A 278,662-nucleotide genomic window follows, 5' to 3' on the forward strand; every position below is an offset into this window, starting at 1 on the left:
TGCTGTTAATCGTTATTTGAAATATTAGATGGTTGATGATAAATCTGTTGAAGCACAATCTCATGAATTACAGAAAATTGCTCATGAAATTATTTCTGAAGTCATGGTTTTAAATGATCAATTTCAGGTTGCTGTCATCATTGATAAATTGCCACCACCCTGGAAAAATTTCAAGAACTCACTCCGCCACAAGACAAAAGAGTTATCCCTGGAAAGCTTGATCACTCGACTTCGCATTGAGGAAAAGGCCAAGAAACAAGAATTGAAGGAGGAAATTCTGGTTGTGTCAAGCAACCAGAAGGCTACCAACTTCAACCGGAACCAGACTCTAGCTGTGCTGAAGCCAAATGGGAAGAACATGAAGATTTAGAACAAGAATCACAACAAGAGCCTCAACAACAACACAAACAAGGTTCAAAATCAAAATCCCTCTCATCCTCAGAATAGGTACCAACCCCCCTCATGTGCTGCTTCTGATTCGAGACAGTTTGAATGCTATAATTGTCATAAGCTGGGCCATCTTGCCCGGAATTGCAGAAATAAGAAAAGCCCTGCTCCACAGGCAAATCTTGTTGAAAAGCAACTAATTGCAATGATATCAGAAATCAACTTTGTTGATGGATCCAAGGGGTGGTGGGTGGACACTGGCACTTCTCGCCATGTTTGTTATAATCGTTCCCTTTTCAAGACCTATTCTGTGGCTGAGGGAAGGAAGGTGTTGTTGGGTGATTCACACTCAACTGATGTTGCTGGTACTGGAAAGGTGGAGTTGAGGTTCACCTCTGGAAAAACCATGATACTGAAAGATGTGATCCATGCTCTAACGATAAGGAAGAATTTGGTCTCTGGCTTTCTTCTTAACAAGGCTAGATTTACTCAAACCATTGGAGCAGATATGTATACTCTTACTAAAAATGGGGTTTTTGTGGGAAAGGGATATGCTACTGACGGAATGTTTAAATTGAATGTTGATGCTATTAAAATATAATAATTGAGTCACTTGATGCTGGTTTTTATGAGAATAAAGTTCCTTTAATCTTCGAAATAGTGGGGGTTCTAATTCTTCTAAAATTTATGAACCTATTGATAGATACCCCTTTATGGGAAGAAATCGATTCCAACAGTTTTGATCCATTGTGATAGCACAACGTAATCTCTTATGGAGCTGTAAGAGTGGATCATATATGGTCTGAAGAAAACTTGGTTGATCCTTTGACGAAAGGACTAGCATGAGAAAAGGTTTGGAAAACCTCGAAAGGGATGGGACTAAAGCCCGTAGAAAACTGAGTCATTTGTGATAGCAACCCAACCTATAGACTGGAGATCCCACGAAATAGGTTCAAAGGGTAATAACAAGTCACAAGTGATATAAGTGAAGTCTTGCTAATTTTAATTTGGAATATTATTCCATGTCCATCCCTATGAAGCATGACATCCTAAAGCGTTTTTAGGTTGAGAATTTTTCTCTTAGTAAGGTCTATACTCTATGTTGAGTGGGCTATCTAGCTACAGGAATATCCTTGATAGTCTTACCTATGTGAATGTGGAAGTGAGGCCGCTTCATATGAAATCTTGGGCAAGTTTCTAGAGTGCTCACTATACTGGGATATAAGCACAAGGCTGTAATGTGCTGGCTTTTTGAACTTCACCTTAATAAAGTTATGTGTGTGGTGTTGTCAAAGATAGAGTTCAAAACTATAAGTTACTCTAGTATAATCTGGATCACTAACACTATGTACAGGTTCAAGTTGAGAAACACCTTTACTTATGCATAGCTTTATGATATGCTGCTTTATATATATTTTTAAATAAAAACAAGTGGAGGATTGTTGGAGCAGTTATGTTTTTATTTAATAATATATATGTTTATATATTTATGTTTTGTTTTATTACCAATATTATATACATAACATCTGTTTTATTATCATTATTCTATGCATAACAGCCAATTGATTTTGGCTTTTCAATGAGATAAGGAGTTACAGCTTTTTTGAAACATGTCATTGACTTTTCAATTAGATAAGGAGTTATCTCCTTTTAAGTTTGAAAAGATGGGATTCCTTCTCTGAATAGAGAAGAAGATCAAGTTTATTTACATAATTGATTTGGACATTTTGATTTTGTCCGTTTTGTTTTCTTCTGCATTTGATACCCTACGGTTTTGTTTTGATTTCCTACATTTTTGCACCCCAAATAACTCCTTTGTCTTTCTTACGGTTTTTCCATTCCAACATCTCTTTCTTTACATAATATATATATATATATAGATATTAATCCCAAGTATCGCAAAAAAAAAAATATAAGAAAAAAATACAAGTTTTACATATATTGAGTTAATAGCAACATATTGAAAGGGTGTGAGTTCGAAAGTTCTTCCATTGTGCAAGGAAGAATCTTATCAGAAGAAGAGGTTCTGGGCTGTTTTATCCTGGGGACGACGTGGTGTTTGTGAAACTGCTTGCACACTTTGGGCAGAGCCGCGAAACGTCTTAAAGAGAGCGACTTAGTCCGCGACACATCCCAAGAATCATTCACCACTCAAGCTTCTACATTTTTCGGGTAACTTTGTTCCTTTCTATTTCAGTTTACAACAGATGAAAGTGAAGCTGCTAGTTCACAGAAAAAGAAAGCAAAGAGTATTCATCGGTCATTATTGATGGTTAACCACCCCCTGGTATCTCCTGGTTTTACTCGAAAATGCAACAAAACAGAAGCTGGAGATCCTATGGATGAGGATGATACATTAACAATGTCAGAAATTTGAAGGGAAATAAGAAGTATGAGAATTTTGTGATTATAGAAGATGGTGACAGTGAGAAATTATCAGGTAAAGTTCCGAGTTTGGAATCTAAAATTGCAGGAGATAGTTCGGTTTATACAATGCCAGATAAGGACATCGGAAGTGTTATTGCTAAAGAATGTGCTAGCAGTAGCCCTTTATTTGAGAGCCCTGCTTTGGAGTTTGAGAAGCGAGGTTTGGAGATTAAAGCTAGGATGACGAGGCTTGAAATCATGCTAGACGACTAAAATTCAGATATGTTGCGGAGCAAGTTTTAGGAAAAGGTAATGTAAGATAGCTCTCCAATCAGTTGGTATTTCCAAACCTTGTTATAACATATAATTACTGTAATTTTGTATTAATCTCAGTAATACTACATTCTTTTTCTTCTTTTATTACTAATGTTTGCATAATTTTGTGTTCAATTTTTTCATCTATTAAACATCCAGTGTGAAATGCTGTACATAAGACTTGATTTCTATTTGCTTTCTTCCTTGCTTGCTATCTGATTCTCGATTCCATTCATCTGTTTTAACAGTATGTCATTTTAGGCTGATAGTTCCTCTAATCATTATGAATGCGAAGTATCAATGCACAAAATCGGTCTTATAAATTGCATTATGTATTTCTTTACTACTTGTGCTTTTCGTATCAGAAAGCGGCAGAAGACATGTCAACTTGTATGCAATCTTGTTTCTTTTCGCGTTACATTTACATTGTATTTCTGTTATTCAACATTCGACCTCTTGAAATTGTGAGTAAAGGCTTTCTTTTGCGTGCTCTTGTTCTTGGTACAGGGAAAATGGAGGAAGTGACTCGCACTCTGGAATACCAGAGGAACTTGGTATTTTGTAGATATTCCATGGATGGCATATAATGCAGTAGCTGAAGGTTTTGATACTTCTTGCTCTATCAATCCAAGTCTTATTCTCCACTTGCCAATAGATTTTGCAACAATGTGGTTTCCCAACCATAGAAGTTGATGGTTTTTACCAAACAATAAATAAATAAATAAATAAAAATACTAATGTAGACAGGCCTAAATGTTCACTTGCCGAATAAGTTTTCGATATTACAATCTACAGTCCGCAATACCGACAACTCACTGTTGTCACTATAAGCAAGCGAATTAGTCCCAAGGGTGAAATATTACCATCTTGCCCCTCATTGGGAAATACATCTAAATCGTTTGATGAAAGCCTCGATCGCACTCACGCACTGCCCTCTCGGGCGACAACATCAATAGCACACAATTTTGCTACATCGTAATCTCAATCATTTGAATACCTGTTCGCAATACTCTTCTATCAATCATGTTGCGTGCGTAAAATCCCTATACCATAGCTCAAACGGTACCATAGCCAAACTAGAATAATAACTATCGTTGTACGCAACATAAATAAAGATAGGTGTCTATCATAACCGGCCAAAACTATAAAACAACAAAAGCAACATGTTCTCTAAGATTCAGATAATTCATTCAGACTGGCCGTTAATCTGAGAGTGAAATGTGGTAAGTGACAAAACTTAATACACATGACCTTCAAGAAGGCTTCCCAATACTTAGAAGTAAAACACGCATCATGGTGAGTACAATAGTGACAAGCATACCATGTAGTCGAACAATGTAGTTCATAACGTATTAGCGAGCAGATTCATAGTGGATTTCTCTCAAATTTAGTGAAATACTATGTCGACAAGGTTAAAAGTACACTCAAGAATTTGAGGTCAAAACAAGTCCATCAAATCTAGAGTACAAAGTAACTAGATTAAATACATATACCTTGCTACAACTGTAGCTTCCGAAATATGCAATCACCAATGGTAAAGGTTCACTCAGCAAATTATTTATTGGGTGGTTGAAGAATTAATGATCACAACTAAATTTCAATGTCCGAGCAATTCTCTTAGACGGTTTGTCTATTTCAAGAATAATACGAACACAATAGGGTAGACACGTACCCAAGGTTAACGGGAATGCTTTCTGGCACAAAGAGGTGATTATGAATCATATGTAGAATAAACACTGATCTAAACACTAGAAAACCTGATAAATTCAAGAATGAAGAATTTTACCTATCGATAAAAAATGTAGTCCCTCAGGACCAACATAAGGTGAGCTGACTTGTCAAGTCGATTGATAATCACCAAAACATAATCATAGTCTATACATGTACAAGATACCTCGTATAAGAAGCTTATGATGATATTTCCCCATCTCCATTTAGATATAGGAAGTGATTATAACCACTTGAACGATTTCTTGATAATTTGCAAGTAGGCCTGGCAAACGGGTCGTGTCTGTCGTGTTCGTGTCGTTTTCGTGTAACACCTGTTATCTTAACGGGTCGTGTCGTGTCACACCCGTTATCTTAACGGGTCCTTAACAGGTCGTGTCACTAGTGACCCGACCCGTTATGACCCGTTAAGAAAAATATATATTTTTTTAAAATTTGCACATACCACACATTGCGACATAAATATTACTTGAAAACATTAAAACATTTCTCGTTCAAGTACTATATCTACACTCGAAAATGAAAGCCTAATAAAAAAAATAATACATACACTACTAATCTATTACAAATATTAAATGTGCAAGGATAAAGAGTTTTTGTTTTTAAGATTGTCCCGTTACTTGATCTCTGAATGTTTCTTTTTTGTGATTTTTTGCTGATGTGATCTCCAAGCATATACAAACAATTTTGACGGTTTGGATCGTTGAAATTAGTTTTGGAGAATTCGTAAAACGATAGATTGACTAACACTTAGAGTTTATTTATACTTTCATTAAGTATAACATAAGATTTTGTGATATCCACTTGTGTAAATATTTTAAATTGAAGATCGAATTCATTCATTGTATTCATATAGGGTCAAGGAGTGTAGTTATAAAAAATCATCAAAATCGGAGTTAAAATAACCGTTAAATCGTGATTTTTCGTTTATAACCGTTGAAAAGCTTTGTCCCGTTACTTGATCTCTGAATGTTTCTTTTTTGTGATTTTTTGCTGATGTGATCTCCAAGAATATACAAACAATTTTGACGGTTTGGATCGTTGAAATTAGTTTTGGAGAATTCGTAAAACGATAGATTGACTAACACTTAGAGTTTATTTATACTTTTATTAAGTATAACCTAAGATTTTGTGGTATCCACTTGTGTAAATATTTTAAATTGAAGATCGAATTCATTCATTGTATTCATATAGGGTCAAGGAGTGTAGTTATAAAAAATCATCAAAATCGGAGTTAAAATAACCGTTAAATCGTGATTTTTCGTTTATAACCGTTGAAAAGCTTTGTCCCGTTACTTGATCTCTGAATGTTTTTTTTTTGTGATTTTTTGCTGATGTGATCTCCAAGCATATACAAATAATTTTGACGGTTTGGATCGTTGAAATTAGTTTTGGAGAATTCGTAAAACGATTGATTGACTAACACTTAGAGTTTATTTATACTTTTATTAAGTATAACATAAGATTTTGTGGTATCCACTTGTGTAAATATTTTAAATTGAAGATCGAATTCATTCATTATATTCATATAGGGTCAAGGAGTGTAGTTATAAAAAATCATCAAAATCGGAGTTAAAATAACCGTTAAATCGTGATTTTTCGTTTATAACCGTTGAAAAGCTTTGTCCCGTTACTTGATCTTTGAATGTTTTTTTTTTGTGATTTTTTGCTGATGTGATCTCCAAGCATATACAAACAATTTTGACGGTTTGGATCGTTGAAATTAGTTTTGGAGAATTCGTAAAACGATAGATTGACTAACACTTAGAATTTATTTATACTTTTATTAAGTATAACATAAGATTTTGTGGTATCCACTTGTGTAAATATTTTAAATTGAAGATCGAATTCATTCATTGTATTCATATAGGGTCAAGGAGTGTAGTTATAAAAAATCATCAAAATCGGAGTTAAAATAACCGTTAAATCGTGATTTTTCGTTTATAACCGTTGAAAAGCTTTGTCCCGTTACTTGATCTCTGAATGTTTTTTTTTTTTGTGATTTTTTGCTGATGTGATCTCCAAGCATATACAAACAATTTTGACGGTTTGGATCGTTGAAATTAGTTTTGGAGAATTCGTAAAACGATAGATTGACTAACACTTAGAGTTTATTTATACTTTTATTAAGTATAACCTAAGATTTTGTGGTATCCACTTGTGTAAATATTTTAAATTGAAGATCGAATTCATTCATTGTATTCATATAGGGTCAAGGAGTGTAGTTATAAAAAATCATCAAAATCGGAGTTAAAATAACCGTTAAATCGTGATTTTTCGTTTATAACCGTTGAAAAGCTTTGTCCCGTTACTTGATCTCTGAATGTTTTTTTTTTGTGATTTTTTGCTGATGTGATCTCCAAGCATATACAAATAATTTTGACGGTTTGGATCGTTGAAATTAGTTTTGGAGAATTCGTAAAACGATTGATTGACTAACACTTAGAGTTTATTTATACTTTTATTAAGTATAACATAAGATTTTGTGGTATCCACTTGTGTAAATATTTTAAATTGAAGATCGAATTCATTCATTATATTCATATAGGGTCAAGGAGTGTAGTTATAAAAAATCATCAAAATCGGAGTTAAAATAACCGTTAAATCGTGATTTTTCGTTTATAGCCGTTGAAAAGCTTTGTCCCGTTACTTGATCTCTGAATGTTTTTTTTTTGTGATTTTTTGCTGATGTGATCTCCAAGCATATACAAACAATTTTGACGGTTTAGATCGTTGAAATTAGTTTTGGAGAATTCGTAAAACGATAGATTGACTAACACTTAGAGTTTATTTATACTTTCATTAAGTATAACAAAAGATTTTGTGGTATCCACTTGTGTAAATATTTTAAATTGAAGATCGAATTCATTCATTGTATTCATATAGGGTCAAGGAGTGTAGTTATAAAAAATCATCAAAATCAAAGTTAAAATAACCGTTAAATCGTGATTTTTCGTTTATAACCGTTGAAAAGCTTTGTCCCGTTACTTGATCTCTGAATGTTTATTTTTTATGATTTTTTGTTGATGTGATCTCAAAGCATATACAAACAAGTTTGACGGTTGGGATCGTTGAAATTAGTTTTGGAGAATTCGTATGCCATCAATCAAGTTCCGTGTGTGTGTGTGTGTGTGTGTACATATATTTATTAAGTAGATTTAAATCTATTTATTTTGTACGTATAAATTATAATTGACTGATACACGGAATAGTACATACATCACGTGTCACGTGTGTCATTATAAAAATAGTGAGATATGTCATGACAGTCATGTGTGTGATAAAAAGTTAATAACTTAAAAAAAAAAAAAAAATTCTCACCTCTTCTATTAATTTTCATTTTTCCCTCTCTTTTTTGTTTCCTTTTCAACTTTTTCTTATCATTTTCACTTCCCTCCAACATCTTTCCCTAATTCTCTCACTTTTTTGTTTTATTTTCAACTTTTCTTAACATTTTCATTTTCCCTCCATTTTTTTTTTCAAAAAGGGCGGCAAGTTGGCAAATGGCAATGGCAAGAAATTGATTATTGAAATTTGAGAATGGAAACAAATCACATCTGAGTCCTGACGCATCAAATTTCAATGGATGCAAAATCATGCAAATATGCAATGCATGATCATGCATATTAAATTATTAATTAATAATTATTATAGTTTTTATAAAATTTAATATATATATATATATAATTAGTATAGATAGACTTAATATTTTGGGAGTATAATTATTATAGTATATATAATTATTATAATTATTATAAATTTTATAGTTAATTTAATATATATATATATATATATATTTATTTATTATAATTTTTAGAGGTATAAAATTGTAAAATTAATGTATATAATTATTACAGTATTTTTTTAGGGTTATAAAATTATAAAAATAATATTCTGCTTATCGTGTATCGTGTTTACCCACGTGTATACCCGACCCAACCCGTTATCTTAACAGGTGCTTATCGGGTTACCCGATAAGACCCGATTCGTTATCGTGTCGACCCAAACACCTGTTAATTTCGTGTCGTGTCGTGTCGGGTTATCGGGTCGTGTCAGAAATTGCCAGGCCTATTTGCAAGTAACGTTAAACCAATACTCGTGAATTCCAATTAAAATGGAATAGGACAGGCTAAAAGTATTTCAAGGGTAGATAATGTCTTTTGTTGCGGTAAACAGTAGTTACGTTTCCACAACCAAGGTGATACACGATAGTGCAATCGTAGACATTAATTTGGTTCTTCCACTGCCACTATTAGAAATTTAGCTTATTTCAAATGAGGATGTATTTGAGAAGTCTAAGGTTGGTAAAGCTCCTGAACCCATTTCTCCATCAAGAAGTGTCATTCGGTTTTCAAATGAAGATGATAATTGTTAACTCTAAGTCATGAGTAAGATGGTTCATTTCGTATGGTTCCAACCGTTAGGAACATAAGTAATAATTCGTCATGCTGTATCGATACACAGACAAATCATTCAAAAGAAATGTCATGGACTTCGTAATTATCAATGTCATTGAAAGGTGTAAGAATAATGCTTCGGAAAAGACAACTCTTTAGTTGTTAGAAATTTTATTTAAATTTAACGTTTAAAAATAAAGGGGTGTGCTATCCACACACCTTTTTTTTACTTTTCCCACACCCTTTATTAATTTCTGTCATTTGATCTGACAGCCGAAAATTAAAAAGGTGTGAGAGAAGTAAAAAAGGGTGTGTGGATATCACCCCCCAAAATAAACTGACTTTCCTCAATCAACTTGTAAGAAACAGATCTACAGCTAAAAAATTATTAATAAACTGTCGATAGAAATCGACAACCAAGGGTATCTCGTATATCACAATAACTTATGGGAAATGAAAAGAATATTATCAGGTTAAGGAAGAAAAGTAGGACTGTAGGAGTTTGTCGAAGAAACCAACAATTCAAGGTATGGGTTAACGGTTTTAAACGTCATCCGATTGAGTTGCTAAAATATAGGTACAATCCTAAGGTTCAGTAGTTCGCCTTCGCGGATAGGTTTGAGGTTCCCTAGATAAAGTGTTTGGTTGGGTAAATTCCTATTCGGTAACGTTCAATACTACTTCTTTTCTCTACTACAGGTGCTACAAGGTCTTCGCAACTTTCTCATTACTCATTTTGCTTTTACAACATGAATTTAACTAGTGCTACAATTCTAATGTTTGTCTGTGGAAGTGATTGGAAAGGTGATTGGTCGAAGAGGTTTTTGGTTACCTAGATAGGTGATATGGTTAACACAATCAAGAATTTGTTGTCCTCCTAAAAGGCTTGCCCTTAAGTTTCTACGATTTAATTTCTTCTTAGGTAGTCGTTGTTAATCAATCTTTCAGTCTTGCCGCTAATTAACGCAATAATGATATTTTGATATTGTTCGTTATCCAGAAACTGTGAACCGGCGTTCTGGCACAAAGGTATCACTCCCAGATACTAGCAGGAATCCGGTATCAAAAATCATATTACCTGAATATTGGTTGACAACTTCTGGATATCAGACGGTATCGTCAATTGGTAGTGCCATCGTAGACTAATTACAGGTTAGAGCCCATCAGGTAGGTAGTTTTGGATGAGCGGTAAGGAATTGGTCATATGGGCTTGTTTCATTAATTCTAGGGGAAATACTTACTACTTCGAGGATTTCTACTAATTATAGGTATAACAACTCGTACTCATGTTCCTATACTCATCGAAATGACAAGTACAGCACCAAAAGAAATTCTAGGAATTAGTGTTGGTTGAAATGTCCTAAGGCCAGGAAAAGAAATTTGCTAATAACCTACTTCAGAACAAGTTTAAAGAGATTTGATTTTCCTCCTGAAGATCCGGAATTATAACTAGTGAATTTGAGAAGATTAGTGTTATCGGGGACCAAAAGTGGATGTCCCCCAGATGTTCCATCGCTGAGTGCTACCACTTTAGCACCATATTGTTGTTCGAGAAATTTCCAAAGATTTCGACGAAAGTAAAGCTTCGTAGGAATTCTGATAAGTGATCTATTACCGGGTACTACCAAGGAATCAAACTATTTTTGGTTTCCTAACTCGAAAGGGGTAGTAATGATGGCTAGAGAATAGTGATGAGATTGATTGGTAAGTCTCAGGTGGCACACAATTGCTGATACATTAGTCTTGCTTCAAGGCCACCAACTCATCTGCAAATCATGATTTTCCTTGGCAGGGAGGTTCTTTATTTAAGTCTAGAGGCGGTTGCCCAAATGTTCTTAAGATCGATAAGTCATCTAAGATGCCCAAAACTTAGAAAAAGCCAATACATTTTTTGTATTTGATGAGATGGCAAGATTAAAAAATTAGGCACAAGGATTGAAAATGCTAACATCATGTGTGTGATGAACGTAATACTGCCCAAACTTATGCTCTGATACCAAACTAACACACTTCATCCTGGAATATCCACTTAAGACTCCGAATCAAGTTGTGTTAGCCGACACCCAGAGGGTGACGAAGCCATAAAGTGTAGTGATGTGGAAAATGTGAGTAAATTTAAACCTAAAAGTGCCAAAATGTAAAAGTGTGTAAATGAGCAGGAATGAACCCTCCACAATGCGATGTTAGAATATAAGTAAAGTACAGTATAATGGATTGAGAATTATACCATCGAATGTAGCCTCCAATACCAAGATTTGCCAAGAATCCTCGTCGATGCGAAAGTTCAGCTACTAAAACATGGAGGGACGAAAAATAAGGGTGAATGGGCCTAAAAATGAAATTTTGTAACTCCTTTTCGAAAACATAATAACCCCTCGCTGTAAAACAAGTATAGTTTCCAAAATATACATACTATGTATAGTATGAAATTACATAATGTAGCCTAAGAATTCGGTACATCACAATATTTCGTAAATAAACATCTAACATCCGATAATCACATAATCTTTCATAAACAAATAGATCATATTGAGTGCTCATCAACATATACTTACACACGAGTTCATGCAGAGGTATTATGACATGAACATGACTAGGTGTAATAATGATTTATGCTCTAGTACTACAATCACGTGAAGACTGGCATTATGCACATCACATATGAGTCCTAACCTACAATAGATCCAAAATGAGCGTGCGGTGTGATGTGAAAATACACGTGAAGCCTAGTCCTGGCCCGAGCGAGTACTGACACCAGTGTAGCACACGATGAGCAGATAATATAAATATGATCGTGCAACGGTAAATCAATTTTTCTAGTTGACATGATGCTATTCATTAAAATGTTAATCATGGTTGCAACTGAGATCCCAAAATAGTTCGCATACATGTACATCCTATAGGATTTAAGATAATTTCGTAAACTCCATCTTTTCGCTAATTCTTAAGATATTTTGAAATGGGTTGCTTTTTGGGTCTTATTTGGTGTGCCAAAAGGGGCCCACCCTTTGGTTTTTGTCCCCCCCCTTCGGCCCATTTCTTTTCTTCTTTCCCTCTTCCTTCCATGTGACCTTCTCTTCTCTCTCTCCCTCCCCCCACCTCACTTTCTCTCCATTCTTCCCATGCTCTCCCTCTCCTCTGTGTGACTCACTCACACACATACACATAGAGCAACCCCAAACCACCACCACGTGGACGGAGGAGCTGTGGAAACCCCGTGACAAGACGAGCAACCCTCTAACGACATTGTCACTATTCATCATCTTCCCTGACGTGTTTCGTGATTTTTCGACGTTGGTAAACTGCTAGAAACCCTAGGGTTATGTTTTAGGTTTAGATCGAAGCTTGTTTTAAGTTGTACATATGTGTTAATCACATAAAATAGCTCAGAGTAGATTTTCCAAATTTTCGGGCGAGCACCGTCCATTTTGAGGCATTGTCCGGCCAAACCATGGCGAATTAGCTGTCATGCAAGGTACTATTCTCTTCATCTCGTTAAGTACTACAACTTTCATGTTTGGATCACTGGATTTGGTTGAGTAACGAAGAAGTTACGAGCATTTGAAGTTATGCCCAGAAAATGACCAACCTTGACCTGAAACTAGGTCGACCTAACCCGATTACTCTAAACTGGATCCAAACCCATTAAAAACCTAGCCCAAGCCTTTGGGCTGGGCTACCGAGCCCAAACCCTTTTCGAACCCCAAGCCCAAAATCCAGTTAACCCAAAATCCAAACCCATTGGACCTAAGCCCTTAGGCCATACAAACTCTCAGGCCTTTGGCCCAGTGGTCTCAAACCCAAAACCCTTAAACCTCGAGCCGTACAAACTCTGGAATATTCCCGTGTTGACTTTTTTGAAATTTGCCTGGGCCTCTTCTTAAGGTAATTCAACATCCTGAATCCATTTTCGACGTCCGTTTTCCCAAATTCAATCATTTGAGTAAAGTTTTATTAATTGGACCCCTTATGTGCTTAGGTGCAATTGTTTATGGCGTTTCCGTCTTTGCTAGTTTGCACGGCTCTTCGACGGCGAAGTATCAATGAGTGGACCCCTTCCAAAATGCATATTTTATTATTAGAAATGCATGCATGAAAAGCATGATTTAATGGTTACGTTTTATAAAACGTTTATGAGTAAATTAGATTTACACTTTATTATATTTGATGCTTTACAGAGAATATTTGGAATACCTTACCTTATCGAATTTTACGTTCTTTGTAGTATATATGATGACTATATACTATTTATGAACATGTTTAAAGATATGATGTTTGAGCTAGTGAGCTCCGTTTGAGATATATATATATATATATATATATATATTAGAAATATTATGTTAATGATTTTCTGTACTTATACATGCCCACAAGTGGGAGATATAAGATATGGTTGGTTATTCATACAATACTACTTACGGGCAATTAATAGTTATATGCTTTCAGGTGGGTGTTGTAGGAGCCTATGGGTGATTGATACTTATATGCATTTGGGTGGGTGTTGCAGGAGCCTAAGGGAAAGTGAAGGTCTTCAGCAAATGAAGAGTTCTATATGCCTTCAGGCTTTATCGATTTCACGTCTTTCGTAGTATATATGATTGATGACTATATACTACGAATAGGTTTTACGATATGACGTTTTAGCTTCTAAACTCTGATTAAGATAGGTATATATATATATATATATATATATATATATATATATATATATATATATGAAATATTATGTTAATGTTTTTATGTACTTACTTAGTGGTTACTCATATGTTCTGCCTACAGGCCTATATTCTACCTACAGGAGTATGTCTTGCCTACAGGTCTACCTACAGGAGTATGTCTTGCCTACGGGTGAATGTCCTGCCTTCGAGCGATACTGATACCACTATTTAGAACACTATGTATGATATATGTTTTAGGAAAGGTTTTATGGCATGCCAAGGCTTTCGGAAAAACCTATTACTTATTATGCCATATGAGCTTTCAAAACCTAAGGGTTAGTACGTTGTTGAATAACTATGTTAGTACTATTTATTTATCAACTTGGTCCACTCATGTTTTGTTTTGCGCCCCCTCAGGACTTAGAATCGAGACGTACAACCCCGGCATCAAGGCACTCTAGCATCGGCATCTTCGAGTCCTCTCGGTGTAGGACTCATCCATTTGTTTATTCAATTTTATATTATTTCTTTTTAATGTCCTGATTTAGTTGTATGCTCTAAACATGTTCCTCAATTGCATAATCATTATATTTAAATTTATAAGTTTTATTTATGTTCGTTACTTCTCATGCATGTTAGTATGGCTTCGTCACCTTCAGGTGTTGGCCAGCACTTGCCTACTCTGGTATTTGGTGAATATCAGGGTCGGGCGTGTCATCTCGTCTCTAGAGGCATTTTCTTTAATTCACTTCTTTAAAAATATTAAAATCATAGAATTAGGGATGGGTTGTTACAGAATATCTATAAGACACGTGGTGTGTGCTAATTGGCAATGACACGTAAAAATATTCGGGCTTGTGTCGCTTTTAGACAACTATCAAATTTAGATTGAGAATTACAGGCAAATTTTATTAATTTTCATTGACAAATGTTATTACATGATTGGATGTGATATGTCAATTTTTTTAGTACAATATATTTTACATTAAAGAGAGAGAGAGTTAAACCGCACAATGGGCACGTCAATTTAAAATAGGGGTGAGGCAAATAAAAGTTAAAAAAATATGGGCACAAAATATCTAGAACAAGATTGTCCTTGTTAAATATGGAAAAGAACACCCATATTAACAAATGAAAATATCATTTTTCACCTTTTATTTCCAAATGATTTTCCTAAGTTTACCAAATATCAGAAGGATGCATTTCTATCTCTTATAAAACACATAAGATTACTTTTCTTTTTTTTCTTTATCATATTTATTGAGTGACACTAACTCTATATCAGTGACTAAATGGTTGAGTATTATAAGTAACACTAGGTGTTGGTTGGTGGGTAAAGGAATTTGGAAATAATAAATCATTTTCTTCTAATGTTTGGTAATTCTAAAATAAGTAACACTAGGTGTTGGTTTAATGTTAGGAAAAAAAGGAAATAACAATCTCACATCTTTTTCCAACATTTAATATATATCTCACATCTTTTTTCAACATTTTATATATATATATATATATATATATATATATATATCTAGAACACGATTGTTCTCATTAAATACTGAAAAGCAATACGTCTATTAAGAAATGAAAATCTCAATTTTTACCTTTTATTTCTAAATAATTTTCCTAATTTTACCAAATACTATAATGCAAAAGATTCAGATTTATCCTTTAAAACACATAAAATAATTTCCTTTTTTCTTTCATTTTGAGAACCAAATGAGCCTAAGTAAGAGAATTGAAAGTAACTAGATTAACATCTCCACCCTCCATAGTTTAGATAGATTTAACGTAGATTATCTTATTATTTGTTAAAAACTGTTTTAATCATGCAAAGTGTCGTCAACCGTTAATACTCAAAACAAAAGTCATAGACTAAAATTTGAGTAAGTTTTCGCGGGAACCAACTCTTCAACAAATAAATTGGCCTCTCCGCTAATAAGATCTTAACCAGTCAGTACCCAAGCATTGTTCAACATACAAACACAAACACGAACATTCAGACAAGAGAAGTCCTCAACGTTCATATCAAGCTGCAATTTGTCTCCTAATCATAATTTGCAACTATCAAACTATCAATTTACTTATTCCGCCCCGAAGCAGCCAATACAATTTTTAAATTTTTTTTTTTACTTATTTGAATGAGTGAATGGAACCCCCATTTCTTTTTTGCAAAGAAAGGAGGCAAATGCTGCATAAAAGATGGACGCGTAGGATTTTGATTTGACATTCACCTCCAAGCTGAGCATTAATTAGTGAAACAGACCAGCCCTCGTATCCGTTTCAACAGTTCGACTCCGACAGTCCGTGTCTTACTCATACAAACTTTGTTTAATTTCAACCTGAAACACCAATCACACCATTTCCTTCTTCTTGAGCTCGGAAGCCTTGAGAGCGATGGAGAAGTCAGAAGAATCAATGGTGGAAGAGAGAGAAGAGATGATGATTTCACCATCTGGTGGCAAACCATTTCTCAAAAAATCCTACTTTTTGAAACCCACTTTGCTAAATTCCTCCATTGATGAACCTCTTTTCAACCTACCACCTTCTTTCTCCTCCCTTCATCCCGTTTCGAGCCAGATACATGTGCTTTGAAGGTTGATTTCCCGGGATGGCCGCAACAAAACAAAAGTAATTGGAAATCTTGGGTTCATGAAATGACTGCTGTGCACCAATCTACCTGGAAGAAGGCTGGTATATATGAAGCGATCTTTAGTTCAACATACCAAATCAAAAGACAAACTGATTTGGTTTTTGGGTTTGCAGAGAAATGGCATTCTGAAACCAATACCTTCATATTCCCATGGGGTGAAGCAACCATCACATTGGAGGATATCATGGTTTTAGGTGGTTTTTCGGTTTTAGGGGACTCTGTTTTAAGCCCTCTGGACACCGCAGAACTGAAAGAAATCGAAGATAAACTACTGGCACAGAGAAAGGAAATCATAAGGAGTCGTGCGAAGAAGGCTACCACAAGCTCGTGGTTGAATAGGTTCATCAATGGTGGGCATGAACTCAAACATGAAGCTTTTCTTGTGTACTGGTTGTTGAGGTATTTTTTCAACGATGGTGGTATAATACATAGGCCTGTTTTCTCCATAGCAATTCATTTAGCTAGGGGGACTAGAATCGCACTTGCACCTGCAGTGCTTTCTAGTGTTTATAATGATTTGGGTGCATTGAAAAAGGCAACTGTTGATTCGAACCAATTTGGAAAGTAGTTCTGTTGCTGTTTCAGACCTCGCCATTCGATCACCATTTCAGTTAGTTCAGGTTTGGGCATGGGAACGATTCTCTGACCTTAGGCCAGAAAACCCCAATCATCTCAATAATGGTGAGCCAAGAATGGCACGATGGGATAAAGTAGATGGTCGGGGAGTTGAAAACTTGAGAAAGGTTTTAGACTTAGCCACAGAAGAGTTCCTGTGGCGGCCTTATGCATTGGATGTCGTTGAGAACTGGCATTTACCTAAATACTATCCACCAAAGGAAATGTGGGTTTCAGTTGGACCTGATTCGGATGATGAACTACAGTCATTTCTTAGATACTTGAGGTTCAGTAAGCTAGTTGGACTTCTTGGTACTATGGAGCTTTACTTTCCGCATCAGGTAGCCATGCAATTTGGATGCGATCAAGATCTTCCATGTTATGTGAAGCAACCCAATAACAATTCTGATATAGCAGGAAGCATTACACGAAAGAAATAAAAAATGTGAAATTGTATCTTCCGTGTAGGCTTTCTGAGGCGGATGTTAGCACAAAGTACATAAAGTGGTGGAAGAAATCATTGTCTAGTCTCAAAGATGCAAATGAAGCTGCTAGTCCACAGAAAAAGAAAGCAAAGAGTATCGTTGATGATCGGTTAGTATTGATGGCTAACCAATCCCCTGTACCTCCTGGGTGTCCTCCAGAATGCAACGATAAGAAAGCTGGAGATCCTATGGATGGATGAGGATGATAAGCTCACTATATCAGAATTTTTGAGAAGATATAAGAAGCATAAAAATGTTGAGATTATTGAAGATGGTGACAGTGAGAAATTATCAGGTCAAGTTCCAAATTTGGAATCTAAAATTGCCGGAGAACGTTCTTTTTGTACCAAGAAGTCGGACAAGGACATAGAAAGCATCGTTGGCAATGAATGTGCTAGCAGTAGCTCTTTGTTTGGGAGATGAGCTTTGGAGATTAAAGCTAGGATTGAAAGGCTTGAAATCAGGTTTGATGAGTTAACAGCAGATAACGGTGCAGAGAAAGTTTTAGGAAAAGATTGATGAAAGAAAGCGCCGCTTTCAGTAGGTATTTTCAAACCTCATTATTACTGTCTAATAATCTCAGAGACGAGTGCATTCTTTTTCCTTATTTGATAAATTCCCAATGTTTTTGAAATTTGTATTCAATTTTTTCATCCGTCTATTGTCCTGTGTGATTTGCTGTACATATACATTTAACGGTCTTCTTCTTTTTTTGTGTTCTTGTTCATGGTGCAGGGAAAATGGAGGACATGAATCGCACTTTGGAACAGCTGAAACTTGGGTACCTTGTAGATATTTGATGGACTGTTTACAATGCAGCTGGAATTTTTGGTAACTTCTTGCCCTGGTCATCATCGAAGTTTTGAATCTCCGTGAGCCAATAGATTTTGTAACAATGTAGTTTGTTAACCATAGAAATTTATAGCTTTTAACTTTTTGAGTAGTTCTTCAACTGTTCTTCGCGTTTCGGAACAATCAATTGAAACTATGGTTTGTGCAGTTTAAGAGCTTGAATGGTTTTGTGGTTTGAAACTATGCAACTCTTTCAGTAACATTCTTTTGCAATTTTTTGTTTTAATTAAAGAACTTCCATGGCCGCAACAGTTAATAGCATTGAACTGGATATAATTTGGTACTAGTTTGTGAGGGATGTTCACATTAACCCCATATGAGCTTCTTGATTAACTTTTATGAATGGACATGTCTTGATTGCTTTCTCAGATTCAGTGGGATCTTTTATTCACATTTTTTTTTTTCCAATCAAGAACGTTTTATAAAACTCTTGGACTGTCAAATGGTTTCAGTACCTACGTGATTATTAACAGTAACCTTTTTGGTACTGTAGTAGCCCTTTGGTTCTATTTGTTGAGGAGGCTAACTATTGTTGGAGACATAAACTCTTTTCGGAAAAAACCAGTTAAGAACCCCTGATGGATCTATTTCCCTAAACAATCTGGAGTCAAACTTCCCAGAGTTTATATCTAAATGTTCGAACTCGACGTTCTTGGACTTGTCTGCTAATCCCTTGGACTGGCCAAATACCAGAAGCGGTATTTACCAATCTGGGAAAGCTTGAGTATCTCAATCTCAGCCACGATCATTTCCTAGGGCGACTTCCAACAAGCTTTCCCAAACTTAAACATCTCCATTCAGCTTTCAGTGGTTAAATTTCAGAAGATATTGGTTTGCTGTCTCGCCTTGGGCGTATTGACCTATATCATAATTCCTTACAAGGAATAATTCCATCCTCGATAGGCCAACTCAAAGAACTCCAGTACCTTGATCTTAACGAGAATTTCGTCATTTAGTATTACAGTTTAGTGATATTCTTCTTCACTTATAAGTAAGGTTTTAGGTTTGATTCTCTTCAAAAGCGAGTTTGAACCACATTATTTCTAACTCATTGTAAGACTAGGTCCACATTTTCCCCTTCTCCCCTTTTAAGTAGGGGTGGTTCGGTATGAGATACCGAACCAAAACCTTAGTCCCGATTCCCAAACCAAAATTTTTGGTATTCCCAATTTCAAGACTGATCCCAAACCAAAATTTTGGGCTTTTGGTGATTCTGTATTCCCAATTCCCATAGCTATTATATTTTCACTGAAATAATCAAGTACATACTTCAAACATTATTGTGCTTCTTGTTTTCCTTCGTTTTGTGATTGTTCTTCCATTACTAGTTTCAACTTCATACTCCCGATGAGTTACCCGGCATGAAGTTGAGGAGGTAGAAGGAATAATGCATGAATTGATCAAACGAGATCGGTAGGCAACATTAAACTCTTAAACAACCACCAGTGCAATCGAGGATAAATTTTATATGATATCTTCTTTTTTAGTACTGAGATGCATTTATAAGTTTATAACCTATAGAACAGACTTGTTTTACCATTTAAGAATACACTAGAAGGCAAACCTATTACAGAAGTTATATACCTTTTTGTGATTCTATGGAATACTCATTACAATTCCGGTGTTTATGTTCTCTACTTTCTTCAACAACTTTGACACTGGCGTTTATGTTACTTCTAGTAAAGGTGACTCCTATCAATGAAATAGAATGACACATAACACATATCATAATCCTTCATATCTTTATGTTGCAGGGATGAAAAATAAAGTAACATGATTTTTTTCATTATTGTGCCAACATGATTTATATATATTATTATCTGTGTATATATATAAAATAATTAAAAATATATATTTTGGTTCGGTATGGGAATACCGAAATATTGGGAAGACAATCTCGATTCCCATACCGAACTTTCGGTATTTTTTTGAGATAGCATACCGAAAATTTTGGGAAAATCTGTTTGGGATCGATATTTTTTCGGTTTGGTTCGGAATTTTTGGGAATTTTTTCCACCCCTACTTTTAAGTGAGATTTTAGATAATATCGTTTATTCAAAAAAAAAAAAAAAAAAAATCAAGATCCCGTCTGAACTCAGTCTTTGTACCAACCTCACCCACGCGGCTTTGGCCTTAAATTCCTTCTGTGGCGATCTGCCTCTGTATATCCGATTCGACTGAACTGGTCTCTTTGCAGCTACAAGAAAACATATTCCATGGAAATATTCCAGCTGAAATTGGATTGTTGACAAAACTGGAAACACCTTTCTCTATTCGATAATTATTTCTCTGCCGCGATTCCTTCGGCGGAAATTTGAAAGACTTGAGAAAATTTTATCTTTCAACCAACCGGCTACCAGGCCCCCACATACTTTGAAACCTATGTATTAACTAAAACCATCGACCTAAGTTTCCCAAATTCTCTTACTTACCATACACCCACAATGGCATACAAATTACACCATCAACACCCGGATTCTCTTAGCCCATGAACTTCCCCCATACTCGGGAACCCACCATCAACGACGATGGTGCCGGATATAGTGCGAACTTATGATTTTACAAACAATCGGATTTTGAGACGTAATTGGGTTTGCATGTGAGATTTTTGGGCCTCAACACTCCTCTCAAAAGAACTCAACAAGTTCGTACTCAAACATTGATCAACAGAATAACACAATAAAGGTGATTCAAACAACCAGACTCCCGCATTCACGTCAAATTGTAACTTGTCTCCTTATTGAAATTAGCAAATATAAAAACATCTATATATTTAATTTTTTTCCCCCCAATGAAAAGGATTCAATTTTTTTTTTTCTTTTTCTATTTACATAAAACAAAATAAAAAGGGCTCAGTGGTACCAGAGTTGTACCTGTAAGTGGTAAACCCAGCATATTTGAAAACCCCATTTTCTTTGGTGCAGAAGGCAGAACCGCCCTAAACGGTGTACGTGGACTATTACGATTGGACATTCGCCTTCTAGCTGACCATTAATGTAGAAGAATAGAGCAGCCCAAATATCATCGTTTCGGACCACCAAGATTAGGCAGTTTCTTACTCGCACAAACTCTGTTTTATTCCTTTTCGTCAGACCGACTTTGAATGCTAATCTTAATCGAAACATTTCCAAACCCCATTGCGCAAAAGCCACAGAACCCAATCGCAGTTCTTCCTAACCCACCAAAAGTCCAAAACTTTCTCGGGAAAGGAAAACAAGGACACCTATTTTCTTCTTCTTAGCTTCGAAGCTTTGGTGATGGAAAACCCAGAAGAATCAATGGTGGAAGAGAGAGAAGAGTTGATGGTTTCACCACCTGGTGGCAACCCATATCTCAAAAAATCCTACTTTTTAAAACCCACTTGGCAAAATTCCTCCATTGATGAACTCCATTTCAAGCTCCCACCTTTAATCTCCTCCCTCCCATCCCGTTTTGAGCCAGATACATGGCCTTTGAAGGTCAATTTCCCGGGATGGCAGCAACAAGAGAGAAATAATTGGAAAACTTGGGTGAATCGTATGGCGTATGTGCACCAATCTACGTGGAAGAAGGCTGGTATTTATGAAGCAGTCCTCAATTCGACGTACCAAATACGAAGACAGAAGGATTTGGTTTTCGGGTTAGGTGAGAAATGGTGTTCTGAGACGAATACGTTCATTTTTCCGTGGGGTGAAGCAACAATCACAATGGAGGATGCTATGGTTTTAGGCGGTTACTCGGTTTTAGGGGACTCTGTTTTTAGCCCTTTGAAAACCACAGAAGTCAGGGAAATCCACAAGAAATTAGTTGAAGGGAGAAGAGAAATTTACTGGAATAATGGACAGATTACCACACAGTTATGGCAGAACATGTTCATGAACAGTGGGAGTGAAATCGAGCACGAAGCGATTCTCGTGTTTTGGTTGTGCAGGTATGTTTTTCTAAATCCTCCATATCGGATACATAACACTGTTTTCTCTATAGCAATTCATTTAGCTAGGGGAACCCGAATTGCGCTTGCACCGGCTGTTCTTGCCAGCATTTATAGAGATTTGGGTGTGTTGAAGAAGGCAATTGTCGAGTCGAACAGATTGGATAGAAGTAGTGATGCTGTTTTAGACCAAACCCTCAAGTCACCGTTGCAGTTAGTGCAGGTATGGGCATGGGAACGATTCTCGGACCTTAGGCCAGAAAACCCCAATCCTCTTAAATATGGTGAGCCAAGAATGGCAAGATGGGATAAAGTAGATGGTCTGGAAGTTGGAAACTTGAGAAAGGTTTTAGACTCAGCCGGAGAAGACTTCTTGTGGCGCCCTTATGCACTGGATGTAATTGAGAACTGGTGTTTGCCCAAATACTATCCACAAGAGGAAAAGTGGGTTTTGGTTGGCCCTGATTTGGATGATGAGTTACTGTCATTTGCTAGATGCTTGAGGGTCTGTGAGCTAGTTGTATTTGGTGGTACTACAGAGAATTATCTTCCGCATCGGGTATCTATGCAATTTGGTTACGATCAAGACCTTCCTTGTTCTATTACTCGATTTAATCAAGATTCCTATAGTTACATCAAGAAAATAAAGAACGTAGAATTGTATCTTCCATCTAGGCTTTCGGAAGCGGATGTTAGCACAAAGTACTTGAAGTGGTGGAAGCAATCAGTGGCAGGTCCCAAGGATGCATGTGAAGCAGCTGTGCCACAGAAAAAAAGATAGAAGAGAACAAAGAACAAGCAATGTTTACTATTGAGGGCTAACCGCCCCTCTGTGACTCCTGGTTTCCCTCCCAAAGGTGCAACGGAAAATGAAGATCTTATGGATGAAGATGAACAAACTATATTAGACCATTTGAAGGATTCAGTGGAAGAAGATAAACTAACTCTATTGGAACTTTTGAAATACGGTAAGAAGGATGAAAGTTTTGGGATTAGACAAAGTAGTGAGAGAGTGAAATTATCAGGTCAAGATCAGAAATTGGCATCTCCAGTTGCAGAAGAAGGTTCCGCCAATACAATGAAGTTGGGTGAGGATGTTGTAAGGATTGTAGACAAAGGATGTGCTAGCGGTAGCTCTCTGTTTGAGAAACGGTTGTGGAAGCTTAATTCTAGGTGCACAAGGCTTGAAAGTTTGGTCAGCGAGTTAGAAGCACATTCATTTGGGAGCAAGTTTTGGGAAAGCTTTTAAAAGAAGCGCTTGTTTTTGTTTGGTATGTCCAAAACCTGGCTTTTATTACGGTGTTTTTGCTTCAATATCTTTGATATGAACACGTTCGTTTTTCTTCCTTCATTAGTTGTGTTTCTAAAATTGTAATAAAGTAAAATTTTCCGTCCTTGCAACGTTTGGCATGATATCAGACTTGATTTTTATTTACGCTCTTGCTGCCTGAATCTGGATATTCTGTTTGCTTGTTAGCTGAAAGACTCCGGCTTTGTATTTGTGTGTTCATTACAGATGCAAATTTTCCCTACTGTTCTTCCTACCAGTATTTACCATTCCTTTTCATAAAACAGTTTTCATTTTTATATCTTCTGTTCAACATGGTATCGACCTCTTCATATCGTGATTTGGGGGTTTCATGTCTTTCGTGTAGGGAAAATGGAGGAGGGGTTTCGAACTCTGGAAATATCAGAAAGTTTGTAGACATTGCTGCTGGAGTCTTTTCGCAACTACTTAACAATGTTGATCAAGTCCTTGAACCTACATATGCCAATAGGTTATACAGTTATAATCTTACTGAACAAACTAACAGTGTGGTTTGTTTATCAAAGAAGTAAAGCGTTTTTTCAAGGCACTTGCCCGGAAAACATATCATGACGAGCGCGCTATGTTTAACCATACATTCTGACGGTGAAAATCGAATTCAGGACTCCTCTGATCTTGAATGCAACTGATATCAGTTCAAGTTTATTTCTGTTATTCAACATGATTTATCAACTGTCTTTTGAACTTGTGGAGTTATGTTTTTGGGGCTGTTTTCGGATTTGTCGTTTATAATACCAGGTTCTAGGCAGTTTGAGTAGCCTCCTGCTACAAGATTTGTCAAATAACAATTTGACAGGCGGGTTTAGTGTGTTGTGGTTTTTTGTCTTTCCATGTAAGGATTTAAAAGTGGTAGAGTTCTATGTAATATACGTTTTGTTTTAGTCACTCCATACAAGGTTTCATATAAAAAACGTACAATTTAACAAATTATTGAAACGTGTCCAAATATAAAAATGTTTAAATTAATGAGTTTTTTTTTTCGATTCTCATCAAAGACGAATTTGAACCACGTTATTGTCAGCCCATTGCGAGGCTAAAGTCACCCCCTTCTCTGATGTAAATAATATCTTTTGTTCCAAAAAAAAAAAAAAAAAAAAAATTGAACGTTTTTTTTTTTTCAATTGTAAACTAGAGCGATAGTTTATAGGGTCAGATCCTAAATTTTACTCTAGTATTTAGTACCATATAATAAGGTATTTGCCTAACATAGGAATATTTTCAAGAATGCTCGGTACCTTTCCATTTGTACCTTCACGTTTTGCCTTCTTTTTTTCACGATCCTACATAGTTGCTTGATAAAATCGTTTATTTTGTGGACCATGACCTCTGCAAAAAATTATCCAAATAAAAAATTGTTAATCGTTCGATTAACATTATCATGATCTTTAGATATTGATTTAGAAATAACCGACTGTCATCGAAATTGGATAGCTATATTATACCTTAAATCTTTGATTGTATGTTGACGATGTTAACCTTATCAGTTTAACAATTAAGATTTAATTTTTCATGATTTTAACTTATTAGAGCATTTCCGATGGGAACTTTATCCTCTATAAGGCTACTACATTTCAAGTGTAAGATCCCACATCGCCCAGGGGTGAGGATCCTGTAAGCCTTATATGTATATTTTCATCTCTACCTAGCATGAGGCCTTTTGGGAGCTCACTGGCTTCGAAGTTCATCAGAACTCCGAAGTTAAGCGAGTAGCGCGCGAGAGCAATCCCAGAATGGGTGACCCACTAGGAAGTTCTAGTATGAGTTCCCAGAAACAAAACCGTGAGATGTGGTAGAGGTCTAAAGCGGACAATATCGTGCTACAGTGGAGTCAGCCCCGGCTTGTGGTGGGGGCCCAGGCCGGGATGTGACATCAAGCCTGAGTGAGAAATTTCATCCCTAATGAACTGAAAAATGGGATTAGATCCACCACTTAAGCTAGCAACTTCCTTTCTTGGATAGCATAAAACCTTGCTCCATCTAGCCCCAAAAAACAGTGAGTCCCACAAAAAAAAGTAGCAACCCATGTGAGCAAAATTTCATCACTTGAATACACTTATACTCTCCTTTTATTCTTTTTTTTTTAATTTTTTTTTTCTTACATATTTTTCCTGGAATTTGGCTAATTAATGATTGTTTTATATTCCATAAGAATTAAAATTTCAAAATTGATTTAAGGTTCATGAGCATTGGTGAGTGAAATTTTCAAATAATTTTTTTTCAAAATTGCATGATACTAATTTACCAATTGGTACTAGGTAAATTGTTGTGTTGTACATGAAAATCAAATTATTTCAAAGGGCAATGTGGTAAAATCAAATTTACAACGGATGAGATTGAGAGAAGAGAATCTAATCCAACGAACAGTTCATAAGTGATAAAATCTAATTTTGTGAGAATTTGATCTTTTTGGGTTGAAAGGTTCATAAAAATTAAAAAAATATTAAAAAATTAAAAAAAAAAAACTTAAAATAACATGTCAAAAGATCAACTTAAGAAAAGTTAACCCACATATTGGGTTTTCATTAAAATTTCCTTTTATTTAATTAGTGAAATATTTTTGGATTTTTTTATTAGCACCCCACATATTGTTGAATACACCCTACATAAATATGTATTATTGAATCACTCATGTGTCTTAACATGAAATAACTATTTAGCCCCAAAAAATTTAAAATAAATTGAATACACAAATTATTTACTAATATGAACCCTAACTCTAAATTGGTTGTCTAAACCCAAACCCTAAAATCCTAAAACCCCTAATTGACAAAAACCCCCAAATTAATAGAAACCTAAACCCTAAAAATAAAAATAAAATGTTACGAATTCGTAACCGGACGTACTTCATTATGGATTTTGTAAGAACTACAACATTTTTTTGTTATCAAAATCTATAACTAGTCCAAAACAAATTTTCGATTTCTCAAAAAAAATCCATTATAATATAAACAAATTTTTTTGTAAGTGATAAGCTTGCCAGTTGGCACTACTTTCTTTTAAGTTTTGTACAGTAAAAAGAATTGAACCCATTATAGTTTTGAAAAAAAAAAAAAAAAATTCACCCATGTCCTATCATTCTTCTTTGGGTCAAAATTTTGTGAGATTGACTCTAGAAGAGTAACAGAAACGGATACAAATTTTAGATTTATGCTTTACCAGTAAAATAAACCAACAATTGAATGTCAAGTAATCGATCTCATAATTAGCATTTACATGTTTAGCATGAGCATTTAAATTTAGAGGTGTGGTGAGAATAAACAATGAGAGAATGTTGAATGCATGTAAAGAATGTGAGTTGTAAGTAGAAAGTTTGGGGTGTAAGGGTAGTATAGGAAAGTATGTGGAGTGTACTAAAATAAATTTTGATTGAAAAAATAGATGTGGGATGTATTTAGTATGTGGGGTATATTCAACAATATGTGTGGTGTTAATAAAATAAAGTAATATTTTTTTTTGGTTTAAAAACAAAGGCAGAATGGCCGTAGAAGGTGGAGGAATGTGATTGGACATTCACCCTCCTAGAGCAACCCTCGAATCATATTTTCGGGCCAACCAGAAGAATCTGCTTCTGACTCATAGCTGTTTTTTTCCATCAATGGAAAATTAGACCCGTTATCGTCAAACGATTTTTGAGTTTGATTTTGAATGCTCATTTCACAGCAGCCGGAGAAGAAAACAACCGCATTCAATCCAAAACCCTCCAAAAAACAAAACTTTCTCAGGAAAAAGAGAGAAAATACTTCCGTTTTCTTCTTCTCGAGCTTGGAAGCCTTGGATGATGGAGGACCCAGAAGAATCCGTGGTGGAAGAGAGAGAGGAGTTGATGGTTCCACCATCTGGTGGAAACCCATTTCTCAGAAAAGCCTACTTTCTAAAACCCCCTTTGCAAAATTCCTCCACTGATGAACCCCTTTCCAAGCTCCCACCTTTTTCCTCTTCTTTCCCATCACATTTCGAGCTGCAGAAATGGCCTTTGAAGGTTGAATTTCATGGATGGACTTACGGCCAAAAAGATTGGAAAACATGGATCGATCAAATGGCCTCTGTGCACCGATCTACCTGGAAGAAGGCTGGCATTTACGAAGCAATCATTAATTCGACGTACAAAATACGAAGACAAACCGATTTGGTTTTTGGGTTTGTTGAGAAATGGTGTTCAGAAACCAATACTTTTTCTTTTCCATGGGGTGAAACAACAATCACGTTAGAAGATGTCATGGTTTTAGGAGGTTTTTCGGTTTTGGGTGACTCTGTTTTATGTCCTCTTGAGAGTTCACAACTGAAAGAAATCCATGAGAAACTACTTGCACAGAGAAGACAAATTGCTCGGAACAAGGGAAATGTTACCACACAAATTTGGCAGAAGAAGTTCATGAACAGTGGGAGTGAAATCGAGCACGAAGCATTTCTTGTCTTTTGGTTGTGCAGCTATGTTTTTGTTAGTGGTCGTTATAGGATCCACAACGATGTTTTCTCCGTAGCAATTCATTTAGCTAGGGGGACTCGAATCGCGCTTGCACCAGCTGTTCTTGCCAGCATTTATAGAGATTTGGGTGTGTTGAAAATGGCAATCGTAGATTCAAACAAATTGGAAATAAGTAGTAATGATGTTTTAGAGCTCGTCATTCGGTCACCATTTCAGTTAGTTCAAGTTTGGGCATGGGAACGTTTCTCGGACCTTAGGCCGGAAAACCCCAGTCGTCTCAATTGCGGTGAGCCAAGAATGGCTAGATGGGATACATTAAATGGTCAAAAAGTTGAGAACTTGGGAAAGGTTTTAGACTCAGCAAGAGAAGAGTTCCTGTGGCGGCCTTATGCATTGGATGTCATTGAGAACTGGCATTTGCCTGAATACTATCCACAAAAGGAAAAGTGGGTTTCGGTTGGACCTGCTTCGGATGATGAACTACAGTCATTTGTTAGATGCTTGAGGGTGAGTGAACTCGTTGGACTAAATGGTACTATAGAGCAATACCTTCCGCATCGGGTAGCTATGCAATTTGGATACGATCAAGATCTTCCTTGTTCTCTTACTCAACTGAAGCACAATTCAAATACAGACTGGAAGCATTACATCGAGGAAACCAAGAAGGTAAAACTGTATCTTCCATCTAGGCTTTTCGAGGCAGATGTCAGCACAAATTACTTGAAGTGGTGGAACCAATCAGTGTCAGGTCACAAAGATGCATGTGGAGCAGCTGTGCCACAAAAAAAGAGATCAAAGACAACACAAAGTAGGAAATCGCTACTATTGAGCACTAACCACCCTTCTGTTCCTCCTGGTTTTCCTCACAAGCATAAAGGAATGGAAGCTGAAGAACCGATGGATGAAGAAGATAAACTAACTATATCAGAAGTCCTGAAATATAGGAAGAAGCATGAAAGTGGTGGGATTAGACAAAGTAGTGACCGTGAGAAATTATCAGGTCAAGCTCATAATTCGGCATCTCCAGTTGCAGAAGAAGGTTCTGTTACTATGATGACATCGAATGAGGGAAATGTGAGCATCGTAGGCAATGGATGTGCTATCAGTAGCTCCTTATTTGACCAACAGCTGCGGGAGCTTAACGCAAGGTGTACAAGGCTTGAAAGTATGGTCAGGGAGTTAAAAGCAGATTCATTTGAGAGAAGCGACTTTTGGACAAGCTTTTGAAAGAAGCCTTTCTTTAGTTGGTATGTTCACAACCTGGCTTTTATTACTTTGCTTTTTGCTTAGTGATGAACACTCTTCTTTCTCTTCATTTGGCTTTTTTTTTTTTGTTTTGTTTGCTGTCTGAATGTGGATGCTATTGTTAGCCGAGTGAGATGGTCGAACATATAAATTAATTTCATCTTTTTAACATGACAGCCATTTTGAAGTGGTAAAGCCTATAAATGTAAAAACATTTTTCTTTCTAGTACTAACTATGCCCGAAGAAGCTACGATAGTTACTGACGGAACAAGACTCACATTTAGACATAATCCATAAGCCAAGGTAGTTAGGTAGATTGTTACTGATCTTATCCTAAAACTCTGTATGCTGTAAGCATAGTATATGTAGACGTCTGAATTTGTTAACTACGTTGAAACATTTGAGAATTGAAAAGAAAATCAAGAAGAAAGATGAACACGAGGGTTTAGAGAGAGAAATATGACTTGTATTAACTGAGGTATAAAATCAGTACTAACACTTTTGTTCTTCCTATCAGTACTTACCTCTTATTACTTTTCGTAAAACACTTTGCATTTTGTTTCTGTTATGCAACATGGTTTCGACCTCTTGAGATCGTGAGAAAAATTTTTCCTTTTTTTTTTTTTTTTTTTTTTTTTTTTTTGGTGCAGGGAAATTTCAGGAAGAGAACAGAACTGTGGAAATATCAGAAACTGCTCTGCTAGTATATTGCAGGTAATATGTTTTGGTGAATACTTAACCTTTTGATCAAAGCCTGCAAATTTGTTAAGATCAAAGAAGTTAATTGCTTTTTTAACCATATATTCTGACCATGAAGAACAAAATTCGTGATTCCGTTTAATTTATCGATTCTCTGTTGAACTTGTGGAGTTAAATATTTGCTCTTTATGTTTAATGGAATTTGTATGACAGTATCTTTTAAGCTTGTACATGAAAATATTAAATTTTCTGGCCAATAGAAGGGGTTTAAATTGAAGTCCCCACTTTCAAAGGTTAAAATGTGGAATACCTTTTTGAATCCGGTTTGGGTGAACTTTTTCCAGCCTAGATAGTGTTTGAGTATCCCATATTGGAGGTCAAGGCCCCTTTTAGCTATTTGGCAATTTGGTTTGGGTCAGATATTCAGATTCTAATATGTTTTATTTTTCCGTGTTGTTGGCCTCCATGACATGAAATATTGAAGTTTTTCGGTTTGGGTTTATTCTATTTTAACTAACATAATTTGATTTGTAAAAAACACCTAATGTAATTTGGCACATTTCTCATGTTGTTGGCTAACTTGCATGCTCTAATATGTAATGATTATTTCGATTGCATAAGGTTTTTAAAACAATGTTTTTGTATTTTTTTTTTTTTTTCTAAACACACCCTAAAGTCCTAATATTCTCTTTCTTCAAGCTATCAAACCCTTTCACAAACTTCATTTAGTACAAAATTCTAAATTAAAAGTACAAACACATTAATAAAGTAAAGCTTATTTTTTACTTATGGAATATGAAATTGACTATTTAGAGGCTCGGATGACACATATATATTTTTTAAATTTTATATTAATTTTTAAATTATTTTCTCTTCCCTCCCACCTAACATTACTTGAATGAATTCAAATCTCCTTTCGAATCTTGGACTAAGAAATCTAGATCATTCAAGAAAGTGAGAGAGAGATTCAAATTTTTGGTTTGTGTGAAATAAGCCAGTAAAAAAGGCTAAAGATTTAAAATTAATGATCCAAATTTTTCGATCCGTCGGCACTGAAATATGAGATCCGGAGAATATCTCGATTCTATCCGAAAGAAGAGTGAACCTGCATTTAAGTGTTTCTTGTATGGAAGGCAGAATCGTGCTAGAAGGTGGAGGATCATGATTGGACCTTCACCTCCAAGCTGAGCATTAATGTAGAAGGATAGAGCAGCCCTCGTACCATATTTTCAGACCAACCAGAACGGACTGTTTCTTCCTCACACTGTCACACACAAAGAGAGACTGTTTTATTAATTCCATCAATGGAAATTGGAAATTAGAAATTAGACAAAACTATTTTCGATTCTCAAGTTAATCACAAAATTCAAAAAAACCCCAATTCACAGCGGCCCAGAAAATCGCATTTCCGAAAACCCCCAAAAAGTTCAAAACTTTCTTAGGAGAGAGAGTATCCCCATTTTCTTCTAGCTCAGAAGCCTTGGATGGAAAAAGGCAGAAGAATCCATGCTCATGGTGGAAGAGAGCGAAGAGGTGAGGGTACTACCATCTGGTGGCAACCCATTTCTCAAAAAAGCCTACTTTCTAAAACCCACTTCGCAGAATTCCTCCATTGATATACCCCTTTTCAAGCTTCCATCCTTTTTCTCCTCCCTTCCATCACATTTCAAGCCAGAGAAATGGCCTTTGAAGGTCAATTTCCGTGGATGGCTTCCACGAGAAAGTAATCATTGGAAAACTTGGGTTCATCAAATTCCTTCTGAGCACCAATCTACTTGGAAGAAGGCTGGCATATACGAAGCGATCTTCAGTTCGACATACCAAATCAAGTGACAAACTGATTTGGTTTTCGGGTTTGCTGAGAAATGGTGTTAATACTTTCATTTTTCCATGGGGTGAAGCAACAATCACGTTGGAAGATGTCATGGTTTTAGGCGGTTTTTCGGTTTTAGGGGACTCTATTTTATGCCCTCTGGAGAGTTCACAACTGAAAGAAATCTATGAGAAACTACGTGCAGAGAAAAGAGAAATTGGTGAATAGGGGAACAGTTACCGCACAACATTGGCAGAGAAAGTTCATGAACAGTGGGAATGAAATCGAGCATAAAGCATTTCTTGTTTTTTGGCTATGCATCTATGTTTTTGTTTGTAATCGTAGTATTATATATAACGATGTTATCCCCGTAGCAATTCATTTAGCTAGGGGGACTCGCATCGCCCTTACACCGGCTGTTCTTGCCAGCATTTATAGAGATTTGGGTGTGTTGAAAAAGGCAATCGTAGATTCTAACTAATTAGAAAGTAGTTGTGGTGCTGTTTCAGACATCATCATTCGATTACCATTTCAGTTAGTTCAGGTTTGGGCATGGGAACGATTCTCGGACCTTAGGCCAGAAAACCCCAATCATCTCAATAATGGCGAGCCAAGAATGGCAACATGGGGCAAAGTAGATGGTCGGGGAGTTGAAAACTTGAGAAAGGTTTTAGACCCAGCCGGAGAAGAGTTCTTGTGGCGGCCTTATGCATTGGATGTCGTTGAGAACTGGCATTTGCCTGAATACTATCCACAAAAGAGAAAGTGGGTTTCGGTTGGACCTGATTCGGGTGATGAACTACAGTCATTTGTTAGATGCTTGAGGTTCAGCAAGCTAGTCGGACTTTTTGGTACTATAGAGCATTACTTTCCGCATTGGGTAGCTATGCAATTTGGATACGATCAAGATCTTGCTTGTTCTGTTACTCAACTGAAGCACAAGAGGCATTACACCAAGGAAACCAAGAAGGTAATACTGTATCTTCCATCTTGGCTTTTCGAGGCCGGTGTCAGCACAAATTACTTGAAGTGGTGGAACCGATCAGTGTCAGGTTCCAAAGATGCATGTGAAGCAGCTGTGCCACGGAAAGAGATATCAGAGAGATCAAAGAGTATGAAATTGCTACTATTGAGGGCGAACCACCCTTCTGTTCCTTCTGGTTTTCCTTCCAAACATAAACGAACAGAAGCTGAAGAACCAATGGATGAAGAAGATAAACTAACTATATCAGAATTTCGGAAATGTAGAAAGAAGCATGAAAGTAGGGGGATTAGACAAAGTAGTGACCGTGAGAAATTATCGGGTCAAGTTCATAAAATGGCATCTCCAGTTGCAGAAGAATGTTATGTTAATACCATGAAGTCCGATGAGGGCTTTGTGAGCATCGCAGGCGATGGATGTGCTAGCAGTAGCTCTTTATTTGAGAAAAAGCTGTTGGAGCTTGAAGTTAGGTGTACAACAGTACAAGGCTCGAAAGAATGGTGGGCAAGTTAGAGGGATGTACATTGTAGTAAAGCTTTAAAACGAAGGGCGTGTTTCAGTTGGTATGCCCAAAACCATGCTTTTATTACTGTGTTTTCGCTTCAATATCACAAGTGATGAACACATATCGTTGTCTGAATTTGGAATGCTTTTAGTTTGTAGCGGAACAAGGTTGAACATACAAAGTAACTTGATTTTTTTTTAACAATACAGCGACTTTTTGAGCGATAACAACATTCTAAAAACTTGAATTACTGCTCACAAGCTAGCAGACATGCAATTTTAGTTTCATTTTTCAGGAAGTCGACGCTCTGTTACTTTATTACAAATACAAATTATGTGTAAAACACTTGCAGTTTGTTTCTGCTATTCAACATAGCATTGACTTCTTGAAATCGTGAGTTTTGAAGTTTTTGTCTTTCTGTTTTTTGTGTGCAGAAGAAAATGGAGTAAAAGAGTCGAACTCTAGGAATATCAGAAACTTCGAAGATGTTCCATGCATTGCTTATACGTTGCGGCTGGAATGTATTGGTAACTACTCAACCTGTTTGTCAAAGCCTACATATATCAATAGGTTCTGAAATTAGTTTCTTAGTGAACAAACTAACAATGTGGTTTGCCTAACATCATCATCTTCTTCTTCTTCGTTTGCTTTCACTTGTTAGACCATTTTCATCCATCCAAACCCGCCGCCAACTCACGGTTAGTTACTATGCCAAAACATGTCCTCAACTTGAACAACTCGTCGGATTCATCACATCCAACAGCTCAAAGAGTCGCGCACCTGTTTCCGGCCTGGCATCCATTCGCCATTTCTTCCACAACTGCTGTGTAGAAGTAAAGCACTAATCACACCACACAACCATGCACATTGGCTTGGGAAGTATACCACCATAAAATCACCTGAAGTGATTTTATGGAGAGGATCATAAAAAATCAACACAACTCAAACCAACGTCTTTAACTAATGTGCAAATACCAAATATACCCTTTACAAAATCAAATCAAATCAAATCTCTAGCTAGTTAATTTCCTAAATAAACTGACAAATTTCAACAGATTTGTCATGAATATATTACTTAACATCTACATCGGTGATTTGTTTCTTACATTTAAATGACTAAACCATTTCTGATTTGAATGATTTTTGTAACGATAATCTTCAAATGAAGATTAAGAATTTGAAAGCTTTTTATTATAAAATTTATACGGTAAAAACACATTATTCACAAAAAGTGGAATATGTGCTTCCCCAACGAAGAGATACAATTATTATTATTACTTTCAAATTTGCTCAATGTAAAATCTCATTCATTGCAATTTCAGGATGTAAATATTATGCTAAATCTTGCAATCTCATTTCTTTTATGGGCCATTTGAAAACCATTTGTTTTCTGTTTTCATAAATTGAAAATTGTTTTTAAAAAAATGAAAATCATTTGATAAATACTCAAAGTTTTTAGTTTTCATACCAAAAGTGAAATCACTTTCTTTATCTTTTCAGATTTTTTTTTATAAGTTTTACTCTTTAATTTTCATTTTTTATTTTTTAAAAATAAAAATAATTATTAAACGAATTTTTAACCAAAAAAAAGTTTATATTCCGAAAAAAAAAAGGGTATTAAACGGACCCTTGATAAACAAATGAAGGAGAACAATACACTTTACCTTCAGTTCCAAACTCTACCGACACTAAAGCCAAACAAAGCAAAAGGAACAGTAGGTCCCGCAACAACAGAGAATTCGGGCCCAGTGGGACAGAGTCAAAGAGTACTCGCACCTTTGCGTACGCATATTTCGAGGAAACAGTGAGTTGTGGGCGTTTCGAACCCGACAGAGCAGAGATAGCAGAGCCATGGAAGCGCAGACGATGAAGAAGGAGCTGGCGGTGGCGGTGGCACTTGTTCTCTTCACAGTCTTGATCTCCGGCGTCGGAGCCTGGACTGGTGAAATCCACGGCAGAGTTGTTTGCGATGTCTGTGGCGACTCCGCCGTCGGACCCGAAGATCATGTTCTAGAAGGTCAGCTTCTCTCTCTCTTTGCTCAACCCACCGATTACCCATTCATTTATTTTTACGATTATTTGTTATTGATGAAAATTCTGAGCTGGGTTTTTATCTTTGGCTTGTGATTTTTATGGGTTGGTAGTTTTTTTTTTTTTTTTTTTTTTTTATCATTTCTCGTTCATCTGTTTGAGTAATTGGGCGGTAATTTTGATGGGTTGTGGATGATCATAAAAATGGTTCTTTTTTCCAATTGATGTTTTTCGGATGTGTTTTGCCAGCTTGTTTAAGAGCGTAATTAGATTACAGTGACATGATTTTTCTGAGAATTTTGAAAAAATTGAAATTTCTTGGTATTGTTGTTTGATTATTTTGCCAGTCTGATTTTTTGTAATTTTATTGTTCTGTTTGAGCTATATGATTAACGGGTTTGGAATACTTTTCGCGTCCTAGATACGAAGATGTATAAGAATTTCAGGTTTTCGCCTAGTCCTTAGAACGATAGCAAATCTTTACAAGTAGACTAAGATCACACGAGTAGAACAATGATTTATGTCATTTTACTGCACAAGGTCTTTTCATATTCCAATTTGAATTTGTCGCCTAACGGTATGTTTACTTGCTAGAAATGGTAATGAAAGGGATGGTATCATTCTCATTCCTGACATATCATGCATTTACTAACACACAAAGGATGAAAAAGGAGGTGGATCACACGTTGAAAGTATGTATTCCATCACCAGTTTCAACCAGGTCTTATGTCATTCCAAAAATCGCTCTCATACCATTCTTATACTTGAACAATTTGATTTCTATGCATTTGTACTTCATCAAGAATACCGTGTGATTATCAAGACGTGGTGATTCATGTACTTAAAAAAAAAAAAAATTGCCTAGAAATCCAAATTTGCATTTAACATTTGCTAAACAGGTAGGGCGACCATGATATTTGAATTTTTATTGGTTTGGCGAATTGCTATCAAGGTGTGGAACAGATGCCCAATCATTTTGCTCAGTAGGAAACATGTTATAGTTTTGCCTATCTTTACAGAAAATATTGTGGTTGAAAATTTTCAGTAGCAATCTGATAGAAAATGTTTTGACATCCTGGTACATGGATTCTAGGTTCCATTTCCAATGGTCGAACATGAGATTTAAGCGATTTGTGGAGACCTCTCTACCTTTGCTCAATTGGTCATCCAATTAGTAGAAAAAACTTGACATAACTGCTATTTCATTATGTTCATGCATGCATTTTACACTTGATCTTGAGGTTGATCTTGTTGGATGAAGTTGTTGTGCCTTGGCTGATTATCTTCACCAACATACAAACCCACAGTTGAATAGTTTAAAATACAAGAAATAAAGACACCGAAAAATTTACGAGGTTCGGCAAAAACCTGCCTACGTCCTCGGAGAGATATTGCTCTTCACTATGAGAAAAACAGTACAAGTTACACATGGGTTAAATCGACATAACCCAATCCCATATCCCTTGTACACCCACTCACATAATTTTCCCAAGAGCCTCACTCTACCCCAAGAGTTCTTTCACAAGAGACCTTTCACTCTAGCTCTCTTGATTTCTCTCTGCAACTCTCTCACACCTGTGCCCTTGTTTTGTCAAATGCTCTCACCATCTCTTTTTATGCTTTTCTTAATCCAAGCCTTCTCCCACCCGAAAGCCAAATAATTATGGCTTTGAAAAAGCCACAAAACATGGTTTTGAAAAAGCCACAAAACATGGCTTTGAAAAAACCACAAAACATGGCTTTGAAAAAGCCACAAAACATGGAACTAATTTGGCCACTATCCAACAATCTCCACCTTGGCCAAATTCGAAAACATCACAGAGACTCGAATCAACATTGTACCAAAGTCCATTGGCCTTACGTACCAGCATGCACACACTGAATCAACCTCGTTAGTCCTGTTCCGATTCAGTCACTGCCAATGCATGTGCAGCTGCTGCAAGCAAAAAAAACATTTAGCTTCAGACAAGATCTTGACACATCCTCGTCTCCTCCAGCAGGTTTTCCTCCTCTTCATTGTCTGCAACTTGGAAACTTGTCAGGGCACCCATTTCCAGCAACACCCGTCGAGCCAGACAAACATTCCTCACACTTCTCATTCTTCAGGACCATCTCATCACCTGTGAATCTCATAGCTCCACCTGCTGCAAAACCCCTGCAACACTTGAGACTATACATCACCAGGAGATGTGTTGCTTCGAGTACCTAGAGGGCATACTCGAAGTTTTCGAATTTGGCCAAGGTGGAGATTGTTGGATAGTGGTCAAATTAGTTTCATGTTTTGTGGCTTTTTCAAAGCCATGTTTTGTGGTTTTTTCAAAGCCATGTTTCGTGGTTTTTTCAAAGCCATGTTTCGTGGCTTTTTCAAAGCCATAATTATTTGGCTTTCGGGTGGGAGAAGGCTTGGATTAAGAAAAGCATAAAAAGAGATGGTGAGAGCATTTGGCAAAACAAGGGCACGGGTGTGAGAAAGTTGCAGAGAGAAATCAAGAAAGCTAGAGTGAAAGGTCTCTTGTGAAAGAACTTTTGGGGTAGAGTGAGGCTCTTGGGAAAATTCTGTGAGTGGGTGTACAAGGGATATGGGATTGGGTTATGTCGATTTAACTCATGTGTAACTTGTACTGTTTTTCTCATAGTGAAGAGCAATATCTCTCCGAGGACGTAGGCAGGTTTTTGCCGAACCTCGTAAATTTTTCGGTGTCTTTATTTCTTGTATTTTAAACTATTCAACTGTGGGTTTGTATGTTGGTGAAGATAATCAGCCGAGGCACAACAATTGGTATCAGAGCTTTGTTGGAAGCTTTGGTTCATTGAAGGTTCAGATTTATTATTCACCATGATGACTACAAACATGTCGTTTTCAGTTGAGAAGTTTAATGGGAATGGCAGTTTTACTCTCTGGCAGATGAGAGTAAAGGATGTCTTGACTCAACAAGACTTGGTTAGAGCTTTGAAAGGAAAAGATGGGAAGCCTAAAGAAATGACAGATGACCAGTGGGAGGAGCTGGAGTCGCGTTGTGTTAGCACGATTCGACACTGCATAGCTGATAACATTATCAACAATGTTATGGATGAAGATTATGCGCCTGCAATGTGGGAGAAGTTGGAAAAACTCTATATTGCTAAGAGTTTGACCAACAAGTTACATCTGAAGAGGAAGCTGTACAAGCTGAAGATGGATGAAGGCGGGAATCTCATGGACCACATGAATGTGTTCAATGGATACTTGGATCAATTGAGGAAAGTTGATGTTAAGGTTGAGGAAGAAGATAAAGCCCTCTTACTTCTTACCTCATTTCCATATTCGTATGAGAATCTTGTGACAACCTTATTGCATGGAAAAGATACAGTAAGTTTGGAGCAGGTGCAGGCTTCTTTGGTGTCTTATGATACACAAAAGAGGAAGACCATTGTTGATGGTGGGCACGAGACTGCTTTAGTTGTTCAAGGTTGGAATCAGGGAAGAAAATTGGGAGGAGGATTTGAGAGAGACAGCAGGTTCAAATCAAGCTCCAAAGGCAAGGGACCACAATGCTATGACTGCAAAGAATTCGGGCATAAAAGGATAAATTGTCCTTTGAGAAAAAGAAAGGATGATCTTGGTCCAGGTAGCAGCAATTTTGTGGCGGAAGACTTCGAGTATGCCCTCTAGGTACTCGAAGCAACACATCTCCTGGTGATGTATAGTCTCAAGTGTTGCAGGGGTTTTGCAGCAGGTGGAGCTATGGGATTCACAGGTGATGAGATGGTCCTGAAGAATGAGAAGTGTGAGGAATGTTTGTCTGGCTCGACGGGTGTTGCTGGAAATGGGTGCACTAACAAGTTTCCAAGTTGCAGACAATGAAGAAGAGGAAAACCTGCTGGAGGAGACGAGGATGTGTTGAGATCCTGTCTGAAGCTAAATGTTTTTTTTGCTTGCAGCAGCTGCACATGCATTGGCAGTGACTGAATCGGAACAGGACCAACGAGGTTGATTCAGTGTGTGCATGCTGGTACGTAAGGCCAATGGACTTTGGTACAGTGTTGATTTGAGTCTCTGTGATGTTTTCGAATTTGGCCAAGGTGGAGATTGTTGGATAGTGGCCAAATTAGTTCCATGTTTTGTGGCTTTTTCAAAGCCATAAAACATGGCTTTGAAAAAACCACAAAACATGGAACTAATTTGGCCACTATCCAACAGAAGTTCAACCCTTTAAAGCATTAGGACATCCTCACTAACACAACTTACAAGTTGGGTTTTTTCTTTTCATGACTTTGTAGATTTTAGAAAGCAACTTTTAATCTATAAACCATGAAAACAAGATGCAGTTTATTCATCCCAATGTGCTTTTCTAAAACCTTTTTGTTGGGTGATTACGTCTACTAGTTTTTGTGTCCACCTGCTACATGAACTATGATAAGTCCACATCCACGCGATCTTCTGGTGATTTTTATTATTTGAATCTGGTAATGAAGTTAAAATGGTATAGGGCGTTTAAGCTTTTAACCGCCATCTAGGGTGCATTTAATATTCAGAAGGGTGAAGTGAATAATTTTGAGCTTTGATTCATTATGGTGCAGGTGCTGAGGTAGCTGTACTGTGCATTACGAAATCAGGGGAAGTTCTAAATTACCAGGCATTCACGAATGATAAGGGGGTATATACGGTGGCAGAGACAATGCCCGAGAGTGACAGGTGGGATGCATGCCTGGCACGACCTATCAGCAGCTTCCATGAGCACTGCACTCATCTCGGGGGTGGTAGCTCAGGCGTAAAGTTCACTTACAATCACCCATCCGGCTATTCTCACACCGTTAAAACTTTCGTCTATCAACCAGCAATTGTACCGGCATACTGCATTTGAGAATTCTAGGATCGATGTACATCTTTACTCCGTAGTTGCAGTATGAACTTTGCTTCAACTGAAGGGAAGGGGGAAAGAGATTATGTAATTATTAGAGGGCTTGTGTGAGGTTAATGGTGCCATGTAGTTTGTGCCGAACATCGTTCTTGTTAGTATTAAAACCCAATCCTTGATTGGAATAGCTTACAGATACACTTTGCTGTTGGAAACTAGCTTTCATCGATTCGAGTTAAGCGTCTCGCGAGTCATGACACTCTTGCAGGAACTCCGATCGATTGTAAGTTGTAACAGGTTTCGTGTTCATCAAGTCATCGGCCGGATGCAAAATTCTAGAGATTCTAAAAAAGGAATACAAACGATGTATATCGAAAATGCAGTTTTCATCCTCCCATTGTTAGAGTCATTTACATTTTATGATTGGCCCGGCCTAAAGCTTGATGCATTTCTTCATCCAAAGCATTCGATCATTGGGCTCAAGTCCATCCATGAAGGCCTGGTTATTCGGCGGGTCAAATAAAGCAGATTTTATTCTCTAGACTCAAACAATTTTAATTTTTTTTTCATGCTCCGACACTACATATTTTACAAAAAATAATACTTGACTACTCAAGAATGAGCAGGAACGCCTTAAGAAATCGTTCTTAATCGTTAGTGGTTCTACCTCCTATTTTTTTATGAAGAGAATGAATCTTTTTACGGTAGAATCAGAAGAAGAAAAAAAAGAAAAAAAAAAGTTTGGATTTCCTGTTGGAATGATTCAAAATTCTTCGTGTTCGAGTTACAGAGCTTTGTGCTTATGATAAAAATCGTTCATATTATGAGTCACTTTGTAAAAATCATCTCTACAAAAAAATGAATTAAAACTAAAGTCGTTTAGTTAATCTATTGTAGCAAATACACAAAGTCAGTGATGTTTTTACTAGTTCCGTTCATTTATTTTATACAATTCAGTGACTAACTTTAGTTTTAATTGATTTTATGCATAGACGATATTTGTAGAATGATTTATAATTTGAACGGTTCCGATCATATACACCAAGTTCTTTAAAACGACAATGAACTGTTTTGAGTATGAACTCCTACTCGTCTTTTGAGTAGCCAAGTATTGTTCTTCTACAAATATAACACTACTACTAGTCAGATAGCATTTTTAAATCACACTATATGATAAAGTGATGTATAATTTAATCAAGAATTCTGTTTCATTATGTTTGATATCAATTAAGTACATCACATCGTACGTTATTAAATGTAGTGCAAAAATATAGTGAATGAATCCAAATAAATCGAATTCATTGATCATATGAATCCAATTAAACCCTATAACTAAATAAACAAATTTGATTTCTTAATGTACAAAATAAAAATAACAACTGTAGCAGTCAATGCCCGTTTCTTAGATTCCAATTTTCGAAGCTTTGCACTTAAATTGGCAGATAACCTACCACCTCCACCGTAGAAAAACTAACCGTTATCGGCAAATGTACACATCCAACGGTCAAAACACCAGCCCGATAAAACAAAGCGCGTTTCGGGTCTCAGTTTGCTAACACGTTTTCCAACCCGACCTTTCAATCATCACGGCCAGAAAATCTCCACCGTCCAACTGTATTCTTCAAGCCACGTGTCCTCCGCCTCCCTCTATATAAACCCCCGACCCTTATACTTAAACCCATCATTCACTCAGTCGCCTCACAATTCTCAAAACCCTCACAGAATTCCTCTCTCTCTCTCTCTCTCTCTCTCTCTAAAAATCTTTGTTTGAGTTCTCCCTTTCTCTCTCCACAATGGCTCGATTCAGCGGCGTCGTTATGGTGCTAATGGCTTCTCTCCTGCTGGCCTCGACCGGGGCGCAATCCCCTGCATCATCACCAGCCAAGTCTCCTGCACTTTCTCCCAAAAAATCTCCCGCCGCCCCTTCTCCGTCGAGCACTCCACCTACGGCCGCTCCTTCTCCATCGACCACTTCACCAGCGGCTTCTCCTTCCACATCTCCCGTCACCGACTCTCCACCTTCTCCCCCACCGTCCTCTCCTGCGGCGGCGACTGTTCCCTCTTCAGTTTCTGGATCTCCCTCCGAGGCTCCCGCTCCTGCTAACGGTGCCGTTTTGAATCGGTTCTCCGCCGCCGGGGCTCTAGCTGTTGGAGTTTTCGCTGCAGTCATTGTTATGTAGAGTGGCGGTGTTTATGCACTTTTGAATTTCCATTTATTATTGTACTAAATTCATTTATTCATTTATATTTCACTATTTATAAATTTGTAGCGCTGTTATGTGAGAATATATAGAGATACATTTTTCTGATTATTATTTCAGTGTGTTATCACCAAATTACCCCTACATTCATGATTCATCCAAGTACCTACGTAACTCGGCTCTTGCCCGGGATCCTGAAGGGTCGGCTTAAGAAGAAACTGAAATAATCACCTGACCGTTTTTAGCCCATTGCCGTTATTACGATCTAGTAATATTTTTTTTTATTTTAATGATAGGGTATGTTGGAGTTCCAACCCTACTCGTCTGTAACTTCTGTTTTTGGCCATATGAGAGGACGAAATTGGTGTGTTCGAGGAACTTCTTGAGCCTAATCGAACCTGCATGTTAATTTCAAATTGGAACCATGTACATAGGGAATTGAGGCCGGGAAGGTTTTAACCCTACCAATCTTATGCCGCCCAGTTTGGTTGTGCTAGGGAGTTTTTGCCACTATCTTTGCCCCAAAAACCGCCTAGACGCATCCTAAAACTAGCTTTTTAAAAAAAAATTGGTAAGAAATGACCGAATAAACGTAGTTCCTTTCCCTTAGAATTTATAAAAATAAAAAAAAATGCAACAAAAACAAGAAACGAACATAAACAATACATAGAAAATACGATATAAAATAATGAAAATATGTAAAATAGGTCAACAAACATAAACGATGACATAGTCACACCCTAATTTAAACCCCTAAAGTGAAACATGTGAAGCACTGAGTCTTCTCACAATTGAATTACTGTCTGTGTTTTTTCTTTCTTTTCAAATCTCACTTGGGCTAAAGCATGAGACAAATTCTAAATGAAATGTCATGTAATCAAATTTGAAGGTAAGAGTAAGCTCCAACCGATATGTTAATCCTATGTAGATTGACATATGAGTTTTCACATGTCAAATTTGACATATGAGAAAAGATGATATCAAATCATTTTTAATTATTCTATTGTATGGATCTCATTAATGCACCAATTATAAAAATTGAAAATTTAATTTAATTGATTTATTTTTAAAATGAATCTTACAAATATCATTTATAACAAAAAATATAAATTGGTTAGAAATATCGGTTGGAAAAAAAAAATCTGACATTACCATATCAGCCATCAAATTAACATTTGACATTTATCTTTTGACATCTCATTTGGAGATACTCTTAGTTACCTCACAAAGATATATCCGCTTAATTGTAAAAACCGTTCATTTTAATTTTACATAAATCAAACAAATTAAAAATTATTTAATCATTTTTTTTTTTGTATATTCAATAAAATTACAATTTTGGTATGATAAAAAAAAATTATAATCTTAGCCAACATGCCCTATCTCCAATTTTCCACTCTGGCACTTGAAATTCATTTTTTATTTTGTTTTAGTTAAAAACAAGACAATTGGTGGCAAGCCATTGTTATTTACCTTTTCCCGCCTCGAAGAGGCTATATGAAATTTCCCTCTGCCCGTAGCCACAGTTAAACAGACTCACTAACTTGGAGCATTGAATTCAGAACTTTTCTTATTTTTTTTGTTTTTTTAGAGAACTACCATCTACATCTTTACTACTGGGCCATTTGCTGTGGACCGTGGTTGGCACTTTGAAATTGAAAGAAAGGATCCGTTTGCTTTAATAAAACAATCTGGGAGTGCCAAAAAAGAAAAGAAAAGAAAAGAAAAAAGATTTCAAAAGGAAAAAGACAAGTCCGACAAAAATAAAGTCAAAAGAAAAAAAGAAGCAAATCTGCCAGATAACCTACCATCTGCACCGTCGGAAAATTAACCGTTACACGCTGTAAAGTGTACATCCAACGGCCATTAAAAAAAATGCCAGCCCGGTGCACTAAACAAACCGTGTTTCGCCTCTGAGTTGGTAACACGACTTTCAATCATCACAGCGACAAAATCTCGACCGTCCAACGATATTCTACACGCCACGCGTCTCCTCCCCCTCCCTCTATATAAACCCCCGATCTCCTCTCCTTAAATCCCATCAGCAACTCGCCTCTCAATTCTCAAACCCTCAATAGATTCCTCTCTCTCGCTCTCTCTCTAAATCTCTGTCAAAGTTTCTCTCTACAAATGGCTCGATTCAGCGGCGTCGTTTTGGTCCTAATGGCTTCCCTCTTGCTGGCCTCGACGGGGGCGCAATCCCCTGCATCGTCTCCGGCCAAGTCTCCTGTCCTTTCTCCCAAACAAGCTCCCGCCGCTCCTTCTCCGTCGAGCACTCCACCTACGGCCGCCGCTCCTTCTCCATCGAGCACTGCACCATCGTCTTCGCCTTCCTCATCTCCCGTCGCCGACTCCCCACCTTCTCCCCCATCGTTGTCTCCGGCGGCTGTTCCCTCTTCAGTTTCTGGATCTCCCTCCGAGGCTCCAGTTCCTGCCAATGGTGCCGTTTTGAATCGGTTCTCCGCCGCCGGAGCTCTAGCCGTTGGGGTTTTCGCTGCAGTCATTGTTATGTAGAGTGGAGGTGTTTAAGACTTTTGGTTGTCAATTTATTATTTTGTGTGGATTCATTTATTCATTTATATTTCATAGTTTTAAATTTGTAACACTGTTATATGGAATACAAAGAGACATTTTTCTGTCAATTATCATTTGAATATGTGGTTTTACCAAATTAGCCTAGAATTCTTGAAGAATTTCAATTTGGTTTTGTTGCCTTCAAAATCTAACTCGTCGGCATTCGGCACCTTCTGTTGTCACCTCTGTAATTGGCTAATTGGACACTGGGTATGAGTGGCTGTTTGGGAGTGCTTTTCAAAAAAGTGCTTCCACAAAATAAAGAAAGAACGTTTATGAAGAGGAAATTGAAGCAATAGTCTCTCAATTTTAATTTAATTGGAGCAATGGTTCATTAATTTTAATTCAATTAGAGCAATGGTCTCTCAACTTAAACTCAGCTGGAGCAATGATCTATTAACTTCAACTCTAATCCAGTTGGAGCAATGATCCCTCAACTTTAATCCACCCAACTGTAGTAATGTTTCTTCCAACATAACTCATTTTAACAGAGTTAACTAAAAGGATTATAGATGCACGTTTTGATAAATTAAGAGATCAATGATCATTAATTTTCAGTTGAATGATCATTATTCCAATTAAATTAAAGTTGCTATAATTTTCTTGTTTATGAATTATAAAGATGTTCGAAACAAAAGTTTCTTAGGTTGTAAAAGCACTTAGAAGCATCTCTCTTTAGCTAAAGTGCTTTTTCGATGCCCTAGGTTATGAATTTGGATTCTCTCCCTTTATCGGCCGAAGCCAATTTAACTCTAAAACTGGCAATCCAAAAATAAATCTTGCTAGAAACTTATTATTATGGCACGTATATACGCATTTTTCAATGGGCCTATTATTTTTTGGCAACAGAAAATTGTGGAATCATTAGAACAGTCAAATTGCCAAATTTGAAACATCTTTTTACCATTAGAAGAAGAAAAATACCAATTAACTTAGAGCTCAAAGTATTATAAAAAGGATAGTGCTATTTTAATTATGTGGGGATGAGTTCATTTTGCCACTTGCAAATAATGTATTTTTATCATAAAAATTTAATGATCAGAACCGTTCAATCTTTTACCATCATCGCTACAAAAAATCATTCAAATTGGATATCGTTTAGTCATCCAAATATATTAAATAAGTCAACGTTCATTATGAATATGTTATTTGATACCTAAATTATTGATTTATTTGATATATTTTAATGATTAAACGATCTATTATTCGAATGATATTTTATATGTTTATTTTTAAATGAAGATTAAGAGTTGTACCGTTTCAATTATGAAATTTTTAAGGAATTGTTATTGGCACTTCAAAAATCTCATTCTACACTCCAAACTTTCTATAATTGGAAAGAAAAATACACTTGTGAGAAGTGTAGAATGAGATTTTTAGAGTGCCAATAACACTTCCCAATTTTTATAATGAAGATACAGCAGTTGCAATGTGACATCCCGTCCCGAAACTATTAAAACGTACATGTGAAATGACCCTTTTACCCCTAGTTTGTTTTCGTTATGTTGTTTGGTTGTTTGTGTGGTGTTGGCATGTGTTGGGCCACACACACACACACACACACTCTCACTGTCTCTCTGTCCTTTCTCTGTCTCTGTCTCGCGTCTCTCTCTCCCTTCCCATTCACCATAAACGTACGGACACACACACAACTCGCTCAAATCATCACAGATCGAAGGAACCAAGTACATTTTCGAGCTCGTGAGGCTCGTGCGAGTGTAACCATACCATTTTCAGGTGAGAACTCTAACGTTTTCACGTCGATTCGAGGTGGTCCGATTTGAGTACTATTCATGCAAAATTAACTTAGCAAGTTTTTGGGATTTTGAAGCTCGTAGGTAGCTTGGGGAGGTTCCCAGGAGTCTCGGAGTGCTTCGTTGGAAGAGTTTTGACGTTGGGATCACCGTGGTCGAAGTTGGCCGATTTTGGATTGTGTGGACAGGTATGATCTCGTGGGTTTTGACCTTTAAAAGTGGTATATCGTTGTTCTCCTAGTTCTAGGCTTTAATTTGGTGTAAAAATCGTGGAAAATGGTTGAGAAACGAGAGAGAAAACGAAGTTAGAAGATTTTTCCAGTTTCCGGCGCCGGCGACGTCACCGGAGGTTTGCCGGGGAAGGAGACGGAATATTCCGTCAGACTTGACGGAATATTCCTGACGCCGTTGACGGAATCCGTTAGAAATAACGGAATATTCCTAACGCCGTCAGCGTGCCAGGCACGTGCCTGCGCGTGGCCAGCGCGTGGGGGCGCGTGCGGCGGTGGAAAATTTTTCTAAAAATTTGGGGATGTTCCTGAGGTTGAGTAGGTCACGTTGGTATATTCAATTGTCCATTTTGAGCAATGTATAAGAAGTTATTACGAGAAGTGGTTATGTGCTTTAAAATTAACGTTTTTGTAGTTGTTTCGCGTATAGGTGATACGTATCCCGAGGACGAGCGTGGTCACTCGAGGCAGGGGGGCTACGACCCTTCCACTTACCAGTGAGTGGGCTTTTGGTTTTCCGTATCTACCTATATACTATATTTTTCCCAGAAATTGATTTAAATGCTTATTAGTTATGCCATGCATTACATTATCGTTATTTATGCATCGTTGGTTACGTTAGTAGTTGCATATATATATATATATATATATATATATATATATATATATATATATATATACATATGCATATTGGGTGCTGTGGACGCACAGGTAAGTGTCAGGTAAGTGTTATTCATGTTTACATTCAGTAGCGATTCGAGATGCTTAGAGAGCTCATAACCTGCACCCCCGGTGTTAGTGCTCCCGCCCAGAGTAGGGCACAGTCCTTCACGTGATGTTCACCTCCCGCACCACACGCTCAGCTTGGATCCAAGTTAGGTGCACAGTCCTGTCGTACAGACCACTTTAGGTGGTTCCGACTCGTAGGTGACCCGCGATTATTCGCCCAGCCTTCACGTGATCGTAGCACTAGAGCGTATATATGTATTACACCCAGGCCTGTCGTACAGACCACTTTAGGTGGTTCCGACTCGTGGGCAGGTTCAGTTATTGAGTTTGAGATTTGAGCTCTAGATGCAGCCGTACAGGTCACGTTAGGTGACTCCGACTGCCAGATTACATGTTATTGACATGATTTATACCTGAGCACTTGCATATCATTATGAGGTTTCGACATGGCATATATTTGTGCATGTTTGGCATATATACTATACGTATATTTATTTTCTGGGAAGTATACAGGTTTTACGGCGAGGGGTTAGAATGTATTTGATTAAATGGTTTTCTAAAAGCTTTGTTTTTGCCCACTCACACTTTTGTTTTGCGCCCCTCCAGGTTCTAGTGGTCTAGCGGGTTCGGTGGTTTCCCAGAGGGTTCTCCCGGCTTTTCTGACAGACACTCACCAGCGTAAGGTCACCTTCGGGTGTACTATTGTCGCATCTTTTTCTTTTGGACTGCTGTAGACTTATTGCTCTGAACTTAGCGTCTCACTTACGCTAGCACTTGTTTTAGTACTCTGTATGCTAGTTTTTAATTATTCGTACTTTTTATATTACTATTTTATTAGCTTCCGCACGTGCACATGGTTACGTCACCTCCGTGTGATGGCCAGCACGCCCTGATCTCGGTTGGGGTGTGTCATGCAAGTAAAGGAATGAGCTTCTCCCCAAAGAGAGAATGCTAATATTTTCCTTATAAAGAGAGCTAAGAAGACTCAAAAGGAAGACTTTTCATGGACTCTCTTCTATCTCATATTTTTTATACAATATTTCTTAATACTGACACAAAAATTAACGTTAAACTGTGAAGTGATATAAACTTATACAATATCACACTTTAAAAAAGTATCCTTGTCATTTCACCCTTATAAAAATTAAAGACTTTCGAATTTGCCACAAAATTTGAATCTAAAACCACAAAAGTTGAATGATAATACTAAACCATTATCATTTAGCCAACTTCTAGTTTATAGTCCATTAATGTGGAGTTCGGATTCTTGTTCGGTTCTTTTTGTAATGGTTCCATAGATCCTTAAATCATGTACGTTCATCGTACATCTTGTAATTAAAAATCATTTTAAATATTTTTATTTAAAAATAAACCTAAATAGTACTTGACAAAAACTAACCACACGATGTACGATGAACATAAACGATTCACGAATCTCCGAATCCTTAACGAATGGATTTAGAGAGGATCTTGTCTGATTAATATGAGGACTCGTGTGCTTACTGTGGGCCCGGGCGCTGAGGTGTCAAGAAATGGGAGGACCTCTGGACGTGGCCAGCAGCCAAGTAATCTATTAACTATATATGGGCCCGGGCGCTGAGGTGTCAAGAAATGGGAGGACCTCTTGACGTGGCCAGCAGCCGTGTAATCTATTAACTACATGCACCGCAAAATGTCGAAAATCTACCCTCACCCCCCGCCACGGCCCCCCAACATGGAAGGCAACTTTCCACTACAAGTCTACAAAGCGAGATACGAAATGGGGGGTAAAATTGTCCATCGGACAAATTAACGCCCAATGGAAAAACCGTTGGAAGACTCCAAATAAGAAACTGAAAATACATTGAGTTGTCTGCGTTCGATAGACAGACGCAGAATAAGCTCGAACTCAAAGCTCCCAGAGAAAAAATGATACAATGGCTGACGAGGTTGAGAGCTGCATTTGGCGCCTCGTTCATCTGGCTCGTTTGTTTGATTTACTTCACCCAGGTTCTCTCTCTCTCTCTCTCTCTCTCTCTCTCTCTCTCTCTCTAGAATTATATATTTTTTGTTGATCCCGGTGTACTTTGAATCTCGCTGTTTAATTAATTTCTTGATTTTTGAGGAAATTAATTTTCTGGGGCTTTGCGGAATGAGGTTTTTTGAGCTTCTAGGAGGTGGAGATTGGGGATTCTAAGGTTTTGGGTTTCTGGGTTTTGTGTTTTTATTGATTTGGGTGATTTTTGAGAGAGATCTGTATTTGAAAGTGTCCTTATTTAGAAATTGGGAATGATATTAGGAGGCATGTGAAATTTTTGATCTTTCGAAGTATCAAAATTGAACACGATTGATGTGAAATTGTTTCTTGGATGTGGGTTTTAAGAAGAATCTGTATGGTGATTGATAAGTGGCTTACCAGCTGAAAGATCCTTTGTATGGTGATTGATAAGTGCCTGTTTGATGTATGGCAGGGTTTCAGATCCTTTGTATGGACGGCAGTGTCTTACCAGCTGAAAGATAGGCTTAAGTTGTCTCCATCGTCTTCCCAGTTCGCGTTTTCGATAGCTTTCTTTCCATGGAGCATTAAACCGCTATACGGGTATGGATCTTCTGTTACTCAGTACACACAAGGAACGTGCACGTTTTCGATATTTCAGATAATTTAGATGTGTTCTTAAGTATGTAAGCATTAAAAAGCTTTCTTCTTTGTAACAGCTTCCATAACACTTATGTGCTGCTTGTTTGCATCCATTTTTATTTGAATTCAAAGCACAAATTAGTCCTCGTAGTGAAGCCATTTAGAAACAAATTTGGAGTAATTTAATGAAAAAGAAATCATCATTTAATGTGACAAAAGATGTGCTTGATTCTTTTGCTTATTCTCAGAAGGGTACTGTCGTCCTAAGCATTGAATTTATGTTATAGCTCAGAGAGTCAGAATGGGGGACATGCTTTTTTGTCTTTTGCAATGTGCCCACATATTAATACATTTCATGCGAGTGCATGAGCAAATACAGACATAGAGTTAGCCATCTCAATGGCGATTAATTTGAGTGCCCAAAGGAAAAAAAGGGCTAGCTTGCTGTTCCTGAGTTTGCAGTCCAAGCATTAAAGCTGCCATTTTTGTGCTTGCATTTTCTTATTAGTTCTTTCGAACCTGATTTTGCGTGTCTTTTATGCAGAATTGTGTCTGATTGTATTCCAATAAAAGGAAGAAAAAGGGTTCCCTACTTAGTGATTGCAACTGTGCTCTCTCTTGTGCCATGGCTTGTTCTCGGCCTGAATGCGACATTGAGGAATTCCAGTTGGCAATTCATGACCTTCTTAACAGTCCAGAACCTGGGCTCAGCCATGGCAGATGTAGTAGTTGATGCAATGATTGCTGAGGCAGTAAGACATGAAAAGTACGTGCAAAACTGAGATTCTTTCAATTTCTTTGCAATGCAGTTTGAGTTGCATATCAAGTACCCTGCAAACTTACTTTGCCAACATAAAGATCTATTGGCATGCAATCAGATGAACTGCTTACTTTTCATGCCTTAATTTTGGGAATTAGCATGATTGTAACTGGCCCAATCATAGGCTTCCCTGTAAATGTCTTGTATTCCCCCAAATGAAGATTCGCATATTTCATTCCCCCTTATTTCTGCTGAAATTTTGTTGTCTAGTTCATCATGGATCTTTTTTCCCTTGTTAATGTGTTAAAGGATACAACTTGATATCTTAAAATTACCTTTATCAGGGCCTCATTTGCTGGAGACCTCCAGTCGATATCATGGTTGGCAATGGCTTTTGGTGGCATATGCGGGAGTGTATTAGGAGGATATGCACTGACCAACTTACAGATACGCACAATTTTTCTGATTTTTTCTGTTCTACCATCCATACAGTTGTTGTCATGTGGCTTGGTTGAGGAGAAATCTGTAGATAGTAAAGTTTTGCTTGAATCTTCTGATTCAAGAAGCTCCGATGGAGCGAATGGGAATAGTAGTTTTCTGGATGATGATAATTTCTCAGAGAAGAAATCCAATACCACCATGTCAAGGAGAAAGAAGAGCAATAAGAGCAAGCAAAAGAAATCAGTTTCTGGTAAACTCGAGATTGCTGGAAAAGAAGACTCATTGGCTTCACAGTGGTTCCACTCTCTCAAAGCAGCCACTTATAGTTTGTGCCACGCATTTAAACAACCACTAATTTTGAGGTAATTCAATTTTTGTTTATTAACTTGAGTTTCTTTCCATGCCAGTTGAAAGCACACGTTGAGATTTTCCCTCTCTAGATCTGAATTGTTCCTGTAACACACAATGATCTGGTCTGTGAATAACAAGTTCCAAGAGTCTGCAATTTATGGGGAAACTCTAGAGAGATCTAGGGAGTCTTAATTAAATGTTTCTTCCCATCGTTGCTACTTGGTCCTGATGTCAATCTAAATGTTTTTTTTTTTTTTTTTTTTTTCTGGAAATATAATTTGCTACTTTTCTCAGGATGTGGATATATTTTGAATTTTAATCTTGCTTACATTTGATTTTACTTTGTCTGATCAGACCAATGGCTTGGTTTTTCCTAGCACATGTTTCCATTCCGAACCTCTCGACTGTTATGTTTTATTATCAGACGGAGTATTTGAGCTTGGATGCATCCTTTTTGGGCACTGCACGTGTTGTGGGATGGTTAGGCCTCATGCTTGGAACCTTTGTCTATAATCGTTACTTAAAGACGATGAAATTAAGAAGAATACTGATGTAAGTACAATGATCTTCTGTTAATTTTCTATTCCTTTCTGTTGAGATTATTTTGTTGATGGTGTATTGGTCGTGATCCATGCAGGTTGTCTCATGTTGGTTTGTCGATCTTGACACTCCTAGATATGGTTTTAGTCACTCGAGTAAATCTTACATACGGAATATCAGATAAAATTATGGTTCTTTTTGGCTCAGCTCTCAGTGACGCGATCAATCAATTCAAGTATGCGCATACTTTCTCATAGTAAATCGTTATTCATCACTTAAGCCGGCTTACTAACAAGAAAGATCCCGTGAACTGCAGGTTTATGCCGTTCCTGATCTTATCTGGACAGCTATGCCCACCCGGGATCGAAGGGACTCTTTTTGCCCTCTTTATGTCAATAAACAACTTAGGATCTACATTGGGGTCATTTGTCGGCGCTGGCGTTGCATCAGTTCTGAACATCTCTTCAGGTTCTTTTGACAACCTTCCTTTGGGAATTGCCATTCAAGTTCTCTGCACTTTCATTCCGATTGGCTTTCTGTTTTTGATACCAAAGGAAGCTACAGGGTTATCGGCGTAGGTTCAATTTGACATTTGTCTAATACAGTAGAGGATTTCATAGTTAGTGAAAATGAATCGAATATATATCTTCGACGAGATCTTCTCGAATTGAGAGTTATTTACGGATGCACACTGGATTTTGAAGTTGTAGATACTTGTGAATGACACAATTCCAATTTACTACGCGGAATTTATATATACGTGAAAATATCAAGATATGACGGTTAAAACATCCAGAGTACCGTGTACTCCGGAGCACTCGTGAATTTTTTATTGGGCTTTTGGTTTGGTTGCTCTCGAGCAAAGAACAATTAAGAATGAAGGCTCGATTTCCTCTACCAGGAGTTGGGCGCCGCAATGAGAATGGCTTAGTCTCCAATAGTTAAAATTTTAAGATAGATATAAGAACAAAAATAATTAGTTTCTTTCTTTGGTCGGAAAGCAAAATAATTGGTTAGATTTTTCAGACTGTTACATTGCCTCCGTTTGTCGGCATGACAAATACGAATGACACTAATATTATAAAAGGTCGTTTGGAAGTGTTTTTAAAATGACTGAAAGTGTTTTTGGTAAAATTGATTTTGGGTTCCAATAGCACTTGAGTGCTTTTTGGAAGAAGCACCAAATATAAGTTTCTTGCATTAATCACTTTTCGGATCTACTTGGATTTTTAGTAAGAGATTGGTTTCAAAAACTTGTTCACCAAAAGTGTTTTTAGTCATTTTAAAAGCACTTTCAAACGAGTCCTAAAACAGTGCAAACAATCTTTAGATGGACACCGATTTAAGCTGGTGTACTCAGAATGGTGCCCTAAGCATGTTTCTAGTGTAAAGAAAAAAAAATCCCTTAAAATAGGGAATTAGATCCACTCTGAACCTTAGTATCTAGAGCCTATGGATAAAAAGATCTGGACCACACACAAATTGAACCCGACGATTATCACTACCTCATTTCGCTGACCCATCTCACACAAACCAGCAATTCTGATTTTTTTTTTCTTTTCTCACACAATCAAAAGCCCAGTTTTCTTGATCCCTAGGCTCTGGACACATGTTTGTACCTTTCTTTGCTTCTTCTAATAACAATATACATTCATACAACAAGCTACATACTAGCTTTAAGAAAATTAGTCATACTAAGGTATGAAGGTAAAGTAAAAGAATTTTCTTATCTGTGAGATTTCAGTCGACAAAGGTGAGAGGTAAGTAGCGCTTCACCGAATTAATGGTGTTATGCTTTCCACTAACACGAGAGCTTCTTGTGCTGATAACGTGTTGTGAAATCGACGGTATATGTGCAGTGGAACATAAAGTAAATGAGACACAATATTTACGAAGTTTGGAAAGTGTGCCTACATCCTCAGGGTAGTAGAAGTGGTATCTCTCAATTGTCATACTGAAATTACAAAGTAATGGAAACAATACTATGTATTTATGCTTGTCTATCATATTTGTAAGTTGATAGGTCTTTATATAGAGAAACTATATCTTCTTTTTTAAAGTTAGAAAATATAAAAGTAGACAGCACAACTTCAATATTTGTTAGCTGTTGTGATTTTTTCTTCAAGCGGGTCATCCAACTTTGTAATAACTCGTGTATTAACGTCCTTTGATTCTCATTTTATTTGCAAGAGTGTGCAGTGGAGAAGGGGTCCCTGCGAAACACTTCCCTTTCTTCAAAGTGTCAACATTTTGGAACTTTTGAGTTCTCTAAATTTGCGGTTCCGCTCAGCATGAAAAAAAAAAAAAAAAAAAAAAAAAAGTTCATATATCAGAGCCAGGTTTCGATCCTGGGACCTGTGGGTTATGGGCCCACCACGCTTCCGCTGCACCACTCTGATTGTTGAAAACTCACCTCCCACAAAAATATTTATTGAAAATTAAGATTTTGCTAAGTTAATGGTTGGGAGTTGGCTTCACCGTCCTCAACTCCACCGAAGCGGGTCGCGGAAGAAGAGCAACGATGAGGAGGAGACCTGGAATCGGCGGCTTGCAGAACGCCGCCGCCTCTAGGGTTTGTGATTTTTCTTCTTCTCCGCCCTTGATTTCGGCTGCCAATTCCTGGAATCCGATTACCCAGATCTGTCCTTTATTTGCAGGACCAATATCGTCTGCTGGGCGAGAATGTTGCCAAGATCAGAACCGATCTCATGAAGGAGCAGCTCACCACTTTCCGAACCCAGTTGGAAGATTTCGCTCGAAAGCACAAGGTCCCATTTTTCTTCTCAATCAATCAATTTCAGTACCAAATTATGTCAAAAATGTTTACTGTTTGGCAAGTGGTAGATTGTCCTGACGGATAGATTCTTCCTCTTAATCCATTGCGTTTCGGGTTCAAACCCTCCCCTTCCTTCCGTAAGACTAGGAATATCGCTTCGTGGTACAAAGTTTATATCGACTGTTTGATCTGGATGATGCAGAATGACATTCGAAAGAACCCAGCTTTCAGATCACAATTTCACAACATGTGCACGAAGGTCGGAGTAGATCCCTTGGCATCCAATAAGGGTTTCTGGGCAGAGCTTTTGGGGATTGGTGATTTCTACTATGAACTTGGTTGGTACCCATCTTCTTAATATCATTGCATGCCTTTAATTGGCTGTGAATTCATTTGGTTGTTGCCAAGATTGTTCGGATATATATGTGTGATCTAAAAGGGAGCGAATTTGGTTAGACAGGGGTGCAAATTGTTGACATTTGCTTGGCAACAAGACCCCACAATGGGGGTTTGATCAACCTGCAGGAACTCTGCAGTCTGCTTCGTCAGAGGCGGAAGAGTGACCGTGAAGCTGTTTCCGAGGATGATTGCCTGCGTGCTATAAGCAAGCTCAAGGTAATTTGTTTTAGCTTTTCAACGCATTATATGTACAAGTTTCCATCAGAGTTGATATGAGCAAGGCCCTTTGTTTAGAAGACCTTAGTCAAGTGATTTCCACCCAGACTGAGAGTAAGAGTAGTGGATTGTTTGCACCTACGGTTTTACTAGAAGAGGTTCACCGTGAATTCATGCCACATTTTTGTCATGGGACAGACAACACTGCCTGGTGATTGCTGGAAGGGATATTAAGTTTTGTTATCATTGTCGATGATGGTAATAATTGTTAAAGAGTATAATCTCATCTTGAGGAAGAGTTGACTTTAAGTGAGTTTGTTACTGCAGCTGTATGAATAGCAAATAGTATAACTTTCTCTACTGACTTCATGCCACATTACGCAATTCGTTTAGTACATGTCAAAGCTTACAATTCCTTCTTATTTTGACCTCATGTCAAATTCTGTGTTTCATGATCTGGAATTGCGTTATCACATTATTGACTCTTAAGCATTTCATATACTCTCTCTTAAGCAATGCATCATATCGTATCCCTGCAGTACGATGTACCATACTAGCATGATTTTTTTACCAAGTGACGCATTGTACTTACATGTATTACTTGATTCCAGGTATTAGGTAATGGTTATGAGGTCATTTCTGTTGGAAAGAGAAAGCTTGTTCGTTCTGTTCCAACTGAGTTGAACAAAGACCATAACGAAATTTTAGAGCTAGCCCAGGTTCCAATCTTTTGTTTTATCTTCCTCCTAACTTTACATGGACATTTTGTCATAGATTGATTATTTATGGTTATGCTCCGCTTCTGTTCTATTAGGCTCAAGGCTTTGTGACTGTCCCTGAGGTGGAGAGACGGCTATCTTGGACTACTGGTCGTGCAATCGATGCCTTTGACACTTTATTAGATGTAAGTTGATGACATTTACTAATCTACTCATATTAGTATCCTCTCTTGCCCTTTAGTCTATTTTAATTGTATAGTAGGATTCCCGGGGCTCAATAAACCATTGATTTTCTCAGGAGGGTCTTGCAATGATTGATGATGGTCACAAAGATGGTGTACGCCGATATTGGTTCCCCTGTGTATCTTCCATCTCCGCTCCACTAGGAGCCGACAGTTAACAAACACGAAATTTCTCAACATAATGGAGTTCAAAAGGGTTATAGGTGCATACCCAAACATTTGTGATTTATTTGTATTTTCCTTTTGTAATACTAGTTGGTTCAACAGACTGCTGCTGGATAATGTATTTCATCGTATAAAGAAGACGTTTGCATTTGAAAGTTGCGTGTTTTCTTTGATACATGAATCTTGAACTAGATGAAGCTGATACAATAACTGGTGATCACATACATAGACATCAACTAATCTTTTGAAAGAAATAGTGCATTATACATATGCAGTGAGTAAATAATTCTGTGACCTGAAGAAATGGTGGGTAATCAATTGCGGGAAGTGATTTCCGCACTTTCCGCCCTTCCCTATTCACCTCTGACACTCCTCTCTTTATTTCCGTCGTTGATTCTCCTATGAATTATTCAATGTAGAATCGAGTACTGTTGGAAGTGAAAATGTGAGTGCGGAAATCGCCCGCTTTAATTATTTCCGCTTTAATTAAAATCCCCAAAGGTTCATTGGGCTGGAAGTTGTGAAGCAGTTTCAATTTCTTCAGTCCATTCAGAGCTAGGCTCACTCCAAGACCTGGGTCTTAACCCTAGGTTAAAATACAAAACCATCTCCAATGCCTCGAAAACCTTGTGCTGATCCAAAAGCTCATTCCAAATCCCACTTACAATGCAGTAATTGTTGTTATAAGGCTGCCGATGGTGTGCTGCATGTTGCGACCGGGATACCAAGACTCCTAAATCTTGCAACGCCACCACGAGCGGTGGCAGGCGGCTTTTAGTGCCGTGAGCCCAAGCATGAAACTGTTGGCTAAACATAATGGAGCCGGAGCACACTGCAACAAACCCATTAACAACTGGATCATCACACACAAGGTCTATAGGAAGCACAATGAAAGTCACCACACGAGCTAAGGCATGTAAATTGTTGGCAAATTGGCGCTTAGTGATTGTCCAAGGCCACTTATGATGGCCTTGGAATGCTTCAATCTGGGCACCAAAAATTGGAGTCGAGGCATCACCATAATTGTCAATGCCCCAGTGGTACACTCCGGACCCGAGGTCTGCCAGCACATACCCAACCAAGGCTGCCAAAATGGGCTCGAGCCATATGTGTGAATCGGCTGCACAAGTTATGGACTTGGCTAGTGAAACAAGGACTGTGGTGCACCCACTTGCCACCCATGTACGGTGAAACCATGTGGATTGCAAACTTGGGTCATTGGGTTTAGGAGGACGGATGGAGGTGTGAGTGTCTGTCAGTAGGGCGGGTGAGGGTGAGGGCTCGAGCCGCTGTAGTGGCGGTTTGATGACTAGCTTTTCGGGGGTGGGTTTCGCCTTTGTGGTGGTGGAGCAATGCACGCTGGGGCGGAGGATTGGAGAGTGGGAAGTCCGGACTTGGTTTTTGGGACTTGGGAGGAACTTGGTTTGGGTTAAGATAGCCATTGGAGGGTGCTAATGAAAAAAGAGTACAAGAGGCTAACTGGAGGCAATATATATATATATATATATATATATATATATATATATAATATTTGTTTGTGGTGATGAGAAGCTAAGGAGAAAATGTTGTGGCAGGCATAGGGTAGCGTGGGGTTATAAACTCCTCAATCTCCTTCTTGTTACTTTGTCACAGATAATGTTCTTTTGGACTTAAAATGTCACCCTCCCCTCCCCCATACAAAATACTCAAATATTACTATGATGATTTTTCTTTGTCGTTTAATTGTCAGATATTCAAACATATTAATTTGTATTTCTATAGATATAAAATAGTTATTGATGTAAAACGTGTATTTGAACACGAATTCAAATAATTTATAGCTCAAGTAATTAAAAACCCAAGTTATTAGTAACTCGGCAACGTCTCATTAACAAGAGAACATTCATGGCATGCTTCTCACACAGCTTGAGCTTTTGACAATGCTAGTGGACACGTTTTTGTATTCAACTAGACCACGCAAAAAACTCAGTTGAACAGTCAATGGCCTTTCATATGGCAAATTACAAACGTGGAAACATGTCAGCTGTTTAATTGTGTGGTCATTAACAAGGTTTGAGATGGGGTGGTGGAATTCTTTGTTTCTCCTTGAGAATGCTTCTTGTAAATTACAGGACTAAAAGTACTCGGCTGCGAATATTAGTCCTCCAGCATCATTCAAATTATGGGTGAGAATAAAAAACCGGTGAATTGAGAACCGAAACAAACCGAATCAAGTAGCCGAAAATAACCCAGTTGAACAAAACCAAAACCGGAACAAAGCGGCCTAAAACAGTTCAGTTTCTAGTTTTTGCTTTCAAAAATCTGGTTCAAACCAAACCGGGAGTGAATGTGTGTTTTTTTTCTTTTTAACAAATGATATTATCTACATTGAGGGGGTGGGGAAGTGGGCCGAGCCTCATAATAAGCTAGCAATAATATGGTTAAAATCCATCTTTAGCGAGAATCGAATATAAGATATCTCATTTACCAGTGAAAAGAAATATTACTAAACCGTAGTACTAAGTAGCGGGGGCGAATGTGTTAATTAATTGTTTTTTTTTTTAAATAATTAGGCTTCATTCTATAAGCTCAACTGACCATTCCTCTATCCCAACTCAAAACCCAAGGTCCCGTTTGATAGGCTAGATAGGATAGGCTGTGATCAATTAAAATTGACTTAAGTCCAATCCGTTGTTTGTTATCGCAAAATTTGAGATGGATATGACTGGACATAATGTGTTATGAATATACAATATAGTGGGTTATCTAACCTATTCTTAGAGCATTTTAGAGCTTTGGGAAATCTTTAGGGCTTTATAAAAGTGATAACCAATTTTAGAGCTCTCAATGAAGGGCTATTTCTTTCGGGCTTTATATGGAGCTGTATATATTTATTTATGTGATAAATTTGATTATGCGATATTTTTTATTTTTATTTTTTTGTGTTAACTTTTCTTAAGTTGATTTTTGGACGTATTATCTTATTCTTCTTCTTCTTCTTCTTCTTTTAATGAATTTTTCAACCTGAAAAGGTTCAAAATTCTGACATAGTTAGATTTCATCACTTATGAATCGTTCATTGGATTAGATTCACTTATCTCAATCTCATCCGTTGAAAGATACAAACCCACACTTCATCCTCTGAAATAATTTGATTTTCACGTACAACACAACCATTTACCTAGCACCAATCGGTAAATTAGTATTATGCAATTTTGAAAAAAATTATTTGAAAATTTTCACACACCAATGCCCATAAACGTTAAATCAATTTGAAGTTTTAATTCTTATGGAATTTAAAACAATCATTAATTAGCCGAATTGCAATAAATTACAAATAAACACAACCAAATGTTTCATCACATAATAAGGGGCATTTTAGGACTATAAAACTTTGTAATCTGAGTCATTTAGCAAATTTAATGAATTTTTTATTTTTTGTTAAAACTCAATACACGGGTTTAGGTCAGGAAAAAATATATATGATGTGTTAAAGTTTTAAAGGGGAAATCTAAATTTTTAGATAAATAAAAGTGAGCCTTTTTACTATAATAGCTTATATCATTTTATGTCTTAAACATTAAATATACAAACAAAATGCAGGAGGATCTTTGGAACAAAAATATGTAAGAAAAAAAGAATTAAAAAAAAAAAGAATAAAAGGAGAGTATAAGTGTATTAGAAAGTGAAAGGAGAGTGAAAGAACTTGGTTAACATGGGTTGCTACTTTTCTCGTGGGAACCCACTGTTTTTTGGAGCTAAATGCAGCCTAATTTTATGTTACCCAATAAAGAAAGTTGCTAGCCAAAGTGGTGGATCTAATTCCATTTTTCGGCTTATTGGGGATGAAATTTCTCAATAAGACTTTAAATGTGGTAACCTCATGGAGGATAAAACCCCCATTGAGGATGCTCTTACACATGGGTTACAACTATCTTACAAGTCTATGCCAATCCAATCATATCTTCAAGATCCAATCCCATCCAGCCCACCAAACGAGCCCTAAATATTTTCAAAGCCAAATACCAACTTACTAACCAGTTTCAGAAGTAAACCGGCTAAATCGAACTATATATTCTCTTATTCCAAACTAAAGAACAATACTTAGCTCTACAAAAATACGAATGAAATTTTCCACAATAACACTTCATGACCGACTGTGCTAAAAAACAATTGGGTCACTAAAGGGGATAGGGCCAAAATACTTTGAATTCTTGCATCTAAGTTCAAATATTTCTTATAAAGTAAAGTAGATTAGCATATACGGATTTCAAGCAATGATAATGACACACTCGTCAAGTAGTTGATGATGTCATTCAAGACTTCAAGTCCACAAAAGCATCTAGTAAGATTCTCTAATAAGATCAGCGTATACGGCATCCGTCAAATGAATTTCTTGTCAATATTATAATAATTGCTCATCAATTTTAAAATTATAAAAGATTAGAGCATTATTCGTCCTAAATTTTGGCTCAGTTGGAGTTTTGATCCTAAAACCCAAAATTCATTATTCTTAATTCTTAAACTTGCCATAGTGTAGAGCAACACAAATTCTAACAAAGTTACATGAGAACCATTGCTATGATAAACTTTGTAGATCCATGTAGGACTACAATTAATATTATCGATATCGTCCCAACTTAACCATTTATTATTAGATGTTGAGTTTTATGCATCAGTGATATTATTATTAAGGTTGAAAACTCTCATATATTAATTATATATTATTTTGTCATATGATGGAATTATATTCTCCAACATACTACACCAGTACACCTTGTATTAGTTTATGGGCCAATACTTTAAATTTTTTGTTCGGAGATCATTGTTTTTATTAAGTTTTATAATTGAATTAAAATTGGATAAGAATAATGGAGTTTTCCTCAGCAGAGCAATATAATTTGATGTTCCAAAGTATGACGTGAAAGCGATCAGTTGCGTTGAAGCTGAATACAAAAAGTAGAAACTTTTGTGCGTGTGTATGTCGTCGGATTGGCTTTATTCCTATAAACTTTTTCACTGTTCTGGTTTTATATCTTTATATAGCCGACTTGGATTGGCTTGGAAACTCATAATATTTCGAAATTCTAAATATTTGGAGAATATATATCGAAGGTTCGAGATTCGTTTTTGGCATAATGGCCAGAATTCATGTCCAATTTAATTGAACTTATCATCCAAATCCGGTCCACCAAATAAGGCTTATGTTCTTTGGGCTAATATGTTATATCTATCGTTTCGCGATAATTTTGTATGGTGGCGTATGAAGTTTTGGTATATATGGTAGCTGATTAGGAGTTTTATTATTGTTATCTTGGTTGACCAAATTCACCTCTTGATCATTGTCTTGGTCACTAAAGTATTGTACCTGATTGGCACCTCTATGTGTTTGGTAAACATTCAGCTTCAGTTTTTTTTCACAGTATTGGGTGAAAAAAAGCCAAAAACAAGAAGCTACAAAACCCAGCTTTGAAAAACCGGTTTTTTTTCACAACTGTTTTACATAAAAGTTTACCAAACACTATAATACTGTTTTTTTTTTTTTTTTTTTTTTTTTCAAAAACACTTTTACAAAAAAGTTTACCAAACATTCTGCTGCCTTATTTCATAGCTGCTTATTCTCACAACACAGCAGAAACAGTTTTTTTTTTTTAAGTACAGCAATACCAAACCAGCCCTACATACATTTTCAGTTTCTCTTAAATTGTAATATAATATGTGGTATACCGGCCCATATAATAGGTAAAATGATAAAATCGCTTAATGAATCTCTATCCTACAACCACCATCTATCAAAGCCAATTGTGTCTCACTTGTTTTGGCCCTCAGATCTATATCCCTTCGTAGCTTTGCACTGGACTTGCATATCGGAAAACTAAAACGATGGTGTTTTAGATGCCCCCTTAGCCCCCATCCCCTTTCTTTTTGTTTTGTTTTTTTGTTCTACTTGTAAGGACATGTGTTGGTGGTTCAGATTTGATGGCGCTTCTCTGGTGCGTCGGTTTTGATGAAGAAGTTCGGTTGGGAATACTTTCTTGTTGCGGGTTGAAAAGTTTTGTGCTGCGATACCTTCATTGAATTCAACGCGGAGTTGGTTTTCTTAAGGGGTTACGCTTGTAATTGTTGGCGAAGTGGTTGCAGTGGTGACGGTACACTGCTTGATAGAGTTTAGGGTTATAGTTTTTCTTTTATGATTTTGTCTTACCGTTAAATGAAATATTTAGCTATCCCGAGCTTTTTTTTTTTATTTGGCTGTTTATCATATAGCTTATATTGGGCCGTTTCCATTTAATAAAATTCTATGCAATCGAAGAAAATAAATTAAACATGGTAGAAATCATTCCAAAAACGAGGGAAAAGGGAAAAAATAAAAATAAATACAAACTCTTCGTAGGAAATGGTGATACGAAATTAATTAGAAAACGTTTCTACCTCTAACGAAACGGGTTGAAGTTCCAACTACCTGAGGGATCTCCCTCTCCTCTGTGTCTGACAGACGCACACACAGAGACAGCCATGGCTTCCTCTCCCTCCCTACTCTTCGCAGCTGCCATAACGGCCCTCACTTTGCTCTCCGCACAGTCCGTCAAACTACCATTTCACCCCCGCGACGTCCTCCCTCTCCTGCCCAGACAGATTTCATGGCCAATCCTCAACTCTCTGCACAGCGCGGTCGACCTCCTGCCCACTTTCGTCGGCTCGGCGTCGTCCCCCAACCACATCGTGGAGTGGAAAGGCGCGTGCTTTTACCAAAACTCAGCGTGGATGGAGTTCCACAACAAGACTGGCAGCGAATTCGGCGGCGGAACTCTTCATCTCAAGGTCTCGAATCAAGCTCTGGGCGTTTTTTTTTTGAATTTCGTTTTCGAGTTTGGTTTTTGGAAATTTGGAGTTTTTGAGTATTTGGATTGTTGGGTGTTGAGATTCTTTAGCTGGGTTTGTGGAAATTTGAAGTTTTGGTTATCAGGACACAAAATTTGAAAATTTTAAGGCGGTTTCTAGTCGAATAAGAAGTAATTTATGATTTACTTTCAGGGATTTTAGTTTGCTATCAGGTGAATTAGTAGAAATTTGGACTGTTGGTTTTGTGGGTATTGAAGTTGTTGACTATATAGTGGGAGCTTAGGCTTGTGCGTTTACTGCTGTTGGTTTTTTCTCAGGTTCAGTGAACCAATTGGTAAATTTATTGGACACATCAGAGTTGGGGAAGTTGAATAGTAAGGGCCGTTGATGACCATTTTGATTTCAGTTTTCGGTTTTCATTTTCACTTCATAAATGAAAACTGAAAGTAGAAATGAAAGTAAAAAATAAAAAAATTGAAAACCGAAACTGAAATGGTTATCAAACTGACCTAAGATAATTACTTTCGAGTTGAGCTTCTGGTATTTCTTTAGACTGTTGTACGGGTTTTATGATCCAAAACATGTCATGTTGGCTTAATGTTTTGGAATATTCAGGTAATAGGTACCAGGTGTGTGGATATAGGTGTATGATCGTACGTTTTAGTTTGATAGTGGGTTTTTCATACTTGTATTTTAACTATTAAAAACTGAATCTGTGTTTGTGTGCAGGTTAGTAAGGCTCACAGTTGGACATGTATGGATATTTATGTCTTTGCAACTCCATATACTGTCACATGGGATTACTATTTCCTATCTCGGGAGCATACACTTGAGTTTAAAGAGTGGCAAGGAAAATATGAGTTTGAATATGTGAGATGCCACTTTCTAATTCAGATATTAGTTGATGTTTCGATTTGCTTTGAAAGGAAAGGTTGGGTTTAATGTGGTCTTTAATCTTACCTTTACAGGTGAAAAACAGGGGAGTTTCTATTTTCCTTATGCAAGCAGGGATGATAGGCACCCTTGAAGCGTTGTGGGATGTCTTCCCATTGTTTACAAATACTGGATGGGGTGAGAATTCCAATATTGGGTTTCTCGAGAAGCACATGGGTGCTTCCTTTAATCAGCGTCCTCAACCTTGGGTAACAAATATTAGCATTGATGATATTCACTCTGGAGATTTCCTAGCAATATCCAAGATTCGTGGGCGGTGGGGTGGATTTGAGACTCTAGAGAAGTGGGTGAGTGGAGCTTATGCTGGTCATTCTGCTGTTTGTTTAAAGGATTCTGAAGGAAAGCTATGGGTTGGAGAATCAGGACACGAAAATGAGAAGGTGAGCTGCAAAGTTTATAAAATATTATATCGTGTTATACATCTGTTTACCCATAATTCAATCTGTTAATGTTAAACGGGTTGCTTTTGGTAAAATTATTGTTCAAGTCACGCCTTTTCTTTTCATGTTGTAGGGAGAAGATATTATTGCTGTGCTGCCATGGGATGAGTGGTGGGAATTTGAGCTAAATAAAGATGATTCCAATCCCCATATTGCGTTGCTTCCCTTGCATCCTGATATACGAGCAAAGTTTAATGAGACTGCTGCCTGGGAGTATGCAAGGAGCATGGAAGGCCAGCCTTATGGTTATCATAACATGATATTCAGCTGGATAGATACTATAGAAGACAACTATCCACCCCCTTTGGATGCTCACCTGGTACCATATTTTAACTGCATTTAAGATTTCATTATCAAGCTACATTACAGTATTAGTAAATGCTAGAATCACAACTAATCTCCTAGTATTTCTTTTGGCATGATTATTTATTTCTTATTTAGTGATTATATTGAACTTTGTGGTTTCCTCCATTGCCCGTCTGGGTTGAGTCCTGGGATTCCATAGAGGAAGTGAAAAGGCAACTGTTAGATGCTTTACCCCAATCTTTCTCTTTATGATTAATAACTTCTGGCTTTCACACAACCACTTTCATAAACATGATGGGTACGGATGTATTTATATCAAAGTGCTGATGCAGAAATATTATGATTGTTTCGTAGCTGACTAGAAGGGGTCTGTGATGGGGATAAAGGTAGAAAGAAATGCCTTTTTAGGCTCATAGTTAGGCTCTCTCTCTCTCTTTGCTTGTGGATGCTTCTGTGAGCTTCAAGATGTTTTCTTAAACATTTTTCCTGATCATTAGCTCTATGATTATGCAGGTGGCTTCTGTTATGACTGTTTGGAATCGAATACAGCCTGCATATGCTGCAAACATGTGGAATGAAGCATTGAACAAGAGGCTTGGAACACAGGTGTTTTAAACTTTTTCCTGGCATTGCAATATCAATTGGTCAAGATTTTTATTTTTGGTTTGAAGTTAAGCAATTAGTCAATATTGTTGAGTCGCTAATATCCATTTGAGTTTCTGATGTACCCCTTGCATTTCATGCAGAACCTTAGTTTTCCCGATATTCTTGTTGAAGTTGAAAAGAGTGGATCTTCTTTTGATCAACTGCTGACAATTCCCGAACAGGATGATTGGGTATACAGTGATGGGAAGTCAACGTCGTGTGTGGCCTTCATTCTTGAAATGTACAAGGAGGCAGGACTGTTTGATCCAATTGCAAGTTCTATCCAGGTCACTGAATTTACGGTGAGTTTATCGTGAACAAAATTTAATCTGTTTGCCTTGAATAACGAGGCCACCTTTTTGCATCATCTCCAAAATTAATCCACTGACTGTGAAGGAGGAGAATTGATATAATAGTAATGTTTTTACTTGCTAATAGGTTAATGTAGCTCTCAATTGAGAAAGTCATTCGATTATGGTACTTTGTAACGAAGTTGTTTCATAAGGAGTATACATGTTGGTTCGTATTAATTAATTTTTTTCTGTCATTAACGCAGATAAAAGATGCTTACATGCTCAATTTCTTTGAAAACAATTCAAGCCGCCTGCCAAAGTGGTGCAATGATGGGGACACTGTGAAGCTTCCCTTCTGTCAAATTAAAGGGAAGTATCGAATGGAATTACCTTTATACAACACTATGGAACCGTACCCCCATATGAACGAAAGGTGCCCATCACTGCCCCCCAAGTACTCCCGGCCGCGGAATTGCTAAGTCTTCAATTTGTTGCGTTTACAAATTTGTTACACCTGTGGTCAAAGTCATTCTCGTTTCTTGTAAGTATGTTCATCTGTCGGGGTACAAATGGAGGCAGTGTTAGTTTTCCAATTGCTATACAATGTAGATGATAAATGGACTACGAATCTGAATGTGAAGGGGTGTTGCATTTCTTCATTTTCCAGAACGTGTTTGTTCGTTTTCTTCGTATTGTCATTCCGAACAGCTCTGTAATTGGGTGCCACAACATTATTGATGAGAACAGATGACTTTGTGCAAGATCTCTCTCGGTCGCTATTTCGTTGCGACAGGGGTTGATGCTGTGCATGCAATGGTCTTGCAGTTATGCTCTCGTTTCGCATATAATTTCCCAATGCTCCGAATCCATGTTACATTGGTGGTGCTCTTTGTTTTTCTTTGCTTTTCCGTGCTACATACACACCATCTAGGATTTAAAAAGTTTACTGTCACTTCTTGCATGCCATGGCACTGATGACATGCAATGCGACTGATGGCAGTATGGCATGAAGCATCTCAACAGTCGCATTGCATCAGTGCCTTTTATGAAAGAAAATTTCAAAATCTTGGGCTTGATAAAAAATTATAAAAACGATTGTGTGGGATATGCGAGCCAAAGTTTCAAAGAGCGTTGAGTGGCACACTACTAATCAACAGCAACGTGTGGGTGGGGTCTTATACAAAAAACCTCGATGTGATTAATAGTGGAAATTCAGGTTTTTTCGATGTGGGACTTCTACATTCTTCAGCAAATGTAAATATACCTTGAGGAAAGGCTGCATAAACAGCAGGTTCATGAGCTAGAGCCCGCAGAAGAAAAGTTATCACAACAGATGGGAGTGTCATGCGCTGCGAACATGACTAGAATGAAATTGTGCAAGTTCTCATTTCTGTTAAAGCTTCTTCATTGTCATCATTTCGGATTTTAAGCCAGCAAGCGACAAGGGCTTGTAAAGGAGAAGCGTTTTTTTGCTCGAGTTCTGCGCTTTTTCAGATATGAATTCCTTAATCATGTGTTGAACCTTCTTGCTTTCCTTGATGCTACGGTTGTAAGGTGTGAAGGGCAAGTTAACTGGGGGGACTGACCACTTTCCTGCTATCCTTTTTTCAAACACTCCATGAGTTCATCTCTGCGAGTTCCTTGTTCAAGCCTGAAAAGCAGAGGCACGATATGTTGAACGTGAGGTTCTTCATCAGGGGCAATACCTATCAAACAACGGAAAACCTCGTTTAGTTCGAATTGATTTTCGTTTGTTTGAGTTCAGCTTCATCAATATTTTTTTTATTTTTTTTAAAACTTTCATTGTATATTGAGAATTAGACTCTTGAGAAAGTTGTTAATAGGACTAAATTTAATGTTATTTGTTGCTTGCCATGCGCATGCATCTCAAGGTGCTTCCTGATGTCTTGGTCCATCTTCCCACATACTGCTTCACTGACTCAGGCTTCAACAACAGTGTAAGAGCGTTTCTAATGCACTTGTGATCGTTGCCAGTCAGCTCCAATATATCCGGTGACCCAAAATCGTATGAATGGACTCGTCATCTTGTTGATTGGAAAGGTGCTCCACCAGTGGTGAATAGAAACTTGTTTGCAGCTAGCCTGTGCATGGATAAAAACGGTTGGTCTGCCAAAGAGACTCATCTTCGAAACTGGACTGTACTTTGCGATTCTTCGTTGAAGCCACGTTTCTGCGGTGTTGGCACGCATTGCTCGGAGGAGAGCGAGGCCTAGGCTGATTACGGGAGTCCAAATGAGCCCGGAGGAACCTTTTTTGTTGTTTTTTTCTTTTCTTGTTGCAAGGAGAAGCAAGATGGGAATGAGGAAGAGGAAAACTGTGAGAAGGGTATCCATGATTTGTGAAAGGCTTATGTCTTGTTCTTGAGACAATTCAAGTGCATTACGGGGTTTCTTGCACACGTACTAGCTCCACTGAGGTTTCTTGGTTTGAAGAATCTCCAGACATTTTACTTGATGCTTTGTTTACATATTGTAACCCTTAAAGTGGCTCGTTCTTGTCCTGACCAGTTTGCCTACTGTTTCTCTTGACTTATGAATATATCGTTGCTTTCCAAAAAAAAAAAAAAAAAAAAAAAAAAAAAAAGACAAAAGTGCATTATGGGTTGCTATAATGTCTTATTCTTCTTCATTTTGGAGGAATTTAATTATAAGAGAAGAAAAATACAAAATTAGGAAAATAAATAAAATAAAATAGATCCCCAATATAAGTGATGAGTCCATATTATACAATATATTTTACCCTTATCTTGGTATTAATATATTAGTTATTTTGGTAAAATTTTGATACTTTGATATATATTTTCAATGTAAGACATTCGACTTCATCTAGAGCAAAACGTGATCAAACAGATGAATTTTGGAGTGATTGCAATTGGAGGATGTTCGTGAGTCTTTCAAGATGATTGTATCAAAATTTCATATTTTTATACCTAGCCGTTTGACCGTGGCAATGAAATAAAGGCCTAGCGCGCAACTTTTTCAGATTTACATTTTTGGATGTTTTGGGTATTTTGAAGGTCAACATGGCATATTTTGAGGAAGATTCCTTCTGAGTATTTGTTAGGGACATCTCAAGCTTTAAAAAAAGACATTTTGGGAACAAATCGGAGATTTGGTCGGTCAAAAATCTGATTTTCTGAGAAATCCGAATTTCAGTTTAAATAGGAAACCTTTTATTTTATGTTTATTATTTTATTATGTTTCCTAGTTTTATTCTAAGACTTTTTAGGGTTTTATTTTGTAGTAGTATAAATAAGACTTTTTAGCCGTTAGGGTTAGAGGGGAAGAAATAGGGGGAGAAGGCATGCATTATTTTGGAGAACTTCAGACTTTTTACCTACAAAGTGTTTTCAATCTTTTTTCTAGTTAATATATTTTCTTTAGTTTTTATAGTTGTTCGTAACTAATTTCCGTTTGCTAGGGCGAAGCCATGAGCCTTAGCATGAATATGTGATTTTATTAATTTTCTTATGAATGGATGCATGCTTGCTTTGAATTATTAATCACCGTGATTAAACTATCTAATTGTCTTGGTGATTCGTGACCATTAGGGTTTTTAGACAAGTAATTTGATGCAATTTCTGTTGGAACATTACCCTGAAATTGAGGAGGGCTTCTTGTGATTAGTAATTGTAAGTTCACTTAAGGCTAACATCACGCTCTTAAGGGTTGCATGTTTTTTTTAAAGGGTTTTCACAAAGCTTAATGAGTCTTGCATGTTTATATTTGATCTAAACATCACAGACGGGTTGCATGTTAGATATACGTTTTCACTTGAACATCATGAGGAAAATATGCTTTAGGAAAACCTAACCTTCAAAGCATGTGTGTGGAAATTAATAAATAATTGGTAAAATTGTGTAGGATTGTTAAGGGGACGATAGAACGCTAGGGCTTTTACAAATTGATTTTCCTTAAATTGTTCTTTAGTTGATTTCTTTAATTGTTTTATTTTAAAATTCGTTTTTATTATATTAAATTCTAAAATCAACATTTCCCAAACTTTGTTTTAAATAATTAACTAAGAGTTGGTTTTAAACACAAATTATTCATTCAATCCCTGTGGAAAACGACCTTACTTGAGCTGCTATACTACGACAACCTTGTACTCTTGCAAGTGTTTTTAAGTTTTTTTATCCCTACTTTTGTAGGTGGTAAAAATCCTATCAAGAAATTGGTGCCGTTGTTGGGGATTGTTTCAAATAATTTGTGTTTATCATTTTCTTAGTTAATTATTTGTATATATCTTTTTATTTATTTGTTGATTTTATTTTTTTATTTGGTTCGCATGTTATAGTTTGTTGAGTTTGAGAGCAAGTCCACTATGGAACCACCAACTGGAGGATTGCCGTTATGGGTTTCTTTAGCAGAAAAGGGTTTTTATGGATTTAAACCTAAAGTCTGTGCCCTTTGCTGTTTAAAGACCCATGATCTTTTGGAGTGCCCCGACAGAGAATATTTTCTTGAGTTTGTCCATAAACATATCAATATGAGAACAGACTCAAAAAGGCCTTGGAACAATCCCTATTTAGAGTTCTACACTACAAGTTTGAAAAAGCATCTTGAGCAATATTTTGAGCAACCTAATGTGCCACAAGAGCCCTCAGTGGAGGACAAACTTTCTATATTGTTGGAATCAACTGAGTTGTACATTGAAAGAACCCATCAAGGATTTCAAATTCAAGCATCAAACCGTGGGAACAACTTTAATGATCAGGAGGAGACTGTCTCAGGAACTGAGGAGCACTCTGCCAGCCATTCACGCCCACGGGAGGAAGCAACACATACGAATCTCTTCCCAGAACCGAGAGCCACCCATGCTTAAGTGCCACTAAAACCCTTCCCACAAAGGCTGCACGAATGCACAAAATTGATGTGTTAGAAGCTATTCATACAAAATCAGAAGATCAGCTTTTGGACACACTGACAAATCGGGATACAGGACAGCTACATACTGATAAGAAAATTTTATCGGCTGTAACAGACAGTGGACCTGCACAGTCCATCAAACTCGAAGAAATGCCAGATGAGTCCCGCGAACAGGCAAAGATCTATATGGGAAAGAAGAAGCTTATTGACAGCCAAGTTCCTCATAGAGAAATCCAGCCATTGCAAAAATTGTGGGTGTTAAATACAAGGTGGAAGCCAATTCAACAGATACCAAAACCTTACTGGAAGGGAGTCCAGGGACCTTATTTGTTTACAAAGACTCATTCCCTTAGAAGGGTGGACAAGAAAGATTCAACCAATGAATTCAAATGCACAGTTCAAGTCAGTCCTTACCTACTAACACACTATGATGCTGCTAAGGAGTGGCTAATTCCGAAGGAACAAGTGACGTGATCATTAACCTCATTCCTCTACGTCTAGCTATACACGTTAACTAAAGTGCTAATTGGGAGGCAACCCAATTTTTCTAACTCTTTGCTTTCATTTTATTTTCTTGCTTTCATTCATTATCACAATATCACAAAAACAAAACAACAACAACAACAAAGCCTTTTCCCACTAAGTGGGGAATATCACAAAAACAAAAACAAAACAAAAAAAATGAAAATTGAAAAACACAAAAACAGCCATATTTTTAGTTAATCAGTATTTTATTTTGGGTTTATTCTAAGTAGATTTTTATTGTGTGATCATTGCAGGTTGCATTTGGAAACATTTCAGCCCCAATTCAATATCCAATAAATCAGCACATTCGACTAAATCATGCATTCAGCAGCATTCACATCCGCAACATTCATCAGAGATTTCATTATCAGCGGTAAAGTGCAGAAATTACACGAATGCAGAAAGGAATGTGGCAGAGTTTAAGAATGCTTACAGTGGGGATTGCCAAGGCTTCAATGCTAATTGGATCCCTTTTACTCTCTTTCTGACATTTCTTTACAAAAAAACTTACTTTACAGACAAGTTTGGGGGTGGGATCCAAGTAGCACAGAGGCGGGACCGTTGTTCATGACCAAGTTCAGATGCAGATTCATGCGAAAATTTGGTTCAATATTGCTCATATGGCAAACGTGCAAAGCACAGACAGAAACCAAGCACGTGAGCGCAGTGGACAAATCAAGAGATACATGGATGCAGGCATGTAATAGCACAGAGAATAAGACGTGATGAATTTGTAGAGCTCTGCATGCATGACGAACAAGCCAGCACAACACACCGAGACCACATAGTTGCAGGGATATAGAAGCATACCTTTTCAATGCAAATCCATGAGTCTCAGTTTCTCCATGGTCTATATTTCTTCCGCATTTGGGATCCGTGCTAGGTGGTTGCATCTCCTTCTCTCTATCGTCATCATCGTTTCCGATCAAACTCTACAACACAGGAAACACACATGCATTAGGCAATTTTCATTCATTTTTCCCTAATCTAAGCATCTGAGACAAAATCGAAGGGAAATGGGGATAAAAAAAAAAATACCTATGAGTGAGTCAGACTCAGAGAAGGATGCGATTTGCGATTTCATCTTCGCAGGCTAAGGGTCTTGTTGCTCGAGTGAGCTGGATTTCTGAGACATGGAAGCAGCAAGAAGATAAAGGAGGACATCGCAGAGGAGTGGTGACTGAACTCGAATGATTTTGGTTTGGATAGGTTCTGAAACGGAAGGCCCTCATGGCTTTGGCTCGAGGTTAGAGAGAAAAAGGCAGAAAAGCTCATCGGCTGAAATGAGAAATGGAGGAGCATGGGCTACTATATGTGTTTATGTAGTGAAGCATGTGGGTTTTTTCACACGTGTGGTTCAACCCCTGAGGGTTCCGTGTCCAGCCCCCTCATGCTGATGCTACCACGTCTCGAGTTCGCCTCCAGTTTAGCTCGTTCTTTTTCTTGTTTTTCTATTTTATTTGTTTTATTATATTTTCTGCTGTTTCGTTGTTTATTTTATGTTTTGGTTCATTTCAGTATTTCTTTTATTTGTCTCGATTCATTTATGTTTGTGTCTTAGGATTTTCTATTAGCAAGGAGTCATTTTATTTATTTTTTATTTTTTTTTCACATCTTGAGGACAATGTGTGATTTAAGTTTGGGGGTGGGAAATAAGAATTTTTTTTAATTTTTGAGTCCGTTTAAATTTTCGTTCTTTTTAAGTTAATATCCATAATTTATTTAAAACGTTGGAACAATTGAACATGGTGAAGATTAATCCCACAGTAAAGTTTTTTCTATTTATCGTTGCTTAGACACTAATTCATGAATTGTACTTTGAAATTTTCACATCACACCAACATGGTTTGTGGAGAGTGAGATTGAAATACTTGTTTTTTTGTCTAAGTGGCATTTTAAATTTCGTTGTATATAAAATAAAGTTTAGTATGTTTAATAAAGTAATAATTGTTCCACCTGAGGCTTTGCCTAGTAACCGAGCCAGTCTTGCCTGATCAACAATGATTCTCGCGTTAAACGGTAGAGTCTTGGCATGGGGCAGGGTGGTTAGTTGGTTTCGTAGCTTTTTCAGCTCGAGTTATTAAGTCCTTAGGGGTGTTCTACACCTAGTGCCCTAAAACCTTATGGTTTGGGAATCATCGACCTAGAACTCATTACATGGGTTGGATCAAAAGCTTAAGGGAACTGACATTGCACAACCACTACTGTTACTGAGAAAAAATAAAAAAGAAAAAAAATTGAGAAAAATCGAAAAGAAATAAGAAAAAAAAAAGTTGGTTTGTGTGAAATAAAAGGATGAAAGGTAGGGATTTTAGTCGAGTCTCTTTAACTATATTGGTTCACTTTTACACCAAGGGAAGTTCATGAATTCTTTTCTAATTGATTCTAAATGGCTTAGATTCTGTGGTGAGATTAGCTGGAACTTTTTGAAAGATGTTCTAATTTTTAACGTTTTCTATGGATTGCAACTTGAAGATGAAAATTTTGTCTTAGTTGAGTTTTAATAAAGTTTCTACTTTTTAGTTTTTATATTTGTTTTTGAGTTTTGTTTTGCTTGAGGACAAGCAAAAAGCTAAGTTTGGGGGTATTTGATGAGTCCATATTTGTAACGCCCCAAAATTTCTAATTCAGAAACTACTCACTAGGATAGGCCCAAAAATTTATAGCGGAAGATAACCATCAAATTCCTTTCCTTAGACAATTTTCCAATAAAAAAAATTAATCTCAGTTATTTTATTATAGCTGCATCTAACCTTCTCATTAGACTACCTACGTACCCTACGAAGGGATCAAGCCATTCGTAGTTCGTCATTAAGCTTCTAGAACTACATCTTTCCATAAAATTTGCAGAAAAACAGCATTATTGGACCAAGTTTGGGCTCTCCATGGAGCATTCAAAACTAAACCAAATCGTATAATATTATATAGGTTTTGAAGCTTGTGTTATGTACTTTAAAAGTATATAAAGTTTGTAGGAAACAGAGCTCTAAATTGGAAGTTATGCCAGAAAGAAAATGGAGTCTTGAGACTAGAAATCTAGCTTTCTCCTGCTGTTTGGCAGCTTGCGCCCCAAGTTTAAATAAGGTTTTGTTCAATCAAAACTCAACGGAACTGAGTGGAAAAAATTGGGTTATGATCATGAACATATGTACTTTCAACACACTAAAATTTTTCTCCAAAGAAACACATAAAGACCTAGAAATTAAGAGCCAAATAAGGCTACTCGAAACTTGAGTTTTCTTTGCAAATAAGTCAATTTTCTGCAACTTACGTAACAGCCCACTTCCAATTCATATAACAAATCCCAAAATACTTTCAGGTAGTCCAGAAATCATGTATACAACATCCAAAACTAACATAACTCAAAATGAACAAGAAATTGACCTTTTGAACCAAACCCTTGACCAAGAAATTTGATCCACACACCCAATCCGAATTACCCAACTCTAATTCATGTTCAGTTTGGTTCATTGAATGATAGAAAACCCTAAATAAAACTAAGAACTCCAAATATATCATGGCAATTTCAATTCAACTTAAGGAACTTAAATTCGAAAATCAAGATAATCAAGGAACAAGGAATTTACCCTTCAAATCCCTGAATCCTTTCTTCACAATCACGCTCTCCATTGTGCTTTTTTGTGTCATTCTTGTCAACATCTTCATCCTCATCCCCTTCACCTTGACCCGTACCAGGTTGCATCCTCAGATAACATTATCTCTCGTAATTTCAGCGCCACTCTTTTGAAACCATCCAAAAGTAGGTTTGATGATTCTGGGTTGGCTGGATAACGTGGCTTTAATGCCGGGTCGTTTGTGTGTGTGTGGTACAAGGAAGGAAAGAAAGGGATTCAGTGAGAGAGTTTCTCGAGAATTCCAGGAATGGGTGGAAGAAACGGGAAGAAGTGAGATAGTGATTTCTCCGAAACCCACCACAAGAAAATTATAATCCTCTCTTTTCCTCATTTAAACTTAATACAATTTAATATCCTTGAAATTAATATAAAATCTCGTTAGCACAAATTCGTAGGTTACAATAGTGAAATCCAAGAACGGGATTTCACATTCTTCCCCTCTTTTAAATTTCAATAACCAATTATATACCTAAAATAATCAAGATGTTACAATATTATATGATATATTTAACCCCTATATTGGTATTAATATATCAGTTATTTTGTTAGAATTTTGATACTTTGATATATATTTTCAATGTAGGACATTTGAGTTCATCTAAAGAAAAACATGATCAAACAGATGAATTTTGGAGTGATTCTAATTGAAGGATGTTCGTGAGTCTTTCAAGATGATTGTATCAAAATTTCATATTTTTCTACTTAGCCGTTTGACCGTGGCAATGAAATACAGGGCTAGCGTGCAGCTTTCCCAGATTTACGTTTTTGGATGTTTTGGGTATTTTGAAGGTTAAGAAGACATATTTTGAGGAAGATTCCTTCTGGGTATTTGTTAGGGACGTCTCAAGCTTTAAAAAGAGACCTTTTGGGACCAAATTGGAGATTTGGTCAGTCAAAAGTCTGATTTTCTGAGAAGTTTGAATTTCAGTTTAAATAGGAAACCTTTTATTTTATGTTTTATTAGTTTATTATGTTTCCTAGTTTTATTCTAAGACTTTTTAGGGTTTTATTTTGTGGTAGTATAAATAAGACTTTTTAGCCGTTAGGGTTAAAGGGGAAGAAATAGGGGGAGAAGACACGCATTATTTTGGAGAACTTCAGACTTCTTACCTACAAGGTGTTTTCAATATTTTTTCTAGTTAATATATTTTCTTTAGTTTTTATAGTTGTTCATAACTAATTTCCATTTGCTAGGGCGAAACCATGAGCCTTAGTATGAATATGTGATTTTATTAATTTGCTTATGAATGGATGCATGCTTGTTTTGAATTATTAATTATCGTGATTAAACTATCTAATTGTCTTAGTGATTCACGACCATTAGGGTTTTTAGACAAGTAATTTGATGTAATTTCTGTTGGAACATCACCTTGAAATTGAGGAGGGCTTCTTGTGATTAGTAATTGTAAGTTCACTTAAGGTGAACATCGCGCTTTTAAGGGTTGCATGGTTTTTCAAAGGGTTTTCACAAAGCTTAATGAGTCTTGCATGTTTATATTTGATTTGAACATCACAGACGAGTTGCATGTCAGATATACGTTTTCGCTTGAACATCACGAGGAAAATATGTATTAGGAAAACCTAACCTTCAAAGCATGTATGTGAAAATTCATAAGTAATTAGTAGAATTGCATAGGATTGTAACAGTGACGGCTGAACCCTAGGCTTTTACAAATTGATTTTCTTTAAATTGTTCTCTAGTTAATTTCTTTAATTGATTTATTTTAAAATTTGTTGTCATTATATTAAATTCTAAAATAAACAATTTCCAACCTTTCTTTTAAATAATTAATTAAGAGTTGGTTTTAAACACAAATGATTCATTCAATCCCTGTAGAAAACGACCTTACTTGAGCTGCTATACTATGACAACCTTGTTCTCTTGCAAGTATTTTTAAGTGTTTTTATTTCTATTTCTGCAGGTGGTAAAAATCCTATCAATAAGGAACCTAGACTTCAAGAAAATTGAACTAAATTCCGTAATTAATTATTAAGTCGATCGAAAAGTATGCTTTTTATTTTGCAACGTCGCTAGTCATGAGTTTGCCGAGAAGAAATTGAAACTAAATTCAAATATAGTAAATTTAATCAATAATTCTCAACAAAAAATATAGTAAATTTGATCAACATCCATATAAAGATCAAACAATATCGATCTATATCAAGCATTTATTACACTGATCTCGAGATACGCCTAGAATCAGTAAATACATAAAGTTAACCACGATTGATTCAACACATGCTCAGATTTATCTGATATGTGAAATATACAGATTCAACGTAGTTGAGATTTCTGAAGTGAAATGCAAAACAACAGTTTTGAAAAACAAAAAATTTATTCAAGAAGCAACAACCATGTGAAAAATGATTTTGAATCAAACGGTGTACTAAAAATTTGATTTCAGTGGCCTTAAAAAGAGAGACGATAAAATTGAAATCAAATCATGAAACTACAGAGCAAAGGGAACCGAAAATCAAAAAATGTGTTCGACCGAAAACATGTGTTGGGCTTGTTCAGGCCCCAACCCTCTGGATTCTAAGGAAACAAATCTGACGGATTCCTCATCCTAAGTGGGGTTTGTACTGTTTGTTTAATCAGAAACTAATTAAAGCTTATGTTTATTAAGATTATTAGCTTCCTGTCAGGTATCCGCATCGTAGGTATCAAATATATGAAGACAAATGATCTTTTCACCGTGTAAACTTAATTAGAACCTAAAATGTATGAAGACAAAATTATATTGATGTTAATTAGTACATATACAAAGTCATGGCAAGAGTGCACATGCCAGTTAATTTATTCTTGAAATAAAACTTATCCCTCTTGATTCTACCCTTTTTTTACTGCACTGCATCTTGAACTCCTACCAACCTCAAATGTTTTAAACATGTACTTCCTACTCCCTAGATCGTTAGTGACAAGCAAAGATGGTTTGCCCTTCTCAACCAAAGCCAAATTTTTTTATTCTCTTGGGTGATTGCTCGAGTTAAGCCTTCTTGACTAGGTTTTGAGTCTTTCAGTCCTTGGATGATCGATTTCCATGGCCGATTGCATCCTGATGACTTTCTTGGTCCCCAGACATTGAATGAGTTTAGGAGTGAATAAGCTAATCCCAATCCTTTGCACAAACAAAAAAGACCTAATAAATCGTGAGTCAAATTAGGCGTGGCAAAGGCGTCTCTCCTTGCTTATGTTGAATCAAGATTTTCTTGGTCTTCTTTTACCTAAGAACATTATTTGCTGCAGAACCGATAATTTTTGTTCCAGCAGTCGCTTAAGTTAACATACAATTTCTCAATGTATATTAAGTGGTAGAATTTACTTATTTTAAATGTTCATTCAAGGCTAATAGCGTTGTACTACTAAGACATGATATATGTCCTTTATTTTTGCAATATTCTAGACACGCATTATAAATATTTAAGTTTGATAACACCATCGGATAACCACCAGGTCCAAAATCTTAACCTGTAAGAAATGGGCCGACCACACATATTAAACTTACAAAAACAGCTTAATAGTTAACAAGCTTTTCTTGGGGTGATTTTTATGGGTAGTCCCTGAGTAGGTACTGGCATGGGATCTCTACTGAAGTTGTTGTCTGCGCATAGCTTCCATGTGAACTGAGTTACCATATAAGGAATTGCAACAAGGATTTCGATCCGGGCAAACTCATATCCTGGACATTTTCGAGGTCCTCCTCCAAATGGAACAAAGCTGTAAGGTGGAGTTGATGCTTGGTTCTCAAACCTATTCGGATCAAACTTGGATGGCTCCGGAAATATGTTATCGTCCATATGAGTCATCGGCATAGCCCAGAATATCTGAAAATATTGTATGTAAGGATTTTCATCTAGTCTATATTTTTGGAAGACAGTGAGAGAATGAAAATGCAATAACTAATTAATTTATGCGGGTGAACTGAACTTACTTGCCACCCTTTGGGGATGAGAAATCCATCAAACTCGATGTCTTTCAATGCACTCCGGAAGCCACCAAAGATAGGAGGAGTTATTCTCATCGTTTCCATTACAACTCTCCATGTGTACTTCATCTTGGCAAGGTCTTTCCATGTCAACTCTTCCGAGGATTTGCTTCTAGCTATTTCTTCTTGCTCTATTACTCAAAAATTCAAGGAAAGTTTAAGATCTTGCCTCTAATAATTAATGTAATTAATGCTAGCAGCCAAAAACCCTAAAGCTGTTTGGCACTATGCACACCTTGAAGAAGGGTTGCGTGTACAACGGGGTCATTAGCGAGAAGCCGCAATAGAAAAGTAAGCACAACAGATGAAGTGTCATGACCTGCGACCATCACTAACATAATATTGTGCAGGATCTCCTTTTCAGTCATAACCTTTCCATTGCTATCACTTCGACTGCTAAGCAAGCAAGTGATAAGGTCTTGGAGCGGAGAAGCAATTTTTCGCTCAAGTTCTACCCTCTTTTCCGATATGAGATCCTTGATTATGTCTTGGACCCTCTTGCTTCCCTTGAGGCTCTGGCTGTAACGCGTGAAGGGCAATTTAACCGGGACTGACCACATTCCTTCTATCATTTTTTGGAAACACTCCAAGAGTTCATCTCTGCGAGTTCCCTGTTCAAGCCTAAAAAGTAGGGAGCATATTATGTTGAATGTGAGGTTTTTCATCAGGGGCAAGACCTATCAAACAGAAGAACTTTGTGAGTTAACATTGATCTTCGTTTGTTACTGAATTCGAGTTCATTTTTTATTTTATTCATAATATGACAAGAGAAAACGGTGCCTAATGCAATAATATTGAAGAAGTTCTAGAGGAAGCAGAGAAAATGGATCAATAAAGTGTGTATTGCCCTCTTTTTTTCTGTCACTGGATTGAAGAAATTATTGGAGAATAAAGGGACATAATTAAACAGGGGAATGCAGAAGGTGAAGAGTAGAGTGCAGAAATCATTTTCCTTCACCGAAAGTTGGTCTTTTGAAATAGTTTTGTTTCAAACACCACTTGGGCTTACAGTTATTTGTTGCTTGCCATGCCAATGCATCTCAAGGTGTCTCCTGATTTCTTGGTCCATCTTTCCCACATACTGCTTGAGTGACTCGGGCTTCAAGAACAACATAAGAGCACTTCTAACGCGCTTGTGATCGTCGCCGCTCAGCTCCAGTATATTCCGGTCACCCAAAAGTAGACGAATAGACTCAACTTGTTGACTGGAAATGGTGCTGTCATCACTGGCGAATATGAACTTGTTCGCAGCAGGTCCATGAATGAAGACCGTTGGTTTGCCAAAGAGACTTAGCTTTGAAACTGGGCCGTACTTTTCGATTCTTTGTTGTAGCCATTTTTCGGCGGTGTTGGCACGCATGGCTCGGAGAAGACCGAGGCTTTGGCCGATTATGGGTAGTCCTAATGAGCCTGGAGGAACCCTTTTTGGTGATCCTTTTCTCCTTGCAAAGAGAAGCAAGATGGGGATGAGGAAAAGGAAAACTGTGAAGAAAAGGGTATTCATGATTTGTGAAATGCTTTGTTTGTGGAGTGAGTGATGAGGAGGAGGAGTTTAATCGAAGCTAAAACATGTTTTTGTTGCCTGATCTGGGAGGTAGGATCGATCCACCGGTCGCGTGCCAAATGTTGACCCCTAAGCTAGATTATCTCATACATGCCTATAATTAAGTAAACTATTCCATTAACAACTTGGTAAACAAAATCTCCATGGATTTTTGTTGCTTGCAAAGTATGACTTGTAGTTGTAATATGATATACTATTAAGTAGTAGTTAAATCGGTGAGGACATGTTAGGTTTGAAAATTCATCACACGTGAGGGGATGTGTTGAGAGTTGAATCCCACTTCAGGAAAATGAGGAACTTGTATGTGTTATAAGTAATTGGCTACTCTCCATATTACCAATTAATTTTTAGGTGGAACCACAACTTTCTTCGTGGTATCAGAGCAAGTTGTCCCACGTGTGAACTATCAAGTCAATGGTCACACGCACGCTCCACATTTTCCCCTTCTATTGTCTACGTGTTAGACTTGAAAATTCATCTCACGTGAGGGACGTGTTAAGAATGAATCTCACGTTGATGGAAGGAGGGACCTTGCACAAACTTGTAAATAAATTAAGCTATTTCTCATATTTTCAATCAATTTTATGTGAAATATCAACTTTTTTCAATGCATTATATGCGAGGCTTTGTTTGTGTAGGTGAGTATAGAGAGTAGAGAGTACTGAAGAGTGGGACTTTTGTTGGCTTCTGAGAGGGCATCTCATATGCCCGCAAGTCAAATATTCCGAAACCACATCTGGGGAACCAAAAACCTACCTAACAAACGTTGTTGCTTGAAAGAATCATTAGTTTAAAAAATTATGCAATTATTAATCACTTAATCTTATATTGCAATAATATTTTTGTGAAAGATTGCCAGTATCTATATCTATATTTTATTATTATGAAAACTCTCTTTGTCAACCTTTTCAGAAAATGACAGTTATATCAATATTTTTTCTATTTTACCTTCATTTTTGATACACAATGTTTACATAAAGAGAACAAAACAGTAATTATATACCTTTTGAGAAAATAACAATCATATCCCTATTTTTCCTATTTTACCCTATATTAAGAAAAAAAAAATATGCCCTTATTAAGAGAAACCGTCTCATCATCATTGTCCCATACTTATTTTTTAAAAAAAATTTACAAACTAATCACACTCCTTGTTAAAAAACAAAAAATAAAATGAAATTGTTCACACACAGAGTGTGTGCTCATCTTCTAATTATTTATAATATAAAAGATAGGAATGAGGATCTTGTCCGGATTATCTTTGTGATGATCTTGACGATCCTTTAATCATGTCCATTCATCGTGCATCGTATGGTTATAAATCAATTTAATTTTTTTATTTAAAATTGAACACAAAATGTACCTGACGAAAATTGGCCTCTCGATGTACGATTTACGGATATGATTAAAGGATCCCGTGAATCCTTTAATTGTGTTCATACATTGTGTGGTCAGAAATCATTTTAAATTTTTTATTTAAAATTGAACACAAAAAGTACTTGACGAAAATTAGCCGCACGATGTACTATGAACGGACACAATTAAAGAATTCCTGAGATCCTCGCAAAAAGGATCTGGAAAGGATCCACATTCAAAAGATAAGGCACTGCGTGTGTCGTGAGAATCTGTACTTTTAGAATTATTTATGGGAAATTTTATTTGAACACATATAGTCTCTCTTTACACCCAACTTAAATTTTAAATGTGAATTCTCTTTTTTACCTTATTGCATAATTACCATCAAGTACATGATGAAATTAACAATAAAACTAAAATTTATCAATAAACCCACACCCATCACCTAGGCACATGGGTTTGAATCACACTCTATGTTCTGAGAAATATTTACCACCCAAAAAGAGGAAAAAACATAGTTTTGTCTAAAGAAGTTCCTTGAGAAGGGGTGGATGTATAGAACTCTAAGACGCTAAGGGTATTCATGATGGCTAAACCCTAAGACGCTCTCATAGATAAGGGTATTGTCCGCACCGCTCTTCCACCAACACACCCAACAAACTTGGAATTGTCATGGGCCCATGTATCAAGACCAAAAGAACATTTGAAGAACTGAAGGGAGACTTTTTTTTATGTCATTCGATGCAAGCTGGTTACCAGCAACATGCAGATAACTTTAGTTCGATCTCAACAGCCTAGCTGTTATGAACTCTACCCTCATTACCCATAACACTTTTTTTTTTTTGGTAGTGAAACGATAACAAATTCAATGCAGTTAAGAATTAACTTAAACCAATATCTCTCTTCCCAAGCTCAGATTCATAGGGGCGTTGGACAAACTCGTGATACATTTGGTCAATCCAGTTAATGCTAGTTTATCTGCAAAAGCACTATTTTTTTAGTTGGAATGCAACAACGCATGATGCAAGATTTAAAGCCCTCATGGCAGCTGTGGTGGCACCATGGAAAAGATCTTCTCGATCAATCTTATGATTACACAAAGTTCTTGATGTGTACTCAAGAATCATATTTGACATGCCCCAAGCCCGATATCCCTGCATACCAGGTAGGCACACGTTGGCCGACACCTGAGGGTGACAAAGCCATTTTAAACATGCATACAAATAGAATATATGCAATTAGAACGATTATACCAAAGCAGGAACGTGTTCAGAGCATACAACTAAATAAGAATAATATCAAAGAATGACTATAGAAAGATACAAACGAGGAAAAGATACTTATACTGAGAATACTCGAGGATAACTACGCCAAAATGCCTTGACGCCAGGATCATATGCCTCGATCCTAACCCCTGAGGGGGCACAAAAAAAACCAAAGTGTGAGTGGATCAAAGTTTATAATAATAATACTAATAATAGGAAAACATTTTATTTTTGAACATAATAACCCCTGTTTTGAAAACACATATATAATACTATGTATAGGTTTTATGAAAAACCCTAGCATGCCATGTAGAACATTTGTGAAACATGTATGTAAAACTAGTGCTCAGAAATGGTAATAACGCCCGAAGGCAAATCCATAAATCTCATCAGTGAGGTACTCAATATCATAGTCGCCCGAAGTCAAATTCGTAAATCTCATCAGTGAGGTACTCAATTAGGGGTATCATAGTCGCCTGAGAGCAACTCCACCCCTAAAAACTTTGCGCCAGCACCCAGCCCATTTATCCACTTCAGTGAACAGTAATAGACCCTAATGAATAGTAATAGGCCAAAGCATCTCCACCCCTAAAAAAATGTGCTGACACCCAGTCTAAAAATGCGCTGGCACAAACGATCTCCACCCCTACAAAATGCGCTGGCACCCAATCCATTTAAAATATTAATAATTTTTTTATAAAATAATAAATTAAAAAAAATAGTTTTAATTTCGGATAGGATTTTTAACCAATCTCGTTACGCCACGTGTCATTATCCAAACGTACTATTTTGTGAATAGATTTCCGCTAAGATTTTCAACCAATCCTGGCAAGCCACGTGTCACTTCCTGTTTACAATAATTTAGGCAAGATTTTGATAAGATTTTCAACCAATCTTGTCATGCCACGTGTCATTATCCGAACGTACTATTTTGTGGATAGATTTCTGATAAGATTTTCAACCAATCCCGACACGCCACGTGTCATTTCCTGTTTACAATAATTTAGTGAAGATTTCGATAAGATTTTCAACCAATCACGTAGTGCCATGTGGCATTGTCCAGAACCTCATCCTTTCTTTTTTTTGTCCATATAAACCCTACATCCCTACATCCATCCTCACACTAAACTCAATCCTTTTTTTTAGCTCAGAATCTTTCTTTATCGTTTTCAAATCTTGAGTTCTTACAATGTCTTCTTCAAGGAGAGTGTATAAACAGTTGCAAGAGCAGCAGAAAAGGTTGTTGGCACAACAAGAAGAATTGGTCAATCTTGACGAAGGTGGAGGTGGAGATGAGGCCTTCGCAATGGAGGAGGATGAGGATGATCACAATAGAAGGCGGAGGGCCTCACATTCCTGCCGTATCATGGAAGCTGTGGGTCAGATAGCCAAACCCAGACGTGCGGCAAACATCGATAGAAGAAGGGAAATACGAGGTAAAGATCTCTTGGAAGATTATTTTATTCCCAATAGCGTTTTCCCTGATCATGTTTTTAGACGTCGTTTTAGAATGCAACAAAGTTTGTTCGATAAAATCATGAGTGCTGTTTGCAACCATGATCCATACTTTGTGCAAAAAGATGATGTTTTTCATGTTCTAGGTCTTATTCCTGAGCAAAAAATTACGGCTACCATGCGAATGCTTGCATATGGAGCATCTGCAGATCAAGTGGATGAGATCGCAAGGATGGGGAAAACAAATGTTCTGGAGTCCCTGATACGGTTTTGCTCTACAATTGAAGCCCTCTACACCAATGAGTACTTTCAGAAACCCACGCCAATGGACATGCGAAGGCTTCTGAGAAGGGTGAGATGCGAGGCTTCCCTGGCATGATTGGCAGCATCGACTACATGCACTGGACTTGGAAAAACTGTCCAAGTGCGTGGCAAGGAGCTTATGGCGACAGAAAAGGAGCCAAAAACATCATTTTGGAAGCAGTGGCTTCATTTGATACATGGATTTGGTATGCTTTTTTTGGTGTTCCAAGAGCTCAGAATGACCTAAATGTCTTTGCCCAATCTCCAGTGTTTGACGAACTGCTACAAGGAAATGGGCCGAGATGCACATATTGGGTTAATGGTAATAAATACGAGGGACCATACTACCTTGCAGATGACATTTACCCAAGGTGGTCAACATTTGTCAAAACAATGTCACATCCATAGAGTGAAAAAGAAAAACACTTCGCAAAGTGTCAAGAGGGGTGTAGGAAGGATGTCGAGTGTTGTTTTTGTATTTTGCAAGCTCGTTGGGCGATTGTCAGGGCTGCAGCTAGAATGTTTGATGTCGAGGCTCTTCGATCCATCATGATGATGTGTATTATTCTCCACAACATGATTGTTGAAGACGAGTATGATTATGATGCCGTCAATGAATACGAGCCGGATCCAATGAACAACTCAAGAACAAAAATCTACTATGCTCATGACCGGACCGAAGATCCCGTGCAACACGAGCCATTGGAACGGGATGGACGTTACAATGAATTGATCGTTCAGCGGTACACTTCATTGCAAGAGCCATACTGGCACGTAACCCGCCAGAATGACTTGATTGACCACCAGTGGGGATTGCACGAAGGCGAAGATAATTAAAATAAGGCTTGTGGTTGAAGAATAAAGTGTATTGTTTTTTAAGTAATCTTATTTAGTGTGTGTGTGTATTTTTTTTTTTTAAAAGTTTATATGGTGAGGTTATGTAATTTTATTTGGTGTTTTTTTTTTAAGTTTATTTGGTGAGTTTATGTAATCTTATTTGATGTGTTTAAATAAAGTACAAAAAATAAATAAGAAATTAAATAAAGTTCTAAAAATAAATAAGAAATTACATAAGAAATTAAATAAAGTTCTAAAAATAATAACAAATTACATAACAAATTAAATAAAGTACTACAAATAAATACGAAATTATACAAAGTCTGTGGAGTTAGTGATATGTGGTGCTAGGATCTTCGTTGCTAGGATTTCTGTAGCTAGAACCCCCTCGACTTGTTTCGGCATCTCTTGCACGCCTCCTTCGCACAACATCTCTTTTTTCCGATGTCCAAAAATATTTTGAATTCGGAGACAGTCCTACTAGAGACTTGTTCATAGTATCACGATCAGCTTGAGCCATCCTTTCTTCTCTAAGCATCTCATTCTCTCAATGAAGTGCTTCTCTAATCATCTCGGTCTCTCGATTAACTATTTCTCTTTGTCTCTCAGCCGCCGCATCACGAGCCTCAGTAGTTGCTATTATTGCTGCCATAGCAGTAGCTTTTCCTCATCTCTAGCCTTTTCCCACGCCATGTTCAGTTCACCTTGGCGAGCAAGTTCCTCCATATATTTAGTGTAGTCATTTTTGGAAGAACTACCTTTTTTCTTTGATGCCTTTTTACCTTGAGGCCTGAGGGACTGACGAGTCGGTTGGGTCTCCGGCACTTTTTCAGGCGTCCTTTCCGTGTCTTCAAATGTGTTGGCTTCTTGTTCGGCCGTGTCTGCTTCTAGTGAACTGTGTAGACCCATACCGTGCATGACAACTTATGGACTGGTTGCCACAATTTTGTATCTAGGGCAATCTTTGACAATTTACCAACATTCTCATTTGTTGAATGATTTGTTACTGTTCTTTGCATTGTAGAATGCTTGTGCTTGTAGTGTCTATAACAATGTGGGATAAGATAGTATTAAAAAATATGGGTGTAACACAAATAAATAAATTAAAATATTGATGCGCGTGGAATGCATATAAATTACATAAAAATTACATAAAAATTATATAAAAATTACATAAAAATTGCATAAGAAATTACATAAGAAATTAAATAAATTAAAATATTGATGTGGGTGGAATGCATATAAATAAATAAAAATATTGTTACCTGATCCCCTAAACTTGTCCCACTACGCAGATTACCGGAAGCATGAGAGATGACATTTTTCCAACAAGTAAAGGATGTGTTGAGTTATTTCCAATGACCTTGAAGACCTTGACTAGATCTGGCATCTTTTCCATGTACATCGCAAAACACTTTCGTAATTTTACTCCACATTTCTCACTTATCCATCTCATTACCCTTAATCGGGTCATGAGTAGTGTGAACCCAACATTCACACAACGTAACATTTTCAATGAGCTTCCAAGAAGTCATTTTTTTTCTCTCAAAGTGTACAAAATATTCAAATGTAGAAAGTGTAGAAAGTGTAGAAAATATTGAAATGTGGTGTAAGGTGGAAGATGAGGGTTAGATATTTATAGAAAAAAAAAATTAATTTTTTTTAATTTTTCTGTATTTTAAAAAAAAAATTCATAATTTTTAATTAATTTTTAATAAATTTTAATGTTGTTAATTAATCTGGACCGTTGGATTATTCAAATCCAACAACCAACGAGCTGCCACGTGGCCAACGGTCAAAATTCTGACCGTTGGGCCTTTTTTTTTGTTTTATTTTTATTTTTGGTGAAAAAAACATGGACCATTGATTTGTGATCGGAAGGTCCATTTTAAAAGTCAAATTAAAATTTTTTTTTACTGTTGGAAATCCAACGGTCTACAAAAACTAGCCGTTAGAAATCCAACGACACTGAGGAGGGCCACGTAGCCCTAATCTGGGTGAACACAAGTGGGCTGACAAGCGGGCCCCGCCGCTTGCACCCTTGTCTCCTACTCGCACCCAGTCGCGAGTGTGCTGCACGCGCCAGCCAAATAGGCTAGCCTCTAAGTCTGTCAGAAATGGGTTGGTCTGTTGCTTGGCTTGGGCTAGGTGTCAGGCTGTTTTGCGGGCTGGAGCACTTTGACAAGGTGTTGGCCTTACTTTTGGACAGGGTGCTGGGTTATTCCACCTCCGATGGAACTGCTCTGAAGGCAGTACTTGTCCATCACTTGAAGGTGAAGCTAAATAACCTGTCCATCACCCGAAGGTAAAGCTGTATAAAATAGCACACCGACACTAGCTGTGGCTAGTGAAGCTGTCCAACACTGCTTTCGGCAGTGAAGCTGGGGGTATATCATATATCATATCTCAATCTTCCACATCAATTGCGTCATATGGCCATAGACATCTATACCCCTGGTGTGCGGATATGCCGTATGATAACCCACTAGATAAGTACCAAAAACATATCTCAAAACTCGTAACAAACATCGGAGCTCAAAAGTTCAAACCTCGTCTCATAAATCTATGGCAAATCATATTCATAAATCCATAATAAACATATACGTGAATTTATAGAACTTCATAAACGAAAATCCAAAGATTCATAACCTTTAGCAAAAATGTAATCTTGATAAATCATGAATATTTCATAAATCATTGTTATAGAAATCCGTAAAGCATATTATAAAACATATTAAATCATGAAATATGAATGCTTGCTAGGCTAATATTTTATAAAAATATATAAGTTAAGAAAGGGTCCACTCATAACTTTTCCATTGCCCGAAAGCCACTTGAACTATCGAGAATGTGATCACTTCCACCGATGCACCTAAACAAAATTAAAAGCAGTTTAATAAAACTCTATGAAAACGTTGGAATTTGGAAAAATGGATGGTGGATTTGGATTTGGCATGTCGAGAAACCTAAGGAGGGACCTCAGGTTTTACCTCTACACGCCACCGTACGTGGCGGCCGGCCACCCTGACTCACCAGAAAATCGAACAACTCCAAAAATTCCCAAATTTTATAGGAATGAAGATATCAATGAGAGGAATAACTTTCATACTTGGGCAGAAGTCCAATTCGGCCGGGAAATACCCTAAATCATCCTTGAACCTCTGGAAACCCTTGAATTGGGTGTTCTTGATTTGTCGAATCCCAAGCTCCGCCGCCTCCAAACTTGTTTGGGGTTTGTTCCTAGGTTTAAGGGAAGGCTAGTGGTAGTGGTGGTCAAAGGAATCGCCTTCAGAAATGGCGGATTGCTGCCGTGCACCCATTAACACCGACCGAGTTCCGTTCTTAATGAAACTACGACCACACTTCTTCAAATTTGGGTGGAAATGGAATATGGGAGGTCGCTGAATAGGTTGCAGGTGATGGTGACGATCAATTCGCTGGGAAAACTCCGGAATCGGCATCGGGGTGTGTAGAAATCAAGTCAGGTCGACGGGGAGGAACCGGGTTAAGGTTGATCCGGTGCTCCTCCACTCTATCCTTTCCCCTCATTTCTTTCCTCTCTAGTTGGTCACTCTCTCTTTCTCTTCTTTCTAATTGGGCATCCACCATCATTTCTCTATTTTCTCCCTTCTCTCATATGCCCATCTCTCTCATTTCTATTCTTTCTTTTCCATTACAGCCACAGACGTGGCACAGACTGATGCTCCAACAAAATCTGGAGCCTTCCAGATTTATGGTCAATTGATCATTTTGCCTTTGACTTCGTTCGTTAATAACTCATTCGTTATAACTCCAAATTACGTTCTGTTTGTGCCCACGCGTTCGTAGTGACGAGTATTATGAGTATACGCCAAGAAAACAGATCTTATGTGACACGACAAGGTGATCAACAAAAGTCAATGCCTTTGCCTCGAAGGGCATTTTCATAATTTCACATTTTAAAATTATAAAAGCTGTAATTATTTGGGACGAGTCGTTACAATATTGATCATTCCAGAGTGATGGCCAAAGAATTATTCAAAGTTTGTGGCTGACATAATCAAATTTTTTTTTGTTTTTTTAAGTTTTGTCTTTATTTTAATGAAATGGTTCACTCTTGACACGAAATTTAACATATTTTCTGGTTTTGTTCTTTTAATCTATTGGGTGTAAAGATAAATGTAAACATATTGAACTAGGCTTGTGAGGGTGGTTTAGGTAATAAATTTGGGTTTAAAGAGATATTGACAATTTCTTTAAAAATAACATGGATGTGAAAAGTAAGCTGAGTGTGAAAATAAGTTATATGGGTTCAAATAAAATTATCCATTATTTATTAGTTATTTTTTCAGTTTCAGGGAGTCACACCAGAACTTATTTCAGATTGTTCGATCTTTTAATTTAGTTAGACACTAACTACAATCTTAAGCCTAACCAATTTTACTTGCATGGCCAACCCAAATATGATTAAATAAACTACAAGTCATATCCCTTCTCCATTGCTTCTGACTTCTTTCACCTTTTATCACCTCCAAAATATCTTCAATAGATATGCCTTGTGAGCAAGGTTGAGTATTGGATGCTAGTATTTAGTCGTGGTTTGTTTGGAGCAATTCATGTATAGAGTTTGATATGTCAACCCTACATTGCATGGAGCTGTAAACTTTAGCAGGACATACATTGTTGCTTTATGTTGGACCAACCAAATTACATAGTCTACAAGTTAAGCAGTAGCTACGAACTTGTTTGGAAGAGTTTTGAAAATCGCTGAAATATTTTTGGTGAAAATGTTTTTGGAACCAATTCTTAGTAAAAATGCAAGTAAATCCTAAAAAAACACTTAAAGTGCTTTTGAAATCTAAAAATATTTTTTCTAAAGCATTTTTAGTCATTTTAAAAGCACTTTCAAATAAGCTCTACATCTCCACCAATTAATGATTTTCTAGCTAAATCTTATCCACTCAAACTAGCCGACTTATCTAGTATTGCCGCCATCATTTCCCTATGAGTAGTTCCTACTGTTACCAAGTAAGAGTGAACCAGTATGCAATGCATGAAATGTAAGAGTGCTTACGCAGAGAGTGAGGGGAGGGAAAAGAAATAAAGAGAGTGGAAAAGAAGGAACAGAAAGTAATTGGTTGTCTTGGTGGGATTCGGTAGAAAGCTTGTCTTGCTGAGGTTTCAGTTACCGATCGAGGCGAGTGGTTTATGTATATGTTACAAATCTTTTTTATATTTCAATAAATGAAAATCATGAATTATTGTGGGTTTCTTTATTTATTTAACAAACTGCGAGCTCTTACTACAGTGCACATTTGTCTCAAATCGCAATCATAATATCAAATCGACCTCTACTTAATTCATTGGTTTCCGTGGCATGATTTCAATAGGCAGTCCTTGTGTAGGTACCGGCATGGGAACCCTGCTGAATTTGTTGTCTGCGCATAGCTTCCACGTGAACTGAGTTACCATATAATGGATTGAAACAAGGATTTCAATCCTGGCAAACTCGTATCCTGGACATATTCGAGATCCTCCTCCAAATGCAACGAAGCTGTAAGGCGGAACTGATGCTTGGTTCTCGAACCTACTCGGATCAAAATTTGATGGCTCCGGGAATATACTACCGTCATTGTGTGTCATAGGAATAGCCCAGAATACCTAACAATATCGGATATATAGTTAAAAATTTCATCACTAGTTCTGTAATTTAAAAAAAAAAAATGGGGAATGTGAAATCTGTAGATGTGTATACTGCATGATATATTAAATCTTAACTTACTTGCCACCCTTTCGGGATGAGGAATCCTCCATACTTGGTATCTTTGATAGCTGTCCTCATGCCGCCAAAGACGGGCGGAGTTGTCCTCAGAATTTCCATTGTCACTCTCCATGTGTACTTCATCTTGGAAAGGTCTTCCCATGTTAGAAATTCTCCTGAGGACTTGCTCCTAGCTATTTCTTCTTGTTCTGCAAAAGCACAAATTAAAACATTGCATCAGTCTTTTTGTTGTTTTTGGATATTGTTGACAATTCTATTAATATGCCCTGTCACGAACATGCCAACTTGTTAGTGATCAGACCGAATAAGGTAAATTGAACACTTCAATTTCCATACTAGATTTGCGTTAAATGGTTGTGTGTGAGGTTGTAGGCACGGGATGCGTTATGCTTACCTTGAAGAACGGCTGCATGGATAGCAGGTTCATTCGCTAGAAGCCGCAAAAGAAAAGTAATCACAACAGATGAAGTGTCATATCCTGCGACCATAACTACCATGATATTGTGCAGGATCTCATTTTCCGTTAATTCTTCTTCGTTGTTAATGTTTCGAATGTTAAGCAAACAAGTTACAAGGTCTTGGAGTGGAGAAGTAGTTTTTTGCTCAAGTTGTACCCTCTTTTCACATACGAGTTCCTTGAGCATTTTTTGAACCTTCTTGCTCGCCTTGAGGCTTTGGTTGTAACGCGTGAAGGGCAAATTAACAGGGACCGACCAGATTCCTTCTATCATTTGTCGGAAACACTCAATGAGTTCGTCTCTGCGAGGTCCTCGTTCAACCCCAAAAAGTAGAGAGCATATTATGTTGAATGTGAGGTTCTTCATCAGTGGCAAAACCTATCAAAAATTTAAAAATCTAGTAAATTTGAGACCGCATGACAGAAATCTGCAAAAAACACGAACTACACACAACAGAAATCTGCAAAAACATGACCTGTTTCCCAAAAGTTGCTGAGGACGCTAACTTACTGTTATTTTTTGCTTGCCATGCCAGTGCATCTCAAGATGATTCCTGATTTCTTCATCCATTTTTCCGACATATCGCTTCAGTGACTCGGGCTTCAAGAAAAACATAAGAGCACTTCTGACACGCTTGTGATCCTCGCCGCTCAGTTCCAGTATATTCCGGTCGCCCAAAATCATACGAGTAGACTCAGGTTGTTGACTGGTAAATGATGTGCCATCATGGTTGAATACAAACTTGTTGGCAGCCTGTCCATGAATGAAGACTGTTGGCTTGCCAAAGAGACTCATCTTTGAAACTGGACCATACCTTGTGATTCTTCGTTCAAGCCACTTTTCGGCAGTGTTGGCACGCATGGCTCTAAGAAAACCAAGGCTTTGACCTATAATGGGTAGTCCCAATGAGCCGGGAGGAAGCCGTTCTGATGATTTTTTTCTTCTTGTAAGGAGAAAGAAGACGGGGATGAGGAAGAGGAAAACTGTGAGGAGAAGGGCATCCATGATTCGGGTGGCTTTTGTTGTGCAACAGAGAGAGACGGATCAAAGGCAATTGAATTCGATAGAAATAGCAGTCGAGTAAGGGGAGGTCTGGAGATAACAAGGCAAAAATCAAGATGGTAGGTTTGGCTTGAAAGATAAGTTTTAGCTGTTCGTAGTGCAGTGATATATAAAAGCATAATGCTTTGTTGTTTTGCATCTGTTGGTACACATTTGATTAGTAAGCACTGGTGTCTAGTGTTCAATCGGGATCTTTAGCCGCCCTTGGTTTTTGGAGTCTTTGCGGCAAACAGTGGCAGATTTAGATTTTGATCTCGAGGGTCCTATAATGTAAAAGGTTCTAAAAAAAATATTGGATAAAACAACATTGAGAAATTAAAAAATAACACTCTTCATTCATAAATTATGGTAACAATAGCATTATAAATTACAAAGTCTACCTAAACGTCATTTTTAGCCAGGTCATTAAATATAAAAGGCCAACTTATAGGGCTTCGTCACTCTTTCAGTCTATTTGGAATGCTATCCCTAGGTGTAGGTCAGTTTCCTTGTCGAAACATTTGGAGAGTTCCTGGAAGACCTTCATAGGTATTTTTCCGGCCTCCGAAGAGTCCTAGGACCACCGTGGTCTCTCCATGGATCCGCCTCTAGCCGCAGATCCATCATTTCATTCATCTGGCGTATGTCATACAATAGAGAACATTTTAATTTTCGAAGGACTTGGAGTTTTCGAACCATAAGTTTGTCGAAGTTCTCTAGACATTGATTTGATGATCTATAACAAATGCAAGACGGCAAAAACATCAGTTCATGGCAATGTCCGTTCGGCTAGTCAAGAGACTGGTTTGATGAATCATAAACCCCAAATGCATGAAGACAATCTTTGCCATCACACTAAAAGACATAGTATGAGACAAATTAAATTTTTTTGGTCATTGGATATTTGGTCACCATCACATTGATGCTCTTAATGATTTCATGTTTTATTAGGTATAAAGTCCGGAGCTAAGAAAAGAGATGGAGTACTTAGAACTAAAAGAAGACTTGGTTCAAAAACAAGTGCAGTTGCGTTCTATGATTCATATAACCGACTCTACTTAATGAAATAAGGCTTTATTGTTGTTATTGACAAAGTCCGGACGTAACTGGAAGTTAGCACATGGTGGCAAAGGGCTACGTCCGATGAAACTTTGGAGATTCCAACTATTAATGCTACAGAACAATCTACATCGGACGGTAACTGAAAAGGTCAATTGGCAAGCACGAGGCGAAGGACGAGTTTAGTTTAATGTAAAGTTATAGTTTTTAGAATATAGGATTAACCGAGATGGTTGATTCCCTAGAGAGTATGGCCAAAAGGACTGCTTCCAATCCTACTGAGGTGGAAAAGAAGTTTCCCTCACGGCTAATCCATACACTGCATACGGTGAATTATACACTCCAATTCAATCCTAGCCACCAAACGAGTTTCCCACAGAAATAAAACCTCACATGCATCTATATATTCCTGTTTTCAAACAAGCAGAGTGCAGAATTCATGAGAATCTGCTTAAGAGAGCATATATCACATCTGCTAATCTTTGACGGAGCCAGTTTCTACATTTAAATGTATGAGATAATCAAGCTGGTATCCCTAAACCACTGACCTCTACATTTAAATGTATGAGATAATCAAGCTGGTATCCCTAAACCACTGACCACATCAACACAAGTTCCGCATGCCTCCGGTGCACAAACTTACTCACACCAGTAAGTATAAAGGTTACACAGAGTTTTGCAGAGAGTTAGAGAGTTTTCGATGCAGTTCAGATTTGTCTCAGGTTTGAAGTGAAGAGGTTCTCTCTCTGGTGTGTTTGGAAGGGTAACTGTTTCCTACAACTCACCGATTCAAATCGGAGTAAAAACTGGCTACAGTTGGTGCACGCGTGAGGATGGTTTATAAGTTTTCATTTGAATCCCCCATTTTAATAGAACTTTTCCAGTCCATCCCACTAGTTCCTGCTTCCAAAACAAGCAATTATACTTCATGGATGAGAAAGTTGGGTTATTTCTCATCCTCTGAAGGCATTCCCCTCGCCTGCAGTAACATGAGTTTAACTAAGCAAAGAAAACAATACAAAAAAATGCCAGTCTATCTCATTGATTTGATTAAAAGTACAAGGAATGCAAGGTATGAAACAAGATTTTGTATAGATTAACGTAGTATCTCGTGACAGCATAGTATAGTATCTCGTGATATTATATCCATTAACGATTTAGTGAAATGAAATATGGGCATCTGGATGAGTGTAATTTACAGTCAGCTTATACGTTGTGGAAAGAAGTCCTCAAATACCATCACTTGGTCTTGGCCGGAATATGGTTTCCACCAGTTGCAATTTTGTACAAATAAAATCCAGTCATGACAGCGCTGCAACAAAATGAAGAGGTTTTAGCTTTAGAAACTTCAAATATATGTCATATAACTGTTAGGAGCTCCAATCGAAAGGTTTTAATCATACGTAAATTGTGGTCTTCAGTTTGGATTCATGACAATGACAGAAAGGCTACGCGGTTACTACAATACGATAACCAAAGATGACTTTATAAGTTTATAATCTGATAAAGACACATCGCCTTCCCTTCGTTATGCACAACCAAACAAGAAATAGAAGACCCCTTTCCCATACTGTTTAACCGTATAACAGGAGCAGGAATTAGATGACATTCCAACTCTCTGTTGGCACTGATTGTGCTGCAACATATATGCGATCTGAAACTCTCTTCAACTAAATTTCTTACAAAGGTTTCAACGGAGCAGGTCAACCTTGTTCTGAAAATTTGATATCCAAATGTGTATTCGGATGAACATTCAATAGAGCCAAGTTTTAACTAGAATTATAAAATTTGAAGGGCTGTAAACAGCCTGTTCTCGAGACAAAAATTATGACATCTGCCAATCATTGACAGAACTACTTTATACTTTTACATGTCTCTGGGAACAAGAACCTACCATCCCCAAACCACTAACTGCAAGGAAACATGTTCCGCATACCTCAGGTGCTCCAACTCACTCGGACCAACGAGTAATAGTTATATGTTTTTTTTCAAATTAATTATTTAACAATGCCAGCTAGGAAGGGGAAGGAAGATATTCTAAACAACCAAATTGAATACATTAACCGGAAATAAAATACAGGGGCTGCAATGTACGAAACAAGTCATATGCAGCAATAAAATTCAAATCACATGCATAAGGTACTGACCGTACATCTCATGTTTAATAATCAACAGACTGATGGCACACCAAATTTTAGATTAGCAAATATATATCCAATGAATTGGAGAGCGAGAACACATAAAACAGCGGATTAATCTGAACTCACCTGATACCTGCAACAACACCAGCTGGCATGATCTTAGAAGTTTGCATATAGCGCTGTCCCATGACCCATGTAAGGAGAGCAGCACAAACTGTTAAATGCACACCAATCAATTCCAAAGCAACGTTTCGAGTGAGTGAGCATCAAGGTAACAGGAGCAGAACATGAAAATAGAAAAAATACAAGGAAAACCAAAGAATGTGACCTTATAAAAATATAATCTTTCTCAATCTCTTCAATTCTTACAATTCTTAAAATTTGATAGGCAATGGTGAACACATAACACCTAAATGCACTTCTTTCAAATCGCCCTACCAAATCGAAACTTACTGCATTGACTAATGCATAACTCTTTAGTTCTGTGACATAAATAAACCTTAGAACGAGCTTATACATAAACAAATAAAGTAAGTGGAGAACCATAACGTTGGGATTTACTTTGGTGCGTCTAGCATTACTCTACACAAAAAGTGCCTCTCTCTTTACATACAACGGGGATGCTAAGGTGGCAATATCCAAGCCTATACGCACTGCCGTGTTTTTAACTTGCTCACATGGCCTTCCGTGATTAATTTGGGATATCCCCACCTTCGCCCCGAGTTACATATAAGTTTTTCTCCATAACGACATACAAAAAACAAAGATTAAACGACAAACCTAAAAACAGTTTTAACAAGTAAAGTCTTCCACCTTTGCAGAAGCACAAGGCTTCCAGATCATTAGAGGAAACAAAATAACAACCTCAACAAAACAAAACAAAAGTCAAATTTCCAACATAACTATCAGCAAAGTTGATGCTACCAAGTACATCAAACAACAAAAGTTACCTAATTTGTGATCCAGATTATGTTTGGTTTGTTTGTTTTTATTTATTTCCCCTTTTAACGTCTTATGATCTTACTAATGTATCGTTACAAATCTGGGATCCAGACCCACCAAAATTCCAAAATCCAAATAAATAAATCGTACCCGTTTCAAGAATGAAAGCGGGATACGAGTTCTTCTTCCCCTCGAAGGCTTTGAGACTGATATATCCAGCAAGAGCGAGGAGCAATCCGATACCTGCTCCTCCAGCCAAAGAAGCCGTGCTCCCCTTCCTGAAATACCCAAAAACTCCTCCGCCGATCAGCACCAGGCCGTAGGGGATCGTCAAGCAGAAATCGTGCATTTCTCCAACTGGGTTTCCGGGAAAACTCTCAGGCTCTCGGGAAAATTACACTAGTTTATCTTATCCCTCACAAATCAAAGAAACAAAAATTTTAAAGGCAAAGACTTTCGTGTTCGATTGGCGTGTGGAATCAGTCGGTCAAAAAACTCATCTAGCCAATCATTACCAACTCCTGAGTTTTGATTTTTATTTTTCAACCACTGAGTTTGATTTGATCGTTTCAAGATTAGCTGTTATGATATTATAGGAGGTAGATTCTCTACCCTCCTATTTTTGGTGTCTTTTGTGTTTTTTTGTTTTATATGGTCACGGTTAAGTCACGTAAACATTTTATATTACTATTTATTTTTGTCTTATAATCTTTATAAAAAAATAATATAAAATGTTGACGTGGTTTAACCGTGACTACACAAAACAGGAGGGGGAGGGCAGAGAATCTACCTCTGATATTATAATGAGGATCCATTTCAACAAATCCACCGATTCGGATCTTTGAAATTTGATTGAATGGCTAAATTTATTATAATTTTTAAAGGCATTCCCTGTTTTTAGCCTTTGGATCAAATTTCAAGGACTGGATTGGTGGATTTGGTGGAAATGATAAGGAGATGATCACTTTCCTTATTATGGGAATATTAATGAAATACTCTTAATATTGTTCACTTTTAACGAAAATGACATTTTAACCTTGAAAAGTCACTCCGGGTAATATTCACTTACACATTTATTTTATCCTTTGATTAAAACTATAGTGTTTTAGGACATTTCGTTAGTTTTCCTTATTATAAAAAGGAAATTATGTTACACCTAAAATTAATTGATAAAATGGACTACCTCTTCATATACTACAAAGAGAGTTGCTCGAGCCATGACATTTCACATTTTTAGGAGTCGAGAAGACTTACAGAGATATTTTAACCTCATTTTAGTCATTATTATATGATTCATCAACGTGAAGAATCAAATTCAGAACATGTTGTATGATATACGAGTTAAAAATTCGTTACCAAGCACAACCATCCTTTGATGGTTGTGGACTATTTTTTCAAAATTGCTTAACTTGTGGCTACTCTTTGCTGAGCTAGCTTACAATAAAAGTATAATATTTATTTAGTCATTATAATTAAATTGAAATGACTAATTCACTATATTCATGATATATTAAAGTATGATATTTGTTCGACAACATGAAGGATACTTATTTGTTATTAAAAAGGAAATTTATGTTACACCCAAATTAATTTATAAAATGAGGAGAGTGATTTACCTCATTATGAATTTTTATAAGATTTATGTACATATCACGCATGGCAGTCAAACTTTTTTGGGTTAAAAAGACTCATCGAAGCATTTTGGCTTCTTTGTAGTCATCATCGTGTGATTCACAAGCATGAGAAATCAAACTTATGACGTGTCGTGTGAAATATAATCAGAAATTCGTCCCCAACCATTGAGCCACTCCATAATGGTTGTAGCTCGACTATTTTTTTTTCAAAATTGCTTAACTTGTTGCGGCTACTCTTGGATGAACTAACTTATTATGAAAATATGATATTTATTCGGTATCTATGATTGAATTGGATTGAATAATTCATCATATTCAAAATATATTAAATGCTGAAGGGAATGATTTTTCATATCGAAAAAAAATTTAAACCATTCTTATAATTCCATTTTGGAAAAGTTCATAAATTTCTTTACTGAGTAAAACATGGCTATTTGTAATTATCCAATCTAATTCTACATATTCATTAATGAGTTTATATACTCTTTTATAAAACGACACGTCGTCTTGTAAAACGTTAAGCTACCCGTCTTCTTATCACTGACTGACTCAACTTTTTCATTTTCTATCATGGCCACTCGAACCTTTTAATGCTTGTTCGGTTGTCGGACCCGAAAGAACAATTTCTGCTTACTTCTCCAAAACCCTTCCTTTCTCCCTCAAATCCTAAAAATGGTGACTACTCAGCCCGCTTCCAAACGACCCATATGCCCGTTGTGCTCCAAACCGGTCCGGCTCTGCCTCTGCACTCGGATTCAGAACCCGCGGCTCCATAACTTCGTAAGCGTCACCATTCTTCAACACAGCCTAGAGAAGAACCACCCACTTAAATCCGCTAGGATTGCTAGATTAGGACTCAAAAATATCAGTGTAGTTACTGTTTATGATGTTAATTTTGAATCCCGGTTCGTTATCCGGTCACCGGGCCCGGTTTCTCAGACGGGTTCGGTCCGCAATGGTTTGAAAAGTTCAGGGTTTGATTACGTTGTGGAAAGTAGAGAGACCCAGAAGCTGGATTTTGAGTATTGTGATGAGGTCAGCGCAGGGAAGGGAAATATGGGTAACTTGGGATTTGGGTTATCTACAAATTTGGCAAAAGAGAAAAACAATAGTGGTTGGATTGATAGAAATGCAATTTTGGTAGTGATTTAGGTGATATGAGTAGTTCTCCAAACCGATTAGGGGATGTAGATTTTGTAGAGAAAGAACATGAATTTAGTATTGAAGAATTCACTGATGGCAGGAACGTAGATGGGCAATGCAACGTCGATGAGGGTTCAGCTACTACCGCATTGCCTGCAATATCAAGGGTTTCTGGTGTAGTTCATGGCTCTGGTGAAGGTTTCGAAATGGATAATGGTGCACCTGTTATAGGCTATAGCTGCTACCATTGGCAAACATGGTGTCATTAGCTCTCTATCCCACATTTGGATGCCTCGAACGTGTGAGGATAAAAACTTTGATACGATTTTAGACATCGCAGAAGCACGTAATGCTCTGGCAGAGGGGTTCGTTGCGCAAAAGTTGCAAAAGCCGTTGAAGGGAAGTGTGGAGTTGGATGAATGTGTAGAGTTTGAGGTGGAGGTTCCTCCTGGATCAGTACTCTTATTTCCATTTGAAGAGGCAGTCAGTGCGGACGACCTTGAGGCGATGAATGTTAAGGTGAAAATCTGATAGTGCTGGACAGAACATGGGCAAAGGCAAAGAGAATGCATGGGGAAAACCCCTGGTTGAAACTCTTGCCGCACTTCAAGTTGAATTTGGACAAGATGAGCTTGCACAGTGAAGTGAGGCTGCAGCCGAAGCTGGATTTCTGTCCACCATTGAGAGCATTGTTTATGCCCTGAAGGCAGTAGAGGACAGCCCTGAGGGGCTGGACAACCTTGTAGGAATTTGAGACCCTCTTGTCCCACATTGAGCAACAATATTTTTTCATTAGCCTTTATATAGCCTTATTCATTTTTCTTAGTAATTAGAACTTGGACTATTTTGGAAATGGATTGAAGGCTTGGGATTAAGTTTGAATATAATATAACCTACATACAATTAATATTAATTAATCAAGACAAGGGCCTTGGGCCTTGGGAATTTAAAATTAATCAGATTTATTAATTTTAATTTTCAAATTAAGTTTTTTAATTAATTTATTAATTAAAAACATTTTGATTAAAAGACATAGCTATTAGAAAGACATAGCTATATATTTGTAATCATAATATCCAAGTGAGATCATCTTTTTCTTCCGTACGAAATTTCCAGAGAATAAGCACCCAAAACAAATTCGCTAGAATTCTAGAATCAAGTGTGGGTTGTAGAATTAGATAGTTGAATCTTGGTCGAGCAGACGTTGTAGAACCACAAGTACAAGAGTGGGATGAAAATATTGTTCGAAGGACATAGCTTTTACGCTAGCCTCTACCTTCTGTGATCAAGTTAGTATCATTGATATTCTTATATTAGTTTATGTATTTATTGTATAATTTCATTCTGCACATCAAATATTTTTGGTTAATAAAATATTAGAATTTCAAGTTCTGTTATTTTTTGTTTATTTCTGAATTGTTTTCCAACAAACCTCTTGGATGTTTTCAAGTCAATGGTCGAGGACCAAATTCCATGTAAAGAAGAGAGATTAAGCAATGTCTCACCGGGGCGGACTAAGTTTTGTCACCGATTTTGCTTTTGCACATTTATGCATCATCTCGAAACCCAGTGATGAAGAAAGCGATATTGAGATGTGTATTTTTCTTTTTTTGTGCTAGAGATAAAAGTGAAAGTATATGGAAGAAATGAAAGACAAGGAAGGGAGTGGAGGAAGAAAAGTACTTCCCTTTTTTCTTCTAACTAAAAGTACTTTTAAAATATTTGTTAAATGACAATTTTTATAAAAGAAAACTAATGAAAATGAATTAAAAACTTTGAGTTTTAATGATAAAGACAAAATAAAGGGTAAAGTAAATAATACCAGGATTGACTTTTTAGTGTAAAAATGTGGTTTTTCGTTAAAGTAAACAGTACCGTGGACTTTTCGTTAAAACTCCATTTTTATAAACTAAAGCGCTTTTATTACAATTACTGATCATATGCCCTACCTTAAACTAAAATACAAATTTAATTGGGAAGTGTTATTGGCACTCCAAAAATCTCATTCTACACTCCTCACAAGTGTATTTTTCTTTCCAAATATAAAAAGTTTGGAGTGTAGAATGAGATTTGTGGAGTGCCAATAACAATTTTCATTTAATTAGCGACACATTATTTGAGCAAATAAATCGGTGCACAAATTTAATTTGTCTAACATTATTTTCTCCTTAATCATGGTAAGTGGCTCAGTGGTAAGGGCGTGAAGTGCGACTCCCTAATAAACAAAAAAGTGTGGTAGGTTTTGGGTTTTATGCTTCAAGATGATGAGTCTACTTGACTGTAATCACAGACATAGTAAAATTTCAGAAAACCTCTCTGGATCTAAAAGAAATAAATAAATATAGCTTACCACTATTTATTTATTTATTTTTTTTTTCGTCCCACATACTTTTTCTTTATCTATGGTACAAGAATAATAATTAAAATAAAATACGCATCAAACGAATCTTCAAATTTATAGTCCATGATGTGAACACACATCAAATTATCTCTATCTTGTCAAAAATTTATCAACAACATATGTTACGTTTTGTTTTGGGACTAATTTTCATTGCACGAGGAAATATAGACGACATGCGTATTGTAGTGTGGCAACGAAATTACGATATTATTCCTTAATTTGCAACGCTAAATGACAGTTCTGCCCATTTCTTCAACACTCTCTCAATGCCAGGTATCTGTTTAGCAACCAAACCAAACTCCACTCTCTGCTGCAATGCTGAAGCTACTTTCATGGCGTCCCTCACCTCACAAAACCCTAACTCTAGACCCGACCAAACCATTCCTCTCCCTCTCCCGCCTTCTCAGTCAATCCCTCTCCGAAGACCCATATGAATACGACCCTCCGTTCTCTCCGGTTTCCAAAACCCCAAAGCCCAAGAAAACCAAAACCCAGGATAAAACTCCAGACCCGAAGAACGACCCGACCCGTCCTCTCAAATCGGACCTGCCCTTCGACTTCAGCTACTCGTATTCGGAGACCAATCCGGCGGTCGAACCTATTGCGTTCCGGGAGTCGCCCAAGTTCTCTCCTTTCGGACCAGGTCGGCTTGATCGGAAATGGACCGGGACTGTTGCCGCGGTACAACAAGAAGTGGACTTGGACCGGGTTGCGGAGGAGAGAAAACGGGTTCTCGGAGACCCGCTAGCGGAGGAGGAAGTGGCGGAGCTGGTGGAACGGTACCGTCATAGTGATTGCGCCCGGCAAATTAATATGGGTAAGGGATTTGGGGTTTAGGGTTTAGCATTCGGAAATTGATCAGGCATTGCATTGTATATGTGTAACTGTTTATATATGCTCAATGCTGGTTTGATTTTGTAACTGAATTGGATGGGAGGGGACTGAAGGATTAAATTGTTTGTATCAGGAAAGGGAGGAGTTACACATAACATGTTGGATGATATCCACAACCACTGGAAGAGAGCCGAAGCGGTGAGGATCAAGTGTTTGGGAGTGCCAACTCTTGATATGGACAATGTTTGCTTCCACCTTGAGGTTTGAACGTAACTCAGGCTCTTCATATATCCGTGATAGGTTGAATTTCGGTGTTAGGAGATATTAGCTGATGGGGATAGTAGTGTATGTGCAGGACAAGTCTGGTGGGAAGATTATTTACCGGCATATTAATGTCCTCATTTTATACCGGGGTCGAAACTATGATCCGAAGAATCGACCGGTAATACCTGTAATGCTCTGGAAGCCGTATCCTCCGATATATCCAAAGCTTGTGAAGAATGTTGCTGACGGCTTGACATTTGAAGGAACGAAGGAGTTAAGAAACAGAGGACTAAACTCTTTACCTCTGATGAAACTTAGTAAGTGTCGCATTTTAAAATAAGTGAACTTAGTAAGTGAAATTAAGTTTTGGATGTTTCAGATGATGCTCTGCTTTCCTTTGTTGTTTATAACGGTAAATGTGATATGGCCGAATTCCATGGTTCTTTTCTCTTATCCTAATTTTTTTGTCCGCAGCGAGAAATGGTGTGTATGTGAATGTTGTGGATAGAATTCGGGAGGCCTTCAATACTGAAGAGGTAGTGAGACTAGACTGCACCCATGTTGGTACTAGCGATTGCAAAAGGATAGGCGTAAAATTAAGGGTATGGTTTGTTTGGTTAAGTTAGATTGTTTAGTGGTAGTTGTGGGCTTCTAATTCATCCCTAAATTTATCTTTTTTCTGTGCTTTATATGTTCAGGATCTAGTACCTTGCATCCCCCTTTTGTTCAAGGACGAGCAGATTATCCTCTGGAGGGGGAAGAGGGATCAAAAGCAAGACCCCGAGTGCACAGATAGAAGTAAAATGTCTGCAGATGCTTAAGTGCTGCCAGGTTTGGTACTCAATTCTTGAAAAAAACCTCCAATGTAAATTCCAATGCTCTATTCAGCAAGTTATAATCTCAGAACTTTTACACATTGTGCTTGAATATTGCATGCCAAAGGCGAAAAATTAAATGACATCTGACTACCATTCCCTTGTCAACCTTTATTCTTCCAGCATTTAGTTACCAGTCTTCCCGTACTAGTTATCCTTTTGTGTCTTGGCCCTTTTGGGGCCTTCAAAGCTTGCTATAGCTTTGGGGTGCGCAGGTTTGGAACTCTGTACTGGGGTGGGGCCTAGTGCGCAGTGGCTTTTCAACCCAACTAATCGAGTTGTATAGAAATTTCTAACAGTTTAGTTTAGCATCATCCAAGATCCAACAGTCATTTACTGAAATTTGGTATACAAGAATCGCATAACCAGTGAAGGGATCAAGAGTTTATTATTCATCGTCATAGGGTATAATTATGACTTGCAAGGCCTGGAATAATAGGCAACAATGTGAAACAACTGAATTAGAAGATCTAACTATCTGGTTTATTCGTAAGTTCCTTTTTGTTTTAATATCTAAACTTTAGTTCATCTCCAACCTCTTTGAACAGTAAACAAAGCCCGAAAAGGAGTGATCTGCGGATTATGGTTGGTTGGATAATAGAGGAACAAAGTAGTTCGGAGGAGAATGGTGGTGAAAGCAGTAGTAGTAGTCAAACCTCAAATAATTTCTACTGTAATCACTTTCCTTTTTGAGCTTACAGCTGCATATGTATACGATACAATTTATTTTTTTGGGTTCATTTATAAGATATAAGTTTACCAATAAAGGAATTGTGCTAATTTGGCTATACGCTATGAACTAGAACCTTGTTCCACTTTCGCTTCTAGATCTTTATATTATAAGATCAAATGTTTAACTTTATGAGGCAACAACCACTTAGTACTACTAATATTCTTCTTTTGTAAGTGAGAAGTCTTAGGTTCGACTCTCGTAGTTGTAGATAATAGGGCTGTCAAAACTAGTTATTATGACTAGGTCTTTAGTGCAATTCCCTCATCCTTTAATATAAATATGTCGTTGTTTTCAAAATAACTTATTAAACAGACACATTCGTTACAAAACTAGGCGCTCACATAGAGGCAGTCTCTCTCTTCCTAAATAGACTTAAAAATCTCCTTCTCTAACTCATATTCATTTTTCGATGGATCATGTTGTGTTACTTGGGTTGTCCTGCAGGGGCTGGCAATGATGTCAGTGATGAAAGGGTTGCTCCGTTCCAGAGCAACTTGAATGCTCTTGCCAAGGAATGGGACCCTATCACGAACATGGCACCTGAAGAAGACAGGTGCTATTTTCTAAGCATTTTCCAACTGATACCCTCTCTGGGAGGGTCGGATTATAGGCTTTTTGAAATCTTCCCATGCTAACACTCTTAATGAAGATAATCTCTGCTTGAGTTTGCGTGGGCATACGGATGATGTGGTCCTCTGGATGGACATAAAAATTTCTCCTCTTAGAGTAGTTATAAACACATGCTCTGCAGGATACAAGTGTCTGCTCCTCCTTGCACTTCTGAGGGATATCCTCCGCACCGCCCCCATCTCAGCGCTCTGCTCTCTTCACCTCTCCACCAGCGTTGTCATCACCATATTAACACTAGTTTCCTTGATCTCCACCTCCGGTTCCTGTGGTTGAAGAAACTTAAAAGAATGAAAAGAAAATCTAGTAAGGGTCTCAATGCTCTCCCATTTTGGATTACTCATCGCTATGAACTCAATTTCATTTGTAATGGTTTCACCACTTAAGAGTATCCAAGTTCATTTATAGTGAAATGTGACGGGTTTTTCGGTGAAATGATGGAAGTTACATAATCGTATCTACCGTTGAGATATAGTTCACCTTATTTCATATATCGTATCCACCATTAAAAGAGATCCTTATCTTTTAATTGAGTTGCCTAGTAACTATCCTACTATTAAATATTTACCCTACAAATGCGTCGTAATCTTCCTATTTAAAGGGCTCCAAATGTAATCAAGTGGGAAATTTGATCGTTTCGAGTGAATCCACGGTTAGCAATGTGAGTGATTCTGTTGCCCCTAGTTGAGTGATCCCTAGGTTCTATCCCTCGTTCAGAATGTCTAAGGAAACAACTTGGAAACGCCCATTTAACCTGAGTTTCGTATAACCGAAGCCTCGGTTCTAATGTATAACCAAAAATACATAATATATGCTACCAAGAACAACATAAAGGGAGAATCTTACTGTATATATGTTACATTTTACAAAACTAAAAGGAAAGTTCTACTATATATGTGGTATAAAGTTTGACACCTACACAGAAGTGCTTGCACATTCAAACTGCAGAAAGCCAATTTTACGAACACGCCAACCAGAAGAGAGACAAACTTCATGTGATTACAAGCTCTATGGTTCCGTAAGTATCTTCCTTAGTTCATGTGTCTTCTCAGCAACACATCCTGAACTAACCAACGAGGTTATCCAGACCTGATCGGACCTAATAGGCTCGTCGTCATCATTCCTATGCCAGGTCCAAAAGGCATGGGTTGAATTCACTATATTCAGCTCACCATGACCAAAACTTGCTTCCCGGAAAACTGACCACTCGGGTGGTGGGTTTTTATACCTGCCAATTTGTGAGGGATTGGAACAAGCAGTTAGTAACCAATGCCAATGAGACTCATATTTGCTGAATACTAGCTATCACAGGGGCAGTATAAAATTCAAATGTCCAGAACTCATCCCATGCAAACCGATTTCAGGATTGTTTTTTCCAAGCACATGAGAGTTGATCAAACATTCTACTTTCCTAAATTGCAAATTTGAAAATCTTTTGAGCATGGAGACATACTTGTGAGCCAAGCCTTCTTTGTTTCCGCCATCACCAATGGTTATGTGGACAGCACCGCACCTATCTGATTTTCCATTGTTCACGCGTTTCTGTCAAACAAGACATCATGGATTAAAATTGAGTGACCTATATTTACAACAGAAATACGTGCCAATTTAGTATAGCTTTACCGTTCGTTCATAAGCATGAACATGACCAGCAAATACTATATCCGCACTGGCAGCAGAAAGCAATGGCTCCATTGCTGCCATCATGCCGTTCCCTTCACCTTGATGAGCCTTGTTACTATTGTACCAGGGAACATGAAAGAGCACGAGCAGCCAAGGTGTCTTCTGTCGGTCAACCTTTGCAAGATCAGCCTGTTTCACAAGAATGAGATCAAATTATTCAAATATGGACCCCTCATTGTTCAAGGCCTGCTTTAAGATTGAGGTGCCACAGGCTACACCGGGAACAACACCCCAACGAGATTTATGTTAATAAATTTCCTTTTTATATGTTTCTAATTCCTCAGATGAGGCTCCAAAGATTTTCTGACCCTCCCTAACTTGTGCACCAACTTATTTTGTGATGGATTGTTAGAATAGGTTCACTTACTTATTGTGCATATACACGTATATTACTACTCACTAGGGACCAACACCACCACCACCACCACCACCACATCCGTGACACCCAACGGGTGCCCAATGCCCATCCCTTCTACCCAGGATTGAAATTTCCAAGTTTCTGACGAGGAAATACATGAAGACATATGGAAGGCATGTCATGTTCACCCATTATCTAGAAAATCAGACAAAACTCTTAGCCTCCAACAGCGTAGTAGGACATATGTGAATATGTCACAAAAACTATGAACTATAACAGATGGCACATACCGTAAACGTTTACAAGATCCAAGAAGCTACTGATAAAGAGTAAGAATGAATATTACTAATATACTGTGCATTATTTAATGTAGAAGAAAATATCTGTTCCTTCTGATAGGAGAAGAGAAATTTGACTAACCTTCAGCCACCTGTATTGATCTGAATACTCATCATTATCAGTATATGAACCAAGCATGATAGCATGGACACCTGCAACTTCAAAGGAATAGTAAAGATTTGAACTTGATCCACTCTCTTCATACGGCATTTTCCACCTGGAATTATAGGATTGAAACCCATCCTTTAAAAATGGTATATTTTCCTTTTCATGGTTCCCTTGGGTTACCATCCATGGCCTTGCACTTGCAAGTGGCTGCACCAGCTCACCAAATGTATCCCACCGAGACTGAATGTAATCAGCGTATGAAAGGTCTCCAGGAAGCAGATGCACATCATATTTGCACTGGTCAATGTGGTCTAGCGTTGACTTCGTCCATCCAGTTTGTCCAAGATCTCCAGCCACAGCAAAAGTAATTGGAAATTGAGCTGGAGGGGTCTTGAACTGAAACTCAGGAGCTTGGCCTCCGCATTGGTAGAAGTAAACGGTGTCATGTTCAAGAGGCCCAATGACAGTATGGTGTATCTTTCCTGAGCTATAGAGAATATACTTATAAGAGGTGCTTTCTCCTTGAGCTACAGAACTATATTTCCCAGATGATGTTCCATATTCAACAACAGAAGGAGCAGATTTATCATTAGTGACCCACGTCACCCGCATGTGCTTGTCTCCTGCAAAAGAGATGTGCACCTGCAATAGGCATTTTTGCAGAAAACGATATATTTAGGGTATGCTTAACGTTAATAAACCCTAAAGAACGTTACGGAATTGAGAGTCATTAAAGATAAAATATCAGACAAAGACCTAATTCATACAAATTACTTGCCCCGAATGCGAATTAACATAGGTTATGTCACTTTCAATGATAATAATGTCACCAAGCAATCATAACATCCAAGAACTCCAAATTTAATATAGTGAGTACAAATTAACATGCCAAATATACTTTAGCGATAAACTGCACTTGATTTTCGGTTTAGCACAGAATGCATGCATCCAATTAACTGACCAGGAATCTTTTCATATGAAGTATGTTTGTTTCTCCCATATCCAGCCATGAGGGCTCATGAATTAAGATCATAAATGGCCAGATCCTTGATATGAAATCACGAGGCTTAATTGACTAGAGGCATTAGCAAGCATGGCCCTAGGCAAAGGCATTGAAATTGGCTGCATATGGGGATGTAGAGGTTATATGGTGCTGGTTAAAGTAGCCATAGGAACAAAATGTGCTGTGCAGCCCAGGGCGCAACACAAAATGATTCGGTCGTAGGTTCAGTACCTAGTGTTTGAATGAAAAATAACAGAAAAATCGAGTGGACAACGGTCAGTCGAATGACTGATCAGATGGAGATAGGTTGCTTTGGTCAGAATGAATTTGATTCTTATTGGGACTCGATTTCGCCTACGATTGAAAACGACAGTTTGGAACAAGACCTGTTAATCTTACACTACCACAAAACTCACAACAACAAACAAAAACTAGCATTACACTCAGCAAACCAACACAATGATCCCTCTCGATTTCGATAACTTTCCAACCATGCTATGTTAATCTGACAATAACGGCTCTACACATCGTTTAAATAGCAACAAAATTTCAGAACTTTTTTCTTTTTCTGCAATTCAATCAATTAACTAAGCATAAACCAGTAATAATCAAGTTACTAAACAAACCAACAAAAATACAGTAAATAAAAAACAAAGCTTAGACAGAAAGGAAAGTATTTTCTGGCAAAACAAACAGAACCCAAGTTAAAACGGAGCAAAATTTTCCGGCTTTCGATAGAAAATCTAGTTGGGATCCAATTTTTTATCCCCAGAACTCTTGACATTCCCAGAAAGCGAAAGAGACGGAGCAGCGAGAAGATGAGAAGATGATGGTTAACTCACCTGCTGGGGAAGAGAAGAGGGTTTTCGACTCCATGGGAAATGGAGGGCCTTGCGAGGCGGCGGTCGGACGTATTCTTGGGCGGCGATGACGGTGGCGGAGATTAAGAAAAGGACCGTGATGATCGGCTTTGGGTCCATTGATTCCTGCTTTGCCTGCAATCATTTTTTGTGGGAGTTGGTGTTGGATATCTAGTACCCAGGTTTCCGCCGTGTGTCACTGTGTTCTTTTTGGATTGTCGTTGTGGAATGACCAAACTACCCATGTCCTTTTCGTTAACTTCTATTTCTAATTTTCTAGGGAAACTTTGTAGTTTGTATATTTTATTTTTCACACTTGATTAGAGCATATAAAATTGGTGAAGCCTTTACGCGGTGATTAGGCAGTCGCGTAGTCAGGTTTAAAGAGAAACTAATAAAAGAAAGTTTCAAAACTTTAGATTTTATAGAGTTTTAACGAAACATTCTCGGTATTATTTATTTTTAATGAAAATGATACTGTTACTCTAAAAAGTCATTTATGATACTATTTACTTATAACATATTTTTATCATTTTGATTAAAACTTAAAATTTTCAAACTATATTCATTAGTTTTCTTTAAATTTTAACAAAAAGTATTTTAATAACTTTATTTAATATTAGGATAGAAAGAACAAATGTCACATTCTACACATCACACGCCACATGCACAAAGATGCGCGGGCTTTCACACATACTGACACGCACATCGTACAGACTGAGATACACACCTTCTTTCTCTCTCATCTTGCACGCGGCTTTTTTTCTCTTTCCCACCATCACTTATGTCTCTCTTTTGTCACATAACTCTCTTTCTCTCTCCCCTCTTATCCTCTTCACCCATGCCCACCTCTCTCTATCCTCTAACCTTTTTACCCGATTCTCTATCCTCTTTCCTTGTTTGATGTAGGACAATTTTTGGCTGAATTTCTACGAAGAAAAATAAAGAAAATGAAACACTTTAAAGTTGATAAGAAATGACTCATGAAAGAAAAAGTTCACTCAAATATCAAATATGACGTTAAAAGAGGAAGAAGAATATTTGGTTGAGATTTTTTGGTTGCTTGAGAATGGACCCAAGGAAGACAAGAATGTAGATTTAATGTTCGATCTCTGTTTTGGTCCATGATACGTTTTTGAAAAGAGCATGGTCTAGTTCAAACACACTGCTTTGCTACATCTGATGGTTTTAGCCATCCAAGACCGTTTAGGGGCTTTTTAAACCGCATTTTAAATTGCAAGCATTAATTACCACATGCTATCATCAGTTGCAGCTGACCTTAGTCTTTTGCTTTCCATGGCTATGTTTTCACAGATCTCATGATTTCATCAGATTAGTTAGGCATTTGGAATGTTACAGATGAATAGCATAGACATAAATGTTAATTTAGAACTTATGGTATTTAAGCAGGGAATAATAATGAATAATGTTTTAAAAGGTAAAAGTAAAGCCAAGGCGTTTCATGCATAGTCTCGCCTAGGCGATAGCCTTGAGGTGTGAGGCAATACCCTCATGGTACCTAAAATTAATATTATAGTTAATATATATAAAATATAATACTTTGTAAAACAATCAAACAACCATGCCAAGAAAGAAAATATTTGACTTATGATTATTTCTCTAATTCACATTACAGAGGCATAATAAACTAATAGAAACGTTAGAAACATAAAATGAACATGAATTTTATAAAAACTTGTCCAAAACGGTGTCATTTTGGGGTGGGCTGTTTAAAAAAAAACAAAAGAAAAAAAAATTCAAATGCCCATGTCGCCTAGCCGCCTAAGGTGATAACCTAAGCATTTAGGCTAGTCTCCCGCCGAGCAGAGACGTTTCCTTCATATCCCTGCCCCCAAAAAACCACCTAGGCGAGTCTTAAAACTAGTTTTTTAAAACACTGATAATGAATAAGAATGCTCAACTGATCCCATGGAATGCTCTCCCTGGATACCTTTTCCGGCAAAGTGCCTAAAAGCTGGGCTGGAAACCAAAATCTTCTCTGAAAAACTGTACCAAATTGGGCTTCAGTTGCCCCTTGCATAATCATTCTGGATGTGTCTGGCGGGTCAGACATTGGGCTGATTTTGTGAGCGAAGTGTCCTTCCATCTATATTTTTATGAGCTCAGTAAGAACAATTGAAAGCACATATATGAACTTCTAGTTACGTAGGCTTACTTCAAGAATTAGCATACAAGTCGTAGTTTTATTTTATTTGGTCATGAACAAGCTCATCGAGTGTAGTTGCGGACGTACGGTGTGTATTTTATGTAGCTTTGTTCTAGGTTGTCCTAGAAACAGAAAGAATGAAAGTGGTGAGCCGGTTTGGGTTCTAGACATATTACATAGGACAGTAAAGATGATTCGATCATGCAGAATCATTTTCGTAACCGGCGTTTACATGCACTAGCAATCAAATGCATTTGCATGTTTATGCTTTTTACTCTGACAGCATTTGTATATTTTGGTTCAGGATTCTTGTGTGAAATCGCTGTGGTCGAAGATAGGTTGCCCTGCTGAAGCGAATCCCTCTTGGAGATGATAATATAAGATGAAATTGAGGTTCTACCATAAAACTAATTGGCAATTGAAAACGCAATTGCAAGCTGCAAAAAGAGATATTTCTTATTTTAGCAAAATGATTTCCAACTGGCCACAAACCAAAGCCTTGACCAAAATGAATTGCACTTAAGTGTCAACCAAATTCGCAAACATTTAAAAGTTCTTTGATTTTCACACACCAAAACAACATATCAAATTAAAAAACCAACGCAAAGTTCGTGAAATAAAGTTGCACCGTATTTTAACCTGTAAAACAATCACCTAGGCACATCTGATTCTTCCAAATCCTTCCACCTCCATCCTAGAATTCGTCCCTTGTGTCACCGCAAATACATGTAAAAAATCCGAGAAAATCAAATGCCATAAACATCAAATTCCAAATTTGCAGTCAAAACCAAATTCCAAACGATGATTGTTTGCATATCCGAGCCACAAGGGAACCAAATTTAGAATTATTTGGAGATGAAAAGCCTAATGTAAACCCTAATCCGAAATCTGTCTTCCATGCTTTCTCTGCCATTTTCCCCTCACCCTCAATCCCATTTTCTTCCAAGTCTATAATAAAAACCACATGCATAAACAGGCAAGAAATTTGCCAAAACCCACAACATAGCCTAACTAAAAATCTCGCCGATTAAAACTTTCACCCAAAAAAAACACTTTATCCCTTTGATCAAATGAAAACTCCAAAACCAATTCAATGGTTGATAAGGACCCATAACAGAATCTGATTTAAAATTAAACCCAGAAAAATTAAAAGTTTCTTACATTTAAAATATAATATAAGAACGATTGAAAAAAAAAACCAATATAAAGTTTCACTATGTAAACTGCTCTACGTGATAACATTGATTTACTAAAAATGATTTAGATGAATTATAAATTTTAATAATTCAAAAATCCAAGGGCAGCAAACAACAATTCCAAAAAAAGACCCAGAAATCCTTAACACTCACTAGCTAAAAAAACCCAGAAATCCCTAAAAACCTAGAACTCATCAAGGAAACCAAAGATTTGAACAATCAAGAAGCTGCTCAACCAAAAATAAACATTGATGGGTTTTTTCCGGCAAGAAAAACCGTCGTCGGCATGATAGAAGCAGATATTTGTGACAAAGAAGTTGAAACAGAAGGAGAAGTTAAACCACCGTGGCTAATCGGCGAGAGAAAGATGCGAACGCTGGACATTCGAAGGAATTTGTACCGAAATCAACGAAACCTTGCGCCATTTTGGCGTTGTACGACAAACACATGAGGAATCGAAATTTGATAGGAAGAAGCGGAGGAATAGCAAGAGAGAACTGGAGAGCTTTCTGGGAAAGAAAACTCGAGAAAAGCAGAAAGAAGAGTGCGACCCATCCCTTCCTTTTCCACGATGACCAACACGTGGAGAGCAAGGGTAAAACTGTAAATTTAATGTTCAGAAAAAAGCTTGAGAATCAGCAACAACTAAAGGCATTTTCGTCACTTTACTGTTTATGAACGGTGCTCTTTCACATGATGAATGGTTCTTTTTTGCTAAGCTTTAGAGCAGTTCCACCGTGGTCTTTTGCCTGGTAGACTGGCGATGGAACAGGGCTAGATAGCCCAAGCGACTTGCCCCAATGTGTGCCAGCCCGAGGGAAAGGCCTGACCTGAGGGAGAGGCTTGACACGAGTTACTAGCTCGAGAGCCCGAAGGCAACATGACGTAAGGCTGACATCGCCCAGACGTCAGCCACTTTTTTATTGCCGGAAAATGGCTTGCAAGGGCTGGGTTTCGTCGCCGGATTCGAAATGGGGAAAAACAGTATGCATGCATGTCAAACCTTAGTAATTTCCAACTAATTTTCACATGCAAAGAGACATTTAAGTACCTGGAATGGATTCAAACTGAGCAAGAGCTCCAGAACCCACAAACTTGCCGGAGTTTGCTTCGAGGAGGTGACCAAAAACTGGGCAAGGTTTCAGAGAAATTTCAGGGGGTTAAACTTCTGGTTTCGAACTGGAAAAACACCACAAATCTTGTCCCAATCAACATTAAGACATAATGAAACAAGATTTGCATAGAAAACCTCACCTAGGTTCGAGTTTCAGATCTTGAAGCTTTCGGCTTCAATGGTGGTTTACATCATGATGGTCCGATGACGCATGCAACGGTATAGCTAGGATCCTTTAGTCCTAGAGATTAAGGTTTCACGGTTTTGGAGTTTGATTTGTTTAATTTTTGATGAGGAAAGTGGGTGAGAGCTCTCGGAGCTCTAGAGAGAGTGAGAGTGTCGAGAGCTTAGAAAGAGAGAGAGGCACTTTAGAAAAATGGAGAAAAGTGAGAAAGATGAGTGGAAAGAGAGGGAGTGGAGAGTGCACGGGAAATTCCAAGCAAAAAAAATACTATTATTTTATTTACCTATTGCCATGGCTATTCAATTGTAGGGGTGGAAATACTATTATTTTATTTACCTATTTTTTTCCTATAAATACCTAACCATCATCTTCCACCTTACACCATATTTCAATATTTTCAACACTTTCTACCAAAGCTTTCATATAGTTTTTGTGTGAAAAAATACCTAACCAGAACCTCATCCTTTCTTTTTTTGTCGATATAAACCCTACGTCCATCCTCACACCAAAATCAATCCTTATTTTTAGCTAAAAATATTTCTTCATCTTTACATCCATCTGTACAATGTCTTCTTCAAGGAGAGTGTATAAACAGTTTGAGGAGCAACATAAAAGATTGTTGGCACAACAGGAAGAATTGGTCAATCTCGAAGAAGGTGAAGGTGGAGATGAGACTTTAGCAATGGAGGAGGATGAGGATGATGACTATGGAAGGCATAGGGCCTCACATTCCCACCATGTCATGGAAGTTGTGGGTCAGATATCCAAACCCATACATTCTGCAAACTTCGATAGAAAAAGGGAAATACGAGGTAATAATCACTTGGAAGATTATTTTATCCCCAACTGTGTATTTCCTGATCATGTTTTTAGACGTCGTTTTAGAATGCAACGAAGTTTGTTCGACAAAATCATGAGTGCTATTTGCAGTCATGATGAATACTTTGTGCCAAAAAAAGATGTTTTTCATGTTCTAGGTCTTATTCCTGAGCAAAAAGTTATTGCTACCTTACAGATACTTGCATATGGAGTATCTGCAGATAAAGTGGATGAGAAAATCAACTGTTCTAGAGTCCCTGATGCGATTTTGCTCCGCAATTGAAGCCCTCTATACGAAGGAGTACCGTCGGAAACAGATGCATAGGGATCTACGAAGGGTACTGAGGAAAGGTGAGATGCGAGGCTTCCCTTGGCATGATTGGAAGCATTGATTGTATGCACTGGACCTGGAAAACTATCTAAGTACGTGGCAAAGAGCGTATGGAGATAGAAAATGAGCCAAAAGTATCATTTTGGAAGTTGTGGCTTCATTTGATACATGGATTTGGCATGCATTTTTTGGTGTTCTAGGAGCTCAGAATGACCTAAATGTCCTTACCCAATCTCCAGTCTTCGACGAAGTGCTGCAAGGAAAAGCACCCAGAGTCACATATTCAGTCAATGGCCATACATACGATGAGCCATACTACCTTGCAGACGACATTTACCCAAGGTGGACAACGTTTGTCAAAACAGTCCCACATCCAAAAAATGAAAAAGAAAAACACTTTGCAAAATGTTAAAAGGGGTGTAGGAAGGATGTGGAGCATTGTTTTGGTATCATGCAAGCTCGTTAGGCGATTGTCAGGTCAGCTGTTAGAATGTTTGATGTCGAGGCACTTCGATCCATCATGATGACGTGTATCATTCTCCACAACATGCTCGTGGAAGATGAGTATGATTATGATGCCGTCAACAAATACGAGCCGGACACAATGAACAACTCAAGAACATGTATATATTGTGCTCATGATGACACCAAAGATCCCATGCAACACGAGCCATTGGAACGGTATGGACGTTACAATCAATTGATCGTTCAATGGTACACTTCATTGCAAGAGTCTTACTAGCACAGTACCTGTCAAATTGACTTGATTGAGCACCAATGGGGATTGCAACAAGTTCAAGATAATTAAAAGGAACTTGTGGTGGAACAATAAAGTTCTTAGTTTATTTAGTGTGTTTTTTTAAGTTTATTTGATGAACTTATGTAATTTTCTTTAGTGTTTTTTTTTTTAAGTTTATTTGATGAGTTTATGTAATTTTATTCTGATAATGACATGTGGCGTGACGAAATTGGTTAAAAATTCAATCCGAAATTAAAACTATTTTTTTATTTGTTATTTTATAAAAAATTGAATAATATTTTAAATGGACTAGGTGCCAGTGCATTTTGTAGGAGTGGAGATGCATTTGGCCTATTATTGTTCATTGGGGTCTATCACTGTTCACTAAGTGGATTAAATAGGCTGGGTGATGGCCCATTTTTTTTTTTGGGGTGACTTGCTCTAAGGAGCCTTCGATAAATTTTTCCTTTGTGCAGGTAACACAAGTAATACACCATGTGCTATTATATAAGCGATGAGAAATTTTATTTTTTATGTTATTAATTTTTTAACACAAGAATCTCACCACTTGTATAAAAATTGGCAATATCTAAATCCCGGAACTATAATACGAGTTGAAACCATATTATGCTACAACAAACACCAAGTGCTCAAGAAGAGCAATGCTCCGTCAACATATACCCTTCAAAGCCACCATAGTTCATGATATTTCTCAGAACTGTTTGCCCCCATTAGTCGACTGGATTTCTGAATTTCTTCAAGAGTTCCGGGATATCATAACCCAGCATTTCATCGACGGCATCTATCATCTTAGGCTTTAACGTCTCGAATTTGTCAAAGCTGTAATCACTCAAGATGTCCCTGTAGCGGTTTACGTCCGGGAAATCCCCTGGAGGCAGATGGTGCTCCCCCTGAACCTGTATAGTACGTCAAGTGTGAGCATTATAGAGTAGAGAGTGCGCATACGCAGGGGATGGAGGGAATAGTACCTTTTTAAATTCGTCTTCCAAATTATCAATAAGCTTCTGTTGAGCCGTAGATTTCCAAAACATGGCAGGCATCTCCGCCTTTAAATGGCTAATTATGCATGCATGTATCTTGGCAGCTCTGGCACGCTTCACAAATTCATTGATCTGCGAAAAACAAAGATCATAAAAATTCCATTCCATAGGAATCTGCAAGAAACATTCAGTTTAAATAAGGGGCCTTAACCTAATATCACCTCTACAATAAGCTTATAAGTTTGCAAATAAAACCAGAGAGCATCTTGGTAAAGTAAGATTCGAGATACGTAAATATAGCAAACTCACTTTGCGCTCACAAGCCTTCTTTGGAATATCGTTTAAATCAGACAAAAGATCTCCCTGTTCCTTTTCAAAGAGTTCTTTCCCGACTGGACCCGTAGCAGCCTCATTTACAGGTTTGTCATTGAATGAGCTGCAAAAGGGAAACTTAGCTTGCCAGGATCGAACCAAGGTATTTGCTAGGAAACATTGGAATATATTTGAAACTATAGGATTTGCTTCCAAGGAATTAATGAATGCAAGGATGGAGTGGCTACCCGATATAAACTCGCATGACCTCAGGAGTATTAAAAACCCTCCCAAGTGACCACATCAACGCTCCATAAACCCTCATCAACTGCATACCAAGAATGAAAAATGATTTGAGCGTAACATCCAATGACCTAAACTAATTCCCACAAAAATATGTAGAGGGAAAATAATCAAAGAGATCCATTTATTGCCGATGCTTACTTGTTCAGTACCACTTTGATCTGCCTTGTTCAGAACAACACGAATTTTATCGTCATGGCCATGTAAAGATGAAATAACACGCTTGAACTCATCACTAACATCAAGTTTGTGAGGATCAAACAGAAGTAGAATGAGGTCACACTTCGCAGCAAACCACGAAGTTACCCCATTAAAATCATAGGCTCGTTGCGTCCGTTGCTTCTCTCCAGATAAAACTCCAGGAGTATCCACAATAGTAATGTGTTCTAGCAGCTTGGATATAAAAATGTGTAAGCTTTGGGTGTTTTAGTAGACAATTTGTAGAATTTCAAGGTGATTCTGAAAGACAACTCACAGAATGTGGCATTTGAGCACACTCAAACTTTGACAAGAAAGCTGCTCCAAAAGTTGTAAGACCGCTAAATGGCATATCAGCTTGGACGGCAATAGTATTCCCAGGAATACTTCTTTCATCAGGCCCAGACTACACGCAAGAAGAATTAGCTACTAAACAATATTAATTTCAGAAGCATTAACAGAAAACAAAAAACTGCAAATGGAATTTGGAAAAGTTTAATGTCTACAAACAGCAACAGAATATATATCTTAACACTAACCCAAACAACTTTCTTAAGAAATATAAGGTAACAAGTGAAGAAATCTCAGGATCTTGTCTAAAACATCACTTTTTTTGTACTAATGACACCCAAAAAGCAAAAAGGAAAATGTACATGTACAACTGCTAAGCCTCTCAGAAGCATTTCCAAGAGATGCAAGAAATATTGTTAATTGTTTTATTGATCAATGACCACAAACACAAAATGTCCCTCAGTTTCTCTCCAAATTCCTAGAACTAGGCTAATAATAAGCTTAGTACCCTATCCAGACTCTTGGCATTCTGCCACGCTACTCTGCAATCTGCCTTCCAAATTCCTGACTCATGATTGATATGAGAGACTATTTCAACCAATAGAAACCAGACAAAATACAAATTTTTCTATTGAAATTTAAAAGATAAGAGTCTCTAATATATAGGCCAAAATGTAAAGTTTCATTTTCAAAATGTGCCAACGCACCCTAGTTTTAATGGAAATGTTAAGGGATATATACCCCTGCTGATAATTACTAAAAAGGGCGACACATAAATATAAAGGAAAAGTTTCTTTAAATTCAAAACACAAAAGTTTAGAGCACTTCCACCCCTAAAAAGCCCCACGGCCAATAGGCAATTCAATCTCCTGAGTGAATAGTAACAATTGCCCTATTGTATCTCCACCTCTAAACTGAATAGCCTAGGCAATTCGTATTTTTAACCAATCTCGTCATGTCACATGTCATTTTCTAAAAGTACAATTTTTGTAGATAGATTTTAAGTTTATTTGGTGTGTTTATGAAAACATTGAGAGAGATTGGTTGACAGTATTTGAAAATACTGAAATGTGGTGTAAGGTGGAAGATAATGGTAAGGTTTTTATAAAATAAAAAAAAATACAATTTTTTTTCTGTATTTTTTAATAATGTTTAATATTTTTTTATTAACTTAGCTAATCTGGAGCGTTGGATTACAAAAAATTGAAATACAACAGCCTAGATTTTGACACATAGCCAACGATAACATTTCTGATTTTTGTCATATTTTTTTAGGGGTTTTCTAACTTTAATCCTTGAAAAAGATTTAAATTTAAAATAAACCTTGTATTAGATTACATATTGATTATAGTCCCTTGATGCGTCCTCAATTCAAAATAATTAATGTGTATTTTATTCAATGTCTCCAATTAAATATTTAATGTGACATCCCACATCGCCCAGGGGGTGATCCTTATATGTATATTCTCATCCCTACCTAGCACGAGGCCTTTTGGGAGCTCACTGGCTTCGGGTTCCATAGGAACTCCGAAGTTAAGCGAGAAGAGGGCTAGAGCAATCCCATGATGGGTGACCCACTTGGAAGTTGCTCGTGAGTTCCCAAAAACAAAACCGTGAGGGAATGGTAAGCCCAAAGCGGACAATATCGTGTTACGGTGGTGGAGCGGGCTCGAGAAGTGGTCCGTCCCGGGCCGGGATGTGACAATTTGGTATCAGAGCCTAACCCTGGTCGTGAGTGTGCCGACGAGGACGTCGGGCCCCCTAAGGGGGGTGGATTGTGACATCCCACATCGCCCAGGGGGTGATCCTTATATGTATATTCCTATCCCTACCTAGCACGAGGCCTTTTGGGAGCTCACTGGCTTCGGGTTCCATAGGAACTCCGAAGTTAAGCGAGAAGAGGGCTAGAGCAATCCCATGATGGGTGACCCACTGGGAAGTTGCTCGTGAGTTCCTAAAAACAAAACCGTGAGGGAATGGTAAGCCCAAAGCAGACAATATCGTGCTACGGTGGTGGAGCGGGCTCGGGAAGTGGTCCGCCCCGGGCCGGGATGTGACATTTAAATTTATTGATATACACATTTAATATATTTTTTGACCAAACAAAAGTTTTTTTAATTTATTAATTTTATTTAACATTCTTCAAACTTGAAAAACTCAATTAATGTACCTAAATGTATATACCGAAATATTAGTACCGAAATGTATTATATTGTATTTAAATATTAGTACTGAAATGTATGTACTCAAATGTATGCACCGAAATGTATTATATTAAACTAATGTACCTAAATGTGTGTACTGAAATGTATGTACCCAAATGTATGTGCCGAAATGCATTATATTAAACCAATGTACCAAAATGTATTATATTGAATTAATGTACCTAAATGTTTGTATCAAAATGTATGTACTGAAATGTGTGTACCTAAATGTATGCACCGAAATGTATTATAATAAATTTAATATACCTAAATGAAGAAGACCAAGTATATCGAAATACATTGTAAAATAAAAATTAGTTTATTTAAATGTTTACAACAAAATATATTACGATGAATGAAATGAAAATTATAATTATAATGAAATAAAATTAATACATTAAAATTAAGAAGAAAAAGGGTAATAATTAAAACATAAAAAATATAATTAATAAATGAGGTGATTAACATATCAAGGGATTAAAATTAGATTTTGATCTTACTCATGGTTTTAGTCTAAAAGTCATCTTTGCCGAGGATTAAAATGAAGTTTCCTATTTTTTTAAAAACCGAAAAATATTTCTAGATTTTGACACATGACCAACGATAACATTTCTAGATTGATCCGACCTCATTAGTGAAACTGGGCACTATTGGAAGTGCCATTAAGGCAAGTCATGGATGGCTATTTGTGTAAGAAGCTTAGTTTCTATATTCTTACTGAGTCCCCGTAAAGCCTTATTATATGGCTTTTTAACTTGCATACAACCATATAAAACATTTACTTTTAACTTTTAATTGCTAAGCAGTTCAACACTGTCTTAATGACAACATAAAAGGAGATAAATTGACAATTACCATAACAACGACAAATCGATCGGTTGTAGGCTCAGGACCAATGTGAGCTCCTGTCAAAAGTGAAGTAAGATAGGGGATGAAATAGATGAACAAGCTTTCTGTGCAAGACAAACTACACAAAGACACACTTTCCCAGAGGATAACTTGCCTGGATAACTACTTTTAAGCAAATGTTTAACGAATGTTGTTTTCCCAGTGGAGTATTGACCCAAAAGCATAACCATGGGTTTGGCATCAAAATCACTATTTTTCTGCGAAATAAAGCAACTAAATATCAATTGATAACTATAGCATGCCACAATTAGATAGAAGTTTGAGAAGATTGAAATAAAACTTCGAGTGACTGGGCATTAAATCTGATGAAAGAACTAGAAGAAGGGAATGATAGTCACTTACCATTAATGGGGATCCAAAATTGTTGAACTTGTAAGTAACTTCTAATGGCTTCAGCTTTTGAACATACAGTCTCTTCAACCCATCAATAATTGATGTTACAGAAGAAAGCGGTATCTAGAAATATGCCAAAGATTTTTTATAAGGTGAGTGCACAACTCATGTCTACCCAACAGTATTGCAAATTTCATTCTGTATGCACAGGAAATTCTATTAACTTTGACATATCACGAATTAAAAAAAAAAAAAAAAAAAAAATGCTCCTAAAACTGACATAAGCAAAGCTCTTTTCATTATTTTTCACTATGTAAAATGACCTCTTCTAGTCTTTGTTGTGGACAGAGTCTTAACTGACTCATAGTTTCGCATGACCATTGATAAACTTAACCTAATAAAAACACAAGTATTTTTGCAATCAGCTTGAAGTATAACAACTCGGAGAGACTGGAATGCAAAACTATCATAAATTTCTCACGAACAATGAAAAATAAACTCAACTTATTAAAATAAGAAAATTCAAGTTAGTATCAAATAGAAACAGTTTTACGATAAATCCTTTTTTTCTGACTATCGTGAAAGCAAAAGGGCAATTGCCTCTTAAAATAAGAAACAACATATACCTTTTTTGATGATTCTGGAGAAAACCAAAGTGCTGAAGGTGATTGCTGCACAGCAGTTCCTGCGTCACAGATTATATGTAAATAGACAGCCAAAACCAAAAGTAACAGTACACATCTCGTACTTAGAGAAATTCCTCACCATTTACTTTGTTTTCATTTGACTTGTGCAAATGCTTTTTATTCTGAATAAATTAAGTAAACGAAATCAATTTCTTCGGCCATATACAACGACTAAATTAAAAAAAAAAATTTCCATGACAATGAGTAAAATAAAAATAAGAAAGGTATAAAAAGCCTACGTACCACTAATAATAATGCATCCAAACCCTCCATAACAGGAGGTTTCAGACTTGCCAAGTCAACTAAAACACAACGCTCAAAGTTTAAGTAAAATGAGTGTGCCAAACAAGATTTTAAAATTAATAAATAAATAAAAAAATACTTGTGTGCTTGGATTTCAAACAAAACAAACCCACCGTTGCTATTCAATAAACCGTGTGTAATATCATGTCCAGCTTGTTGTGCAAGAGAAACTAGCTAGAAATGAAAAAGTAACAACATATCAGATTCCTATCAATCCAAATATTTGATTTTTGCTATTTATGAAAAATAAAAATATCAGTTCATAAAATAACCTGCATAGCGTCAACGAACTCACTGAAACCAAGATATCCCTGCCTCTTTGAATCGGCCATGGCCCAAACCTTAAGAAAAGGAACGAACTTCAAAATTAAAAAAAAAAAAAAAAACAAAAAAAAGAAGGCTGGAAGCCACTAAAAAAGTGATATTTGACAAATGTAAACCCAAAATTCAAGTAACAAAGTTTAACCAAAGAGAGAGAAAAAAAAAGGAAGGGGCTTTCTGCTACAAATGTAATGTAATGTTTGGCATAGATCATAATCTTAAGCTTGAATTTGTCAAAGTAACCCAATATGTGCCAACTTCAACCGCGCTCTACTCGCATATTACGCATCACAATAACTATGCATTGCTCAACGGAAATACAAACCCTCACAACTCAGTCCTAACAAAATGTATTTCAAAAATGACCACGCGTCAACTGAGCTTACACTAACCTCTGCATAAAAACAAATTCACCAAATACTAATAGTATTGAATTACAGCAAACACAAGAAACAAATGAAAACGAGACGCAATAATTTGATAAAAGAAAATAAGGTAAATTACATTTTAACATCTTAATTTTAAGTCACATAACAAATTCATATCTCATTTTACGAATTCATTGCAATGTCAAACATTCGTTAAAAAAAACGTCAATTTTTATATTAAATGCTTACGTGGCAGGCGTGGCGCCCACCAAATTTGCCACGTAGACTGACTGACAAATTAAATTGATTAATAGAAAATTACAAAAATAATGCCTCTCTGTTCTCTTTTTCCCTCTCTTCGAATCTCAACACTGATTGAGGCTCTCGATCTGATTCGCCCTCGTGCGCACCTGGACGCGAAGAGCCGGGTTCAAGCCACGGCGAGATACAGGTTCGTGGTTGGTTGCAGGCGAAATGCAGATGCAGGTTGCAGGCGATGTCCAAATGCAGCGGAGATGGATTTCATCGATGACCAGATAAAAAAATGGAGAAAAAGGAAAAAGAAAGGCAAAAAAAAAATACAAAAAGAAAAAAAATTAGTTTGAATGTCAGTCTACGTGTCAATTAATGGAGGATCCACGTATCACATTTGTCAGTGAGGACAGTCAATTTGACAGTTTGACAGTACATCAAATTCGTAAGTAGGTTTGTTATGTAACTCGGTATGTAGTACCCAAAAAAAAAAAAAAAAAAAAAAATCAAATAAACAAAATAAAACGCAAATTAACCTGCTTGAGCTCCTTCCGATTCAGATTGGACATGCCGAAGAACTTTACAGCATCACTCACGGTTATGCGGCCATCAGCGTCTGAACAAAACAAAACCGATACTCAATTTACAGTTGCTCAATTTTCTCGGAACCAAACAGAAAACTAAGAAATTTTCCCCGAAAAAAATGTGAAGAAAATAAATGCGTGTTTGTGCGGAACAGTGTAAGTATGTACCTGAATCAACGAATCGAAACCATTCCTGGTAGATTTTCTGATGATCTTTCGAGCACGAACTAATTGGAACTGAACAAATTTCCATAAATCGTAACCAGTGAGAGAATAATCTGATCGAAAAACTGGGATTTTTCAGATTTTAATTTTTCAAAATTTTTAAAACGGAAACGCTCTTGGAGGGTTTGTTTTTGTTTCTCCTTCCACCAGGGTTTGTTTTCGGGTTAATCCCCTACGACCAAGCATTTCAAATTATTAAACATCAAATTCAACGGTGAGATTGAATATGATGTAATCTAATGCTAAAAAATAGATTTAACGGCCTAAAATTAAATTTAAAATGAAATTTAAGGCTAAAATAATTAAAATTTTATTTAAATCAAAATTTACCCGAAAATTTTATATATACTTATGTATTTATGTTAAATTCACTTTTCTCATACAGTTATTCCATTTTATATATACTTATGTATATATTTTTTTAAAAGTACGTTTTACATATAATAAAATGGTATATTTAAAATGGTACATTTAAGATAAATTTTTTTTTTTAGAAAAATTATACAAATGGGTACATTTAAGGTTAAAAAAATTGAAAATCTTTTTATAAAAAATTAATGGGCACAAACTTATTCTATTTTTTTTATTTTGAAAATGTTTTGAATTTAAAATTAATTATGAGTTTAATAAAGGTGTGAGCAGTAAAACCCTAAATAAATTACTATTTTTCATTTAAAAAAATAATAATGTAACTCACATGTAAATTCATTAATACATTAATGTTGGGGATTTCGATCAAAATCTGAAAACTAATAAGATTTCAGTCAATTAAAATTGGTAACGAGTGATCAGATACTAATTTAAAGAAATAAGAGAACCGCTAGAAGGGGAGAATTATAGACAGTAATGAAAACTAAGAGAAGTATTAGACCAAATATATACATCTCCTAAATGCACCCTCCAAACTCCAAAACCCTAAATCTTTATCCAAAACTTCATTGGGTTGCAATAATACACAATCCTACAGTTTCTGTTGGACCATTGTCTTAAGAAATTCCAACTGTTGTACCCAACAACCAAAGAATGGCGAAACTTACTGCATTGACTAATGCATAACTCTGTTGTTCTATGACATAAATAAACCTTGCTTAAAATGAGCCTAGACCATAAACAAATGATCAAGTGAGTGGAGAACCAAAACTTTGGGATTTACATTGGTGCCTCTAGCATTACTTTATACCAAAAAGTGTTTTTCTCTTTACTCACATGACATTGTGTGATTGATTTAGGATATCGCCACCTTGGCCTAAGTTCTTCTCCATAACAATATACAAGACAAAGATTAAACTACAAGCCTAAAAACAATTTTAACAAGTCTTCCACTCTTGCAGAAGCACGAAGCTTCCAGATCATTAGAGGGAACAATTCACATTTCCAACATAATTATCAGCAAAGTTAAATCTATCAAATTAATCAAGCTACAAAAGTTACCTATTTGTGATCTCAATAAACAAAGATATTTTTATTTATTCCCCCCCTTAACGTCTTATGATCTTAGTAAACGTACCCGTTTCGAGATTCAAAGCAGGATACGAGTTCTTCTTCCTCTCGAAGTCCTTGAGACTTATATATACAGCAAGAGCGAGGAGCAATACGATGCCCGCGGCTCTAGTATACGCAAAAACAACGCCGATCAGCACCAACCCGTAGATGATCGTCATGCAGAAGTCGTGCCTTTTCTCCAACTGGGTTTCCGGGAAAACTCTCAGATTATCGGGAAATTTACGCTGGTTTATCTTTATCCCTCATAAATCAAAGAATATATAGGCAAATAGTTATGTGTTTGATTCGGCCGTGGAATCTGATACGGCAGCGAGCCTGAAAGAACGCAACTTGAAAATTGTTCACATGCATTTGGAATTGGAATAATAATGACAATGCACTTTCAATAACTTAGAGCATCTCTGATATTCATGTACCTAAAAGAAAATTAGGGAATCCAACTACCACTTTTCAGGATTTATTTAGGGACTTTAAGGAATAGTGTACCCAAAAGAAAATTAGCTCCAATGGGAGTGTCCTTAGACCTACTCCAATTCTTGTAGTAAAACTCAAATTTTAGGTTCTAAACCTATCCCAACTTGCTCCAACCCTTGGACCAAATATGAGTTTTAACCCAAAACTTCATTTTTTGAGGCAAATTTAGCTTAGAATTTCTTTTGGGTTATTAGGTTGGCCTACCATGTATGTGTACTTTTTTTTAGTTTTATTTTTATAAATTAATTGAATCCAAAGACCGAAATCTAATATGATCAAATCGAACAGTAAAAAAATAATATAACAGTCCAAATATATAAATCCAACAACTAAATAATTAAAACAAAATTCTTTCATGTGTTTCATATTCTTTTACAGTATTCCACAAGTTTCATGGTGTGAATTTAATGATTTTTCAATATTTATCGGAATCTAAATATTTTTATGTTAAAATGTTCATAAAATTAAGTTAGGATAATCTACACAATTTTGTTTTTTTTTTAAAAAAAAGTTACTTTAAGGAAAAAAAAATCCTAAATTCATTCTTTAATAATCTCAGACTAAAAATTTAACCTAGAATGGTGGAGTAGAAAAACTGTTTCGGAGTTAAAACCTAAATTTTTTGCATTAAAAATTTTATATTTTAACCTAAGAGTTGGAGATGCTCTTATAGTATAGTTCTTAAATGTAGGGACCAAAAGATTAAAAAGTTATTGTTAATTCGACAACCATTGATTTAAACAGTAAAAAGCAAAAAAAAAAAAAAAAAAAATCTCAAAAGCTCGCACAACCGTTGATTTCCCATTGACAAACAAAATAAAAAGTAATGTGACCCGCAACATTGGAAGCTGCAGGGTGTTTTAGTCTTTTAGAGTCCCATCACGGATCCTCTCCGGAGTCAAATGATTTAAGACCGCGCCTCGAAGGCTTTGAGACTGATATATCCAGCAAGAGCGAGGAGCAATACGATGCCCGCGAGTATAAGCAAAAACTCCGCTGATCAGCACCAACCAGTAGGTGATCGTCATGCAGAAGTCGTGCCTTTTCTCCAACTGGGTTTCCGGGAAAACTATCAGATTCTCGGGAAAATTACGCTGGTTTATCTTTATCCCTCATAAATCAAAGAAATTTTTTTTTAAGGCAAATACTTTGATTCGCCCGTGGAATCTGATGCGGCAGCGAGCCTGAAAGAATGCAACTTGAAAATTGCTCACATGCATTTGGAATTGGAATAATAATGACAATGCACCTTTAATAACTTAGAGCATCTTTGATATTCATGTACCTAAAAAACGAAAAGAGTAAATTGTAGTAATAGTCCCTCAACTTTAATCAAATTGCTCACATGCATTTGGAATTGGAATAATTTGGAATTGGAATAAAAATGACAATGCACTTTTAATAACTTAGAGCATCTTTGATATTCATGTACCTAAAAAACGAAAAGAGTAAATTGTAGTAATAGTCCCTCAACTTTAATCAAATTGCTCACATGCATTTGGAATTGGAATAATTTGGAATTGGAATAAAAATGACAATGCACTTTTAATAACTTAGAGCATCTTTGATATTCATGTACCTAAAAAACGAATTGCTCACATGTATTTGGAATTGGAATAATAATGACAATGCACTTTTAATAACTTAGAGCATCTTTGATATTCATGTACCTAAAAAACGAAAAGAGTAAATTGTAGTAATAGTCCCTCAACTTTAATCAAATTGGAACAATGGTCCCTCAATTAAAAATTCATTACTATTTGTTCCTCAACTCATCAAGTGTGTAGCTATGGTCTTTTTCGTCAACTTTATCAAAATTTTATCAAAATAAGTCATGTTGGACATTGCTACAATTGGGGTCTCTTAACTCATCAAAATGTGTAGCTATGGTCCTTTTCGTCAACTTTATTAGAATTTTGTCAAAATGAGTTATGTTGGAAGGACCATTGCTACAATTGGATTAAATTTGAGAAACCATTTCTCCAGTTGAATTAAAGTTGAGGGACCAATGGTAATGGATTTTTAGTTGAGAGACCACAACTGCATGGTTTGATGAGTTGAGGGACCAATGGTAATAGATTTTTAGTTGAGGGACCATTGCTCCAATTGAGTTAGAGTTAAGAGACCATTGCTATAATTTCCTCAAAAGAAAATTAGGGACTCCAACTACCACTTTTGATGATTTATTTAGGGACTTTAAGGAATATTCATGTACCTAAAATAAAATTAGCTCCAATGGGAGTGTTCTTAGCCCTACTTCAACCCTTGGAGTAAAATTCAAATTTTAGGTTCTAAACCTACTCCAACATGCCCCAACCCTTGGGCCAAATATTAGTTATAACCCAAAACTTCATTTTTGAGGCAAATTTAGCTCAGAATTTCCTTTGGGTTAGTAGTTTGGCCGACCATATATTGTATTTTTTTTTAGTTTTATATTTATAAATTAATTGAATCCAAAGATTGAAATCTAATATAATCAAATCCAACGGTTAAAAAATAATATAACAGTCCAAATATATAAATCCAACGACTAAATAATTAAAAAAAAAAAATCTTTCATGTGTTTCATATTCTTTTACAGTATTCCACGAGTTTCATGGTGTGAATTTAGTGATTTTTTAATATTTATCAGAATCTAAATATTTTTATGTTAAAATGTTCATAAAATTAAGTTAGGATAATCTACATAATTTTGTTTTTTAAAAAACTTACTCAAGAAAAAAAATTATCTTTCATTCTTTAATAATCTTGGACTAAAAATTTAACCTAGAATGGTGGAGCAAAAAAACTGTTTCAGGTTAAAACCTAAGTCTTTTGCATTAAAAATTTTAGGTTTTAACCTAAGAGTTGGAGATGGTCTTATAGTATAGTCTTTAAATATAGGGACCAAAAGACTAAAAAATTATTGTTAATTTGACAACCGTTGATTTAAACAGTAAAAAGCAAAAAAAAAATCTGAAAAAGCTCGCACAACCGTTGATTTCCCATTGACAAACAAAAGAAAAAGTAATGTGACTTGCAACATTGGAAGCTGCGGAGTATTTTAGAGTCTCATCACGGATCCTTTCTGCAGTCAAATAATTTATGATCGCACGATATATGATGAACGACTGAGATATGAGGATCTCTAGGATTCCCACATAATGGATCTGGAGATGATCCATTTCCGGGGACTTCAACCTTATTCAAATTTAACATGGTGCCCACCCCATTTGAGAGTCCTTTTTTTTTTTTTTTTTTTTAAATTTTATTATTATTATTAAACAACCACCACAAATTTACAAGCAAAACAAGGCCCAACAAACACCTATTAACAACCAAAACAAGGGTCTGAGACTAAATACAAATATAAAAAGAGCCCATGAAAACAGTAAGGCCCATAGACCTGCACAACAGACAAGAAACCGAGAAGTTTCCACTGCCTTCTCCACCATTAGCTTTCCAGTCCATCCAAGCGAATTTCAGTCCATCCGAATAAGACCTCACCAGACGCCACCTCCAACCTCGAAAACCCACATGAGCACAACCATAAGCAAGGGATAGTCGGCAACAGAGTGAAAGAATTATTGGCAATGGGCACAACTATATTAGGATGATCAAACTTGGAAAGTTGTTCAACAACAGGAGCACAATTATGCTACTAAATTTTTTATTTTTTATTTAATTTTCTATTATTCGTATTGGTGGAAGGCAACCCGAAGACCCAACTCGATACAATCAAGCTAACTACAATAGGGAAGTATTAGACCAAATATACACATCTCCTAAATGCACCCTCCAAACTCCAAAACCCTAAATCTTTATCCAAAACTTCATTGGGTTGCAATAATACACAATCCTACAGTTTCTGTTGGACCATTGTCTTAAGAAATTCCAACTGTTTTACGCAACAACCAAAGAATGTCGAAACTTACTGCATTGACTAATGCATAACTCTGTTGTTCTAAGACATAAATAAACCTTGCTTAAAATGAGCCTAGACATAAACAAATGAAGTGAGTGGAGAAACAAAACTTTGGGATTTACTTTGGTGCCTCTAGCATTACTCTATACCAAAAAGTGTCTTTCTCTTTACTCACATGACATTGTGTGATTAATTTGGGATATCGCCACCTTCACTCCCGAGTTGCATGTAAGTTCTTCTCCATAACAATATACAAAAGACAAAGATTAAACTACAAACCTAAAAACAATTTTAACAAGTAAAGTCTTCCACTCTTGCAGAAGCACGAAGCTTCCAGATCATTAGAGGGAACAACTCACATTTCCAACATTATTATGAGCAAAGTTAAATCTATCAAATTAATCAAGCTACAAAAGTTACCTATTTGTGAGCTCAATAAACAAAGATATTTTTATTTATTTCCCCCTTTAACGTCTTATGATCTTAGTAAACGTATCCGTTTCGAGATTCAAAGCAAGATAATAGTTCTTCTTCCTCTTGAAGTCCTTGAGACTGATATATACAACAAGAGCGAGGAGCAATACGATGGCCGCGCCTCGAGTATACGCAAAAACTCCGCCGATCAGCACCAACCAGCTGTAGGTGATTGTCATGCAGAAGTCGTGCCTTTTCTCCAACTGGGTTTCCGGGAAAACTCTCAGATTCTTGGGAAAATTACGCTGGTTTATCTTTATCCCTCATAAATCAAAGAATTTTTTTTTTTAAGGCAAATAGTTATGTGTTTGATTCGCCCGTGGAATCTGATGCGGCAGCGAGCCTAATGCAACATGAAAATTGCTCACATGCATTTGGAATTCGAATAATAATGACAATGCACTTTTAATAACTTAAAGCATCTCTGATATTCATGTGCCTGAAAGAAAATTAGGGACTCCAACTACCACTTTTCAGGATTTATTTAGGGACTTTAAGGAATAGTGTACCCAAAAGAAAATTAGCTCCAATGGGAGTGTCCTTAGACCTACTCCAATTCTTGTAGTAAAACTCAAATTTTAGGTTCTAAACCTATCCCAACTTGCTCCAACCCTTGGACCAAATATGAGTTTTAACCCAAAACTTCATTTTTTGAGGCAAATTTAGCTTAGAATTTCCTTTGGGTTATTAGGTTGGCCTACCATGTATGTGTACTTTTTTTTAGTTTTATTTTTATAAATTAATTTTTATAGTCGACAATAGAGTGAGAGAAGCCAACTACTAGTCGCAATTATACGCGGTGCACAATTGCAGAAGCACATCAACTGTACACGGTTTATTGTTTAGAATTTTGAACGAAACACAGCTCTTGATGCCAAGAAAAATAGATTAATACTTCGTTATATTATTTATCCTCTAGGGTTCACAATATATAGGCGCACACACTATATTCTACAAGGAAAAAGTAATTAAAAAAATAAGGAAACTAAATCCTAAAGATTACATAACCTAATCCTACCTAAAATAGGATTCCAATAACATTTACAATTACTACTCAAATCAACACTATATGCTTCTTTGTATCCACACATTCTAGAATATGAACCCGTTGTTTTAGGTATGGTTTGGGGTTGAGGTGATTTAAAAAAAAGCTGGTATGAAAGAAAACCTAGGAGAGTTTTTGGTGTTTGGTAAACACCCCCAAAACAACTTTATTTCAAAGTTTTAGATGAAACAAAGCTAAAAATGGGAAGCTGCAAAAGGCAGCTTCAGAAATCAGCTTCTTGTGAAAACACAGAGCTATAGTGATTTTATTAATGAAACTTCCAAATTCCCAAACCTACCCTCACTTTCTGGTTCGAGCTCCCTGTCTCTAGCTCTCTCTCTTCGTTCAAGCTCGATCTCTGGCTCTTATCTGGTTCGAGCACTCTTCATCAATAAAAAGGTTAAATTTCTTTTTTTTCAACCTTTATTTCAAGGTAATTGGAATATTGAATTGAATAATTGGAAGGTAGAATAGGAAGATTTGGATTTTTGGGTAATTTGGGTGATATGCGATTCTGGGTAATCTAGGTTTCACAGTGATGCGGCAGGCAACGATGGACTTCTTCAATGACATGGAAGACCACGACTCCACTAGGTTTCACCATGGCCATGGAAGTGCAAACCCAAAGTTGCAGCGACTAGCCCGACTGCCCCAACAAAACCCAGAGCTTGAAGTTCCCCATAACAGTCCGTTGGCTGTCGAAACTAAAATTCAAACCCCAGAAAATTTCAACAACTCCTCCTCCACTGGCGAAGAGAAAACCTGTAAGTTTAAAGCCAATGCTGACCTCGAAGACGAAGACGAGAAGCAAGATTATGAAGAAGAAGAAGAAGAAGACGATGAAAAGTCTAATGGGATGGCAAGGGGAAGGGGATTTGAAAGATGACAAGGGCAAAGGGAATAAAAAATTTTGATTCCATAATAAAAGAAAAGATAAAGAATAATAGTTGTATAGTAAATAGATATTTTAAATGCTGAATTATATAGTGAATGTTGGATTATGATTTCTTGTTAAACGTTAGATTATATGTTTAAGATAAAGTTTATACATATTTTTGTTTTAAAAATAAAGTATATTTAGTAATTCGCTTTTATTTGTTAAGAAAATTAAATTAATAGCACCCTTTTGGTCATTTCACACAATCACAGCTGTTTTACATACAAGTTTACCAAACACTACCATATTTTTTTTTTTTTTTTCCCAAAAGCACTTTTACAAAAAAGTTTACCAAACACTCTGCTGCTTTATTTCACAGCTGCTTATTCTCACATCACAACAAAAACAGTTTTTTTTCAAAGCATAGCAATACCAAACCAGCCTTAAACACAGCATGGAAGAAGCATAGTTTTTGGAAAAAAAAACCTACAATCGAGAGTTTGATACTCGGATTCGGATAGTTGTCAAGAGCTCCGGATCGGCATAGTAGGCAGAAAGCAGGCGATTAATGGTTGTTTGGCATCTAATCTGATGTCACGGTAATAACGCTACTACTCTGAGATCTTTGATATATATGTTGTTAGCTACAAAACTACTAGAACTCCACAAATTGCTTATGAAATTACAAAAAAATTTGCCTAGATTTGAACTTGCATAATCTACGTTTTCACTACACTTCCTTGTTTCGCTTGTGTTGTAAGGTTGACAACAGCTAGAAGATCATGGCAAGAAGCAAGGAAAAAGGCTAACTATTACAGAAAATCGGTTTAATAAAAAACATTAATGAAAACACACATTGAAATTAATTCGCGCCAAAAAAAAAAATAAAAAAAAAAAATCCAGTGCACGATTTATGGCGGTGGCAGCCGGAGTACAACAATAGGGCTTCTCACCCTCTGCACTCCATCCTTCCACACCAACCCTCCGACCGGGGGACTGCCTGCTGGAATTTTGAAGTGAATGAGATTTTATAAGACAGCTTCTGATTGGCTTTGGTGACATTCAGCGTCCGAGGCCTCAACTTTCATATAAGCACCTTTGAACGGTGAAACAATGGCGTGGTAGTTCAAAACCAGAGGGCCAACGTTAGTGACAGTTCTGTGGAGTGTCAAAAGCAGGAACCAGTTGGGAATCTGCAACAACCTCCTCTCCATTTGCAGGTTGTGTTTGCCAAGATCATACCTACTCCCCAGCATCTGTCACCACCCGTCCCTTCTGCGCTCTCGGACTAATCCCATCCCACGGTCACAAATCACAATCCTACAGCAGCAACAATGCAGCAATTTAAAGTTGCTTCCAAAACAAGGAAGTGGGAACAGCCGGTCAGGGGTTGGTGAACTACCAGTATACACGCTACCGGTATATTTTGCTTATTTGTTGACAGCATCCTTTTTCCTCTGTAGAGTGAAACCCCGCCACTGACTGAAAATCGAAATCTACTTTTATCGAGCAGACTTAAAGAAAAACACAAAAAGCGATATAAACAGACAGAACACACCTGAATTATTGATTGGAAACTCTTACCTGTGATTTGCCAAGAACACGAAGTTCCGCTTCATAGTTTTCATGATGATATTTAGGGCTGCGCCATGCTTCGGTTTTGCACCTCCTCCTCCTCCTACTCCTCCATGGTCACAGATCACATTATTCCCAGCAAAAAAATCGAATGCGACGCAGCTGTGTTTGCTAAAATCATACCTACTCCTACTCCTCCATATTTCACCACCAGTCCCTTCTGCGCGTTAGGATTAATCACATGGTCACAGATCACATTATTCCCAGCAAAAAAATTGAGAGTTGTCAGTGTCTCTCATGTAAGCTCTCAAAAAAGTTTCTTCAAAGCTTTAATATTTCCAACGGCCAACACCATCCGATACCTCCTGCAGATTGAAGTCACGCAAGTCAAGAATTTCAGGCCAGAGACAATAAATTTTCACAGCAAAAGTAGGTACATTTTATTCTCAGAATCAAAAGCGTTCCTACGTTTCTTTGAAACTTATATGAGGGCAAAGTAGAGAACAGAAGATATTACAAGCTTGTATTAAACCAATCAAGACAAAGCATTAAACGATTAAGTCTATTGGAAGATGTTCCCAACTCCAACAAATACAATTGTTTTCCCCTTCATCAAGCAACCTGCACAAAGTATAAATCCACATTGAGTTACTGCCTCACCAATTGAGGATGAAAACGATCATCAATTGCAAGCTGCAAATCAAAGTGAAATTTTCTTTTGGGTCAAGAAACCAAAAATAAAAATTGGTTTGCTAGGAATGAACACAGAGATGACAGAATATGACAGAGATAATGACACTCACTAGAAGGTTTTTCAACCAAACAACTTCTTTTCTTGACATTGTTAATGTGAGCTGAAGAGAAAACCAATCTGCAGGGTTGCATCACCACCATTCCGGGCCATCAACAATTCCCAATGAAGGCATTTCACCATTGTCATTTTCAGATTAGTAATGTTTTGAATTCCTTTAAGGATATTGCACCCCTTGCTTACAAGAAGCATTCCTTCGCTTGACCATCCAGCCTCATTATGGCAGCAACCCTGGCTGCTCATCTAAGCATAGTTAGCAACTGCTGTCTGTCTCATGATTGGCATAAATGAAATGAAGTCCGACCCTTCCAATAGAAGGGTATCGTACTGCAGCCCTGAAATTGCTCGCATAGACTCCATTTTCTTTTACTACAATTTTGAATGTAGCCTCAGTGTAACAATGTTTACTGGGCAGCTTTCCAGTTTCAATCAAGGTACATTTAGACCATGGAACATATCCCAGAAAGATGTGATCTTAGTCAAGGAATCTGACTCTGGATCCCCAATCAACCATATAGAAATTGTAATTGAAATCACTATGATCTTCTTTGAAGGTGCAAAAACATCGAACAGAGAGATCAGATGCCAATAATGAGCACCCCTGAACTTACTAACAGAGCATATAGCAAACCCCAATACCTTATTACGGTATGAATTCAGCGGTAGCTGCATAGTTACCGAAGATCCCATGCACTGATGGCTGAACCAGTCTGGAATTTCACTTCCAGGAAGAGACATATTCAAGGAAAGAAGCTGGAGCTAATTACCCTGCAACAGTACAAAACAACGGCTGACTTAATTTGTGTTCAACTTGTGTACATATGAGAGAGAGAGAGAGAGAGAGAGACCTGATGATGAGAGAGAGTTTCCACAATATTCCTGAATGGATTTCTTTGTACCAGCTGTAGGCAATTGGAAAATGTGAAGTAAAGATTCATATTATGAGGCTTTGGTATTGAAACTGTTTCCAAAGCAGTGCAATCATGCGGGTTTGGGTTTGAAACTGTTTCCAAAGCAGTGCAATCATGCGCATCTACATCCTTTATACTCGATGAAACCTGTGGTATTGATTTCAGTCTCCTGCAAGCTTCTACTTTGAGATGTCTTAAACAATGAAGTCGATCTAGAGTTGCAGGTAAGCTCTCAAAATTGTTTCTGCAAAGTATAAGTGTGACCAATTGGGAGAGAACAGAAATAACATCCCGTAGTCTCAACAGTTTGCAGTCACTTAAATCAAGCCGTCTCAAATTTTTATAGTATTCACCAACACATATTGATGGTTTTATAAATAGAAATGGTGCCTTCATTTTCTTCCATCCAGGAAATAATAATATTGGAGGCAAAAGCCTACTTGACATAGAGAATGGTCGACGTAAACTACTTCCCTTTACATCAATGTCCCTCAAGGATCCTACATTTCCTAAGCCCTCAGGCAAGTGATAAAGCCTTGAGCAACCAGAGACAGTGAGACGGGTAAGGTATGCCAAATTACAGATACCGTCTGGAAGACAGACGATGCTTTTGCAGTTTTTCAAATTAGTATCACAAGCCCCCGAAGCCGTTCAATTGATGGAAAATCCGTGTGATAGATGTTCCATCCAAATGAAGCTCTCTTAATCCTTCCATATCTTCTTCAATTTCTGAGAACTCCTTAAGTCTTGGACAACCAGATAGACTAGATATCTAAGGGACTTGAGTTGACAAATGCTGCTTGGAAGACTCTTAAGTTCTCTGCAACGATTTAGGTTCAAAGTAACAAGCCCCGTAAGAATTCTGATCGATGAGGGAAGTTCTTCAATTGCAGTCCGATCTAGATAAAGTTCTGATAGCTCCTGCATACTTCCTGAAATCTCTGGAAACTTAACAAGATTTGAGAAGCCAGAAAGAACAAGGGTTTTAAGAGATTTCATGTGAATTCTGCTTGAAAGAATCTTAAGTTCTTTACATCCTTTTAGACTCAAAAAAACAAGTTTCTCAAGATCTGAAATTGATGGGTGGACTTCATTTAAACTTGTACAACCTTCGAGATTTAGAATCTCAAGATTTTTTGCTTCAGTGATGTCGGGGGTTTGTTAAGGTATTGAGAATGTCTTAAATTGATGAATTCCAACATTTCCAGATGCTGTAACGACAACCAGGAAAACATCTAATAAATAATAAGACATCTGACAACATAACCATTCAAAAGAAACATAAGAAAAATGAATATCGTACCTCGGTTCCTTCCCAAAGTTGTTCAATCTGACTATAAGGCATTTCAAGATCAATAAGATTCTTGGGGTGGAAATTGGATGGCAAGGACTTTAGGGGGGCACCCATGCCAGAGTAGACACCTCAACTCTTGAGAGAGAAATTTTAAATCCCCACTCATGTGTTGTTTACAGTCATCATTTGGATGGGATAGATCCTCCCATGCTGCGTATACCACGGATCGGCTACAATGGATCTTGAGAAGTCTTAGTTTTTTTATTCTAACAAAAGCTTCAGTTTCGAAGTATACCTCTCCTGAATTGGCCAAGTCGAGGGTTATGCTTTCAACTGCTTCTGTAGCCTAAACTGTGGAAATTCAGTGAGTGAAAATATCCAGACTTTGATTTTTGTCATAATTCAGCTTTCTACTCAATTACATGCTTAAAAGAAAGAGGTAATGAACATATCTTACCGTATTTTGAGTTAATGCACGATGAACATCTTCATAAATCCATAACCTGCTTCGTCTTCCAGACTCTTTATTAGATTCTTGGTGGACTATTTCCCACCCCATTCCCTGCAGTAAATCATGCATCTCAAGTGTATCGTAATCTGAGATAGTGATGAGAGTTCTGTTAACTAGTACTCCTAATCCACTAGGGGATAAAAGCCACAGCTATCAAGAATTTTAGTTACATATTCTTTCTCCATCCCTTTAAAGAAACATGCAATATCTAGAAATATGTCCTTCTCTGAATCGTCTAGCCCATCAAAGCTCTTTCTAAGAACATTCTGAATTCCCATGAGCTGAGTTTTCTTTGTTTTCTTCAACACATCTTCCCACTCCTGTACACTTCTGTTATCAAGCAAAGCTCCCAAGATTTTGAGTGCTGAAGGCACACCATGAGCATGTTGTAGGGCAAGCCTCGAGAGACGATCATAATCTGTTGTGGGTTGGTTTGTTCTGAAGGCATACTGCCTGAAGAGTTCAAGAGCTTCTGGCTCACTTAAGATCTTGGGCTTATATACAGCATCAACTCCACTTAGTAATTGCATATCTCTAGTGGTTATAATGATTCTACTTCCGCCACCAAATGAATGCTGCTTTCCAAGTAAGTCTTCGATTTGGGATAATTTGTCAACATCATCAAGAACAATGAAAACCTTTTTCCTTCGTAGCCTTTCCATTATCATTTTGGAACCTCGATCCAACGTGCCTAAACTCCGCATCTTTTCCTTCAAGATTCTAGAAAGAAGCACTTCCTGCATGTGTACTGCACCCTTATTGGAGAAGCCTTCCTTGACATTTTCGAGAAAGCAGCAAGCTTCAAATTGACAAGCGATTTCATCATAAACAGCTCGAGCGATGGTGGTTTTACCTATACCTCCCTTACCCCATATTCCAACAGCGAAACATCATTCACCCCAGGATGTAATAGTAAATTCATTTCATCTATGTGGTAATCCATTCCAACCAAGCCATTATCTTTGCTTGATGAGACGTGGATCAATTTGTTAAAGATATCATCTACAATATCTTCAATAAGCTTGGCATCATCCCTGAGAAGTTTTAGAATTAGCATTGCGAAAGCGTAAAAGCAAAAGCTAAGTTTTTTAACAAGCCCAAATTAGTAAACGAAAACTGAATAATTAGAAGGGCAATACTTGTTGCATGCACCACCATGTTCACTTAATTGCGGTTAACATATTTTAACTTGGAGGAATAGGTTTACATCCTTATTTTTTCTACTTCATTGATTAAAATCTTATTCCTTTCCAAATTTTGATCAAGATCCTTCCGTTTTAATAAACTCCATTAATTATTCAAAAACAAAATATTTACATGTCAAGATAATTAATCAAATTTTTTTTTTAAATATATTCATTTAGTGTTAGAAACGTTACCTTTGATATATTATATTTATGGCTAAACTATTTATCATATATTTCTATTTCTAGTTTGTACCCATTTTTAATTTGCAATCATTTTTTAAATTGTACCCATTTTCTTTTAAATTTTAATTGTACCCATAATTTATTTACGTACCCTTTTTTTTTTTTTTTTCAAATGTACCACTTTGTTATATGTAAAATGTATCTCTATTTTTTTTTTTTTGTAAGTACCATTTTTTAATGTAAAATCTATTTATTTTTTAATCTAAAATGTACCATTATTTTTTTAATATAAAATGTACCCATCGTTTTCTATATAAAATGTATCCACGTTTTTATGCAAATCTACCAAATATATATATATATATATATATATATATATATAATGTAGCCAAATTTTATTATATAAATGTACTCATTTTATAAAAATAAAATAAAATCCCCTTTTTTTATAATCTAGAATGCACCCATAAGCAAATATTATTATTATTATTATTATTATTTTATCAAAACCCATAAGCAATTTTGAATAATTAAATTGGTAGTGTAAATGAAAGCAAAAAAAACAAAAAAATGGTTGAGTCTTTATTGGTATTAGTGCATATCTTTTACTATTATGTCACATAGGTAGCAAGAGAGGGACTTCAATAAAAAAATCTAAAATGCATAAGGTTTGAGTTTATAACAATTAGGGACCAGGAACTGCAACTAAACTATCACTTTTAACTTAACCGCACAAATTTCATAATCTGAATTTTTTATTTTCTTGATCATATATATATATATATATGCAAAAACTAATCAAACTGGTGAACATTTACAAGGGTGACTAATGATCTCCAGTTAAACAATGATTAAGAAAATAAACAGTTTTTAGTTATGATATTTGTACAAGGAAAATACGTTAATAGCAAGTGCGTGTGAACAAATTAAACTTACTTATAATTTTGCGAATCCCAACCGGATAAATCGGTGGCTCTAGCAAGAGCGGACCTCCAGCTTTGCACCTTCTTCACGTCAACGTTAGAATGGCGTTCATGTTTAGCAAAAGCTTCTGCAAAACTTCCCTCGAGTTTACGAATATTGGATGGATTGGCTTGGTAGAAAACAGGCACCACTATCCGCTTGTGTGTATCCATGCATTCCATTATCTGGACAAGTTCTTTCAAGCACCACGTCGAAGAAGGGTAGTTTTGGGAAAAAACTACAATCGATAGCCTCGACTTGCTAATAGCTGTAAGGAGCTCCGAAAGGTCGTTGCCTTTCCGAAGCTCTTCGGCGTCAATGAAGGTGTTAATTGCTTTCTGATCCAGAGCTTTGTAGAGATGGCCAACGAAGATCTTACGAGTGTCTTCGCCTCTAAAATTGAGAAAGACATCGTATTTCCAATGACCTTCGGATGAAGAAGAAGAAGAAGAAGCAGCCATTAACAAGCACGGGATCGATCGCAGAAAAAACTCTGTAAGCGATGATTGACGCAAGAACTGAAGTAGTCGGATGGATGCGAAGGATTATAAGTCAACGACCCCCTCCCTCCATTGTCTTCACTGCAAAAAAAAAAAAAAAAAAAAAAAAAAACTGATTGGATGGAAAGAAAGAACTGTCTTCATCAACAGACAGATTTGACTTTGTGGAATAGGCTAAAATGCATAATGACACTAGTTTGATTTGGAAATGTGCAAGGCCCAAAGCCCACCAGTACTCGCCATCACGTCTATCGGAAGGTGATTCTCTCTAATTGCATCAAAGTTAGACATCTCTACACCTATTGTCCTTCTTTTACTAGCAATCCAACAGATGTGGTGACATTTATGGAGCAAAAAATAACAAAAAAAATTATGGAAGCGACACGTGTACTTTAGGATTAAATGGACACTCTCGAGGCATACCGGGATTCTCATACGCATACAACGAATAATAATGGCTCAATCAAGGAAGAGTCAAAGTTGATATAAAACGGTATTTATTCAAAACCCTCTCATCACTCCTCATCAAATCCTCACCCACGAGGTAACTCCTAATTATTCTTTTCAAATTGGGATTAATTACCAAATTAATTGCAAGATATTATTTGACATAATATCTTGCAATTATATTTAAAATATCACCATAAGTGGCCGGTCCTATTTCTCCAAATAGGGTCGACCACAACCCTATATATAGCCTCATCTTCACACCAAAATGCAAGTTCATTCTCCCCCTAAAATTCTATAAACACTTTCTCTCTCAAATTCTAATTTTGGCATCGAAGATTCTTCAATCAAAGCCCCCCATTCATCATAGGCACGTGAGGCTCTTGGCATTGATCTTAGGTGTTATTATTTTGCAAGTGCGTTTTTGTCAAACGAGAAGAATGCGGAAATTTACATGCACAACATACCTTCCAACGAAATCTTTCTAGAATTCATTTGCAAGAACTGTGTTAGTATCTGGCATGATAATTGGCTTTTGGTTTCAAACTACGCTCGCCCTCATCCTTTTGGAAGTGGTTCTAGGGCCTATTCCGACAATATTGTCCTTCATCATTAACTCTTCAAATGCAAGATGGAGCTTGGAGTCGATATCGCATTTATTATCATATAAAGACCTAGCTCTCACTAAATTAAAGAGAAACTAATAAAAAGAACTTAAAAATTCTAAATTTTAATCAAAAGTATTTTAATAATTTTATTTAATGTTAACATAGAAAGAACAAATGTTACATTCTACATATCACACGCCACAGGCCATAGGCCACACGCACAATAACCCACAGGTTCTTACACATACTGACACGCATATCGTACACACTGACATGCACACATGTTAAAATGTCTTCGTCAATAATAACAGTAAAAAAAGACAACACAAGTATTTTTCAACCGAAATGTCAATTCCTGTGTGGTATGACATGAAATGGCAACAAGAGAGGTTGCTGTCAAATTTGACAGCAGCTTCAAATCTATTTTTAATTTTTTTTTTTTAATTAGGATTTGTCAGGCAGAAAGCCAGGAATCTTGTTGATTTTGATAACTATGGAAGAATCATGGAAATCGAAGATTACATAAATCAGGAAAATGTAGAACTCGTGAAAATGGAGAACTTAGAAAATATGGAACAGAGAGAAAAAGCAGCTTGAAGAAGAAGTTGACATTTTCACTATATTGAGAATTAATGAATTACAAACAGTTATATACTTATTTATAGTAGCTGCCAAAACTTAATAACTAAGCTAACCTAATTGCTGAGGTGTACATACTAAGCTAACTTAATTGTAGAGGTGTACATTCTATTATTACTTCCCCTCAATCTTAGCTGGGATATCCCAGTCTGAGATTGGAACAATGATGAACAAATAGAGGGTTGTGTAACCTTTTAGTCAGAACATCTGCAACCTGAGCTTTTGTGGAAATATATTGAACCTCCAAATCTCTTTTCTGCACTCTTTCCCGAAGAAAATGAAAATATGTGTTTAAGTGTTTAATCTGAGTATGAAAGACTGGATTAGAACACAAAGCTAGAGTGGATAAATTATCACAATGCAAGACAGGTGGTGAAGAAAGAAATAAGTGAAGATCCTTAAGAACCAGTCTTATCCAAGCAACATCAGCTACAACATTAGTCAATGCTTTATACTTAGCCTCAGTTGAACTTCTAGATACACTTCCTTGCTTCTTTGTTTGCCATGAAATTGGATTCGACCCCAAAAAGACAATATAGCTAGTGGTGGACTTTCGAGTGTTTATATTAGCTGCCCAGTTAGCATCACTAAATGCACACAATTCCAATTTCTTAGCAGTATAGTATGTGATTCCACACTGTAGTGTACCTTTCAAATATCTCAATATTCGTTTTACCAAACAAAAATGAGACTCGGTGGGTGTGTTCATGAACTGACATGCATAGTTAACAGCATATGCAATGTTTGGCCTAGTAAAGGTTGAAAAGCTCCAACCAAATTTCTGTACATTGTAGGATCTGCCAATGGTACTCTTTCATCATTCAACAACTGTATATGAGGTTTACTAGGAGTAAAACAAGATCTACAAGACAACATCCTAGCCTTATTGAGAAGATCAATCACATACTTTGACTGATTAATAAAAATATCTTCGTTATCTCTGTAACTAACTTGCAGCCCAAGGAAATGAGTTTCCCCATATCTTTCATATCAAGCACAGAGGACAAATCATCAATCACATGTTGCATTAGCTTGGAACATGAACCAGTAATTATAAAGTCATCTACATATAGTAAAAGAATCACAACTTCACTCTTATTAACTTTGACAAATAAACTTGGATCTGAATGAGAAGATTGAAATTGTAAAGCTTGAAGATAACTTGTGAATTTTGCATTCCAGGCTCTTGGAGCTTGTTTCAGACCATACAAAGACTTAAGAAGTTTGCAAACATGATTGGGATATCTGGGATCTTGAAAACCTTGAGGTTGTTTCATAAAAACCTCTTCTTGCAATTCTTCATGCAAAAATGCATTTTTAACATCTAATTGTCTCAATTCCCATTTGTAAGTTGTTGCAGGTGATAAAACAAGTCTTACTGTGGTATGCTTAACAACTAGACTAAAAGTTTTTTATAATCCAACCCTTGTTCTTGGTTATACCCCTGTACAACCAGTCTAGCTTTATATCTAGACACCTTCCCTTCTTGATCTTTCTTTATCTTATAAACCCACTTACTGCCTATTACATTTTTGTCTTCCAAATATGGTACTAACTCCCAAGTCCCTTGTTTTTGAAGAGCATTAAACTCTTCAGTCATTGCATTTCTCTAACACTCAGACATTACTGCTTGTTTATAATTAACAGGCTCAGAAGAATCATGTATATCTAGGACAGCAGTAAAGCCACTGAACATTATATCATCATCATGTGATGTAAGACACAAGTCCCTGGAAGTTGTATTTTGATGGGTCTTGCACTCAAATTGCTGCAGGAGCTGGGATTATCATCATTGATCCAAAGGGAATTCAACATTGTTATTCATTCCTTATGGATTACCAAGATACTACCAATAACAAAGCAGAGTACGAAGCATTGATCGTTGGCCTAGAAATCCTAATAGAGTTAAGGGCAACTGAGGTTGAGATATATGGTGATTCTGAGCTAGTGATTAATCAATTGAATGGAGACTACAAATGCAGACACATCACAATGGTAGGTTATTATTTGGTAGCTACTCAGTTGTTAAGTTATTGGGGAACTGAAGTGTCAATCAATCATGTCCCCAAAGAAGCAAATTTAATTACTAATGTGATGGCATAGATGGTTTTTGGAGCACTGATTCAAGAAAAGAGATTTGAGGTAAATGTAAAGGTACAAAGAAGAAATCTCCCTTGTATCTTTGAGAGATAGTTTAGTTTAGATATAATGACCAAAGAACCTGAGGTAGAAGACTGGAGAACACTCATCATGCAATACTTAAAAGACCCTTCTTCTCCCACAAGTAAGAAAATTAGGCAGTAAGCAACTAAGTTTGTGATGTGGGACAAAACCTTACAAAGGAAGACTCTATATGGGCTTTTGGTGAAATGCTTGGGCATGGAAGAATCGATGAGGGTGATGGCTAAAGTGCATGAAGGCATTTGTGGGGCACATCAAGCTGGAACCAAGATGAGGTGGTTGCTGATAAGGTATGGCTACTTTTGGCTTGACATGGAAAATGATTGTAAAGAATGTCAAATACATGGACCTTTCCAACACATACCATCAATACCCTTGAATCCAGTAGTAAAGCCTTGGCACTTCAGATGATGGGCAATGGACTTCATTGGACAAATTTACCCAGCTTCCAGCAATGGACACACCTTTATAATTGTGGCAACTGACTACTTTACCAAGTAGGTAGAAGCTTTAGCTGTGAAGATCATTAATTCATCTGCTGGGAAGAAGTTCATTGAGACTTAAATCTTACACAAATATGGGGTGCCCGAGACAATTGTTACAGACAGAGGACCATCTTTTATCTCGAAAGAAGTGGAGGAATTTGCAAACAAGTTCAAGATAAGGATGATCCAGTCTAGCCCTTATTATCCCCAATTAAATGGCCAAGCAGAAGCTAACAATAAGATCTTAGTGAATATTACTAAGAAAATGGTGGTAAACAACCTAGAAAGATGGCATGAGAAGTTGCGAGATACTCTTCGGGCTTACAGAACCTCAAAGATAGCAGGAACTGGGGCCACCCCTTATGCATTAACCTTCAGGCAAGATGTTGTAATCCCTATCAAAATCAATGTAGGTTATGTAAGGCTTCAAAACCAGTTTGGTCTGCATAATGAAGAATATATGCCATGTGTCAAGGGATTGAAGATTTGGAAGTAGCCCAAATTAAAGCCTTAAAAAGATCCAAAAAGGGAAGAGAGCTGTTGCCCGAGCTTACAACAAGAAAGTGAAATTGAAAACCTTCAAGGAAGGAGAGTTGGTATGGAAGGCAGTTCTACCTTTAGGAACTCAATTTAGAGGTTTTGGAAAATGAAGTCGCACTTAGGAAGGCCCTTTTATCATCAACAAAGTATTAGATAGAGGAGGGTGTTGCTTGGCAGATTTAGAAGGAAGTTTGCAAAGACATCCAGTTAATACTAAGGTTTTAAAGAAGTATTATCCAACTCTGTGGGATGTTAGAGATTGTTACATTGATGAAGTCTAGACACTAGAAGAAGTGATGGAGCATTTTTTATTTAAAACAGTTAAGTGTAAATGGACAAGTCAAAGTGAAGAAAAATGGATCTTTCATTTATAATGGGAGAATGTTTCAAAAGGTCCTAGCCAAGCAAGTTTACATCCCTGGCTAAAGCAGCTATCCTAGAGTGATAGGTCTACATGATAGTGAAAATTCGAACTGGCTCTTCTAAGGTGATGTTGTTGTTGGCTAGTTGGGCCTCGGAGTCCTCTACTTCAAGGTTGACCTTCTTCACTTCTTCAATTTTCTAGTAAAGCTTGCTCGAAAGGGTTATTTGCTCAGCCTTTAGTATAGAGAGTTGTTGTTCCAACTGTTGGATCTCAGCAGCAACCACCATGATGCAATCCTTCATGGCCGAGTCTTCCTCCACTAGCTGTTGCAAAGAGCTGGAAGTTTTGCTCGATTTGCTTGCCTTTCTACCCAAAGGTGTTGATCCCTCAAAGCCTTCAAGTTCTCGAAGAAAGAAATGAATGACTCATATTGGACATTTGACATTTGCTGAGCCTAGTACAACTCAGTGAGTGCTTTCTCAGCTTCTTAGAGTGCCTTAAGGCTGAAGGAAGTAGTGAAGTCCCTCTAAATCCACTCTTTGAAGACTCGGTGCAGATCTTGAAGATGTTGAGGCTCAAAAGGGTGCCTTGGAGACCTTAGCTTGGTCCTAATTTTCCCGAACTCTCTGACTAGTTCAGGAAAAGAAGTCATAGCTATAATAAATGCAAAAGGTTGAGGCATTACTCCAGCACCCCCAGAGGTAATAGCAGCAGAAACATCTTCAGTAAAAATAGAGGGAAGAGACTCATAAGCAAAAGTAGCAGCAGAAGTCTTTCTGGGCCTAGGGATGGGGATCCTTGTGACTCTAGAGGCCTTAGAAGGCCGAAGAATGACCACCTTGTGTAGGATAGGGCGGGAAGATTTACCCGAACCCTTGCCAAAAGCCTGTTTTTGAACCGAGAGAAGAGTAAGTTAAAAGGTTGGTTTACACCAAAACTAAAGAAAGAACATAAAAGAAAGAGCTTGTATACCAGAGCTAAACCTTTAGCTTTAGGATGAAGAACCTCTGTTGTTGCAGCTGCCTTAGGAGAAACAGACAGGTTGGCCTAAAAAGGAGCTTGAGGAGTCTTCGAGCTAGTTACCTCTGAGACGACAAGTATCTAGGCTCCCCAAAAGCTGGTGGTGGCTGGTGTGTTGTCTCTTGCATATGAGAAGATTGGAAAAAACAATACACAAATTAAAAGTTATCGAAGAAACTTGAAGAGAAAGTTAAAGAAGGGCTTAAGGAAAAAAAAGTCTTACTGAAGTACTGTCATCCTCCATGTAGTGAAGCATCTTCCTAGTTGTTGGATTAAAGTGGGAAGTAGGAGTGATCACCATGGGTGGAGGAAGGGAGGAAGAACTAAGAGATGATGATTGCTCGACTTGAGGTATAGATGTACCTCCCCTTGCCTAAAAAACAAATAAAAGTGATTGTTAGTTTTGAAGCTTAGGAAATACTACTTAACCAATATTAAGATAGAAGTATACCTCTGAGGACTTGGCCCGAGAAGGAGAAAGATGCATTGATCGGGCTGGAGGAAAAAAAGGCTTGGGCTAGGATGTTCCCTCTGCTCTAGTATCCTATTTCAAGAAAACAACAAAGATTTAGTAAGAATATTAAAGAGAGTGAGCTTCAGAATAAACTTAGTGCACAAGGTATTGAAAAACATACCTTTAACTCTTCAAGGATCTTGGCAAGAACCTCTATGTCTTCTTGCTAGACTATGCGCCCGACCGTGCCTTTCTGGGAGTGGGGGCATGATTCTTGGTAGCTAGAGGCCCTAATTACAAGAAAAAGGGGGAAGTTAGCTTGGAACTCAGAAAAATCAAAATTGGGGAAGGAGAAGACTAAGGCTAAGTCACTTACGGGAGGATTTTTGTTTCCGCTTCAACTGGATGGGTAGAAGAAGGTTTGGAGGCTTGGGAAGTTTGAGCTCTGATCATTTTCTTCGTGGGGGTAACTCTTGGGCCAGGCAAGGCAGGTTGAGCTTGAGGCCTTTCCTCGGGCTCAGATTCTGAAGACTCCACCACAGTAACCTTTGCCTGACGAAAGGCCCTTATCTCTACTTCAGGCCCAACCTTGACCTCTGACTTACTGAAGAGCTCTGAGATGTATCCAGCATCCCCAGTAGCTTGGCTGGACCCTACTTCTTGCCTTGCTGCCTCAACAGTAGCCTTTTGGAGAACCAAGGCATCTGCAGCCTCCTCTTCTGGCCCGACATTCACTTCTTCAATGTTGCCTTGGTCTGCAAAACTAGAAAAAAAAGTTAACAAACGACAGACTGTGAAGGCATCATAAAGGAAAGCAAAACAAGGACTGGATTTTCTGGTTGATGGCCTCCTTCTAGCTCTCAAACTCATCCTTCTTCGAGAGAGACTTGAAGAAAACTTGCCCGAATAGTCGATCGTGGGCCTCCCTGATATCCTTATCGTACTTCTTTGACCACTTGGCCTCCTACCAAGTGGCAAATGAGGGAATGCACTCAAAGTTCAAGGTCACAAGATTGTGCACAATTTGGCTTATCCCCTCGAGGCTGCACCGACTTGCCCAAAAAGTCACCTCTGAAAGAGAGTGGAGGCTATAGGAGGTTCCACAATGCAGGGAGTCAAAGAAGGGCACTGGGATTGCCTACCTAAATCCCACCTATCCACCACAGAAGTTGGGGTGGTAGACTTCTAGCCCGCACTCGTACCCTACTCGGTTACTTCACACTTCCCAAGCCACCTTCTTTGTTAAATGCAACTTATGAATTTCTCCTTGCACATGCTGCTGGCATTTTCTCCAAAGAAATCCTGGAAGATTTGGTATGAGAACCAAGGGTATCTCCTAAGCACGAAGGCACCCACACTCTAAATCTGCCCGACTCCGACAGATTCTGAAGAAGTAGAGGCAGGTGAGAGTGAAGTGGTTGGTAATGGAAGCTTCTGCCAAGATGCAGGCTGGAGCTACGCCATCGGGAAATTTCAAGTTGGGCACCTGAAACTTGGGGAAGTATCATTAGAGCTAAAGTTGAACCATCCAGGTAGCTCTATTAAGGTTGGTCTTAAATGGCTCGCCCTTGGTCATCTCATGGAGAAAGTCGTAAAGGTGTGCCAGGATAAAAGGCCCCATGGCAACATCATCGAACGAATGCAGTGCCTCCACCAAAGGGATCCACTCTAGCTTTACTCCCCTTAACTTATTGGGGAACACATGCTTGTTCAACCAATAAAGGAGGAAATACATATGTTCATTGGCCCTATCTGCAGTGGGAGAGGGTGGGCTAAACATTTTCTTCTCAAAATGGATGAAGCCCGAGAAAGATGTCTCATAGCGTTTGAAGGTGGAGGAATTGTACTCCAAGCGGGTGATTGACTCAGAAACCTCTGAGCCTTCAGCAGTCAGGCAAGAAGGCGAAGACCAGTCATGTGTAATGTCCACACACTTGCCTGAGGGCCTTAAACCGAAGACCTTAGCCATATCTAAGACTGTAAGAGTCTTGGGACCCATTCTGCAATCGAATGTATTGGTCCCATTATTCCAGAAGATGAGTGCAATGGTTAAGAGCTTGGGCTTGGCTATGATAGTAACCTTGGACATCATGATGAGCTTGTAGATGCCATTTACCATCCACTTCTGCTTCCAAATGGGCTCGAGTTCATCCACCCACTGAGACCAAGCCTCGTCCTTCATCAGAGGGAAACCTCTTCTGAAATTCGACTAATTGGAGGCAGAGATTCCAGCCTCGACGGAGTAAGGGTTAGGGGTGAACCAATTGGCAGTGGGCATGTTATTCTCCACTGTAATAGGGACTTGAGCATTCCAGGCAGGCCCCAAAAAGTGCACCCCTCATTCTTCAAAGAAAATGAACAGGTTCAGGCCAGCCAGAGGGCAATAAAAGCCGTTAAGCCGACAGTGCAAATTGACGATCCCTTCTTCAAATTCGCATGTAGGGCGAAGTTTGGGGGCCTTGGTTGATTTTTGGAAGGAATAAGTGAAAGTAATTAAAGGCAAAAAGCAAGAAAAAGCGGAGAAGGCAAGAGGATTCGAGGATTCGAGAATTCTGGAAATTAGTAAGTATTGCTGGAAGTGTTGGCCAAGGAAATTTAAATGGAGGTTATTTAACGAGCAGTTAGTTAACGTTGGAGATAGTGGGCTAGTGCAAAGGTTTATTCGAAATGGCTGAGTAAATGGTGCAAGTCTTGAGTCAAAGCATGCAGTCAGTATTTAATCATTATTAATGTTTCGGTTAACAGACTTAATAATGATTAAAGGGGGCACTGTTTGGGTTTATATTTAACTTTAAGCTTCGAGACAGTAGAGGCCCAATCCCTTCTTCAAATTCGCATGTAGGGCGAAGTTTGGGGGCCATGGTTGATTTTTGGAAGTAATAAGTGAAAGTAATTAAAGGCAAAAAGCAAGAAAAAGCGGAGAAGGCAAGAGGATTCGAGGATTTGAGAATTCTGGAAATTAGTAAGTATTGCTGGAAGTGTTGGCCAAGGAAATTTAAATGGAGGTTATTTAACGAGCAGTTAGTTAACGTTGGAGATAGTGGGTTAGTGCAAAGGTTTATTCGAAATGGCTAAGTAAATGGTGCAAGTCTTGAGTCAAAGCATGCAGTTAGTATTTAATCATTATTAATGTTTCGGTTAACAGACTTAATAATGATTAAAAGGGGCACTGTTTGGGTTTATATTTAACTTTAAGCTTCGAGACAGTAGAGGCCCAAAGGCGCCAAAATAAATGAGACTTGCCCAAGCCTAGTCAGCAGGGCCGAGATAAATGCAAACTATTTTCAGTAAGGACATAGGCCATATGCATATGATTGAAGTGATGAGCAACAGAGAACATCTCACCACCAGCCAGAAAGCACTTTTTAAAGGCTTGACAAGTAAATATGCGATGACTCACTACCCTTCGAAAGCCATCAGCCAGAAACAGAGCCAAGACAGTTAGGGCCAAATTGTCTATAAAAGGAGAAAGGGACACCAAAAACAAGGACACTCAACCAACCAATCAAAAGACATACAAACTCTGCTCTCAAGCCAGTTCGTACCCATAAAGCTTAATCTTGTCCAAATCCAGTCCTTTTTAGGTATATTTCCATTAGGAAAAGCCATCTTTTGTCTAGTGTAAAAGCTCTGCCACCTTCCCTTAGTATTGTAGTATCAATTCCCTCGTGTAAAACCTATGTACTTTTCATCCATCACCGCATACAAATCTCTGTAAACACAAAGAGAAGTGGCTACAAGAAGTTTAACCCTTCCCGACAAGGTTAAATCTTGCTCGAGTTTCTCTTCTTTGTACTTACATTTAGTAAATCTGTTGTTTAATGTAATTTCCTTCATGTATTTAAGTCACTTTCAACTATTTTCTACTTAAGAGTTTCCTTTACATTTGAATCTGGTTAAGTTATTAAGCCTGTTTCCATTAAAGTAAACCTTGATCAAGGAGACAGTTGGAAAGGCCTTGACCCCCTTCATTTGTACAAAACTATGAATTAAAAGTCCTTGTTCACAAGGCAAGAAAATAATTTAATACAGACTTAACTCATCTGTGACAATCCCTTGATAAACAAGATGTCTAATTAACTTAAGGCACAAATAATCAACTTAACTCACACCTATTCAACAATTTGTTATACAAAGATAACAGTGGCATGCTCAAATCTTTGTTAGTTTTGATTGTGAGCCTTATGGCCTACACCAAAGGCCCCACAAAGGCACATTTCAAACTAACTACAAATTCATCTTGCAGCACACCAAATCACAAGATCTTGCTCGACAGGCAAGAAAGTGCCACCTCCCTGGGGAGCTGTGTGAGGGACCAGGTCCAGAAATCCAACCCGAACATCCCTAATGTCACAACAAAACTACCCTAATGCAAATAGCATGTTTGGTGAATCCCTTCATTAAGAATATAACCACTAGACCAACTACAGGACATCACAATCCTTGATCAATCTTCCAGCTCCGACACAACGATTCTCACCATTATCTGGCTCCATCAGCATTCAGCTTGAGAGTACTTGGAGGAGGTGGATGCCGAGCAAGACAAGAGGGAGCCTCAGCAAGTAAATCCTGGGATCTAGGATGCTTTTCTTAGCATTACTCAGTCTGTATAAAACTTCTTTCCCATTCAAATGCACCAAACCTATCTACATCATATGTTGACGAGACTAGCAATTCTGATGGTCGTTTGCCTAGCACATTTGAAACTATATCCAAAAGAGAGTGACAAGCATGGAGTTCCTCCATCTTTTGTGAACCAGTTTGTCCCTGCGTAAGATCCTTCCACGGCTGGTAAAATGCCCTATACAAATTGTATGGCCACCACAAGTTAGATGTCGAACAGGGTACTACCACATAAATAATGCACATAGCAGTCGAGTTGGTCAACAAAACATCAAATATCAGACAGATTTTTAAACCAATTTATCAAACTGACGGTGTCAGCTTAGTAATATTTTTTCATCATACAGGGTTTCCCAACACGGAAGCCCTGTCCTGGTAACCAAAAAGATAACTTATACCCATATCCTGGAGAAGTCTATACACTAGCAAATGCAATCAAACTTGATCAATTGCCCAACACCAGTGATCTCAATAAAACATTACGAAATATTAATAGGAAAGGAAAAAAAGAGGGTGGAGAACGGTATATATTACCATCTCCAAGAGAGATTTGCTTCAGCAGGGCAACCTATCTTCGACCACAATGATTTCACAACACTTCCATTTTTACACAAGAACCCTGAACCAGAAAATAAAGTCTGTCAGAGAAGGAGCATAAACATGCAAATGCATTTGATTGTGAGTGCATTGTGAACACCAGTTGAGAAAATGATTCTGTATGATCAAATCATCTTTACTATCCTATGTAATATACCTAGATCCAAAGCAGCTCACCACTTTCATTCTTTCTGTTTCTGTAACAACCTAGAACAAGGCCACACAAAATACACACCATACCTCCGCAACCACTCAATGAGTTTGTTCATGACCAAATACATATAAAACTAAGAAGTAAGTCTACATAACTAGAAGTTCATCTATGTGCTTTCAATTGTTCTTACTGAACATCTGAAAAATAGCTGAAAGGACACGTCCTTGACCTGAGACATCCGGAAAAAGTGGTGGCTCTCTCACAAAATCAACCTAATGTCTCACCAGCAGACACATCCATAATGACTATACAAGGGCCAACTCAAGTCCGGTTTGGTACAGTTTTTGAGAGAAGATTTGGTTTCCGGGAAATGTTTTTGCTCCAAAATTGTTCGGTAAAAAGAATTTGGCCCAAAGCTAAAGGCCCACAAATTTGTTTTGAGAAAGCTGGTCCAACCCTGCTTTTAGGCACTTTGCCTGAAAGGGTATCCAGGGAGAGCATGCCATAGGATCAGTTGAGCATTCTCATTCATTATTATTCCCTGCTTAAATACCATCGAGTTTCAAAATTAACATTAAGCCTGGGCTACCCCAAATACAGGAAGTCGACCAGTTTTTAATCCAACAATGTATATTGCCACCCAAACACTCAACTGTAACATTCCAAATGCATAACTAATCTAATGAAAACATGATACCTGTGAAAACTGAGCCATCGTAAAGCAAAAGACTAAGGGCAGCTGCAACTGATGGTAGCATTTGGTAGTTTGTGCCTGCAAGCTGTTGGAGGAAAAGAATTGCAGAAGCTAAAATCTCCTCACAACCATATCTGCTTTTGCTCCTTCTTCCAGATGCACTTTCAACAAGCTCCATTAAAGTCTGAAGAGTTTTTAAATTTAACCTCTTTGAAACCTCGGGGTCCAAATCATTGGATTTCCAATCAAGCTTCCCAAGAATTACAGAAGCAGTGAGCCAACGTAGAAGCTTTGATATCAAAGAATTTTCGTACAGCTCTTCCTCTGGAATACTAATTAAACATAGGTGAGATTCTTTAGGCTGAAGCATCTTTGCAGAGTCTGCTTCCAAAGCAGCAGAAACTGCCCACACAATAAAACTTGAAATCTTTTCACGGCTCTGAAAAATAATTATAGCAAGTTTTCAGCTTTTTTGGTATAAACAATATAGTGAAGACTAATATTGTATAGTGTATGAGAGAGAGAGAGAGAGATAATACCAAACAAAATATGTCCGCTGGAGGTGCACTCATAAGTATAGCTTTAAGAGCAAGCTCTACTGTACCACAAGATCTTGCATTATCACATATCTTAACAGCCTTATATATGTTATACGAACCCTCAACCGATAGAACAAAATGTGGCTGATATATCCTTCTCTTCTGGGACATCTTGAGTGTTAATATTATTGTTCCCAGAATTGGATTGACAGCAGCAACGTTATCCTTTATCAGTGTCATATCACTGACAAGAAATTTGAAGAGATGAGATGCAAGTTCCATAAGCTGCTCAAGGGCATATTGTTGCAACCACTCATTGATTTTTCTCAAAGAAATAACATCATTGACGACCTGAAAACCAAGAACACGGGAAGTAAGCAGGGAGTAAAAGATACATTATTCTTTGGAAGACTCACTGGGAGGTTAATAATTAACAAATAGTAAATATACTGACCAATTAAAATATCTCATTCCTTACAATGCCATGACAATATATAGGAGGTGGTCTATATGATTGCCTGCTCCTTCGAATTCTTATTTTTATTTTTTGATATGTACCACTCCACCAAAAAAATAGGTAAACAGCACAAGGGAGAAGTTGTTCACAAGTGTAGTTAGAGGATGCTAGTGAAAATATCAACTAAGACTGTTAAGCAAAGCTAACCAACAAACATTACATGGACATGTGAACATTGCTATTATGACACTTCTAGTTACGGTTCACAGTACAGATGGCAGATTTCAATATACATCACACCAGACACCCAATTATTATGCATTGACAATTTGACATGAACAAAAAACTTCAGGGGACAGGGAATATAGAATCTCAAAGAAAGAAGCAAACAATTTCAGTAGATACCTCTGATACCACACCCAACTGCAACAAGACCAAACTTTTTCCATCTCTGAAATGCCATTCGCCCAATACTGAGAGAACAGATGATAACCACGAAAAAAGACCACATTTTTCAACCAGATGACAAGCCATCTTGTGTAATTTAACTGCCTTCTTGACTACCTGCATAAAAATAAATCAAAAGCAACTGTATCACACTAAGAAAACTCGAAGTTTTCAAAATTAGAGCAAAAGATACAGGTGCATCACCAAAAAAAATCGCAAACTGAAATCTAACTCATTTTTTTAGAATCCCTTATTGTCAGTTTATAGACAACTCAATCTACCAGGCCTAGCTCGTGTGTTACAGCAACAACATTCATTCAAAGACAAATAGTTTTAAAGTAAATAGGGCATGTAGTTCCAATCAACAATGCCTTCGTCCATGTATTTGATTAGCTGATTGAACCCATTATTCGATTCTATTATGTTTGTATCCACATATTCTTGTCCACGTGTGTATTAAAACCGTACGTCAAACCTAATTACAGTTTATCTCCTATACTATGGGCTTTGTTTCACTTTGGTACCCAAGTATCACAACATTACAATGTACACCCTACCGATTGCACAGCGTGGCAATTTTAGCCTTCGGTCGGCCTACAATGAAGTTTTCCATTACTTGCCTGTGTGGCACACGTGAGCCCCATTCTGTGCTCAAACAGACCACACAGTTATGCCATGTGAAAGCAACTTTAAAAGCCATCTGACATGTTACATATATAAAAAAAAAAAAAAAAAAGTAGAAGTAAAATACAAATAAAAAATTTTCAAGAGGGAAAATTGTGACATTTCAAGATACATTATTGAGTATCATCTTGAGACCTTAAACAAACATTTGAACAACTAAACCCAAGGCAAGTGAATCCTCATTTTTGTCCCTTGGGAAATCAATCCAAATTTTGCGTCAACACAAGTCAGAAAGTTATGTTGTAAATCCAAATTGTTCACATCCAACTTTAATGCACTCGCTCTTGACCCAGGAGAAACAAACAAAAGAACATTTTCAGATGATGACAACTTCTTCATTTCAATTTAGATTTTTGAGAAGAAAAAAAACCACTTAGGGATGATGACAAGATACTGAAAAGAAAGCTTCTTTTGATTTCTTTTCTGCCAACAATGTCAAATCAAGAGCACTTTCTATTTTTTTAGGAAAGAAATGGTTTCACTTATGAAAAAAAAAAGTCAATGCAAAAGTATGGACAGAAGCAAACACCAGAAATTACAGCGAGCTTACAAGTTCCCTGAAGAATTAATTGTTTTCTTAAAAGAAAAGTTACCTGAAGTATTAGTTCCTTGGATTCATCTTCCGAAATTGGAGAGACATAGAAACTCATCAGAGCCTCAAGAACCGAGTTGTTCATATAAATTTGAGCATCCTCATCAAAATTCAGCCCTGCATATACTAAGCGAAGTATCCACAACCTTTCTGCTTTGAAATTGATAGAGGAACTCCAAAAAAAATTGCTAAAGAAAAGTATATTCTGCAATTAAAAAAAAAGAAATTAAGAAACCTGAAATGTTTATAAATGACTTATGTAAGTACAGATCTGAACGTGAAAAGAAAAACTAATGTACCAAGTTCTTGGAACTCATACCTTGACATTCAACCTGGACGATCCCATCAAAAGCGTCGTTAAGGCTGCATAATGCTCATGTGAAGGATCTAATAAAATGAGGGATGTCTCTGCAGCAAAAATAGAATTTACAGAAGGGATTCTCTGCCATGGTTCTTCTATAGCATTTTGCACATAAGTCAACAGAAGTTGAATGTGCTTGACACCCTTCCTCTTTTGACATCTCTGTGAAGGGTAGTTGAACTTTGATTAACAAACAGCTTAAACAAAATACGCTGAAAGGAATATCATAACCAAAGTAACAGTAATTTTTTTTTTCTAAATGGATCATCAGTCATAAATATCGACATACCAATATACTCTGCATGCATTAATACAGAAATTAGGACTAATGACTTTCCAGAAGATTGAGAATTCTAGCTAAGAAACAGTAATTAAAAGCTCTTTGATTACAAAAAGACTCGAGTGCTACTGTGCTAAAATATGACTTTCCAGTATTAAAGAGGACTAATATTGTTGTAACTAACATTATATTTTCTATGGTTAACACAAAATATATGAGAAATTAGGAAAGTGCACAAGCGTAATAGATACGTATTTCACTTCTATTACACACACACACACACACACAATTTATGACACGCCCGCATGCACAGAAAGCATTTACAGAGCCAGAAACAATTTAGAAAACAGCATTACCTCCAATGTGTTCTTAAATCTTCCAAGAGTGTCATAACCCAACCTTCTTATTCTGTCGTCAGGTGATGACATACTCATAAATGCAATAGCTAGCAAGCCTAAACCAGCAAACTCCAAGGGTTCAAAATAACCCTCTGCGAGGCTATGAATAGAGAAGCGCAAGATGAAAATAGGATTATATCGTTGTATATATTCAGCATCAAGAGAATGCAACTGCATAAAATGTTGAAATTGGATGAGAACTATCACAATAAGCACATATCCAAAGTCTCAGCTCAAACAAAATTATATTCATCATTATTTCACAAGTAAAGAGATTTACCAAACGACCATCATCAAAATTATCTGTTTGAAACTTGTTCAAGCATAGTAGTTCTTCAGATGCCACTCTATCATAAGGAAAATATAGCACGGTGGACGCACAGATTTTGGGGTCAACAACAAGATTTTCTCTAAATTGACTTCTACGGCGTTCTTTTACCGCTTCAGTATCAGTCAAGACATCATCAGACATATTCCTTTCCAGAGTCCGTTCTTTTTCTATCTTTAACACGGCACTGCCCCACAAGTGATCCATTCCAGCAACATTGGCAGGCTTTGAACCATCAAGACACTCAATTGTGCGTATCAAGTTGTATATCTCCACATCAATTTCACTAAGTGTTGCACCATAAGAAGACAGAAGCAGTAAATGCAGTTCTTTTAGATTTATACATATATCTTTACCAAAGTCAAAACTATGTTGATGCTCCTTGATTGGAAAGAGCATCCGTAGTAACTTGACAACCTCCAACTGTCTTGCATACAGATCCACTGTTTCCAGATTGCACTTGTGATCAATTACACTTTGGTTAGCGGAAGGGACAACAAGCGATCTTAGAATGCCAGGCAAGGGCCTGGAAAATGCACCAAAACTGAAACCATCAGATGATCTGTAGTCTGAGCGAACTGTTGGCTCAAACTGAGAATGGGCAAGTAGAAGCTGAAGGTAGGGAACACGTGAAAATTTTCCCTCTGACAGCACACTTAGGAGATCTCGGATGGATTTCAAAGTTGTTGGATCTTCAAACCTATATAGAAGTGCTGGTTTCATCAATTGCTCTAGGAAAGGGATAGATTGTAATTTAATAAGACCATCAGACATCTCTCCGGTCAGTTCAAGAATGTTCATCAATATGAGAGCTTCAAAGCATCTCCACAAGGAAGTACCTGTGCTTGTTTCCTTTTGAGAACTATCAGCAACTGAAGGGACTCTTTTAACAATCCATTGCCAGATACCCACCAATATGTTCATAAACTGCATTCTTGAAGAATCCAGTTTTTTGGATGCAATGTCCAAAGGATTGTCTTTCACGTCACTGCCTGCTTCATTTGACCGACTACCTTTTGGGAATAATAAAACCTTACCAAAAGATATCTTTGCAAAAAATTTATTTATAAGGTTTAATGATTCATTGAGTGATTGAGAAGCCAATCCACCAATATCACAACCTACCAGCTCATCCTGTGACACAGAAGGTGGGAAAACGGAATTAAAAAGCTTGAACCGGTTCTTCATTTTCATTGCATTTTCATTCAAACTGAAGTGATAACGCAACATACAAATTGTTTTTCCAAGAAGACTATCATCAATCAGACTGAGAAGTTCTCGAGTAGATGATGGCAAAAACTCTCCAAATTCTTCCTGAAACACATCTCTAGACACAAAACTCTTCCACTGAAGGAAACCATTCAAAATGATCCTTGAATAAAAAGTTGGTATACATCTAAAATGCTCATAAGACAACCTTCCAAATTTCAAGGAAACTGAATTCAAGTACGACAAAGCAGCGGGCAGAAGCATGATACAGTCCTCATCTGAAAGAGCAGAGACACAAGGCTCTTCCATCACATTGCCTTCATGTTGAAAATCTCCGTCTTTGTTCACAAACCCCAAAAATAAGTGCCCAAAGGTAGACAAATGCAGGGAACTCATATCAGTAAGAAGAGACAATAATCTAGCTTTCATCTTGCTGGTTCTGCAAATGCAATGGGAGATAATTTCTACAGGGGTGGTTGCTATAACTCTCGACAATATTATATGTAATGGATGAAGATTACATTGTTGCATGTATTTCTGTCTGCATACAGCATTTATAGCTTCCAGCAAGCATATATCCACAAATTCTGTTTTAAAATGCAAGGAAAACTTGCATATTTTAAGATAGATTTCCTCAATAATGTCACTGTTGACCTTGTTCTCTTCCATTTTCCAAAATATATCATATGATTTTCTCTTTGTATTTGGCTGCTGCAAGAAACTTGACAGATTTCTGAAAGCACCACCAGCAATGCAAGATCCAAAAGAAATAGCAGATTTCTCAATGTCATCCATGTCAGTTCGACTAAACATCCAATGCACCAATTCAAGAAGCTCAAAGGGGGATATAAAACGAATCAAAACATGTAAAGCATAAAATGTTGGGACGAAAAGCGTAAAATCCTTAGTACCAATGCATTGATCAAATTTGCCCCTAACTTCATGAAATAGATTCCTTTGCAAGATGTTAAATGCTTTCACAAATTGTTTACCAGCACCTATTTCAACTTCTGCTGCAAATTGGCCGTCATTGCATAAAGTAAACAAGTAGTCACAAGTTTTTGCCAATATATCGAAGGCATGACAATCTAATCTATGAATACTCTGCCTTGATAAGCTAATCAAAGCATTTACATTGTCCGCTAGGCTACTCTTTGGTAAGTCTTCACTGCATCCCAAAGGACAAGATAACAATGTTAGCATTGCAGGATGACAGATGATGATTTCAGCCACTTCTTGAACATCTTGGCTTGACAGAAGTACCGAGTAGTTTTCAGAGGAATCAGAATCAGTATTCAACACCAACAGTTGAGATAACAACTTCTCCACTAGAACTAAACAAATCTCCGACAGTTGTTCGAAGTTGACTAAATGTCCAACTCTTTGAGATGACCGTATCTGATAAAGCCAAAATAGCACAAGACGCAAATGGGAAATAAGGTGGCAATCAATTGAGCACTCAGATAGTTTAGCTACAAGCAAGTCTTGTATCTTGGAGAGGTCTGATGAAGAATGACCATCAATGCTCATAATGGCAGGGAATAAAACATGGAATGGTGCTTTCTCCAAATAGAAAGAAAAGGCAGCAGAAGCAGCTTCGTTTGTATCAAGATCTTGGTTACATATCATTCCTCGTGCATAAGAAACAGGGTCAAGACATCCACAGGCATCATCTTGTCTACCTCTGCAATAAATACTGGATAGAGCCTTTTCCAGACCAGGAATAAATATATCAGGCCACAACTTAGAAACACTGGCTAGAAGGGTTTGTTCCAGAAAAAATATTGATGATAAGAGAGAGACAGGAACGGCAAGAAGATATTTCCAAGCTGTCATAAATGATGGAAACTTTTCCAGTATTCCCTCAAGACTCGTAGAGATAATGGAGAAAGAAAAGGCTTTGGTTATTCTAGCTATGTCACCAGCATCCCTACTATTCTCAAATCTTTTCACTTCCTCAAGTGTAATTGCTAAGGAACTATCAGCAGTTATAGCCTTATTGTGAATAGAAATAATGCCACATGTTTTCTGATCAGATATACTCTGTGAAAAGAGCAGTAAATTCTTTAAAGGCCTCCACGCACAGATTTTATCCCTAGCATTGTCAGCGACAGAACAGTCACCAAGTCTCTCAACCAAGACTGAGCAAATCATGGAAGAAAGCAATCTTGCATCAACCTATCAAAATTAAATTTCACATTAGATTGCATTCAAATAGCAATCAATTCCAAGCTAAGAAACAACAGAAGTGTACCTGAGTTTGCAAGAGATACTTCAGTGTGCTGCAAACATATGTTGATATCACTGACTTTTCAGGCATTGTAAATGTTCCAGACCCAGAATCGAGCAACCTTAGACATTTCTGCAGTACACATATGCTAAGAGGGCTGAAACGAGGTATCACATCTGCCAAAAAGAAAGAAAAAAAAAAAAAAAAAATTAGCGTGAAGAAATAGCCTGTAATACAGTTGAGGAACAGATAGATAGCAACTACTTTCATTTAAAAAAAAGGAAGAAGATATTTTCCTAAATTATTTTACAATACGAATACATATTAGGAAATGTAACAAAATAGATATTGTATAAGTAAAAAAATAGGAAGGTAAAGAAGTTATTTTAAATATAACAAACTGTTCTATCAAATTTGTGTAAAAGATCCTGCCTCCAGTAACTAATTATTCCTACATCCAATATATTTATAAATAAGGAATGAGACCTGTGCAACCCATAAAAAAAAATTTAAAAAAAAAAAAAAGAAAAAAAAAAAGAGAGAGATCCTACTGTAGTTGTTATACTACAATTATCTCCTACGATGACCACTAAAGCTTTTATGATTTAAAAACATTTCAGGCCACAACTGAACATACCATTGAGAAGTTCACTTGGAAAGTACAGGATCAAAGAACCCCCACACCAACCTCCCTCCCCAAAAGAAAATAAGAACAATGTAAGAATACTAAACAAATGAGATGAATCACAATCACCTTTACTAATTTCCAAAGGGCAGGTATAACGCTTAACAATATCCCAGTATTTGAACAAACCATTCCCAGTAGTAGAAACGGCATCACATAAGAATGAGATGACAACACGACACAAGCTTTGTAATACTTCCACCTCCAGTACTTCAACAGAAGATTTTCTTCTACCAAAACCGGGTAAAAACAAGAACCATGATGCGATTTCATGCTGGTTTCTGTCAAAAGCACCAGTACTTAACATAGCTGCTTGTGCAAGATGATACGCTTGATCCCTTATGTCACTGACTTGTGAAAAAACTAGCAAGTTCATGAATGTCAAAAGATGTTTATACATCAGGGGTGGAGTCCTAATCGGAGTTCTACTCTTTGCAGACAATCCAACGTATTCTGTTAACAAAGACAAAAGAGAGCACTGCAGATCTGTTTCTGATGCTAAAGGGCTGCTTAGAAGATTCATAAAAAATTCAAATGATCCCTCCAAGCCAGTGGGCATTATCCGCTGCAATAGAAGAATAAAAAGAACATTGTAAGAACAACTACATAGGAGCCTTTTTGGATTGAAAGTAGAAATCAAAATAGATCCTTTACTTCCATCTGCAAGTCAGCACATCACAGTTCTTTTGACTACGAAACACATACTTCCAGACTGTTAGCAACACAGAAAAATACACATTCATAAATATATGTGTGTGTGTCTGTAAGGTAAAACCCACCTCAATCCCTTCCCTTGGAAGTCGTGCCCAAAGAGAAATAGACTAGAATAGAGCATGAAGGCCATTACTTTTATTATTATTATTATTATTATTATTATTATTATTATATATATATATATATTAAATTCTAAAGGACGAGGCAAATGGTAGTAAGGATGCACCCTGTGTTACTAAATGTATCAGGGTACGTTTTCTCTCCGGTCATTAAGGCATGCTTTGGCTTGAAAGCATCAAGATGCTACTTAAAATGCAATAGATGTATTGGTGTTCCCAAAAGAATTAGAGCCTGATAATGCTAGAAAATTGCACCCCACTTTAAATCAAATATGCTAAATCGGCATGTGTTTGAAAAAAGCAATAGAAAGTGAACCCTACATTGATTAAATAAAAATGCCAGACTTAAGTATCTAACCCTGTTTGTCATGTCCCATAAGGTCTCAATAGAAGATGCAAAGAGAATGAGACTTGGAAAGTTAAACTTACAAGATAAGTTTTGAGAGCATAAAATGACATAGAAAGTAAACTTACAAGATAAGTTTTGAGAGCATCGAGTAGCCTACAGTAGAAGTACATCTCAGCATCCTTTAATGTATTAATATGTGTGGATTGAAGATCCAAACCCCAAATTTCTGCCATAACATTTATAGCATCCTTTTCATTATCCAATGCATCCGCAGTGGATGCACCTGCAACTCTTTCACTGTTCTTGGGTGAAGCAACATCGGGATCAAAATTTAACCCACCTACAACAATATCTGAGTCCTTGTTCCCCACATCTGTTTTCATTCTTTTCAAGCGTTTGGGGCTATGTTCAGGGAACTGCTCCAACTCAGCTGTCCTCTTTAAGCTTAACTGCTGACTTTTGGAGTGACTACTCAGAGAAGAAAGTAGAGTCAACATAACTTGATGATCAGGGAGCAAGTTTCGGACTTCATTTTGAAATTCTTGCTTGAAAGACTCCAATACGTATACCTTCTCATTATCAGAATAACTTTGGTCTCTATGGTTTAAAACACCATGGAAGGAGTCCAGCAACTTCAGTGCTTCTAAAAGAAGCCTTAAAGATCCATGCTTCACTAGAAAATCAGAGTGAAGCAGCCCCTTATTGATTGCAGACCGGCTGAATGAACGAGGATACAAGCATTTCATGATATCCTGCACGTCCACATTGTCAAACATGGCTGGATTATGAGACTGAGAGTCATTGATACCAAAGGCATGCCCGCTGCGCACTGAAGAAACCAAGTTTGCTGCAAGAATAACAACAGAAAACCTGCAAATGCTTCAATCTCCACACAAATAAAGAGGAAAACGGGGACCATTGAAAATTAAGTATTAAACAATATGATGCACTGGTATAAATAAATCTGACCAGTTAGGTGATGAATAATCTTCAAGATTGTAGGGGAACTCTTCCATATATGTTGCACCAATAGACGGTCTTCCACTAACAATAGCCAAAAGAAGATCCCTGTGGTAGCCAATCTCAGTTGCTTTAAGCTTCTTCATCAGATCCACGAGTCGCTTTGAATTACCCTTCAGACGTTTCTTCAAATCTGACATCAAGCCATTACTAGGATTGGTACAAACCATAACCAAAACATTGTATGCCAATTCCGCAGAAGGCCCACCATTTTCCCTTGCACAGACGTTAACTAATTGTTCCAAAGTAACACTCCCAAAGAGAACACTCCGAAGACTCGGGGAAACTGATGACTCTTCAACAAGAATCCTGTCCCTCAACGTGGACAAAACGTAGATAACAGTTTCATCATCATCATTCCCAATCCCGCGAAGGACACCAGAGTACATTTCCTTCTGACGTATAACCGACCTCAGCAATCCCGGTGTCCCCACCTCCAAAAATGACATTGCGAATCCCACAAACGACTTCCTCAACGACAGCTTCATTCTTTTCTCACCCTGCTTCTTTTTAAATTCACCCATCTTAAAAAAACCCTGGAGTTTGAAATCGAAATTCTTTGCAACCTCAGAAGCCAACCCCGACCCACGCCTCACAATGGAAGCCAAAAGCAAAAGCGCCGCCTTTTGGCGTTTTGCTTCTTTACTATTCAACTCCTTATACACATCCTGCAACTGTTCTTCAATAATCGACCGTGCAAACTTATCCAATGCCCGGCTAATACCCATCCTCTCCACATCATTCGGCATATACATCCCATCAGGATGACTCAAAACAACAGCAATTAGTTTAAATACACAAAACATTCCGGGTTTCCCTCGCCGGAGCTTCCAAGCACTGAGAAGCTCCGAGCACTTACCCGAATTCTTCACATAATAACGGAGCAAATCACCTCCGTTATCACCTTTCAGCAACTTAATGAACTCTTTTGTAGCATGAGAACATAATTTAATTTCAGCAGAGTTAAGATTATGCAGTAGCTCTTTAAGTTTAGCTTCGTGGGTTACTTTAATTGTAGGTTTAGGCATTTCTTCAAACACCATAGCTGCAGTTCAAAAGAAAACACAGCAAAGAAAATAACTTCACAAATTTTCTCGGCAACCAAACAGCAAGTTCAAAGCTTTGCGTGCATGGGGATGCGTACCTTGATTTTCGGAGGCTGACCTTCCTTCCATTGAAGAACAGAGATGGTCTGGTTTGATTTGCTGTGAGGTATGGGGAATCAGGGTTTAAGAGAAATTAGGGTTTGAGTCCTGCTCAGGCTCAGGCCCAGGCCCGGCCCACCGGCCCAATAGTCAACAATCTATCACAGTTTCGTAGGATTCACAACCCAACCAATATTCGTTTGCCACGTGTCGCACCACAACATCCCGTCTATATAAACCCTCCCTACCACGAAAAATATCTCTCTTTCTCAGACCCAATCCGGGATTCAGGTTATCGGTTTTCCCAAACCGCGCCGCAGTCCTCCCTCCTCCTCCACGAGGACGCCTTTATCGCCGTACCCAAACACCCACCTTTCTTCACCATGATGCAGCAACCATCAGGAGGATTGGTACCACAACAGATTCCGTCCGATCCGCAGCAGCAGTACCAGCAGCAGCCGCCGCAGCAGTGGATGATGATGCCGCCACAGCAGCAGGGCCAAGCCCCTCCGGCGCAGGCTGGGTGGCCCCAGCAGGCGCCTCAGCAGTACGCGACCACACAGAATCCCGGCCCAGATGAGATCCGCTCCCTCTGGATCGGTGACTTGCTGCAGTGGATGGACGAGGCTTATATCCTCAGCTGCTTTGGTCCCACCGGAGAGGTATATACTCGCGCACGCATAGGATTATTTGGATTTATTTGTATGTGTCTGTGTAGGTACATCTAGGGTTTGAATTTATGTGAATTTCCTTTCGATTAATTTACGTCGATTGGTTTTTTATTGAAGTTGTTCTACGTCAAATTTGAAATTTAGGGTTTGGTTCTAGATGTGATATGTAAAATAAAAAACCCGAACTTTCTGAAAATTTTATTTTAGTAAAACACTACGATAAAAATATTAAACTATAGTTACTTTGGTCAAGATTTCAACCAATTGTTGCTCTAGGGTTTGAGATGCCTATTGATATTTGCTTAAATTCTTGGTACATGTGCTTTGTTTGCAGACCCCATTATGTTGTATTCATTTTTGTTTTTTGAGTTGTTTGTAGGCTGTGAATGCAAAGGTTATCCGCAACAAGTTAACGGGTCTGCCAGAAGGTTATGGTTTTATTGAGTTTAGGTCTCGCGCTGCAGCTGAGCAGATCTTGCAGACATACAATGGCACTCTTATGCCTAACACGGAGCAGAATTTCAGACTGAATTGGGCAACCTTAGGTGCTGGCGAGAGACGACAGGATGATGGTCCAGATTTTACAGTTTTTGTCGGGGATTTGGCTGCTGATGTGACTGATTACATGCTTCAAGAAACATTTAGACAAAATTACCACTCTGTCAAGGGTGCAAAGGTTGTAACTGATAGGACCACAGGGCGATCTAAGGGATATGGTTTTGTTAGGTTTGCTGATGAAGGTGAGCAATTGCGAGCCATGACTGAGATGAACGGCCAATTTTGTTCTACTAGGCCCATGCGGATTGGGCCTGCGGCTACTAAGAAACCAGCCAGTGGTGGACAGCAATATCAGAAAGGTATGTATTCTAGTTAGTATTGCATAATGGTTTGTAATAGCCATACGAATATTTCTGCAGCTGAATTTGCAACTTCATTGCAGTTGATACTTTTCTTAGATGTTTGTTCTGTTCTTGTACTTTATGAATATCTTGCACCTTATATTTACTATGGTTTGGTAAGTTGCACTAGGGCTTTTAATTTCTATTCTCGAGGTGACGTTCTCACAAGTGTTCTAAATTTGCCGTCATTTTGATTATTCAGTTGAAGATTGGCGGGACTTAGTCATTTCCTTCGAGTACTTTCCTTTGTAAACTTGGGCGCATTTAATTATGTTAAAACATGCAAAAACTTATGTAAAACTCATGTTGTCTTAAAGCAGGACACCGAGAGGCTCTCATTTTGGAGGGCCTGGAACTGATTTCAGATGAAATGATTCCACATTATTGCGTGGCCTCATTTTAGGTCAGTTATTTTGTTTATGTCAGAAGCTTCTTACTTCTTTTCTTGTGGCATTTAATGCTACTCAAGAATTACCTTTCCAGTCAGCTTTACATTTATTCCATTACCAGTCAGCTTTACATTTATTCCATTTACCAGTCAGCTTTACATTTATTCCATTTACCAGTCGGGTTTACATTTATTCCATTTGCCAGTCGGTTTTACATTTATTCCATTTGCCAGTCGGGTTTACATTTACTCCGTTTCCGAAGTTTATATATCCTTCTTATAATACTTCGCTTGTGTTGAAGAACCAGTGTATTTTTTCTTTGTGGATCGGTTCCACAATGTTTGATAGGATAGAATGTGTTCCCAAATTTCAGCCCTCATCTTAAGTCAGATTATAAATCTGCATGAAATGCTTAAACTATTAGTTGAAGCCGATGCACTAGTGCACATGTTTAATGAAAACACCATTAAATTTGGGAATAGTTATTTACACTAGAAAAGACACTGCACTACTTATTTCTTTTCACTAGGGAGGAGTCCATAATGACTTTTTTTTTTTTGGAGTGTCAATAGAAGCTCCCTGTTTAATTTTTTTGTGAGCTGCTTATATGGTTGCATCTTATCGTCTGCCTCTCTTTGCTTTGTTTTAAGTAGAAGTGCCACTTTGTAATTTGTGGTAAAGTGGGATTCCAATATTGTATCAGGAATAGATTTATGAAGTACTCTTTCATTTAGACTTATATGGGATGGAGTCTACTTGATCTGTCTAACTCTTTGAATAGATTTTGAGAAATCTGTTCAATTGCGTGTTTAGATTTTTTGTTTCTTCGTTTTTTTAGTATCTGCGTATGTAATTTATTATGTTTGATATTCCAATTGCCTTTCTGCTTTGACCTCTTGATAATTATGATGTTCATTGTTTCTTGTTAAAATAAAAATCCTTTTTTTTTTTAAGAAAATCAAGTTGGTAGTGTTGTGAGGTGAATGTCAGTTGGTCGGTGCATCATGTAATATGCTAACCATAACAGTTAAACGGAATGCTTCATTAAACATTGCCAGTTTGAAGTAGGAGGACATAGACCTTTAGACAAATGAGCGTATTATTAATGTATAGAAAATTTGCATGGAAGTTTGCACACAGTTCTATTTGACATGTCAACTTGACAAACTGATTCAATTTTAGATTTTGAGTTTTAGAACCATAATAGCATGGTGTAAACTGAACTATCAGTTCTTGAATGTGCGGAAAACTTTATCTGTGCTACTAATACTAGCTCACATAAATTAGTGCTTATGTGTCTGTTATTTGCAGCTTCGTATCCAAGTACTCAAGGAAATCCAGGCGAAGCTGATCCAAATAATACAACAGTGCGTAGTTTGTTCTAATGTTGGCATTGTACATTTCTTGCTACATGATAGTAACTCCTGAAACTTTCGAGTGCAGATATTTGTTGGGGGTCTGGATCCCAGTGTGAATGATGACATGTTGAGGCAAGTTTTTAGCCAGTTTGGTGAGCTTGTTCATGTGAAGATACCAGTAGGCAAGCGTTGTGGTTTTGTTCAATTTGCTAACAGGTAACAGCTCAGCACCGCTGGTAGTCTTGATATAAGTTTCCTTGGTGCTCTTGCTCTTTCTTTCCTTGTAAAATACTTATCATATGCATGTTTGTCGTCTACATGTACACTGCTTCAGGTCTTGTGCGGAGCAAGCATTGGGATCGTTGAATGGAACACAATTAGGAGGACAAAGTATTCGGCTTTCATGGGGCCGCAGTCCTACAAGCAAACAGGTTTTTATTTGCAACCTTATTGTTTTTTGACATTTTACTGTTCTACATACTTTGTATTAACCATATCTGTTGGTTGATTGGATTGGTTCAGAACCAGCCAGATCAAGCACAGTGGAATGGCGCTGGTGGTGCTGGATTTTATGGATATCCACAAGGATACGATGCATATTCATATGCACCTCCTCCTGCCCAAGACCCTGCCCTGTATTACGGAGGCTATGCTGCTGGATATGGAAACTACCAGCAGCCCGGTGCATATCAACAGCAACAGCAGGTAACTATCATCACTCGTTTAAATGCAGTTCTGTTACTTGATATCGAAATAGGCTTGTTCATGATGCGAATTTGCTTCCACCGTTGCAGTGATTTGCAGCTGCCTGCCTCATATGTTGAAAGCTGTGGGGGTATCATCGAGCTCCGGTGCATCTTAGGTTGCGGATTTAGTGTTGGCTGTTGTATGATGTTGTGGAGTGCATGTCAAGTTTCAATGTTTATTTTCTTTCTCTTTTGTGTTCCTCCTTCCCACCCTTGATTGCCCCGAGTGAGACTCGGGAGACGATGCACTTTATGTGTGTTATTTGCAGTTTTATATATTGAGCAGCGGATATTCGTGTTTGTTTATGGTCAGGCTTATTTGCTATGTTATTTCCTTCACTATTTCCATACTTTCACACCCTTACTGCTGCCACCTCTATAAACGCCATCGCAGCCTTCTACAGCCCGGAAGAAGTGAGTGTGATTAATATATTTAGCTCGTATAAGAATCACGTGCGGTACACTGGACTGCGAAATTTGAATGTGATACTTATAAATTGATGCGTTCTAAAGTTTGACTCTTACAGTTATAAACTCATATTTGTGTAGCGGTAGCAGTATAAGTATTAAATTTATGCAGCGTCATTTTTATATACAAGTGTCAAACTTTCGCAAACTAATGTGGAAGCCCAGCCAAACTCCACCATAGCATTATCTGTATTGACGTAATTACCCGTCAGCATCACCACCTTTGGCTCCACCATTTGTACCACCATCATCGCACACCTACCCATCCTCATTTCCACCATCACCCCTACCAACCCTGGCTGCCACCACCATCTTCGTCGTTATCATTCCCAGCCACCATTTCCACCATCACCCTTACATTAAATTAGACTGGTTTAATATGTGGTTGGACTCGACTCTTGGATGACGATGACTCTGTGACGTCTGAGGATATGAGTTTTACATATTACGTGAATTTAGATCTGTGATTTTAGCAATAAAAAATAAAAAGATGTATGATTTTAGCGACCGAATCTTAGGTTTTTATCTAATTTTGGTTGGGTGTGATTCTTTCCAAGCCATCTCAGCTTTTTTTTTTTTTTTTTTTTTTTTTTTTGGTAAACAACCATCTCAGCTTTTCGTTACAAAGATTATGTTGGAATTCATCACTAAAGTCGATTGCCCTTTGGCCTTTCAGATTCCGTAGAGCTCACGAGTCATCTGGCCTAATCCTTGGTTGAAGATGGTTTTTGAACTATTTTCGACCATCTATCTCTCTGGACCCTTCGGTTGAAGAAGGTCTAAGAGTGGGGAGAGAGGTGGATAAGTTTGTTTTTTATTTTTTTATTTTTAAATTAGAGATAATAAAATCACTTATAAGTGATGATTTAAAACAAAAAATAAAACACAATTTTATTTTGTGAAATTATGCTACTGTCTTTAATTATTTTTTTATAATAGAAGATAAAAATATATTTTCACCTTCTCTTAATTGATAAAGAGAGTTTTATTAATATATAATTTAAATTAAAGATTAAGAGAAACACCAAAAAGAATTAAAAAAAAAAAATAAACATTTGAAAAAAAAAAAACATAAAACTTGGGAGCATAGATAGTGAGGGATAAAAAAGAAAAAGAAGGGAATTTCTTAAAGAGTAGTGTTATTGACACTTCAAAAATCTCATTTTACCCTACTCATAAGTGTATTTTTATTTCCAAATATAGAAAATTTAGAATGTAAAATGAAATTTTGTAAGTGTGACTAATAATTCCCTTTCTTAAATATTTGGTATCATTACAAAACAGAGACATAGCGCACAAGAAAGCGATTTTCCTATTTCGAATTCCCTGGCGGCAGCTTCATCAGATCTCTTCCCCTTCCCCTCTTTATCGAACCTCCAAAATCTGACTGCAACCAGACACGGAGAAGGCCAAAACTTCCTGGGTTGGATCGGAAAAAGACAGAGAAAATAGAAAAATGGGTTGCAGAAACAGAGACTTCACAGACGACGAGACTGTCTCTTCGTCCTCTTCTTCTTCGCTGAGCGAGGCCTTGCTCTTTGCCACCATGTGCATCATTGGCCTCCCAGTTGATGTCCACGTCAAGGACGGTTCTGTGTATTCTGGAATCTTCTACACTGCCTCTGTGGAGACTGAGTACGGTGCGTTTCTTTTCTATTGAGTTTTTGTTTTCCTTTCAATGCGTTTTTGAAAATGGTGAATTTTTTATAACTGTTTCGGGATTTTCAATATTAAGCTCAACTGTTTCTGGGTTTTTGTTATTGTGAGGAATTGTATCTGGGTTTTCGTTTTCTTGAGTGGTTATTGTGATCCTGTTGTGTTTGGGATGGAAAGGATAAGATGGTATTTGATCTGGGTTGTTTTATTGGGTTTCTCGGGTTTATAGCGGGTTTTGTTCATGATCGCTTCTGATTTTCATGGAGCAAGGGTGAATTATAGAGAATGCGCAGGCGGATAGAAAAATTGGAATTTTGGCTGTGAGATTTAGTTGTTATATTGGATTTGGAAAGACTGGATCCTTTTGTCTAACCGCTGAGTATGTCGCGTTCGTGCTCTTTAATTAGATTATCCGGCAGTTTAATTCTGAATACACACGGTTGGTGTGTTATAAACTTACAATGATCCTTCTCTCTCACACACAAGCACTCAAGGCGCATGATTCTGAGCGAGATTTATTGAGTCAGTTTTTGTCTTGTTTAGGTATTGTTTTGAAGAAAGCAAGGATGACCAAAAAGGGGAAGAGTGATGCTAATGTAGGAAATGGGGCACTGATCGAGACTCTTGTGATTCGCTCCAGTGACCTTGTCCAAGTTGTTGCTATGGTATGTAATTCATTTCATTCCTCTTTTTTTTTCTTTTCTTTTTTTTTCTTTTTTCAGAATCAACTTAAGCAATCTGTCTTAGTTAAATGTGGCTCTTTGTACATCGTTCAGGGAGTTTTGCTTCCAGCTGATGGTGTTACTGGAAATATAGCTGGTGACGAAACTGAAGCTGTTATGGATACTGTTTCTTCTGATGTGTGCTCAAAGAATGATGTAAAGAAGCCAATTGATTCTGCCACAAATAAGAAGAAAATGGACAGTTTTAGGTATTTTCTGAGTGTTGAACTTGTATGTACAATTATCTGCACTAAGTTGTGACACTAAGTTTTGGGGATCAAAGAAGTTTTTTGTTAGTTCGTTTCAACTGAAAATATCAAGAGTTTTTCAGCATAGCAACTGATTGTACTGGCAGATAGCTTGTGCTATTGCTTGTTTTACCTGCTGGAACGGATACCGTTATATAAATATGTACCTCAGTTATTATTGTAAATTCAATTTTGTGTAAAGTTATGTATTCATAATTACCCATGTAAGCAGGGGCCTAATGCAAAATGGAAATGGCCTTGCTCATGGTGTTGCCCCAAAGAAAGCTGTAAAGGAGCATGAAGGGAGGAAATTTCCACTGAAACATGCGGTAAACGCCCTGGAAGTTAAAAATGGAAATATTGACGGGATAAACTTATCAGAGGTAAATATTTTCTATATGCATAGTTCTATCTATATACTTTATAAGCTTAGTTTATTTCTTAAGTCATATATTACCATTCCATATCTTTTACGAGCTTGTTTTTCATTTTATAGAAAATAAGGAAAAATCCTATAATCTATTGAAGGGAGCAAAAACGTGGCCAACTTTAGCACTCTAATTATATGCAGAAAAGCCACTTTGAAAGGAAAAACTAAAATGGAAATTGGATATGAAATTCAATCAAGAACACCTAAAAATGCAACAACGTTGCATAAAATGAATTCAATTGATCTGTGGCAGTTGACACGTCATAAAAATGAAAGCAGAATGCTTATTCACCATTTCAGTGAGCCTTCCTGCAAAAGCCCTTTTCTTTTTCTCCTAGTGATTTATAGCTTTAATAAAACTGGCAAAATCTTGTAAACATCAATGAGGATAAAAAGAAAAGCTAAACTGTAGAGTTTAAAAACTGGTTGGCATAAAATTAAATGATTTACTTTCTGCTTCCCTCATAAGAATTTTAGCACCCCCTTATGGCTATCACTGCACCAGATTCTTTGTTTTTAGAAACTTATTTGAAGAAGCAATCAATATAATAAATAGTTAGTGTAAGATCCCACATCGCCCAAGGGTGAGGATCCTGGAAGCCTTATATGTATATTCCCATCTCTACCTAGCACGAGGCCTTTTGGGAGCTCACTGGCTTCGGGTTCCGTAGGAACTCCAAAGTTAAGCGAGTTCACATGAGAGCAATCCTATGATGGGTTACCCACTGGGAAGTTCTTGTGTGAGTTCCCATAAACAAAACCGTGAGGGCGTGGTTGGGGCCCAAAGCGGACAATATCATGCTACGGTGGAGTCGAGCCCGGGATGTGACAATTTGGTATCAAAGCCAATCCCTGGCCAAAAGTGTGCCGATAAGGACGTTAGGCCCCTAAGGGGGGTGGATTGTAAGATCCCACATCGCCTAAGGGTGAAGATCCTGTAAGCCTTATATGTATATTCCCATCTCTACTTAGCACAAGGCCTTTTGGGAGCTCATTGGCTTTGGGTTCCTTAGGAACTCCGAAGTTAAGCGAGTTCGTGTGAGAGCAATCCCATGATGGGTGACCCACTGGGAAGTTCTTGTGTGAGTTCCCAGAAACAAAACCGTGAGGGCGTGGTCGGGACCCAAAACGGATAATATCGTGCTACGGTAGAGTCGAGCCCAGGATGTGGTGGGGGCCCGGGTTGGGATGTGATAGTTAGTGGATATAATCAATTTCTGTGTAAAAAGTTAAAAATGGTGAGCAATTGACCAATTTTTTATTTTAATATTTTAGCTCTCCCAATCATGTTTGAATTTTTCTTCACCACTAGAGAATCCTTGGTTCTTAACACACTGGTAGAATTCAACACAGATTGGAAGGTTGTGATTGCAGGGATTTGAACCCTGATCACGCCTTCTTAACACTTTTTTCTGTTGGGGGCCCTTGTCGTTTGCAAGTATAATGTTCCTAACTTCACACACTTTCTCATTGCAACTTAAAGATATTCTTAATGTTGGAGACTACTAGAAAAAGTTTTCCAAATAATAATCCATGTACTCTTTGAGCTACTCCCAAATTCACCTTAAGTTGCATGCGGTGCTTGCTCTCTGTGCACTGTGTAGGGTGACTTAAAATTCCACAATGATGGGCATTGTGCTGATTAGACCAACCAAATCATACCAACGACTGTATATAATGAACAGTGTGCTTGCTTTACCACTATTTTCAAACACTTAAATTGTTAGGATGGACCAACAAATATTTTTCTATTCTAACATGAGTTAAAATGTATCACATTTAAAAAGAATCTCTAAGTACATGAGTTGAATGGCATTAGAATATCTTATATAGGTCCATGATGCCGAGTATGTGTTTTTTATGGACGCAAGTTGTATAAAGCATTTTCAGGTTTTTATTACAACTTTATTTTTTTTCCAATGCAGATTAAAGAAGCCCCTAGCGCCCCAGTTAATGGGAGGTATGGGTTCTATTCTTATTTCTGTTAATATTATTTCATACTTGGGGAGTGACACTTTGGGTGCTAAAGCTCTCTGCCTTGACACTGGTATCAGGAGTGCTCACGTGCTGATAAAACTCTACCAGCTGTTATGGCATGGAGTTTAGCTATACAGATCCCATTTGGATAATCTTCTATATCTGTGACACAGAAACATGGTTGCCGGCATGGTTGCTCTCTGTGTCCAACACCATCATACTATTATACATTAATTGCTATCTGTGCTCAACACTACCATATTCTCATACAATAATTACTTTTGCGTACTGTCTGCTATTATTTTCTTTTAATCATCAGGCTCCGGTCAATTTTTTGGCAGACAGGTTGAAGATGATGGGTCCTCAGTGAAACAGGATGATTTCAAACAGAAACTAGAGTTTTATAGGGAAGAAAGTGTATGTAAAGATAACCTCTGCCAAGATTGTTCTCACATTGTAATCATGTTATATGATAATAGTGCAAATTTTTTATGCAGGCTGATAAAGTTCATGATACAAAGATCCCATCCAAGTTATTACCTCACGGAGTATCTCATGATCCTGCTACTGTAATTGTTAATACAGAAAATCAATGTTGTGAAAGGACAACTTCAGCAGACATTTCATCTGGTGTTGTTTCTTCAAGTGTCTCAACTTCGTTGAATCCGGCCGTGGATGTTTCATATCGCCATCTGGTGGCAACATCAACTGAAATGGTCCCTCCTCAAGGTTCAGAATTTACTAGAAGTACCAAGGTAAAACTACCACTGGATGAACCATGTTCAATTCAACTTGAATTATCAATTGATTTCATGTTGGTTCAGTATATAAGGTTTGGGACGAAATTGTTTCATATTCTTAACTTAGAATGGTTGACCATCTGTTCATGCTTCTAATTTATGCACCACACGTTGGGCCACTAAGAACCTTGTGTTAATTCTGTTGGTAGTTGTGTTATCATAGATTATGGTTTTTGTGGCCTAATACTATGGAAACCTTAATGCCTGGCGATCCCAAGTCCAACTACTCTAGTTAATATATGGGGTGACGTAAATAAGTTTTTAGAAATTCATGATGTGTATGCTATTTACATAACCAAGTCGATAAGATTAATATTATTTGGCATTCTTTCTTAGGAATTTAAGCTCAACCCAGGAGCAAAAACATTCTCACCATCGTTTACGAAGGCCACGACATCAACCCCTCCCCCATTGCCAACAGTGGGAAGCATGGGTTATGTACCAAACAACTCCCCCATGGTACCTGTTGCTGCTGCTCAGCCAGGAGTTGGATCAAATCCTTTTGCATCTCGTACCTCTCTACCTGTTAAGGTGGTCCCCATTAATAATTTCACAAATGGAAATGGTGGCAGTGGCTCTCAATTTTCTCAACCTGTATGTATTGTAGTCATTATCGAATTCATATGGTTATTATATGATACTAATGTAAGCTTTACTTGTAAGTAGTTGCAATTGGCAAGGTTACCGTGTGTTCATATGTGCATACATATATAAAGGCTCAGCTTCACTCACTTGAAGCTCACCACCAATATAAGTGTGTGTGTTCTCCAGTTTACTGAGTAGTGGAAACGAAAATCCGCTCACCAATTGTTTGATCAAGTTGATATTTATTTTGAAAGGATAAGTACACAATATTGTTTTGAATATCAGCAGTTGTTTGATCCAACGGTTGGTGAGCATGGATTTGATGCTTGTTGGTGAGTAGGAGATTGATGAGTCTATGCATAGATGTATGTTTGTGTTTTGTTAAAATAACAAAGGTTTAAAGCACGGTACATGTCTTGTTAAAATAAATAGTATAGAAATATAGAATACATAATATAGGACAGATGTGTTGTGGCACTAGTTAGGATTAATCTTAGGTTGTTTTTCTGATTATAGACTGTTGGACACGTGGGGAGCAGGGCACAGACGCTTAGGTATGCTGGTCAGTATCCTGTTCAGGCTGCACCCCCCTATGTTCATCCCAATTCTCAAGCTGTAAGTAATTGAAGGATATTATTACCATCTATATGTCAACTTCTTTTGAGCAGTTACATTTTTTTACTCCCTTTTTCTGATTCACTAACCCTCAGGTTATGGTTGGACGATTCGGGCAGCTTGTATACGTGCATCCAGTTTCTCAAGTAAGATACTATGGCATACGAAAACTCCTACGATTAAAGCTGTCTTTTGATATGATTTCTTTAGTTAATCAAATTTGGAGTGGTAAGTCCATGCTTTTTAGGACTGGCATTGAGTTGTATTTGACTAAGACATACCTGTTGGTTGTTGATACATTCTAGTGGTATGAGTCCCAACATTCTTTGAAATGAAATAACAATGATAGTGAAAGACAACAAAATATGACTAGCAACAATTAATGATGGTTTTGTATCTTTTATTTACAATTGTTTAATCTGCCTTCCTTTTTTATTGAAGGATTTGGTGCAGGGTGCAACGGCTATCTCACCGCTGTCTGCTCGTCCTATGTTGACTCCACATCAGGTCCAGTTTCCCAAGCACCAAGGTATGAGCTAGTTATTACGTTCACAATGAATCTTCATTGAACTAGGAAGGAAACAAAAATTTGATGAAGTAAAGAATCATCGTGATGACCATTTGACTAAATTATTGGTTGTTTTCCTTATGCTCCAAACGTAATGAAAGGAAAACCCAAGTATCTAAATTCTTAGAATAGGAAAACTGAGTAATAAAATTATAGTTTTTTGTTTTGCGAATTCTTTAACTGTCATGATCATGGATTCGTTTCTCGGTTTTAATGCAGGAACTGCACCAAACCAAGCTTTTCAGCTCTGTGTTCCTCCACCGTTCATGGCTACAGGACAGCAGCCTTTCCCCAATGCCAAGTCGCATCCCATTTTTGCGACCTCCCTTCCCTTCTAATCGTCTCATTGAAGTCCCAGGATCTAATGATCTCGTTTGCCCCAACCCCATATTTTGGTGAAAATGTTTCTTCGACTGATCACCTCCGCCAGGGTCCTTTTTCCCATATTTATATTATAGATTTTGAAAATTTTGGCCTTAAATTCTTTCAACCTGCATTCATTCATTGTGTTATTTTCTATACCTTAAAGTTGAGAGAACTTTTGCAAAAGGGTTTGCTAAAGGGAGTGAAGCTTACATTGTTTTTTTTTTTTCGAAATTTAGTGAACTTTTCTTGCACGAAAAGGGAGGGGGGTTCGTGGTTTTTGCTTCCATTTGAACAATGTTGGACAATAGAGTGATTTGTAAATTATTCAAACAACGAATGTTTGTATTTGTTCGTTTGATTTTGAAATTTCACATCCCTCTGCTGATGCATGTTTTTATTCTGTATCTTTTACGATGATCAAAAAAATATGGACTGCGCGACGTTGGTGTGGTGTGTACGTACGTGGAGTTGAAGAGGGGGTCGCGGAGGGTTTGTTAGAGAAGGCAGGGAGGGAGACGTGGTGAGGAGGAAGGAAGTGGTCGAGGGAATGCGATCACACATGTCAAAGAATCCTGCTTCATTTGACCGGGAGGGCCTCAACAAGGCCCGGAAGCTTGCGGATTCGCCCAAAAACCCTCATCGTCCTAAATTTCTAAAAACTCATTTGGTATCTTATTCGAAATTTTTTATCATTTCACAAACATTTTTTAAGAACATTTCTTGAAAACAATTTTCTTTAATACTTAAAAACTTGATTGGTATACGATTTAAAAATTTTAAATCTTATGACTTGAACTGGACAAAGAGATCCAAAAAGAGGGTTGCAAGAGAGGGAGAAAGAGGAGAGAGGATTGGAGGAGATAGATAGGAAGAGGAGTGAGGAAGAACCGAGAGAATGAAGAGAGCGGATTAGAGGAGAGACGAAAAAGGTTAAAAAAAAAAAAAAAAAAAAAAAAAAGAGAACGAGGAGAGAAAAAGAAGAAAAGAGAGAGAGAGATTTGGAGTGAGAAAGGAGGAGGGAAAGAAAAGAAATGAATGAGTTTAAGTTTAAAAATTCTAAAAGCTCACTTTTTGTTTTTTTAAGAATATACTATATTTTTTTAGTTCAGTTTTTTAAAATAATTATACCAAACAAGTTTTTAAGACCTAAAACTTGAAAATTATTTTTGAGTTTAAAAAGTTAGATTCAAGTAGACTACCAAACAGGTCTTAAAGTTTTTGCTCAACACAGTAATTTTAAATTTATGTGTTTATAAATCTAAAAAAGAAAATTGATTTTGTCCAAATTTCAAATTTTTGTTTCACATGACGATTTAAATTTATGTATTTATGAATTCAAAAAAAAGAAAATTAACTTTTTCCAAACTTTCTTCTCCTCCATAATATATTAAACCCTACTATGTACGTGCCATCTCTCTCAGCAGCCCTCCCGAGATCATCTTGTCAAGAACGTCCAAGGAAAACCTAGTTATATATACCTACCTTATGCATGGCACCTTCTAATAACTTTCCCGTGGGTTACAAGTTTCATCCAAGAGACGAAGAGTTGGTGGAAGATTATCTGTATAGCCAGGTTCGTGGTGCACCGTTTAGGGATGAGCATGCTATTCCTGAGATCGATCTTTACGGTAGCATGGAGGCGAGAGATATATGGAATAACAATGGCGGACAAAATTTAGAAAAGGATGAAGACCTTTATTTCTTCACCAAGCTGAAGCCGGCCAGCGCCAAGGGTACGGGCTCCTGCATAGCTCGCACGATAGGGTCTGGGACATGGAAAGGCGAGAACTCAGGGACCAAAGTCGAAGATCCTAAGACTGGGAAGACGATAGGTTTCTTGAAAAGGTTTCAATTATACAGGAATGCTAAATTTCGTCAAGAAAGCGGTTGCTGGATTATGCACGAGTTTAGCCTTGACCCTAAACTGGTCAGGCACATTAAATCAAGTTCAACTAGTCGTCAGAATAATGATGAATATGTAATCTGCCGGATTCGAAAGAACTATGACAGAAAGAGAAAGGCGGATGATCGGGATCATAATCGCGAGGAGGCTACTCGAGTGGTTCAATCCAAGAGAAACAAGATTCAAAGGCTATCAGAGAATATTGATGAATCTTATGTGGCTCCCATGTCTTCTGAGGTTAATATTGATCACTACAATCAGCAGCAGCAGCAGACTAATATTAATGCAACCAGTACTAGTAGTAGTATTGCTGTGACTAATGTGGATCAGCCAAAGTACTCCTATCATGAGCCAGCACAGTACTATGAGGTTATTAATCAATATGACATTCCACTGCAGCAGGAGCAGACAACTACTACTATCGATCATGCGAACGTTACAAACTTGCCGACTGGGCTCACTGAGCAGCAACGCTACTTTGTTTCACAAGAACGAACTGTGGCTTCTTCATCACTAGCTATGCCAGACAATCAAGAGCAACAAATGCACTTGCCACAACACTACCATGATACACAAGAACCAATGACACCAATGACGGCTATGGCGAGGCCATATGATTTCATTGCAGAAGCAGCATGTCTTTCGACTCTTTCCCAACCAAATTCTATTGCGGACCCAACTATGGCATCTTCACTACGCATGGCTAGACAAGAAGACTACCTTCAGCACAATGGTTTTGTGAATAATGCTTCGACGAACATGCCACAATATTACTAGTCCAGTCCCCAAGACCCAAGTAGTGGTACTGATTCCTCTCAATATGATCCGCCGCAGACTGGTACGACTGGTTTCGCTGATCAGGCACACTATTTTGTTACACAAGACCACCAGCCAGACTAATTTGTAGCCGATCCCACCGCGGCTTCTTCACCAGCTAGTCCATCCAATCTTGATCAGAATCATAACTTTGACTACACCCAATTTTATGATTGTGATGGTGATGACATCATGATAGACTTGGACGACCTTTGGAACAATATGGATCAACCTGCTGCAGTTCTTTAATTATGTTGTTGTAATTTGTAGATTTACATTTGAACAGTATTATCGATTTACACTACGATTCCTGATGTCATACTTCATATACAACATTTAATTTGTAAGTAATCCATAGCTCTCTTGGAATTTTTTTTCCGTTTTTTATATATAAATGCATGCAATGTTGTTTTTGTCAAATCTGCTTCATTTTTTCCCATTTTTCAGATGTGTATATATATGTTATACAAACCAGGGTACCATAATCTGAGGGTTAGTTTATTGGTTAGAATTAGGTTAGGCTCATGGAACAAAAGGGCACCAATTTTTGAAGGTGAATTTGTTTGTCTGAGTTGGATTGCCAAGCAGGATGGAGAAATCGGTCACTAGTCACAGAGTTAATCCGTATACCCAAAAAAGTTTCAAAAAATGGTAAAAAAAGTTGGACAATCAAGTTCAATTGCGTTATATATCATGTTGATTGGCCAAAAAACTGGTAAGCATGTTGGACTTTGTTGCATATCTAATTGGTCCTGGTAATGGAAATTGTAAACCAGTTGAAAATACGAGTTCCACAATTTAACGAATCTAATTCTTTGTCTCATAATTGCTCACTTCTGTACAGTACCACCATATAATTGCACATGGTCAATTGGTCTAACAACAATCGGTCTTTACCTAATTAGAGGTTTCAGTTTTGACTCACATGGATGCAAAGAAAAGTGAGTCAATACAAAATTATGACTCATTGTGGATTGTTATGTGGATCAACAACTGATTGAAAAAATACATCTGTAAATATCGTATCGTTTGTTAAAAGGAAAAGAAAAAAAAAGAAAAGAAAACTAAATACTACTAAGTAGCTATCCTTTTCCATAGTATGTAAATTGTAAGAGCAGACAAAGGATAATATAAACTTGACCAACCTCCATAACAAATGTTCTGAATTCTTTCAATTGGAAACAGAGGAACAACAGAATATGATTTTTTGTTAAAGTGAATAGTATCAGGTTTTTCGTTAAAGTGAATGTTAAGGACACAATAAAGTGTAAAGTGAATAGTACCAAGTTTGACTTTTTAGTGTAAAAATGTAGTTTTTCATTAAAATAAACAGTACCACAAGCTTTCCGTTAAAACTCCCTATTCAGAAATCCCAGGTTCACTTGTCCCCTTGTTAGTTGTTTAGCTTTCAACCATGTCCTGGATTATTGGTCGTGCCGGGTTGGCCTGGATTTTTACCTTGTGTTTTAGAAGCTGGAATTTTCTCTAGCCTCCAGAGTATTGAGACACGTCAAGTTCTTTAACCGTTAAATCTTTGTTTAGGAACACAAAAACAAAGATCTAACAGTTAAAGAATCCGAGAATATCTCATACGGAACACCACAAAACAAATTATCACTCTTAAATAAACTATAAAATGGGTAAAAACATATCTTCCACAGCTCCTAATTTAAGAAAACAACCCTTCTATGTACTTATTATCCAACATCCTTTGTTTAAAAACACAATCTTTCCACACACTGGTCTGATTACCACATCGTGCAATGGTGTCCATCACCATAGCATGTACACAGTATCCATACAAGGTGGCAACCATAAAAGCAAACACTTCACGCCTCGGAAGGTTTTCTTGAATGATCGGATTCTTCATCTCCGAGCGCAGTTTGGCTTGGTTCATCCGACTTCACTCTCGAATCTGTGGTTGACTCGCTTTCCCTCATGCTTTCCTGCAAAACCTTGTTGATTTTACAGCCAAAAGAAGACAAAAAAGAAAGAAACTTGTTGAGATGTTTAGAATCAGTGTATATGTTCGGATAATAAGTTAAGTACTATTGCATAAGGATATGTGTCATAGACGAGTCCTTTTACCTGCAACAGCTCAGACATTTTTCCATTTCCATCGTCCTCCGGCGGTTTTGAATGTGGCATAGAGTGTTCTTTAGGCTGTATGGCTTGCAGAGGCTCGATTACTAGAGGCTGATCCATATCGTCCTCCAGCTCACTGCCAGTTGACTTGCTACCCTCAATGTTTACCTCAGTTGAATGTGCGGGGGCTTGTGAGGGTGTATCAATCCTCTTAACTACCTCGGTAACCAATTTTTCAAAAGGTATATTTGGGAGTCTCGTTGATTTGGTTTCTGCCTTCAGCATCTCTGTCGATGGTTGATTACAAGTACCATTCTCATTTCGTCCACCTTCGAAGACCAACGATTGATTTCCAACTGTCGGAATCTGGTTGGTAGATATCGACCCATTTGATGGAGGAACTGAAGGAACCTGCTTAACTTTTGAAGTTGCCAGATCTGAAGATTGGTTTGCGACTTCATTGGTGAGTGGCACCCAGTTGGTGCGTATGGACCCATTAGTCGGAGGAGCACCCGGTGCAACAGAATTTGGTAAACCAGTGAGTGGTACCCCTTCAGATAAATTTCGAGGTTGCAGTATAACAGGCAACAAGTTGCCTCTGGACAGTAGTGGGTTAGCAGTTTGGGGTGCCACTGGAACCATATGTTTACGTTTTGATGCTACATGATTAACAGATCGAATGGCATCTCTAGAACGAGGGCTCGAACCATGGAAATGAGAGATCTCAGCTGGATTTGGAATCACATTTCGCCTAATCATTTGAACATCTGGGGCCACATCATTCTCCGCTGAAACAGGAACGTAACGTCCAGGCTTGAAGATGACACCCCTCAAAGTGGTGGGAGAGTTGCCAACCCTAACACTAAGTAGATATCCTCCATCAAATGTTGCATCAATGACACCAGAAACTACTGTTCCGACCATGACATCAGCTGCACCATTAGTGGGAGCTCGACGATGGGGCTGGTATCCATTCCTCCCTAAAAACCCAGGAGGAGCAGAAGGAACACCATTACCAGCATTTTCCCCCGTGTTCAGATTTGGAGTGTTTGTCACATGAGCATTCTCTTCCAGATCTGGTTTGGGATATTTCCGTGGACGGCCGCGTTTTCGCTTCATAGGGATACTTGACGAGCCATCAGGGGTGTTCCCTTGATCCGATTGGCTCATCTTCAGGCACTTTTACCAAACTCTCGTCCTCTTCCCCGAAATGTTCCCCACCCTACAGCAAGAGGAAGGCTTTAAAGTGAGTTTAAATGAGAAAATTGATATGAAACATGATATTTAAATTTACATGTCAATGATTTATTGGATTCAAACTGAAATCATATTCATATGCACCAATACTTCCAGACTCCTCAAAATTATTAAGCTGGATGGTTAACTTTAGGAAGTAATTAAGCTAACCTCCACAAGCTACAAGCCAGCTGCTAATAGCTTAAAATTTCACCATATCAAACAATATTAACGGAAACAAAAACGTTAACCACAACCTATAATTAGTCTTGAGCTATAGAAGCTAAAACTTAACCACAATCTGTAAATTCACATAATTTCATGATCGTGATTCTGAAGATATAGTAAACTTCAGCAAAAAGGAAACAACTGTTTACAAAAGATACTGGATAATAAATGAAAAATCCACATAGTATGTACTTGTGCATTACTTGCAAGTAACACTAAGCCCAATAAGAAATTCTAACTGAATGGGAAACCGAAGAGTAAGGCAACTTTTATAAGGAAACCATGGATAATGAGTTGATTTTCATGGGTTGATTTCTTCTTTTGACTACGCAATTATTAGAGCCGTGCTCTACCACAGGGCGCTAATAGCTGCTTGTGGGACTCCCGCTGGGTCCACTCTTCCAAAACAAAGAGAAACTCCACCCCTTTCTCTCCTTTTTCACGAATGCGTATTTGATTTATTTTCCTAGTTAAGTTTTGCAGCTTTTTGGACAAGCAGAGGTAGGACACTCAATACAAATGTGTGCTTGACTCACCACTTAGTTTTCAGTCTGCCTTTGGTTTTGTCTATCTTTATACTTCTCCACCAAATGGTGAATAAGAAGTAATCTGAAACTCTAGGAAACCGACTCTGAGACCACTTGTTAGGACGTACAACTGCAAACTGAGATTCAAAAGAATCACCACTTTGCAATTCATACCAGAAATAATTACATGAACGAGAAAGAAAATGTTACGAGCAAGTGCTTTGGACTGGACTCTACATTCACCAGTATAAGAGACAGTTGAGGTTTAATCGTATAACTCAACATTCCGTCATAAACAACTTCTCTAGTTCTCAAAATTCTCATAGCTTGGTTTAAATTCAAATGTCCCTCATAAGTTATGTGTGTCATACCTTATACAGAACAGGCTAGCCGCAACTAGCCTCCGGTGCGCCAAGTCAAGCAACAAACAAAACCATTCACCAATTACGATTTTCGGACAAACCCGATTCCTAATTACTGAAATCGACTGTTTTAGAATCAACAAACAACTACAATGAACAAGCATAATCGCAAAATGTCATCAGAAAGACAACAAAATAAATAGGCCAACGCAAATATAAGCCACAATATATGCTAGTAACCAAAATGCATAATTATATCGACATTGATTTATACAAGTGACTCAACTCAAAACTGAGACACAAAAAATATACACACCTGAAGCACCAAACAAATTAAAATCCAGGCAACACAAGCTTTTCCATCCTTATTTTTCACCTCCAAATTTCAAGCTTCCAGCATACAAGCACAAAGCTGAATACAGCAGGCCATAGAATTGTAATATGGAATATGTAATTTCACAATAATATTGTAAAACCCAAAAAATTTCATAAAAATTATATTTAATTTTTTTATTTAACAAAAGGCTAATAGTTAACTTATTCATAAATGGAGTCAATAAAAGCAAATCACTCCACTCACCTAAACAACCACACTTTCGTATTTATTCATTTTTCTCTGTTTTTTTTTTTTTTTTTTTTTTTTTTGTTGTTGAATTCCAACACAACAGCAACTCAGAAGATAGATAAACCAAATTAAAAGTTTAAATTTTTATTGATACCAAATAAAACATGGAGATTAAAAATTAATTTGCAATTAAACCCAAGGAAAAGTTTTGAGCTTTGAAAACCCAAGTCAAAAAAATCAAAGCTGAGCTAGGGACTGAGAGAGATTGGGGAAGAAAGTGGCAGTACCTTCTCCAAGTGTTGCAACTACGTCGTCGAACTGAGAAAAAAAGCTTCACTGGTCGTTGATATCCGGGAATTTTGAGGTTTTGGGTTTTGGGCCAGGCGGAAGGACGAGGTGGGGACGGTAAAAAAGATGCTTACCAGAGAAACAGAAGTATGAGTTCGGAGAAAATGTCACTTTCGATGCTGAAGTTAATATAATTAATTAATTAATTAATGTGTGGTTTGGCAATATGTTACATTGTAAGATGTAAACGGTGCGGTGACACATAAGATAAAAGTGGGTTGTTGCATGTTCTTATCCCTCTCTAATTCTCACATTTTCTTATAAAGTTTTGAATTTGAATTTGAATTTGATCAAGAAAATAAATTAAGATAAATATGCAAAGAAAAAATAAATGGACTATTTCACATTTCACAAATATGTCGTTTGTTCACTTATCACTCGTACTGTATATTCTCATCTCTACCTAGCGCACGAGGTTTTTTGAGAGCTCATTGGCTTCGGGTTCCATCGGAACTCAGAAGTTAAGCGAGTTCATGCGAGAGCAATTCTAAGATAGGTAACCCGGAAAGTTCTCATGAGTTCTCAAAAACAAAATCGTAAGAATGTGGTAAGAGTCCAAAACGGATTTAGTGAATCATAATTAAAATATATTTTGGTAGAAAATGTCTATTCGAATACACATAGAGAGGCTAGTGACTAGGTGTGGCCACACGAATCAATATTGAATCGATAAATGTTACATTAAGGATAAGACAAAAAATGACTATTATCATGCATCTCAGTACCGATTAATGTGATGCTATAAATAAGAAAATCCACAAGATAGCTATATAAATGAAAGGTTGAAAAGCTAGAACGAAAAAACTCGTCACAAGAACAGGTTAGAAGTTGATCGAGCGTCCGATCGTGTCATACGACTGTATATGTACAAGCAGCAACTTAAATGACTTATCTTAGAACTAGACAAAGTTTGACAATTGACTCGCCTAATGTAAAGTTTGGAAAGACCCATATGGCCGTTCATGCACAAAACATCTAGGTTACGAGGAGTGTGACGTTCACCTTCTAAATGTCGTTAAAACATTAATAAAAGTATATATAGTCGTACGCCAAGGTCAAAAAGATCCAAAAAAGCATTTACCAAGAGAATGGCGCACATGTCAACATTTCAAAGATGAACGAGAAAGTTAAATGTTAAACTTTAAATGGTCAAACGTCAACTACTTAAAAGTTATCATGTCCGCACGAGCCATTTTTCTCAGATAGATGACCAGAAAAATAGGCAAAAATCTTTGAACCTGTATAAACTTTGATGTACTTTGGCATCCAACTTAACTTATAGTTGCTACTTAAAAGGAATTTTGTTTGCCTCTTTGAGTTAAATTCAAATTAGGAATCAAAGAGTGGTTGACATATTGTGCATCATGAAGGCTCATGTTCAAGTTGGGAGGTTTGTAATTAAAGAGTTGTAGAAAGCATGTCTCTCATACCCCAAATGTTAAGAGTTTGAACTTTCTCCTACCCCAAAATTTAGCCCTAGCCCAAATGCTTGTGTATCCTCGGATCACTTTTACATTTCAATACTAATTTTATATAATCAATGTTGGGGCATAAGAGTCGAACCTAGGACTTTAGGTGTAGAGTTATTACTCTTAATCAATTGAACTACAGTCCCTCGTCATTTCGAATCTAATTTAGTTACAATTAATAAGAGATTGTAATTTAAAGAACGGATGATTACTAGGAATTTGTACTTCTTAGTACCACAAGCTCCACAACTACGACTGTGTACCATTCGTGAATTCTTCTAACACAAGAGGCCTCTGTGACTTTGGAAGGTTTTGGACATACAAGTCATGACTACATATATAAATTGCCCTCTTATTCGAGAACTCGGCTCCTTCAATCGTTACATGGTTTCAAAGAATCCACATCTGCGATTAAGTAGAAAATTAGTAATCTGCAATGCTGCATCGAGGAAAAGTACATCCTGAGAATACAAAACACTTGTGAAGGGGAACACGCTCGACCTTCATGCATGGTTCGAGTAACAAAAAATACGTACAGATCTTTTCATGCATGACGTATCAAAATAGATTAACGGTGAAGACGGAGAAGACTGAGACGCTACCATATTTTTATAGTAGCATTTGACGTGAACAACCACATTATTTGAATTAATCATATTTTTTAAATTTAGTTCATTATTTAATAAACTAATAATTAAGAAAAACTAGTTAATTAAATGATGATTGTGATAGTCTTTCTCCTTCCTTTCCTTGGGTTTTGCAAATTTTTCAAATGATGTGGTTGTCCACATCAAATGTCATCTCAGATGGTATAAAAATGTAGTATAAAAACATGGTATGAATAACATTACTAAAAAAAAAATTAATCAAAGAAATAAAGTAAACTAGCGGTCAACATAATTCATTAGATTTAATTAATTGTCTAAGATAATCCTTGACTTTTATTAAAACAAATTGTACGTGACGATCAAGATAATTCGTTGAGCTTAATCAATGCTCTAAGATAATACTCAACTTTTATTAAATTAAATGGCTATGGTACCATAGAATTCTCAACAAATAAAAATATATTCTTGTTCATATATGTATAATAAAACAATTGGGGCGTCCCTAAAGACGTGATAGGTTAAAAAAATCTTATCTACGTTGCGCGAAAAAGGAAAAGGAGTTTTAAAGAAAAATCTGCGATACTGTTTACTTTAACGAAAAATCACATTTTTACACTTAAAAGTCAAATATGATACTATTCACTTTATCCTTTATTTTGTCTTTATCGTTAAAACTTAAAGTTTTCAAGTTCTTTTCATTAGTTTTTCCTAAAGAAAATTTATAAGGCATTACTCTCTTAGTTTACTGTTCTTTGAGCTCTTTGGCTTTACATAGTTGACTGAAAATTAAGTTTAATTTCAATTGTACGTGTGTTAAAAAATTTAAAGTTAACATTGTAACAGTAATATTATACAAATAAATTTTAAGCGTCTGATTCCTATATATTAAAATCAAACTTACTTGAATTACTGTAGAAGATCTTATCATGTAATTGCATGTATGTGATTTTTTGTTGGGGGTATGTTTTTACTTCTCACATACTTTTTTAATTTTCGTTCATCAGATCGGATAAATTAAAGAAGATTAAATGATAGCACACACCTTTTTGCAGTGACAACAAGGACTTGAAATAAAAAAATCGAAATCTAACAGAGGGGATTTTTAAATACGAGAAAAAGAAAGGCATTTCTGAAAATATAATTATTTTCCAACAGATCCCCGTAAAATGGCATAATTTTATTAAGGAGAAATATGATGCTGTATATTCTGCAATGCGAGCAAAGGGCAGAGTTTTTCTCTCTACCAAGTTTCTTCTTCTCTCTGAAATTACCCAATTTCATGGTGTTCTTCTTCGGTTTCTTTCCGGAACGTCGTTTCTCAAACAGGTACTGCAATCACCTTCCTCAGCCTGCTCAATTCATCATTTCTGTGCAGATTTTGTTAGTACTTTGCGGATTTGCTTTTGAAATATTTGGCATTTGAATTTTGTTTGGTTTCTGGGAAAATTGAAGGAAAATTAAATATCCTGATGGAATTTTGAGTCCCTGGATCCTCAGATTTCGGAAATTGAAATGTACTGATGGCTAAATTTAGCTGGGTTTAGGAATTTGAAAACGTATAACAGCAGTTATTAATAAAAATGTTTAAGCATTTGTTAGTGAAAGCTTGTTTGAATTAAACTGAATTCACATTTCTGTGTATCTTTTTTCTTCTTTGCAGTGTTGGGATTGAATTGTAGGTTTTGTGGAACTTAATTGGTGTCGGTAGTTTCGTTTCGAAATTAAGTTAAACATGAGTGTGGTGGGGTTTGATGTTGGAAATGAGAATTGTGTAATTGCCGTGGTGAAGCAACGGGGAGTTGATGTTTTGTTGAATGATGAATCGAAACGTGAAACCCCAGCTGTGGTTTGTTTTGGTGAGAAGCAGAGGTTTCTGGGGTCTGCTGGTGCTGCCTCTGCAATGATGAACCCGAAATCTACGGTGTCTCAGGTGAAGGGACTGATTGGTAGAAAATTTACTGAGCCTGATGTTCAACATGACCTTCGAATTTTGCCCTTTGAAACTTCTGAAGCTCCAGATGGTGGCATTTTGATTCATTTGAAGTACTTGGGTGCGACTCATACATTTACGCCGGTTCAAGTTATAGCAATGCTTTTTGCACATTTGAAAGATCTAATAGAGAAGAATCAGGAAATGCCCATTTCAGATTGTGTGATTGGTATTCCATCGTACTTTACAGACTTGCAAAGACGTGCATATTTGGATGCTGCCACAGTTGCTGGGTTGAAGCCTTTGAGATTGATGCATGACTGTACTGCAACTGCTCTTAGTTATGGGATTTACAAAACAGATTTCTCAACTTCCGGTCCAACTTATGTGGCATTTATTGACATTGGTCACTGTGATACACAGGTCTCTATTGCGTCATTTGAGGCTGGGCAAATGAAGATACTATCTCATACTTTTGACAGAAGCTTGGGAGGTAGAGACTTCGATGAGGTCTTGTTTAATCATTTTGCTGCACAGTTCAAGGAGCAGTACAGAATTGATGTGTACTCTAATGTCAAGGCAAGTATCAGGCTAAGGGCAGCATGTGAGAAGCTGAAGAAAGTGTTGAGTGCGAATGCGGAGGCACCTCTTAATATTGAGTGCTTAATGGATGAAAAAGATGTCAGGGGATTTATTCAAAGGGAAGACTTTGAGATGCTGGCTTCAGGTTTGTTGGAGAGGATTGGTGTTCCTTGTAGCAAGGCTCTAGCTGATGCAGGTTTGACTGCTGATAAGATTCATTCTGTGGAGCTTGTCGGGTCAGGGTCTAGGATTCCAGCGGTTGCTAGAATATTAGCTTCTGTGTTCGGGAAAGAACCCGGCCGGACGCTGAATGCGAGTGAGTGTGTAGCACGTGGATGTGCTCTTCAATGTGCAATGCTCAGTCCTGTTTTTCGAGTCAGAGAATATGAGGTTTGTATTTTGAAACTTTCAATTCATGGTCACAAATGCTGTGCTTTACTTTCAGTTAAGAATACCATGATATATTTGTTCATATGCAATGCATCAGTAATACTATGCTGTTCTATGCAATGCATGTATAGAACAAGAGATGAGTTTCTTCCCCCTCCCTCCCTTCTTTCGGTTCTTTTTTTTTTTTCTTCTGAAATTTGAGAGTATGACAATGCCTCTCACAAAACTTAGGCTTAGGGACCACCTTAAAAAAGGATTAATGTTTGCTTTATAATTGATTTTTATTGGTTGAAGGTAACGACTGCTTACTCATTCTGGAATTGATGTGCATTCCAAAAACCCCTACCGACAAAGCACAAACTTGTGGCTTTAATTGTAAAATGTAGACACATATGTGAGACGTCTTTGCTATCTGGATAGTTGCCCACAATGTATGTAATGGTTTTCCTGGATCTATATGCAGGTTCAAGACTCAATTCCTTTCTCAATAGCACTCTTAATAGATGAAGCTCCAATTTGCACAGGGACAAGTGGCATCCTGTTTCCAAAAGGCCAACCCATTCCAAGCGTTAAAGTACTGACATTTCGACGAAGCAGTTTATTTCATTTGAAAGCATTCTATGCTAATCCCAGTGAAGTGCCTGCTGGCGCTTCTCCTGACATTTGTTGTTTTATGGTAATATACTATGCTCTTCATTCCCTTTTTTCCAGTGGGGTGGGATTGGGGAATATGTGACACTAAGAACTTTATTGGTGGGGATGCATGATAAAAATGTGTAGAAAGGATGACCATATAGAGAAGTGAAGGTAAATCAAGGGCAATCATGTTACCACTGAGCACTAAGTTCAATGTCTAATCTTTGAAGCCTCTATAAGAATCTAGGATGATGTAAAATCTTCTCTATTGTTTTTAGTTAGTCAATTTATAGAACACTTGGGGGAGACAACTCCAGTATTTGACATGTCAAACAATTAAATGTTTATGTGTGGGCAATTAGAGGGAGAGAGATGTCACCAAAACCCAATTAAAAAGATTTACTATCTGCTCCATGCAAATGTCATTTAGATCCTTTTGTTTTGGCTTACCTTGCAATGAAAATACCTTTTATTTAATTGGATTACTGTTACTTCCTCAATAAGGGCTGCTGTTTATGTAGATTGGCCCTTTCCAATGCTCCCATGGCGAAAAACCAAGGGTTAAAGTTAAAGTTATGTTAGATCTCCACGGTGTTGTCTCTGTTGAATCAGCTATGGTAAGTAAAACTTGTTTTTTTCCTGACAATATCGACTTTGTCATTTACTGGTTTCCTAGGATCATAGTTTTGTGGTACTTTTTGTTTTGGTCGAAAGTTTTGTGGTATAAATCTTATACTGGCTTTAGGTGATGGAAGATCACAGATATGACTCTTCTACAAGGGGTCTTGCCGGTTCAAAAATGGAACCAATGGACACTGATTATGTAACTGCTTCTGGTTCTACTGAGGCAGTTGCAGATGGATTTGAAGAAAGCGGTATGCAGCACAACTCTTCACATACTGGTGTAAGTTTGTTTCCAACTTCATAAGTTACAGAAATGCACTCCCTCATAATTTAGTTATTATTTATTTCCTTTATTTCATGCTGGAAAAAGAAAAACTAGAGATAAATCCAAATTTTGAATAAATGCGATAATTCCCTTATAGTTAATCTACCGTAATCTTGTCGTTTATACTTAATCTGCAATGCATACTATTTTGGTTTTGCAAAGTTCCTGTCAAATTCAGATGTTTAAAGTTTGTGGAGCAGATGTAAACTTATTGAAAGATATCCACATTTTCAGGGTGAGGCTAAAAGAAACAATAAAGCCACCAGGAGGCTAGAGATACCTGTTAGTGAAAGTATATACGGTGGAATGACCAAGGCTGAACTTTCAGAAGCTCAAGAAAAAGAACTCCAGTTAGCTCAACAGGACAGAATTATGGAACAAACCAAAGATAAAAAGAATGCGTTGGAGTCTTACGTCTATGAGATGCGAAATAAGGTATAGCCTGTATTATCTTTCCATCACGTTTGCTTCGGCTTTGCCTGCTCAAACACTTTGCCATGGTTTGACTTACGCCTTTTTGAAGCAGTGTAAGGACATAGTACTGACATTGTACTTCTAATACCAGAATAGTTTTAATCCCCATGTGGCCTGGGAGTAAATATTATCAACTCAAAGATTTGGTTTTCATGTAAAGACTGAAATGCACAATGGGGAACACTGCATCTAGTAATATTAGAATTTAGGCTTTGTGACTACTCTATATTTTCTTTAAGCAAACAATTTTGAACTGTTCTATAGTATGGGATGATAATCAGTTCTATATATCTTTGGGTAAAAAATCTGTCCCTTATTGTTGCATCTCTGTTTGTGTCATTATCCATACCTGAGCATGTTTGACTGTAGCTGAGTCAGACTCTCGTAGATCTTTTAGTTCATGCCGCCACTTTTTGCCAGAGGCTGGCTTTTTAACATACGGATGCATGTGAATAGCTTCTCAACACATATCGAAGCTTTGCAAGTGATCAAGAGAGGGAGGGCATCTCCAGGAGCCTGCAGCAGACAGAGGAATGGCTTTATGATGATGGAGAAGATGAAACAGAAAATGCTTATACTTCAAAGCTGGAAGATCTTCAGAAGGTTTTCTCCACTTCTTGAAATTTGAGAATTTAAATTCCAGTTATCTTTCTCCATTGTTGATGTCTATTTGATAACTCTAGCTGGTAGATCCAATTGAGAACCGATATAAAGACGAGGAAGCAAGATTGCAAGCTACAAGAGATCTATTAAAGTGCATTGGGGATTACCGGATGGCTGTGAATTCACTTCCACCCATGGATAGAGAATCAGTATGACAATTAGTTAGTTACTTATGCCTCATATAAATGTGACTATTATATTTTCTTCTGCAATTGACTTTTCATGTTTCAGGTTGTTAATGAGTGCTATAAAGTGGAGCAGTGGCTTAGGGAGAAAAACCAACAACAAGACTCGTTGCCAAAGAATGTTGACCCAATCTTATGGTCAAATGATATTAAGAGCAGGAATGAGGAATTGAACTCGTAATACTCTTGCACTTCCTAGTTTCCAATTTGACTTTAATTATGATGCTCCATGTTCGTTTTAATGTTCTTAATTTTGTCAACATGGTATGCAAAGACCTTTTAAATGTAGGACTGCAAGATCATTAAGTTGTTTTGCCAAAGCAATCCTTTCTGAAATGTATCTAACCCGGTGGTAGCATCTAAATAAGAAACAAATGATGTGGGGAGTATTTATGATTGTTTGATTGGGGTAACTTGTTCCTTCATTTGCACTACAGCAACTTTTACGCATTTCCCTAGTTTGCTGCTGGTTTCTCGATTCACTTTATTCCTACCGTGTTGTTGCTGTTACATTTGGTTTTCAATCTCTAGAAACTAATCATGCTGCTCTAATCATTTCAGGAGATGCAAACATGTATTCAGATCCAGGGCTCCTAATCGCGAGGACCACAAGGGCTCTAACCAACATGACACTTTCTGATCACTAATGAGTGGAACAATGCAGGATGCGTACAAAAAATTTTAAAGCCTTACTTTCTTGTTTGTTCTGACAACTGTTTCTGTTGCATTCACGGTTTTGCCTTTGAATGGATGGGCAGCAGTATAAAAGAACATAACAGTCAATATCGGACTCTGATTTTTGCTTGTTCTTCTGCCGAAGACCTATGTCGATGATATTGTCTTGAGCAAACTAATGAGGTCTCATGAATTAGTAATACGGAGCATATATTGCCCAAGCGCTTGAAGCAGTCATTTGAACACTTTGTTGCTAACATAATCCATGGTTTTTACTAGTCCCGAGTCCCGAGTCCTGACCGTGTTTGCGAGTGCTTTTTGTTTTAGAGCATCAAATGTTGTATAAGAGGTTTTCTTCAGGGACTGTTTTCCTGTTTGTTTTGTGGGTTTTATTTTTTAGGGAAAGCAGGTATTCCGAAGGCAAGAGCAGAAATATTGTCTCTCTCGTGCCCGATGAATTGCTTTGTTATGTGCATTTGTTATGCAGCGAATAAACTTCTTGTACCTTCATGATTGGAAGATTTAGGATGCTTGAATATAAACCTATTTTTACTGTGTTTGTGAAGAGGAACTTACGTATCCCGTGTTGTGTTCCCCTCTCTCCCTCTCATCACATCACTAATCATGTGACGAAAGTGAGAGTAAGGGGTATACGACATGTGATAGGTAAGTTATTGCCGTGTTTGACAGCTTGTCATATTGAGTTGCAGCAGCCCATGGCAATCGGTTTCGTACGTAGTGAGCATGTAACCGCGGAATTGGTGATCGGAGATGCTAATTGTCACATTTTGAGCTGAAACGGTAGGTTAGGAAGCGCCTAATCCATGAGCAGAAATGGTTCATTCTTTTTCTTCTTCTACACATCTATGTTAATTAATATAAAAACATTTCCCTAAACATTACGGCAATAGAATTATTTTTTTTGTTTTAATTTTAATTTTATTTATTATTATACCAAAATGGAGGGAATCATACTCGTGACCTAGTGTCATCCTAACAATTTTCCAATTCATTCTCACGACCTAGACTAATCTCAATGGCTTAACTGCGAAATCCTAACAATTGGAGTTCCGTCATAGAACATTTTGGTTGTAATTAATCATTCCTCGAGCGAGAGCAATGATTCAAAATGTATTATGTTAATTGCAGAAAGAAACGTAGTGTTATGTTACCACATTTAATAATCATGTTGCAAAGTATCAATGGATGACTTATTTTGGTCTGAAATTCTAAATCATCATACGTACTTATGTCACAATCTTAAATGCAGTTCAACGAAACATATACAACGTAATCTACATGTAGATCCCAGGTTATGAAAACACAAATATCTCTTTTTTATTTCAGGAAATAAGTGTTCACACAAAAAGTTTATGAAGATTTCGGATAGTAAAATTATCGACAAAAAATGGTACATTAATACTTTTGGTACAAGGCCATTTACTATCAGCCTCACCTCTTGTTGGGAACATTTTTCTTTTTTGGTTTTTTGGCTTTGCACAGAACGTCCACTTTCCTGTCAATGAAATGTACACATGTGTGAGATGCATTAAGAGAAGAATGAAACGTGGAGAAGCATGGACGGATTTATATGAACCTTCTTGTACTGTCTGTAGGCTGCCGAACCACTCAATTCCTGCCCAGTTTTGCAACGATAAACCTGCGACAAAAACAAGAGCATTACATGAAGGAACAGAGATGCACACATCAATAATGTCAGAGACGCAACAGACAGTTTGTAACTAACATGCCAAGTCAGTTATATCCACGTGACTGCGGATAAGTATGCCTGCATAAGTGTCATGAAATTTCACCAGCAATATCAAATTCTGGTTTCCTAGTTCTATGAGAAAGCTTCAAGCGGAAACCCAAATCTCTGCATTGACACTTGCAATTAATGATATCCTTCAAATCTGGAAATGTGATAACCAAAGCATCCACCGATATCATTCACCTTCTTTGGAAGATTGTAAGCATAATTGCATATGTTTTAACCAGCAGCTTGCCCACTTCCACCAAACGCATCCCATTGACTAGAAGGCTGTGCATTTGCTTGAACCCGCTTTGTACTGACGCAGCTTCTGGGTTCCACCCAGTTTCCAGAAGCATGCTCGACTGTTCCAACATTTGATTTTCCTGACTTAATTCTTCCCTTTTATGAGCTTTTACAACCATGCCATGCCAAAGATTGTTCAATGTGTTTGCTTGTGCTGCTTACAAACAACTTACAACGAACACTATTTACCAACCCACATCTTTAACTAAACCCACTTCTCGAAACTACAAATTTACCAAATAAAATCCCTATTTATGCCGCTACCCTTAAAATGCATTTCAATTTCAACCATAATTAACCGTTTTGCCATCTCAATTTCATACTGCACAGAACCCTAATTCCCAAATCACCAAAAACCATAAGTTCTGCAAAAAGGCCCCTCGCGACATCAAAAAACCCATTACAATGCATCTGCAAATCTGACAAAAAATACTACTTTCTTCCAGTTAACAACTTCCTAATTACATTCCATGTTTGTTCCTTCGAAATCGATAGCGAAATGAAACAAAAAATATTTCCTTTACAATTACTTCATTTTCCTAAGCATCTGCAAACAATTAACATTATTTCCCCAATTTTCTTTCCCAATTTTATCAAATACTGCATAAAAGATCACACATTTATTCTCTTCCCATTTCCAGCTAACCCTGAACAAACAAAAATGATAAATCTTTGTTATTACCTTGAACAAAATCTTCCCCAGACGAGAAATCTTCGATATCGTCGTCAACATTACGACACGGCGTCGCCGGCGTAGGTTCCCGCTTCTCAGCCACCCCTCTCTTGAGCCGCTTGAGCGGTCGGCCGGGTCGGGACCCAGGATCTGGATCCGGGCCCGTGATTTGAGGCTTGAACTCCTCATCTACCTCAACGGGTGTATGGGCATTGGAACCCCGCGAAGAGTTTGGAGCTGCGGCGGGTGTGGAGTGGTTCGCGGCAGCTGGTTGGAGCTGCGAATCGAAACCAAGGTGGAGTCCGAGAGAGAACGACGGAGGCTCGTAGTCGGCCATGGAGAGAAATCGAGAAAATGGATTTTGGGTATTGAAAATTGGAGGGAGATGAAAAATGGGTGAGACTGGAAGACTGGGATTTATAGGGCGGGATTTGAATTTGGAAAAATTGGAGGGATTGCAAATGCAATCTCCATTTTTTAAGTTGTTTGGAGTACATCCAGAGTTGAAAGGTCTCAGAGTTTTTGGCACAGCAGTTTACCCCTTTTTTAGACCCTACACTTGTAGTAAGTTGGATGCTAGAACTGATCAATGTACGTTCTTGGGTTATGCTTTGGGAAACAAAGGTAGTGTGTGTTATCACAGAGTGAAAAAGAAGTTGTTGACATGTGGTGCATGATGAAACTGTGTTTCCATTTATGGAGAATTCTGTACATTCTTCTTCACAGCAGTTATATACTCCTTTAGACAAGCATCCTATACTAGTTCCAATTATAATACCTTCAGTTAATAGGTCTGATCATTCAAGTGGCAACAGTATGGATTCTTCGATTAATTGGCAGATACACCATCTGGCAGTGTTCATCACAGTGGTGGTTCTGTAAGTAATATGCTGCCCGCATATTAGCTCTCCGGGCAACTCAATATCAGGGAATAGTTAACTCTCTCACTTGATTCAAATAATGATTCAAATGCTGCTGCTAATTCTGATGTACCTGTTGTATCTTCAAGTCATCCTATGACAACTAGACTTAAATCTGGTGCCATCTCTAGGAAAGATTATAGTTCCTATATAGCATCTACTGCTGATTTCTCTGAGACAAATGCTAGCGAATCTGTTGATGTTGTGTTCAAGGGTTACACGGCTGTTTTGTCTATTCATGATTCTGTTGAGCCTACTGCTTTTAGAACAGCAGTTGTTCATGATCACTGGAGGAATGCTATGGTAGAAGAGTTCACTGCTTTGCAAAAACAGGGAACATGAGAATTGGTTCCACCACCAATTGATAGGAATGTGATAGGAAGTAAGTGGGTTTATAAGATAAAGAAGGATCAATATGGCAAGGTTTCCAGAAATAAAGCTCGCTTAGTGGCCCAAGGCTACAGTCAAGAACATGGGTTAGATTATGCTGATACATTTAGCCCTATAGTAAGACACACAACTATAAGACTTGTCCTTGCTCTTGCAGCGTCACAAAGGTGGAAGTTATGCCAAGTAGATGTCAAAAATGCGTTTCTGCGTGGTGATCTTCAAGAAGAGGTGTTCATGAAGCAACCACAAGGGCTTCAGGACCCTAATCATCCTCAGTATGCTTGTAAGCTTGTTAAGTCTCTCTATGGACTTAAACAAGCTCCTAGAGCCTGGAACTCGAAATTTACCACCTATCTACCTAATTTGGGATTTGTTGTTTCTGAATCCGATCCCAGTTTTTTTTGTTAAAGCTCTAGACAATGAATTTGTGATTCTTCTCTTCTATGTCGACGACATAATTATCACTGGTTCACAACCTGGGTTAGTGCAAGAAGTGATTGATAAGCTAGGAGAGGTATTTGATATGAAGGATATGGGATTATTGACATACTTCTTGGGTCTTCAGATTACTTACAAGGACAATGGGGATTTATTCATATCTCAGTCTAAGTATGTAAATGATCTACTTCACAAGGCATCCATAGACTCATGCAAACCGTGTTCCACTCCTTGCAAGCCACATACTCAGTTGTTTAAAGATGAAGGAACACTCCTCTCTAACCCTACTTTATTTCGTAGTCTGGTTGGTGCCTTACAATATCTTACATTTACATGTCCTGACAGAGCTTTTGCAGTTAATTATGCTTGTTAGTTCATGTCCACTCCAACAGATTTGCATTTTTCCTTGGTGAAAAGGATTTTGCGTTATTTACAAGGCACTATGCACTGTGGTCTCACATTTTCTGCTGCTGCTTCTATGGAGTTAACTGCTTATAGTGATGCTGATTGGGCATAAGATATAAACACTAAAAGATCAACAACTGGCTTTGTTGTATTCTTAGGTCCCAATCCCATTTCTTGGCAATCAAAGAAACAAAGGAGTGTTTCCAGAAGTTCAACACAAGCAGAATATAAAGCATTGGCTAATGCTGCTGCTGATGTAGCATGGATACATTTGATTCCTAAGGATCTGCATGTTTTCTTGCCATCTCCTCCACTTCTCTACTATGATAATGTTTCGACACTTGCTTTGTGTTCTAATCCGGTTTTTCACACTCGGATAAAACATCTTGATACAGATTTTCACTTTGTTCGTGAACGAGTTCAAAAGGGAGATTTGTTGGTTGAGTATATTTCTACAAATGATCAAGTGGCAGATGTATTGACCAAAGGTCTTCGTCGTCCCTTATTTCTGCAGCATTGTTCCAATCTCAAGCTGGGATACCACAGTTGAGATTGAGGGGGGTATTGGGTGTAAGTCTCTAAATGAACAGGTGTAATGATCTTGAGTGTACATGTGTCACAATCTTGTACCATGAGCTAGTTAGAAGGTTGCTTAGTCATTAAGTTTACCTCGCTTCTATATATCGCTAGAAGATCAACAGTTGTAACAACTTTACTGATATGAAATCAGCTCTCATTCTTTCTCTCTCTCAAATTCTTCGTGCTTCATTTTCCTTAGTTCTTAAGTTTCTGCAGTTTTGTTAATAGTTTCTTCTTCTCTCTGAAATTACCCAATTTCTTCTTCTGTTTCTTTCCGGAACGTCGTTTCTCAAACAGGTACTGCAATCACCTTCCTCAGCCTGCTCAATTCTTCATTTCTGTGCAGATTTTGGTAGTACTTTGCGAATTTGCTTTTGAAATATTTGACGTTTGAATTTTGTTTGGTTTCTGGGAAAATTGAAGGAAAATTAAATATCCTGATGGAATTTTGAGACCCTGGATCCTCAGATTTCGAAAATTGAAATGTACTGATGGCTAAATTTAGCTGGGTTTAGGAATGTTATAAACGTATAACAGCAGTTATTAATAAAAATGTTTAAGCATTTGTTAGTGAAAGCTTGTTTGAAGTAAATTGAATTCACATTTCTGTGTATCTTTTTTCTTCTTTGCAGTGTTGGGATTGAATTGTAGGTTTTGTGGAACTTAATTGGTGTCGGTAGTTTCGTTTCGAAATTTAGTTAAACATGAGTGCGGTGGGGTTTGATGTTGGAAATGAGAATTGTGTAATTGCGGTCGTGAAGCAACGGGGAGTTGATGTTTTGTTGAATGATGAATCGAAACGTGAAACCCCAGCTGTGGTTTGTTTTGGTGAGAAGCAGAGGTTTCTGGGATCTGCTGGTGCTGCCTCTGCAATGATGAACCCGAAATCTACGGTGTCTCAGGTGAAGAGAATGATTGGTAGAAAATTTACTGAGCCTGATGTTCAACGTGACCTTCAAATTTTGCCCTTTGAAACTTCTGAAGCTCCAGATGGTGGCATTTTGATTCATTTGAAGTACTTGGGCGCGACTCATACATTTACGCCGGTTCAAGTTACAGCAATGCTTTTTGCACATTTGAAAGATCTAATAGAGAAGAATCAGGAAATGCCCATTTCAGATTGTGTGATTGGTATTCCATCGTACTTTACAGACTTGCAAAGACGTGCATATTTGGATGCTGCCACAGTTGCCGGGTTGAAGCCTTTGAGATTGATGCATGACTGTACTGCAACCGCTCTTAGTTATGGGAATTACAAAACAGATTTCTCAACTTCCGGTCCAACTTATGTGGCATTTATTGACATTGGTCACTGTGATACACAGGTCTCTATTGCGTCATTTGATGCTAGGCAAATGAAGATACTATCTCATACTTTTGACAGAAGCTTGGGAGGGAGAGACTTCGATGAGGTCTTGTTTAATCATTTTGCTGCACAGTTCAAGGAGCAGTACAGAATTGATGTGTACTCTAATGTCAAGGCAAGTATCAGGCTACGGGTAGCATGTGAGAAGCTGAAGAAAGTGTTGAGTGCGAATGCAGAGGCACCTCTTAATATTGAGTGCTTAATGGATGAAAAAGATGTCAGGGGATTTATTCAAAGGGAAGACTTTGAGATGCTGGCTTCAGGTTTGTTGGAGAGGATTGGTGTTCCTTGTAGCAAAGCTCTAGCTGATGCAGGTTTGACTGCTGATAAGATTCATTCTGTGGAGCTTGTCGGGTCAGGGTCTAGGATTCCAGCGGTTGCTAGAATATTAGCTTCCGTGTTCGGGAAAGAACCCGGCCGGACGCTGAATGCGAGTGAGTGTGTAGCACGTGGATGCGCTCTTCAATGTGCAATGCTCGGTCCTGTTTTTCGAGGCAGAGAATATGAGGTTTGTATTTTGAAACTTTCAATTCATGGTCACAAATACAGTGCTTACTTTCAGTTAAGAATACCATGATATATTTGTTCATATGCAATGCATCAGTAATACTATGCTGTTCTATGCAATGCATGTATAGAACAAGAGATGAGTTTCTTCCCCCTCCCTCCCTTCTTTCGGTTCTTTTTTTTTTTTTTTTTCTTCTGAAATTTGAGAGTATGACAATGCCTCTCACAAAGCTTAGGCTTAGGGACCACCTTAAAAAAGGATTAATGTTTCCTTTATAATTGATTTTTATTGGTTGAAGGTAACGACTGCTTACTCATTCTGGAATTGATGTGCATTCCAAAAACCTCTACCGACAAAGCACAAACTTGTGGCTTTAATTGTAAAATGTAGACACATGTGAGACGTCTTTGCTATCTGGATAGTTGCCCACAATGTAAGTAATGATTTTCCCGGATCTATATGCAGGTTCCAGACTCAATTCCTTTCTCGATAGCACTTTTAATAGATGAAGCTCCAATTTGCACAGGGACAAGTGTCATCCTGTTTCCAAAAGGCCAACCCATTCCAAGTGTTGAAGTATTGACGTTTCAACGAAGCAGTTTATTTCATTTGAAAGCATTCTATGCTAATCCCAGTGAAGTGCCTGCTGGCGCTTCTCCTGACATTTGTTGTTTTACGGTAATATTCTATGCTCTTCATTCCATTTTTTCCAGTGTGGTGGGAGAGGGGAATATGTGACACTAAGAATTTTATTGGTGGGGATGCATGATAAAAATGTGTAGAAAGGATGACCACATAGAGAAGTGAAGGTAAATCAAGGGCAATCATGTTACCACTGAGCACTAAGTTCAATGTCTAATCTTTGAAGCCTCTATAAGAATTTAGGATGATGTAAAATCTTCTATGATTTTTTTAGTTAGACAATTTATAGAACACTTGGGGGAGACGACTCCAGTATTTGACATGTCAAACAATTAAATGTTTATGTGTGGGCATTAAAGGGAGAGAGATGTCAACAAAACCCAATTAAAAAGATTTACTATCTGCTCAATGAAAATGTCATTTAGATCCTTTTGTTTTGGCTTACCTTGCAATGAAAATACCTTTTATTTAATTGGATTAATGTTACTTCCTCAATAAGGGCTGCTGTTTATGTAGATTGGCCCTTTCCAATGCTCCCATGGCGAAAGAACAATGGTTAAAGTTAAATTTATGTTAGATCTCCACGGTGTTGTCTCTGTTGGATCAGCTATGGTAAGTAAAACTTGTTTATTTCCTGACAATATCTACTTTGTCATTTACTGGTTTCCTAGGATCATAGTTTTGTGGTACTTTTTTTTTGGTCGAAAGTTTTGTGGCATAAATCTTATAATGGCTTTAGGTGATGGAAGATCACGGAGATGACTCTTCTACAAGGGGTCTTGCCGGTTCAAAAATGGAACCAATGGACATTGATTGTGTAACTGCTTCTGGTTATACTGGGGCAGTTGCAGATGGATTTGAAGAAAGCAGTACGCAGCACAACTCTTCACATACTGGTGTAAGTTTGTTTCCAACTTCATAAGTTACAGAAATGCACTCCCTCATAATTTAGTTCTTATTTATTTCCTTTATTTCATGCTGGAAAAACTAGAGATAAATCCAAATTTTGAATAAATGCGATAATTCCCTTATAGTTAATCTACAGTAATCTTGTCGTTTATACTTAATATGCAATGCATACTATTTTGGTTTTGCAAAGTTCCTGTCAAATTCAGTTGTTTAAAGTTTGTGGAGCAGATGTAAACTTATTGAAAGATATCCACATTTTCAGGGTGAGGCTAAAAGAAACAAAAAAGCCACCAGGAGGCTAGAGATACCTGTTAGTGAAAGTATATATGGTGGAATGACCAAGGCTGAACTTTCAGAAGCTCAAGAAAAAGAACTCCAGTTAGCTCAACAGGACAGAATTATGGAACAAACCAAAGACAAAAAGAATGCGTTGGAGTCTTACGTCTATGAGATGCAAAATAAGGTATAGCCTGTATTATCTTTCCATCATGTTTGCTTTGGCTTTGCCTGCTCAAACACTTTGCCGTGGTTTGACTTATGCCTTTTTGAAGCAGTATAAGGACATAGCACTGACATTCTACTTCTAATACCGGAATAGTTTTAATCCCCATGTGGCCTGGGAGTAAATATTACCAACTCAAAGATTTGGTTTTCATGGTGTGGGTGTGATGAAATGCACAATGGGGAACACTGCATCTAGTAATATTAGGATTTTAAGCTTTGTGACTACTCTATATTTTCTTTAAGCAAACAATTTTGAACTGTTCTATAGCATGGGATGATAATCAGTTCTATATATCTTTGGGCAAAAAATCAGTCCCTTATTGTCGTATCTCTGTTTGTGTCATTATCCATACCTGAGCATGTTTGACCGTAGCTTAGTCAGACTCTCGTAGATCTTTTAGTTCATGCTGCCACTTTTTGCCAGAGGCTGGCTTTTTAACATAAGGACATGCATGTGAATAGCTTCTCAACACATATCAAAGCTTTGCAAGTGATCAAGAGAGGGAGGGCATCTCCAGGAGCCTGCAGCAGACAGAGGAATGGCTTTATGATGATGGAGAAGATGAAACAGAAAATGCTTATACTTCAAAGCTGGAAGATCTTCAGAAGGTTTTATCCACTACTTGAAATTTGAGAATTTAATTCCGGTTATCTTTCTCCATTGTTGATGTCTATTTGATAATTCTAGCTGGTAGATCCAATTGAGAACCGTTATAAACAAGAGGGAGCAAGATTGCAAGCTACAAGAGATCTATTAAAGTGCATTGGGGATTACCAGATGGCCGTGAAATCAGTTAGTTACTTATGCCTCATATAAATTTGACTATTATATTTTCTTCTGCGATTGACTTTTCATGTTTCAGATTGTTAATGAGTGCAATAAAGTGGAGCAGTGGCTTAGGGAGAAAAACCAACAACAAGACTCGTTGCCAAAGAATGTTGACCCAATCTTATCGTCAAAAGAAATTAAGAGGAGGAATGAGGAATTGAACTCGTAATACTCTTGCACTTCCTAGTTTCAGACTTGACTTCAATTATAATGCTCCATGTTCATTTTAATGTTCTTAATTTTGTCAACATGGTATGTGAAGAGCTTATAAATGTAGGACTGCAAGATCAATAAGTTGTTTGGCCAAATCAATCCTTTCTGAAAATGTATCTAACCTGGTGGTAGCATCTAATATATCCTCAGCTTGATGGGTTAAATAAGAAACAAATGATATGGGGAGTATTTATGATTGTTTGATTGGGGTAACTTGTTCCTTCATTTGCACTACAGCAACTTCTACGCATTTCCCTAGTTTGCTGCTGGTTCCTCGATTCACTTAATTCCTACCGTGTTGTTGCTGTTCCATTTGGTTTTCAATCTCTAGAAACTAATCATGCTGCTCTAATCATTTCAGGAGATGCAACCATTTATTCAGATCCAGGGCTTCTATCATTTGAGCAAACTGATGAGCTCTCATGAAGTCAGTAATACAGAGCATATATTGCCCAAGCGCTTGAAGCAGTCATTTGAACACTTTGTTGGTAACATAATCCATGGTTTTTGCTAGTCCTGAGTCCTGACCGTGTTTGCGAGTGCTTTTTGTTTTAGAGCATCAAATGTTGTATAAGAGGTTTTCTTCAGGGACTTTTCCTTTTACTTTTGTGGGTTTTATTTTTTAGGGAAAGCAAGTATTCGGAAAGCAAGAGCAGAAATATTGTCTCCCTTGTACCCGATGAATTGCTTTGTTATGTGCATTTGTCATGCAGCAAATAGACTTCTTGTACCTTCATGATTGGAAGATTTAGGATGCTTGAATATAAACCTATTGTTACTGTGTTTGAGATGAGGAACTTATGTATCCCGTGTTGTGTTCCCCTCTCTCCCTCTCATCACATCACTAATCATGTGACGAACGCGAGAGGGAGGGGTATACAACATGTGATAGGTAAATTATTGCCGTGTTTGACAGCTTGTCATATTGAGTTGCAGCAGCCCATGGCAATCGATTAAGTCACCGAAATGGTTCGTACGTAGTGAACATGTAACCGCGGACCTGGTGATCGAAGAGCAATGATTCAAAATGGAGGGAATTACTGCAATAGAATTATTATTATTTATTTTATTTTATTTTTTACCAAAATGGAGGGAATTATACTCATGACCTAGTGTAATCCTAAAGATTTTCCAATTCATTATCACGACCTAGACTAATCTCAATGGCTTAAGTGCAAAATCTTAACAATTGGAGTTTCATCATAAAACTAATTTGTTGTAATTAATTATTTCTCGAGCGAGAGCAATGATTCAAAAGTATTATCTTAATAGCAAAAAGGAATGTAATCTACATGTAGATCCCAAGTTATGAAAACACAAATATCTCTTTTATTTCAAGAAATAAACGTTCACACAAAGAGTTTATGAAGATTTCGGATAGTAAAATTATACAGAAATACTTTTGGTACGTGGCCATTAACTGTCAGCCTCACCTCTTCTTGGGAACATTTTTCTTTTTTGGTTTCGGTTTTGGTTTTTTGGCTTGCACAGAACGTCCACTTTCCTGTCGATGAAATGTACAAATGTGTGAGCTGCATTAAGAGAAGAATGAAACGTGGAGAAGCATGGACGGATTTATATGTACCTTCTTGTACTGTCTGTAGGCTGCCGAACCACTCAATTCCTGCCCGGTTTTGCAACGATAAACCTAGCGACATAAACAAGAGCATTATATAAAGGAAGAGAGATGCACACATCAATAATGTCAGAGACGCAACAGACAGTTTGTAACTAAAATGCCAAGTCAGTTATATCCACATGACTGCGGATAAGAATGCCTACATAAGGGTCATATGAAATTTCACCAGCAATATCAAATTCTGGAAACTTCTATGAGAAAGCTTCAAGTGGAAACCCAAATTATGCGTTGACACTTGCAATTAATGATACCCGTCAAATCTGGAAATGTGATAACCAAAGCATCCACCGATATCATTCACCTTCTTCAGTAAAGCAACATTAAGAAAATGTATGACTTTAGCAGTGTTACTTCGGAAGATTGTAAGCATAATTGCATATGTTTTAACAATCCAGCGTCAAATTTTAGAACCTCAATGACCTGTGAATTGAAATTAACATAAGATCCATAAAAATCAAATCAGCAATATGCAGTTTAACATACCTTCCTTCCACCAGGGCCGGTATACCAATAACCAGCAGCTTGCCCACTTCCACCAAACGCATCCCATTGACTAGAAGGTTGAGCATTTGCTTGAACCCGCTTTGTACTGACGCAGCTTCTGGGTTCCACCCAGTTTCCAGAAGCATGCTCGACTGTTCCAACATTTGATTTTCCTGACTTAATTCTTCCCTTTTTTGAGCTTTTATTGACACTAACTTTCTGTGCTAGTTTACCATCTTTTGGGTTCACCCAGCTTCCAGAAGCATCTTCAACACTTGGTACGTTTGATTTATTTCTTTGCCTATTAGAGCTTTTTTCAAGGTCAATCTTCTGACTCACTCTCTGTTTTGAAGCATCTCCATTGCTAAACTGACCCCTGAAGTGACAAAGACAAACATATCATGACATAACTAAAAAGAAAGTTAAAAAAAACTAGAAACAACTGAAAAAGAAGTGCTCACATGTAATCAATTACTGATGCACCACTCTGCTGATTTCCTCTGATGTTAACGAGTGGGAAAAAATTCGGCAAGCGATTGCAGACTAATTTCCGAATCTTTGGATCATCATGAAAAAAGTAACGATGAGCGGGTGGAAGGGGATCAGCCATATTCCAGAGTTGTTCAAAATCTTGGCCACCAGGCATTGTTTCATGAAAATTTTCATTGGTATGTAAACATGAAACCCTCTCAAAGTTCTGAGCAGACTTATCCTTTCCAGATTGCAGGTACTCCTTACATACCTCATCTAAAGCAGGTGTTGGAATGCTAAACTTCTTGATCGGACAGAAATCTTTCCATAAATCCACATCTACGGGCATACTCATAGAAGATTTCTTCTTTGTTTCACTAGTAGTTGCAGCATGGGCAGAACTATACTTTTGCTTCTTTGAGGATGCATCAACATCACAATTAACCCTGCTCACACTTTCACTGGGTGAAGGATCATCAGAATCAGAATCAATTAATTGGAACCTTCGAAGAGGACTGGCAGTTAACTTCGGAAACATGAATCCTTTGTGGCTTTCCTCCAAACTCACAGAAGCTGAGACATCTGAAACTGGTTTCCTTTTCCTTCCCATGCTATGGCAGGATGATTGAGAGGTTAAAACCCCACTTCCACGCAATGGGACCTTTGAACTACTAGATACAGTATGGTATTGTGTTGACGGATGCACATCTGCTATAAATTTAGCAATTGTTAACCTTAATACATTTTTTATGAAGCAGATACACCACACACACACACACATGAGAGAGAAAGCTCAAAACCTCAATATGAATCGGATTAAAGATTATGCACAAAGTTGGACCTTCCTGGCAAAATATCTTATTATGCTACTAAACAAACACTCCTAATAGCACCACATGAAAATCAAAGCACCCTATATCTTCTGAAGCAAATCCTATAGCAGCCTAGCAGCAGCAACAACAATAAAACAACCAAAGAAAAAGCCCAAGCTTACATTGCCAAACACAGAACTTAACCAACTATGCAAGGGATTGTTCAATGTGTTTGCTTGTGCTGCTTACAAACAACTTACAATGAACACTATTTACCAACCCACAGGTTTAACTAAACCCACTTCTAGAAACTACAAATTTACCAAATAAAATCCCTATTTATGACGCTACCCCTAAAATGCATTTCAATTTCAACCATAATTAACCATTTTCCCATCTCAAAGTTCATACTGCGCACAACCCTAATTCCCAAATCACCAAAAATCATAAGTTTTGCAAAAAGGCCCCTCACCACATCAAAAAAACCCGTTACATTACATCTGCAAATCTAACAAAAAATACTACTTTCTTCCAGTTAACAACTTCCTAATTACATTCCATGTTTGTTCCTTCGAAATTGATAGTGAAATGAAACAAAAAATATTTCCTTTACAATTACTTCATTCTCCTAAGCATCTGCAAACAATTAACATTATTTCCCCAATTTTCTTTCCCAATTTTATCAAATACTGCATAAAAGATCACACATTTATTCTCTTCCCATTTCCAGCTAACCTAAACAAACAAAAATGATAAATCTTTATCATTACCTTGAACAAAATCTTCCCCAGGCGAGAAATCTTCGATATCGTCGTCAACATTACGACACGGCGTCGCCGGCGTAGGTTCCCGCTTCTCAGCCACCCCTCTCTTGAGCCGCTTGAGCGGTCGGCCGGGTCGGGACCCAGGATCTGGATCCGGGCCCGTGATTTGAGGCTTGAACTCCTCATCTACCTCAACGGGTGTATGGGCATTGGAACCCCGCGAAGAGTTTGGAGCTGCGGCGGGTGTGGAGTGGTTCGCGGCAGCTGGTTGGAGCTGCGAATCAAAACCTAGGTCGAGTCCGAGAGAGAACGACGGAGGCTCGTAGTCGGCCATGGAGAGAAATCGAGAAGATGGATTTTGGGTATTGAAAATTGGAGGGAGATGGAAAATGGGTGAGACTGGAAGACCGTGACTTATAGGGCGCGTTTTGAAATTGGAAAAAATGGAGGGATTCCAAAATAAAATTTCCTTTTTTGGGGTTTTATGTTTTATTTTTGGCGGGCTGAGAGCGGCGTGATGGGGAAGAATCCGAAGATGTGCTCTTTCATCACTTTGGGCTCTCACCGAGTCCTTTGAATATATATATATATATATATTTGGGTTAACTGTATCTATATATTTTTTTATTTTTTGGTCACTTTGGGCTCTAAATATGTCGAGTGAGACAATAAAATGGGTCGCGAGATTTCAAATTTCTTATATTGCATGCATTATGAAGTTTTGAATCGACTGCAATTGTGTTTGCATGTTTACTCTTACAACCAACTTAAATGTTCGGATAACATACAAGTCTTACGGAATTTCTTCCTCACATTGATCAAAGTAGATGCGGTGAGTGGTGATCTAGAGTCGTACCAAGTCCAATATCTCTTCGACGAGGAAAGGTAAAGTGTTGTGCGGATGACATCTCCCTAAATAAGATGTGTTTTTGAGTCCAAAAATAAAACGATGTGCATTTGGCTCAAAGCGATGTGACAGTAAAAACGAAACAAAAATTTGTTTTATTTTTAAATAAACTTATGATTGCGTGACGCACAAATGTCGGTTTTAGAGTCGAAAACATGGGGCATTTTGGAGGAGATGAGAGTTGATCTTTGAAACTGACCTTTACGAACTGATCATCCCAATCCGGATATGGAATTTTCACTAAAAAACAAGAATCTGAGAATGCCATTTTTGCCATTGTTGGTTGTTGGCTCAATGCCATTGAAGTAGGCATGGAGGTAGTGGATAAAATGGGATTTTTGTGGATTCATAAGGTTGGTTTTATAGTGGATCCAAGTTGAAAATACATCAAACTTCAGGAGCATTTTGGTCATAAAATGATCCAAAAAAATCTTATGTTAAATAAAAGCTCCGTGTAATTTTTTCAAATTTTTTATGAAATTATATTTTTTTTGCTGTTTTTTTAAGTATAGTTGTTGACAAATTATTATTAGGTAGAATAAATTATGTATATATTATCTGCGGGTAAGTTTGAATTTACAAAAATTATTAATTGGTACGTTTACTTGCAATTTTGGTACGTTTGATTTAATACATATTATTAATATTGGTATATTATTTTTATTTTAGTACGTTTTATTTTGTACACATTGTGTATTGGTACGTTTATATTATTCTCTTAACGTACTAAAAGAAAAACTTATTTTGGTATGTTTGATTTTGGGGGATTTAAAAATATTTTAAACTACTTTGGAAAGAAAATATCTTAAATCGTAGATAACTATTGCTAAATTGTAGCATTATTGTGAAAATAAATTGAATCTAACCAATTTTTTTTTTTTTTTTTTTACAATTATCTCTAACGGAGGAGAGTATAATCAAAAGGCTAGATTATAGGAAATTTATTACAATATAATGTGCATATAGCATCAAAATTATGACAAAAAAAAGTTTAATCAAATCACTAAAAGACATGGATGTTTGATCTAGAAAATTCAAAACTGAGACGCCTATATTAAATGATCCCTAAATAAAATTTGAGATCGATAAGCGAATTTTTTTACCACAATAAGTGAGGTTATTCGGTGTTTTTCCCTTAAATCAATTTGATTAGACACTAAGTACTTTTGTTGGCATAGAAGAGTCCAATGTGGGTTCTTGACTTTAGACTTGGGTTCAGAGCAAGCCTTTTTATAAGAAGAATGTTTCTATTTGCATGCGTGGGGTACTCGTCTATATTAGAGATGTGGGCATCGATGTGATTTATAACAATACTCCATTTTACAAGTTTTAGACAACTGTAAGTCTGTAAGTCTTACTTATATGGAGTATTCTTTTGTCAATAAACAGTAGAAAGAGCATTTTGTTTCCTAATCAAACCAGTGCTTTAGTTGTACTAGTATAGTAATAGGTTTGATAAGGAACCATATACTTAGTTTTGAGGATTGTCTTGGGCCTTTTTTTACTATTCCTTCTGAGCAACTTTCTTTAATCTTTTATTGGGTTTAATCTTTAAGAGCAACTCCAGCGGGAGGAGTAGCCCGATGGACCGTCCATTTTTCCAACCCAATAGTCAGAGCTACAAGCTCCAGCCTATGCGGGCGTGTGCACTGAGGGGGGGGCCCGAGTGAGAGGCTCAGCTCCAATCGATGGCCGAAGAGCCTGAGGACCAGGTGATGCAGGACTGACGTCAGGGTGACATCAAGGTGACGTCAGGCCACGATTTAAAAAAATTTGCGTCATACGCATGTCCTTCACATGCATGTGGGGGCGCGTCACCGACAGCTTTGCAGTCGGTGGGGCCCGCGATGCAGACTTCTGAATTGTTACCGTTGTGGGACATGTGGCGCGACGTCGTCCATTGGATTTCAACGGATACCTTATTTGGACCGTTGGATTTCCAACGGTAAAAAAAAAATTTCAAACCTACCGACAACGGTTAGATGTCGTGGCACAACGAGAGCCATTGGATTTGAGATCAACGATCCACGTTATTCGCCTTTATAAATAAATAAAAAATCACATTTAAAAATTCTGAAATGTTACAGTTGTGCCACATGGCACAATCTGAAGGGTTGAATTTCATTTTTTTTTTTAATCCAACAGCAGAAATTAATTAAGTTAATAAAACATGTTAAAAATTAATAAAAAAATCCGAAAAAAAATTTAAAAAATTTAAAAAAAAATTGATTTTACTTTTCTATAAATATCTTCTTATTATCTTCTACTTTACACCACAATTTCATATTTTCTCAAATATTTTCCATTCTAAAACGACGTCTAAAGTACGTATCAGGGAATGCACTGTTTCGGACAAAACAAAACTGTCCAAGAGATTTGTACCTCATTGTTGCCTGCTTCTATCAATGTTTGCGGAACGGCTGAGCTTGCATATTTGAGCCGCAACTTGGATGACTCGACGGGAATGTGAGGCCGTTTGGCTTCTTGCTCGTCATCTCTCCTTCTACGCTCCTCATCCTCATCATCATCCTCTTCCTCTTCCATCACATTTTTGCCCACCTAGAGATTGAACATTTATTTCCCTTGCTTAAATAATTCTTTCTCTTGCTCATCGATTTCCCACAACATTCTTGAAGAAGACATTGTAAGAAGGAAGCAGAAACTATGAATAATGATAGAGATTTTGATTTTGGTGTGTGATTTCTTAGGATGGATGATGGGTTATATGGAGGAAAAAGAAAGGATTAAGTTGTAGATAATGTCACGTGGCATGTCGTCATTCGTTAAAAATCTAATCGAAATCTATCCTCAAAGATTGTAAACAGATTGTGACACGTGACGCGACGTGATTGGTTAAAAATCTTATCGGAAATCTATCCTCAATGATTCTGAAAAGGTAACAACACGTGGCACGGTAGCATTGGATAAATATCTTATCGAAATCTATCGCCAAAAATTGTCTTTTCGGATAATGACACGTGGCGCAACGAAAACGATTAAAAATCTTATTCGAAATTACAAATAAAATTAGTTTGTATTATTTTATAAAATAAAAAATACTAATATATATTGCCTATTGCCATGACTATTTAGTTTAAGGGATGGAGATGCAAAACGTAGTTACTATTCACTGGAGGCTATTCAATAGTGAGTTGCCCTAGGAAGCCTTTACAACGTTGAAGTTGCTCTAACAATCTGTTGAGGAATTTTACCACATTAAAATGGTCACAATTACTCACAGCCACCTGCTCTTGTAGCAAAGATAGTTGTTGGGTCCCTTTTATAATTAAGAGGAGGCTCTTTCTTATAATGAAATGGTTAGAAATGCATCCTAGCTATATCTATGGAGGAGAATGAAGTGCATTGAACGGGCTCAATGTTGTCTGTGGCTTTTCGATCCAATAGTTCAATGTGTAAATTTTATTTCATTTGACATTGCATTATTAGATCGAGACGTCTTAATAATAGTAAATTCGTTGCATGTAAGTTATTTTTCCATAATTGAGGCAGAGCTAGCCATGAGGGGATTAGGGCTGCCCTCCTCCTTGTATCACCAAGATAGAGAGAGGGGCAAAACAAAATTTTGGGGCTTTTCTTTTTCTTTTTTTTTCTGAATTCTAGAGTATGTACGTTAATATTGAACAAAATATGTTAAGAAATTGCTAATTACTCTTCCCCACATCCCCCCCTTTGATATTCCCTTTGGAACATGTATATTAACAAAAACCATATAATTAACATATACTAAAGGCAAAATTAATTGACCTCAGGAATGCTTTGAAGAGCAGGCCTCCAAGACCTTTGCAACTGGGTCTCATAGCCATCACTAACCCTAATCAACTGAGCCAAAACCTGCTCAACTGACGTTTGCTTAAACTCCACCTTTCCCAACAACTCTTCCCACCGCTTCTTTGTGATCTTGATCTTCACCTCTGTTGCTGCACCAATTTTACTACTGTTACTAGTTGTTGTTGTTGTAGAACAACATGAATCCCTCTGGCTTGCTTCTTCAATCTGGTTCTTCTTCCTCTTCATGATCTTTATGTTCGCTTGATCAGCATCGCAATAACTGTCACCGTTCATTCCATTTGCTAGACACCCCCAATCCTCTCCTGCCCACATAGACGATTCATGCCTTATGCAATTTCCCATCTGGTCTTGTTTTTCTTTTGTATGAACGGAATAATATTAGAGAGCAAATGGAGAGGTGTAGTTTGTGTTATATATACACCACGAAGGGATGAGGATTGAGGGAAATTAATTATTAAAAAGGTGGTGAGGGGAAAGATAGTAAGGTAATGGAAAAAGATCAAGCTTTTAAGAGAGGAGAGTCAAACCTAATTTGTTGCCACGTTGGATGACACGTTGTCCTACGTGGCTGGTAGTGGGAGTTTGACCTCTTTACCATCATCATCTTTGGGACTTTGTGCCTCTTTTGGGGTTGGTTCCAACTAATAACAAATAATAGTATGCCATTTATTTACAAAAGTAGGTCAAATTATGATGCCAATGCATTTAGCATTATTAGTTATAAGAATGGGAGATATTTTAGTACAATTTGTAAAACACTTGTTTATGTCATTTATTTACGGCATCTACAATAAAAGTTTGATTCTAACTCTGTTTTATGTTTTTTCTTAAATAATAAAAATAAAATTAATCTTATTTCATGCGCATTATGATATGTGTAGTCCTCATTAATACTTATGTTTCAAGTCAATTTTAACTGTGGCAACATGGCTAATAGGAATGAGCTTCTAATCTTTGGTTTTTCAATCATCTGTGTGATAGATGATAAGTATTAATATAAACTTTAATTAAAAAGACATCAATTAATTAGATTATAAAAAGTAAATTGTAAAGGTTAGGATTAACTATCAAATCTTGATGTAAACGACATATATAATATGTTTGTTAATGTTATAAAAAAGTATTACCATATCACGTATAATTTAACATTTTATGTTACTAATAACTTCGAATCGTGATCTGAAACCAACTATTATGACCTTGAACTGCCACCAAACTAAATAAGAAAGTCTAGTGTGAAAGGGTTTAGGATGGGATCTTTCCCTATTGAAGTGGTGTGAACGCAAATTAGCAAGGGAATCTTCCACGTGCTACTTTGATAATCTCCTTACACTTTTAATCATTATCCAATTATGACTAATTTAGTCTTATCCGTGTTCTTTCCTGCCCTCCATGCAGGGAATTCATATCATACTCTATTAAAAAATGTTATGATATAAGCCTTTTCTTTTTATTTTATAAAGAACTTTAACGAAAAACTTCCGATAACGAAAAATCACATTTTTACATTAAAAAGTTAATAATGGTACTATTCACTTTATCTTTTATTTTGTCATTATCATTAAAACTTAAAGTTTTCAAGCTTTTTTCATTAATTTTTCTTATTTTATATACGTGATCTATTTTTATACATTTTTTTATTTAAAAATGTATACTTTAAATATACGAAATTAGTTGGAATGATCAGCTTTAAAAGATCTTAGACCTAACTAGTGATTGCTAATTAATTTTGAGACCGATGCTAACATTATAATTAAAAGTTTAAAATGGTGGACATGCTTGGGGTGAAAATAAGGCCAGTCTTCTAAACCAAAACCAGTAAGATCACTCTTTGGTAATTTTTAATAAGGTCAAATTATGTGGTATACCTCTCAAATCATTCATAACTTGTCAACCTTATTAGTATTTAAATTTTAAACATAATAGGGCATGGGGCATGGCAGTGCGTACTATAGTTACAGGAGGAGGATTCCCTCCTCTCCTAATCTCTCTTCCCTTCCTTCCCTTCTTATTTGAACGGTTACGGTTAAACTACGTCAACATCTTTAATTGATTTTTTTATAGAAACAATAAGACAAAAAAACAATATGTGAAAAAAGAGAAAGGAAGATGATGGGTGTAGAAGATGAGAGAATCATATTCCGTAGTTATAAGGTTGGTTGGTCAATTGGTAAGCGAGTCTAATAAAGTGGTTTTCTTGACCAACCTACTTCACCTTCATAAAACAACCGCCCCTGTCGTCTCTAACCGCCCCTGTCGTCTCTAACTCTCCATGCTTGATAAGTTGCGACGTTCAAGAACCACTATTATTCTTTTGGTTGGGGCCCCCCGGCGGGCCGGGGGGTTGTGGGGAGTAGTGTACTGTTTAGTCACCGCACATGAGTGCATGAGTAATTTTCAAATACTCATCAGTCATCACCAAGCTTATAAAAATGGAATGTCAATCATGTGTCACACTGGGATGAGGAATTGTATTAAAGGGAAAAATTTTAGAGCTGATAACTATATTTTGGTTTTTACTTTTTGTTTTAGTGATAGAGGGGAAATACACAGCAAAAGGAAGGGTGAAGAAGAGTGTATGAAGGATGTGTTGAAGAATAACTTCACACTAGAAACTTGACGTAATATGTTACAATTTATTAAATGATTCCACTCTTTTTTGTAATAAAACTCAATAATATTGTTAGACTATGCCAATGGTTAAATCGATAATATTAATGTGATTAGTAATGGACCACTGACTTGACTCTGAAATCTTGACATCATATGGTAGCAGTTTCTTTTGACCTGGACCTAACGCTCGTTCCAAACCCAAGCCATTCTAATTGTGAACAAGACCTAGCTCGATGACGAATTAATCTTCCGCTACTTAAAAAAGAAGTTATCGATGTGGAATCGGTTGCATATGTGGCATACTAAAGGCGTGGTCCCACGTGAGGAGCAATGTTGAAATTACAACGCATACACAGAGGCCTTTATGATAAAATTCAAAGTTAGGTTTTTATGCAATCAAGTTGAAACAATATTAATGTGATTAGTAGTTGGTCATTGATCCATCCCTTAATCTTAACAGCTTGAATATAAAAGAAATGTACAAGAAATGACACACAAAATAAAAGCCACAAACTATCCAAGATAGCCAGAAGCAGTAAAAAGTCCAAATTGTGAAACAATGCATGCACATTGCAGTCAATACCTAGAATGTGCAGAAAGCAAAATATGGACTAGTAGCATCATCATCATCCAATTACAGGTGTCCTTCAAACTATGCTCACTCATGTCTCTCACAAACTGCTCACAACTTATGATAAAACGAATAAGCTTGTGTGAGAAAAGAGAGATACAATGGAATATTCAATTTGTTTCAAGGAAACTCACACAAACGTAGTGTCAATATGGAGAGATAGAGATAGATTCATAAAAGGTAAAAGAAGGGTATCTTTGGAAATTTAGTAAATTATTTTGAATATCCAAAGAAATGTGTGAGAGTAAATCAAGTGTCTAGAGAAACAAGGATGCCGAAAGACGAAATTTGGGTGTGCAGAGTACCACTTTATTTATGTATGCCTCTTTGGGCTTGACATTGAATTGCCTAAACATGTGAGAAACACAATATATGAAGTCGTGATGCCAAGGTACTGTGGTCACAGGATTTCTATAGTGCTTCAAGGTATTGGATATTCTGAATTTTTTAACTGTTAGAACATTGATAAAAAGCATAAAAGTCAAGATTTAACAAATAAAAAGCTCAAGCCTTATAATGTAGAGCACCATAGAATTTTTGTTGTGATTATTGAGCACTAGATTCAAATATGAACAAATAATCTTACACCATTGTATTTGTTAATAAGAAACAAATATAATTCATATGAAATAGTAAGGTTGTAAAGATTGTCAATTATGAAATACATTGTTGTCATATTTACTAGTACATAATTTTAAGTGTATTCCAGTTTTTGTTCGGTCAACCAATTTTATTCATGTTTTCTTTTGATTTTAGCCCAACAAAAACCATTTCATACTAAAGTACTGTATAATTACATACATGATAGACACGTTTGTATAATTGTATCTCTCTTTGGAATATCTTGTCGAGATGGTATAGAGAGTGTTGTAAGTGTTATTGGATAACAAAAGCGATTATGAGTGCATGTTAGACAAAAAATTTAAAAACGTTTGTAATTTTTCTAAATATATATATATATACACGCACCAGATCCTTCTTTAAAAACATCTCCAAATACTTTTTCAAAGAACTCTTGAATTTCAATAAAAATTTGTGTGTATACATAATAAAAATAATTCCAACCCGAGTGCTTCCTAGAGAAATAATTCCAAACCAACCTTAATCACGTATCTACCTTATTTTGGCGGAGTGTTGTCAATGTTTCCACGATGCTTAACGTGGAATCGACCAAAAACTGATGCTTGAAGAACTTCCCCAACCCAAGATCAGCTGAGAAACCATGGATCCTTTGTTCTAAATGCATGGTTTATAATGTATAAACTCCATTAGTTGCAAAATTAAGTTTGAATTCTCTGTCACCCCCGCCCAACTTCATCAATATATGGACACATAATCAGAAGTTAATTTCTTTTAAATCCTTTCAAATGCAGTGCCATACATATGATATTTACATTGCACTTACCTCGTTATTTCATTAAGACAAATTAGAAAATATGTACAGTAAAATATAATACATCAAAAGTACCACTTTATTTTCGTACCAAATTACAAAACCTACGTGCATGTTATGAATCAACAAGATCCATAAAATTTATTTATTTCATCAACTCCTCTTTATTTAATTAGATAAATATACTGGAGTTCTACGTAATTCTTGATATATATATATATATATATGTGTGTGTGTGTGTGTGTGTGTGTGTGTGTGTGTATTTATTTATTTATAATATAGATCGATCATCACAGGCTTTCTTGTATATGGTCTCATATTTGAAGTTGTAGGGGTTGACACCGGTGTAAACCCCATCGTCCATGCTGTAGGTAATCTGTTCGCCATTAGTAAATGTGTCGCGCTGAGTGTAGGAGAATGGGACATTGCACGTACCCATGGTTGCCACCAGATTCACCTTCACCGTAGTCATTGGTGGCACAATGACCACGCACACAGTCTCCACCTCACTTTCCGATGTCTTGGTTATTCCCCACTGTAATTCTGGCCCAAACTCGGCCGACACTTCGATTTGTCCATGTGCAATTAAAGGAACCCCGGTTTCCACGGTGGTCTTGATGCCCGACTTGAATGACACGCTTGTGTTCCAAGTAGTGCTCCTAATCTCCTTGTACGAGAGCTTCATGTCTACGGTGTTTTGTTCGTTTGTTCGGTTAATGGCATCTCCGGTGGCCATGGTGACGACTCTTGAGTTATAGACCCTCGCATCCAAGACGTGAAAGTTGACATTGTAGATGCTTCTTGACACAACCACTTCTTTCAGTTCCAAGCGTGCATCTTGGGTAATGGTGGGGACGGCAGCGTTGAGACAGTTAGATTTCCCTTCCGTGGTGAGACTCTTGCAGAAAAAAGTTGTTACCCAAGTTGCGGAGAGACAAGAACTTACCGTCAAGCTTGACAGGCCAAAACAACATGTCCTTGTTGTTCTCATTATCATGAAGCTCTGAGTCTGCCCATATCCAGTTAGGGCTTCGCCTCCAGAATTTTCCATGGTGATTGGATTTTATGGGAACGATTCCATCCCCAATGTGGAAGACCTCATTCCCCACCGTGGGATCTCCAATGTCATCGAATTTGAACTGCAAGTAAGGGTGCCGCTCGATCCACTGTGCGCTGAGGTACCTCCCGTTGTTGCTCTTGAGGGCTATATGTTTGGGCAATACCAACAGCGAGTCCCAATTAACGATCAAGCACGCATCGAATAAGTCGCTGTTGGACGCCCCACTTGCTGCAATTAAGCAGGAATCATAGGGCGGGCTACTGCGCCATAAGCAAGCATAGTTCCGGAGCTGGACATGACGAAAACGGACGCCTTGAGCAAGATCGTGTTCGTCCACATAGACTGGCTCGAACAAGGTGCATGACCATTTGGATTCATCCGCCAGGGGTTCGTCAGCGTCGGCGACGATCCAATTATGGGTTTGCGACCTCCTGACCCAGTATTTATTGTTGTAGCAGCATCTTATGTGTACCAGTCCCTTGGCTCCACTACTCCTTGCCATCTTCACATGGAACTTTGCGTACGGACTCACCACCTCTTCTCCGGAGAATTTGAGAAAGCCATGGATCTGCTCATCTTCTTTTACGTAGCTCAAGTATTTGGCGTTGTACCTTGATTGTAACACCACATACCTTGGCAATTCTGGCGCTATTGTTGTTTTTCTCTAAATTTCTTTCACTAGCTTGCTTGCTGTGATTTGTTTGAGAGAGTGTTTCCGATGTCTTTCACTTATATAACCGACTTTCGACGCTAAGGATGATTTTTTTTTCTTAGATCCAAATAATAGATCTTTCACTTAATTAATTGTACGTCAGTTAATAGGATTAAGTCAATATCTATATATTTTGAATGATTATTCTACAAGTGTTGTTTGAACTCGGTTTTGCACTATAGATTTGTTTAATTGAGACGGTTGGATTTTAATTTTTTTTTTCTTTCTAAAAACTATTATTGTAGTGATTATCTTGTGAAAATACTTTTATGAGCTTGGAGATCGGAACAAGGAGGGCCACGCATTTGATAACGTTTGTTTGTTTAGATGTTTTGGTTGATAGTTTGGATCGGTTTCTTAGGGTTAGAATAGCAGAGAATGGAGAGGACTTGGAGATGTGATTGACGGCTTCAAAGGCTGTGTAAAATGCAGCAGCCATAACTTCATTAAGTAGAGGAAATCTTGTAGGGTACGGTGCATTGTCATGACCCATGCCTGCTTAAGGAGTGATTGACAAGTGACTTAAACAACTCTTTTATCCTTACTACTCCAGATTAAATCATAGTCCTTCATTAGGGTTTTAAGTGATCTAATCTGAAATGTACATTTGTCCCTCACACACTTACACACGTATTTAAACTGAAAAACTAGTCGTTGGAGGCTAAAACGCTTTTTTCTTCTTTCCTCTTCGATGCAGATAGAAGCCATGCTCGGGAGCTCCTTGCTGCCTTTGATCCTTCAACTTCAAAAGCTAATTTAGCTTCCAACAACATTTTAGGTAATAGACCTTCTGTTGGAAATTTTGAGTAGAAATTTCATTGTCCCACATTGGCCATTCCCAAAAGGATTCCTTACTTTATAAGGCTCTTATAGAAAGTGATTAGAATGATAGGCCTTGGAGACTAAAATTGGGCTCACCTTTGGGGTTGGGCTTTGAGATGTAATAATTAATATATAATTAATTATCAAAAGATGGGCCTTGGAAGATGGTAAAGTTCGGTAAGGTTGCCGTTCAGTGAGACAAAACAAATAAAGTTGGAAGATGGTATGCAACATGATGAATCCCACCGAATTGGGATCTCGGCCAAAAATTTATGGCATGCATAGATATAAAAGGAAAAAGAAAGAAAAAAAAAAAAGAAGAGAAGGGGGGGGATTTGGTAGTAGGTGACAAGTTGTCAGGTGTCCGAACTTTAACAGGATCATATAACTCGATGGTGATTTCACTTCGAACAGACAGTGGGCTGAAGAAAAAATGGCTTCTTGCTGCAGAATAAACGGCGCCTTACCGCATTCAATCTCAAGAATTTTCGACTTCACCAGAGCTCATCATGTTTGAGTAAATGAAAGAGGATAAAGCTATTGAGTTCGGTCACTAGCTAGAGATAAATGATTAAATTCCTTAACCATTCGGCATGCGAACTTAAACTCAAAGATACTAAAGGGCAATGTTCGAACCTGATTTTGCATCATCGGCTCGTTTAATTGATGCTGTTTGGTTTTAATATTTTTTCTAAATATTACTATTGGATTATCGTAGTGAGTATTGATAACAGTACCGTAAGAACTCATGAATTGTAGAAAAATGAAAGAAAGGAATGCAGTTGTAGAGAAAGAAAGAAAGCTCTGAATTTCAATATATTTCACCAAGTGAATTACAATGACAGTTTACACACTTATATAGCTCAATAGCTGCCTTGTGCTCTAAGCTATTAGCACCAACAACTCTAACTAATAGCTGCAACAATTCTAACTAACAACCACATCAGCTAGCTAACAACCTTACTAACTGTTACCTTACTAATCTTTTGACAATACTACATTTCAGTCAATACTGGTCAATACCCCCCCCCCCTTAAATCTTAACTTGGGTTGCTAAGTTTAAGATTTTAACAATGCTTGGCAAATGAAGGACCATGTAACCCCTTGGTTAGTATGTCAGCAGATTGATCTTCGGTAGGAATGTAGCTAACTTCCAAGTCACCTTGCCACACTCTCTCTCTCAAACAAAGTGGTAATCGGTGTCCAAGTGCTTTATCGGAGAATGAAACACTGGATTTGCACTTAATGCAATTGCAGACATATAGTCATAATGAATGACTGGAGATGTAGGCAAAAATAGTTCCAAATCCTTCAAAATATACCTGATCCAGGCTATATCAGCAATAGTGTGAGCTAAGGCTTCATATCCTGCTTCAGTAAAACTCCTAGAAACCGACCTTTGTTTCTTTGACTGCCAAGATATGGGATTGTTGCCAAGGAAAACGATATGTCCAGTCACAGATCTTCGAGTATTTAAGTCTGCGGCCCAATCTGAGTATGAGAAAGCATTAATAATTGGTTTTGCGTCTGATGAATACCCAATACCATACTTTAATGTTTCTTGAAGATATCTCAATATTCGTTTCACAGCCCCAAGGTGAATATCAGTTCGTGTTTTCATAAATTGACATACTGAATTTACTGCAAATGAAATATCTGGCCTAGTGAAGGTCAAATATTGCAAGGATGCAACTATACTCCTATAAAATGTAGAATCACTTAGAGGAATTCCTTCTGTCACTAACAATGAGTTGTGTGGCTTACATGGTGTTGAAGTAGGCTTGCAAGAATCCATACCAGCTTTATGGATTAAGTCTTTAAAATACTTTGATTGCTTAACAAAGATGTCACCCCTTGGATGATATGTAATTCGAAGACCCAAAAAATAAGTAAGTTTACCTAGATCCTTTAGGTCAAACACTTTAGATAATTCATGAATAACTTGATGTACTTTTATAGAATTGGAACCTGTCAAAATGATATCATCAACATAGAGAAAAAGTATAATGATATTAGCCCCATTTTTCTTCATAAACAAGCTTGTATCATACATGGAAGCACAGAATCCCATAGCACACAAATAGCTTGTAAATTTAGAGTTCCAAGGCATTGGTGCTCGTTTGAGATTATATAGGGATTTGATGAGTTTACAAACATGATCAGGACATGTAAAATCAATAAAACCCTGAGGTTGTTTCATATAAACCTCATCCTGCAAATCTTCATGTAAGAATGCATTTTTAATGTCTAACTGTTTCAATTCCCAATGGTTCATTGCAACCACTGCAAGAATAATCTTCACTGTTGTATGTCGAACAACAAGACTAAAAGTATCAGAGTAATCAATTCCATACTCATGAGAAAACCCTTAAGCAACCAACCAAGCTTTGTATCTGGAAACACTGCCATCAGGATTCTTTTTCATCTTATACACCCATTTACGACCAACAATTAACCTATCAGTTAGAGGTGGAACCAATATCCAAGTACCTTGTGCCTTAAGAGGGTCATATTTTTCTTGCATATCATTTTGCCAATGTGATACACTTGCAGCTTTTTGAAAATTGGATGGTTTTGTGTTTTCAGTAATCTCAGTGACAAATGAATAACCATCAGAGAATGGCCCATCTTCAGTGATTTGTAAGGATTTCAATTCTGGAAAAGTTTGCAGCATAATTTTGCCTTTCAATAGTCCCACATTTCAATCCTGTAACCATGGAATGATGAGGAAGTGAATTTGTAGTTGATACATGATTTTCAGAATTTACATTCAACTGAGATGAGAAGGGAAGAATTACCTCAAGTTGAGAACTGTGATGGACATGCATTATTTGTTTGTTGTAGGAGTAGAGTGATGGTGATGAGAAGTTGATTCTGAAGATAATTGCTGCATATTTAAAGCACTGAGAGGTGAACTAGAAACTGGCAGATCCCCAATATCAAACCTTTGTTGCATATTTGAAGATTGTTGTTGAGAAGAATTCCCTGACAAGGATTTTGTTTGTAACTCCTAAATTGAAACACTATTTGATGGTGGTACCTAATCATGAATTGCAGGAACTAGCATTTCAATCACAACAATATTAATTCTTGCATTTTGTGACTGTATCGAGACATTAGAATCTTGAATTGGTACATTTCTATATGAAATTCATCTTCATTGTGAATTACATGTCTTGATAGAACCAACCTTTTGTTATGCAAATCATGACAGATGGCTCATTTATACCCCCAAAGAATATCCAAGGAAAACACATTTTGAAGATGTAGCTTGAAACTTCTTCACAGTGTATGGTCTCAGAAAAGGATAAATTGGAGTCCCAAAAACTTTGAAATTATGAATCTCTGGAATTTTACCAAATAAAAGCTAATATGGAGATTTTGAATCCAAGCATTTAGATGGCATTCTATTTATTAATAACACTGCATAAGAACAAGCATGATACCAAAACACATGTGCTAAGCTTGCTTTTGTAAATAAAGTAATAGCATATGACATGTCGATGTCTCCTTTAAGCAATTTCATTTTACTGAGGAGTATATGGGCATGAGACCATGTGTGTAATACCCTTTCTTGCTAAAAATTCCTTAAACACTTTACTCATATACTCACCTCAACCATCAGATTGAAAACATTTAATTGAAGCATTAAACTGATTAAGGACAAATGCAGTGAAGTTGACAAAGATTGGAAAAACATCTAGTTTATTTATCATATGAAATATCCACATGAATATTGAAAACTCATCTACAAATGTTATGTCGTATTTATACCCTTATACATACTATGTTGGAGATGGCCTCTTTACATCAGAATGGACTTTCTCAAAAAGAAAACTAGCATTATCATGTCTAACAAGAAACACTTGCCTACACATTTTCCCTTTAATACAAGAGGAACACATAGTTTGACATGAATCTTTGCTAATTGTAATATCATCACTCGTCAATATTGAAACCAAGACTTTCTCATATGGATGTCCTAGCCTTTGATGCTAAATTGCAACTCTCACCTTCTGTCCCAAGAAGGCAGCACATTTACTTAGACTTGCAGCAAAAGAATTAGCTAACACATTCACTGGAATCTTGAAGAGTTCCCTCCCCCCCCCCCCCATTACTCATTCTTTGGTACAAAATCACCCTTGTTGCATTATCTTGTATAAAGAAATCCGCATCATCACAAATAAACCAACATCCATTATCTTTGCATAATTTCTTAACATAAAGAAGATTCATAGTTATTTGAGGCACATGCAAGACATTATGCAATATTAAAGTATTTGAAGGAGTAATAATGGATGAGGAATCAATATGCTTAACTGCCAAACCTTCACCATTTTCAATAGTGATTTTCTCATCTCCATTGTAAGGATTGACTTGAGATAGAGCATTGATATTGACTTAAAATAGAGCATTGACATTTGTCCTCTTATGGTGTGTAACACCAGTGTTCAAGATCTATGTATCACCATTTGAAAAACCATGTCCATTATTCGGTGGTGCACCTTGTCTAATGTAAGCTTGTGCAGTAAGAGATTATGGTGGTGGACTACCTGGTAAGTGAAGTTATTTTGATGATAACATTCAAGAGCAATATGCCCTATTTTTTCACAAATCTAACATACAATGAACCCTGTGTTACCAGTATCAGACCTATGATAACAATTGGCAGCAATGTGTCCTCTTCTAGAACATATTTGACACTTAGGTGAGATAACAGACTTGTAATTTGTATTGCCATTCCAATTGTTACTCTTCTAAAACCATTTCCAGAAAAATTACCATTCAGTGACTAAAGACTCTTCCCATTTCCAGATAAATTGCCACTTGTGTTCCATTACAATTCTTGTTACCAAAGTTGTTCGAAAAAGGTCTTGAAGTGTTGTTATTGTTCCTATTATACTTCATATTTCCCCCCAGAGAAGTTATTCTTTTGAAAAGACTTATTTCCATTCTATGAAACCAGATCCTCCTTGAAACCCAAATTGATAACCATGTGATTGTTCCTCTTCATAACCACCTTGATACCTTTGTGAATTAGAGCTCTCTCCAGTTTCAAAACCATTGTAACCACTTTGAAATCCATTGGAGCTAGATCATTCTCCTTAACATACATTGCTGCCATATATGTGCTCAAAGATTTTATCCTTGACTCAATACTTACTTCTGCTCCAAGAAGTTGAGCCCTCAGATCTTTATATAATATAGTTGAATCCCTAGCAAGTACTACAATTTTTATCATCTTAAACTCAAGTGGTAATCGAGACAAAATAGCTATAAGAAAGTCATTCTCAATAATCTTTTCTACAACAAATACAAGTTGATCTTTAATAGCCTTGACTATTAGAAAAAATGTATCCACTAATTCCCCACCTTTCTGAATGATGTGAAACTTGCTCTTCAACTGATTGATTCTCACCATGGAAATAAACGCAAATGTTTCTTGTAGACAAGTTCAAGCCTAATGTGAAATCTTGCAATCAATAATATGCCGATAGCATCATCAAACAATGTAGTTATGAGTAAACTAAGCAAAGCCAAATCTTTCTTTACCCAATCTTTGTAAGCCAAAGTGACCTCTGTTGTAACTCATGTCTCTGTATTGATCACAAATCTTGGAGGCCATGGAGCTTCTCCAGTGAAGTAATAAAAAAGATCATAGCCTCTAAGAACTTACTAAAACTGAAAACTCCATTTGACAAAATTGTCATCTTGTAACTTTACTGTGAGCATACCAAGTAACCCTTCAATCTTTATAGTAGATTCTGCCATTTGAACACAACCTTACTAATGTGATCTTCTTTCATCACAGAAAACTATGTTCTTGAATATCAAGAACAAAATCACAAATTTCTCAATAAACCACTCTTTGGCTATCGGCATTTTTCGAGTGAAAAGTAACAATCCTCAAAATTTTAACAAGTTGGCTGTTGGCCTTGCAATCTTTCATAAAATGGCTATCAGCCTTTCAATCTTGAACAAAAAATATAGACATTTTCTCACTGAAGCATCAAAACAAACAGTTAGTGTGCATCATAAAATTAGAAACGAATAACCTGATATACATTGCAATCTTGAACCTTAACAATCAAGAACTTCGATCAATCAACAAAGAACCTTCAATCAGCAAAAAACTTCGATCGATCAAGAGAAATTGCATAGCAAAATCGGCACCAAGGATCAACGGGTGAGTGATACCATGATAAAAGTAATGTAAGAACTCATGAATTGCATAAAAATAAAAGAAATGAATGCAATTGTAGAGAGAGAAAGAAAGCTATGAATTTCAGTATATTTCACCAAGTGAATTACAATGACAGTTTACACACTTATATGTCTCATTAGCTGCCTTGCGCTCTAAGCTATTAGCACCAACAACTCTAACTAATAACTGCAATAATTCTAACTAACTACCACATCAGCTAGCTAACAACATTACTAACTGTTTTTCCATATCAGCACAACCTTACTAATCTTTTGACAATACTACCCTTCAGTCAATACTGGTCAATAATTATCTTGTGCAAATAATTTATGAGCTTGGAAATCGGAATAAAATCCAGAGAGAAGACATATATTCTCATGATTGGAGTCAGTCAAATCAATTAGACTGATTCGAATTCAATAAAGAAAACCATGCATTATCCATTACTGGTTGTCTGTTTGAGATCCATTTGTTGATAAACGATTACTCAAGTGGTGACAAGAATTTTTCAACGTGGCATTAAGGGAAGAAAGGATAAAAGATACCATCCCACGTGAGGAGCATTGTTGAACTTACAACATATATGAGTGATTCCAATCATAATGCACAAAGCCTTTTATGATGAAACTCAAAGTCCGGCTATATATATGGTCAATTTGAGACAATATTAATGTGATTAATAGTCGGTCATTGATCCAACTCTTAATCTTGACAACTTGAATATTAGAAAGAAAAAAATACAACAAGAAACACACGTAATAAAAACCACAAACTATCCAAGAATGACTAGACAAACAACATAGCCATAAGCAGTAAAAATTCCAAATTGTGAAATAATGCATGCACATGGCAGTGAATACCCAGAATGTGCAGAAGGCAAAATGGACTTGTAGCATCATCATTATCAAAGTATAGGTGTCTTTCAAACCATGCTCACTCATACTCACAAACTGCTCACAACTTATGATAAAGCTAATTAGCTTGTGTGAGAAAAGAGAGAGACAATGGAATATACAATTTGTTTCAAGGAAACTCATACAAATGCAGTGTACTAAACCTAACATTTTTCCTTCCCACCATCATCTCACATCTTTCCTTTCACCCACACACTTCAACCTTAACAAGAAATAAAAACTAAAAATAAAATAGTTGTATCATATTAGTCTTTTAAGTATTACTTCATTTAGACCTAGGTAATAAAGAATTTCTTCTCTCATGTGATGTCTATGTCCACATTTAGACTACTAATAAGTAATTAAGAAGATGGAGGATGCTTATTTCCTAACTAAGTTATAATTAGGCTAGTTGGGACTAACTAGAAAGGAGATTGTCTCATAAATGTGGATGCAAATTTTGTACATGGCTAATTTGACAAAATTCCACCTAAAAGAGAGAACAAACACCATTAGCCTAATTGACGAACACCCTAAAAAAGAGATGAGGGTGTCCACCAAAGGGCGTCCAATGCTTAAGTAAAAAAAAAAAGTAGAGAAAAATAGAACTCGAGAGAGTTTTGATTAGTAAGTGGTGGTATTAACCAGAAAATGAGAGAAAAATAGGTTCGCCTTTCAATTGCCGAACAATGTAACACGGTAACACCTCACTTTGCCAAGAAAGCGAATGAAGTGATCTCTTCCAACAAGGACTCAAATATCCCTTGTTGATAGAGACTTGAATAGGTAGTCAACCGAACTCGGAGTAGTGTTGTTTATACAAACTAAAAGATGCTCCTCGATCACCTGACTCTATAGTTCCAAAGCTGTTTATGTGAAATCCCATCCCTAGATTTCACTATTTAAAATTAAGTATTTTGTATTATTAATTTCGAAGCGTTCATATTTGCGGTGCTTAATTTTTTTTTAGTAAAAGGCGAAAACGCCCCTAATGGACTAAACGGAATTTTCGAGGACATCTTTGATGTGTATATATTTTTCCACTTTTCTTTACGTATTTGGATAGTACTCGTCGATACGAATGCATGAGCGTAAACGTAATGTAAACTGGAGTTATATTGAAAAAGATATAACGTAAACTCAATGTAAACTTGGATTCCGGAATCGTATCCACTTGGATACCTTTCTAGGCTAAATTATGATGTCCTGATTCCATATTTGACATCCATTTAGTTAAAGTATGATGTTTTAGTATAGTTTCGTAGATAATCGCCTGCTCGGCCGCCATTTGGTTATTATATGAATTGGCGATCCGACCGTTGGATCGGCTCCAAATCTTAATACAAAATATTATGTAATATTTGATGACATTAGGAACTAACAGATCAAGAATCTGACACACGAATCTTCCCAAATTGGATTTCTAAGTTTGTAAAACCAAACGTTGACCGCCACTTGAATTAGCAATTGGTGGAGATCTGATCATTGGATCGTTCCAAAATTTTAGGATATTGATTTATAAGATTAATGAGACTCTTGGGAAGTTAAGATCGGAAATCAATGGATGGATGCTCCAGATTGACTTATATAGGGTTGTGGATCCCACATTTGACAGAGACTTGACTTTTTGTAAATATGCTACGAATTGATCTTAAATATTAAAATTAGTATGTCTAGAAACTATGTAGGGCTTAGTGGGCCTATATTGGTTAGTGTGTTATCCCATATATTATATACATCGGTTTACGTGTATAGGACGTCATATTGTGATATATATGTGTTTATTTATTTTCTTGATAACATGAATGATATGTATGATAAAGGTTATGACAATGAGATCCAAGAACCCTATTAGAAGATTATGTGGAACTTATATGCTTGTGTGACATATTAGTTGGTGGCTATAAGAAGTTGATAGTGTAGGTGACTACGTTGTAATTTATAGGGGTTGAGGTAGTGGTAGGTTGTGTGATGGATTTACTACACCATGTAACAGTGGTACATGGATGGTCCTACTTGGTATATCCGCGAATGAGGGACCATACGCATTCTAAGGGTGATGAGGATTAGTTATACCTAGTACATTTGGTAGGTGCTATATTTTAGTTGGATTCTGTTGAGAGGTCAGGAATCCCTTCTACTCCGCGATTCCGTTGAGTGATGGTCTATAATCGTATCCACTTGGATTCCGTTAAGAGGTCCGGAATCCCTTATACTCCGCGATGCCATTGAGTGATGGTCTGGAATCTTATCCACTCGGATTTCGTTAAGAGGTCTGGAATCCCTTCTACTCCACAATTCCGTTGAGTGGTCCGGAATCGTATCCTAATTTGGATTCCGTTGAGCGGTCCGGAATCCCACTTGGTGTTTTGGTTCCATTGAGTGGTTTGGAACCCGATGTTGATCAATTTAGTTAAGTGGTCTGAAATCGCATCATTTGACTTGTTGGTTACTTGGATTCGATTTCAGCTTCAGAGATGTAGGCTTCGGCCGAACTATGTCGCTTTAACCTTGCATTTCAATGTATTGTATGTGTTATTGACTGTTGTGATTATTGAATGGTGTTTGAAAGCATATGTGTGTGTGAATGGCAAGACGACTAGAGAATATTATTGTGCTTTTTTGAATGTTCCTTAAGATGTTGCATACGTGAATCGTTGTATTATGTTGAGACATAGTGATTTATGTGATGATTGTTCGAGTGCAGTGAAAGACGAACTACGAATGGCTTGATCCCTGTTTAAGGTATATAGGCAGTCTAACAAGGATGTTAGATGCAGCCATAAATATACAAAAAATTATTATGCAGTTAGATCTCCAGTTATGCTTTGCCATTTCGGAGACGGGGTATGTTAGAGTTACAGGTATTTGGTGACGTCACATGTCGATCTTAAACATATGTCAGGATCGGGGCGTGACAATTTAACATAAATTGAGAGGTATGCTTGACGAAGTTAGGGAGGTCAATTGTATTCTCAAAAGTGAGAGGGTTTCATGTAGAGCGAGAAATTGTGCAGGGTAGATTTGTATGTTAATAAGAAGGTCCTTTGAATGTTGCATACCCTCTTCTATTTGTAGGAGCGATTTCACCTGGTGCCAGAGTCTCACTCGGATTGTATTTCCTCAGCACTCATTGACCCAGACTATCGGATAAACCTGATTCAATTACTCTTACTAGACTTAGGACTCAGAACCTTGTACTTTCTTCATAATCAATTCATTCCTTATTCTAATCAAATTTGCACCCAAATCCTCGAATATTACGAATCCTAATAATGTTTTCCTAATCCTCAAAGACTCCTAAATAAACTAGGATTTAGCTGAATTTAATCATGATCCTCAAGGAATCCAACAAGATTGATTCAAATTCACCTAACCCTCATTGGGCTGGCTTCCATCCAAACAGACCTGAGAATTAAGAATTTGTCCAATTCTGAGCCAAGCTCATAATCATACTCTGCCCAAATCCATTATCTTGGGTCCAAACACTATCATTTACTTACTAATAGTGTTCTAAAAAAGGGCCTAGGCGGTGGTAACTCGAGGCGTTTTCTTGCAAATCGGTTGGAAAAATTGGCTGGGTTCTAGGCGGGCTAGGCGGTTTGTTTTTGTTTTTTTTTTTTTTTTTTTTTTTTTTTGAACTTTGCCTAGCTTTGTAACTTTGCAAGTATCTTACATTACTATATTTCCTGATTTTCCTCCTATTTTGCATTTTATGTGGTTTTCAATTGTGAACTTGTTGTACATGTGTCATCATACAATACTCCTCACTATGGTTATATGACATATATGCTTAATGTGTTTTTAAATTTTGGACTTATTAGATACTCTTTTTGCATTTTATCATTATTTTATTATCTTATCCATGGATTTTATACAAGTATAATTCTTTGTAAGTGTCAATATGCACTTATTTACAAGATATGTAACAAATTTACCTAAATCCGCCTAGGCGCCCACCACGACCCCACCTAGCCACCTAGGCACTAGGCACCAACCTACCAACCTGTCACCCGATAGCGCCTAGCGTTTTTTAGAACCTTGGTTACTAACATAAGAATGATCTGCCCATTTATTCTTAAAAACGATTAATAGGTCAAATTTGCAAACAATAATTATTCCTAAAAAATGACTAACAGATCATAATTAAATCCTTAAACAAGAAAAGTAAACGATGTTAATCTTTATATAAGTAATATTTTTGTTTGTCGTGTTATATTGTCAATTAACTAGAATTGCTTGTTTGAAAGGAAACATACATCTTACTATAAACAATGACAACATACGAGATTACGAGATTGTTTAGAATTACTAGCATAAGAGATTGTTTAGAATTACGAGATTAGAATTTGGAAATTACATTAGGGTACATTGCCTATGCTAACATTTAATTACTAACATAAGAGCTCAATCATCTACTCCATTTATTCTTATGATAAAATGAAAACTTAGCTCGATTTTATCTGATTTAAAGCATTATTATTTTCTTTTGTTTACGAGAAACAAAAGAAAAGTGGAAATCGAATACATAAACTCACTCAGTTACTGACGGAATATTGTCTTAAACCCGCTTGAGCATAAACCCCTCACGCTCAGTCTTGTTTTGCTCAAGTGCATGCCTTCATTCTCCATGTTTTCTTAGCAAAGGGGGAGACAGAAGGCAATGTTTTAGGGTGGAAACAAATAGTGCATTAAAACCACATGTAATATGCTGATATAATCGCATGGAAAGTTGGAAACTTTAGTATTGCATGTGTTGATGGAGTCCGTGAATATGTATGCAGTTACGTAGGTGTGTTTCAAAACCTAAACGACTTCAGTTCAGATAACGCACTGTGCAACTCTCACATCGGCCCACGAGTGGGCAAAGGTATTCGGACTTGGTTTGGTGAGGCCCCCACATCACTTGTACCAATTGGGATTGAGTTGATTGACGGTGACCTGGGGTCAGATGCCCTTGGATTCGTACGCATGCTTTTTACCATACAGTCACGCTGATAACTCAATTTTCCCAGTTTACATTTTTAAATTATATGATACGTTAGTAATGAGAAATAAAAATATTAATTCACACTTTAATAATAATTTAATTATTAGCCAAGACGCAGTATGCAGGGTCGGATCTAAAATTTTGATCATACTAGGCAAGCCTTCTGATTGAGGCCCTACAGTGCACTGACACCTAACATTTTATACATTAATATGTAGAAAAGTATTTGCTAAATACATGAAAAAATCTTTCTACATCACAAAGGCCAAAAATAAAAATAAAAATTCTTATTAGACTAGGTTTTCTAATTTTATTTGAATATTTTTGTTAAGAGTTCTGGGCTATAGTGTGGCCATTTTAGTTAATACAATAACAATGAAATCCCTAGTATTATCTGAATTTTTTCTCTAACATATGTGGCGACTATTAAAGTTAGACGTAGCAGTGTGCATGTTTGGATTGGTTTCACCTTTAAATTGCAACCTTGTCAAATCCCTGTTAAGCCTTGTTGTTTGGTTTATTTAGGTTTTTTTTTTTTTCCATATACATAATATACTGACATGAAGATGGTGAGAGCCTGAAGTTGTTAACTTGTGATCCTCTTCAATTTACTCATTTTGACGGTCAAAAATTAAATATAAATATATGAAAAGTAAAAAGAGGTGTGTAGATAATGGATAGCACCACCTTTTATTACCATATCTCTGTTGAACGGTTTGGTTTGAGAATCTAGGCTGTTTTTGGGCAAGAGAACCATGTCCACCCCCCCCCCCCCCCACGAACACGAAAACAAAAGTAATGTAGCACAATTCGCTGCACATTTTTTAGATTTTCATTCTTAGAACTTGCATTTGTGCATTTTTCAAATCTGACATTCATGTTACACCTTAAAATGCTGAGAAAAAAAAATCATTAAGTATTGTTTTTTTAGTATAAACGATATTCTACATCAAGTTTCTCTAGTAAAAAGAGAGGAAGATTTTGAATCAGAACAAAGTGAATTAAAAAAAAAAAAAAGCCAGTCTAATCATCAAGATAATTCAAGACCTGCATCTCATCACATGCTTCTTATTTCTTGTTGTCTTATGAAGTCAAGTCTTGAATCTAAACCATCTTAACAATTTCAAGTATCAGAGGAGAAATTGTTCTTTGGATTCCCTATTGCCAACAGCCTAAGTACATATAGAATATAGTTGACCTATATAAAGGGATTTGGATCCTTTCTTTTTGAGCCCAAGGAGAGGATCCTCTTGACTAAAAAACTTAGATCGTTGGATGAAAATTCAACGGCTATAATTATTATAACTGTAAAAGAACCTCTCTATTTGTAGACGTTGAATTTTCATCAAGCAGCCCAAATTATTTGGTCAAAAGAATCCTCTCCTTAGGCTCACGAGAGGATCCAAGTCCTATATAAAAGGGCGAGTATTAGGGTTAAAAATTAAAATAATTGGGTTTCGATCTAACGGCAGTATGAGTCCGCGACCATCCACAGCTTAGTTTAGTGCTGTTTTGGCTCGGAACCCGAGGTAGAACTTAAACCCTCCTCCCTGCCCACGTGCGTGCATTCGTCGCCAAGCAAATTTTTGCATGGGATGCAAAAGGCAGGACATGTAGGTTTGGCCATGGTCGCCACGTGTAGTATGCTGAAGCGGCCACGTGGTGACGCCCTTGGATGCCTTTTTGTGGTACTAAAATATCAAATGCAGTAATACGTAAAAACAGAGCAAGTGGATCTGTTACTGTCAAACGAAGCCGGCAAATCTAGCTATTTCACTAAAATAGCAAGTGCAAAAATGCAAAGGCATCACCAACCCCACGAGAAGGTTGCTCTTCACATAAAGTAATTATTTTCGGATCTCTTCTATCAAGGTTATCTGATTAAGTAATCCGAATTTTTAAAATTTTATCTAACAGTTAAAAATTATTATAGCTTTTAAATAATCAAAACAGGTGGGTGGTTGGATAAAATTTCGTAGGTTTGGATCACTTGATCCGATGATCTTAGCAGATAAGATCTCTTTCCTTGATTCAGTCACTTTTTCAAACGGAATTAGTAATTAATATTTTCATTTTAATTTACCCTCACAAACCATTTATGTTGAAAAATTTGACAAAAACTAAGTCATATTTCTTGAATTGCGGGAATTAGTAAACTTTTAAGGTTAAATTTTGACAATTAAATGGAGTCAATTGCAGTCAAGAAATGCTATAGTTTGAGTAGCACTCGACATTGACTTGTTGCGGATAGCTCATGTGTGTTTAGTCTACAAAGGGTGTTACTCTTTTTTCTTACACCGGGTTAAAAGACTAGGTAAAGTTTTTTTAACTGAAGCCCACTTTATTGTATTTTATTATTCGTATAGAAGATTGTATCAAAGTATTAGTGGATATTATATTTTAAAGAAAAAATTTGTGTAAAATAAATGTATACATTTTATGGTTCCATATTATACATTGTACGTTTATACCTTTTAAGTTATTTTTTTAGAGAAATTTAAGCTTTACATTCTCTCTTTTTTCTTGTATTTTCTTAAAAGGGGGCTGTAAATTATATTACCCTTCAATTATATTGAACTCAATAACACAAAGTAATCTACTTTAATAGTTACTGAGTTACTTTTTCTTCGTCTCAAATTTAAAAAAAAAAAAAAATTAATGACAAGGATTTAAATTTTTTTAGTTTTAACTAAAATGTGTTGTAAGTGAATAGTACCAAGAATAATTTTTTAGAGTTAAAATGTCATTAACGTTAAAAATGAACAATACCATAAATGTTTCATTAAGACTCCTAACTTTAAATGAGTTGTTTATTGGTAATTCAAAAAAGTTATCAAAAGTTGATAAAAAAAATCCTCCCAACGCAACTTTTATGGAATCAATTTATTACTCTATTGTGTTTCGATCAAATAATATAATAATATTGTGTGTTATACACTTACACATATCATTTTTTTTTCTAACAAAACGTCACAATAAAGGTGAAGAACGGAAAGAGATCCTCTCCGGATCTCTTCCACCAAGGTCACCGAATCAAGTGATCCATGCCTTTGAAATTTCATCTAATGACCCACCTGTTTTGATCCCTTAAACTATAATAATTTTTGACCGTGGATGAAATTTTAAAGGCCTGGATCACTGATCCGGTGGCCTTGGTGAAAGAAATCCAGAGAAGATCTCTTTCCCTTAATCAAATCAATATTCTTCAACTACAACAATTAGTAAATTACACGAGTTCAATATATAGTCACAATTAAAACCACCCAAAAATCAAACTTTGGGCCAAAATATATGAGAAAACAAATTAAATGGAAAGGGCGCCAACCCTGGTCCACTACTTTGATATTTACTGAAGAACATCTAATCATTCAAAGTGGCCTTTTACAAGGAAGCTACACATAATGAGTCCACTTTTATTGCTAGCATTTAGTGAACAAAATATATACGAAACCTTATTTTCTTGACATAACTAAAAGAAGAATTACAATATCTTGTGGGCATACATGTAGATTCTATTTGAAGGTCATTTATCATGGAGATAATGCGTTTCTACAAAGATGCTTTTCCCCATCAGATGCTTTCCCTATCAATCTCATGAAGGATTCCTCTATCAATCCTATTTGATGCAAAACTTATGGTAGCGGTTGCTTGTGTGGATCTATAAATCTACTTTAAAAAGATAGTGTACCGAATGATAAAGGATAATGTTTTTTTTTTTTTTTTTTTAAATATAAGCAATATTCTACACTAATTTAAACTAAGAAGAGGAAGAGAATTTGAATTCGGAATGCAATAGGTTGAATAAGAAAACCCAATTACACTAACTTAAAGTAAAAAAAGGAAGGCTACATGCACCACTATGGTTGATTTCCGACTCTAGGTGGGCAAAATTCCGGTCAGTTGGGGGACTTTTTTAGGTTTGGGTGGGCAAACCATTGAATGAATCCACCCCTAGATATGGAATAATATTCGAGTACCTCTTCAAAAGAAAATTGTATTAACTTTATAATCGTGTAGTATTCTTGTTGACCCTAAAAATTACAAAGCCTACGTGGCGCGCAGGTCGAGTAACGAATGAGCTAACTACGTCATTCGGTTGATGCGAGGCGTGCCAACTCATCGGCCGAGCTTGGGCGAGGAGTAAAATTTGTTGATGTTGCGTTGAGCGCGTTGCTGACTTCTTGATCTTGCGATTGTGGCCGAGGAAGGAACAAGTCTCGGCCTTTGGATTCTCGAGCCTAAAGATAAGGCTGCTAGTTCTTTGAAGTTCAATATCAAATTCGGCTTTCAATGTGCCGAATGTAGTAACTTGTAACACCTCACTTCATCGAGAAGGCTAATGAGATGACCTCTGCCAATAAGGATTTGAAAACCCTTCTTGAACGAGACTTGAATAGGTAGCCAGTCGGCCTCGACGCAGTGCTGTTTATCCAAATCGAAGGTGCTCCGGGAACGGCTGATTCTACGACAATAGTGTTGTTTATCCAAACTGAAGATGTTCGCCGGTTGCCTTCATAGTGCTGTTTATCCAAACTAAAGATGTATTGGCAAAAAAGAAAATAAAAAAAATCTCAAAGTGTTTGAGAGGTTTGTGCAGGGCATTTGTGTGTTGAATTGAAGATCCTTTTTGTCGTTGCCACTGCCTCTATTTATAGATTTTGTAATGCTTAGCCACTGAAATAAAGTATTCCAGTTCCATTCTAACTCTCAGCGTCAGGATATTGTGATAAATAACCTTTTTGATAATATCCCTCAAAGTCAAGATTCCTCGGGTCAATGTCGTGTGCTCCTTTCATCTTTGCAAAACGCCAATCTAATCCAAAGATTAGTTATAATATTTAAATGTTGGGGATCTCTGTCATCCAAATTCCATGTACCAATGACATTCCAATTTGCATCATGCATCTTGACTTCAACATTATCCCAAAACCATGCATCTTGAGTCTTGACTATCCAAACCTTATCTTAATGCACCATCATCATGCTGCTCAATCTGAAAATAGGAGTCCCAAGTCCAATTGAATTGTACTGCTTGCTCGGAAACTTATTTTGCATCTTATTATCCCGTATAAGAAAATATCAAGATAATTTGTTAAACGATAATTATTATGATACAAATCATAATATTATCTTTCAATAATAACAAAATTATCTTCACTTTTTATCCGACGGTTGAGAGCTATGCTCACTCAATGACCTTGATTGCACAGGCCGATGGTGTAAATTGGGTCCAAACAATTCTAACAAAAAAAAAAGGGAGTTTTAACGAAAAGCTCGAGGTACTGTTCACTTTAACGAAAAACCACATTTTTACACTAAAAAGTCAATTCTGATACTATTCACTTTATCATTTATTTTGTCTTTATCGTTAAAACTTAAAGTTTTCAAGCCATTTTCATTAGTTTTTCTAAAAAAAAAAGGAGTTTTAACGAAAATCCCATGATATTGTTCACTTTAACAAAAAATCACATTTTTACACTAAAAAGTCAATCATGGTACTATTCATTTTACCCTTTATTTTGTCCTTATCATTAAAACTCAAAGTTTTCAAGCTCTTTTTATTAGTTTTCCTAAAAAAAAAAAAAAAAGCAATTTATATTTAGTTAACTTTCACAAAATGTGATCATTTGAGAAAGAAAAGAAAAAAGTGAATCTTTTAGCTAAAAATAAAACATTTTTATACGGCAATTATTTTACTTTTAGTATTAAAAGGGTTATACGCTAATTAAAACCCTTTAAACTACGTCGTCTGTTTTTGTAAACGACTTCGTGCAACAGCTGTCGTTGTCACCTACCTCGAAATCTGACGAGTAAGATACGTACTTGGCCGTATAAAAATACATACATAGGAATTCACGTTCGTATATGTCTACACTGTAACACTGTATTTATACCTAAAATACCTCCTCCCTGTACATGTCTGTGTGCTTGTGTGCGTCTGTCTCCGTCTCTCCGCGTCTCTCTCTCTCTCTCTCTCTCTCTCTATCTCTCTCCCCTCTCTCTCTCATCATCATATCTTCTTCTTCTCTCTATCCTCTGTACTTCCTTCCCATTACACTGCACCCACACTGCAGACACACCACAAAACCCTTTACTTTCTCTGAATGGCTGAATCTCACTCCAGAAGATGAAGATACCCAGCAAGCCCCGCCACCCCTCACCAACATTCCCACCGCCGGACTCGGATCTTCACCTCCACAGACCCACCACCACCCGCAAGAAGACCCGGGCACCCGGTTCGGTCCGGTTGAAGCGGGCCGGACTTCCGACAGGAAAGCGGAGCCGACCCGAGACGCCTTTACTCAAGTGGAAGATCGACCAAGGCCCCGAAGAGCGCCAGGGGCACGGGGGGAGGGGAAGGGACCAAAATTCCCCTGAAGAGGAGAGAGTGGACGGAGGGAGGAGGAAGGGCAGGAAGGGAAAAGAGGCCTCCTTGTCGGCCAGGAAGTTGGCCGCCGGACTGTGGCGGCTGCAGTCGCCGGAGATGGGTTCCGGTATACCGGGACGGAATGGCCAGCTAGGGTTTCAGGTGAGCTTGGTTTCAAAGATCTGTAATTTTTTGGTCAAATGGGTGTGCTTGCAAACTTGGTTGAATCTCATTTGATTGGAGTTTGACCATATTTTTGTCAATCAAAGTTGTTTAATTTTCTCGTTAATTCATTGGATGTTGTTAAATTTGCTGTTTTTTAGTTTGATAAATACTAATGTTGGTGCTGATATCTTCGTATTTCCTTTCGATTTTCCCTATTCGGGTTCAAGAAACCCGGCATTGTGTATTTCATGGTTTACTGAGCTGTGATTCAACTCTGATTGATCTTACTGAGGAAATGTGTTCGAAAATTAGCAAGAAATGGTGCTCGTTTTTCTTTTCGGAATGTGTTCTTATGGGTTTCGGGGTGAAATCTTTACTAATGTGGTAATGCTTGTATGTTTCCATCAATTTCCTGCTGAGTATCTCGTTATTTGGTAATTAATTGATTGTTAAGATCTTTTCAGACCTTTTTCTTAATTTTGATTAGTGTTGTTTAGTTTATGTGAATGTATTAAAACGTGGAACTGTGATCTTCAAGATACGGTGGTAACGACATTTATGCAATGGTTTGATGCATTCTGAAAGTTCCGGGTCATTACACATTCTTTTGCCGTGTCCCGGGATTTCTGGGTTCTTGCGTGCTGTTTTAGTACATCTTGTCATAGCATGCTTTACCCTCATCAGCCGGTATTAATGTTGTGGTATACTCTGGATTTTGATTTTCATTGTTGATGTCTTCTTTGCAGCCTGACATTGGCCATATCGGGGTACCATTTCTCCGTAATCGCAACAGTAAAACATATGCTTCTGAAGCAAATGATCTTTTACAAAGCCCTAGGTCCACCTCAAGAAATGGATTCTTGTCCAAGGTATGGCTCTTCCGTAAATTCTTACAATGATCTGTAAATTCTGAATTTATGAACTTTAAGTACAAGGTGATATAGTTATTTTTTTTAAAAGCAAGTACAATACAACTCCTTTATCGTCTTGTGCACGTGGGACACATGCCGAGCACTCCATTTAAGGCAAGCTATTTGGCTTGAAACTTGGCAGATGATTTACTTTGCAAGGATTGGCGTCATGCATACTCATTAAGAACCGTCTTTCTGGAATGAAAAAAGATGTTTCTTCTAGTATTCGTAGTCATCTGTTTTGCTGTCCCCAGAAATTGAATATTATGTTATTAGGTTGAAGCAGTGTTACTCTTAGGATTGCTTACGGGCTAAATATGAGAAATTTTATTTGAACCTATATAATCTCAGTCTACGCCCAACTTACTGTCTACACCCATGTAGAGTGAAATTATATGAGTTCAGATAAAATTTCCCTTTAAATTTTTAACTGGAAAGGGACTTTTAAGAAAAGACGGAGTACTTGGAGCTAAAAGAAGACTTGGCGCAAAACCTAGCACAGTGGTGTTCTAGATTCATACAGCCGACTACACTTAGTGGGATAGGATTTGTTGTTGTAAATATTTAACTGGACATATACACAACTATGAATTAGACAGTAGTGATCTTATATGGATGGAAAATAAAGTAGAAAAGAGAAATTTGGTGTAAATGGGACTTAAACCGAATTCTTTTAACCTAATCAAAAGATTCAGCTATTTAAAAAGCAGCATTTCCAAATTCATATCGAGAAAACTCTAGGGAAAATATGGAAATTTGTGAGAGGGAGAATCACGAGGAGGTAATTTCAGATTATGCGCAACTAAGGCTTGGTGGGTTTCCAAATAAAGAAAGGGCTACAATATGAAAATTTCTTATTATATGCATATGTACGTGTATGGATTGTTGGTTCAAATATGGAATGCTGAAATGCATTCGGGTGTATCTCAGCTGGCTAAGAAACATGTCACTCGTATATATTCTCTTCAAATTATATAACAAGCTGTCTCGTCCTTATAATTTTTTTTTCTTTAAATTTTGTACTATACATCTGTTTCCCCCATAACAGTTTAAGGTCTGTTTTTTCTTCTGTGGTGTTACTTCTAATTTTAGCTTCTACCTTCATTTCAGTTATCCAACTCTGTCATGGAGGGGCAAACAAAATGGGATCCAGTCTGCTTGAAAACATCAGATGAGGTACGGCAAATTTACAGCCAAATGAAGCTTCTTGACCAGCGAGCGAGTGCTGTATCAGTTGTATCTGTACTTGAAGCTGAGCTAGAGCAGGCTCGAGCTCGCATTCAGGAGCTTGAGATGGAACGGCGTTCCTCAAAAAAGAAACTTGAGCACTTCTTAAGGAATGTCAGTGAGGAAAGAGTTTCATGGAGGAGCAGAGAGCATGAGAAAGTCCGTGCATTTATTGATGACATCAAGTCTGAATTGAACCAGGAACGGAAGAGTCGTCAGAGAACTGAGATACTCAATTCCAAATTGGTTAATGAGCTTGCTGATGTCAAGTTATCAGCAAAGCGATACATGCTGGACTACGAGAAAGAAAGAAAGGCCAGAGAATTAATTGAGGAAGTATGTGATGAGCTTGCTAAGGAAATTGGAGAAGACAAGGCTGAAGTTGAAGCATTCAAGAGAGAATCCATGAAACTCAGAGAGGAAGTGGACGAGGAAAGGAAGATGTTGCAGATGGCGGAAGTCTGGCGGGAGGAACGTGTCCAAATGAAGCTTGTTGATGCAAAGGTGGCAGTTGAGGAGAGGTATTCTCTGATGAACAAGCTTGTGGCAGATCTGGAGAATTTTCTGACATCAAGAAGTGTAACGCCAGATGTGAAGGAAATGAGAGAAGTAGAGTATCTGCGACAGGCTGCTGCTGCTGTAAATATTCAAGAAGTCAAGGACTTTTCTTATGAACCCCCAAATCCTGATGATATCTTTTCTGTGTTCGAAGAAGTTAATTTCGGTGAGCCTAATGAGAGGGAGATTGAGCAGTGTGTTGCTTACAGTCCTGCTAGCCATGGTTCGAAAATTCATACTGTGAGTCCTGAAGGCAATGGAATCAATGAGGACCGGATCCAGAGACATCCAGTTGCATTTGTTGGTCGTAATGGTGATATAGAAGAAGACGAGAGTGGTTGGGAAACTGTGAGCCATTTCGAGGATCAGGGCTCAAGCTATTCGCCAGATGGGAGTGCCCCATCTGTCAATAAGAATCGCCGAGAGAGTAATGTCTCAGAGTGTGGAACAGAATGGGAAGAAGAAGGTGAGGAAACACCAATTACTGAAATCAGCGAGGTTTGCTCAGTGCCAACAAAGCAGGTGAAGAAGGTATTGTCAATAGCAAGGCTTTGGAGATCCGGCCAAAATAATGGGGAAAACTACAAGATAATCGCGCTAGAGGGAATAAATGGTAGGCTTTCGAATGGAAGGATATCTACTGGGGGTATGGTATCCCCTGATCGTGGTTCGGGTAAAGGTGGGCTTAGCCCCTCTGAGTTAGTGGGGCAGTGGAGTTCTCCTGAGACGGGGCATCACATTCGAGGTATGAAGGGGTGCATCCCGCTTGGTGCACAGAAGCATAGCTTGAAGGCGAAGCTTTTGGAGGCAAGGTTGGAGAGTCATAAAGTCCAATTGCGTCATGTTCTTAAACAGAAGATCTAGAAGTAGTGAGGCAGAGGTTGCTCATAAAACGAAAATGACAAACCCAGGCTAGAATAAGTAGTAACATTTCTCACCGCGCAAGGTACAGCTTTTTGCTACGGTCGCGAGGAGTCTCTGAATAAAATGCGGATGATCTTGGACTCCCACTTCTGGTTTCGGGGGGTCTTTGCAAGCAATTTAGAAGGCGTGAATCATTATTTGTATCATTTCGAATCTAGAAGACAGCATTTGTTGAAAATGGTAGGCGAAAAACGATAACATTTCCCTCTGTAATATGATGTATTTTGTTACGAGAGTTTCATTTTAGTTTCTTATAGGAAATGGAAGATCTCTGGTCCAAAACCTGCCTGCTTAATCAGAACTGGAAAATAAAAAAGGCAGATGTTTGAAAGAATAGTTGGCAATGAGAATTGGGATTTTCAATATAAAATGTTGACGTGGTTTTACCAGAACTATTCAAGTAAGAAGGGAGGGAAGGGGAGAGAAATTAGGACGGGAGAGAAGGGATATGGAAAGGCCCTCGAAACCATACAAATAAGGGATCAACTACAACTCTAGTTTTTAGTCTGGTGTCAAATACGAGCCCCATAACATGATATGGAAAACCCACTACAACTCTAGTTTTCCTTGTTTTTCTTCCTTTTGATGGTACAATACTACAATACAACATTTCGAGACTGAAAATTATCACAACGCTGGCCTTTCGCCAATCCAGAGTTGTACTTATTTGACACGGCATTACACTGCTATGAAACTGGACTATGATGCTGTTATCTGTATTCTTGAAAGTTGACATGCCCTGTCGCCCGTGCATGCTCTACAGCCTCCTGCATATATACGTAGAAGATTATTCAGTATAATAAGAACATAGGAGACCTCATGCACACAGCTACACAAGGGAAGGGAAGAACAAAGGACGAGGGAGGTAACCAGAATTTGTAATGTGGAGAACTAACCTTCTGGCCGACTAGTCCAAGTTGGCACACTCCACAGCGCAAAGTGAAGTTGGCAGTGTCTGTGTATCGCCTTTTACTGAAAAGCAGTATCACGGTATTGAGGCATGATAATGCATCATGAGTTATTGCAGATACATACATGTATATCTAAGCTATGTGAATAGTAGAAGCAGGAAATGGAAAATTGAATACTTTAGCAGAACGAGGCACTCAATAATTGAAAAACGATTCAGGTTCAACTAGTATGTTCATGGAGAGCTAGTAACAGACTAAAGCCCCAACGGACATATACAGTGTTTAACATTTTATGTGCAGTAGAACTTGTGTTCGTGTACAACGAAAATAGAAGCCACCATGAAGCCAAAAGCACTACCTTTGTTGCTCTTTCACTAGGTTAAGGGCGAGCCCCTCAACAGGCCCAATGGAACCGTTCTGGACTGCAAATATCGTCTGATCAAACTCCTCTGGAGCTCCCTCGAAGGGAGACATCTGATACAACACAACATTGAATTCAATGATCAAATGCAAAAAATCACATGTAACCTCTGTTTGTACCATCAACAACAAACAGGGGAATGCAAAAACAGTGTTAAGGGCAAGCCCCTCAATAGAAGGATGACGAGAAACAGATTGTAACTACCCAAATGCCCAATAAAGACCACTTTTTTTAAATACTTTAAACCTATAATTTTCCCAACTCATGGTAGTTTGTTCATCCCTCCCCCCCTCCAAATTTTTCAATATGCCCTAACCCATACAACAGAACAGATGAGTAAGATTATCTGGTTCATACAGCTTGGGTTTAATGCTGGAAGAATACTTGAGGCCATAGCGATGCCACTTTTTGAGTCCGTCAAAATTGACAACCAGAAAAATTCAGAAATGGAAAATTAACATAAATTGAATCAGCACCACATACAAACCCTTTCTGAAGCATCGTAATGAAGTCCGTCATAGATCAACATAACCCTTTCTGAATACTTCTTCTCCTGTCAAACAGCACCACATACAAAAATGGGCATAAACAGTCAGAACTGGCAAGCTGACAAGAATAATATGTACGAAAACTCACTACTAATGCTAACCTGACCATACAAATCACAACGTGTAGTCTGGATATCATATGCTGCAATTTCCCGTCCGTAACAATCTGCTAATATAGACAGCTCTATGGCCCCTGCCAGGTGATTACAAATTAACAAGTCAGGAAAACGAATCTAATAGTATCCCATTGATTTATTGGGACAGAGACTTCGAAGTTAATCTTCTAGACAGTGGCCGAATAAACTATCTTTAAGATTAAACAGTCAAGGCAGAAACACTTTGTCAACTAATAAATCCAATAATGCTCAATACCCTAGAAGAAGATATATATATATATATATATATATATATATATATATATATATATCTGTCTTGCGTAAATAAGGATTGGCTACTTAGGGCTCGTTTGAGAAGTGCTTTTAAATGACTGAAAGCACTTTTAGAAAGAAAAAAACGTTTTTGGGACCACCTTAGTAAAATGCAAGTTAATCCTGGAAATAAAAAGCACTTAAAGCGCTTTTGGAACCCAAAAACTTTTCCTCCAAAAGCACTTTTAGTCATTTAAAAGAACTTCCCATATGAGCTCTTAGTTGGCTATCAGAAATAAATAACCCAAACTATTACAAGAAAAGCTTTTCATTGTGCATTTGTTTGGTAACCAAGATTCAGATGCAGAAGAACAGGAAGTTTTCTAAACAAACCTCCCCACTTCTCTGAGTCAAGAATCCAAGCACAATACTCTTCATTCGATTTGCCAAGAAACGCTTCTGAATTCTTAGTGGGATCACTTGCTACCGTTGCAGCTATAACCTTCACATAGCAGATAGTCATAAAATGCAAGTACAAGAATTGATTATGAAGTACCACACTTATGCATGCTCAATGCAAATCTGGAGGTGTATATGCACATACAACCATGATTTATCTATTGTTGTATGATTTAATTTTAAGCCTTGAATATTCAAATACCTGTCTCAATTCAGGAGCTTTTTTCTGGTCATGATCCATTACATACCTGCAAACGAAGGGCGAAAATTGAAAAGAAAATTTGACCTTAAATGACACAGTTCACTTTCATTGCGACAACGGATAAAATAGAGGGTTGTATTGGAGCTTACCCGACTGCATTGAAGAGGCAACTATTGTCCGAGGGAATAACCCTTCTTACTACCATACCTTCCGTATTGTAAATTATTTATATACCTGAAGCATTAAAACAATTTGAAATTTCAAAAAATGACGGTTTCACCTATCCAAGTACACATATTTTAAATTGAAAACATTTCTACAAAGATTAAGAACAACCCTTTTGAGATTAGGATTCCATTCAAACTAAACGTCGACAGAGACATGAACGAAATTTTATGTTAAGACTGAATCCTAAACTTAAATACGAGACAATACGGAAAGAAGGCGAGGAATTGAACAAAACCCAGCTTCACATACTCAGTTGATGATGACCAACCAGTATCAATTACTGGTAGCAGTCCATGATTGAACACATAAAGGTTGAAAAAAAAGGGAACAAATATGGTGAACAGAATAAGGAAATAAATCTACAAAAACGAATAAAAGAAATCCATGGTCATATAATTTTCTTTAAGGAGATATGCATAATATATATATATATATATATATATATATATATATATATTGTTCCAATATATCACAACACTATTTGATAAAGGCAGACCAACCTTCCAGATTCTGAAACAGAGTGATAATACAAATCCAGCTTGAAATCAAACAACCCAAAAGCATAAATATAAGAAAAGGATAGATAAATAAATGCAATAATGAAATTTCCAGATCTAGTAATGGCATAGAGGCATGAAAGAAAAGAAAACTAATGAAAAAAATTTGAAAATTTGAGTTTTAACGATAAGGGTAAAATGAATAATATCATGATTGACTTTTTAATGTAAAAATATAGTTTTTCGTTAAAATAAACAATATCAGAAGTTTTTCGTTAAAATTTTCAAAGAGAAACTCACCTGACTCCTGTAATAATATGATATGAACGTGTCATAGGTTTTCTCTTGGTTTTGGGTAGGCCAGTGGCACAACGTTTTTGTTGACACAATTTAGGGCTGGTTTGGTATTTCTGTGCTTTGAAAAAAAATTGTTTCTACTGTGCTATGAGAATAAGCAATTGTGAAATAAAGCAGCAGAGTGTTTGGTAAACTTTTTTGTAAAAGTACGTTTGAAAAAAAAAACAGTATTATAGTGTTTGGTAAACTTTTATGTAAAATAGTTATGACGGTGTAAAATGACCAAAAAGGGTATAGCACTAGATGTGCCATTAATTTAATTTTCTTAACAAATAAAGGTGAATTACTAAATATACTTTATTTTTTTCAAAACACAGCAATACCAAACCAGCCCTTCAATAACACTTATGAACAAAAATGGTTTCTAAAGAAGCAAAATCCCACACCAAACTGAAACCTATCTTGTTATCCAGCATTTCATACTACGCTATTTTTTGCTTAATTACTTAGCGTAAGCATTTCAATTCAAGGTTCGAAGAAAAAACCCCGAATGAGATATCTAATGTAACAGAATTAACTTTAATGAATCTCAAGATGCCATGCATCAAGTCACAACGAAGATCACCTTACACATATAGTAGAATCTAAGCATTTGGAAACTTAGCAACACAACATTGTCAAAGAAAATCGAGAATTTCATTCGGAGAAAACAATTGACAAGTCTCAAAACAAAACACTATACTTAACATAGACGTATCATCCTACTTTCCTTCACTGACCACCAGGTAGCGTCTTGATAACATCCGAATCACCTAAAGATAATACCAAATGACAACATTAGCCAAATCAGTTTTTCACTGGTCGGCAAACAAATTGTTTAGAATGATACGAAAACTATGGAGTACCTGCATCAATGATGCTAAGGCAAGACACTCGGAAGTACTTTCCACATGCTGTACCAAGCTCAACATTGTCTGAAAACAGAACAAATGGTAACCCGGATGAAAAGATACAGGTATAGTAGGCAAACTAATTCTCATTTTATTAAAATAAAATGAATAAAAGCATAAGACTCAATAGGGTAAGGTAAGATGACCAAGATTATACGGTCCAGTGAAAATCCAAGAGCCAGTGAAAATGAAAGCATAAAATGAATACCCACAACGAAGTATACCGTCCATTGAAAATCCAAGAGCCAATAGGGTAAGGTAAGATGACCAAGCCAATCATGCACCATGGACTAATCGACATAGTGAGTTAAGTTGCAACATCTAACATCCAATACATATCCCATTAATCTAAACCTTCTGCGTACCAGCAATCACAAAACAATTAAACAGCTTAACCTTATGCTACACCAAAAGTGAACAAAAAACGCTGCAATTACCAAAGGGATTGTAAGATGCCTACCATAAAACTCAAATCAAAATATTCATCAGAGAAGACCAACAAATTCAAGCTTATTGGATGATTCTAACATCTCCTAAATTGCAGATATCAACACATAACCCGAACCTGATATACACCTTTTTATCCTTCTACAAAATTCTACAACAAAACACAAGGTACCTGCATTGCATCACTTCTATTCTCCCTCTCACTTTTATTAACATGCAAAACTCAACTCATCGTTACTTCATCACTAATAGAAGAAGGCTAACCTTTGAGGCACAGAGTTCAAATTTGCACAAATCAGCAGGGGAATCTTCAACTTGGCAATTTTCTCAAGTGCATGGATGAGGGTTTCAACCTTGTATCAGAAAAGAAGCGATAAGCTCAAATCCAACACCGATCGTAACAATTCCAAATTTTCCTCCACTTTTTCCCCAACCACCAAAAACAAAAATAACTCTTTAATCCAAAACAAGATTCAGGGAACAAACATGCATTATCACTTCTCACGCTTAACATGCATCAAGATCAGTCAAGGAAAATGAATAAAGAAGTAATCAATTTTTCTTACTTCTCTTTCAAGTTTTCTTGTTTCCTCCACAAACCCTAATTTTTTTTTCCCCAATTGTTTTCTTCATCCCCAATTTTTTTCCCAACACCCATACACTCATCCCTTCACTCTTCCCACCCCTCTCACTCTCCCCATCCCCAAATTTAAAAATCCAAACAAATAAATAACAAAATTTTAGACAAGAAAAGCTTACCAAAGGAATGAGGGAAGGCGACAGCAAGAGAAGGAAGGAAAGCGACGGCGGTGTCTGTGGCGCTGAGACCAACGGAGAGAGAAAAACGGAGAAGGAGGAAGAGGTGTAGCGGCAGGCAACATAGGAGAAGAGGGCGCGCGAGAATCTCTGAGTCTTCTGCGAAAGGAGGGCGTGCGAGAGAGAGAAGGCAGAGAGAAAGGAGAGCATTGTTGACAATTTGAAAATTTCATTAATAAAATTATTGTAGCTACGTGTTTTCACAAATAAGCTGCTTTCTGAAGCTTCCCATTTTTAGCTTTTTTCCATTCAAAACTTTGAAATAAAGTTGATTTTGAGAGTTTACCAAACACCAAAAACCCTCCAAACTTTGTTTCATACCCACTTTTTTAAAAATCACCTCAATCCCAAATCAGGGCTTAAAAGTTTGGTCCCGAAAGTAACTTCATAAAATGTTAAAAATATGTGAAAAATGTGTGAAAATCACTTAAAAATAGAGCTAAATATCCTAATGCTCAAATCTAATGTATTTAATAAGTTAGCTATAACGACGTGGTCTCTTTATTTATATTTTTAGTTTAAAAGCACAATCTGTTTTAATAATTGATATTGAACTTAACACAAATACAATACGTCTTTGTCATTCATGTAAGCCGAACATAAAACCTCTTAGTTACAAGTAAATAAAAATACTACTTCAACTATAATACTGATTGCTAGATACTTCTAGGCATAATTGGATTATGAGTTTAGTGAGAAAAAAAAAAAAAAAGTGATAATCAACAATAACAAAACTTGGTTGAAGCTACGTAGAAAACCAAAAATATCGAAAATACGGAAAACCCGGAATTCCTAGGGTTTCTCTCACCTTGTTTCCCCCTCCCGTGTGCGGTTGGTGTACGCATAAATTACTTCCCGTAGAGACAACCTATTACTTTCTGGGTTAGAAAGGTTGTTTCCTTTTTTTGGTTCAAATTCTCCTCCCCCAACCCAATCAATTGCTAGAGGAACTACTTTTGGACGTTACAAGCTGGTACTATTCTTTGAGTACATCAATATTTTTACACTTAAAGGAGGGAGAGTTCGGTTAAGCCACATATTGGGTAGCCTAATTTGGTATCGAATTTGCCATTCACGAGATTCGAACATAAAACCTTTCACTTACAACCTAGTACTGTTTGGATGTTGAAAACGTAAAAGCACTCCAAGAACGCACAAGATGTTTTCCCAGGTTAAATGATTTCAAAGCAATCTGCATATTTGCCGATACCGGGATCGAAAGGCAACGTTGCAAATCTGTCCTCCATCGGCTCAGTCCTCGTTTCATAAAACTAGAGAGACCCCAACTTCCGGGTTCCCTAGTTTTAAACAATGTGCCTGTGAGGTTCAGCATTCATTAAAAAGCTGAAACGACATCACGTTATACAAACAGGATAGATTAAGTAAGAGCTGAAAGCCAAACCAACAAACACCAAAAAGCCTAAAAGAAAAGAAGATGAACGCACCAGAACATATAAACACCATAAAAGTGAAGCCCACTGAAGCATGGATCCAGCCGGAGAACAAACAAGATAAACTGTTAAAACATTAGGCATGCATACATATTTTAGGCATGTATATATATGTATATATATTCATTGAGTGGTTACAAGTTCATCTGCAAGATCGAAATCTAATCGTTGGCACTTGACTTCTAATAGATAAATGGTGCGACAAACGAATAATGAGACGGGCACACAATCAATGAGTCATATTGTCTACTGTCACCACGTTTGCATTCGGAATGACAGTGTAGCTCTAGTTCATTTTCAATTTCAAAACCACCAAACAGCAGAAAAAGAAGAGAGGCACAGGGGATAGTTTCATAGGATTATTTTCATGCCGATGGAGGAAATGATACTGCACTGCTGAGCAAATACATTGGATAAGGGAAAGACCCAAACCAAAAATATCAGGCAAAGTACCGAAAACCGTGCAGTTGGTAGATTCAACTCCTTCCTTCAGACCATTGTGAATGAGCTCCAAGATGCAAGTAAGCACAGCTGCAATGGCTAACAGCAAACTAACCAGTGCATAATGAGAATTATTTGGGGAGGATAACTGATCAAAATAAGCTGACAACATTTCTAGGCTGAGACCATGGAGCATAAAGATCCACTGGAATCTGGTAACCTACGAGGAAGTTATAGTAAGTTATTAAATCGCCAAATAAACCTCTCAAAAGATTAAACGACGCTGGTTTAATATCGTAGTGAGTTTTGAGCATTACTCTTGTTCCATGACGTGGTTGGTCAAAGTCATTATTTTCAACTCCAATGTTAACCACAACGCTTGAACTAGAAGGGCCCTGCAAATATGATCTGTGAGAAGCCCTTCAACTATTTGTACGCTTAATAAAAGATAAAACTAATTATCTCACAGGACGAGTGAGAAAAAATGATTAATTATAGTTTGAGTTTTTACCACTGTCGTTGTTTGATTGCCTGGTTCGCCAAAGTCCGTGTTAGCCTGAGGATTAACGCTTGGTAAAAGTGACGCGCTGAGGTTGGAATCATCAGAGCCCTGAGATTGTTAAAAGTTCAACCATAATTATACCGACCTTGCAATATGTCAAAGTAAAAAATATGTTTAATTATGGTTACGAGATTATACCACTATCCCTGCTACTTGTAAATAAGTTCAATGTGCACGACAATATGAAGATTGAAGACGGTCTAGTCATGGTTATGGTTATGAGTTTTTACCACTACATTTGCCACATTGCCCTGCTCCCCATAGTTCGTAGTAGCATGTGAACTATCGCTAGGTAAAAGCGACTCACTGCGGTTGGAATCATCAGAGCCCTGAAATTGTCAATTGGTACAGCTAAAACTATACAGATCTTGCAAGAAAATATGTCAATAAAAAAAAGGAAAACTAATGAAAAGGACTTGAAAACTTTGAGTTTTAACGAAAAAGACAAAAAGGTATTGTAAGTGAATAGTACCAGGATTGACTTTTTAGAGTAAAAATGTGATTTTTCATTAGAGTGAACAATATCGGGAGCTTTTCATTAAAGTTCCCATAAAAAAATTGGTTCAATTATGGTTATAAGATTTTCAACTATCCCTGCCACATTGTCTGGCTTGTCATAGTCAGCATCAGCATGAGGACTAATGCAAGGTAAAGGAGACTCGCTTGGATTAGACTGTGCAAGAAACTATTTCAATGTGCAGGAAAACATGAAAAAGAAGGTCTAGATACAGTTATGAGATTTTTCCACTACCGTTGCCACATTGCCACGCTCGTCGTAGTCAGTGTAAGCATGTGGGCTATCACTAGTTAAAAGCGACTCACTGGGGTTGTAATCATCGGATCCCTGAAATCATAGGTGTGTGCAGTTAATTACAAAATTATGGCAAGATATGTACAAAACAAAATTATTTCATCAAGATTATGAGTTTTTAAAATTACCGTTGTCAGGTTGTGTTCCTTGTAATAGGTGCTGTTGTCATCACCGTAACCTTTTCCGAGCAAAGGCAACCTGCTGGGGTTCTCCTCCATGTTCAAACTATCGAACCCTGCACAACCAAACAGTGACTCAAAATCCTATACGTACCTAGCATCTCAATAAAGAGAAAAACACCCTTATTCTTATCTTGATTCGAGGAAACTCACATTTCATCAAAGCTTGCAATGCAGCCTTTCTACAATCTGGACTGTAATCTGCAACTTCTCCTACAATATTCAGGAGGGTGGGTGGAGAAAAAGTAAGCCCTCTAATCTGAAAATACATAGATGACTTTTGATAGCAACTATACAAGTTTCTCAGAAGTTCTCTTTTTTCAAGTACACATGCCAAACGCAGCTCAACTCAGCCTTAATGCTGACTAGTTAGCGTTGGCTACATTGAACCTTTTCCTCCATCAGTCTTATCTTAGGCTATGCTTTTCGTCAATTGTTGTGATCATATTCATTTTCACAACCCTTCCCATGTTATTTTAGGCATTCCCCTTTATCAGATCACTCTTTACTTACCAGAGCATCCCTAACTGTCTATGACTAAACCATCTCAATTGGAAATATTTCCCTCTTGTTAAGAAAATCCCATGTCTTATTCTATCCTTCCAAGTGCCGCCAAAAAGCTTTCTCAACATCGCACTCTAATTATGTGATAACCTTCTCTAAGCTCTCCTTCATAAAGTATAATATCAAACTCTTAAGTACCAAAAATGATCACTCTTGGGTCATCTGCTTAGCATTCTGCGGCCTATTGTGAATTTCTAACTGAACGCTTAATCCTAATTAGGTATGTCATATTTGAACAGCAAAACAGTCGTCCATAACCAAGGCAGTTAAACAAGGGCTTAAGGTCAACCCGTAATGTAACCCTGCAGAAATGAATGCCAACTTCCAAATTCTGTCCAAGCTAAAAGAATTAAATGAATTAGTCGTGAATGATACTTATCCTTTCCAATCCCGACAAACTGGTAGGATTGTAAAGGATAAGTTTTCTTCAGTACTAATCCATCTTGTACTCTCAACTTGGACAAAATTTGGAAATTGAAATCCATTTCTTCCTTCAACATACCTTCAATCCAGCGAGTTGTCAAATACAATCCAACCTTAGGCACAAACGTGGCCATATTAGGTAAAATTCACTAGTTCTTTTGTAAAATGCACCACATATGGATTAAGCAATGAATAGTTAAGATCAGATGCAAAACTTGGCTTAAGCAGCCTAATTACTATGTAAACAAAAGCGAAATATGATTCGAAATTTCTGCTATATTTTGAAATGAATGAGAATGTTTTCGACGACGTTTGTCTTTTCTATCAGGCTCATGTTCTCCTTGCTCTACGACTGAAGAGAAACGAACCTGATTTGTACGGGAAGGACCTGAACCTCGAACGTGATTCCTGGAGAGATTGGGACTGTTGAAGGCACAGCGATTTGCTGCGCGCCATGGCTGGCGGAGGTTGCGGTCGTGGACGACTTAACATGGTTCCCGCCATTTTTTCCGAGGAGAGAAAGAGTTGCAGACTGACAGAGACAGAAGAAGGAGAGGTGGATAAGGAATTGATGGCAGTAGGATTGTTGCCGGAGAAGCACCTGCATCATGCACATGATTTGATCCAAAACTCACAAACGGAACCACAGGAAACTTCGGCGTTACTCCCAACCCCTAATTCGGAATTTGATCACTTGGTGAATTGCTCCTAAATTACTTGACAGGAAATTCCGCTGAAACTGCATATTGGAGAAGTTCCACCACCATATTGGCGACATTGGATTTCCTAGTCCTTTCATTTCTTACAACTTTCTGGTGTTACCACTGACCACACCCCCCAAGACAACTCGTTAATTCTAGTAAAACCAAACAAACAAAAGCCTATGTCTTAACAAGGCCCAAACAAAAGCCTATGTCTTAACTTCATGTCATTGACTTATACGATGATACTTGGTGTGCCAGGATGTGTTTTCACGATGATACGTGGTGTGCCAGCATGTGTTTTAGGTTTGAAGGAGCAAAGAGAATATTCAACAAATAGTCTTAAGGACCAGGATCTTCTATAAAATTAAAATTAAAAAATATAAAAGATCATTCATTCATACGTAGCATAGTCCAAGTGAACCACTTAAAGCATCGCAAAAATAGATGTCAAATATAAAATGTCAAAGTTTTATTTGATGGCAGATGTGGCTAATTGAATACAAATGTTAAGTCTTATTATTTTCTGATTGATGTGCCAAATATTTATTTATTATTATATTGAGGGTCCATATGTGACATCCCACATCGCCTAGGGGAGTGATCCTTAAATGTATATTCCAATCCTTACCTAGCACGAGGCCTTTTGGGAGCTCACTGGCTTCGGGTTCCGTCGGAACTCCGAAGTTAAGCGAGAAAGGGGCTAGAGCAATCCCATGATGGGTGACCCACTGGGAAGTTGCTTGTGAGTTCCCAAAAACAAAACCGTGAGGGAATGGTAAGCCCAAAGCGGACAATATCGTGCTACGGTGGTGGAGTGGGCCCGGGAAGTGATTCGCCCCGGGCCGGGATGTGACACCATAGCTACATTTTAAAATATTATTTACACTAAGGAGTAGAGGGTGGGTTTAGCCTCACTATAGACTAGCAATAATGTGGTTCAAATTCGACTTTGGCGAGAATCGAACTAAGACCTCTCACTTACAAGTGAAAAGAAATATCACTAGACTATAGCACTAAGTGGCAAGGCCCATAGCTACATTATCTATTACAAAATAATTAAAATTGAATTTAATATTTATTCTATTGATTGTCATGGGATCCATGCATTAAAAAAATTAAATTAATTATATTTGACTCATTTTTTGTTTTGTGTCAAAAAATACAGTTAAAAAGTAAGGAATCAAATGATTCGGCTGTCACATCATATATTACGTATTCATTGGTCAACTAGAGACATATCAATCATGTCGTTCGCTTATATGATGATACATAGTGTCCCAGCATGTGTAAAAAAAAGATCATTCATACATAGCATAGTCCAAGTGAACCACTTAGAGTATCTCCAAATAATATGTCAAAATTTTATTTATTCTTTTTTTATTGGTATTTATTTATTATTATATTGAGGGCCTATAGCTACATTAACTATTAGAAAATAATTAAAATTGATTTTAATATTTATTCTATAGGTTGTCAATGGAATCCATGCATTAAAAATTTAAATTAATTAATTATAATTGACTCTGTTTTTTGTTTTGTGTTAAAAAAATACAATTAAAAAGTAAGGAGTCAAATGACTCGGTTACCACATTATATATTACGTATTCATTGGTGAACACTTAATGTCTTTTGGTTCCTTTTGACATGGTCTTCAAATCTTTAGTGAAATGTGACCGGCCATCATATTGGCAAATAAATGTATTCCTAGGCTTAATGCACGAAAACAGTGGAAAATTAGCTCAACGAGTACTAAAAAGGGTGCAAACGGCCGCGGGACTCCTGCTGGTAACGTGAAGCTTAAAAAATGAAGCCCATTCCTTTGAAATCCCTCGCGTGAAAACTGAAAGCCATGCAAATTTCATCCTGGGGAAGTTTTAAAACCTGATATGTATATGCTAAAAAATGACGTGCCAAATATGAACCCTTAGATATTGTTGGTGAAGTGAAGTGAAGTGGAACCAAGCAAAAACAAAGAAAATGGATGATATCGGATAAGGGCGGGGAGGGGCCAGCGCCTGCGGCTACAATATTATACATATCATATCATCGTTTCCTTCTTTCTCCTCTTAAACATATGGCTACCGCTCCTTTAACTTCTCCAATACCTTCCTCTCTCGCCTCCTCCAAATGCCAACCGCCGCCACTTCTCTCGCCTTCTCCTCCGAATTCACTTCCATTACTTCCCAGTCAAAAACGAAGGGAGTTGCTGCTGAAAGCAGGGCTTGGTCTGCTTCCTCTGGCTCTGGTTGAAACAATACTGAAAGTGCCTTCCGCAGAAGCTAAGGATGCGGTGGTGGGCTCCTATCTCCCGCCCTCACCTTCCGATTCTTCCTTCGTCGTCTTCAAAGCCACTCCTAAAGACACTCCCGCCCTTCGCGCTGGTACTCTCTTCACTTTTATTTCATGTTTCATTAAATTTTTTTTCTTTATCGGTAACACTCGAATGCTAACCAGTTGGTAACCGATTGAGTCGACTCCGCAATATTTCTCATGATCTGAATGGATGATTTTGATCTTGCGGAACTACATTTTGATTACTGCTTAAGTACCTACCGACCACGTTTGAATGTGTCTGGCTTTAGCATTACCATGCTTCGAGTAGAATTGCGGATAAATTTTAAAAGAATTTCCAAATTCATAAGCACAGTTTTCACTGAGTGGAGAGAGCATCCTTCAATTACAGAAGACTTCGTGGTTCAAACTTCTGAGATCTTACACTGTTTGGAGTGCAAAAGTAAGGAGCATTTTGTATAACTTCGGAGAGAACTGGAAAAGTGGCGAAAATAGTGATGTCCGGAAAGGGGAAGGGAGTATTAGGAGGTATCCCGATAGGTACATGGTGATGTTCGCGTCATATTTTGAGGGCTGGTTTGAGTTGAAGAAAATCGACAGCTCCTTAGGTGAGGTACTTTATTTTTGTTTACAAAATTGAAGAACAACAATGACATGTTAACAAGAGTTTTAACATATCAGGTGAAGTAGTCCAAGAAACATGTACATTCCAAATATGTACAAATTGGTTACACAGTGTTGGATGTTCGACTGTTTGTGCATAATCTCTATTTATGCAGAAGCTAGTCTCAACCAACGGAAACGGGCTCCTATTTATGTGTCTACAGAAAGTTGGGGCTGAGCAGGGTAGAGTTGTTGTGAAAGGGAAAATTTATGTCAGCGTCCATGAAGTAAGAGGTAAAGAGAATGTTCAGGAGCAGAAAATCGGCTCTTCCTGCAAAGACATGCTAAATAAGGGAGAAGGGAAAACCATCGAGTTTCAGAACTTGACTTTCAAACACTCTTAAGAAGAGTGAAGTGCGCTACTTCGTAAAATGACAGTTTTTGGATATTAATACGGACTGAAAGAAAGCAAAAGGAGTAGAGTTTCTTGAAGCTGGAGTTCAAGTGATGTTTGGTCTGTCCATAGAAAGTTGGTTTTTTGGTATGTAGTTACTGAGTTCATTTCATTTTTGACCTCCATAGCTTCGATCCTGTGCAGATTTCAGCATTTTGAGTTTGTTATTGGTCGTTGCATTTTATCTGGATGACATTCTATGTTACCTACAAAGATGAAAGAAAATAATAGCAGTAATTCTTTAAGCTCATCATGTTTTCGTCAATAACATGTTTTTCGTTATGTATGTACTGATGATACTTGAAACTTGGTTCTTTGCAGGAAATGTGGAGCCCTACCAGTTCATCATTCCCCCAACCTGGAAACAGATGCGCGTAGCAAACATTTTATCTGGTAATTACTGCCAACCAAAATGCGCAGAGCCGTGGGTGGAGGTAAAATTTGAAGACGAAAAACAGGGAAAACTTCAGGTTGTGGCTTCACCTTTGATACGCCTGACCAATAAACCGAACGCAACAATTGAAGACATTGGAAACCCCGAGAAGGTAATTGCTTCCCTTGGCCCTTTCGTCACTGGAAACACATACGATCCAGATGAGCTCCTTGAGACTACAGTTGAGAAGCATGGTGATTTGACGGTATACAATCTCTCTTGAAGTAAAATACTTTTCAAGTTTTTTCCTCTTATCCACCTTCATTCACAACTAAAGTCAAGCTCAACATGAATTCAATCTTTCCTTTCGTATGCAGTACTACAAGTATGCGCTCGAGACCCCGTTTGCTCTCACAGGTTCTCACAATCTTGCAGTGGCAACAGCAAAGGGAAACACTGTTGTATTATTTGTGGTAAGTGCAAGTGAGAAACAATGGCAAGCAGCTCAGAAGACGCTAAAAGCCATGCTCGATTCATTTCAAGTGTAGGTCAATCACTGCTAAATGAAATCGAAAAGAAACTTGTTTTGGCATGGAGAGAAAAATTGTAGAGTTCGTATCGGGTCTGTTTATTATTTCAGAAATGATCAAATGTTCCTTTCGAAAAATTAAAATTGCAACCCTTCTCCTTCGATATTCAATGCCCTGTAACTTGTAGATGCGTAGAACGTAGAAGGATTTGGTATAATTATACATTTATGGTAAGGGAATTTATCCTATTTTCTAAGCTTGTCCGTAACCAAGGAAATAATACAAGAGCTTAAGGTAAATCCTTCGATGTTTTAGTACATCGATATTTTTACATTAAGGGAATAGGAGTTTGGCTAAGCCATACAATGAGCAGCCTAATTTGGTATCGAATTCGTCATTCATGAGATTCGAACCTAAGACCTCTCACTTTCAAATAAAGAGAAATATCACCAGATCATAGTACTGAGTAACAACGTTTTCTTTGTTTTAATTAAATTTTTATATAATATATAAATAAGTGTGCACTTGCATTTAAAGGAAATATATAATTGTAAAATAGAATTATATATCAATTATAAAGTACTATAACATATTGAAAATATTGGAATTCATAAAATGAGAGTTTATTCAAGTAAACAAGTTGCTCACAATTTATTGAAAAATAAAATGCAAACTAAAAGTTATTTATTTAATATTTAAAGAGAGTCGGGCTCCTGAACCATTTTTTTTTAAAATAAAATATATAAAAACCCACAAAAAACCGTCTAACCTGCCTAAACCCATTTAGTCGTCTTATGTCCACCTAGGTGGCTAGGCACCCTTTCTGGTTTCTTTTAAACGTCTAGGCATTAGAGCCCCGTGCCCATCTCTTCCCTCCCAAACCCTAATGCTGCAAGCCTCCTAGCCATCAGCCCTTAGTTTCGGCTTAGGGTTGGCGGCTTGCCTGCCTTCCACCCTTTCGTGTCTCCTAGTTCTCCTCCCTTTTTGCATCATTGCTCTCTGACCATCTTCCCCCTTCCCCTTTTTTCCTCTTGACCCTTCCCACTTCTGCATCCTAGCCCTTCTTCCTCTCCTACCATCTTGCCCCTTGTCCCTTGCTCATTTTCTTTGCTTCCCCTTTTTTCCCTCCGACTATTCTGTCCTGCTTCCCTACGTTTTTTTGCCTTCTGCTTAACCCCTTTTTAGGTCTTTAATTTCTAATTTCCTTGAGCTTGAGCTTTGTCTCAACCTCCCTGGGCTTGTCTCATATTTGGGCTTTCATGTCCCTTTTTACCTCCAATGTTTCTCCCTGTCGTCAATCTTCCACCGCCGACCTTTGCTCCTCAGTCCCTCATGTATCTCTCTTTGACAGTGGGTGGCTCGCTCACCCCCATTTTCCCATTCATTCAGTTTTTTCGTGGGTTCTTCCTCTTGGTTGGTGGGTTCTTCATCTTGGTGATGGTGTCAGATTAGCAACGGCGGCTCAACATGTGTGGTGGAGTCTGCATCCTTCCAAATCTAGGAATTTTGTTGTGGGCTTGCTATTTTTGAGCTTTTCGGTTGTATTTACTTTTAATTATGCTTGTATTTGGATTGCCTTTGGGCTTTCTATTTTTTGTATTAGTTTTTTAATTAATAAAAGTTATTTGTTTGAAAAGAAAAAATGCAAACCGTCTATAGATTATAGTTGCAGGGCCTTTTAAAACACTGTTTATGACTATCCCATTTATTCATTATTTTTCAATTAAAAACATACACTGTAAGGTTAATATTAGGGATATTTGACTTAAAAATATGTTCAAATAAGTTTTTAATACTTTTAAGTAACTAATTTTTTTTTTTTTTTTTTTGCTGAAGTCAACCCGTTTAATTACTCAGCTCAAGCTCGGGCATGTCTTAATGGGCTAGGGCCGTGGCCTGGCCTAGGCTTACTATTTTATTAAGTGGGTCAGCCCAAGCACGACCTAAGTCTATGTGGGCTGAATTAAAATGGGCTGGGCCGAGCCAGGTTGGCCCGTTTAACACCTCTAGTGAACAAGAGAGAATCTCTTTAATCTTCTTACCCAAAAAAAAAAAATCTTTAGAAAAAAGAACTCACTTTGATAACCCATCATAGGGGTGCAGCCTGGGTTGGCCCAATCCAAACCCGTCCATGTCCAACCCAATTTTAAACACAAACAAGTAATTTTTTTTTAGTTATAACCCGTCGGAACCCAACTCAATTTCAACCCGTTCATTGATTGGGTTGAGTTGGGTTAATCATTTGCCCGTCTATCCCCAACCCAACCCAATCCGATTAACTAAACTCAATCTAACTAGATTGTAAATTTGTAACCCATACCAATTAATTCTCATACTACACCCAAGTGGGCTAAGTCCAAAAACCAATGCCCTTTTTAATAATTTTTTTTTTAATAAATTACCCTTTATAATTACTTAAGCTTTTAGGGAATAAGAGACTTTGATTAGTCAGTCCATATTCGTAGTCTCTAAATCCTAAAGCTTTATAGTAGATTGTTAGTCTCCAAAACCTAAATTCTTTGTGTCTCGAAGCAATTGCTCAGCAACTTTGATTGATTTATGATATTAAAGTTAACTAGCTTTGATGCTACTTGGCTTAATTTGTTTAAGAATTTTTGGAAACTAAGTTGTTGTAGGATTAAACTCGAGATAGTTGGGCAAACCGAACCCAACCCAAATAAACCCGAACCCAATTAAACTCGAGCCCAAATGAACTCGAATGAAACCCAACTCAAACCCGAGTCCGAATTGTAAAAGTTGGTTTAGGATTGGATTGACCTTCCAACCCACCCGAGTTGCACCCTAACCCATCGTGAGGATAAGCCCACCCCCTCCCCTTAGTGTAGATAATACTGTTTGTTAAATAAATGAAAGAAAGAGAACTATCACTAACAAATGATGCATTTTGTTAATACGTGACAAATATCTATTGAACGGCAACACAACTGAAACCATATCTTAGTTGCAAGAGAAATCACTTCTTACTTATACCAGCTCTCAAATTGAACCAAAAAAAGTTTGAGAAAGAAACCAAAAAGAAACTGTAAACACGAAGAGTTCCTGAAACAAGAAACAAGAATACTGTGTACAAAATATATTTTTTGTGTTTAATGATTTTGGGGTTACAATCTCTTTGTAATTTGATCCTCTGATTCTATCTTCGTAGGGTGTAGGTTTGTGGATGAGCTGTTGATCCAAAGGGCCGTCGGGGCTTGATCTAGGGATGAACAGTTGATGAACGGATCTTCTAGGGCTTTTGAGCTTGATCTTGAATACTGGGTGTATGGATTTCTTCAAGGGGGCCGTCGGAGCTTGATCTTGAGGGTTGATGGATGAGCGGATCTTCAAGGGCTTTTGGGCCTAATCTTGAAGACTGAGTGTATGGATTTCTTCAAGAGGCCGTCGGGGCTTGATCTTGAGGGTTGATGGATGAGCGGATCTTCAAGGGCTTTTGGGCCTAATCTTGAAGACTGATTGGATGTGTGGATTTGTTGAGGTTGTTGATCCAAAGGGCCGTTGGGGCTTGATCTTAGGACGAACGGATGATGAACACTTTCTTCAAGGGGCCGTCGGGGCTTGATCTTGAGTCGGCGGAAGTTCTTCAAGGGCCGTTGGGGCTTGACCTTGAAGGAGGGTTTGACGAAGAACGAAGAGTGTTTTCTTGATCCTTCGGGATTTGCTTGAGAGCTTTAGAGTTTCAAGGCTTCAAGGTTTTGGTGTGATGTAAATTCCCTTCTTTCTTTCTTTCTTCCTTTCTTTCTTTCTTTCTTTTCTCCCTCTAAATGAATGCCTTGGCTTCCTATTTATAGAATTTCAAAACTTGATTTTTGGATTTAAATAATCAGATGAAATAAATCATTTCTGCCAAGTAATGACACGTGTCCTATTTGATGACTTTTCCAATTTATTTCGATTTTTCATTGAGTCACACGCTACATGTAAAATTTATGTGACACGTGAGTGTTGAAATTTTAATTATTGGTCAACATTCATTTCACCGAAATTTCGATGTCCACAAATGCCCCCACTTCAAGGCGCGTCGTAGACATGTGCTTGTCACGTGTAGAAGATGCGTTTTGAAGTCCCTTAATGTAGATGTCAACCCAAGGGCCGTCGAGGCTTGATCTTGAATTGAGCTGGAAATTTCTTCAAGGGCCATCGAGGCTTGATCTTGAGTTCGACTGGAAGATTTTCTGGTTTCCTCCAATCGTTGATTTTCCACAAGCTTAATCTTGAACTGGGCTGGAAGATTCTTTTGGTCTCCTCCGAAGGTCTGAACTTACTCCTTTTATCTGGAGTTGAATTTGATTCAAGGGTGGTGAACACTTGATTTTGAATCGGACTTGTGATTTCTTCAAGGGCCATTGAGGCTTGATCTTGAACTGGGCTGGAGGATTCTTCTGGTCTCCTCCGCTCGTTGATTTTCCTTTGTGCTACTCTTGAACTGGGCAGCAGGATTCTTTTGGTCTCCCCCCGAAGGTCTACGAGCGGTTTCAGGATATGGCAGGCAAGTACGAAGTGGAGGTGCTGACCTGTTTCTTTGTTCAATCTTTCCAATTCGTATTGAATACGAATCGGAAAGATTGAAGTTTCCTTGTCCCTTCTCTGGCAGTGTATCAACCGTTGAAGATGACTACTCGAGAGCAATACTAGGTAAGCAATCAGGAATAGGTTCCAGGTAGTCGGTTCCAGATCGGAAGACTGACTCCAAGTGCCGGCTGATTGCTTCTTTCACTTTGCCATGCGAGTAAGAACAAGGACAAAGGAAAAGACAGGGAAAAAGCATGATATGAGATACCTTTACTTTCGAAGAAGCAGCGAATGAATCAACACATATATTTGTTGTGCTTGTCTCCACATGCTTCGATGTATCATTTTCACTTGCCTTACTTGCTCCCCTTTGCAGAAGTGGTATTTCCTTATGCAGGTTTAGCATCTTCTCTTGTAGTATTTGTCCTCCGATGCAGGAGTTGAATGCAACCTTTGCATTTAAATGGTGCTTCACTTCTTGGTGGCAACTGGTTTGAGTGGAGGTTCCGACATATTGCTTTCTCTGTCCTTGTCTTGGCAGGTGAGAACAAGGGCAAAGGAAAAGATAGGGAAAAAGCATGATATGAGATACCTTTGCTTTCGCCCTTGATGATATGAGATACCTTTGCTTTTGAAGAAGCGGTGAATGAATCAGCACATGATTCAATCTATCGTTTCCTCCTGGGTCATCTGTACTCCAGACATCTGGTATCTTCAAAGGTTGAATAGGTTTTCTCAAAGGAAGAAGAAGAATTGTGTATTTCGAGAGGCTTTGCTGGGAGTGCGCCCTCAAAGGTGAGGAAGAGTTGGGCATTTTCTTCAGGTCTGCCTTGCCATAAAAGACGAAGGTCGACACATATAGGGATTTCTTAATAGCAAGTGGTGGTACCGTTCTTTTACCCTTGTCGACAAACGTCTCTTCGATATCTGAACGACGCCTCTTCGATTTCTGAACGACGCCTCTTCGATTTCTGAACGAGCGCCACTTTTGACAAAGTTGCACGCGTTTTCTGAAAAGCAGAGAAAGCGTCGCCGAACTTTGCGCTTGTCGGCTAAAGACGTGTAGTTGCGATGATGGCCTCCACGTGTTCTCGACTTTGTCAGATATCTTTTGACAAAGTTGAACGCATTTTCTGAAAAGCCACGAACGCGTCGCCGAACTTCACGCAGGAAAATCCGGATTTTTGAATCGGTGGTCGTGTCGCTTGGCTTTTTACAGAGGTATCGATCACTCCAACATACACACTCTGAAAATTGCCCATTCTTGAAAATCGTCTCCGGCCTTTTGAGAATTATCTTCATCCACCCATTCTCTCTGAACACCTTTGAAAAAAATGACTAACTCATCGAACATTTGCTTAGATTTGAGTCTCAGCAGCGATCCGGTTGCACCCGGTCAAGGTAATGTATGGCGCCCTTCTTTTTTATCTTCTAACGGTCCTCTTACAGGTGAAGACTCCGTGATGCAGGACGCCACAACAGCTACAATAGTAGCTAGGAACCTCCTCACTCCAAAAGATAGTAGGCTGCTGTCAGGACGGTCCGATGAGTTGGCCGTTCAAGAGTCCCTCGCTCTCAGCGTTCAGTGTGCAGGCTCTGTGTCCAACATGGGCCAACGCCTACTTGCTCGCTCCCGTCAGGTTGAATCGTTGATGGCAGAGGTGGAAAGTCTCAAGCAAGAGATCAAGCAGCTGAAGTATGAGAATAGAAGTTTGCACGTGCTTACAAACAACTATTCGACGGGCATGAAGAGGAAGCTTGATGAGCTGCAAGAATCTGAAGGTCGGATTCAAAGTGACCGTCAAAGGTTTTCGTCTTTCCTCCAGAGGCACCTTTTTCCTGGGTCATCTAGCGTTCCACCCAGTATTGAGGCCTGGAATGCTCTAGCTTCAATGCCTCCCGCTCCGATGCCTTCCGCTTCTAGAGTTTTGCCAAGTAATGGGGCTTCACGTGAACATCCTTTGTGAAAGCTCCATCTTTTTTTTTTTTTTTTTTTTTTTTTTTTTTTTTTTGTAAACACTTGTAATTTCTTGGAGATTAATGGATATACTTTATTTTATTCAGTGTATTGTGTTAAATACAAATAAAACATATACATCACTAAGTTTTTTTTTTTCTCCTTCGGTGGCGCTGATCCACCAAAGTTTTTTTTTTTTTTTTTTTTTTTTTTTTTTTTTTTTTTTTTCTTCCTTCGGTGGTGCTGATCCACCAAAGTTTTTTTTTTTTTTTTTTTTTTTTTTTTTCTCTTTTTTTTTTTTTTTTTCCTTCGGTGGTGCTGATGTTGATCCACCAAAGTTTTTTTTTTTTTTTTTTTTTCTTTTTTTTTTTTATTTTTTATGTTGGAAAGTGGCCAACTTGGCTATGCTTTCAGCTAGACAACAATTGCAAATGCTTTTGGCTATAAAAAATTATAAAGGAAGAAAAGGAGAAACATTTTCCTTGTTTTAGGGAGGAAAAACAGGAAAGTGTTTTTGTTTTTTTCTTCCACATCCGTTGGTTTAAATAGCCTTTGAAGCAAAGGAAAAAAAAAGTGAAGATAGCTCATTTCGGTTTTGGAGAAAATAGAGAAGAAGAGAGAGCTCAATACTCTGCTGAGAAAAAGAAAAAAAAAAAAAAAAAAACTGCAAATAGAGAAGAGAAGCTGCTGCTTCATTTGGTTAGTAATCATCTACCAAAGTAGTTGTTTTTTGTAATAGCTTTGAGCTATATGTATAGAGAAGAAATTATTCATTATATTTCTTCCTCTATTTGTTTCTTTGGTGTGTGAGAGCTTTTGGGTGTATTGGGTTATTTGGGCTGTGAGATTACCAACACTTTGTAAACTCCCATTTGGTTGATAGTGGATTATTGGGTGAACTCCTACTGCTCCAAGGACGTACTCCAGTTACACTGACTGTGGAGGAACCTCGTTAAAATTTTTGTGTCTTTTATATTTTGTTCTTGCATATTTTTTTTTTTTTTTTTTTTTTTTTTTTTTTTTTTTTTTTTTTTTTTTTTTTTTTTTTTATTTTTTATGTTGGAAAGTGGCCAACTTGGCTATGCTTTCAGCTAGACAACAATTGCAAATGCTTTTGGCTATAAAAAATTATAAAGGAAGAAAAGGAGAAACATTTTCCTTGTTTTAGGGAGGAAAAACAGGAAAGTGTTTTTGTTTTTTTCTTCCACATCCGTTGGTTTAAATAGCCTTTGAAGCAAAGGAAAAAAAAAGTGAAGATAGCTCATTTCGGTTTTGGAGAAAATAGAGAAGAAGAGAGAGCTCAATACTCTGCTGAGAAAAAGAAAAAAAAAAAAAAAAAAAAACTGCAAATAGAGAAGAGAAGCTGCTGCTTCATTTGGTTAGTAATCATCTACCAAAGTAGTTGTTTTTTGTAATAGCTTTGAGCTATATGTATAGAGAAGAAATTATTCATTATATTTCTTCCTCTATTTGTTTCTTTGGTGTGTGAGAGCTTTTGGGTGTATTGGGTTATTTGGGCTGTGAGATTACCAACACTTTGTAAACTCCCATTTGGTTGATAGTGGATTATTGGGTGAACTCCTACTGCTCCAAGGACGTACTCCAGTTACACTGACTGTGGAGGAACCTCGTTAAAATTTTTGTGTCTTTTATATTTTGTTCTTGCATATTTTTTTTTTTTTTTTTTTTTTTTTTTTTTTTTTTGTGTTTTTTTTTTTTGTTTTTTTTATTATATATATATATATATATATATATATTTTATTAATTTTTTTTTATATGGTGATCTGCAAGGCTGAGGCTGCCAAATCGACGAAGAACCCAGGAACGCGTAAATTGGTGGTGTAGAAAGAGTGGTGTTGTGCAAAGATTGCAAAGGGATTTTTGCTGTGTAATGCCTTTTGGTCACAGTCTTCCCTTGGTAGTGACGTTGCCGTGCCTCTTGCCGCTGCTTGGAGCTTGTTGCAGTGTGTCACTTTTACCGTGTGGGGTTATGCAAAAGACTGCAGCGAGTTTATGCTGTGTAGTGCCTTTTGATCATAATTTTCCTCGGTGGTGACGTTGTTGTGCCTCTTGTTGCTGCTTGCTGCACCGTCATCGCTGCACACCATTGCACTGTCTGTTGTCCTGCTGTTCAAGTTTTGTGGCCGTTTTTTTTTTTTTTTTTTTTTTTTTTTTTTTTTTTTTTTTGCGGTCATGGTATTTTTCAAATGTTTTAAGAGCAACACCATTACCATTCTTGCGAAGGAAAATGATTCGCAAGATAGGGGAACAACTCTGAAGATTTACGCCCCACTCACTGGCCTTAAGGCGCTTGCTCTTCCTACAAAAGACAACTCCATGCATATTAAGTCGTGGTCTTCTGAAGTATCTTGGAAGGTGGCAAACTTTGTTCGATCAAATACGAAGAGGGAGGCGTGCACACCGGGGATTCTTATCTTGAACCCTTCACACCATGCTCATGACAGTCATCCGGCTTCGTTTAAGCTTCTCGGAGATCACATCCGCAGCGGAGCTATGGCTTGGAATGATGCCTTGTCGACTACCGGAGAAGCTGTTTTTGATGAGTCTTATTGGGAGTGGCTTGAAGATGTCTTGGGCCGATCTAAACATGTGCTTACTAGCATGGGCCTTTACCATGCCGTGTACGCATCTTTGTTTAGTTATGATCTCCATCATTCTGTCCTTCATGCGTTCTTCGAGCATTGGTGTTCAGCGACTAACACGCTTCATACAGCTCAAGGAGAGATGTCAATTTCACTTTGGGATCTCCACAAGATAGGGGGATTGCCAATCCAAGGTAAGTTTTATGACGAGGTCGTTCCTAGTGCGGAGGAACTTTCTCTCTGCAATACCCGAGGATTGCCTGCGAGTTGTCGCTGTTTATTTTGGGCATATCACAAGCTTTTCCAAGATGCTCGAAGTAAATCAGGCGTGAAGATTTCTTCATGGATCCGCTTCTGGTATTGGGAGGACACAAGGTACAAGAAGTCCTCGAAGAGAAGAAGTTGCAACAAAACCACTAAGCCAAAGGGAGACTCATATCCATCTGGTGCCATTGGTTCAGCTAGGCGCCGTTCCCCTGCCGAGTTGAGAGCGTTTGAGGACCTTGGCATAGCATCAGAGCATGTGGAAGAATCTTACCTAGCTGCTTTCTTAGCTTGTTGGCTTTGTAAGTTTGTTTTTCCAATCGGCGACGTCAACTTTGTTCGTCCTGGGGTTTTCAAAGTTGCTAGCAAGATGGCTGCAGGTGAATCTTTCAGTCTTGCTATCCCGGTTTTGGCCAATATTTATAATGGCTTGAGTGTTGTTTCGAACTCAGCAAACACTGAAGATCGTGCCGCGGTTCTTCCCTACCATTATGTGTATGGTTGGTTGGGTGAGTACTTCGGTACTCATTTTTTTTCTTCAACTCTAAACAAGTCAGGGCCTTTGATGACGAAGCATTCTGGCGTGCTTTCTTCGAAGAGCCTCGATGATTCCCAGGCGCAAGCACTGTTTAGAAGCTGCGAAGGCTTGAAGATGGACTATCTGGCGAGAGTTGGCTCGGTGCGGCGATGCATCATGGACGATTCGCATCTTCGCTTCTCAGACTTATCTTACCTTGTAAGTCTTCGCTCAGGGTATGTTTCTTTGCGGCAAGAAGATCGATGCATTGTTCAGCCGTATAGTCCCCACCGTTTCAGCAGGCAATTTGGTTTTGTCCAACATGTGCCAGGCAAGCTGAAGGAAAAAAACCAATTAGACTCCTTGCAAGCCGTGTATATGCATTGGGAGTCTTGTACCCGTGCATGTACAAATGCTTCTATCACCCTGCCGGCAAAAGACGAGTTCAAGAGTAGTCCAGTAACCCGTGCTTACATAAGTTGGTGGTCAAAGGTATATTATGAGAATTCGGGGATGGCAAGTGGTACCAATTCTTCTCATTCACACCTCAATGTATTGAAGGATGGGTGTTCTGTGGTTCCTACACAACTGATATCTTTTGATTGCGCGAGTGCTGCTACTTTGCAAGATAGACCAGTGGTTTTAGTCCCTCAATGCCCACGCTTGTCTTCTCAACATTTGGATGTATCTGAAGAGGCCGGTGATGAAGTTGATTCGCACGAAGATGGACTTGTTTTGCGGCAGGGTCAACAAGTTTTAAACAAGCGACGTCTTGAAGGCGCTCAGGCTGATAGCGATGTCAATTTTCGTCATAAGAAGAAAGAAGTGTTTAGGCTCCCTCAACTCGATGGTAGTGTGTCGTTTGAGAAAGACGTATGCATCTTCTTCTCTCTTATGACTTCTTCTGCTTTCATTGTTCTAGCTTTTGTTTCTAACAGCTTTCTTTGTTTTCTTTAGGTTGGGCCTTCTTGTTCTTTTGACTTGGCGACCACAGGTATTTATTCTTATACGGAGATGCTATTTGGAGGCGACCTACCCACAGGCGAGGAGATTGGGGATCCACCTGGTACAGAGCTTATCCCAAGTTCGTCAAGTTTCCCAAGTTTGCCGTGTGTAGGTGGAGGCATGCAAGATCCCGTCATGCATTCTACACCTTTGCCAGCTAGCTCTGAGATCTCTCTGAGAGGGCCAAACCTTAGTGGTACTGAGCAGCTTATTCATCGCATCAATCTTCGTGCGGCAATGGATATCAAGAGCCATATTGAGGGGAGGATTTTGAAATGCCCGTCGGAGGACCTTGCGTTGCTTAAAGAGGACTTGTCGAAACTTATTTCTGCAATTGACAATCTTAACATTGATTCTTCATCCTTGAAGATCAAGATCGCCGAAATTATGGCCGCCTCAACTGAGTATTCTTCCTTGCGTGTTATTTCCTCGAAGAAGTTGAGTCCAGATGTTAGAGCTCACCAACTTGCTGCAATAGACTTGTCACTAACCCAAGCCCGGTCTTCTCAGCAAGCTGCTTCGGGAGATTATCAATCTACAGAGACTTCTTTAGCTTCTGTCCGGGTACATCTAGATACGTTGATGCGAGAACAAGAACAGCTTGGCATCGAGGCATCAAAACTTGAAAGTGTTCTCGGGGAGCAGGGAGCTACACTTTCTCAATGCCAAGAGGAGATTTCACGCCTAGAACAAGAGAAAGACATGGCTATGGAGTTGCCCATCCTGTCTCTCACTGAGGTAGAGACTTTGAAGGCTTTGGAAGGCTTGCTTGAAGACCGCCTCCTTAGTTTTAGGGACATAGTTTTCAAGTAGTGTCTTCCGCCCTTTTTCTTTTGTAATCAGACTTTTTCCTTCAAAGAAATAAAATGTTTGCATTCTTGAATTTGCTCTTTATTCTTCAAAGCGTTTTTTTTTTTTTTTTTTTTTTTTTTTTTTTTTTTTTTTTTTTGAGATGTGACTGTACTTGAAGTTTTGAAGTTTCAAGTTGCCTACGTACCCTTGGTTGAGGAGGGATCAAGTCATGACGTAGTTCAAATGAGTGATGGTTTTTTATGATGATTTTGCCGTACACAGTTTATGCTCTTGCGGGCCAGGAGCGTGGCGCGTTTGCTTTAGGGGTAGTAGCGCTTCAAAAATCTGCCGTTGATGGGGCCGATCTTCAACCCGTCTTCTGCCGTGATTAAGTAGGCGCCATTGGTGTAAATCTCTTGTATTACGTAGGGTCCATCCCATTTTGATGTGAACTTGCTTTTTGTCTTATGGGTTGTAATGATAGGCCTACGCAATGCCAGCACGAGATCTCCGGCTTGGAAAGACCTTGGGCGGACTTTCTTGTTGAATGCCTTGGCTAACCGTGCTTGGTAGCATTCCAAGTGTTGTTGAGCTTCGAGCCTTCTCTCATCCAGCGCTTCCAACTCCTGAAGGCGCAACTTTGCATTTTCTTCATCAGTCAAGCCTTCTTGTATAGCCATCCTTAGTGAGGGGATTTGACTTTCAAGCGGTAGAACAGCTTCTACGCCATATACGAGAGAATAAGGTGTAGCTTGGGTAGGAGTCCTATGTGTAGTCCTATATGCCCAAAGTGCTTCACTTATTCTTTCATGCCAGTCTCTCTTTGTTCGGCCGATTACCTTTTTCAGGAGGTTGCACAGCGTCTTGTTGAATGCTTCTGCGAGGCCGTTGGCCGGAGCATGATACATGGAAGACTTGTGCTGCTTGAACTTGTATTTGTCGCAAAGCTCATCCACGAGTCGGTTGGAAAACTGCTTTCCATTGTCCGTGATAATGTAGCGAGGCACCCCATATCGGTGGATGATATGCTCCTTGATGAAACGAACAACAGTTTCCTTTTTTACTTCCCTTAAAGGTATGGCTTCAGCCCACTTGGAGAAGTAATCTGTTGCAGCTAGGATGTAAGCTTCCCCTGCAGATGACTTTGGCGTAATTGGTCCTACAACGTCCAATCCCCATGCGTCGAACGGCCATGAAGCAACTGTAGGGTGTAATGGTTCAGGCGGTTGATGTATGAAGTTGGCGTGGAATTGGCAGGCTTGGCACCTTTTGGCGTGTTCCAGGCAGTCCTTCACCATGCTCGGCCAGTAGTAACCCATTCTTTTAAGCTGGAAATGTAGCTTTGGTCCAGATTGATGTGCCCCACACACACCTGAATGTGCTTCTTCCATGGCTTGATTAACTTCTTCCTCACCTAGGCATCTCAGGAGCAGTCCTTCAAAAGAGCGTCGGTAGAGTGTTCCTTTATAGTAAAGGAAGCGAGGTGCTCGTCGACGTATTTCGGAACGGTGTCTAAGATCATCGGGAAGCTTTCCGTGCTCTAAGTAGTCGATCAGCGGCTGTCTCCACTCTTCAGTATCGACTGGAAGTACTGAGATGACATTTGTATCATCTAGTGACATTTCATTAACGAGCGGAATCACCCATCTTTGGCAAACTGGCACGTCTGCAACTTCATCTTTTCCTAGTGTCATACTTGAGGCTAGATTGGCGAGAGCGTCTGCCATTTGATTTTCCTTTCTTGGCACATGTTCTAGTGTCACAGCTTCGAACCTTTGTAGCAGTTGGGTCGCTAGCCGGAAGTATGGGACGAGATCATCTTTCCTCACCTCATATTCAGTTAAGAGTTGATTGATTATGAGCTTGGAATCGCCATATACCTCAAGAGCTGTGATTTCCATGTTGATCGCCATTTGGAGCCCGATGATCAATGCTTGGTACTCAGCAACATTGTTGGAGCATAGCTCATTCAGTTGGAAGGAGTAAGGTAGTATGTGCCTTTGTGGTGACATAAATACTACTCCTGCCCCCGCTCCGTCTGCTCGTGCGGATCCGTCGAAGAACATCGTCCATGTCGGGAAGATGTCGATGTAGAACACCTCCTCGTCAGGCAAGTCGTCTGAGATTTTCCAATCAGCCGGGATTGGATGATCGGCAAGGAAGTCTGCTAGCGCTTGTCCCTTGACGGCTTTAGCTGGGACGTAGATGATCTCATATTGATTAAGAAGCAAAGCCCATTTAGCGAGTCGCCCTGTCAAGACTGGCTTAGTCATAACGTATTTGACAGGGTCGGCTTTAGCAACCAAGTGGATGGTGTAAGCATGCATGTAATGTCTGAGTTTCTGAATGGCAAACACCAAAGCGAGGCACATCTTTTCTATTGGGGAATAGTTCAACTCAGCGCCGGTGAGAGTTCGACTGAGGTAGTAAAGTGCTCCTTCTCTTTGGGATTCATTCTCTTGCGCCAAGAGTGCTCCGATTGAACTTTCCTGAGCAGCAATATACAATATGAGTGGTTTCCCGGGCACAGGTGCCCCCAGGACAGGTGGACTTGACAAATATTTCTTTATGCTTTCAAAAGCATTATGGCATGCTTTGTCCCACACGAATGGAACATCTTTCTTCATAAGGCGACTAAACGGTTGACAACGCCCTGCGAGGTTGGAGATGAAGCGTCTGATGAAGGCTAGCCGTCCTTGTAGACTTTTCAGCTCGTGCAGGTTTCTTGGCTCGGGCATGCTTTGAATAGCCTTGATCTTTGATTGGTCTACTTCAATACCACGGTGCTTGACGATGAAGCCGAGGAATTTTCCAGAGGTGACGCCAAACGCACACTTTAACGGGTTCATCTTGAGGTTGTATTTTCGCAGCCTTTCGAACACTATTCGCAGATCCTTCAAGTGTTCTGATCTTTTCTTCGTCTTAACCACCACATCATCTACGTAACATTCTACGTTTTTGTGTAGCATGTCATTGAAGATTTTCTGCATTGCGCGTTGATACGTAGCTCCAGCGTTCTTTAGACCAAAGGGCATTACCTTGTAGCAGTAGATACCTTTTGGAGTACGAAAGGCTGTTAGTTCCTCGTCTTCGAGGGCCATGCGAATTTGATTGTATCCAGAAGAGCCATCCATGAATGATAATGCCTCATGGCCAGTGGTTGCATCCACCATGATTTCAATGATTGGCAAGGGGAAGTCATCCTTTGGGCAAGCATCGTTGAGGTCCCGGAAGTCTACGCAAACACGTATTTGTCCTGATTTTTTAAGGACAATGACGATGTTGGAGATCCACTTGGGGTATTGCACTTCTCGAATAAAGCCTGCTTCGATTAGCTTGTCGATCTCGACCTCGATTTGTGGGATAAGCTCAGATCGATAGCGTCTTTGAGTTTGCTTTATCGGCCGTGTTCCAGGCCTGACCGCAAGATGATGAACAGCGATGATAGGGTCCAGGCCGGGCATTTCTTTGTAGGTCCAGGCAAAGACGTCTTTGTACTCTAACAACAGCTGATAATACTCCTCTATCTCGTCTGTACTTAATAATGCACTTACGAAGATAGGCTTTGGTTCCTTGCTTGTACCTAAGTTGAGTTCCTTGAGATCATCAATTGTGGCTTGTCCCCCATCTTCGAGCTGTGGTGGTGCAGCAGTGACATCTTCCTCGGGGATTTCGTCTTCTTTACCTTCTTGAACCGTGACGTGGAAAACATCTTGGATCTCCTCTTCGGTGCTGTCTTCTCGGGCTTGTCGGCATAAGGATTGTCTGGTGTTCTGGGAGAGGCGTTCCTCGCAATCTTCATAGGAAGGAGCCTTGACCGGGTAATTGAAGAAGTCTTCTGGGAAGAGGTCGCACATTGTGATGGGGATGGACGATCTTTGTGTCGAAATTTCATTATCTCCAATACTTTCACATTGTTCTGGAGGTTGACAGGAGCTGTTTTGCCCCCTTTTCGACTGATAAACTTGTGGACAAGATGGTTGCTGCTTGTCCAATTTCTTCGAAGCGATCTTCGAAATGCATTCCTCACAATCTTCATAACAAGGAGCCTTGATCGAGAAATTGAAGACATCTTCGAGGAAGAAAAGATCCCGCATGAACGATCTTTGTGTTGTAATTTCATCATCCTCAACATTTTCATGTAGCTTTGAAGGTTGACGGTAGCTGCTTTGCCCCCTTTCCGATTGGTGAACTTGTGGACAAGACATATGTTTCTCGTGCAGCTTCTTCGGAGTGACCTGAATCCATCCTTCATCTTCACTTGACTTGACTGACATGGTTTTGGAACATGCCCCCAGCGGTTGAGGTGAAGACTTTGAGTCGAAAGAGCCAGAAGTGACATCTTTCTTAGGGATTTCATCTTCAGTGCCGTTCTCTTGGGTTTGTTGGCATGAAGATTTGCCAGTGTGGACGATGATGCGCCTCCTTACCTTTAGTGGTCCTTTTGTGTCAACCTCTAGGATTGCTTGGCGCTTCATCCTTGAAGGAATCAAGCTTCGAACGTCGTCCTTTTCTCCTAACCCATTAAGCTTTTCTTCCTTTAGTGTTGTCTTCCTTTTTCCAAAAGGCTTCCCATTATCTTCAAACCTTTCTGAAGCTGATCGTCGCAGAGGAGAGATAACTGTGTTGCTTTGTTTCTTAGGCTTTAACAACCTTTCAAAAACAGAGCTTTGGGATGTCGGCGCGTTAAGCCTCTTGAAGACAGAGGTTCGGTCTTGACCACCAATGCGATTAAGCACTGAAGTTCTGGAGCTTGACTGGCTCATCCTATCGAAGACCGACGTCCGAGGGGAGGGTTTAGGCTCTTCTTGGTCTTGTTCAATGCTCATGCTGACATATTGAGTGCTAGTGTTTTTCGCTTGGCTTGAAATCATCACAGGTGCATTTGGTGTGAAACCAAGTCCGGCTTTGTTGTTGTCAACTCCGTAACCATGCTCCTTCAACTTCTTTTGAGTTTTGGTGAGGTTACGTTCTTCGTCATTGACAGTGTTTGAAACCTTCTTTCCAGCCACCGCAGAAGAAGCGAAGTCGTACCCGGCTTTTGACATGAGTTTGTAGGCGTTAGGGTCAAAACCTTCCTCGGTCCTCTTGGTTGGAAGAAAGCTTGATTCCACCTTCTTTGGTAGAGCTTTTATGAAGCCTTGTGGTAGTCTTGCGGCCTTAGCACCCCCTAGCTGTGTCAGAGGCAAAACTGCATTCGTCTTGAGCAACTTCACGTTATCCGTGTGCCACTGTGTGTCGGCTTTTCTAGTTTCGAATGGAGATTGACCATTCTTTCTTCTTGACATCGGGATATACCGGAATATGGGTGCGTTCGGTCCTTCTGACGGCATCCTACTCCCTTTGGTTGTTGCAGGTTTAGCAAACTCGTCATCATCTTTGCTTGAAGATGGCCCGGCCTGCTCTTTTTGTTTTTTAGGCATGGCTTGCCACTCCTGCTTTTTAGGTGCTGCTCTGCCCGTGGATTTGATCTCTTCCGGAAGGGCTTCGGGTACCGTCTCTTCATCCATGTAGAACTTGGCATCTGCAAAGTGTGATTCGGCTTCGGTGAATGGCTTGGTATCACCTTGGATCACCTTCACTCCTTCTCGGTAAAATTTTAGGCATTGGTGAAGGGTGGACGGCACTACCCCATTTGCGTGGATCCAAGGTCTTCCTAAGAGCAAGCTATAGGAAGTTCTTGCATCAATCACGTGGAATATCGTGCTTGATTTGAGCTCTCCCATGGTCATCTCTACTCGGATCATACCTATCGCCCTTTGTCCTCCTTGGTTAAAACCCTGGATCAGCAGACGGCTCAGGGATAGTTCATTCACCTTGATGCCGATTATGGTCATTGTTGATTTTGGCATGATGTTTATGGCTGACCCACCATCCACAAGCATGCGGTTGACTTTGTATTCCTTTATGTACCCGGAGACGAAGAGAGGACGGTTGTGAGGCTTTGATCCCAACAGTAGGTCTTCGTCAGTGAAGTTAATTACGTCATGGGTGGCACAACATGTGGCACATTCATGTGGCTGAAGCTTCGAGCCTTCGTCGTTACTTTCTTGCACTTCGTGGTCGTCGGGACCTGCCAAGACTGCTGCTAGTGCTCTTCGCATCTTTTTTGGCAATGGTAGCGCTTCCTCGATGCTAAAGTGTGTTGGCAGACCTTCTCCAGGTGTAAGGGTCTTTTCTACCTCAGTGGCAATAGCTTTGCCTTTTGAGGGCTCTTCTATTTCTACTTCAACCATGTGACAGGCCACGGTAGTGCACTGTTGGAAAAAGTCATTCGGGAAGTACTCACGCAAGGAAACGGGAATGCGTGGCTCCTGCTCCATAGGTTCCCTAGCATATGTTGTTTTATTATGCTTTATGTTTCTTTTAGGCTTCGCATTGTTGCGGCCGTGGTGATTTCTTCTTTGTTCCACCTTTGGCTGTATGACTTGTGGTCTTGGTTTCCTTGTCTTTTTGTAGGTTACCAATATCCATCCTTCTTCATCATCAGCATGTGTATCTTGGTCGCTTCTCTCCAGTGATGGTGTTGTAGGAGGTGCCGTGCAACTTAAGCATTCACGGGAACGGTCAGGTGTCATTTGGAGAGGCACAGGATTAAACGATCCAAACGCAATTGTAGTGGTATGCGTTGCGGCCGTGTCCTCAAGGTCGAGCTCAATTTGCCCTTGTTGTGCTAGCTTCATGATGAGTTCTTTGAGAACGAAGCACTTGCCAACAGGATGGCTCACAATACGATGATACTTGCAGTACCTAGGATCGTTTGTGCGATTCATTTCTTCAGGACGCTTGCATTCGGGTAGCTCAATCACCTTTTTTTCCAGCAAGTCATCTAACATGGCAGCCATGTCAGAGTCAGGAAAAGGGTACGTTTTCTGTTCCAACTCTCTCAAGGTGCTCTTGTATCTGTCTTGGGTGCGAGAAGGCTCACTTGTCTTTATCTCCTTCGCTTTCTTCTTGGAGGAGATCTTGATGGGCGCTGAGGAGGTCTTGATGGGCGCTGAGGAGGTCTTGATGGGCGCTGAGGAGGTCTTGATGGGCGCTGAAGAGGTCTTGATGGGGGTAGTGTTGACGGTGAAAGCTTCCTTAGCGGGCTTCTTCCCGGTCTTGTCTACATTTGGGGCGAATACTTTCTCCTTATTGAAGTTAGTAATTGGCTCCTTTTTCCCATGATTAGCGATACTCAGCTCCATGTCGTGGGAACGAGTTGCTAGCTCTTCGAATGTTCTTGGTTTTATGCCTTGGAGGATGTAATGTAACCCCCAGTGCATGCCTTGAACGCACATCTCAATGGCAGAGGTTTCAGAAAGCCGATCTTTGCAATCCAGACTTAAGGAGCGCCATCTATTTATGTAGTTGACGACAGGTTCATCTCTCCACTGTTTCGTACTGGTCAGCTCTAGCATGCTTACAGTACGACGAGTGCTGTAGAAACGGTTGAGGAATTCCCTTTCTAGCTGGTCCCAACTGTTGATAGACTCAGGTTCGAGGTCAGTGTACCAGTCAAAAGCGTTACTTTTCAGCGAACGCACGAACTGTTTGACGAGGTAGTCTCCCTCTGTCCCAGCATTGTTGCAAGTTTCAATGAAATGGGCAACATGTTGCTTCGGGTTGCCTTTTCCATCGAACTGCATGAATTTTGGGGGCTG

At 37.7% G+C, this 278,662-nt stretch overlaps 29 protein-coding genes, 2 long non-coding RNA genes and 7 pseudogenes across 49 annotated transcripts; 21 read left to right on the plus strand and 17 right to left on the minus strand.

Moving 5' to 3' along the window:
* Window positions 1–3,803, plus strand: part of LOC148697828 (uncharacterized) — a 22,487-nt pseudogene extending 18,684 nt beyond the window's left edge.
* Window positions 3,804–16,264: 12,461 nt separating this feature from the next.
* Window positions 16,265–24,345, plus strand: LOC137714506 (uncharacterized; annotated as a pseudogene). The gene is made up of 5 exons (XR_015960378.1): window positions 16,265–17,750; window positions 17,839–18,002; window positions 18,338–18,390; window positions 21,580–23,635; window positions 24,020–24,345. The product of XR_015960378.1 is annotated as an uncharacterized LOC137714506 (transcript).
* Window positions 24,346–27,181: 2,836 nt separating this feature from the next.
* LOC137714505 (uncharacterized) lies at window positions 27,182–33,982 on the plus strand. Of its 2 annotated transcripts, XR_015960576.1 has the most exons (3): window positions 27,260–29,364; window positions 30,014–30,077; window positions 33,797–33,982. XR_015960576.1 is itself a non-coding variant. In XM_068453704.2 (2 exons), the coding sequence occupies exon 1, from the start codon at window positions 27,467–27,469 to the stop codon at window positions 29,342–29,344; it is 1,878 nt and encodes a 625-aa protein (XP_068309805.2). In that variant the 5' UTR covers window positions 27,182–27,466; the 3' UTR covers window positions 29,345–29,364; window positions 30,014–30,362. The 2 variants fall into 2 exon arrangements, 1 of the variants encoding a protein (XP_068309805.2); XM_068453704.2 differs by lacking the exon at window positions 33,797–33,982 and having other exon boundaries at window positions 27,182–29,364; window positions 30,014–30,362.
* On the plus strand, window positions 31,569–32,356 carry LOC148697830 (uncharacterized; annotated as a pseudogene).
* Window positions 32,492–33,370, plus strand: LOC137714504 (uncharacterized). Its single transcript, XM_088690809.1, has one exon. It carries the CDS (start codon window positions 32,492–32,494, stop codon window positions 33,368–33,370), a length of 879 nt encoding a protein of 292 aa, XP_088546935.1.
* Window positions 33,983–35,096: 1,114 nt separating the features above from the next.
* On the plus strand, window positions 35,097–40,429 carry LOC137716121 (retrovirus-related Pol polyprotein from transposon TNT 1-94). Of its 2 annotated transcripts, XM_088690810.1 has the most exons (3): window positions 35,241–35,379; window positions 35,988–36,085; window positions 38,258–39,715. In XM_088690810.1, exon 3 carries the CDS (start codon window positions 38,299–38,301, stop codon window positions 39,043–39,045), a length of 747 nt encoding a protein of 248 aa, XP_088546936.1. In that variant the 5' UTR covers window positions 35,241–35,379; window positions 35,988–36,085; window positions 38,258–38,298; the 3' UTR covers window positions 39,046–39,715. The 2 variants fall into 2 exon arrangements, with proteins under 2 accessions (XP_068311620.2, XP_088546936.1); XM_068455519.2 differs by lacking the exons at window positions 35,988–36,085; window positions 38,258–39,715 and adding an exon at window positions 39,954–40,429 and having other exon boundaries at window positions 35,097–35,379.
* A 1,473-nt stretch (window positions 40,430–41,902) lies between these two features.
* LOC148697831 (uncharacterized) lies at window positions 41,903–42,546 on the plus strand. Its single transcript, XM_088690811.1, has one exon. The coding sequence runs from the start codon at window positions 42,025–42,027 to the stop codon at window positions 42,409–42,411; it is 387 nt and encodes a 128-aa protein (XP_088546937.1). The 5' UTR covers window positions 41,903–42,024; the 3' UTR covers window positions 42,412–42,546.
* A 1,929-nt stretch (window positions 42,547–44,475) lies between these two features.
* LOC148697832 (uncharacterized) lies at window positions 44,476–45,074 on the plus strand. Its single transcript, XM_088690812.1, has one exon. It carries the CDS (start codon window positions 44,563–44,565, stop codon window positions 44,944–44,946), a length of 384 nt encoding a protein of 127 aa, XP_088546938.1. The 5' UTR covers window positions 44,476–44,562; the 3' UTR covers window positions 44,947–45,074.
* A 2,344-nt stretch (window positions 45,075–47,418) lies between these two features.
* Window positions 47,419–48,548, plus strand: LOC148697833 (uncharacterized). Its single transcript, XR_015960410.1, has 2 exons — window positions 47,419–47,487; window positions 48,326–48,548. It is a non-coding gene; the product is annotated as an uncharacterized LOC148697833 (long non-coding RNA).
* An 877-nt stretch (window positions 48,549–49,425) lies between these two features.
* Window positions 49,426–53,220, plus strand: LOC137716340 (Major facilitator superfamily protein). Its single transcript, XM_068455778.2, has 7 exons — window positions 49,426–49,708; window positions 50,170–50,297; window positions 50,881–51,102; window positions 51,441–51,899; window positions 52,243–52,440; window positions 52,526–52,663; window positions 52,745–53,220. The coding sequence occupies exons 1-7, from the start codon at window positions 49,628–49,630 to the stop codon at window positions 53,004–53,006; spliced, it is 1,488 nt and encodes a 495-aa protein (XP_068311879.2). The 5' UTR covers window positions 49,426–49,627; the 3' UTR covers window positions 53,007–53,220.
* Window positions 53,221–54,841: 1,621 nt separating this feature from the next.
* Window positions 54,842–57,100, plus strand: LOC137715085 (vacuolar protein sorting-associated protein 22 homolog 1). The gene is made up of 7 exons (XM_068454307.2): window positions 54,842–55,000; window positions 55,086–55,196; window positions 55,407–55,542; window positions 55,665–55,819; window positions 56,431–56,538; window positions 56,634–56,723; window positions 56,837–57,100. Exons 1-7 carry the CDS (start codon window positions 54,950–54,952, stop codon window positions 56,936–56,938), a joined length of 753 nt encoding a protein of 250 aa, XP_068310408.1. The 5' UTR covers window positions 54,842–54,949; the 3' UTR covers window positions 56,939–57,100.
* LOC137715084 (fatty acid desaturase 4-like 2, chloroplastic) lies at window positions 57,094–58,429 on the minus strand. Its single transcript, XM_068454306.2, has one exon. The coding sequence runs from the start codon at window positions 58,385–58,387 to the stop codon at window positions 57,449–57,451; it is 939 nt and encodes a 312-aa protein (XP_068310407.2). The 5' UTR covers window positions 58,388–58,429; the 3' UTR covers window positions 57,094–57,448.
* Window positions 58,430–62,689: 4,260 nt separating this feature from the next.
* LOC137715700 (uncharacterized) lies at window positions 62,690–67,166 on the plus strand. Its single transcript, XM_068455042.2, has 7 exons — window positions 62,690–63,746; window positions 64,497–64,637; window positions 64,736–65,101; window positions 65,235–65,480; window positions 65,981–66,073; window positions 66,214–66,414; window positions 66,669–67,166. Exons 1-7 carry the CDS (start codon window positions 63,441–63,443, stop codon window positions 66,882–66,884), a joined length of 1,569 nt encoding a protein of 522 aa, XP_068311143.2. The 5' UTR covers window positions 62,690–63,440; the 3' UTR covers window positions 66,885–67,166.
* A 1,015-nt stretch (window positions 67,167–68,181) lies between these two features.
* Window positions 68,182–68,759, minus strand: LOC137715701 (taxane 10-beta-hydroxylase-like; annotated as a pseudogene).
* Window positions 68,760–70,873: 2,114 nt separating this feature from the next.
* LOC137714212 (uncharacterized) lies at window positions 70,874–73,113 on the minus strand. Its single transcript, XR_015960577.1, has 4 exons — window positions 72,858–73,113; window positions 72,253–72,751; window positions 71,381–71,476; window positions 70,874–71,277 (listed from the first exon to the last, which is right to left on the minus strand). It is a non-coding gene; the product is annotated as an uncharacterized LOC137714212 (long non-coding RNA).
* Window positions 73,114–78,812: 5,699 nt separating this feature from the next.
* Window positions 78,813–81,166, minus strand: LOC137716597 (beta-amyrin 28-monooxygenase). The gene is made up of 4 exons (XM_068456044.2): window positions 80,450–81,166; window positions 79,676–80,117; window positions 79,387–79,571; window positions 78,813–79,279 (listed from the first exon to the last, which is right to left on the minus strand). Exons 1-4 carry the CDS (start codon window positions 80,942–80,944, stop codon window positions 78,977–78,979), a joined length of 1,425 nt encoding a protein of 474 aa, XP_068312145.2. The 5' UTR covers window positions 80,945–81,166; the 3' UTR covers window positions 78,813–78,976.
* A 10,294-nt stretch (window positions 81,167–91,460) lies between these two features.
* LOC137714845 (cytochrome P450 716B1-like) lies at window positions 91,461–95,500 on the minus strand. The gene is made up of 5 exons (XM_088690817.1): window positions 95,140–95,500; window positions 92,950–95,087; window positions 92,376–92,817; window positions 91,982–92,169; window positions 91,461–91,860 (listed from the first exon to the last, which is right to left on the minus strand). The coding sequence occupies exons 2-5, from the start codon at window positions 93,442–93,444 to the stop codon at window positions 91,555–91,557; spliced, it is 1,431 nt and encodes a 476-aa protein (XP_088546943.1). The 5' UTR covers window positions 93,445–95,087; window positions 95,140–95,500; the 3' UTR covers window positions 91,461–91,554.
* A 105-nt stretch (window positions 95,501–95,605) lies between these two features.
* LOC137716308 (protein FATTY ACID EXPORT 5) lies at window positions 95,606–128,394 on the minus strand. The gene is made up of 4 exons (XM_068455747.2): window positions 128,378–128,394; window positions 97,773–98,000; window positions 96,807–96,894; window positions 95,606–95,851 (listed from the first exon to the last, which is right to left on the minus strand). The coding sequence occupies exons 2-4, from the start codon at window positions 97,969–97,971 to the stop codon at window positions 95,779–95,781; spliced, it is 360 nt and encodes a 119-aa protein (XP_068311848.2). The 5' UTR covers window positions 97,972–98,000; window positions 128,378–128,394; the 3' UTR covers window positions 95,606–95,778.
* Window positions 99,864–101,972, plus strand: LOC137714500 (uncharacterized; annotated as a pseudogene).
* Window positions 102,893–106,590, plus strand: LOC137714990 (RNA-binding CRS1 / YhbY (CRM) domain-containing protein). Of its 4 annotated transcripts, XR_015960578.1 has the most exons (7): window positions 103,037–103,617; window positions 103,768–103,895; window positions 103,990–104,215; window positions 104,373–104,500; window positions 104,597–104,729; window positions 105,951–106,059; window positions 106,258–106,393. XR_015960578.1 is itself a non-coding variant. In XM_088690816.1 (6 exons), exons 1-5 carry the CDS (start codon window positions 103,116–103,118, stop codon window positions 104,717–104,719), a joined length of 1,107 nt encoding a protein of 368 aa, XP_088546942.1. In that variant the 5' UTR covers window positions 102,893–103,115; the 3' UTR covers window positions 104,720–104,729; window positions 106,258–106,590. The 4 variants fall into 4 exon arrangements, 3 of the variants coding, with proteins under 3 accessions (XP_088546942.1, XP_088546941.1, XP_068310287.2); XM_088690816.1 differs by lacking the exon at window positions 105,951–106,059 and having other exon boundaries at window positions 102,893–103,617; window positions 106,258–106,590; XM_088690815.1 differs by having other exon boundaries at window positions 105,951–106,590.
* LOC137714989 (purple acid phosphatase 18) lies at window positions 106,946–110,680 on the minus strand. Its single transcript, XM_068454183.2, has 5 exons — window positions 110,467–110,680; window positions 108,595–109,263; window positions 107,757–107,945; window positions 107,587–107,675; window positions 106,946–107,361 (listed from the first exon to the last, which is right to left on the minus strand). Exons 1-5 carry the CDS (start codon window positions 110,602–110,604, stop codon window positions 107,142–107,144), a joined length of 1,305 nt encoding a protein of 434 aa, XP_068310284.2. The 5' UTR covers window positions 110,605–110,680; the 3' UTR covers window positions 106,946–107,141.
* LOC137716309 (EH domain-containing protein 1) lies at window positions 117,536–127,118 on the minus strand. 2 transcript variants are annotated; one of them, XM_088690813.1, is made up of 17 exons: window positions 126,832–127,118; window positions 125,268–125,336; window positions 125,052–125,131; window positions 123,847–123,915; window positions 123,688–123,748; window positions 123,515–123,573; window positions 123,351–123,393; window positions 123,212–123,270; window positions 122,595–122,708; window positions 122,347–122,449; window positions 122,199–122,248; window positions 119,126–119,254; window positions 118,792–119,043; window positions 118,596–118,675; window positions 118,345–118,471; window positions 118,024–118,167; window positions 117,536–117,951 (listed from the first exon to the last, which is right to left on the minus strand). In XM_088690813.1, exons 1-17 carry the CDS (start codon window positions 126,983–126,985, stop codon window positions 117,766–117,768), a joined length of 1,779 nt encoding a protein of 592 aa, XP_088546939.1. In that variant the 5' UTR covers window positions 126,986–127,118; the 3' UTR covers window positions 117,536–117,765. The 2 variants fall into 2 exon arrangements, with proteins under 2 accessions (XP_088546939.1, XP_088546940.1); XM_088690814.1 differs by lacking the exons at window positions 123,351–123,393; window positions 123,515–123,573 and having other exon boundaries at window positions 126,832–127,069.
* Window positions 128,395–134,384: 5,990 nt separating the features above from the next.
* LOC148697834 (TMV resistance protein N-like) lies at window positions 134,385–141,619 on the minus strand (annotated as a pseudogene). The gene is made up of 7 exons (XR_015960579.1): window positions 141,010–141,619; window positions 138,650–139,737; window positions 138,202–138,538; window positions 136,836–138,109; window positions 135,980–136,755; window positions 135,186–135,797; window positions 134,385–135,083 (listed from the first exon to the last, which is right to left on the minus strand). The product of XR_015960579.1 is annotated as a TMV resistance protein N-like (transcript).
* Window positions 141,620–152,245: 10,626 nt separating this feature from the next.
* On the minus strand, window positions 152,246–166,028 carry EMB2788 (ribosome 60S biogenesis amino-terminal protein). The gene is made up of 14 exons (XM_088690818.1): window positions 165,899–166,028; window positions 164,704–165,799; window positions 163,860–164,604; window positions 162,622–163,117; window positions 161,892–162,043; window positions 158,381–161,815; window positions 158,059–158,271; window positions 157,381–157,584; window positions 157,063–157,266; window positions 155,744–155,902; window positions 154,882–155,232; window positions 154,346–154,781; window positions 153,432–153,516; window positions 152,246–153,075 (listed from the first exon to the last, which is right to left on the minus strand). Exons 1-14 carry the CDS (start codon window positions 165,927–165,929, stop codon window positions 152,871–152,873), a joined length of 7,812 nt encoding a protein of 2,603 aa, XP_088546944.1. The 5' UTR covers window positions 165,930–166,028; the 3' UTR covers window positions 152,246–152,870.
* Window positions 166,029–166,144: 116 nt separating this feature from the next.
* Window positions 166,145–170,268, plus strand: LOC137716312 (polyadenylate-binding protein RBP45C). Its single transcript, XM_068455751.2, has 7 exons — window positions 166,145–166,561; window positions 166,950–167,427; window positions 169,170–169,225; window positions 169,302–169,432; window positions 169,551–169,647; window positions 169,739–169,921; window positions 170,011–170,268. The coding sequence occupies exons 1-7, from the start codon at window positions 166,283–166,285 to the stop codon at window positions 170,011–170,013; spliced, it is 1,227 nt and encodes a 408-aa protein (XP_068311852.2). The 5' UTR covers window positions 166,145–166,282; the 3' UTR covers window positions 170,014–170,268.
* A 1,392-nt stretch (window positions 170,269–171,660) lies between these two features.
* Window positions 171,661–178,794, plus strand: LOC137715796 (uncharacterized). The gene is made up of 12 exons (XM_068455144.2): window positions 171,661–172,070; window positions 172,630–172,751; window positions 172,863–173,017; window positions 173,289–173,439; window positions 175,412–175,446; window positions 175,805–175,880; window positions 175,961–176,218; window positions 176,600–176,857; window positions 177,365–177,463; window positions 177,559–177,609; window positions 177,905–177,992; window positions 178,251–178,794. The coding sequence occupies exons 1-12, from the start codon at window positions 171,887–171,889 to the stop codon at window positions 178,367–178,369; spliced, it is 1,596 nt and encodes a 531-aa protein (XP_068311245.2). The 5' UTR covers window positions 171,661–171,886; the 3' UTR covers window positions 178,370–178,794.
* Window positions 178,795–182,727: 3,933 nt separating this feature from the next.
* LOC137715607 (protein METABOLIC NETWORK MODULATOR 1) lies at window positions 182,728–186,645 on the minus strand. 4 transcript variants are annotated; one of them, XM_068454950.2, is made up of 4 exons: window positions 186,407–186,645; window positions 185,871–185,966; window positions 183,205–184,423; window positions 182,728–183,062 (listed from the first exon to the last, which is right to left on the minus strand). In XM_068454950.2, the coding sequence occupies exons 3-4, from the start codon at window positions 184,369–184,371 to the stop codon at window positions 182,946–182,948; spliced, it is 1,284 nt and encodes a 427-aa protein (XP_068311051.2). In that variant the 5' UTR covers window positions 184,372–184,423; window positions 185,871–185,966; window positions 186,407–186,645; the 3' UTR covers window positions 182,728–182,945. The 4 variants fall into 4 exon arrangements, with proteins under 4 accessions (XP_068311051.2, XP_068311049.2, XP_068311050.2 ...); XM_068454948.2 differs by having other exon boundaries at window positions 182,728–183,071; XM_068454949.2 differs by lacking the exon at window positions 185,871–185,966 and having other exon boundaries at window positions 182,728–183,071.
* A 3,066-nt stretch (window positions 186,646–189,711) lies between these two features.
* LOC137715689 (heat shock 70 kDa protein 16) lies at window positions 189,712–195,570 on the plus strand. The gene is made up of 10 exons (XM_068455023.2): window positions 189,712–189,870; window positions 190,205–191,446; window positions 191,910–192,122; window positions 192,604–192,699; window positions 192,828–192,986; window positions 193,266–193,466; window positions 193,962–194,108; window positions 194,189–194,317; window positions 194,400–194,530; window positions 194,915–195,570. Exons 2-10 carry the CDS (start codon window positions 190,277–190,279, stop codon window positions 194,991–194,993), a joined length of 2,325 nt encoding a protein of 774 aa, XP_068311124.2. The 5' UTR covers window positions 189,712–189,870; window positions 190,205–190,276; the 3' UTR covers window positions 194,994–195,570.
* A 771-nt stretch (window positions 195,571–196,341) lies between these two features.
* On the minus strand, window positions 196,342–198,302 carry LOC148697835 (uncharacterized). The gene is made up of 3 exons (XM_088690824.1): window positions 197,767–198,302; window positions 196,626–196,688; window positions 196,342–196,544 (listed from the first exon to the last, which is right to left on the minus strand). Exons 1-3 carry the CDS (start codon window positions 198,092–198,094, stop codon window positions 196,387–196,389), a joined length of 549 nt encoding a protein of 182 aa, XP_088546950.1. The 5' UTR covers window positions 198,095–198,302; the 3' UTR covers window positions 196,342–196,386.
* A 661-nt stretch (window positions 198,303–198,963) lies between these two features.
* On the plus strand, window positions 198,964–206,228 carry LOC148697836 (heat shock 70 kDa protein 16-like). Of its 3 annotated transcripts, none has more exons than XM_068455025.2 (10): window positions 198,964–200,786; window positions 201,122–202,363; window positions 202,829–203,041; window positions 203,522–203,617; window positions 203,745–203,903; window positions 204,177–204,377; window positions 204,881–205,027; window positions 205,107–205,211; window positions 205,282–205,412; window positions 205,822–206,228. In XM_068455025.2, exons 2-10 carry the CDS (start codon window positions 201,194–201,196, stop codon window positions 205,862–205,864), a joined length of 2,265 nt encoding a protein of 754 aa, XP_068311126.2. In that variant the 5' UTR covers window positions 198,964–200,786; window positions 201,122–201,193; the 3' UTR covers window positions 205,865–206,228. The 3 variants fall into 3 exon arrangements, 2 of the variants coding, with proteins under 2 accessions (XP_068311126.2, XP_088546947.1); XR_015960580.1 differs by having other exon boundaries at window positions 200,619–200,786; window positions 204,843–205,027; XM_088690821.1 differs by having other exon boundaries at window positions 200,619–200,841.
* A 538-nt stretch (window positions 206,229–206,766) lies between these two features.
* On the minus strand, window positions 206,767–210,189 carry LOC137715688 (Rho GTPase-activating protein). Of its 3 annotated transcripts, XR_015960581.1 has the most exons (6): window positions 209,636–210,074; window positions 208,044–208,764; window positions 207,583–207,958; window positions 207,243–207,403; window positions 207,046–207,108; window positions 206,871–206,964 (listed from the first exon to the last, which is right to left on the minus strand). XR_015960581.1 is itself a non-coding variant. In XM_068455021.2 (5 exons), exons 1-5 carry the CDS (start codon window positions 209,961–209,963, stop codon window positions 206,890–206,892), a joined length of 1,560 nt encoding a protein of 519 aa, XP_068311122.2. In that variant the 5' UTR covers window positions 209,964–210,189; the 3' UTR covers window positions 206,767–206,889. The 3 variants fall into 3 exon arrangements, 2 of the variants coding, with proteins under 2 accessions (XP_068311122.2, XP_088546949.1); XM_068455021.2 differs by lacking the exon at window positions 207,243–207,403 and having other exon boundaries at window positions 206,767–206,964; window positions 208,044–208,761; window positions 209,636–210,189; XM_088690823.1 differs by lacking the exon at window positions 207,243–207,403 and having other exon boundaries at window positions 206,767–206,964; window positions 209,636–210,088.
* Window positions 210,190–214,252: 4,063 nt separating this feature from the next.
* LOC137714494 (uncharacterized) lies at window positions 214,253–214,800 on the minus strand. The gene has a single exon (XM_068453694.2). It carries the CDS (start codon window positions 214,686–214,688, stop codon window positions 214,293–214,295), a length of 396 nt encoding a protein of 131 aa, XP_068309795.2. The 5' UTR covers window positions 214,689–214,800; the 3' UTR covers window positions 214,253–214,292.
* A 4,441-nt stretch (window positions 214,801–219,241) lies between these two features.
* Window positions 219,242–223,372, minus strand: LOC137714492 (uncharacterized; annotated as a pseudogene).
* Window positions 223,373–239,579: 16,207 nt separating this feature from the next.
* Window positions 239,580–244,058, plus strand: LOC137715414 (uncharacterized). Its single transcript, XM_068454741.2, has 3 exons — window positions 239,580–240,194; window positions 240,944–241,066; window positions 242,219–244,058. Exons 1-3 carry the CDS (start codon window positions 239,793–239,795, stop codon window positions 243,755–243,757), a joined length of 2,064 nt encoding a protein of 687 aa, XP_068310842.2. The 5' UTR covers window positions 239,580–239,792; the 3' UTR covers window positions 243,758–244,058.
* A 325-nt stretch (window positions 244,059–244,383) lies between these two features.
* LOC137715415 (OVARIAN TUMOR DOMAIN-containing deubiquitinating enzyme 2) lies at window positions 244,384–247,579 on the minus strand. 3 transcript variants are annotated; one of them, XM_088690827.1, is made up of 9 exons: window positions 247,455–247,579; window positions 246,876–246,960; window positions 246,727–246,772; window positions 246,459–246,567; window positions 245,799–245,890; window positions 245,637–245,702; window positions 245,087–245,202; window positions 244,714–244,789; window positions 244,384–244,584 (listed from the first exon to the last, which is right to left on the minus strand). In XM_088690827.1, the coding sequence occupies exons 2-9, from the start codon at window positions 246,929–246,931 to the stop codon at window positions 244,528–244,530; spliced, it is 618 nt and encodes a 205-aa protein (XP_088546953.1). In that variant the 5' UTR covers window positions 246,932–246,960; window positions 247,455–247,579; the 3' UTR covers window positions 244,384–244,527. The 3 variants fall into 3 exon arrangements, with proteins under 3 accessions (XP_088546953.1, XP_088546952.1, XP_088546954.1); XM_088690826.1 differs by lacking the exon at window positions 247,455–247,579 and adding an exon at window positions 247,204–247,339; XM_088690828.1 differs by lacking the exons at window positions 246,876–246,960; window positions 247,455–247,579.
* A 3,894-nt stretch (window positions 247,580–251,473) lies between these two features.
* Window positions 251,474–255,233, minus strand: LOC137716137 (uncharacterized). Of its 2 annotated transcripts, none has more exons than XM_068455537.2 (8): window positions 254,761–255,233; window positions 253,559–253,618; window positions 253,355–253,461; window positions 253,167–253,259; window positions 252,646–252,744; window positions 252,365–252,463; window positions 252,171–252,248; window positions 251,474–252,073 (listed from the first exon to the last, which is right to left on the minus strand). In XM_068455537.2, the coding sequence occupies exons 1-8, from the start codon at window positions 254,894–254,896 to the stop codon at window positions 251,699–251,701; spliced, it is 1,047 nt and encodes a 348-aa protein (XP_068311638.1). In that variant the 5' UTR covers window positions 254,897–255,233; the 3' UTR covers window positions 251,474–251,698. The 2 variants fall into 2 exon arrangements, with proteins under 2 accessions (XP_068311638.1, XP_088546951.1); XM_088690825.1 differs by having other exon boundaries at window positions 252,652–252,744; window positions 254,761–255,228.
* Window positions 255,234–257,055: 1,822 nt separating this feature from the next.
* On the plus strand, window positions 257,056–259,647 carry PPD6 (thylakoid lumenal protein (Mog1/PsbP/DUF1795-like photosystem II reaction center PsbP family protein)). Its single transcript, XM_068455756.2, has 3 exons — window positions 257,056–257,477; window positions 258,767–259,083; window positions 259,196–259,647. The coding sequence occupies exons 1-3, from the start codon at window positions 257,078–257,080 to the stop codon at window positions 259,364–259,366; spliced, it is 888 nt and encodes a 295-aa protein (XP_068311857.2). The 5' UTR covers window positions 257,056–257,077; the 3' UTR covers window positions 259,367–259,647.
* Window positions 259,648–267,980: 8,333 nt separating this feature from the next.
* Window positions 267,981–271,037, plus strand: LOC148697837 (uncharacterized). The gene is made up of 2 exons (XM_088690830.1): window positions 267,981–270,092; window positions 270,177–271,037. The coding sequence occupies exons 1-2, from the start codon at window positions 268,029–268,031 to the stop codon at window positions 271,035–271,037; spliced, it is 2,925 nt and encodes a 974-aa protein (XP_088546956.1). The 5' UTR covers window positions 267,981–268,028.
* Window positions 271,038–278,662: the final 7,625 nt, after the last annotated feature.

This window comes from Pyrus communis, chromosome 3 (assembly GCF_041283825.1).
Source record: "Pyrus communis isolate YQ-2024b chromosome 3, ASM4128382v1, whole genome shotgun sequence".
NCBI classification, from domain to species: Eukaryota; Viridiplantae; Streptophyta; class Magnoliopsida; order Rosales; family Rosaceae; genus Pyrus; species Pyrus communis.

What these genes read in the sequence shown, in the direction of transcription:
- LOC137714505 (XM_068453704.2), top strand. Translation starts at nt 27,467, where the DNA reads ATGATGGAGGACCCAGAAGAATCCGTGGTGGAAGAGAGAGAGGAGTTG.
- LOC137714504 (XM_088690809.1), top strand. Translation starts at nt 32,492, where the DNA reads ATGGCAACATGGGGCAAAGTAGATGGTCGGGGAGTTGAAAACTTGAGA.
- LOC137716121 (XM_088690810.1), top strand. Translation starts at nt 38,299, where the DNA reads ATGAGAGTAAAGGATGTCTTGACTCAACAAGACTTGGTTAGAGCTTTG.
- LOC148697831 (XM_088690811.1), top strand. Translation starts at nt 42,025, where the DNA reads ATGGCTCGATTCAGCGGCGTCGTTATGGTGCTAATGGCTTCTCTCCTG.
- LOC148697832 (XM_088690812.1), top strand. Translation starts at nt 44,563, where the DNA reads ATGGCTCGATTCAGCGGCGTCGTTTTGGTCCTAATGGCTTCCCTCTTG.
- LOC137716340 (XM_068455778.2), top strand. Translation starts at nt 49,628, where the DNA reads ATGATACAATGGCTGACGAGGTTGAGAGCTGCATTTGGCGCCTCGTTC. An exon ending in AAACAACCACTAATTTTGAG is followed by an intron (nt 51,900 to 52,242) that starts GTAATTCAATTT and finishes TTGTCTGATCAG; the next exon opens with ACCAATGGCTTGGTTTTTCC. An exon ending in AAATTAAGAAGAATACTGAT is followed by an intron (nt 52,441 to 52,525) that starts GTAAGTACAATG and finishes TGATCCATGCAG; the next exon opens with GTTGTCTCATGTTGGTTTGT.
- LOC137715085 (XM_068454307.2), top strand. Translation starts at nt 54,950, where the DNA reads ATGAGGAGGAGACCTGGAATCGGCGGCTTGCAGAACGCCGCCGCCTCT. An exon ending in GTGCTATAAGCAAGCTCAAG is followed by an intron (nt 55,820 to 56,430) that starts GTAATTTGTTTT and finishes ACTTGATTCCAG; the next exon opens with GTATTAGGTAATGGTTATGA. An exon ending in CCTTTGACACTTTATTAGAT is followed by an intron (nt 56,724 to 56,836) that starts GTAAGTTGATGA and finishes TGATTTTCTCAG; the next exon opens with GAGGGTCTTGCAATGATTGA.
- LOC137715084 (XM_068454306.2), bottom strand. Translation starts at nt 58,387, where the DNA reads ATGGCTATCTTAACCCAAACCAAGTTCCTCCCAAGTCCCAAAAACCAA.
- LOC137715700 (XM_068455042.2), top strand. Translation starts at nt 63,441, where the DNA reads ATGGCTTCCTCTCCCTCCCTACTCTTCGCAGCTGCCATAACGGCCCTC. An exon ending in GCGGAACTCTTCATCTCAAG is followed by an intron (nt 63,747 to 64,496) that starts GTCTCGAATCAA and finishes GTTTGTGTGCAG; the next exon opens with GTTAGTAAGGCTCACAGTTG. An exon ending in GAAAATATGAGTTTGAATAT is followed by an intron (nt 64,638 to 64,735) that starts GTGAGATGCCAC and finishes TTACCTTTACAG; the next exon opens with GTGAAAAACAGGGGAGTTTC.
- LOC137716597 (XM_068456044.2), bottom strand. Translation starts at nt 80,944, where the DNA reads ATGAATACCCTTTTCTTCACAGTTTTCCTTTTCCTCATCCCCATCTTG. An exon ending in ATGGCAAGCAACAAATAACT is followed by an intron (nt 80,118 to 80,449) that starts GTAAGCCCAAGT and finishes TCTGTTTGATAG; the next exon opens with GTCTTGCCCCTGATGAAAAA. An exon ending in ACACGCAACCCTTCTTCAAG is followed by an intron (nt 79,572 to 79,675) that starts GTGTGCATAGTG and finishes TTTGAGTAATAG; the next exon opens with AGCAAGAAGAAATAGCTAGA.
- LOC137714845 (XM_088690817.1), bottom strand. Translation starts at nt 93,444, where the DNA reads ATGGATGCCCTTCTCCTCACAGTTTTCCTCTTCCTCATCCCCGTCTTC. An exon ending in ATGGCAAGCAAAAAATAACA is followed by an intron (nt 92,818 to 92,949) that starts GTAAGTTAGCGT and finishes AATTTTTGATAG; the next exon opens with GTTTTGCCACTGATGAAGAA. An exon ending in CCATGCAGCCGTTCTTCAAG is followed by an intron (nt 92,170 to 92,375) that starts GTAAGCATAACG and finishes GTGCTTTTGCAG; the next exon opens with AACAAGAAGAAATAGCTAGG.
- LOC137716308 (XM_068455747.2), bottom strand. Translation starts at nt 97,971, where the DNA reads ATGCACGATTTCTGCTTGACGATCCCCTACGGCCTGGTGCTGATCGGC. An exon ending in CGCTTTCATTCTTGAAACGG is followed by an intron (nt 96,895 to 97,772) that starts GTACGATTTATT and finishes TGCATTTAACAG; the next exon opens with TTTGTGCTGCTCTCCTTACA. An exon ending in GGTGTTGTTGCAGGTATCAG is followed by an intron (nt 95,852 to 96,806) that starts GTGAGTTCAGAT and finishes ATTTTGTTGCAG; the next exon opens with CGCTGTCATGACTGGATTTT.
- LOC137714990 (XM_088690816.1), top strand. Translation starts at nt 103,116, where the DNA reads ATGCTGAAGCTACTTTCATGGCGTCCCTCACCTCACAAAACCCTAACT. An exon ending in ATGTTTGCTTCCACCTTGAG is followed by an intron (nt 103,896 to 103,989) that starts GTTTGAACGTAA and finishes GTGTATGTGCAG; the next exon opens with GACAAGTCTGGTGGGAAGAT. An exon ending in GGATAGGCGTAAAATTAAGG is followed by an intron (nt 104,501 to 104,596) that starts GTATGGTTTGTT and finishes TTATATGTTCAG; the next exon opens with GATCTAGTACCTTGCATCCC.
- LOC137714989 (XM_068454183.2), bottom strand. Translation starts at nt 110,604, where the DNA reads ATGGACCCAAAGCCGATCATCACGGTCCTTTTCTTAATCTCCGCCACC. An exon ending in CCTCTTCTCTTCCCCAGCAG is followed by an intron (nt 109,264 to 110,466) that starts GTGAGTTAACCA and finishes TGCCTATTGCAG; the next exon opens with GTGCACATCTCTTTTGCAGG. An exon ending in ATCAATACAGGTGGCTGAAG is followed by an intron (nt 107,946 to 108,594) that starts GTTAGTCAAATT and finishes CTTGTGAAACAG; the next exon opens with GCTGATCTTGCAAAGGTTGA.
- LOC137716309 (XM_088690813.1), bottom strand. Translation starts at nt 126,985, where the DNA reads ATGACGATCATCTACGGGTTGGTGCTGATCGGCGTTGTTTTTGCGTAT. An exon ending in AGTTCGTTGACGCTATGCAG is followed by an intron (nt 123,749 to 123,846) that starts GTTATTTTATGA and finishes TTTCATTTCTAG; the next exon opens with CTAGTTTCTCTTGCACAACA. An exon ending in GTGCTCAAATGCCACATTCT is followed by an intron (nt 119,044 to 119,125) that starts GTGAGTTGTCTT and finishes TTTATATCCAAG; the next exon opens with CTGCTAGAACACATTACTAT.
- EMB2788 (XM_088690818.1), bottom strand. Translation starts at nt 165,929, where the DNA reads ATGGAAGGAAGGTCAGCCTCCGAAAATCAAG. An exon ending in CGTCCAGGTTGAATGTCAAG is followed by an intron (nt 157,267 to 157,380) that starts GTATGAGTTCCA and finishes TTTTAATTGCAG; the next exon opens with AATATACTTTTCTTTAGCAA. An exon ending in CAGCGGACATATTTTGTTTG is followed by an intron (nt 154,782 to 154,881) that starts GTATTATCTCTC and finishes ATTATTTTTCAG; the next exon opens with AGCCGTGAAAAGATTTCAAG.
- LOC137716312 (XM_068455751.2), top strand. Translation starts at nt 166,283, where the DNA reads ATGATGCAGCAACCATCAGGAGGATTGGTACCACAACAGATTCCGTCC. An exon ending in TGGACAGCAATATCAGAAAG is followed by an intron (nt 167,428 to 169,169) that starts GTATGTATTCTA and finishes TGTTATTTGCAG; the next exon opens with CTTCGTATCCAAGTACTCAA. An exon ending in GCAGTCCTACAAGCAAACAG is followed by an intron (nt 169,648 to 169,738) that starts GTTTTTATTTGC and finishes GGATTGGTTCAG; the next exon opens with AACCAGCCAGATCAAGCACA.
- LOC137715796 (XM_068455144.2), top strand. Translation starts at nt 171,887, where the DNA reads ATGGGTTGCAGAAACAGAGACTTCACAGACGACGAGACTGTCTCTTCG. An exon ending in AGTTTTATAGGGAAGAAAGT is followed by an intron (nt 175,881 to 175,960) that starts GTATGTAAAGAT and finishes TTTTTTATGCAG; the next exon opens with GCTGATAAAGTTCATGATAC. An exon ending in CCAGTTTCCCAAGCACCAAG is followed by an intron (nt 177,993 to 178,250) that starts GTATGAGCTAGT and finishes GTTTTAATGCAG; the next exon opens with GAACTGCACCAAACCAAGCT.
- LOC137715607 (XM_068454949.2), bottom strand. Translation starts at nt 184,371, where the DNA reads ATGAGCCAATCGGATCAAGGGAACACCCCTGATGGCTCGTCAAGTATC. An exon ending in AAATGTCTGAGCTGTTGCAG is followed by an intron (nt 183,072 to 183,204) that starts GTAAAAGGACTC and finishes AAAATCAACAAG; the next exon opens with GTTTTGCAGGAAAGCATGAG.
- LOC137715689 (XM_068455023.2), top strand. Translation starts at nt 190,277, where the DNA reads ATGAGTGTGGTGGGGTTTGATGTTGGAAATGAGAATTGTGTAATTGCC. An exon ending in TTCGAGTCAGAGAATATGAG is followed by an intron (nt 191,447 to 191,909) that starts GTTTGTATTTTG and finishes ATCTATATGCAG; the next exon opens with GTTCAAGACTCAATTCCTTT. An exon ending in ACAACTCTTCACATACTGGT is followed by an intron (nt 192,987 to 193,265) that starts GTAAGTTTGTTT and finishes CCACATTTTCAG; the next exon opens with GGTGAGGCTAAAAGAAACAA.
- LOC148697835 (XM_088690824.1), bottom strand. Translation starts at nt 198,094, where the DNA reads ATGGCCGACTACGAGCCTCCGTCGTTCTCTCTCGGACTCCACCTTGGT. An exon ending in TGGGGAAGATTTTGTTCAAG is followed by an intron (nt 196,689 to 197,766) that starts GTAATAACAAAG and finishes TTTTTGTCGCAG; the next exon opens with GTTTATCGTTGCAAAACTGG. An exon ending in CCTACAGACAGTACAAGAAG is followed by an intron (nt 196,545 to 196,625) that starts GTTCATATAAAT and finishes TTTCATTGACAG; the next exon opens with GAAAGTGGACGTTCTGTGCA.
- LOC148697836 (XM_068455025.2), top strand. Translation starts at nt 201,194, where the DNA reads ATGAGTGCGGTGGGGTTTGATGTTGGAAATGAGAATTGTGTAATTGCG. An exon ending in TCTATGAGATGCAAAATAAG is followed by an intron (nt 204,378 to 204,880) that starts GTATAGCCTGTA and finishes GCATGTGAATAG; the next exon opens with CTTCTCAACACATATCAAAG. An exon ending in AGGAATGAGGAATTGAACTC is followed by an intron (nt 205,413 to 205,821) that starts GTAATACTCTTG and finishes TAATCATTTCAG; the next exon opens with GAGATGCAACCATTTATTCA.
- LOC137715688 (XM_088690823.1), bottom strand. Translation starts at nt 209,963, where the DNA reads ATGGCCGACTACGAGCCTCCGTCGTTCTCTCTCGGACTCGACCTAGGT. An exon ending in TGGGGAAGATTTTGTTCAAG is followed by an intron (nt 208,765 to 209,635) that starts GTAATGATAAAG and finishes CTAAATTTATAG; the next exon opens with CAGATGTGCATCCGTCAACA. An exon ending in GCATCAGTAATTGATTACAT is followed by an intron (nt 207,959 to 208,043) that starts GTGAGCACTTCT and finishes TTGTCACTTCAG; the next exon opens with GGGTCAGTTTAGCAATGGAG.
- LOC137714494 (XM_068453694.2), bottom strand. Translation starts at nt 214,688, where the DNA reads ATGGGAAATTGCATAAGGCATGAATCGTCTATGTGGGCAGGAGAGGAT.
- LOC137715414 (XM_068454741.2), top strand. Translation starts at nt 239,793, where the DNA reads ATGAAGATACCCAGCAAGCCCCGCCACCCCTCACCAACATTCCCACCG. An exon ending in ATGGCCAGCTAGGGTTTCAG is followed by an intron (nt 240,195 to 240,943) that starts GTGAGCTTGGTT and finishes TCTTCTTTGCAG; the next exon opens with CCTGACATTGGCCATATCGG. An exon ending in GAAATGGATTCTTGTCCAAG is followed by an intron (nt 241,067 to 242,218) that starts GTATGGCTCTTC and finishes CCTTCATTTCAG; the next exon opens with TTATCCAACTCTGTCATGGA.
- LOC137715415 (XM_088690827.1), bottom strand. Translation starts at nt 246,931, where the DNA reads ATGGTAGTAAGAAGGGTTATTCCCTCGGACAATAGTTGCCTCTTCAAT. An exon ending in TGCCTCTTCAATGCAGTCGG is followed by an intron (nt 246,773 to 246,875) that starts GTAAGCTCCAAT and finishes CTTCGTTTGCAG; the next exon opens with GTATGTAATGGATCATGACC. An exon ending in TTGGACTAGTCGGCCAGAAG is followed by an intron (nt 244,585 to 244,713) that starts GTTAGTTCTCCA and finishes GTATATATGCAG; the next exon opens with GAGGCTGTAGAGCATGCACG.
- LOC137716137 (XM_068455537.2), bottom strand. Translation starts at nt 254,896, where the DNA reads ATGGCGGGAACCATGTTAAGTCGTCCACGACCGCAACCTCCGCCAGCC. An exon ending in GTCCTTCCCGTACAAATCAG is followed by an intron (nt 253,619 to 254,760) that starts GTTCGTTTCTCT and finishes TGAATATTGTAG; the next exon opens with GAGAAGTTGCAGATTACAGT. An exon ending in AACCACGTCATGGAACAAGA is followed by an intron (nt 252,074 to 252,170) that starts GTAATGCTCAAA and finishes ACTTCCTCGTAG; the next exon opens with GTTACCAGATTCCAGTGGAT.
- PPD6 (XM_068455756.2), top strand. Translation starts at nt 257,078, where the DNA reads ATGATATCGGATAAGGGCGGGGAGGGGCCAGCGCCTGCGGCTACAATA. An exon ending in CACTCCCGCCCTTCGCGCTG is followed by an intron (nt 257,478 to 258,766) that starts GTACTCTCTTCA and finishes GGTTCTTTGCAG; the next exon opens with GAAATGTGGAGCCCTACCAG. An exon ending in AGAAGCATGGTGATTTGACG is followed by an intron (nt 259,084 to 259,195) that starts GTATACAATCTC and finishes TTTCGTATGCAG; the next exon opens with TACTACAAGTATGCGCTCGA.
- LOC148697837 (XM_088690830.1), top strand. Translation starts at nt 268,029, where the DNA reads ATGGTATTTTTCAAATGTTTTAAGAGCAACACCATTACCATTCTTGCG. An exon ending in GTGTGTCGTTTGAGAAAGAC is followed by an intron (nt 270,093 to 270,176) that starts GTATGCATCTTC and finishes TGTTTTCTTTAG; the next exon opens with GTTGGGCCTTCTTGTTCTTT.